Source organism: Haliotis rubra, unplaced genomic scaffold, assembly GCF_003918875.1.
Source record: "Haliotis rubra isolate DU_JTF1 unplaced genomic scaffold, ASM391887v1 Scf2, whole genome shotgun sequence".
Classification (NCBI taxonomy): Eukaryota; Metazoa; Mollusca; class Gastropoda; order Lepetellida; family Haliotidae; genus Haliotis; species Haliotis rubra.
In genome coordinates this window covers 6,196,971-6,485,328 of record NW_025766002.1, presented here as the reverse complement: position 1 = coordinate 6,485,328, position 288,358 = coordinate 6,196,971, and the positions used below count along the sequence as shown (strand labels likewise).

Here is a 288,358-nt window from a genome sequence, read left to right as displayed (position 1 = left end):
AATAAGTCAAAATATCCAAAACTTTACCATCCTTTCAAGTACTGATAGCAGTACTGATTATTATGAACTATTATATCAAAAATATGTTCAAGTGTGTAATTATAATCATCTAATTTATGATTTGTCAGTAATGTGTAAAAAGGTGACGGTAATCATTTCTACTGGAAGAACATTCTCTGTCTGTTTTTGAAACTGCAATAACGCAAAGTCTTTAGAAACAAAATGAAGATGGATAATATAATATTTCTAGTAGAAACGTATGTCGCACCCTGTAGTAATGACATACACATAAGTGCCAGTGCACTTTCCATTTTGAATGAAAACCTTGAATATATTTAGTAGAAACTGCATAAATTTCCAATCTTAATATTGATAACAAATATTGAAACATTTCTGTAATTAAATTAACACAGGTACCGGTATCAAATAAAATGTCCTAAATAATATTGGCTTAAATTGGTTTCATTAAACATTCATAACAGTAAATTTTCGTGAACATCCCAATTATCTCAATGTGACATTGATCATGATTTCCAAAAAAAACGAATGAAACATTTGATTTATATACAAGCAGCTGATTTATATACATTTGTTTATATTTGAAACATTATTTATATTTTACCATAGTTTTCTTAAATATCCAAATTATCTTGATTAATTTTTCATGATATCGAATTGATATAAAACATCAATTGTCAGAATATAATCAGGCTTGATCATCACTTGAAACAGATTCTATCAGGCATAAAAGGCAAAATAGCAATGAAAATGAAATAAATAAGTCACTGAAATCAGTGAAGACACCAGGTGTTGGTCAAAATAATCAAATGTCTTATTTACTTTATCTACCTCTTGATGAATCCAACAATCTCTATAGTTGATCATATTTGGCACAGTTTATTTTGCTAAACCGTGCTGGTTTATAAGTCAGGCAAATTAAGCTTTATCTCCTTGCATTAAAAAACCGGTTGTTTCTTGCAGCAGTAGTTATTTACGTCCAGTTGCTAACATCCTCGTAGTTTTCTTACAGTCTCAGCTATTCCTGTTCAAAAGCAAGAATCTTTCTCTTACAGACTATTATCTCTTCTCTGCTTTTTGACACTGGGATTGGAGTCTTGACTAATGAATGTTGATTTCTGGGGTGAAAATGGATGATTTGTATTGTCGATGTACATGTTTTCATCTGAACTTTGCACATGTAATTCATGATCTAATTATTTCACATCATGTTATGTATTTCACCATTCCTAAGCCAAATGGATTTTAAACTGATAAGGGTGAGATGACAACTAGTTAATAATATAATATTCCTTTAAATGACCATCCTTTTAATACATTTTACCACAAATACAGTTAATGAAATATCAAATATAATTTGCTTATTTATTACCCTGTCCAAAGAGCTTGGTAAAATGTTAATTTGTTTGTTTGCACTGCAGTTTTGTCACTAAATTTAAAAGTATATTTCTGTAATTTATCATAACCCTAAAGCGCTGCGCAGTGATATAAGTTTTGTATAGTACTAGTTTTGTTTTAGAGATTGATATACGATGTTGTTAAGTCAATAGTGAAGCATGTACAACCTAATAGAAGTGTTTAGATATCCACGTTTTTCTTTTATTTGCATCGCAACAGCCAAAGGCGTAGTTGTACAGCATATTTTATCAGGTAACTAACCATTGACAAAACCTCTTGTTTGTATGATTGTTGTATACCCAGAATGCATCAGTGTAGATATTCCCAAATGATGTTGACGGCCATATTTCTCCTCCTGTCATCACTGAAACGAACATCAGGGTACTGATCACGTGATTACATTTCAAGATTCCACATCATTTCATGTCAGGATACCACGTGATTATATGTCCAGATTCATCATTACATGCAAGATGTCAGTGTCATTACATGTCAAGATATCATGTCAGTACATGTCAATCTTATTCATTACTTTCATTACCATGTCATTGCTATTAAATTGTCACATGTTTTACAATCATTCATGGAAGAGCTTAAAAGGTCTTTAGAGAGTGTAGCAGGCTATCTGTCAATCATTCTAAATACTGTCATGATATAAATTTTTGTTATTCCTTTAAAACATCGAGGATATTTTTGTGCATGTAACTGATATGTTTGCCAAAAGATTGCAGTTTTCATTATCATTTGTGACTGATGATAAAGTTTGAAATTTTGGCGTTTTGATTTTGCATTTAATTTTTAGAAATATCTTTTGTAAACCAATCACATTATATCTTTTTATTTGAAAAACTTGATTTAACACTCTCTTTGGATTATAAGTTCACACCAGCTGTCTCTAAGTTTCAGTCAGAAAGCAGATTTTAGTGTGGTTTGTGCAGTAAAAATGTGAATGCAGAATCGGTTTCTGTTAAATACATTTTTTTCTTGCACACGTTTGAGTCTATCCCTCTCTAAGTCTGTCAGATCCTGAAGTGTCCTATAGTTCCATGGATATATGAATTCATTTCACATTTGAAGTAACAGTTTCTTATTGACTAAAAGTGCCATCCTTATGGCTGTCTATCTGCCTCTTTAACTGAATAGGATTCTCCCCTGAACCACGTCAATATTCCTTGCATGTGGGTATATTGCAATTCAAAATGCACAGTCTAATAAGGCATCAGTTGCATGCTCCTTATTAGGCAAAATCTTTTCCCATTTCGTTTCAGAATTCTCTAGGTAGGAATTCAAAAAACTTGCCAAGCAACGACACCAAGAAAAAGATTGGTGTAAAAAATTCTCCATGGAAAAAAAGCTTTGCCCAATTCCTGAAGAGGAAAAGACAGACCATCCGACTCCCCAGTAATAATAACAACAATGACTGCTCCCCAGCCAATCAGCAACAATCAGCAAGGAACGGACATGCCCCCAACAGCCCTGTTGGGAAAACAGACCCCTCAGGGACAGAGGACAGGCGAACGTTGACCTCGTCCTCTGCCCCTGTGGGGAACAACATTGCAGGTACGTGTCAGAGGTCGCAGTTCCTACAGGTTTCAAAATCAACAGACTTTCCACCATTGTAACTGAGGAGGTTCAAATGAGCTTTTTGGGGTGTCCTTCCATCAAGAGTAAAATTGGAACATCCCCTTTGACACCCTTAGGCCTGTTACTTATAACATGGCCATCATGGAAGCCATATTTAAAAAGACAGCTGCCTCTATTTCCTCCGTCCTTTCTGCGTTTATTATTATGAAAATTTGATCTGCAGGAAGTATGTGGTATGGAGCATAAAATGTGATTTCCTTTCTGTACATATTTGGAATATCCTTCTACAGGCTTTAATCTCAGTTTACTTGTTTTCTTTACATTTCTTTTGAAACCTTTGGACCTTTGAAACCTCTTGGGTTTGAAAATGGACTTGAAACGAGTTTATGATCCCAGATATAATATCCAATAATGATCACAAAATTCTTTCATGGCACCAATTTTGAAAATGTAAAGTGCCATTATTCTTCCATCTCTATATAGTTCATCATGAAAAGCTACGTTGTTTCCAAACTTCTGTGATATATTCTTCCATACTTGTTTCCATGTCATAATCTGATGCAAATATTCCAGAAATAATCTACTTCCTAATCTATTGTAGTCATTGTCATGGCAACGTTGGTGCAATTAGTAGACTCACAAGTAAATCTGCAGAGTCAAAAACAAATGATGCATAAAGTATTATATATAAATGTAAAGTGTTATTATATATATATTTTATTGTCTTTATATGTGAAATATGTGGTATGATATATCATCCAAATCATTTTCCATATGCTATCATCTTTGATATGCCGGTATGGCTTGCTGAGCTTTACGCTTTTGCTTTATATCAAGCATTATTATGCCCGAAATGTAACCATACACTATGCTGAATAATCACGCTATTACCACAGCTTTTGTTACACATAACGGTATGTGGTGTGTGTGTGTATGCTGGGAATGTAACGTTACGCTGGAATATGCTGGGAGTGTATAATATTTGGTTAATGTATGCTGAAGTGTGACTTTATGCCAAGTTTAAATGTGCGCATAAAGTGTAGCATTTGTGTAGATTTTTCTTGCTGAACTTGAGTTTTGTGTTCAATTTGTAACATTTGGTGCAATATATGCTTTTTTATACGTACGCTCAAATACACACTGCTGTGAAACCTAACACCCAGTTAAAAGTGTTAATTCCATTCTTGCACAAATACTGCTCGAAACACTGACAATATTTTGAATTATTGCACTGCATAACATGCCTGTGTACTGGAGGTCCCTTGACGATCAGCATGCTGTGTATATTTGAATAACACACTTGAAAAATGCACTTTCATCTAATCATGTCAAAGGCTATACTATAAAGAATGTTTAAAGTCAAACTAACATGAAACTCAGAAATGCAGAATAGATAGTGATAAATGATAATTTTAGCATGATAACCTTTTGTCATTGCAGAAATTAGTTTTGTAGGAACCGGTCCTCATAATCATTACATATCAACATGTTTATATAGGGCTAGTTCTAGATGCTCATGATGTGTGGGGTTTGTAAAAGATTCAGAAAAGCAGTTCATGCAATCGTAATTTGTTATTTCACAGCTGATAACATGGATTATATATCCCTGCCCCTTGATAGACAAAACCCTTATTTCATTTGTTCATCCAGCTGACAGCCTGAACCCTTATTTCACATGTACTTGCTCAGTCACCTGACAGACACCCTATCACCTGACAGACAAAACCCATATCACTCAGTCACCTGAAAGACAAAACCCATATCACTCAGTCACTTGACAGACAAACACCCTATCTCCCGACAGACAAAACACATGTCGCTCAGTTACTTGACAGACAAAACCTATATCACTCAGTCACCAGACAGACAAACACCCTATCACCTGACAGACAAAACCCATATGACTCAGTCACTTGACAGACAAACACTCTATCACCTGACAGACAAAAAACGTATCGCTCAGTCACCTGACAAGACAAAACACATGTCACTCAGTCACTTGACAGACAAACACCCTATCACCTGACAGAGAAAACCCATATCACTCAGTCACCTGACAGACAAAACACGTATCCCTCAGTCACCTGACAGACAAAACCAATATCACTCAGTCACTTGACAGACGAACAAAAATCGTATCGCTCAGTCACCTGACAAGACAAAACACGTCACTCAGTCACTTGACAGAAAAACACCCTATCACCTGACAGAGAAAACCCATATCACTCAGTCACCTGACAGACAAAACACGTATCCCTCAGTCACTTTACAGACAAAACCCATATCACTCAGTCACCTGATGGGCAAAACACATATGGCTCAGTCACCTGATGGACAAAACATGTATCGCTCAGTCACCTGACAGACAAAACATGTATCCCTCAGTCACTTTACAGACAAAACCCATATCACTCAGTCACCTGATGGGCAAAACACATATGGCTCAGTCACCTGACAGACAAAACACATATCGCTCAGTCACCTGATGGACAAAACACATATCGCTCAGACACCTGACAGACAAAACACATGTCGCTCAGACACCTGACAGACAACACACATGTCGCTCAGTCACCTGACAGACAAAACACGTATTGCTCAGTCACTTGACAGACAAAACCCATATCACTCAGTCACTTGACAGACAAAACCCATATCACTCAGTCACCTGACAGACAAACCGCATATCGCTCAGTCACCTGATGGTCAAAACACGAATCACTCAGTAACCTGATGGGCAAAACACATATCGCTCAGTCATCTGATGGATAAAACACGTATCGCTCAGTCACCTGACAGACAAACACCCTATCACCTGACAGACAAAACCCATATCACTCAGTCACTTGACAGAGAAAACCCATATCACTCAGTCACTTGACAGAGAAAACCCATATCACTCAGTCACTTGACAGACAAAACCCATATTATTCAGTCACTTGACAGACAAAACACATATCGCTCAGTCACCTGATGGACAGAACAAATATCGCTCAGTCACCTGACAGACAAAACACATTTCTCTCAGTCACCTGATGGACAAAACACATATCACTCAGTCATCGATGGACAAAACACGAATCGCTCAGTCACCTGACACACAAACACCCAATCACCTGACAGACAAAACCCATATTACTCAGTCACCTGACAGACAAAACACATATGGCTCAGTCACCTGATGGACAAAACCCATATCGCTCAGTCACCTGATGGACAAAACACATATTGCTCAGACACCTGACAGACAAAACACATATCGCTTAGTCACCTGATGGACAAAACACATATCGCTCAGTCAGCTGATGGATAAAACACATATCACTCAGTCACCTGATGGACAAAACACATATCGCTCAGTCACCTGACAGAGAAAACGTATATTTGTCAGTCTCCTGATGGACAAAACACATATCACTCCACCAGATTATTACATCCCATCTCCCTCTCAGACAGAACTTTTATATCTCAGCCAACTCAAAATCAGATTATTATATCTCAGTTCCCTGTCAGACAGAACTTTTATATCTCAGCCAACTCAAAGCCAAATTATTATATCTCAGCTCCCTCTCAGACAGAACTTTTATATCTCAGCTAACTCAAAGTCAGATTATTATATCTCAGCTCTCTTTCAGACTGAACTTTTATATCTCAGCCAACCCAAAGTCAGATGATTACATCCCAGCTCCCTCTCAAACAGAAATTTTATATCTCAGCCAACTCAAAGCCAGATTATTATATCTAAGCTCCCTCTCAGACAGAAGTTTTATATCTCAGCTTACTTAAAGTCAGATGATTACATCCCAGCTCCCTCTCAGACAGAAGTTTTATATCTCAGCTTACTCAAAGTCAGATTATTACATCCCAGCTCCCTCTCAGACAAAGGTTTTATATCTCAGCTAACTCAAAGCCAGATTATTATCACAGCTCCCTCTCAGACAGAACTTTTATATCTCAGCCAACTCAAAGCCAGATTATTACATCCCAGCTCCCTCTCAGACAGAACTTTTATATCTCAGCCAACTCAAAGCCAGATTATTACATCTCAGCTCCCTCTCAGACAGAACTTTCATATCTCAGCCAACTCAAAGCCAGATTATATGATCCCAGCTCCCTTTCAGACAGAACTTTCATATCTCAGCCAACTCAAAGCCAGATTATTACATCTCAGCTCCCTCTCAGACAGAACTTTTATATCTCAGCCTGCTAGGAAGGAATGAACCATCGGGTTTGGCTTGCAAGATGATGGTGACATTACATCCTCACCATTGTCAAGTCCACAGAATCTGTCAGCATTTGATAAAGAGCATTGCAAATACCTAAAAACAGTGTTGACAGAGAGTTACATCAGTTAGAAGCATGTCCACTATCCACCATACAGCAAGATCCTGTACTAGGCTGATCCCGATATTGATGCCGATCATTTAGGGCAGCTTCAGGACATGTTAGTACTTTGCAAGAAAGAATACTGAATCTGAGAGGTCCAGATTTAAAATTTGGGGGAGAAAGATAATTATACAAATTATGTCATTTGTTTAAGAATGTGGGACTCCAAACTGTATATTTTTAGAAGTTTATCAACCTCTAAAAACACTAACAGGGTATATATCATGTTGTACATGAAGGGACAGATGTGTCAAGGGCCTGGATTAGATTTTCCTGACAAGTGTAGTATTGGTGCCACAAAATGAATCATGATATTCATGATACAAACTAGATTATCGTTTAGTCTCTGAAAATATTGTATTTGATGGATGTAAGTAACTAAATTTAAATTAAAAAGACCACCTTGCGATAACACTTTCAGAACCTGTGGAAAATTTGGACTTTTGGGCTACAACATTAATGTAAGTGCTGAGCGGAAATATACCATATATGACTGTAGACAAGGTCCCAACTTGACCCTTGACATTTGTATCAAAATGACGTGTCTGGTACATAATAATTTGGTTCAGGGATATTGAGACAAAATAGGCCAACCTTAGGCCTACAAAGATGCAGGACGTTTGCTATACCTACTAAGGATCCCTGCCTTGTTTTGGAAAACTGAAACTGTGTGAAAAGATTTCAACCTAACACCATTCCATGCGAATACAGTTTCATCAATCTTCCAAGAAAATCTCAGAACTCAGACTCTTAGAACATCAAATATATCATCAGCGCCATAAACTCCCTTGTTTCATACATCTTCCCCCAACTGTACAGTGGAACCCAACCTGCTAAAACCCACAAACATGGTCTAAGTCACTGAACATGATGACACCATCCCCAGGCTCGCTGCTACTCCCTGCTTCCAACCTGCTGTTCTTCTGCTTGTGTCCTGGCTGCCAGCACCATATTGTATCTTCACCTTCATCTAATTTTTCAGAATCTATTGAATTACAGTCGTCCCCTATCCCGCGCTTCCCCGAGCCCCACTCCTCGGGTGTTCGACTTCACGTTGGTCACGGACTCCCCCAAAGGAAAATCGTGTCTACTCAGCTGGAGAGCATGTAGAGAATGTGGCGTCAGCGACCAGTCCTCAGAAGGGGTGAGCACTCTTGTCATGGTTCAAGAGAAACCTTGAAAATGCAGGATAAGTTTCGTCTAATGATCCAAGGGGATACAACCTGCTTGCAGAGTTGTGTCCTCTAGCTGCCAAAAATAGATTGTTGCCGAGAGTAGTCCTGATTATATTCCTTGTATTGTCAAACGGACATGGACTGTTTTGAGGTCATGAATTGTTAAGTTACCATGTTTCTATGAGTTATCAGCACATTCAATGTATTACAGCATGGTCTCTGGTACTGTGTAGAGTTGTGTCCCTTAACTGTTGCAGGATTACTGTTCTGTTATCAGATTATAATCCTTTTTTTAAATTTCGTTTTATTGGACAAATTTATGTCACATAAATACCAAAAAAAGAATAGATTTAGATATGCATGTTTTCAAAAGCATCAGAAGAACACCAAAATCATCAAAGAATTGAATCCCATACACCAGGATGGTATATTTATTGAATCAGTTTCTTAGGTTTGAAGGTTCTCACAAATCAACACACAAAGATACTGAAACAGAAATGTAATGTGACCATCCAATATTTGAGCACAAGTAATATTTAGCATTCAGTCCATCTTTGATACAGTTTCACAAAACATTTTATATTGGGAAGTCTCTTTGGAACCTACTATGTACAATTTATGTTACACAAACAGCAAAACTACAAGCACATACGGTGAAATTGACATAGCATTCTTAATGTGTTAAGTCTTCAGATTTTTTAATTGACCATCAACATGATCACAGGATTAAAGTACAATGCAATTTCTTCGTTTTGAGTTTAAAATTCATCCTTCCACAGCAGTGTGCAAAATAGTTTCCAAATTTTGCTAGCCAGTCGGGCTAGCATTGCCTGAAAGTTACTAGCCCACAACATAATTCACTATCTCGAAATTTGAATGTAGAAACTAAGCAAAAGGTTATGAAAAGGTAAAATACCATAAAAAACAAATGACCCCAGTCGGGCCAGTGACTGTGGAGATTTACTGGCCCAACTGGATATTTACTAGCCACAGGCTAGCGGGCCAATGGCTATTTTGCACACTGTTCCACACTGCTACCAACAAACTATAGAATAAACATAATTCTACCATGGCAGTGGAGAATATTGCTTTATCTATTTCATACCTCAAAATTCAGATGCCTTTTACAGAAAAACCTGCATAGAAATTGATCTATTAATAGCCTACACTATAATGAATAATGGCTGCAAAAAAAACACTTAATAGTATCTGTGTATATAATTGCATACATAGTCCAACTGTAGTTTAGGTTCCTCGAATTTACATTGTGTATGCAATTCTATACACATACACTATTTAATTTTATACAAGATGTAAATGAGAGGAACCTAATCTACTGTTGGACTAAGTCAAATTTCTGAACACACTAGATTTATCTTCAAAATGTTCATTTACAACTGTAAACAGATCAATTTTGTAGTCACTTTTGTTGTTACTTTAAAGGGAACATAACACAACATGCTTATTTGACCAGTCATTTCTGTTACTTGGAAACAAAATCTTATATTCTGACATCAGAGCAGACCACCATGATGCAAGGCTTTCAGTCTGTTTTACACGTTGTTGGCATGATTATAACAATATTCCACTACATATAACAATGAAGAGTATGATAATCTTTATCAGATCTGTTCGTCCTAGGGTAGCCTAGTGGTTAAAGCGTTCGCTCGTCACTCCGAAGACCCGGGTTCTATTCCCCACATGGGTACAATGTGTGATGCCCATTTCTGGTGTCCCCCGCCGTGATATTGCTGGAATATTGCTAAAAGCGGTGTAAAACCATACTCACTCACTCACTCACTCACTCACTCACTCACTCACTATTCCCCACCCTCTGTATCGCTTTGATGAGTGTGGATCAGTACAACCAATGTGGGCTTAGGATAATTATGCAGATATATTTTTTTTAGCATATTTTCTCTATGAAAAAGTGAAGCGGATGAAAAATGAATGAAAAACATGTATTATTTGTTGAAAGGACTATGTGAGATATGATGAGACCTCACATCGAGACCAATGAAGGTCTGGGTTAGAATATCTTCAGTAACCCATGCTTGTCATAAGAGGTGACTAACGGGATCGGGTGGTCGGGTTCGCTGTCTTGGTTGACACATGTCAGCCCAATTGCGTAGATCGATGCTCATGCTGTTGATCACTTGATTGTCTGGTCCAGGCTCGATTATTTACAGACCGCTGCCATATAGCTGGAATATTGCTGAAAGCGGAGTAAAACTAAACTCACTCACTCACTCCAAACGAACTCACGTGTGGCAGAGGTAATAGCATGACCAGAAGGAACTCTGGCTTGGAGTGTTAGCCCATACTAAATAGTATACCAGATATTCACAAGCTAATTGTTAGATTATCAAATCATTAAAATGTGTGGCCTATCTCCATCTCAGGAAATATTACCACAGTTTATCCCTTACTTTTTGTGAATTAACAACAGCCAAAAATATTAATTTTGTTGGTGTGTTTTGGAGAGGGTAATTAGTAAGAAGGGTCATTGGGAAGTAAGAGGATAAGACCGCCTCCGTGGTGTAGTGGTTAGAGCGTCCGCCTAGAGTGTGGAAGGTCGCGGGTTCGATCCCCGACCGCGTCATACCAACACACGTTAAAATATGGTACTTGTTGGTCCCTGCCTGGCGCTCGGCATTAATGGGTGCAGCAAGGACTGGTCGGCTCGGAGTCAGTATACTGTGTCTGAGTGGGGTATTCATGCTTCACTGCGGCATGGTATCTCAGTGGGCTAGCACTATAAAACCAGCTTCAGTCTGGGCTAGTACAAGCAGCCGCACATACACATACACACGCATGCACGTAGTCATATGAGCGAAATATTCTCAAGCACGACGTTAAACCCAATTCCACCACCACCACCACATAGAGGATAAAGTTCTTACTTACCACAACAAAGCCGTGGTTTGATTTCCTACATTGCTACAAAGTGTGTCCTTTGTCCTTCACCTTGCTGGAATCTTGCTAATGGAGCCAAAAGTCAAGCTTACTCAGCAATTTGGAAGAGAAATATTATGTCCACTTGTTAACTTTTGAAATGGAGGATAATTACATAAGGAACAACAGATGATTAATTGATAGTGTCCTTTTTTGCCTTCTTTCAGGAGAGTGAGTGTAACATTCCCCTGGAGCAGAACGTGAATCTCTCACTAAAGACTATGCCAGAAATGAATAATATCCAGGATGCTACCCGGAATTTCACAGCCTATCAGTTTACGCATTCCTGATTGCAGGAGGAGAAGTCAAGGTCATCAGCCTCAATTTGGATGGCTTGTAGTGCAGGATGTATGTTGGTGTTCCATTGGTTGAATCCTGCAAAAGACAGAGTTGTGTGCCGTTGATGTTTTGTATAATTTTGGAGAATTTCCATACCCAAGGTTCCGATGTTTTAAGAGTATCTGTGTGTATGGTTTGATAAAACCATGGTGTTTTAAAGATTTCATATGTGGAATTCGGTATTATTTGGATGTGTTTGTGCCGAATAGGGCCAAATTTGATAGAGAGTCTCCCTGGCACACATGATGTCATGCAACTCGTATTCTTGCCGTGAAACCGGCTTGGAAGGATTTAAAGCATTCACTTGTCAATTTCAGGAAATATGTTGTTGTCAAGCAATTAACAGCAACACAGCACAGTTATACATATTTGAAACCCATTACTGCATATGTACATTGCATGACAGTGGTACGTTATGTATATACTTATATATTATGTGAAATTCACTTTATTGTTAATCTTCTCATTCAAACAACTGTGATATATTGTCGTGTTTCTCATGTTATTTCTCAAGTGGAATTTTCCGATCAGTTGATATGGAAGAATTCTATGTTACTCACAGCGTAGCAGGACATATTTCACACACTGCACCGTTTTTCAGCATGTGATTAAACAATGATAGATACATCTTGTACAGATCACCAATACCATTCACCGTTTTGCTGGAACAAGAACGGAAATGGCAACATTAGCAAAGAAATTGCCATAAGAACCTGTTCCAGAACTTGATTACCTCCCCTTACCTGGACTCTTCAACATCGGAGGTAAACAAACTTCCAATGAAGAATTCTCAAGCAAAAGAAGTAGTTTATAGAATTGGTAGACGTTTTAAATTCAGAATAAATGCATGCATGCTAAAATGACCAATGCAAAATAACATGCAATACTTATCATATGAAGAAATCATCGCAATAAGTTTGGTTTAGTATAGTATATTCAGAAATAAACTTGACTCCAGTGCAATATATTGTGTATTGACTAGAATTGTTGGCCATTTATATATGAATATATATATTCACATATATATATACTCCCATCCTGTGTCATCCTATCAGAGGCAGTGTTCGAAATAACTTTCAGATGTGACCATGGTAGTTTGCATACACAACTAAATTTCCTATAAACAAAATTAGAGATTGTCATCAAGTCATACCCAAAGGTTGGAAGACTCAAGAGAACATGTGACCTTAATAACTCAACAGAATAACTCCCAATTTGAATACTCTGAATGCACACAAATTTGACTGAATGAAAATAATTACGTCCTTTCCAGATTCATATTAAATCTCTGATAAAAGCAGAGTTCATCCCATGGTTTCAGCATGGATCATGAACACCAAAACCCCATGTATTTGAGTTAATGTTGAAGTACCCCCCAAAAAGCATGAATTTGCTTCATTTTGATATTGGCTCTAAAGTGCTGTATTCAGCTTGTTTCTGCAGCAGGAAACATATTGCATCATCTGGTACAGTTCAAACAAATAATATTTACAGTTTTGAATTCTAAACTTACTTTATTCTTGAAGTAACTGTAGATATCATTGTCCCTAAACAAAACAGTGGACAATGGGCATTTAGCTATTTCGAACACTGCTCAGAACTACGGTCATTTGATAGCATTAAATCTGTACTGGTTTCTACTTTATTTCAATGGGTAATCTCATAGTCGTATCAAGTATCTCATGTTTTCCCAGAAAATTGGTACTCTTCACATGTAAAATACTCAAAACTAAAGATTTTACTTTTTATTTGGTCAATCTGATTTGAATTTCTGATTTTCAATAATCAAATCAGATATATTCCAATTTTGCCCATAGCTTTAATAATTTTACGTATATTTATTCAAAACATCATACTCATCCGAGATAACCAGGAACTGAACATGATATGGTACTTTCTTCCTAACGCAATGCCGTTTGAATGCTCTAAAGAAAATTACTAAACATGGAGAAATAATTAAATGAATACAAAAATTTGACTACAAGGATGACTAATTTACTGAACAACCAGAAACCATATTGGCATTCTGTTAAGTAAACCTTTTACCTACACCATTACTGTTATATTTATGTTAATAACATTTTCCTTTAGCTCCAAGTTTTACATATGTCTGAGATGTGTTCAAATTATTTGGCTTTTATCTGGATATTTCATGAACATAACCATCATCACCTGTTGTCACTGGCAACAAAGTACTGTTAGCTATTTCAATCCTGGTTACCTCATGCAAACTAGTTGTATGCTTCTATCATTAGTGTCAATAATGTTAACAATCCAAAGAACAGTATTATGTGTAGTGATGATGATACCATTTGCAATGAGATTTGTTGATGTTTTTGTAGAAAATGATTATTTGAAAAAAATATGCCAAACCAATCCAGTTCACTGTTCAGAAATATGCTATTGTAATCTGCATTTGTAAAATTCAATCCTTAGTGAACAAATGTATAGTGTTTTGCAACAGTCCATGGACTTCTTGTTATCCTCAATTTAATAGAAACCCAATGAGCAAGCGTTATTGTCTGGTAGTGGGAAGTAGAATTATCAATAACTTGGTCTCGATTCTCTCTACAAGCCACTGCCAAGGTTAACTTTGCTTAAAAACAATTCCATGCCCTTGTTAATCATGTTATTTTCACAACTAAGAATTTAATCTGTATATTCAAAATATTCAGTTTCACTATACCAGATTCCTTTCATATTGTCTCTCACAAAATATCAAATATTTTAATTTGAATTAATCATTACTGCAAGACTAATTTCATGAAGAAATTGTTAAATAAAACAAAAAGGGTTATAGGTATGGAAATCATGATTTTATTAGACAACAGATATTGAAAAGTCAAGTCAGTTTTGATATGAAGTTTTTCATTTTAACAAATCCTGAATGCTAGAAAATAACCAGTCTTCATTATCCACCAAAACAGTTTCCATGGAGATATACATATTTAACAAAGAGGGCATGGAATTACAGTATATAAGCATATGATAATGCATTTTTTGACTTGTTTGTAAGTACCAAGACATGATATGTTATAATGTTCCATTGCCTGGGGATGATCACTTGTTTTGTAGTGAATTTGGCCTCTAGATGTTCAACAGTGTGTAATTAGACATTTATTATCTTCTATGCAATATAGATTTTATTTGAAACTGAAAGTCAGGCGAGAAATGTCAGGCATGTGTGTTGAGAAAGAGTTATCCTGCTTCATGTCAAGGGAGATCACTCTTGATCATGACATGAGTACCATATTTGTGTATATGTGAAATTTAGCGTGTTTTTCAACAAAACAGTTTTGCCTCTCGGGGATATATACTGTGCATGGGAGCAAGAAAGGACATGAAGGGTGATAACTCTGATAACTAAGGGGAGGTAACTACCTTGCCATGAAAGGGAAATAACTACCTGATTTTATGTTTGTTTTGTGCTGTGAGTTGTGAGTGGTTGCACAAATACTGGTTTGTATAGAAAATAAATGTATGCAAATCATTTCTTTCACTTGGTAAACATGCTTTTTCTTGTTGATTGTCATATGCAAAGTTTTCACAGAAAGCTGTTCATTTGGATGTCAAATGTTATTTTGTAGAGTTAGTTTTCCTAGATTTATTTTTGCTTTGATTGTCTCTCCTGAAATATATATTGATCTCTGGATTAATACTTGTAGTATTCTTCTTTCAGTAAGCATTCTTAATAGTTAAATTTGTTACTTCTCATCATCTTCAATTGTTGAAACAGACTGGATTTAATTGTTTTGAATATATGTACAAAAGTTTCTATGTATTTATCTTCTAGATTAAATATTTCTTCACAAATATAAATTTTTGACACCAAACTTGACACATTAATGTTCATCCCGACACATTTTCGGATAATACTTTAGATTTGGTCTCCACTAAATTGTTATTGAATATTTTTGCACAATTTAAGATCTCATGGGAAAAACCTGTTTGATTGGGTGAATGAGGCTTCAAAAATCTTCAGTATTTAAAGTGTTTTATTTTGTGGGGAAAAGTAATTGAACCCAAATTCTCATATTGATAAAATTCGGTGTTTTTAAATTGTTCTTCTACAGAGAACAATGTGAAAGATCATTTTTATATTGGAGAATAATAGCCATGAGTTTTTGAAATGAATGAAAATATGTCTCTTGATACTTTATTTTTAATACTGAATGTACAGTACAACATAACTACATTTTTACTGTATGTCTGTATTTTTTTTTTAATGGGAACATTGTCTTTCAAGAGAAAGGGATATTTCTTTATTTCTAAACCTATTAACAACCATATGAGAATAATCATAATAATAAAAGGAGATATATAAAAACTATTGCTGCCACAGGTGACAAAGAAAAACCATATTGAAAAGGAAGTAGTTAATTGTATTTTAAGGCCCATTACAAAAAGCCATGTATGCATCAAGAGAGATGACACAGTGATAATGTTCAATATTTATCAGAAGTATTCATGCTAACTTACTTTGCAAGCTATTCAAGTCTCACATTGAAATATGTTAATTTTCTTGCTTATACCTAAGATAAGGCCATTCCATTTCATTTTCTTGTTTAAGCAGCTTTTCAAATCCAAAGAGAAAAAATACAAATGTTGTCCGGAGGAATTTCTGTTTAAAAATACTTGAGTATTTAAGAAAGACAAAAACGTCATATTTTCTGTAGAATGCAGAATTCATGGTGTCTGTAATACACAGAAACTATATACTGTTCTGGATTTTATGAAAATAACAGTATTTATTGTCCTCAGGGCGATACCATTTTAAGGACACGATCCATCACTTAGTATTACGATGCTGAAACTGTTTTGTTGTCCTATAACTTAAACTGTTGTTTTACATACCAGTACTGAAACTAGTATTGAACTGTTCTGTCAGCATACTGAAACAGTTAACATACTGAATTTATACCATACAGGTAATTGTTTCCAAACACTAAAACAGTGATACTGTTACAATATAGAAGTGTACTATTATCTTATGAACTAAACCTATTACTGTACTGGAGCTGAACTGTTACCATAATACTGTCACTATTAAATCATACTGTTACTAGAAGTGTTTTGGTATATACTTGTCCCTTTATTATTACCATTTTGAAACTAGTACAACACTAACCAATTCATATACCGGATCAGCACTGTTGCCATACTGAAACTGCACTAAGACTGCAACATTCTCATCCTGTTTCTTTAGTAATAATTATAATAATAATCATATATCCTGTCTCAATTTAGAAACATACCATACCATTTTATGAAGCCATATTTTTTGAAAATATTTTCATGAAATTTGAACTTGCTATCTACTCCAAACAATATCCTATCCCCAATCAATAAACCTAATGCCTAATCAATAATCCAAATTGGATAATTGTCATGTTACATCCAGCAGTTTTGAGACAATTATATCTCACAAAAATTCATAACCTTTAGATAGAATGTCTGAGAAAAAACATTTATCACTATAAAGTTATCCTCCAAACTCATTGTTTCATAACCTTGTCAAGACTGCATGAAAACAGGAATTCTGTTAACTTGATTTGCAACATCAAGCCATTATGCTACAGGACATTACCTGACTAGTGAAGGTACAGCAGCTCACTTCAGTGATTTCGTTTCTTGTTACTACCAGTTAAGATTCTAAACGTTTTAGCATTTTACCTTCAGGTAAAGTTTGTTTGGGTTTTTAGGTGTTTGTTTTGTTGAAAACCAAACCCTCCTTTATTCTTTCACTAAAATCATATTCTTGCCAGAGAGATATATTCTAGATCCTATGTATATATTTTGGTTAATGGATAAAATAGTTCATGAAATATGTTAATATATCTTTTTGTATCAAGTGAATATTTTCCAATATATCATTTGACCTTTTCAATTTTAAATAGATTCTGTTAATTAAAAGAATAGGGATAAAGAAGTAGTCCTTTTGGAAATCATATTTTTCAGGATGAAGACACAGTTTCAGTATGTCCAATATTGGCATAAAATACAGAATATATTCCAGTATATTTTAGCAGTACCTTAAGTCAAGACTTACAGCAATGATGAAGAATGATCAAATATTCAATAATATGAATAGTCACATTTCTTTAACAAATCATTACTTACTTACTTCATTTGTATAGAATTACCACAGGAAAGTATGATCCTAAATTGCTGATAATTATCAATGCTTGAAATCAAAATTAATGTGATTACTGTTGTTTTTGTTTTCATTATACATTCCTCTCCTACATTCTTTCCAAGTCCCCAAACATTGTTGTATATTATAAACCACCAACCAAATATTCAAGGCATTTATACATCTAACCTTGGAATAAAACCTTTTTTCTGCCAATCATCAATGCAAATGATTTTTGAAAATGTATATTTTCTAACACTTGTGCAAACTTTGTTTCATGAAGCAGTCTGTATATTTTTTTCAATTGTATTGTGAATAGAGAAATCAATTTAAGTCTTGCTATTTGTTAGCCCTTTATGATTTTTAACTTGCTAAATGCATACATTATCTGGTAGGGCTAACAAGGTCTAAAGATATGTAGCTATGTATGGACATGTAATATATTCTTGTAATATAAGTCATATGTCTTTTGACATGATGTGTTTGTTTACAAGGCAATGACAATTCTGTTAAGTTTTCTTCAAAACAGCTGTATACTTTATACTAAGTGATGCTCAGAAATTGTTCATTATAGTGATATTAAATAATTTGTGATATAATGTGTGATTTAGGCCATACTTAAGTCATGCTTACATACTGTCAGTTATGGTAACTTCACATATTTTTTATCATATAAGTTATGATTATGATAAATAGTTTATTATCTGAGTTAATCACAATTATTCATCCTTCAGGGATATTACAGTTACTGGTTTGAGACGTGTTTATTCTCTCAATTCTATTTTCATTTGATATCTAGTGTTAGACATCGAATTATTCACTCCTGTGATACAGTGATCCTATGTCGTCAGTTATGCGATTAATTTCAAATTATTTCTTGGTATCTGATTGACAGGTCTTGATGTCAAATATTGAACGATACAAATCAGTCTGTTTTTCTGTCTTTCAAGAAACACATTTTCAAACTACTACCACAATGCTCTTAGCTAGGACAAAACACTATATATCGACATACTTTGTATATTGACGTAACCTTTTTGATACAGACAAGTGTATTTATCGAAATAATCATCGTAAATATCGAATGGTAGATCTGTAACAAATTGTGGATGGTGCGCATTTGCTCACCATGCTTGTTCTTTTTATCATTTTGCAAATGTGCTTCGAATGTTGACTGCTTTGAACCCTATCACTGTATATAATGAATCATGTCACAATCAAGTTGTTATTTCACACACGTCAATCATCAGCTGGTACTGAGGTTTGGGATGACAATTCATATTGATTAAGTCCACTGTGTATTTCATGTCAATTTCACAATATGCCAGTCAATATGCTAATCTATTTCATGTTTACCGGTAGTCAAAATTTGTTTCCTTTTTAAGTATGATTTTTTTTAAAGATTTGCTTGAATTTGATTAAATTTTGTGGAAAAGGCATGAAATGTGTATTTTGAGATGACGTCACCAGCAGAATAATGTACAGCTTCATGGGAGATTTTATTCCTCTCCTGAAATATTTTAACATTCTGACTGGTTGTTATTTACTTTGTTTAATAGTCAGTATCATTTTCATAATTTGCTTTCAGGAAAATTTTCCTGTTTTCTTTGCATTCCTACATTGTAATTATGATGCAGCATTCTCTAAAAACGAAGTCCATTTGTGTCATTAATTAAATATTCTTCATATTTGATAAATGACAGCCAATTTTGTTCTAGTTATCATGATTATTGAAAGCTCATCCATGCTTTCAAATATAACCATACACGATCACCTTGCCATAGTTACCATGGTAACCTGTACTCTCCAAGAACTTCAGCAAAGGAATTGAACCTCATCATTAAATATCATATACTTGTATATTCCAGGAGAAAAAAATGAATTAACCCTTTGTCAGCTGTGTGAAAGGCAACTTAATTGTGTTAGGTACTGTAATATTTTCCTTACTGCACCATATATTAGCAAATATTTCATTCAACACAAAGTAGCAACATATTGAGATGTAATATCATTTTTTTACACGAGATCGGCGTTAAGCACAGTGATATATGATTATATGAAATGCACATTCACTGTTCAGACTTTGATCCTGATGGGTTTGAGATCTATGATGTCTTGCATACCAACACATGAAATCGGACATGTGATTCATAGGGTGTGGTTATTTTTGTTGTCCGTTAACCCATTCTCTGCTAACAAATGTTATCACAATTTTGCCTTCTTTGCACATACAGTAGACTTTTGAACAAGCAGCTGTAAGAATCCATCTCGCGTTAAATCCACATAAATTTGCAGTATTAGATGAAGTTATGAAAAAAAACATCCATGTTAAGGTGTTTTTAGCGAAATGTGAATGTTTTAGCTTAATCTTTGAGCTGAGCTAGCAGGGGATGGGTTGATGTTGTATGTGTGTTGGATGGGGGTATGGAGTTATTAAACAGTCTATGGTAGTTACTTCCAAATAGGCGCTTCCACAGTGAGCAGGTACCCATGTAAGGCATTTGTCATTTTTTTTTCAATTTCACATTATTGAACCTGTATGTTTACATTCTCTGTAGCAAATAAATTTTTTTCACAAAGAAAAATACTGTTTTGTTGTGATTATGTGTTTTAATTATGACTTATTCTTCCTTTTATGACATTTATGAACCTTGTTGTTGATATATGACAACATTGCGATAGGATGATCAATCTGGATTGACCGCCTCCGTGGTGTAGTGGTTAGAGCGTCGGCCCGGAGAGCGGAAGGTCGCGGGTTCGATCCCCGATCGCGTCATACCAAAAGACGTTAAAATATGGTACTTGTTGGTCCCTGTCTGGTGCTCGGCATTAATGGGTACATCAAGGACTGGTCGGCTCGGAGTCAGTATAATGTGTCTGAGTGGGTTATTCATGCTTCACTGCGGTATGGTATCTCAGTGGGCTAGCACTATAAAACCAGCTAAAGTCTGGACTAGTACAAGCAGCCGCACATACACACGCATACACGTCGTCATATGAGCGAAATATTCTCAAGCACGACGTTAAACCCAATTTCACCTCACCTCACCTCAATCTTGATTAAACGGATTGATGAAACAGCAATGGACATGACATGAATGGATTACTGAAAATCAGTTATGACTCAAGGTGTTCACAAAGAGGGTTAATAAACAAATACACATTTTACAGAAACATGTTTAACTAAAATATGTTCAAAATAAGGTGAAGAAAATAGAAGACATGGTACACAATTTTCCCGTGTAAAATCTACAGGTGAGTTGAAATGGTTATGTTCATCATTACTGCACTTATATAGCAATGTGTAGTTCGACCTAACGCCAGGTGTATATTAAGAGTTAAGGGGCGGTGGGGTAGCCTAGTGGTTAAGGTGGCCACTTGTCATGCCAAAGACCTGGGTTCAAATCCCGCGGCATGGGTGCAATGTGTGAAGCTTACTCACTTTTCACTTAAATGCCTTGAGCCAGGCACCAAGCAACAGGAAAATATCTTCTTTCAACATCATTGAAATGATGCAGTCGTTGACAGAATAACCGACCTCTCTGGGCAGATGCTCGGTCTTCTTGACCACCAAGGTGGTTGTATGGTTGTGAGAGGCTGAATTTCCAATGATGAAAAGGCTACTGGACACAAAGCCTTGAACTAGTTTTTTTTTGGCTGTTGGAATTAATTATTTCAAACAATCTGTGGTTTGTTGTAAAACCATTACAGATGCCAGAGGTCATTTCAGTGTCTGTTTCATCCAGTATCAAGACCTCATCACTACAAGTGCAGACAAGGACCTCCGATCAGGTACCCATTGCTGGACTAGCTCTGGACATTGTAAGTTAGTGACTTGTATCAAAATAAGACTTTGTATGTAATTAGGATAATTATAAACTTCCACACACACATACAAAGAACTGATTGTTTATTAGTAAGTGTCACACAGTGGAAGGTTAGGATTGGTGCAGAAGACTGTTTAACTCGTACATACACACACACATACATACATACATACATACATACATACATACAGATACACATACATACATACATACCCATACATACATACATACATACATACATACATACATACATACATACATGTCCATAATGCATTTGAACTTACAGAAAAAGTGGAGTTTAAATGATATGCTGGGAGTCGAAGGGTCTGAAGACAGCTGTATGCAGGTGCGTGTATTTCCTTAATTTAAACCTGTCATTGCCAGTTGGTTTGTTTAATAGTTTCATACAGCAAAATTCCAGCTACAAGCAGACAATTCAGTGGAGATGACGGTGTGAATTCAAAACTGAAATGCAAAAGTTCACAGAGAAAATGGTTCCTACAGAATCAGCAAATGAGCAATCAGGATAGAAGAATATTGAAGTATTTAACACACAGTTTAAGTTCACAATCACAAAATGGCAGCAGTACTGGGGCCTATAACATAGGTCACTGTTTACAAAAGTTCAGATGTCTTGAATCCAGAATAGTGTTTGATGCTGACATTAATTATGTGTTTCTACATGGGTATCCACTCCACACTTGGCAGGCAGATAAAACACAATAAGCTAGGTGGTGAAAGGCCTGTGTATGTCCGTAAGTACAGCCAGCCTTCCAACAACCAAGGGAGGTAACTCTAAAACACACTTTGGCACTACTGCACTTGAAATTGAACCTAATCTATCTCACAGTCCCTGAACCACATTATTTTCCCCTGCAATGCTAAAGCCCTAAATGAAGCAAGTCTAGATTTTCCCTGGTTCAGAATCTCCCAAATCACTGGGGCTCCTTTTCAATTTAAATGGATTTATTTGTTACTATCAAAATTATATATATTCAGAGACTAAGTGATAGTCTACACTTTACCCATACATGCATGTCAGTAATATGTTGTCACTGACAGCCATTACAAGTAAAACTACAACCATCTCTGCCTGATAACAATGATATTTTATGCAATGATCCACTTCATTAAGTGAGTGAGTGAGTATGGTTTTAGGCCGCTTTTAGCAATATTCCAGCAATATCACGGTGGGGGACACCAGAAATGGGCTTCACACATTGCACCCATGTGGGGAATCGAACCCGGGTCTTCAGCATGTCGAGCGGACGCTTTAACCATTAGGCTACCCCACCGCCCCCACTTCATTAAGGCATTCACCACAATGAACCATGTCAGTGAGTCGGACCACAGATCTGTAAAGCTGCCTCTTAGGACCACCATAGTGTTTTTTTAATCAATTCCAACCTGAATCCCAATGGATTGACTTCATAAAGTTTTAAGTGACGGTGAATACATAAGCCATATCAATATTATGCTGCAGAAGTTCCATAAAAGATTTTAACCTGTGATTGACAGAACTACTTCAAACCAACAACTTAATTTTTAATTAACAATCAATATGTTATTTATATGGCAAGAATAATAAACATTTTTAACTGGTTTCGGAAAAGAAAAAGTAAAACTGTCAACACCACTTATCTGATGAACGGAGTGAATAAGAGATATTTTACAGTACTTCAATCAGTTTGACAACTCTGTTGAAGAACCAGCTGCAGATGATTTCAAGCCCTAAATTTGATCATGATGATCAAAACAATTAACTTGGCCTCCCATCCTGTCATTACTGTCATGGAGTCAATGAGATTGATATCTATTTTATTACAGAACATATACGGTCATATTGATTCTAATGAGTGAGTGAGTGAGTGAGAGGTTATATGCAGCTTTTAGCGACATTCCAGCAATATCACCACAGGGACACCAGAAATAGGCTTCACACACTGTACCCTAGTCTAACTGTACCCATGTGGAGATTCGAACCTTGGTCTTCAGAGGTCTTCAGTGTGACCAGCGAACCCTTTAACCTTTAGGTTCCCCCTAACGCTTGATACAACGTTCACAGAGAGTTCACTGGTTAACCCTGACTTCATACCAAATGACCTTATATAAACTGATGGTACCTGACATACCATCCTACCTTGTCAGCTTGTAGGAAAAGTTCTTGGGTCATGTGGACAAGGTTTCCGACTTCGGATCAGAATGTCATGGCTCGAATCCTATCAAGGGACACATTTTATGGCCGCTACATTGCCCTGACTGGTGCTTGGTTCAATCACTGGGTTCTTGGTTCAATCACTGGCCGCTTCACACCAAAAGTCCTGACAGGCACTTATGAATGCCTCCTTGTATCATGGAAGGAACATATTCTTCATGCTCTGAGTGATACAGTCCAGTGTTTGACATAAGTGTGTTGACAGATAATGTATTCTGTGTTGGTTTTTTTAACACCTGACTGCCTACCATACTCATGATATCAAATGTAACAGAATGTGCCACTAGGAGTTATCAGGTAGCTACATCAGAGGCAAAAATAGCCACAAGAGGCAACCACCAGGACACCATATGTGAAATTTGTTTTAAAATACCTCCTATGTAGTAGCATGAGATAGCGCAGTAGCAAATTCTGCATTTGATTACACGAGTATACTGTGGCAGGTGTTAAAGATGACAAGTCCGCAATACACTGAATTAAAAGAAATTCAGTTTTCCACATTGCACAACAGCTGTGTTGGCTTGGCTCAAGCATTGAAGTAGGTCTGACGCTATCTATATGCAGAGGGACAATTCGTTTCAGCGCACAGCAACTTCTGGTTGTGGGTCAGTTTTCGGATTGCTTGTTAAATTCGGATCTTACATGTTTGCGTGCGCTGTTAGCTAGAACTTCGGATCTTATGATCATTTTGCTACACTATCACTGCGACTTGTTGCATACGTTCGTCACAAACACAACTATGTCCCGGAACGCGCTCGCTCCCGTGAGCAAGATAAATTAAACAGTGTATCTCGGCAAGCCCGTTCGCAATCCGTAAATTGTACATAATTCTGACAATGGAGCGGCAGTTCGTCTCGGATCCGAAATCTACTCATAGATCCGAAATTACACATCGGCGACAGCCGCGCGCGGCTTCCAGCAGCCTCAGAGCGGGTTAACCAGCGTGGACATCGTTTGTTGTACCGGGAAGGAAAATGTTGCAGGTAGACGAAGATTAATCTTCCTGTTGAGGCGCAGAGGTCCCCAGTTGTGTCTGACGCACACACTCGCACCTGTCTGGGGGTTTCTCGCTGTCGGCGTGGTATTTCGCTGCAGCGAAGCTCTAGCGCCTGTGTTTTCTCGAGTCTCCCTGCTCGTGTGTGCGCGTCCATACTCACTCACGGCTAAGAGAGTTCAAAGAATAGCAGCATCCACACACATCTGCCTCGTTTTTGTAGCCAGCGTCCTACGAGTCTCCACGAAAGAAGCGTCGTAAAATAAAGCATGCCTAATTATCTCCCTTTGGCCTTATTCGTTTTTACGCTCGGCATCTCTTTTGAGAAATAACCCCTTCGCCATTTTCGACATTGATGGAAATAATAACTCCACGACCTGCTTATTTAATTATTACAAACTAAAACAATGGGCTATTTGCTACTTATTTTAAGACCTATCAATGCAGGGATAGAAATGCAAATTTGTTTAGGGGGCCACAGGGCACAGACAGATAATTTAGGTATGCCTTTGTGAAAATAAGCGTACCCATACCTTTTGATGATCCAGTTGCGCTTAAAACATCACAACAATTATGTCATTTCAATTTATTGTAAGGCAGTAAGCATCATGAAAGCCTGTAAACTAGTATTTCTCACAGTCCCTGGGCCACAATATTTTCTCTACTGCCAAGCCCTTTCTGCAATGCTGAAACCACTGCTGAAGCAAGTGTAGATTTCCTCGGGTGCTGATTCTCTTATCTTACTGGGTCTGATTTTCAATAAAAATGGGATTTGTTACCATCAAAATTATGTATATTCATTTGCCCCGGACCCATAAACTATCCCACAAACTATGTTATCATACGAAACGGCTTTCCTGTTATGCTCACTGGCATTTTAAACGTTTAAAGATAAAACGTGCCGTAGGTATTCAGTTTGATGAAAAGCAAAAATCGCTGAAGTCATTTAAGTCGTTCAAATTTTCCATTAGATGAATCATGGTGTGAATTATTTTAATAATTTTAGTCGTGCCGCCAGGGCACATTGAAACCATGAAAATGCCATTTTAATATTTAACGTGCACGCAAATTCAGCACCATATCGATCCCTGAAATGGTATCAAACTTTGGGAATGGATCAGTAAACTAACATATATAGTGACTCCTATATATGTCGCACTGCCTGATGTACACATTTAATAAGGGATAGAATATAATGGGTAAATCTTTTATTTCAGTCTATGATGACTGGTATCTCTGCTGTAACCGACTAACTGCTTGGAGGATAGATACACATGTATATAGTACATTAAGTATACTTTGAAAATATAGTGTCAGAATTAAAAAAAAACAAAATGAAAATTCAAATGTGTAAGAAACTACTTATCAAAATCTAACATCAATATTTCTAACTGTTCAATTCTGCACGTCATTTCTTCAATCATCAGAAAAGTTAGAGATGTCCGAGTTATAAATTGAGGATGTGCTTAAATAGTTTGCCGATAAGTGTTCAGAAATGATATCGCGTACTGCGAAAATCCCTAAATAAATCATTTTGTATATCAATTAGGATAAAAAAAATAAATGATGATTGGTATATGACGTTTTTCCTAAAATAAATGTACCTGAACCTATGGAGAGTACATCTCATTTGCATACTATAGCTTGCACCAGAAACGTACATTTTCACTTTAGAGATGACAAAACGTTATAGATGATCAACTTCTTTATTTCAACAATGGCGACGTTTCGGTATAATTCTTACATCTATACCACCAACTTCTAGAATGCCACTCAAACAAATCATTTTGACTTTGATGAAATTTCAAGGGGTAAAAATGACACAATTTGTTCTCCTGTAAACGCATCTACTTCGGACGATTTTACAAAAAGGGTTAAAAACAAATGTTGGGAAAAACGAGTCAGAGAATATTTAACAATCAAACTTTAGTTGTGTTCAAAACTACGTAATAAACGCCGAAAAGATGTTTCTATTTCCGTGTACTTTAGTTTGGATAGAGAAAGCATCATCTCCATGTCACCAATATTTCGGTCAAACATTCCAGTGTTTTACCTGTAAATGGTTGTGAAACATTTGTTTCTACTACTATGTCTGCTGCAAGAGTGAGTGAGTGAGTGAGTGAGTGAGTGAGTGAGTGAGACTTTACGCAATAATCCAGCAATAGCACGGCGGGGAACCCCAGGAATGGGGTTCATATACTGTACCCATGTGGGGAATCGAACCCGAGTTGAATGAACCACTCTGACATAATTCGGCGACACAATATCCACCAAGCCACGCACCGAGACCACCCGATCTTCCTCACAAGCTTGACCCGTGAAGATCCGGGTTAGAATTGATCTTCAGTAACCCATGCTTGTCGAAAGAGGCGACTAACGGGATCAGGTGGTCAGGCTTGTTCTCATGGCTGTAACGTAGTCAGCGAGATGTGACATTTCTTTTATTACAGAACATATATCTCTTATATTGATTCAAAGGTTTGACAACCCGTGAAGATCCGGGTTAGAATTGATTTTTAGTAACCCATGCTTGTAGAAAGAGGCGATTGGTCAGGCTCGTTGACTGACGGGTTCAGGTGGTCAGGCTTTCTGACTTGGTTGACACATGTCATCGCATCCCCCAATTGCGCAGATTGATGCTCATGATGTTGATAACTGAATTGTCTGGTCCAGACTCAATTATTTACAGACCGCCGCCATATAGCTGGAATATTGCTGAGTACGCCGTTCAACTAAACTCACTCCTCACAAGCTTACGAAACTCCACAAGATTTTAATATTACATACTAGTCAAAACCGTTTCATTTAATAAAAACATCGTTCATATTAAAGAAATTTTGGGATACTAACCATAGTTGTATGAACGAGTTGAATTGTATTATAATTGTATTTTCCAATCAGAGATACAAATTACAGGAGTTGCCCTGAGGATCTGTTAAAATTGGTCGTCAGTAATATAACCCATGCTTGTCAAGCGGCGACTTGCGGGATCGGGTGGTCAGACTTGCTGACATGGTTGACACATGTCATTGTACCCAGTTGCGAAGATCGATGTTTATTGGACATTGGATTGTCTGGTCCAGGCTCGAATGTTTAAAAAACAACAACACTGGAATGTTGCTGAATGCGGCGTTAAACAAGGAATAAACAAATCAGATTCCTGCGTACATAATGGGCTGCGGTTCATATAAGAAAACGAACTTCAGTGCATACATAATGATGTTGGTCACTGGATTGTCTGGTCCAGGCTCGATTATTTACAAAATGTCGCCATATAGTAGGAATGGTGCTGAGTGCGGTGTTAAACAACAAACATAGCTCATAAAAGAAACAAAATGCATGTCTGGAAGAAGCAATCAATTTAATAGCCTCAACATTCTGAAGACAACAGAAAGACACAGAGTGGTGTCACGGTCCTCATACAAACGTAACAAACAGCGACACGCTATCTCTTACAGTTCCAGTGTACTGTCAATACGTAGGTTTGGTTTTTATTGAGCATTCTTTGGCAGAAGTGCCGTGTTGGAATATTATTCTTTGAGCATAGTAACAACTTTGGTATGTGTAAGTAATTGCACATCAGAAAGTAAGGTCTACCTAATGCCTTACCACTGCTGTCTTGTTTTGTAACGTTTCTTGTGTAAAGCCCCACGCTGCTATTTTCCCGTCACGTTACTACGGTGCCAAGCAGTTTGTGGTATTCAAATCTGCAGCATTCGGTACTTAGTCAACGGAATCTGCTTTCATCATCAGATCAATCTCAATAGAAGTGTTTAACAAACGAAACATTCACGATAAATACATTTTCTGATTGACATCGTTCTTACACAATAAGAAATAAAACTTATGAAAATATTAAAGTCGTTATATTTAACTTAAATACTAACTTTAACAAGAAATAAAATAAATTAAATCATAAAATAATATTACACACTAATTACTAAACCAATGTCCATGTTGGCGATTCTTCTTCATTATTAATATTATCAATATCATGATCATTATATATAGTAATCTCAATACACCATTACGAAATGAGGAAATGTATTATTTGTATCCCTGTGACGAAGCAATAGACATTAAACATTCATATATAATTCTCCAAAGATAATAATTTCTAGAGAAAATGTATTCTAAATATAATAAAGAAGATGTCTTTCTTTCTAATAACATGAGATATCTTTAAACATATTCCACACCAAAATAGCATGGAGTTCAGAAGAAGTTGGCATTTTGCGGTTCTCACGATATGTCAGTTTTATCTTCCGCATGGCAAGATCGTGCATATTAAATCATCAACAATAGGAAAAGTGGGTTGTTAACAGTGTAGTTAAATCACAACACAAACAGTCGATCTACCTTCATGTAAATCATTTTTTTAACTAAAAAGGATCTGGGAAGGAATCTACACTCGGGAGAAGCTCCACAATTAAAATCCGAGTAACTACCCTAAAATAGAATGACGCGGGATAAAACCAACGGGGGGATATCTAACCTTTCCAATTCATGCTCGAACTGTAGCAAGGGTTTAACCGCTAGGGAATGTACATGTGTGAACAGCTGATTCGCCAACCTTAAGTTAAGTGATTTACGTGCCATTTCGAAACACAATGCCAGTTATAATATTCGCGTCTTAGCTGCAAGCGCCCAGAAGTAATGTATAGCATATTCAGCATCACAAGTGATTTTTTCATCCCGCTCCTTTTGTCCCTGAGGTAATGTCACATGGAGATAACACATATGCTTTTAAATCCCTACTGGGAAGCCACACGAAATGGAAAATAGTAATTTTAATTAATATAGTAACTACATAAAAACATTCCTCGGGTTTCTGCATAAACGGATGACGTATGACTCCAGTTATGTTTCAAAACGCCATAGCGCCATTGTTCACATGATACTAACAAGGGCATCAATTGTATTGATGCCATAACGTTGTGGACATCTCGTACTGCCTATATCTTTCCCCGTCAGCTTATCACCAACAATGATCTCCTTGCCTAGTTGTTTCTGACACCAGGTTATTACCTCATCATGATAAGGGGTGGGGACACCAGCGATCTGGGCGAGCCCTTTGGTCACCACCAAGCCGTTCGGGACATCCTCTGTCAAGTACCGGTAGCGAAAATCTGGAACAAATTTGCCATCTTCTGTTTCCTTCATTGGATGGACGAGACCGTCATATGCTGTGTCTGTCTGCATGACAGTCAGGAGATTAGTTGTATCTTTGATGTACGGTTTGTGATCGCGAAGGTACCAGTCATAAAGGTGAAGGACACCGGAAAGGTCCACTTCCGGTTTCTGAGTCGCAATTGCTTTAGCGGTGGCTACTAGTTCGTCACTAATACCACCAAGGTAACGAGCTTCACCTTCGTCAAGACCTTGGTAGAACAGGGGCTTCTGGTCGAGTGGTTTACCATCCCAGTCCTTCCACTTGCCATACATTATCGGAGGGTGGATGATAGACTTGGTGGCCAGAATTGGCTCGATGTAATTGTTTGCCTGGGTCAGAATAGGTGCTTTTCCCATCACCTTCTGAACAGCTTCCAATGGCTCATACGAAGGCTTGCTCTGACCTCGAATTATGCATCCCATGAGATTTACCTTTACCATCAGAATCTGAACAAACTTGCCGAACTCTGCGATCCTACACGCCCAAGGCAAAGACTCAAAAGACATGATGACACACTGCTTGGCCTTGTCCTTAAGCACATCAAACACCTGGAACTCAAAGCCTGGCTGACCGGGCATCCCAACAATGGTGGTGTTCGGCTGAATGTATGGTTCAATGGCTTCGAGGTAGCTTTGATGGGCAAACGCCGGAACAGTGAAAATTATGACATCTGCTCCCGGAACAGCCTTCGACGGATCTTTGGTGATGCAATTGAGTTTTACTTTAAAGTCTACTGGGTCTCCGCTTTTTATGTCACCTTCGTCCACGGTAATTCTGAGATCATTTTCCTTCATGATGTTCGTCCATCTTTCTGCCTCGTCAGCAAACGTTGTGAGCACCCTCGTCTCTATGTCATCACGTGACGCAGCAAGACCAGCTGTCACGTGGGCGCCGTTACCTCCACCACAAACAAGGACTGTGAGCTTCTTCGTCATTTTGGTTAGTCTGATGAGTAGTTACTACCTGAAAGCAGAATTACAAAACAATGTTAGGAAATATACAAACGTAATGGTCCATAAAAAGTAGGACAGAATACGTGAAACCTACATCAAAATACTGGGTCAGTCGTTTCGTATTATAAGCCCCAGTAAGTGTCAATAGTGAGTGAGTTTAGATATATGCCGCTTTTAGCAATGTTCCAGCAATATTACAGCGGGGCACACCAGAAATGGCCTTCACACATTGTACTCATGTGGGGAATCGAGTCACTGTCTTAGGCGTGACGAGCGAACGCTTTAACCACTAGGCTATCCCACCGCCACATAAGCGTCAATAGATAAATGTGAGAATGGGCTATAATCAACGACGTTATCTACATGTTAAAACATAGCAATACAATAGATGACGTAACTTGTCAACAACACTGAAACAAAAGAAGAACTACTGCTGACGACAGGCTACAACCCTCTTTAATAAATGTGTTTCTTAGTAGAGGGCGTTTAAACTAATTTCTAATTCACCACTTGCTTAACGACGACATTATAGAATCGATGTTGAAACCTCGCCTGTATACAATACAGAAGTTGTATATCCATAAAAGTAGTCCTCATTCCTCATAATTCGTGATATGCAGGAACAGTGTGCGAAATAGCCACTGGCCCGCTAGCCCATGGCTAGTAAAAATTCAGTCGGGCCAGTAAATTTCCACAGTCACAGGTCCGACTGGCTAGGAATTTTCATGGGAACACACCCGCCGACTAGTTAGGTTATAATACACTTTTAAAATCATGCAAGAATATGGCCTGATAAATGATGGTATTCTACCTTTTGTAATCTTTTGCTAACATCCAAATTTCGGGCTAATGAATTATTTTGTGGGCTAGTAACTTTCAGGCATAGCTGACCCGACTGGCTAGCAAAATATGGAAACTATTTCGCACACTGTGCAGGAACGTATTAACGGACTTCCATCTACTCTCCATGAAGTGCCACTAGGGTGCTGTTATGCATATGACTTTGGTAGTCTATATTTACGAAATTACGAAAGGGAGGTGCAATCGTTTAGCGCTAAGAATGTATTGTTGAATGGCACCTTCGACATTGAAGTACATGTCATGAAGAACAAGAGCGAAGATTTTGAGTGTCAGTATGGAAACAACAATATACCCGAACTCGTTTCAATATGCCCCAAACCCATGACAACGATATCCCTCAGGAGCAAAACGCACAAGGTTCCATGAAAGATTAACGAAAGCTTGAGTATGAATCAAAGGTTTTAACTAAACTCCATATTATTAACACAGAGATAAAACAAACCAGTGAACATACATAAATGGTTATCAGAGAGCGACGTCTCCCCCGGGTATAAACGAAACTTCAACAAAAAGGCAAAACTTGTTTCCAACAAATGTTAAAAACTCCTTTTATCCACAGTTATCTTTCCATCTGCCTTCATTATTGATTGTAGATGTGTAAATCTACATCAATCAATGCAACAGTACGAAAAATTCAATTCAACGAGGTGGTATTGCTGTAGTACTGGGTCCAGATCCACAAAACGATCGTAGCGCTACGACATTCGTAAGCCTATGATACTGACTGACTGAGTTTGGTTTTACGCCGCTTATAGCAATATTCCAGCAACATCACGGCGGGGGACACCAGAAATGGGCTTCACACATTGTGCCCATGTGGGGATTCGAACCCGGGTCTTCGGCGTGACGAGCCAACGCTTTAACCATTAGGCTACCCCACCGCCCCTGTAAGCCTATGATAAACCATACAGGTCGTGACGGTACGAATGCTTTGTTGATCGGCACTCTGCTGTGGTATTGCTGGAACACCACGACTCACCATACAGCGACAGGTCAATTTTAAAATCCTTTGTAGAAAGCAGCACAGAGAATCAGTTGCTGCAGCTATGACGATGATGTGAAAACTTCACACTCCATCACTTATTAATGAGCGAGTTAATATATGTAGTCACCTCGGAATTATTTCAACTGACTCGTAATATCAGAGCCGAATGATCTTGTTAATGGAGCTTATGCAATGTGGCAGCTTTGAAATCTAAATGCTATGAGAATGAACATAATTTTGTTAATAATAAGTTTATCGCGTTTCCATACAATGGTGAGGTGAGGTGAAATTGGGTTTAACGTCGTGCTTGAGAATATTTCGCTCATATGACGACGTGCATGCGTGTGTATGTGTATGTGCGGCTGCTTGTACTAGCCCAGACTTAAGCTGGTTTTATAGTGCTAACCCACTGAGATACCGTGCGGCAGTGAAGCATGAATACCCCACTCAGACACATTATACTGACTCCGAGCCGACCAGTCCTTGTTGTACCCATTAATGCCGAGCACCAGGCAGGGACCAACAAGTACCATATTTTAACCTCTTTTGGTATGACGCGGTCGGGGATCGAACCCGCGACCTTCCGCTCTCCAGGCGGACGATCTAACCACTACACCACGGAGGCGGTCCGTTTCCATACAATGGAATACTGAATACATGTACTTCAACATTGTAACACTCGTTATCGTGTACAGTTGGCAGAGATAGTCAAGCTCTTCGAAATATGACCAGCTAAGTGGACAGTCATGTGAATTGCCAACCTGAACAGACTTTAAAGGCAGGCCTGCACGATGGGGCACTTTGTGTGCAACTCTGAGAGCGTTGGTTCGATTCCCGGAGGAGACTCTACCCAACAAAAGTACTAGAATCTGTAGTCTACTGAGAAAGTGTAATCCCAAATATAACGTATTAGAGGATAGGTGAAGCCAGCAGACACCAAAAAGAGCGTTTATAGACCAGCAGAAAGGAAAGCCAGGAACAATATAGGACGAACACTGCCCAAGTGTCAGCCTGACTTCACCGTCTTATTCTGGTAATATCTGTCGGACTCTGTAAACTGTGTGTGAACTGTTCGCCTGCCTCACAAAGTTGCACTGCGGGAATAAAAACGCCCATTCTTTGTACGCCATTACGCCTCGTGTTATTTTAAGAGTGCCAGAAGTGTAACACATATTTATATTCTTTAACAAAACTCCAGTTATATCCTGGCATGTAATCTTTCTGTTGGAGAACGTCATGTAGCGATACACGCCTGAGACGTTTACCACTGGTCAAACCCGCGAGCACCGTTAGTGTGGACAGCCTAGAGACATAATCGGGTCGATCCCGGACTCGAATTAGCCCATTATAGTGTTACCTTGTGACGCGACGCACAGTATATTACAGGGCGGTGAGGGAGCCTAGTGGTTAAAGCGTTCGCTGGTCACGCCGAAGACCCGGGTTCGAGTCCTACATGGGTAAATTGTGTGAAGCCCATTTCTGGTCTTCCCAGTCGTGATATTGCTGGAATATTGCTAAAAGCGGCGTAAAACTAAACTCACTCACTGTTTATTACAGTGGACCACCGGTGTCGGCCCGGGAAAGCGAAATTTCAATATTCCCTATTTGTTAAAAGAACCTTAATGTTCCTGGCCGAATTTGTCAAAGTTCCGTCAACTTTTTACAAGGAAAATATTTACTCTTAAAATGTATCCAAGTTCATTAAGATTGTTTGTAAACACTTCAATTGATGTATCATTTAAGTCATCTTGTTGTACATTTTGTATGTACTCCTTTGTTATACTCATGTACCACCGATATGTTTTCCCGCGTAAGCGGGCATCTCATGGTGAACTACCTGAGGGAAGTTGATCTCACTCATAAATTGTAACTATGTAATGTGAACAAGAAGACAAAGTCATCAATATCCCCCGGAATGGCAAAATACTCTTCATGAATATGTCTACGAGTTATGATTATGTCAAATGTTTTGGTGTGTATATAGAAAAGTGGAAGGAAAGTATTGAATGGGTTTTAAAAGTTCTGCTCCAGAAAGGAGCACTACCACCAGTTTGAGTCTTAGTCAAACTTGTTGCCCTGGAAATGCCAAAACCATTTTATTCAGAATTCCAAAACTACCAAAAGGCACCAGTACACCACCAGATCTATCTATGTGCCAAGTTTGGTGAAGAAATAAGGAACGGTTTTAGAGTTCAGCTCCGGAAAAGAGCACCACCACCAATTTCAGTCTAAGTCAAACTTGTTAGCATGAAAACGGCAAAAAATATTTAATTCAGAATACCAAAACTACTAAAAGGCACCAGTACTCCACTAGACCAATCTGTGCGCCAAGTTCGGTGAAGAAATAGTGAACGGTTTTAGAGTTCTGCTCCGGAAAAGAGCACTACCACCAATTTCAGTCTAAGTCAAACTTGTTGCCATGGAAACGCCAAACATATATATTTCAGAAATCCAAAACTACCAAAAGAGCTATAGTACACCACCAGACCAATGTATGTGCCAAGTTTGGTGAAGAAATATTGAACGGTTTTAAAGTTCTGCTCCGGAAAAGACAAATGTGCACGGACACACAGAGTCCATTTTAATACCCCCCGCAAAACGCGTTGCGGGGAATAATAACGAATTGCGTGCTTTTGACAATAGTGATATGACATTTTCTGTTTTTAAATAACAATGTTAAACGTATTTATTTATTTATCTATTTAATTTCTACGGTATCAGACGACGACTCACATTTCTTTGTTTTTCTTGTGTATTGAGAGTCCCGGGAACGCTAAATTCAGTGTTTACTGTAGCTTGACCGTTCCCGCGAAAGCGACACCTAAATTGAGGAGGTTTGGTCCAGATTTCGCTTTCACGGGCCATAACCGGACCACCCATGCAACCGCCACCATCCCAATACTCTAGTAATAACCACCGACCTCGCTTCAGTGGCTGATCGAGAGATTTGTGAAGTCAAATAATTGTGGTGTCATACGGAGATTTGTTCTTCGGAGGGTTGTGTGATACACACAGTGGAATGAACCAGCTGTGTAACAGATATATATTCGGTAGATGTCATTCCTGAAACGAGACACCAGAGCGCTAGTATCGTATACCGAAACTGCTGACAGCCAGTTAGTATTTCTGTTCTCACAAGAATGCCAGAATCGGTGGTGGTACCTTCGCTGCCATTTGTTACTTTTTCAAACCTGGTGACTGCAGAAAATAAACAGTACGAGGAATGTATGTGACTAGGGTACGACGACACGCAGTGGTTAGGGTACGACGACACCCAGTGGTTAGGGTACGACGACACCCAGTGGTTAGGGTACGACGAAATCCAGTAGTTAGGGGGCAGTCATTAGAGTACGACGACATGCAGCACTTAAGGTACGACGACACGCAGTGATTAGGGTACGATGACATGTAGTTAGCAGTGATTAGGGTACGACGACACGCAGTGGTTAGGGTACGACAACACCCAGTGGTTAGGGTACGACGACACCCAGTGGTTAGGGTACGTTGACACCCAGTAGTTAGGGGGCAGTCATTAGAGTACGACGACATGCAGCACTTAAGGTACGACGACACGCAGTGATTAGGGTACGATGACATGTAGTTAGCAGTGATTAGGGTACGACGACACGCAGTACGACGACACGCAGTGGTTAGGGTACGACAACACGACGACACAGTGGTTAGGGTATGACGACACCCAGTGGTTAGGGTACGACGAAATCCAGTAGTTAGGGTGCAGTCATTAGAGTACGACGACACGCAGTGATTAGGGTACGATGACATGTAGTTAGCAGTGATTAGGGTACGACGACACGCAGTGGTTAGGGTACGACGACACGCAGTGGTTAGGGTACGACGACACGCAGTGGTTAGGGTACGACAACACCCAGTGGTTAGGTTACGACGGCACCCAGTGGTTAGGTTACGACGACACCCAGTAGTTAGGGTGCAGTCATTAGCGTACGACGACATGCAGCGCTTAGGGTACGACGACACGCAGTGATTAGGGTACGATACCCAGTAGTGTACGATGACATGTAGTTAGCAGTGATTAGGGTACGACGACATGCAGCGCTTAGGGTACGACACCATGCAGTGATTAGGGTACGACGACATGCAGTGGTTAGGGTACGACGACATGCAGCAATGTGAAAACACGTAGTCAGCAGTGAGTACAGGTTGACATGAAGTTAACAGTGGTTAGGGCGCAGCAAGATTGGGTTGGGGTTGGGTTGTTGTTTAACGCCGCACTATGACAACATTCCAGCTGTATGGCGGCGGTCTGTGAATAATCGAGACTGAACCAGACAATCCAGTGATGGACAGCTTGAGCATCGATCTGCGCAGTTGGGATACGATGAAATGTGTCAACCAAGTCAGCGAACCTTATTACCTCCTATTCCCGTTAGTCGCCACTTGCGACAAGCATGGGTTACTGAAAACCAATTCTAGCAAGCAGTGTGTATACAAAAAAAATGTAGTGTACAACGATATGCAGTTAGCATGGTAAGGGTACGACCACAGTCACAGTCTGATTAGGGACCAGTTCAAATGTTTAATCATCAATGTCCTGAGGTTTTAAGACATTCCGTCAAAGGATCAATGACTCAGAACATTCTGTACATACCATAGTTATTATTTTTCAGCCACAACACCATGCGTGTTTGACCATACATTTCATTTAATTAATCGTTAGGCCACATATATGCATGTTTCCCATCACATAAATATTTGGCAAATAAGAAACCTTTTACAAACCTTCTATTTACCTTAATAACTGAGCAAGAAGCGACTTCATGGGCGGATCCAGGAATTTTGAGGGTGTGTGGGGTGTTCGGACCCCTGAAACACACCCCCCCCAATGAATCTTTAATGTGGTCTTAAGTCATTTTCAAAGGGGGAATCGAAACCCCTCTGGATCCGCCAATGGACTTAAACGGGATGGGTGGTAAGGCTCTCTGACCTGGATGATGCATGTCATCGTAACCCACTTGCGCAGATTGATGTGCATGATATCAATCACTGGGTAGGGCTGTATGTCTCCCGAGGATCCCTTTAACGCCGAGATGAGATATGCGAGACGGCGCCCAGCTTACTTCCGGTACAAAATTTCCGGTGACCAGCGTATATTCAAGAACCAAATCTGGTTCCAAATTGCGCGACCGCCAAATATGACTTTACTAGACCGGACCAAGTGTACAACCATGATTAACTTTCACAGCTGTTGACAGTCGTAATAGTTAGTTAATTTGGGGAGGGTTAGATCGGAAATGTGTTATTCGTGCAAGGATTATCGGTTCCTTACTGCCAACTGACAACCATGAGACCATTCGAAAAGGTATGAAACGTTGTTTGTCACCGGAAGTACTAAGGTTTCGCGTGACCTAGTTACGGGCCCTATTGTCTGGCCCAGATTTGAATATATACAGACTGCCGTCTTGTAGCTACAACATTGCTTAGTACGGCGTTGAACAAGGAACAAATCATAACGGAACGGCAGGAATAGAACTCTCCAAGTCCGTACCGAATGCTAGATTCACGTGGGGTCAACAATGACAAATGTACTGACACATCGACTCAGCCCAGCAACCTGGTTCAGTACCATTCAGGCGATTGATAAATGTGCTCGAGTTGGCCCGCAGTAAGTTTATATTTGTCCCGAGACATGCATTTCATAACCCGAGTCAACGAAGTGCGATGTGCACGTGCGAAAGTCTCAGGAAAATATTTCCCGTGCATCACGCGGGGGCGACTCATGCGCTGTTCTTAGAGTTCAGCTGTGAGTGCTTGCATATCTTTTCAAATACGGTTATCAAAACATTGGTGGGTAAAATTTTCGGTGATAGGCTCTTTGAACATTTGCCTTGGTTTACAGGTTGTACCACTCGGATCTGATGTTGGTGCCTCGGGGTTTAACTCACCATTTAACATCCCAGCCAACTGGTGTAACCAGCACTTATAAAACAATTCAGATGACAGATAACGAAATCGGTGTACACTCCTCTTGGATTTGTCCTTGAACGACCTTGACAAGGACGCTCACCAAAAACAATGCAGCATAACATGTTTCAATGTACTGCCACAAAACAATACCAACAAAAACATGAAATTCAGCACATATTGGTTTTTGGCCATTGACGTGTTTTTTATAAAGACCTATGTGCAACAACGTCTTTTGGCTCAGAGTCGAGAAATCCCGCAAAACCCAAGATAAGGTCGCGAAGTAGACAACCATGAATGCAAGACTCTCAGAGGCAGAACAAGAAGCTTCTACCGCACAAATTGGTCCCTTACGAAGAGTCGGAAATATCCACAGATTGACGTACAAAACGTTCATAGATTCAGTTAGTGAGTGACTTGGGTTTAACGCCGCTGAGTACACTATCCCTGTCATATCACGTAGTGTTAGCTGAATGAGGGAGTAAAGGTCTAAGTGATGAAGGTGTCACATGTTTAACACTTAACACACGATCACGGGTATGGTTTTGGGTGAGTAAAAACATAATCGAGGCTAACTGGGATTCGAATCCAGTCAGGGGTTTCCAATGGGCCACCCGTGCCCTCATGGATATGTGCACCAAAGTGGACTAGACTAATGCTTAGTCTCTGAATATATATAATTTTGATAGTAACAAATAAGCCCATTTAAATTGAAAAGGAGCACCAGGGAAACCAGAGATTCAGAACCTGAGGAAATCTAGACCTGCTTTATTTAGGGTTGTTTTAGCACCGCAGAGAGGGCTTGGCGGTAGGGAAAATAATGTGGTTCAGGGACTGTGAGACAGACTACAAAGTTGAAGTACTCCATAGGACTCGGTACTCGTACTGCTGTCAATCGCTCTTCAATGCGCCTCGCCGGTTGACCCTCAAGGGCCTAGATTTTCGAAGCTCTCTTAGCGCTAAGATAGTCGTAAGTGCCATACATTAACATTAACTTACGACAATCTTAGCGCTAAGAGAGCTTCGAAAATCTAGGCCCAGGACGAATTCGAAAGAATTACTAAACATCCATGGGCTCATCATTCAGTACAGCCTTGGAGCAAGGCTATCCAGACCTATGCAGGGGATTATTTATGATGACGGGTATTAGATTACGCGATTTTCATGGGAGATAATACATCTGCTCGTTCACAAATCATACGCGTACAAAACACATTACAATATGCACCAATGTATTTATTTGAATATATAAGGTTTATTTTACACGCGATGCTGTGAATAAAATGCATAAACCTCGCGTTACATAATAGCATGTAGTATATACGCAATAGCCAGTCGAGGAGAACAGTATGACTGTATACCTCAGTGAACCTTACCTGACCTCCAACATTGACCTCTGCGTGACCTGAAACATTGACCTTTTCCCCTCTGGTGTCGCCAGGTTGGAAAGGACGCTAACATTTGATTCCCATTATTGTCGTAATGATACGTATGCCTCGAGTACCCAGCAAACCACTGATATCATGTGCACCTATGTATTTTTCTACGTCTCGTCGAGTAGGGCAATATGAATTTTATTCAATCCTTCCAGAGATACGTGAAAAAGTTATTAACTAACTGTGTAATATTTTAGAATAGCATATAATCTATGAAATGTTTCATTATACATATATTTCACACTTTAATCTGATCCTGACGAAGATTTTACGAGGATGCGTATGTATATTAATCCACCTTTGATAAGGATATTATTTTATCTTTGAGAAAACATATTCTCATAGTATTTAATATTTATGCTAAATATGACATATTTGTTGATCCCTGTCAAACGTTGTGTATCATAGGAACACCATATTCATAGAGCAAAAGAGACACGTCCCCAATCATGTAATACAATGGAGAAATGATTTTTTAACATAAATAAATAGCTTGTAGCAGACTGTCATCGGATAAACACTTTGTACAAATGCTTCGATATTTCCTTTAATGTGTCGCGACTGACTTTAGCAAGTCATTTTGCTCCATTTGGAAAAAAAGCTGGAAATACATTCTTCCAATAGATCTGTGACGGGTAAAGTTAAAATGTTTCAAATAGTGTGTTGATCTTACCTACAGAACGAAATAAACTCCTAGTAATTCCAAACGCGAGTCCGATCGCCGGCAGCAAACTAACACACTGAGCAGACGACAGCCTCCGACCTTGAACGTGATATTGAGGCTACGAGCGTGCCGTACCAAACAATGCGTCCCACGTGATTAGGTGTATGTCCGTGCAGGGTCCGTGCGACCCGTGCACATGTAATTGTTTTGTCTGACCGTAATACTCTCGCGCATAACACACGTAAAGAAACGGAACTATTGATCGTCATAGGGAGTAATGTCGCTGTGGAAATCATGTGGAAATCATTCTTAAAGTCTGTACTTCGTTTTGGGGGAAATCCGTTCCGAGTCAATGGTAAACTTTTCACTTGAGTCGGCAGGGCGTCGAGATGAGAAGACCCCACTACTTTCAAGGGTTGGGAGGTTCACACAGGGCCAAATCCCGGATTGAACACCTTGCGAACAAGAGCAAATACAAATAGAAATTTATGCAATAACCGGATTTGCGCACGCTTCCCGATACAGAGTTGCTCTCGGCTATTTATTGAAGTTGCACTCGTAAAACATGTAATCATTTATGGAGGTTTGCTCAAGCGTGAAGATCCAGGTTATAATTGGTCCTTGGAAACCCATGGTTGTCAAGAGGCGGCTAACGGGATCGGGTGGTCAGGCTTGCTGACCTGTTTTGACACATGCCATCGCATCACAATGGCGTACGTCGATGCTCATGACGTCAATTATTGGAATGTCTGATCTATGCACGACTATTCATATACTGCCGTCATATTGCTGGAATATTGCTAATGCTTGTTAATGCTTGTTGTTAAACAAACAAACAAAAAGAAAAACAAGCGCTGTTGTCCTGAATGTTAAGATTTGCACCTTTCCCTTGAAGTGATCGTGGCACTAAGGTGATCGCAACGCGTAACTCCCTAGACTAACACTAAGTCTCTCAATATATATAATTTTGATAGACACGAAGAGCTCAGTGATATTATGGTTTTACGCCGATTTTAGCAACGTCCAGCAATATCACGAAGGGGGAGAGAGACCAGAAAATGGACTTCACACATTGTAAGGCCGACTAGTAACTAGCATACCCGTACAGCTGTCGTAGAGTTAATATAGCTTTATGGGACGGGGCTCAGTTTTGCAGAAATCCAAAGTGAGTGAGTGAGTGAGTTTAGTTTTACGCCGCACTCAGCAATAGTCCAGCTATATGGCGTCGGTCTGTAAATAATCGAGTCTGGACCAGACAAACAAGTGATCAACAGCATGAGCATCGATCTGCGCAATTTGGAACCGATGACATGTGTCAACCAAGTCAGCGAGCCTGACCACCCGATCCCGTTAGTCGCCTCTTACGACAAGCATAGTCGCCTTTTGTGGCAAGCATGGGTTGCTGAAGGCCTATTCTACCCCGGATCTTCACGGGTCAGGAAACCAAAGTGAAGTTGACACCCAGTAAATACTCAATCACAACCTGTTTCATGTGTAAATCCAGTAATTACCTGATTAGTTTCCAGGGCTCGATTCAGTGCTTTGTTTACTTGCACTGGTGCAACTCAATATTACAAAGTGCAACCTAGTTATGAGTCTAACTTGCAACAGGTGCAAGTCAATTTTTGAGTGGGTTAACTTCTGAATAAAACATCTACATAATTCAATAGCATATTTCTGATATTACATATTGCAATAAAAACAGTGCAACTGGAATTTGTCTGGTGCAACTAGGTTTTTATCTTAGGTTGCACCTGGCGCAAGTGGGTTAACATCTCTTAAATCGAGCCCTGGTTTCAATTTTACAACAGTTTGTAATATGAACATTTCCTTGGGCAGGGAAACACAAAAGTTACATATACATGTGCAAGAAGATAATAACATTAAGGTGTTTTCCTTAATCACCGTTTAACTGTTGACAGGATAATATCGAAATTTGTATGATTTGACACTGGGCATCGTGACACGCCTTTGAAAAGGTATGGTGTCAAAAAAGTTAGTACACAAATTGAGTGTGGCGAGAGTCCATCATTGGCGTTGATGCAGGCTTGACAACGACGACACAAAGACGAAACTAAGCTGTTGAAGAAAGCTTGGTGAATGATGTTCCATGTCTGAACCAACGCTTGTCCCGATACACATAACGTCAATGACACAATCTGACACAACACGCGTGGACGAATCTCTGGTGTTCCAATTATGTTAGAGATGAGATCGTATTTTGATGGACACCAAAATGTCTGGTCACTTCATTTCGGACCATTCCAGACTCCAACATACCAACGGCGCAGTTTCGGTTGAAATTAACGTGTTTTCCACAACATTAATCAACCGTTCTTCAATATTCAATATCAGGTGTGTGAGCTTCAGGTGTCAAAAGACTTGCAAAAAGCAGGGATAATCTACAACACGTTATATAGTCTCCCCTGCCAAAAGTGAGCAAGTTCATTGTGCACAAAATTCACGTGCTACGCGCGATACGTGTTTCATGCAAAGTGCTTTGCTATATGTTTATTTAAGGTTATTTCCATAACGTTTCAAATAACTTGTATTTTAAGTAGTTTAATGTTACGCACAGTTACTTTTCCCAGTGAATATATTATTTCGAATATAGTATTTAAACAGCTTTAAAAGGTCACGTATTATTTCGGATATCAAGCATAATTTATTTACTCACCTTTGACAAGTCCACATAGCAAGATTAAACAATCGACGTAATATCTGTTATTCCTTTGATCAATTTTACTCAACTGATAATTCATCTCTTGCTGTGCTTCCACGTGTATATTGCATAACATGTAATACATCACATCAGAGCCGAATCTGTAAGGTTGAGTAACCTCAAACACGAGAAATGCCACATGGGAACCTTTGTCGGATAATCTGAGTGGTGTTTATTATCACTAGTTATCCATGTAATAAACACAGCATCAAATGTGGGATGCCGAATAAACAGGTGTCAAACGTGGATGACAACAAGGGAGCAGTAACTGTTGTACTGTATGCAATTAATTTTTCTGAAAAACTGAAGGGCCGTTGCTGTTTTCAGAATGTAAACGCAACTTAATTTGTTGCAAGTATTTGCAGTATAAATAAATAATTGTTCATACACATAAATGGCAAAATGGGGTTTAACTTACGACATCAAATAAATCAAAATTATATTTATGTCATGAAATACACAATGCCATTTTAGAAAGTGGTCAAATGTAACATATGTTATATTTGGTACTACACACCCAAAAAAAAAAAGTACTAGAATCTGTACTTTACTAACAAACTGTAATCCCAAATATAACATATGTTATATTTATGTCATAGGTAAACTGACATGACCTTATGAGTAAGTGGATATTGCTTAATGCAGCATCAGCAAGTTTGCAGCTATTTGCAGCGAACATGACGTTAAGGCATGACGTGATCAAATGTCATGCTGTTGATCACAGAAATAAGATCCAAATCAATCACCTTATCGCCCATGCAGATAATCCGAAAATACTTGCACTGCCGGGGTATATATTTAAACTCTGTCAAAAAAGAAACGCAACCCCTGTATTTTAGAGATTTTGATCTGAAGTTTTAAGACGACACAGCATTTTTATTATTTAAGACAGAAGTCTGAAATTTGGCAGAATAATAACCAAGATGGGCATGTTTAAAATTGTCATTTCAAAAGTCATCTCACAGACACCAGTTTGTCACCAGGGGGGCGTCTTTCTCAGTATCTCGTATGAGCACCACGAGCTGCAATCACTGCACGGCATCTCCTTGGACAAGAACGGATAAGACGCCGGATTCTTTCCTAGGGAATGGCTCTCCACTCCTGCAGTGCAACGCCGAGCTGTTGCAGCGTCTGTGGCGGCGGCTGACGTTGACGTACGCGTCGACCCAGAGTATCCCACAGGTGTTCAATAGGGTTGAGGTCTGGTGATTTAGAGGGCTATGGCAAGACATTGACGTTGGAATTCTGCAGAAAGTTCATTGTTGCACGTGCAGTATGAGGCCGGGCGTTGTCTGGTTGAAAAAATCTGTGTCTGTTGGTCAATAATCGGGAGAAGGTGAGGCTGTAATACGTGGTTGATGTAACGTTGGGCTGTCAGGTTCCCTTCAACGATCACCAAGTCTGATTTCTGGTTGTATGAGATGGATCCCCAAACCATAACGCTTTCTCCGCCAAATCTGTCCCCCTGTCGGACGCAGATGGGCGCAAAACGTTCATGACGTCTCCTATACACGTTTTCTTCCGTCGTGATGTTGCAAAAGAAAACGGGATTCATCAGAAAACCAGATGCGCCTCCAGTTTTGTAAAGTCCATATCCTTACGTTGTTGCACCACCTGAGTCGTCGGCGGAGATGTAGGGGGCGTAGTACAGGTCCAACAACTGGTCTACAGGCACGTAAACCCGCTTCTTTCAGACGGTTCCTAATCGTTTGAGCTGACACTCTCCTCAAACCTGGTATTTGTGTGGCAGTCACGGTTGGTAGGGCATGCCGATTACGCAGGTGATGGACCCGGATGTACCGATCTTGAAGGGGGGTCGTGATTCTGGCCTTCCACTTCTCGGGCGATCGTTGGTCAAATTGAAGTTGTTGTAGCGGCTCCAAAGTCGGGATATCGTTGTTTTGTGAACATTTAGGTGCCGTGCAACAGTTCCAAAACTTTCTCCGGCTTGAACACGACCAATGGCGATATTTCGGTCGGCAGCACTCAATCGTGGCATTTTTCACACAGCTTTTCATGCGACAAATGAATGAATATAATACGAAAGCACATGGGCTTTTATACACCCCTACATTAACTGCCATTTTCATGATTTGCATGTGTTTTTTTTTGTGCGAAGTCACCATGAGGGTCATTTCATGCGTTGTGACGGAATAAGCAATAAAATACACTTATGCGTACAAATGCAGTTGTTTGGATGGTAATCTTCATTAATTACGTGTATAATTTCAATACATTCGAATAACATTTAGTTTGGAAGCAATAACTTCATTCAAACGAATTTTTCATATCTGAGGACAGGGGTTGCGTTTCTTTTTTGACAGAGTTTATAATCGGACCCGTGAAGATCCGGGTTAGAATTGATCTTCAGTAACCCATGCTTGTCGTAAGAGGTGACTAACGGGATCGAGTCGTCAGGCTCGCTGACTTGGTTGACACATGTCATCGGTTCCCAATTGCGTAGATGCTCATGATGTTGATCACTGGATTGTCTGGTCCAAACTCGATTATTTACAGACCGCTGCCATATAGCTGGAATATTGCTGAGTGCGGCGTAAAACTAAACTCATTCACTCACTCACAACTTAGTCTTTGAATGTGTTTCGAGGAAATTATATTGTTGGGTACCTTGTCAAGAATCTCATAAATACTGCTTTAAGGGCAGATGTATATATTGTCGATATATTTCTGAACTTGGAATATTGTTTTATTGTTTGCATCAGACAAGAATATTCCAGAAAGCTTTGTTAGGGGGAACAGAAGGGACCCTTCTCCGGCTTATCAGTTACCAGTACCATATGGCTCATTGTGGAACAGAGGTTGGCACCAATGGCTGAAGAACAACAGGGGGCAGAGGGCAGTTAGGTTGATGGTACCCACAGATAATTTACAGTCCTTATCCTACAGACTATTTATAGCACATGTCATAAGATAAGATATTTATTGCATAGCATTCCATGACGGAACAGTGGCAATATTCTATAACCTACAAATATAAGCATAGTCAAATCTGTCACATCTGTAAAAATTTTCGGTACAGACATATGACAGCATTGTTGTGTGTCATGATGAGGTATTTTGTATAGAAACTAAGTATTGGATCCAGATGCCAAACCAGATAGTTTTAACAATGCACATTATGGCCCGAAAATATATTTCCTTTAAACCAATACCTATCAACATTATTATTTTCATCAGTCTGATTAATAACTATTATTTCAAGAATTGTCTGAGACATTTACCCTTATTTTCGATAAGATCCCTTGTAAATAACTGGTCTTGAATCCTATGGACTTCTGAGTGGATTATTTGAACTCAAAATGTCAAGTGTCTGCGGACCTGGACTAAAATTTAGTCTCTGCAATGGACATATTTTACAGAAAACAGTTCCCAAAATAATCTTCATAAGAAAAACTAAAAAAAAGGAGCCCACGATACTAACTTCATTTCAGAAACTGTAACTGTGAAAATCTAGTCTTGCATTGACTTTTTTGTATATATTTGTTTTTATATCTGTATGACAGACTACTGCTGGTCATATTGCGATTTAGCTAGTCTGTCATACAGACCCTGACACAAATATATCCAAGAAAGCCCATGCAAGTCTAGAATATGTGGCAAGTCTAGATAATAACAGGTTCTGAAAATGAAGAAAGTCTCTGGGCTTCTTTTCATTATATTTTATTATTATAATTTAGGAACTGTTTTTTCTGTACAATATGTTCATTTCAGAGACTAGATGTTAGTCTACGATTTAGTATAAACATCGTTGTGAAGCTCTTGTGGTTGAATCGATACATAAATAGTCATACACTAGCCTTAACTAGACTAACAGCTAGTCTCTGAAATGAAGATATTTTAGAGAAAAAACAATTAATTTAAAATAAAATACAATAAAAGGAGCCCAGAGACTTTTTACTAGACTTGCCACACATTCTAGACTTGCCACACATTCTAGACTTGCATGGGTATATTTGTTTCAGGGTCTGCATGACAGACAAATAAAAACAAATCCAAGTAAAGTCAACGAAAGTCTAGATTACCACAGTTTACCTATGCTTTCATAAGTAGCAAGTCGATATATTTATTCAATGAATTAAATATTATGTAATTTTTAACACATAGATATATATATAAATTTATATTTAATTATAAAATTTACTCATTCATATTTATTGTTATTATTAACATAATGTTCTACTTTTGATTCAAATGTATGATATTATTCATATTTTGTGCTATACAGACATCCCACGCAAGGAGATTATGCACGGTATTCAAAGTTATCTGACATGTTTTATTAAACTAAATCTAAAGAATACTGAATATCGTTCAACAGTCTTTTTTCTACATTCAAACAAAAGCAGTTCATTTGAACTTATGTCACACAGACCGTGAAACAAGTATACCCTATATAGGACATGTCCACCGTCTAGAACACGTGGTAAGTCTAGTGATTGATTGATTGAGTGAGTGAGTGAGGTTGTTTTTACGCCGCTTGTAGCAATATTCCCGCAAATATCATGACGGGGGACACCAGAAATGAGCTTCACACATTGTACCCATGTGACGTGACGAGCGGACGCTCTAATCATTAGGCTACCAAACCGCCCCTGTGTGGTACGTCTAGACAACCGTAGCAAATTGTTATTATATGCTATGAGAATTTAAATTCTACATTTCAGGACTTGTGTGTGTGTGTGTGTGTGTGCGCACGTGTGAGAGAAGAGAAGGGCGTGTGTCCGTGTGTGTGTGTGTGGGGGGGGGAGGGGGGGCAAAACCCAGAACCCATTACCACAAGGCTACCCCACCGCCCATACTACCATTGGTTGTGACACTAGTTTGACAGTGCGTCACTAACAACACGATGAGGTAGGCGTGTTAGATGTCGTTCCAGATCAGGGCCCACTTGCATAAAGGGATATTAGCGTTAGGTCAGTCTGTGTTATAGTATGGGAACTACAATAATCGTAGCGCTTAGGTCACTTTGTGCATGTCGGCCCTGGCCCAGGACTGGACCAACCCCACTGCATGTTTGAAACGTTTAATTGCCCACAGATCTGGAGCCAGACAGTGGAATATGGGGGATGTGCCTTTGCCCCTTTCCACGAGGCGACCGTAGCGATACGACAGTCGTAAGTCTGTGTTAAAGTATGGGAGTGATGATGACCTCAGCGGGGACCATGGTCTCATAGCTGCGACCACTTCGTGGAGCGGGTCCAGTGAAAGATGTGATTGCACGTGCAACGTGAGTGGGCGCATATGTGATCAGATGACCTCCAAACATTTAACAACCCTGTCCAGTTGCCATCGATAACAACTGGTGCGGTCCTGACATATGGAGTGATGATTTCCCACTCAACTACGAGTTAGCATAGAGTACAGGGCAACGCCATCAAGCATTCATCAGAAGAAAATGTCAGTGAACAATTACATATGCTTATTTACAACTAAACACATTTATCAACCCAAACACATTTCGATAATTTAATACTGGATTCCCTAATTACTGTATCATGTTGTTTGGATGAATACAGTAGCATGCATGACTTTCAGATTACAGAGATGTACTATTTGGACTGACATGTCATAACCTGCCAATCGTGTTGGTGTTTTCCTATAGTAGGCTGGGCACAATGTGTTAAGCCCATTTCTGGTGTCCCCCGCCGGGATATTGCTGGAATATTGCTAACAGGGGCGTAAAACTAGTCTCAGACACTCACTCCTATAGTAGAGCAGGATTTACCGGGTATACTTCTTGGTTATTCGTGAATGTAGATATAAACGTGATGTACGTTAGAACGCGTAACAAAAACGCGTAACGATGCGGTCATAATATTGTTTGGTGCAGTTGGTTTATTGGGGTAAATTTTTTCGTCTCCAAGGAGTTGTGTTTCATGTCGTTTTGACATGGGGACATGTATTTTAGTCTACGAAAGGCTGCATCTGTGGTGTTTGCGCATTTTACCAAAAGCCATGATAAAATGATATATGATATCAGAGACCATATAATAGAGGGTCTATTATCTGATGATATATGCAGATTTGTTAATGTTGTGCTTTGGTGTATCAAAACTCGTTATAGCCTAACCTTTATAGGTAAAGGATTGGATTGTTGATTTAAACATATAAACATAATAAACTTTCTACTCCGAGTAGAACAATGTTCAATATATCAACACATATTGTGCAACCTTATTTTGGTGACGGCATCAGCTGATGTACTGTATGAAGCGTCCATAAAAGTACATGGGTAATCAACTTTGAAATAAATAGTCTGTGTGCATTAATCCGATTTTATAGTGCCTGCTTTCTGAGATGTCCCATATCTTTCTCAAAATCTGTTGTCGGACTCCGTCGAAACCAACTTTTGTATTTGTCCTGGATTTTATTGTATTTTCACGCATTCCTCGTCGTGTGAAATAAAAAATTGTCATGCGTTTATCGTTCAGACACGCATCCAAAGAATACAGTTCGTTATTTTCCTTTTTAATATACATATATTAAGTCAGCTGAACTCCTAGATGATTGAGAAAATGCAGATCTGAAACACAAATATGTCTGTCCTTGTGTGTGAAGATCAAATGGATCCTAGATGAAAGCCTGCATAGGATATGCTGGGCTGTCAAAACAGAAGGAAAAGCAAGTTCTATGGATAGTCAACTTCTTTATTGCAAGGTGCTAACACCGTTAACAAGCATGTGATCACTTGCTTGATAACGGTGTTAGTACCTACAAATGTACACCGAAACGTCGCACTCACTGCAATAAAGAAATTGACTATCCATAGAACTAGGTTTTCCTTCATCTATAGAACTTCTAAAATGCCTCTCAAAGAAGTTGTAATAAACAGAACCTGCAACAAATATACCCAATGCGGCCCAAGCTCTAGAATATATGGCAAGTCTAGATTACCACTGTTTCATTTCTGAAAAATGAAGAAGGTCTCTGGGCTCCAGTATATTATATTTTATGCATATGACTTAAGCACTTATTAATTTGTCACATATGAGACTAGATGTTAGTCTAAGGATATGCCGAAAACCCTAAAACCTTCATTCTGAATCTGAGTCAAAGTTCACTCAGGATTCACTTTACCAGACCTCCTATGTTCTGAAGGCTTTGTCTGGTCTTGGCGGAGACTTGGAGTTGAAGTACGATATCTGCTGTTAATGAGGTTGAAATATGGAAAGCCGAGATGTCAAGCAATACAGCCCAGTGGGACACGCCAGGCTCCAGCTAATAGCACGGCAAATTGAAAGAAATACCGTTGTAACAAAGTCGGAATCCTATAATGGGTTTTGCCTTCGCAGTCACTTTAACGTGTTGAGCTCCTGGTTAAAATGGGTAAAAAATCTCCTGACGCTATAACGATGAACGAGCGGTCACGATGGCTTGACCTTACAGTATTGATATACATCGTTAGCTTGAATCGAGCTGATACTCACAAGCAGCTGTGAAATTGCGGGAGTATTGCTAACTGCGACCTTTCAACATTTATTAACACACGCACGATCATGCACGCTCATTACAACGGCCTTAGACTGAAATTTTGTCCTAGCAATCGAGCATTCCTGTTTAAGAACGTTTATCTAAAACAAAATGTATGTATATCCATATGGAGCCCAGAACAATCCTGAGAGTTGAAAGAATCTCGACATGTCAAAATCATTCAAGAGTCGAGTAGGATTCCTATAAGATTTCTTTTATTGGAGCACCCTCACCCTTCCCTTTTCAAATACAATTGACCGTCCGGGCACAAAGACACGTGATCAGTCATGTGACAGAACCTTACAACCGATCCACATATCAGATGTCAATGCTATCCAAACTTGGTGAAGGATAAATGCCAACAAGACGTGGCGTGTCTACATGTCAATAGTACCCACGGTACGCCGGTCTTGTGTAGGTCCAAGTAACCCGTGCGGCTAACTCGAATCCGGAGACATAGTTGAGAACACGTCTTTGTTCCTCGCAATATCAATGACTATGCGGTCTGGACCATGCTCAATTATTGACATACCGAAGATATTATTGTTTGGGTATGATGAGTGAGTATGGGTTTACCCCGCTTTTAGCAATATTCCAGCAATATCACGGCGGGGACACTAGAAATGGGCTTCACACATTGTACCCATGTGGAGAATCGTACCCGGGTCTTCGGCGTGGCGAGCGAACGCCCCTGACTATGACATGAAACAGCCATTAAAGTAGTATCTGTTTTCTTAATTGTATTTCATATTAAAACAAGACATAAATTAAAGTAAACTTTTATTGATAAAAATAGACATACAACAAATAACACATATGTGCAACGTCCACAGATGGAGAGCAGAAGGAAATTGGACGTGGGTTGGATTATCGATCTTCAAATTAATAAATAAATAAATAAATATTTGTTTCTGCGGTACACTTTGTCAAAATGTGAAAAAGTTACAAACCTTGTAATTTAAACCTATCCTATGCTATGGTATTCTTTTACTAACAAAACATACTTCATATCAACTTGATTTCCAAAAATATTATCTTGACAAAATACGGTATCCTTAACGAGTGTTCTGTCACTTGAAATAGGGCTCCCTTGCCAAGATACCCCGTTAGGTATAGGGGTATAGTTGTGGATTATGATACACATGAGACTGTGTTAAATTCCACTATAAGATATGCAGAATTTCATAACAACATTTTCAATAATATAACCTTACTTTGTACAATGTAATGATAATGTAAATCGTCTGAAGCGTCTATAAAAGAAAAAGTGAACACTACGGTAGATCTGGTCATGTGCAACACTAAATGCTCAGCAACTAAGTTCCAAAACTATGTCATTCCACGGACAATACCTATGAAAGCAAATGAAAAAAGAGTGACAACTTTTGATTTGCTAAATTAACTGAATATGAATATGCAGACTTGTTTTCTCTAACTTTATCAGATATATTGAACTTTATCAGATATATTTAAAACTGTCTATCAACTATTACCACTACACACTGCACGCTTGTTTAATCCGGAATAAACGGCTAAAGTATCTAGAAGAATCTACACAAGAACGATAGACGTTCTAACAATATGGTCAATGTTATTACAAACGCTGAGCAATAATGAGTGTACGTACAAATATGCTGAACATTCCCCGGCTGTACATAAATCAGCATGTCATACAAGTCGTACGGAGCTCCCGTAGTCACTGAACCGCATCACCACTCACCCTTTGCCCTGGGTTGCCATGCTGCCATCATTTGGTGCCATTTATAACCATTAACAACAGAGTCATGAGACAGCTGCTTTAACCTTGAACTATAACGAGAACACGGCTCATCGTTGGAATTATTTTTCATCTTGTTTCATCTCAAACTATACGTTTCATGAAATATCAAGAGTAACTATGAGATTTTGCAACGAAGATTTAATGCTTATTCACAAATTTTGTTATATTTTCATTTTACCTTCGAATAAATACTAACACATTATTTATATACAGATATATTTTTGTCCAGAAAATATAATTTGCCTCAATGTCATGAAAACATGTGAGAAGAACAGAACTCTTCTGCTTTTAGACGAAAATAATGCAGTTATCGAAACAAATATCTTTCCAATAATAATCCCAGACTGTTCATGTTTATCCATACGGCAAAGGTAGAGTTCAGTATCGTTGTATATCTTGGCATAGTGACCTTACGACTGATTTCATATGAATTTGAAGCACAGTGAGCAAGCATGTCATACACAAGCCAACTTTTTTAATATATATGACGTCAAGAATGGTTTTTGTCCCCATGAGCGAATGATATAAAATGTATTGTTTCAAATCCAGTTTATAATGCCACAGCTCGTGGCTTATACATGTATATCCCTTATATACAGCTGATATCACTCTGAAGATTATTGATGTGTATAGTGGTAAGCATCAATTTAAATATATTTGTATTTTGCACAAAATAAATATATCCATTTATAACTTTTGAGCAAAACTCGGTTGATTTCCAAATATAAGCATAATCCTATTTTAATCATAATCAATAATCCTAACCAGGAATTGTGATAAAATTTATAGCACTTCTATATATCATGAAACTTGTCATATTCGCATCTCAAAATATTTTCGGAACAAGCATGCATTCAACCAAACAGCCTCACATTCTCAATAACTGGTACATGTAAATGATTTGTGTTTTACACAATGTTCAGAAGGTCGTCTAGGGTCTCGAACCCGAACCTTTGAGGACATCTTGTTTCTCCGATGTCTTTCCCCTTCATGTTCCTCCTAACTAGATACTCCTTTCCCATCTTCTCCTGGCACCATTCCAAAACCTTGTCATGCAGAACAGTTTTCACTCCGGCCAGAAGACCAATACCCTTTGAGATCGCCAGTCCTCTTGGCACGTCTTCTGTTAGATATCTGGAGGTAAAATCGGGAACAAATTTGTCGTCCTCTGTTTTGGTCATTGGATGATAAACACTTTCATATGCAGAATTCGTTTTCATCAAACTTAGAAGGTTGCTGGAGTCTTCAACATTATCCATGTACTCTTCCATGAAGAGGTCGTAAAGGGGAATAACCCAATTGAGTTCAATCTTCGGGTTCTTTTTGGTGATGGCTTGGGCTATCTCTACGCATTCCTCGCTGATGCCTGTAAGGAACTTGGCATCCTGTTCTGTGATTCCCTGATAGAACATAGGTTTTGAGTCCAGTGGAGTTCCATCCCAGTCCCTCCATTTCCCGAACATAATGGCTGGGTTAACGATAGTGCTCGTGGCTAGCAGCGGTTCCAGGTAGTTGCCATACCTCTCAAGTGCTGGGAACTCTCCTAGAACATGTTGTAGAACCCCGAATGGATCATAAGGCAGCTTGCTTTTACCTCTGACCATAGTTCCCCGAACGATTTCATTAATACCTAGAATTGCAACATTCCTCCCAAACTCTCTTATCCGGGAAGCGTAGGGCATGGATTCAAAACTAATAACAGCACATCTCTTGGCTTTGGTCTTCAGTGTGCCAAAGCATAGGAACTCAAAGCCAGCATGGCCTGGGAATCCAACGATAGTTGTATCATTTTCCAGATGAGGTGCTATGGCCTGTAGGTATTCCTCTTGTTCCCCTGGCGACACGGTCAAGATGACGAAGTTGGCACCTTTCACAGCCCTGGCTGGATCCTTCGTGACAATTCTCGGCTTGGATTTGACGATTCTTGGTTCATCCTCCCCTTCGTTGATTGAAAGATTCAAGTCCCCTTCCTTCAGAGCGTTACTAAACCTCTCGGCTTCATCTTCGAAAAGGGACAGCACTCTCGATTCTATATTCTCGCGTGAAGCTGCGAGACCTGCTATCACGTGAGCCGGACTTCCGGCTCCACAGACGAGTATCGTGATCTTTGTCATGGCTTATAGGAATGCGTCTGTAAAACAACGGAGATTCTTTTATAAAATATCCATTATATAAACACAACATATTTACTCACAGTAATGAATTAAAAAGCCCACGCGGTTTGATTCTAGTCAACATGTAACCCTTAAAGTACAGTGGCCATTACATACAATTCTTTTCAGTGAAAATATATGTAAATATACCTACTCTTGAGGTAAGATAATAACTGTCGAAAATTCTCTGTTATTTTGGCAACAGTTCAAGCAACATTACGTTATCATACGATTACACATGTGACATGGCATTAATCCAAAACGTGCACGTTGGCTTATCCGCATGCATTCAGAGTTTACTCCAGGTTTTCTATTGTTACATACACAATTGTGGAAAAGATGTAGCAATGGTATTTTAAGAAATAAAACCAAAAAACCATTCGACATACGTTTTAAGGGGTTAGTGTACGAATGAAACAGCAAGACACATACTCACGTGTCCAAGCATGCGGTCGTGTCGCTCCACCTCTTGGAAATCTTATCCTCCCAGTCAGCCAGTGTGTTATGAGAAGGAAACACTCCGCATGCCATGCATGTTTGTATTTATTTAGTCAGGTCAACATGTTAGTTTTTATGGATACGGAAAGCGTGCACTAAACATTAAACATACGGACCGAAATGACTAAGTTTAGTTTTAGGCAGCTTTGAAGGGGTTTTCAGTCACATCATGACCTTTCAGATGAAGGAAGTAATCCCAAAGTGGCTCGAGCTTCTGTGGTGCTGACAGACCAAAATATCATAGGGTCTCAAAGCGCCGGTCACTGAATCCTAAAACGACTAAGGGACGCAACCCTTCACAGCGAATTTTAGTGTACGGGGTCATTAGGCTATTGTCTTGTCGCACTGTTCTTTATACTGAAGCTGATGTATAACAAGCACACCTACAGTTTCTTCTTGCTATTTCCTATGTTGTAGAATTGAGGACAGTAATTACAATCTTTTCCGTAAATGTCGGTGTTTTTTACTTCGAAAACTCTAATTTCGACAGTTAAAACAACAGCTGGGATGAAAAACAAGCAAGCTGAAATATGTCCAAGCAAGCTGAAATATGTCCAAGTTAGCGAATTTTTAGCACCGACAGATGATGAGTAAATCACATTAAACTTCACTTTCTTACCCTATTATACAAGTTTGTCAATGGTCAGAGAAGCGGCATGGGGGATGATCGTGGGATTCAGATGAATATCTAATTATGTTGTTTTCTTACCACAATTATTCCCTTAATGTATTTAACCTCGAAATAACACAGTCCCCGTTATTTTCATAACGGCATATATAACTCTTTTATGAGCCTCATAATGGGATAGCGTGTGTTCTGAGATGAGACATGTGATCAAGAGAGCAAACATTCGTCTCTTGGAGTGATTTTCAATTCAGTTAATATCTAAATCACCGTAATCGTCTCTCACAATAATAGGGACCCGAGGTTCATGTATGTCAGCTTGACCGCAATACAGACGCTGTAATCAGCACCCTCCTGTTTCTGGTGTGGGTTATAAAGACCGATCGCCCTGTGTATCTGTTTCCAACAGCGCTCGTTTAGTTTTCGTACTGGTACACTGAAGGTCGCGTTGAAGGTTTTGGATGATGGAAGCAACGACCCAGAGACACAGAGACTGATGCAAGTGTGCCGGTTTCAAATCGATTCATTCCACCAAAATACGGCACAAGAACAATCGATTTGCGTAGCCGTCATTGTCGCCTGATGCAGCAACCATTTACGACGACGACATTCATTGAGTATACCTTCAAGGTGATAATAAGTGTATCGGCTGTCATTGTAACCGTCCAACTCGGAATTAAACACGTCTTTGTTCTAAGAGCATATATTGACATGTAGACTAGGGCTCTCATGTGATTTTCCGAGTGTTTGAAGACCCAGATCAATGCCATTTAGGTTGTCTTCCGTTACAATTATTGGGAGATGTAGTTTATATCGGACCATTTGCTGAAGTCTTACAGGAGAATCAATTCCAAGTGCTGAGAATCTGATAATTACAAAGTATAACTCGGACATGTCATCGTTGTTCCGAGACAGCTGAAATCGTTGACGTGGTAGACTCAGCTGCTTGTTTCAGGTGATTGAACACCTTGTGATAGACGTCGATAGAGATTATGTATAGCAGTGCTGTATGCGTGAATCAGCATTCGATACACCGATCAAAACCCTCCTGGAATCAGCTGTACAATCAGACGTATTTATGAGAGGGCCGGAGATGTCCGAGACAGTCATTAAAGTGACCTCTTCACTCTCTATACATGAAGAGGGTTATCTGGGTTTCAAATTCACAGGATGCTGACACAATAACGGGGCACTCGAACTTCAGTTAGTGAATGAACGAAACTACGCGATCAGGGGATCAAACTATTGATCAACAGCTCTAGAGACACACGTATTAAGCTTATATACTGACATCCCTTGACAAGTGATTGAGTTTTGGTTTACGCCGCGGTTAGCAATATTCAAGCAATACAACAGCGGGGGACCCCAGTAATTGGCTTCACACATCGCAAGCGTTTGGGGAATCGAACCCGGGTCTTCAACGTGACGAGCGAACGCTATAGCCAATAGGCTACCCCAACGTCCCCGAACGCCATTGATCATTATTTCATACACTGCCTTTACATATGACAGCTTAACCCTATAAGTGACCTGACGAAATTGATATTTACATGACAGTAATGTCTTTTCCGGGTACGCAAGAAGTTGAATAGCCGTGCTATTGTATCAATAAGGGTGGGGAGATGAGGGTGGGGAGATGAGGGTGGAGATGAGAGTGGAATAGCGGGCATATTACACGTGTGTCTCTATATTACCATAGCTGTCATTTACCAATAGCTCGTCAGGAATCGGATCAGCAAAACATATTCACAAACTGTCTTCCATGCAGAGAGCGAGTTGAAACTAGATCTGACAGCTGATCTCCTCTGAGACCACTAACTTATTGATGACCAATATCCAGGCTTTGGTGGGCTGAAGCAATCATGGAACAAAACCCAAACAACGATCTGCTTTTTTTGTTAATAAGCCCTTGTCTGTGTCATAACTATCACTTAAATCCAACAGAAGCCAAAGGCAATTCTGACTGAAATTGATTCTATGGAATGGATAGTAAATTTTAGTTTTTGTGACAGTTTGATATCTTTCTCGATGTGATGTGTGTAATAATAGACAAAACATATCGAAATCCGTTTGGGTTACGAATGAAATAAAGTCCTACTCAGCTAATAGCAAGTACACTGCCTGAGCGCATAAAAACCCTCCTTTATGTTCGAGAGAATTATGGCCTGAAGTCCCAGTTGACAGAACAAATGCTACCGAATCTGTTCTCGCCTCTTAACTGGATTATATCGCTGACGTCAGGAACTGGAATCCCCAGCTGTCACATGTCATATCTGTATCGCTTTGTTTCCATTAGCAGTCAGTGATGGATAGTGTGTTTTTGTAGTAGCATTAAGCTGCATAGCAACAAGCGTAACTTAGCACGCTTAACCGGTGGTCAATAGGGTGAGCATCACTGCACTCGGTTTGGGTTCGAGGAACCGCTATCTTTTCCTATTCTCTGGCAGCAGTGTGGTTAGGTAAGTGTGAAACATTGGTTTGTTTAGCGTGCTGTGTGTCATTTGAAAAAAAGAGAAGAAAATCGTAATATTTAATATTCAGGGTTTAGGGCTAAACATAATTAACAATCATTCTCTAAAAGGATCATATGTTAGATTTGCTTTTCTAATTGTCGAAACATGTGATAGAGAACGGTCAGAAAATATCTGTATGCAATCTGAAACGGAAGAAAATCTTGATCTATTTGGCATATATGTTTGTTTCATGGTATTGAGTGAGTGAGTTTAGTTTTACGCCGCTTTTAGCAATATTCCAGCAATATTACGGCGGGGAACACCAGAAATGGACTAACACATTGTGCTTCATTGTATTGAACTGTATGAGAACCACCATATTTCGGACCGATGGGTGCATGTACCTTAAATCTACATCTGTTGTGCCCCCCGCCGTGATATTGCTGGAATATTGCTAAAAGCGGCGTAAAACCATTCTCACTCACGTATCTCAGGACTAGAGGACATGTGACCGCAGTATTCCAATAGGTGACTAGTCCGGGCAGTGTTTTAAAATTTAAAATGATCACCACTAATGTATGACTAATCAATTGTCATGGATAAAAATCCACGTTCATTCTCTACTAAGATGTAATTCAGCAGTGACATATTCTTCTATGCACTCTTTACGCTGATAATATTATGACTTCATTGATTTGGGCACGGGATCAGCCAGTACCAATATCCCAAGGGCTGAAACGATTGCTTGCAACATTCGAGAACTCTAATGTTTTACAAGCGTTTTATGGCAAACATGTACAGGGCAACTCCAAATCTGCATATGGGTGGCAGAAATTATGTCCGATGCAGGTCCCTATATGTTTAGCAATATGTTCCCGTCTAATTTTAGTTGAACAATTAATTTGTCTTTGCACGTGTTTTTGTGGCGGGTGCCGCCGATGGGGGGAAGGATACACCCACCTTTTCGAGAACACGTGGTTCAATTATTATTTGACAGTGCTCATAAATACATGCTCATCATACAGCGGACACGTAAATGCAACTCTGCCTTTAGCAGAGATTTCTGCTATATGGATACGGAAAGGGTTTGTCAACATTTTAACAAGTCCTTCCTTTTACAACATGATCATGGCTGGGTGCAGGGGATCATGTTGGTTAATGCACAGAGGTAACATTTCTTCTGATGGTAAACCTCCGTGGTGTAGTGGTTAGAGCGTCTACCCGGAGAGCGGAAGGTCGCGGGTTCGATCTCCGACCGCGTAATACCAAAAGACGTTAAAATATGGTACTTGTTGGTCCCTGCCTGGTGCTCGGCATTAATGGGTACAACAAGGACAGGTCGGCTCGGAGTCAGTCTAATGTGTCTGAGTGGGGTATTCATGCTTCACTGCGGTATGGGCTCAGTGGGCTAGCACTATAAAACCAGCTTAAGTCTGGGCTAGTACAAGCAGCCGCACATACACATACACACGCTTGCACGTCCTCATATGAGCGAAATATTCTCAAGCACGACGTAAAACCCAATTTCACCTCACCTCACCTCTGAGAGTAAACAATAAGTATCAACAGTGAAGCATGCATGCCAGCCAACAGTGAGGAAGTCGGGTGTTTTTATGCCGCTTTCAGAAACATTCCACTAACTTCCCACATATTGATACTAAACATAGCATCTATATGGGGAATCGACACTAAAATTGAGAGGGTAAGTATGGTTTTCTCCGCCTTTTTGCAATATCACAGCGCAGGAGACCAGAAATGGGCTTCACACATTGTACCCAGAAGGGAATCAAACCCGGGTCAACGGCATGACGAGCAAACGCTTTACCACTAGGCTACCCTACTCCCCTACTTGTGTGTAACGTTTGAACGCTTTAAACCTCTAGACTCTCTATATATTCCTCCCAGCCCAGTGGTTTACCTCAAGGTTAGTTTGTTATTAAACGCCGCCCTGAAGGTATTCCATCTACATAACTGCCGCTGTACGTGAAGGAAACCTCCTTGTTCGTGATACAGCGTCAGTCGGCAGTAAAGTCTGCTTGACACTTAACACTCAGCGTGATGTCTGGCACCACATGTGGGCGTCTGTTTACGGTGCATCAGCTCTTGTTACCCCGGCGACGCAGTTCCTGTAGATGGTTCACCAGCTGCAGCTACACAGCTATTATGAGGAGTTATTTACCTGACTATATATCAACACGATAATCAGATCACACACACATCTTCAACTACACAGCAGGTTCAAGTATGTATCAATCTATTTCAGTGTATGGAGAGTTCTTCCTAGACCATTGATCCCCATATGGAGAATCGAACCCGGGTTTTCGGCGTGACGAGTAAACGCTTTAACCACTAGGCTACCCCACCACCGCCGTTGATTAATTACATCCATCTTCTCAATCCTTTTGAAAGAATACACCCAAGAAAATGGTTGTATCGGAGGAGTGTCCTAAAGTGTTTCCGCTATCTAAGCAATGTTTCTCTTACAAAGACTAAGTATACCAGGTCAAGGCACGGTACGTCCAATATTATTACAATACACAGTTATGGTCGTCTCAAAACGTTTTCAGTTATTTTACTAATGTACTAACAATTTCCATTATTCATGTTTGGTTAGAAACTCCAGCTGTGTGTGCCTACTCATCAGAGCAACGCGACAATGGAACGCGGATATATTGGGGGTTGTTGTAACAATATCCCCCTTTTGCTAATAATAGACAAGGAACAGGGGTGAAGGTAACTTAAGGCTGATTCTGTATGCAGCACGTGAACTGAATACATTTACTGTGCATGCGTCGATAACATATTAAGAATATTAATTTTTCAGGACAATTATTAGTAAAATTTAGCGGACGAGCAATTAATAACAATTAATTAGATGTGTAACTTCGAGTGCTAATAATTTTATGAGTGTCACTAATGCTGTACTGCAGTATATGGGGAATATTCGTTAATTAGGATCAATTTAACTGAACAAATCCAGCAGCACAGGGTAGAGAACGTTTAATCATCGGTCAAGGCCACATCCACACACGCACGCGCATACAGAGCGGGCCCGACTGCGTTCTCGTGTACTTAAGTATGGTTCATATGGCTGAGTGAGAAAAGAGAGATAGACTGTGATAAGAATATAGACATAATGATTTGGCAGTGATTCCTCAGAACAAGGAACATGCATGGAACATGCATTAGGCACATGTTAGAACGCGCATCAAGCACGCGCGAGTAACACGTGTCGCTCTGTTACTTATATCTTCAAGTGGACAATACTGATGCTAAGTTACGGCTGTTAGGCAGCTTTAAGTCACTTAGTGTTTGCCAGTGCTTAAATACGACCAAAATCAATATGAAGGCCCCTCAAGGATTTGTAATTCAATACTCAGGATCAAAGACTCGTGCCGCAGGTGTCGAAATCAGGCCTGTTACAGGTTGTTTCTTACATTTCAATCTATATGTCAGCGTTATCAATAGTATTTTACAAAATATATATTCTCCATTTTCTTAAATGCGTTCTAGAAACTAAAGGTACAGCGCAGTGGGTTCTAAAAATAGCCAAGTTGTGAAACTCGAAACCCGCTGAAATTAGGAACCGATTGCACACACTTAGAACACAAGATTAGTAAAACGACTATAACATACTCCAAACCCATGCCAAAGATCCCAACAGAAAACACACATACCTCCAAGTGTCCAAAGCTGAACCTGGTCCTAACGGAGATAGTTGGTAACACGGCAAAGCGGAAGCAACGAGCAGCAGACGACACCTTCCCGGCGCATTGACCTCTTATGGGAAACACAAGCACTCGGCGGAGGAATACTGTTCAGTTGGGGATGAGCAGACTTGTCTGTTTCAATGAAGACGTGGGCTGGCAATGAGTGTACCCTGACCGTGTACACTATGTCGAGAATGTTGGCGCTGCACGAGCCGGTGCTGTTACGACATCATCCTCGTAACGCAAGGGTTACGTCACTATGGACGTCAGGCAATGGACTCAAGGTCAAGCTAATTATGCAGGGGAAGAATTTCATGGGCACTGTTTCGGAGCGGTGATGCACACTTGAAAAGTAAAGTGTGCCACGTGATACTCTGTGCACTCTACTACTCTCTCTCTCTCAACACCCCCCCCCCCCCCTCTCTCTCTCTCTTCCTCTCTCGCTTCATGTCGACCTTAGCATTGCTGAAAGGGCGATTAATGCAGTTCAGGGACTGAGACAAATCTCTCTCACTGACTCTCTCTCTCTCACTGACTCTCTCTCTCTCACTGACTCTCTCTCTCTCTCCTCTCTCTCTCTCTCTCTCTCTCTCTCTCTCTCTCTCTCTCTCTCTCTCTCTCTCTCTCTCTCTGTACCTTACATATGTGTAATGTCCAAAAATGTTTCAATTACAACCAGACAATTTGACAGACTACGTAAAAACCACATATCTCCTCTTTATTTTGTTTGTCTAGAAGTATTGAATATCAAAGAAATATATCCTCAGGTATCTGTATATTGCAATAATCACCATTGTGATATGTTGTGATGTGAAATTGTCAGGTTCTGTAATTATGAAAACAAATCACTTAATCCTTTTTTTCAATCAGTCGGATTTATGGGGGATTAGTAGGATTTATATAGGTACTTGACTTACTCTATGGTTATTTTGAAAACTGAACATCTGCGTTTTCGAGACCATTAAGGCTTCGTGCAGTACGGGGCTTTCTGACCTGTCCGAACAAAGCTGGACTTCGTGTCACCCGTGTACGTAGATCATAGAGTATGTGTGCAGAACAATCTAGGAACTTGGCAGATGGTGTGGAACTGGAGGAGCCTAATCGATCCCCTCTGTCGGTGTGTAATTACATACCGTCAAGGTCGGTGTTCTCGGATTACCGCTCATCTGTACGCGCTCTCCAAGACTAATTATAGTCCAGATATAACATATAGTCCTGATGTAACCTATAATCCTGATGTAACCTATAATCCAGATGTAACGTATAGTCCTGATGTAACCTATAATCCAGATGTAACCTATAGTCCTGATGTAACCTATAATCCAGATGTAACCTATAATCCTGATGTAACCTATAATCCAGATGTAACGTATAGTCCTGATGTAACCTATAATCCAGATGTAACGTATAGTCCTGATGTAACCTATTATCCAGATGTAACGTATAGTCCTGATGTAACCTATAATCCAGATGTAACGTATAGTCCTGATGTAACCTATTATCAAGATGTAACGTATAGTCCTGATGTAACCTATAATCCAGATGTAACGTATAGTCCTGATGTAACCTATAATCAAGATGTAACGTATAGTCCTGATGTAACCTGTAATCCAGATGTAATGTACAGTCCTGATGTAACGTATAATCCAGATGTAACGTATAGTCCTGATGTAACCTATAATCCAGATGTAACGTATAGTCCTGATGTAACATGTAGTTCAGGTATCACATCGTTATTATTGTTAAAATATAATAAAATAGCAAAACTTAAGGAGTCACTTCATTCCAGGTGTTGAAAAGCTGTTGAGAATGGGAAGCCGGGGATCAGAAGGGAATAATAATTGATTTACGACATACACGCTGTAGGCTTTGTAAGAGGACTAAAGTACTGTCGGAAATAGAAAAGAATGTTTTTAGGCTGTTACTCTGTATCCCTAAAATTTACACAACTGCAAGTAGCATATGTTGAAATAACCCACATCGGCCTAACTGGGCGTTCAGGGAGATGCGTAATAGGATATCCAGAAGTGCATGTTTACTCGTAAAATCGGGCAAAACTTCAAACAAATACTAATAGCTGCTGAAAACAATAGATCAGGCTAAAGATAGCAATTAGGTCGCTCAGCCAGGTATGACGACGGACCGTCGACTCACCTGGCATGATATGCACGTGCTGCTACAGGCACAAGGGGTTATCTCAAAGATATTTTATGCTTTTTTCATGTGTATTGAATATGTCTCATCTATTGATTATTATCTTGCGTGTCTTTCATAACGTTTATGTTAAGATGTGTAAAAGAATATGATACCCATAAAAAAGCTTAAATCAACTATTGTATTAAATTCTCAAAATATATAGGTGGCAAGACCACCCCAAGATCGACAGGACTGGATATTTTTTGTTAATTGTTAAGACATGCCGTTTACTTCCACCAGTTTAATTCCCCTAAAGGATTATCTTATCGTAGCTGATATCTCTATCCCCTAGTACGACCCCAACCACCGTCTGCGACACCCGTCCTGGTTTTGCTTTTGAGACGACCCCTCCTACCTGTTTCTTTTTATAGTGACAGCGAGGCTCCATGGTAGCTACATCCTTAATAGTTTCAGTATTAAAGTTAGTATTTTTTACGTCAGCTATCGTTTACAATGAAGCTAAGTCTAGTTTCAAAATAGACATTTCAAAAGTGTCCTTTGAAATACAATATCATCGCGCACTAATTTGCATAAACCCATGGTCTGTTCCGAATAAGTTGCTTTGGACTTAGAAAAAACCCGCATTGCTCATTTCTGCACTAATCTCTCCTCAGTAAAGTCCTTTTTTCACGTTTCCTATCTCCCTACCACTGAGACTGTAGTTAGGCCGAACTTAGTTTTACAGATATTTCACACTTTCACATTTTAACTTCATAAATTGTAGATATATATGTGAAAAAACAGTTTTTTTCTATTTCCGACAGTACTTCAGCACCTCCCCTAATAACACCGTTCCCGTAACCCAACAATTTACACCAACATTGAATCAAGGAAATTATATGGCCGTGTTTCTACTTGAAAGAGTGATACATACATAATTGGTAGCTTTCAGTATAACGCCTATGATTGGGTACCATGTGTTCTCTGGTGGCAGGATGTCGTATTCTGACGAATCTAAACTGAGATTTGATGACGATTCCTGCGACATTTCGTCATAAGAGATGTGGAATGTGGTTTAACGTCAGTCAGAATTATTAGACTCAAATAGCGACACCCATGCACGTGTGTGTGAGAGGACATACTGAATCTGTGCCGACCAGTCGTCGTTCTATTCTCTTCATGCGAGCGACAGTCAGGGCAACAACAAGTACCATCTTTAAATAAACGTCTTATGGTATGAGGCGACTAGGGAATCAAACTACTGATCAACAGACCTCCAGACACACGTATTAAGCATATTTATTGACGTCCCTTGACAAGTGAGTGAGTATTGTTTTACGCTGCTTTCCAGCAATATCACGGCAAGGGATACAAGAGTGAATGAGTGAGTTTGGTTTCACGCCGCTTTTAGCAATATTCCAGCAATATCACGACGGGGGGACACCAGATTTAGGCCTCACACATTGTGCCCATGTGGGGAATCGAACCCGGGTCTTCGGCGTGACGAGCGGACGCTTTAACCACTAGGCTACCCTACCGCCCTAAGGGATACAAGAAATGGGCCTCACAAATGTCCATGAAGGCAATCGAGCCTGACGCCTTAACCACTTGGCTGCCCCACCGACACTCTCTGTCAGGAGCAGGTTCACAGGCTTCTCGTCTTCCTTTAACCGATTTACTCGTAAGAAAGTTATTATGGTACGCGTTTGTGGCTTCCGATTGATCATTATTATCAATGTATGTATTATGAGTGTATGTTGCATTGATTAATTGTAGGCATGGTTTTCGTTAATGGGTTTATTAGCCAATAATAGATTTGGCCCGCCTTGGCCCGGCCCGGCCCGACTTTTAGGCCATCCCAGCTAGATGTGAACCGTGTCAGTTGGGTGGATGTGGCGCTCTCTTAGTTCATGTTCATGTGTAGTTGTTGAAGTTCCAACAGAACACACACGATGTCTGTCATACAGACCCTAAAACAAATATATCCAAGAAAGCCTATGCGAGTCTACAATATGTGGCAAGTCTAGATTTCCACAGTTTCTGAAAATAAAGAAATTCTCTGGGCTTCGTTTCCTTATATTTCATTATTATTTTCGTTCAAATATATTCATTACAGAGACTACACACAGTCTAAATTGAGTCAGTTAGATCCATGCAGTGCCATATTGATCACGAACAAGAACATTTCCTATAATTTGTTGACGCCATAGAACCAAACCATAATATAACACCACTTGTCGTAACCAATGACAACAGTTTTCAGTGATTATGAAACCTTTCCCCATGTCACCATGGCTTGTTGGTCTGCTACTAAGTCCAGCCCGGTAAAACGAACACAGAGAAACATCTGTCACTGGGCAGTTCGCGTGGTTGGAGGCTGTCGTGACATCTGTCAAAGACTTTGCGTGGAATGCCAGGATTAATGGTCTGTGGGTGGGTGTCTGACCAGAAGGTCTATGTGCATCCTGTAGGTAATAGATACAGGGCAGACGGGAGTCATTAGCGGGAAATTGCTTTTAATAGATTTTATCAATCAAAATATCTCATTTCAACTTTTGGGTTATGATATTTGTAACATTCATAGTGGCTATTTATCTCCGAACATGCATATTGATATTCAGATTGCATTTTGTCATGCATAACTGCTTGAAAAATATCATTGAATTTTCTATGTTGGTTTTGTAAAGCATAATTACTAGCTTACTTATTTTTATTTTTATTTGCAGAAAGGGCTAGGCAGAAGGGACAAAAATGCGGTTCGGGGCCGGTGAGACAGACTGAGGTTAGGTGGCCAGACTCACGGACTTAATTGTATCACTATTGCATAGATTAGCTGGTCCTGATTCGATTATTTTCAGTTCGACGTCATAAAGCTTGAATAGTGCACAGTGCGGCGTTAACCGATAAGTAACAACTCTAAAATGACGTTATTTATGTTTAATGAAATGTTTAAATATTGCAGTGTTCATAATGAACCTACCCCTGACACCTTGTTGACTGGAACTGGATGTGTAAAACACATCCGGGTTGACAATAAGCTTCGAGTGACCTTGATGAATTGTTGAGAACCATGATGAGAGTACTGTCTGCGGATATTTGTAAAATGTTCAAAAGAAAACACAGAATGACATTCAAAAGTTATAATGCACTCACACTATTATTATAATTTTATCAATATTATAGTTTAATTCAATACCGGCAAGTCAGTACTAAAAGGTTTAAGATCACCTTGTAAAGTACCAACGTCCTATCATAGTATGTGTTCATGGTTTATGCATTCAGGCTCTGGAAGTGAACGCTTTTATCTCTTTCTACTCTTTTCTCTGAGACATCTTTCTAATTGAGCGTATTTATGAAACGTCTTTATTCCTTTAGATGCGAATTTTGAAAGATCTGCTGAATAATCATATATTTTTTTTAATACTATTTTATACTATTTATCAAATTATATTTGCACACATATCATATTATATTCCATACTTTGTCTCTCCGAAGACCCAGGCGTCAAACCTTACTCACTCACTGTTGTTCTGTTCTGCCGTGACCTGTGATGTAGCATGCAAGAGTTACCAGCCTCAAACCATTAAAAAAACTATCGATTCGGTACGTGTATCTCATACCTGGCCCAACGAGGTCTTATTGGTTTTCTTGAACCCGTTCAGTCTGGCCGGATTTTCAATTTGGCCAGACGCCATCGCTTTTAGCGTCGTGAGATGTTGTATGACTGACGATACATGGTTGTCGCTGTTATGGAAGGCTGCTTTAAAAAAGGGTTGGTCTGATTGTCTGGCTTGTCTTCCAATCGCCGTCGCATGCCTGGAGCAGCACCGTCGGGTGACAGACAACAAGTGAGTGAGTTTAGTTTTACGCCGCGCTCGTCAATATTCCAGCTACATGGCGGCAGTCTGTAAATAATCGGGTTCCGACCAGACAATCCCGTGATTAACAACATGAGCATCAATGTACGCAATTGGGATACGATGACATGTGTCAGCCAAGTCAGCGAGCCTGACCACCCGATGCCGTTAGTCGCCTCTTACGATAAGCAGGGTTACTGAAGATCAATTCTAACCAGGATCTTCACGGGTGACAGGCAACAAACATTTTGTAATGAAAATTGTATAAGCGGCCGGCGTTGCAGTAAGACAGGGCATGCTAACGGTTTTCGCGAAAACCTGGTGTCAATATTGATTTGCAGTGGTTCATTCAGACCAATCAGAGGTCATGGGCATTTGCTAATGCTGTCAAGCGTTTGCTCGTCACGCCGGATACCGGGTTCGACTCCCAGATGATGTGCAAAATGTGAAGATCATTTCTGGTGTCAACGGACGTGATATTGTTGGAATATTGCTAAGAGCTGTACAAATATACTAACTAACTCACTTACTCATGCTGTTAGACGCTGTTGTCCCTGGCCCAATTTCTACTTTTTCATTTACAGACCTTGTTTTTGTTTGTTTGTTAGTTGTTGCTTTTATCATTTTTATTGCCGGTTCTCACTGTTACTTAAAACTACAGTCCGGCTCATCGGCTGTCTTTCGCCAGAGGATTACCACCATCTTATCACAATAACGTTGTGAAGGAGCCACGTTTGCGTTGTCACGTCGTGCCAGGATTGATCGAAATGTCTTCGCCCCATCAGGGCTAATGGTACCGGGCACATTGCTGTAAAGGGCATAATTTCTGTATAAATTGCCTTCTGTCTGTGTTTTAGAAATGAGAATCTCTGCTCTCTCGTTTGTCCGACAAGATCGTTATTTACGCAAATAATAGGAGACAGAACTGTCTGCCAAACAGACCCATAAGTAAAAAACCCGATATAGCCCATGCGAATCCATAAAGCGAATCCTGAAAATGAAGAAAGTCTCTACTAGACTCTTGGCTTCTTTTTAAATTTTATGAAGATAATTTAGGATTTTTTTTTCTCTTTGTAAATTATGCTAATTTCAGGGACTAGTCTGTGGATCTATGTACACTGTACAGCATTGGCGGTTGTGCCTGTTATGTCTGTACGTCTTCAGCAACCTGCTCTTCAATCTCCATCAGAAGAAGCAATCCACTCCCTCATGTCCAAACGCCATGAGTCTTATTCGCGACCTTAGTGATGTATTGTCACAAGCAGTTTTCTAAGTAGGGGTTGTTCTTTTGCATTGCAAAGATACGGCATCAAGATTGTCTGCCGCAGCGTGTCAAGATGGATCATCAGATTGTTGTCTGATGGCGATCAGGGTGTGCACGCTTGTCACAAGTGGTCACACAATTTGTTGGTCTACTTCAGCCCAATTTTAGACGAGGATGGTAATACAGAACGTATTAATTCATTCTCTCCACTTTATGCTAAGAACCACCAAACCTCCCTTTTCCATTTCTAAAACTAATACCAATCATTGTTTGTGTTGTAGGGACTGGGAAACAGTGTAGTGGGTACGTGAATTATATTTGGGGAAACGTGAACCGTCGTTACATTCGACCAAAACTGAAGCACAATTTAATTTGGTCTAAAATTGCTAACATAGAAGTAACATACAACCTTTTATAAAGGCATCATATGTAAAGGACAATCATATGTCAACAAATTGAATATGGTATATATAAACAAATTAAATACTGATATATAAACTTTTTAAGGCAGTTAAAGGAATATAGTCCAGGTTTGGACAACTTTCGTTATTACGCAGATGGTGAATATTGCCAACCGTTATTAGCAACATGTTATTTGCTGCCTTACAGTGATGAGCGAGATAACAGTCTTAGTCGTGGTACCACAAAGATAATGGAGATATATTAACGTGAGTTTCATAGACGTAATTGATGTTTCACTGAGGCAATCGATGACGCTAGTGTCTATGATGTTAGAACATTGTAGTTCATCTCGGCCCTTGTTTCACAGACGTAATTGGGTTGCAGGATTGAGTTTCTCTCCTCCGACGTTCATCAGACAGCCGAGGATACATCTTGCGTCTTTGCTGGCTGTAGTGTTATCCAACTACATGCCAGCGATCTTTATATATTCTGGACTAGTGATTGCCGCCATGACCATCCATCCACAGAGCTACATCATTTGAAACTGTTGCTGTCAGCTTCTGTTCATCAGAGGTATAACAATGGAAGAGAGTCAACACCTATTCCCATCCTTGTGGCGACAGTAATAAAACCTGTTCATACTTATATACAGAGTAATAAAGTGGTTATGACATAAGTAGGCTGAAGGCAACGTATATAACGTCCGTTCCGAATACTAGACTCGTACAAACCCGTCTCAGTTAGGGTAAGGTTCACTCACTCAGTCCGTATAACCATAAATTGTCCTTGAACAATCTTTAAATGTTATACTGTCACTCCCTGAAGCAATGGCTGTTTAAGGTACCCAAGTCAAGTCAAAAGGAGTTTATTTGTAAGGAGGCCAGGGGCCCATATACAAGATATAACTATACATAGTTAACAAGAGCATACAAATAAAATCTTAAGTGTTTCTAAATACATATTTCTTTTTATATATGCATGGTAAATGTAATACTGTACACGTCTGATTAAATTTTCCTGAGTTGTACATATCAGCCTTTTAAATTTATGGATAGAAGGGAATTTCCAGGGAAATTCCCAGGAAATTCCCAGATCCACTTCAAGAGATATACGTATATAAGCAAAGCTCGGGTTATCCAAGATTATTTTAATATATTCTTACTTAATGCGGAGCAGATCTTCAAGGGTATTGTACCCATACTTCTGAGGACATCTGGTCTCCTTGACATCCTTTCCAGTCAGATCTGTTCCCACCAGGTACTCCTTACCCAGCTTCTTCTGGCACCATGCCAGAACCTCATCATGGTAGGGAGTGGGCACCCCGGCAATCAGTGCAATGCCTTTGGTTACCACTATACCATCAGGGACATCTTCCACCAGATAGCGGTATCTGAAGTTGGGCGAGAACTTGCCATTCGGTTCATCAATCATAGGGTGAACTAGACCATCGTAGGCTGAGTTGGATTTCATGATCGTGAACAGGTTTGTTGGGTCACCAATTGTGTCCTTGTAGTCCACTCTGTAGCAGTCTTGCAGGTGGACAACTCCCGAGAGGTCAATGTCTGGACGTTTGGCGGTGATGGCACGGGCAACTGCCACGCACTCATCACTGATCCCGCTCAGATACTTAATCTGAGTCTCATCTAAGCCTTGATAGAAAAGAGGTTTCTCGGACAACGGCTGTCCGTTCCAATCTCTCCATTTGGCGTACATTATTGGAGGGTGTACAATAGACTTGGTGTCCAGGATTGGTGCCAAGTAATGCTTGCCGACTTCCAGTTTGGTCTCTGGGCCAATAACAGCTTGAAGAACCTCGCAAGGGTCTTTATCTGGATTGCTTTCACCCTTGAGGATGGAACCCTGAAGATGAACTTTAAGACCAAGAACTGTGGCGCCCTTTCCGAATTCATTTATCCGACATGCCCATGGAAGGGATTCAAAGTTAATGATTGGACACCTACGAGCTTTGTCTTTCAGGATATCTAGGCACTGGAACTCAAACCCGGGTTGCCCGGGGAAACCAACAATTATTGTGTTTGGTTTTATGCATGGTTCAATGGCTTCGAAATACCCTTGATGGGTAAATGCTGGCACACAAAATATAATCATGTGGGCGCCCTCTATTGCCTTGGCTGGGTTTTTGGTTATGAGAGCTGGTTTAGATTTCACAGTGACATCCCCAACACTTTCATGGAGGTTAATAGTCAAGCCTTCGTCCCCCATAGCTTTCGTCCATCTCTCTGCCTCGTCTTTGAAAAGGGTTAGAATTCTCGCTTCCGTGTTCTCGCGAGATGCTGCGAGACCTGCTGTCACATGGGCTGCGTTACCAGCCCCGAGGATAAGAACAACCAACTTTGTCATGCTTGCAGTCTTGGGGAGTCAGGAAAGTTGCACCTGCAAGAATAGAGAATGCGTCATCAATATCTTTGCAACATGTGATCGGCAGTTTGAGAGGAAACCTTGTCATAGTGAGTGAATTTGGTTTCGCCGGTTTTAGCATTATAACAATATCATGACACCAGAAATGGGTTTCACAAACTTGGGGAATCAAACCCGGATCTTCGGCGTGACGAGCGAACACTATATTCGCCGGGCTACCATACCGCCAATAATCTTATCAGAGACGTCCATCACCTTTTGGAAAGTGTAACGTTGTCTGACTATACAATGTAAAACGCATGTATTAAGGGACTCAGACAGTTGCTCAGGGACGCTACAAAATCCTAATACACTGATATAAGGATCAGTGTGCCTTCGAATTTCATTCTCGCCTTCCTTGGGAGTATACAACTTCAGTTATATGACGCTAGCCATCACAATAAAACCATATCCTACCAGGTACCCATTCGCTGCTGGTCAAGAGAGGTACACATAGCAACCAAGTTCAGCCCCCTTTCCGCTACGACTGTAACTGAATATACCCGATTTGTGACCTGTGCGTTGCTCACAGGATGATCTGTCATACAGCGAGTGTTGTATCACGTTACTGCGAGTGGTCTTCAGTGTAGAGGAACAATGTACATGCATAACTCTTGAACGAAGCCACCTTAAGCCCTAAGTTCAACATCGATAAAGGTGCGCTACAGGTACACAACATTAAGCTGGAGTGCTTGTCTTGAGTTGATCATGGATTATCCTTGCCAGTAACAGTGCCATGTAGCAATGAATGAATAGATAACTAGCTCCAGTTGGCGTCTTCGATATCTTCCTCTTGGTATGCCGTGTGTTCTGCATCCTAGATGTATATCTACAGTAATCAGCATCGCTACCTAACACATTCCAGATCTGTTGATCTCTCCATCAAGTTAATCTGAGACCATATCTCTTCTGCAGTGTCGGCACTTAACCAGGGTGTGTATATTACATCTCTCATAGACTCTTGATAAAACACATAGCCACGGTGCTTGCATAGAACTGCAGCTATAAGTGTCCATGACCTAAAAAAGAGCCTCTGTGTGATGCACATGCATTTGGTTTCTGTCAACGCGTAGATAAATAACGATGACGGGCATGGCTTCACGTGTCGAGTCTTGTTCATTTTCTATTAAGAAACGACGTGTATGAACAGCCATTGCTGCCATGGTAACATACTGCACCAAAGGAAAACATGTCAACTGTATAATATTCCCATTGACAGTAGAACCGGAAAAAGCAATTTCAAAATTTAATGACTCCGAACATTTTGACAGTTGGAAGTGAAAAATGTCCAATACATCAACTTACAAATCATCACCGGATTGCATCACAGTGAGCTGCAATGTACGCTAAGTTTTGGTTCGTTTGTTTGTATGTTGTTTAACTCAGCACTTAGAAATATTCCAAATATACGACTGCTGTCTGTAAAAAATCGTGTCTGGACCAGACACTCCAGTGATCAGCATCATGAGCATCGTTCTACGCAACCGGTATACGATGAGCCCGTCAACCAAGTCAGCGAGCCTGACCACCCGATCCTGTTAGTCGCCTCTTACAACAGTGTACGCTAAGCAGCAGCGTGACTAGTGTCTTACGACATCAACCACACGTTGTGTGACAACCAGCTGTAGAATGTCATTCCATATCCAAACCAGTATTTCAGTTTTCAAACACTTTTGTCGTTGTCAGAAATCGACAACGCTGAATAATTTCATCTCAGTCCAACTCTATCTGGGAAAAATGTGAATGAAAAGGCCAGGGCAACATTACATATCCACACACCTGTCACGTGTGTGTGTTGAGTAATATATCGCTTAATAGACTATATATAAATTTGGTGCTATGACATTTGCTGTTTTGAAATAACAATGAAATATATAGAGAATCTCACCCAAGTGTCTACTGATATCAATGATATCAACACGAGTTGATAAAGTTACAAATATCCGAGGCTTGCCGAGGATATTTTTAGCTTTATCAACGAGTGTTGATATCATTGATATCAGTAGACACGAGGGTGAGTCTCTATTTATCATCAAAATCATTCTTCATTAGTTTTCAATGAAAAAAGCACATCTCTTAACTCTGTACTACCATTAGATCTGCAGTGCAGCGATGTCATAGCATTGTGACGTCATCAAGTTGATGACGTCATAGCATTGCTAGGGCATTGTACAAGATCTACTGTCAAAACGATATCTCCTAGGAGATATCATATGATCTCACACAAGCGATATCTCCTGTGGAAAACAGTTTTGGATGATAAATATATGTATGCTGTTTAAAGCAAAAATCATTAGAATTTGTGATTAAATTGCTTATGAATGCAGACTTGTTCTCGTCACTATATGGATGGAATAATGCCGATGTGACTCAACTCAACTACATGTAAGGTTTACGCTCAGTCTCTGAGCATTTATTTTGACAGATACAACTCCATTTAAAATAGAAAAGTGTCCTGCGAGAAACTGGAACAAATCTAACCTTGGTTTATTAGGGCTATAACATTACAGTAAACTTCGACAGAAGAGAAATAATGTGGTCCAGGGACTGAGAGACAGTCTATTAGTGGGCGTAATGGTCACCAACCTTGATACTTATGAATGGCACATCGATTGTTTCGATAACACTGTGCCCTCTGAATGACCCGTACAGCTGGCCTTGGGGAGATATCTATAGCTGACCGGTATATATGACAGGCAGAGGGCTGTTGTATCGATCTGAATGACCTATTTCAGAGAAACATGGTATATGCAGCAACCTGGACATTGGTCAGTTTATATCGATCTGTGTGTACTGCCTAAATGCCTTATAGCGAGGTCGGTGGATTACACGGTTGTGGATATATCTGATAATATACAGTGGCGGTGTTATGTGACTGTCACTCTTACAGCGCGTTCAAAAGTTAGAAAACACCTTAATACAGAAAAACGAGAAGTGACAGGTGGTGACAATGATGATATTTCCAAATTATATACAGAAAAACACACCGCGTCTGCCCCAGTAATGTTAACTCACCCGGTAGAGAGCTTCTGTAGTTCATATGAATAAACTCGTATTCCAGCTAAGGCCTACATCGAGCACACCTTGGTATAGTGCAAAGTGCACACCTTGGTATAGAGCGTCTGTTGTCCAGGTCGCCGACCGAGTTGATGTTTGTTTAAGTTCACGTGACAGTGGACAAACCGATGGCCACTCACCTGGCAAGCTGTCACCCCACAATGTCAAACTCGTGTCAGCGACCCTATGTCCGAGACCCTGTGGACAATCGATAGTGTTCTCTGCAGTAACAGTAGTTAAAATATTCGGATTTCCCAGTGAGAGACAGGCCGTAAACATTAGTGAGGAGCTTACCACAATGCAGGAAACACAACATTGTTGAATACAAACGAAATAAAGTTTAAATCCGTTTCCATAATGGTGAAATATTCCATTTTTGACATTCATAAGCTGAAACAGAAGTATCGATACATGGACGGGCGTTTGGTCACCGATCAATATTCTAGTGGCAATAGTGTACACACGCATCAGGGGCTGTGTGACAGACAACAGGAGGAGCTCTGGACTAAAGCTTAGTCATTGAATACATATCATTTTGATAGTAACAGTCATAGTATTTTTTACGCCGCTTCTAGATATTCCAGCAATATCACGGCGGGGACACAAGAAATGGGCTTCACACATTAGTGTGGGAATAAGAAACCACCAGGCTAGCCCTTCTAACAAGATGTAGTATACAAATAGCCCTTCTATGGACAGTTTTGTTAGAATTATGTCAAGTACTGATAAAAATGTAATACTAAATCTGGCAAGGTTTTTATATAAGGTCTTTTGGATAAGAAATACAACATATTATTATTAGATCTTCAGTATTTATGCTGAAATATTGTTTGATAGTTTAGGGTAGCATCTCTATTGTTATTTTACGAGAGAACCTTGTTTCGGCTGGTGACAAGATACCTGTAACAACACCAGCATGATTGCACTTGTGGAAATTGTTTTGTAATATGGGCCACGGCCTTGAAAACTTGAAATAAATTGTCTGTTTGTCTGTCTGATAAAAACAGTAAACCCATTTATGAACTACTCCATTAAAGGAGCCCCGGTGAGATGGGAAATTCAGAATCTGGGAATCTAGACTTGCTTCATTTAGGACTTTAGCATTGCAGATAGGTAGGTAGTAGGGAAAATAATGTGGTTCAAGGACTGTGCCATAGACTAGAGGCACACATGCTTGTCTGGGATGTTCGGATACATAGCGCAGTTTGCATTTTACGGACGCATCTATTGCTTAGCTTAACACGGTGATGAAGGTGTGGTGCATGTTGACGTGACTCATGTGGAAACACGTTATCTCTCCACTAGTCTCTTGCAGCAGTCTCTTGCAGCAGTCCCTGCAGTAGTCTCTTGCAGAAGGAACATGTTTTCCCATGCACGGTGTCAAGAGTCGAGAATATTTGTTTCTTGTACAAACTCACTCACTCATCGAACCGTGTAAAGATCTTCTCGTGTAGAACTAGTCCCCAGGAACTAGGCGTAAAAACCCACTACCATCTCTGATGCTACCGCTATTACCACAACCAAATATAGAAACACATCCACCTCCACCAACTTTTTATTTGTACTTTCAATACCATGTTCACACTACTTGAACGGCCACGACGACGTCAACTAACGTCATTAATACTGCAACAGCAACCAGTTTCACCACTGGCTGTTTGGATATAAAGCTGATAAAAAAATGATCGTAAACGCTTGGAAATTGCTTCGACATCATCTGCTTGAAATACCCGGCTAACGCATTTGGCTTCTAAAATTTCTCGATGAAGTGGATGCGTTGGATGTCGTTCAATGATGTATGACGTCCCTGACTCAGGATCAGTAACATGCAATTCGAGTTCCACGTTAATACCTTTGCAATATTCGTTTCTCTCGCACTTATGGAAATAATTGTAAGTGAATATTAATGAATATTAATGAACACAAATATACCACACCCAAACCAAATAAATAGATAAACTGACGAGTAAACAAAAGCATATCAACATCACATATATCAGAATTGGGATTCGGAAACGAAACATTTTTCAAATAAGTATCAATTATTAATTGAATCAGTTCACTTGATCATATAAATCAAGAAATGGATGTGCAGGTTGATCACATGGGAACTGTCACTGCAGAACCGCTGTATCTGAGAAGTCGACAGGTCACTGTGCTGTTGTGCAGCAAGTACTGTCAAGTTGCTGTCACAATATGGGCAGACAATGGACAGAACCAGGACTGACAGACCAGCTCATCTTGACTGACCTCTCTATCATCAGCCTCCCTCGGAGTGAGTGATTGAGTGAGTTATGTTTTACACCGCTTTTAGCATTATTCCAGCAACATTACGGTGGGGGACACCAGAAATGGGCTTCACACATTGTACCAATGTTGGGAATCGACCCGGGTCTTCTGCGTGACGAACGAACGCTTTAACCACTAGGCTACCCCACCGCCCCGCCTCCCACGGTCAAGTTATCAGCCGCATCACCGTGTCTAGACGACTGTGTCACTATCTATTCAGGACTATAGACGTCTCCGACCTTTACAGGGTAGTCTAAAACTGATTCCGGGTTCGAATCCTCCGTTGATAACGAACAATGGTCTGTCAACGCTGTGTCCGTGTCTCCGAAGTAGTAAACCAAGTGAAACCGACACGCGAGTCGCCTCCTACGACAAGCATGGGGTGCTGAAGACCAACTCTTACCCGGATCTCCATGGGTATTCTCCGACGTAGTGTTCGATCCCCGACCGCGTCATACCAAAAGACGTTAAAATATGGTACTTGTTGGTCCCTGCCTGGCGCTAGGCATTAATGGGTACAACAAGGACTGATCGGCTCGGAGTCAGTATCATGTGTCTGAGTGGGGTATTCATGCTTCACTGCAGCATGGTATCTCAGTGGGCTAGCACTATAAAACCAGCTTAAGTCTGGGCTAGTACAAGCAGCCGCACATACACATACACAAGCATGCACGTCGTCATATGAGCGAAATATTCTCAAGCACGACGTTAAACCCAATTCCACCACCACCGACGTAGTGATTTAAACTTTAGGCGTTCCTCCCAAAGTGGAACGATATGCAGTGATATAGCTATTGCTTTGTCAACACTATTCCAGTTGTATGGCGGAGGCTTGTAATATACTGACTAGACAACCCGATGATTGATATTGTGAACAACATTCTAAGCCAATGATAGAAGTGCGATTAAGTCACTGAGCCCGGCCACCCGGCCACCCACCATGTGAGCTGACTCACCCTAGCATGGGAACGACCCTACCCAAGTGGAGACACAGGCCCTCGTGACTGCGAGATTAAAGATTTAAAAAGATATTGATTTTTAGATGACCCCGAGTCAAAATGCTTCACATTACAATAGAATGTCATCATGATGTATGGTACTGTGAAGCATTTCGCGTCGGGGTCATCTCAAATTTGTATATATATTTTTTAAATCTTTAATCCTCGCAAAGACACGAGGGCCTGTGGGAGGAGATGACTACATTGTTTATATAAACTGCAAGCCCCATATCACTCACTACCCTGTCTCCCTCATGATTGATCATCATGTCTGTGTAACATGCTATGAACACGTGGACAGTTACTTCGATTATACGCACAGCTGGCCTCCCTGTCTCAATATGTTTCCAGGATTCATGCGATGCAATTTGCAGCACTACATGGAAACCGATCAATTCGCAGAAATATTATCGAGATGACAATACCAGGACATCACACAACGAACGGCTACAGTCCGTTTGATTTCATTTAAGACCGATGAATTGCTCACTAACACAAAAACTAATAAATGCAAAAAACAAACAAATTTGCACAGTCACATGAAATCGACAGACCAACTCTGATGATATGTCTCATAATTTTTGACAATCGAATGAAAAAGTTGTTTAACAAACGATCATTAGTTTGTTGTCACTTTTCACTATTTTTCACGGGGGCGCTTTTGATAAAAAGAATATGCAGAAGAGCAATTTTGTTTTTATTGCAAACAAAGAAACAACTAGTTGTACACTTGACATATAAATTCACAGATATAGAAAAAACGGAATCACCCCCAAAACAGATGATAGGCAGCTATTTTTTTATCTTTATTCACCAGTCTTTTTAAAACCGAGTCAATCCACATTTTTCGTTCCTGAAAGTGATATTTCGAAAGGGATATTCTGTCATTTTAAAATACACTGGGTTTACAATTTTACCGTAACTATCCGCTTAACGTGGTTCAAAAACAAATTCAGAAATATAACTGGAAAACAATACTAATTCACCAACGGAGAGGTTAACAAATTCCGAAGTAGTTAAATTAAAAAGTACGCATCAACACGATTCCAATAATTCCCGAAAAATCCAAATAATTCGGCAGTAAGCACTGCTTTCTGTAAAAGACCCGTGAAGATCTGGGTTAGAATATTGATCTTCAGTAACCCATGCTTGTCGTAAGAGGCGACTAACGGGATCGGGTGGTCAGGCTCGCTGACTTGGTTGACACATGTCATCGGTTACCAACTGCGCAGATGGATGCTCATGCTATTGATCACTGGATTGTCTGGCCCAGACTCGATTATTTACAAACCGCTGCCATATAGCTGGAATATTGCTGACTGTGGCGTAAAACTAAACTCACTCACTCACTTTTTGTAAAATATTGGCAGTAAGGGGAGGTGAGAACCGATTTGTTTCCCTTTGTCTTGTAAAGTCTTCCACACATATTTTCGTGCTTCCTTGTAAAGTCGGATCACAAACGAAGAAATGTTGGAATACTTTGGACTTTATTCACAAGCAAAGTTTGTGCTTAATAATGTTGTGGTGATTTATGATATAAGAACAATCATTTCCTTATATATTGGTCGCAAAATACGAAATGAGACTCTGAGTAAGAAATTATGGTTTTCATATCAATTTATGTCGTTTGACATGTGCTCCTTTGATTGAAACGGTTTTTACCTTATTTGACGTTGCTTGGCGACATCTGGACTTACTGTGCTCTCCAAGCTCATTAATAGGAACGAAACAGGAAGAGTTTCGGGTGTGTCCTACATGAACACATCAGCATTGTTTACGCCGTATAGCGACATGAACAGAAACTAAACTGCTAAGCTTGTATCGGTGTGGGTTTGTGTGTGTAGGTTAACGTCGTTATTGACAGTATTTCAGTTACACCATCACATGATCCAGGTCGCAGGAATATACAACCCACGGACGCGATTATGGCACTGGCAGGGCATCCGTGAAGGTCCGGGTTAGAATTGAACTTCAACAACCCATGCTTGTCGTAAGAGGCGACTAACGGGATCGGGTGGTCAGGCTCGATGATTTGGTTGACACATGTCATCGGTTCCCAATTGCGTAGACGGATGCTCATGATGTTGATCACGTTACTGTCTTGTCTTGACTCGATTATTTACAGACCGCTGCCAAATAGCTGGACTATTGCTGAGTGCGGGCGTTAAACAATCAATCAATCAATCAATCAATCTAAGGGACACGCCCGCATGGCAGCGATTTAGACGACTGGGTCAACTATGATGAGTGGACCCGTGAAGACCCGGGTTAGAATTGGTCTTCAGCAACACATGCTTGTCGTAAGAGGCGACTAACAGGCTCGCTGACTTGACTGACACATGTCATCGTATCCCAATTGCATATATTGGTGCTCATGCTATCGATCACTGGATTTTCTGGTCCAGACTCGATTATTTTTAGACCCCCGCCATATAGCTGGGATATTGCTGAGTGCGGCGTTAAACAACATACAAACTGGCAGGGCAATTGTCGTGATGGAAGTTATCTTCGTTCGAACACACCACCCTTTTTATGTGTGTGTGTGTGTATGAGTGTGTGTGTGTGTGTGTGCGCGTGCGTGCGTGTGCGTTTGTTTTTGTCTTTGTGTTCGCGTTTGTTTTTGTGTTTGTTTGCATATTCTCAACACTCATCGAGACAACTGATCCCAACTCATTTAATTACTGCTCATTGTTTTATTCATACATTCTAGTAGTAACCCTTCCAATCGCTGGTTGGAACATCAGTGGTACAGCGGTTAGTCTGCTAACGCTAGCCCACTGAGATCCCATGTTGCTGTTTGACAACACTTCCCTCCCAAGACATATATAGTACACCGAACGCTACTGACTACTCCATGTTTTATCACCTGAAATTTCTTAATATGTACGTGTGACTTTAAATCTTAACTCACTCACTCACTCACTCTTAATATGTACCGGAATAATCGATCCCCCGACCTCAGGGTTCGCAAGGCTGACACCCTATCCACCAGGCCACGTATAACGTATAAAGAAACTAAGAGCGATTTTGATCAAAGCTCACGGATTGTATATTTACAACCGGACAGGATTGGGTACAAAAAATATCAAAATATTTCTTCGTTTAGCAATTTATTGTTGGATGTTGGATCAAGTAACATATTCCGAAGGTGGTGGTGGGGTAGTCAAGTGGTTAAAGTGTTCGCTGATCACGCTGAAGACCCGGGTCCCCACATGGGTACAATGTGTGAATCCCATTAATCTTGTCCTAAACTCAAACATTTCAAACGGAGATGACAGTTTGGAGAAAACGGAGGTTTGTTTTGGCATGTTTGGTGGTTACATTATTAGGACGGTGGTCTGTAGTTCATCGAGACCAGACAATCCAGTTACTGACATTGCTAGAATCGATATACGCAGAATGGAGATAATCCCTTTAGTCGCCGCTTACGACAAACAGGATAAAGACAAGTTCTGAACCAAATCTTCACGGGGATGCTACTGATGACACTATCACATCACGAGGATATTTATACTTGTTTGTTCTGCTGATTAACGAAGTATAACTGTGTGTCTTCTTTCAGAATATCGATTCCCAATATTGGTACAATGTGTGAAGCCCACTAGTGTCCCCCGCCGTGATATTGCTGGAATATTGCCAAAAGCGGCGTAAAACTAAACTCACTCACCCACTCTTTCAGAGTAATCATATCCTGCATGAGGAAACTTATAGTTCTGTTTGTTGTGTTGGGTCCGGTTTAACGAGGTTTTACTCCGGACACTTTCAGAGTAATAAACATGATTACATCTTCAGTGTGGTAAACGAACTTAGTAAATACCATCTCAAACCCAGGTTATTGAGTCAGAAGTATTTCCTTAATTTTCAAGCAAGTTCCAATCCTATAACCTTTGACCTTGTTAATTATGTTGTATTTGGCGGATCAAGAAACTTGGCATCAGTCGTCACGTTATTTGTCAACAAGCGGACGCGTGTGTACAGTCACCTCTTGATACCCGGAAACAAGACTGATTACCAGTTCCATTGGTTTATATTTCCGGAAACGTGACACGCCTACATATTTGTAGACATGTAGTCGAACGGGGTGGTTGTGTCGCCATTCTTCTCCAACACTTAAACAGTGAGTATATTTTTTTCTACAACGTCAAAAGTATAATGCTTTAATTATTACTAGTTAGTACCAAAGATAACAACGAGGGTGCCAGTTGTATTAGTCTTAATCACCATTACCATCTACATGTAGATGTTTTACTGTCGGTCTCATTGGTAACCAATGGATACTGAATACCATCTAGATGTGTTACTGTAGGTCTCATTGCTAACCAATGGATGCTGAATACCATCTAGATGTTTTACAGTGGGTCTCATTGCTAACACATGGATACTGAATACCATCTAGATGTTTTACAGTGGGTCTTATTGGTAACCCATGGATACTGAATACCATCCAGATGTTTTACTGTAGGTCTCATTGCTAACCCATGGATACTGAATACCATCTAGATGTTTTGCAGTGGGTTTCATTGCTAACCCATGGATACTGAATACCATCTAGATGTTTTACAGTGGGTCTCATTGCTAACCCATGGATACTGAATACCATCTAGATGTTTTACTGTAGGTCTCATTGCTAACCCATGGATACTGAATACCATCTAGATGTTTTACAGTGGGTCTCATTGGTAACCCATGGATACTGAATACCATCTAGATGTTTTACTGTAGGTCTCATTGCTAACCCATGGATACTGAATACCATCTAGATGTTTTACAGTGGGTCTCATTGGTAACCCATGGATACTGAATACCATCCAGATGTTTTACTGTAGGTCTCATTGCTAACCAATGGATACTGAATACCATCCAGATGTGTTACTGTAGGTCTCATTGCTAACCAATGGATACTGAACACCATCTAGATGTTTTACAGTGGGTCTCATTGCTAACCCATGGATACTGAATACCATCTAGATGTGTTACTGTAGGTCTCATTGGTAACCAATGGATACTGAATACCATCTAGATGTGTTACTGTAGGTCTCATTGCTAACCAATGGATACTGAATACCATCTAGATGTGTTACTGTAGGTCTCATTGCTTACCCATGGATACTGAATACCATCTAGATGTTTTACTGTAGGTCTCATTGGTAACCAATGGATACTGAATACCATCTAGATGTTTTACTGTAGGTCTCATTGCTAACCCATGGATACTGAATACCATCTAGATGTTTTACTGTAGGTCTCATTGCTAACCCATATATCTGAATACCATCTATATGTTTTACTGTAGGTCTCATTGCTTACCCATGGATACTGAATACCATCTAGATGTTTTACTGTAGGTCTCATTGCTAACCCATGGATACTGAATACCATCTAGATGTTTTACTGTAGGTCTCATTGCTTACCCATGGATACTGAATACCATCTAGATGTTTAACTGTAGGTCTCATTGGTAACCCATGGATACTGAATACCATCTAGATGTTTTACAGTGGGTCTCATTGCTAACCAATGGATACTGAACACCATCTAGATGTTTTACAGTGGGTCTCATTGCTAACCCATAGATACTGAATACCATCTATATGTTTTACTGTAGGTCTCATTGCTTACCCATAGATACTGAATACCATCTATATGTTTTACAGTGGGTCTCATTGCTAGCCCATGGATACTGAATACCATCCAGATGTTTTACTGTAGGTCTCATTGCTAGCCCATGGATACTGAATACCATCTAGATGTGTTACTGTAGGTCTCATTGCTAACCCATGGATACTGAATACCATCTATATGTTTTACAGTGGGTCTCATTGCTAGCCCATGGATACTGAATACCATCTAGATGTGTTACTGTAGGTCTCATTGCTAACCCATGGATACTGAATACCATCTAGATGTGTTACTGTAGGTCTCATTGCTAACCCATGGATACTGAATATCATCCAGATGTTTACAGTGGGTCTCATTGGTAACCAATGGATACTGAATACCATCTAGATGTTTACAGTGGGTCTCATTGCTAACCAATGGATACTGAATACCATCTAGATGTTTACAGTAGGTCTCATTGGTAACACATGGATACTGAATATCATCCAGATGTTTTACTGTAGGTCTCATTGGTAACCCATGGATACTGAATACCATCTAGATGTGTTACTGTAGGTCTCATTGGTAACCAATGGATACTGAATATCATCCAGATGTTTACAGTGGGTCTGATTGGTAACCAATGGATACTGAATATCATCCAGATGTTTACAGTGGGTCTCATTGGTAACCAATGGATACTGAATACCATCTAGATGTTTACAGTGGGTCTCATTGGTAACCAATGGATACTGAATATCATCCAGATGTTTATAGTGGGTCTCATTGGTAACCAATGGATACTGAATACCATCTAGATGTTTACAGTAGGTCTCATTGGTAACCCATGGATACTGGATACTGAATACCATCTAGATGTGTTACTGTAGGTCTCATTGGTAACCAATGGATACTGAATACCATCTAGATGTTTACAGTGGGTCTCATTGGTAACCAATGGATACTGAATACCATCTTGATGTTTTACTGTAGGTCTCATTGCTAACCAATGGATACTGAATACCATCTAGATGTGTTACTGTAGGTCTCATTGCTTACCCATGGATACTGAATACCATCTAAATATTTTACTGTAGGTCTCATTGGTAACCAATGGATACTGAATACCATCTAGATGTTTTACAGTGGGTCTCATTGCTAACCCATAGATACTGAATACCATCTATATGTTTTACTGTAGGTCTCATTGCTAACCCATGGATACTGAATACCATCTAGATGTTTTACTGTAGGTCTCATTGCTAACCAATGGATACTGAACACCATCTAGATGTTTTACTGTAGGTCTCATTGCTAACCCATAGATACTGAATACCATCTAGATGTTTTACTGTAGGTCTCATTGCTTACCCATGGATACTGAATACCATCTAGATGTGTTACTGTAGGTCTCATTGGTAACCCATGGATACTGAATACCATCTAGATGTTTTACAGTGGGTCTCATTGCTAACCCATGGATACTGAATATCTAGATGTTTCACTGTAGGTCTCATTGCTTACCCATGGATACTGAATACCATCTAGATGTTTACAGTGGGTCTCACTGCTTACCCGTGGATATTGAATACCAATTTATGCAATTCTCAAAAGCATGGAGAAAAGAGGTTTGTTTGAAATTGAATTACTGTAAACATAACACGATCCTAAGGTGTGTCCAACCCCACCCCCTATGAATTACCGGGTATTTATCAAACTCCTCTGTGTTAGATGCTTGGTTTAATGTCTTCGTGACTGCATGATGTCATCCGATTTGAAGAACACATTTCTTACGTCATATCTAAGTTTCAGCATGTTGCAATAGATTTCAAAGGTTTTTCGAAAATATTCTATTTTATTGACAGTGTACTTTAGTCAAGTGCGGTCAATAGCTAAATTGCAGGGAATTGTATTTTCAAATTGTTGGATTTGTTGATGAATAATAATAATAATAATAAGTCATCTTCTATATCGCACAGTATCCAAACCCCAAGTGATTGCTCGCGGCGCTTTATCAGAATCTGATTATTGTTTCACCGGATAACCCAAGCTGCCTGTTAAGCACTAGAAGGTTATAGTTACATGACTTTTTCCAACCGGGTACCCATTTTCTGCTGGGTGAACGGAGGCAATTTTGAACAAACCCACTTGCTCGAGGTGAGACCACATGTATAACATGTGCTTCGTTTTAGGGCAGGACTGAAACATTACGCTGCATGGTGATGAAACATTACACTTCATGGTGATGAAACATTACGCTGCATTGTGATGAAACATTACGCTGCATGGTGATGAAACATTACACTTCATGGTGATGAAACATTACGCTGCATGGTGATGAAACATTACGCTGCATGGTGATGAAACATTACGCTGCATGGTGATGAAACATTACGCTGCATGGTGATGAAACTGCATTGTGATGAAACATTACGCTGCATGGTGATGAAACATTACGCTGCATGGTGATGAAACTGCATTGTGATGAAACATTACGCTGCATGGTGATGAAACATTACGCTGCATGGTGATGAAACATTACACTTCATGGTGATGAAACATTACGCTGCATGGTGATGAAACATTACGTTGCATGGTGATGAAACATTACGCTGCATGGTGATGAAACATTACACTTCATGGTGATGAAACATTACGCTGCATGGTGATGAAACATTACGCTGCATGGTGATGAAACATTACACTTCATGGTGATGAAACATTACGCTGCATGGTGATGAAACATTACGCTGCATGGTGATGAAACATTACACTTCATGGTGATGAAACATTACGCTGCATGGTGATGAAACATTACACTGCATGGTGATGAAACATTACACTGCATGGTGATGAAACTGCATGGTGATGAAAGATTACGCTGCATGGTGATGAAACATAACGCTGCATGGTGATGAAACATCCATACACGTCCTGTATGTACAGTCCAAAGGTCATCGCCTGGAAACCTACAGTGTCCAGAAAGACTGAATGAGTTGCACTGCTAATATCAAAGACATTTAAATTGACGTTTCCTCATGTGTGAGAGGAGATGGGACTTGCGTATATCCCCCTCTGTATTATTATCTTCAGTACATTGGGTTTGTTTATATTTGCACTTCCAGCACTCCAACCGATGTCTGAAATGGGGAAGAGCGACAGCAGAACTCCAGGTGGGTCTATGAGACACTGGAAGACAACGTTGCACTTCTATGTAACGTGACATATGTATTGTGTATTCATAACTGTATTACAGTCAAACTGCACAACACGTAAACAAATGATATATCAAGTTAATTACTCAATATCTATAAAAACATTTAAACTTAGTGACTCCCTGCGAATAGATCTTAAAACCTATAACAAAACGAAACGTCACAGAAGACATGATGCGTTAAAAAATGGAGTGAGTGAGTGAGTTTAGTTTTACGCCGCACTCAGCAATATTCCAGCAATATGGCGGCGGTCTGTAAATAATCGAGTCTGGACCAGACAATAAAGTGATCAACAACATGAGCATCGATCTGCGCAATTGGGAACCGATGACATGTGTCAACCAAGCCAGCGAGCCTGACCACCCGATCCCGTTAGTCGTCTCTTACGACAAGCATGGGTTGCTGAAGGTTCATTCTAACCCGGACCTTCACGGGTGTTAAAAGTTGGACATACGAGATGACTATGAAGATTTCTAACATAACCCTTGCGCATCAGTGTCACTTTACAGTTGACTGTTTCACTGACTCTTTGAAAATTATTATATTTTCAGCTGTAATAGAAAGACTACGATCAGTCTGGCAAAAAGTAAAGAGGTTTTTCTGCTTAAAATGGGGTAAGCGAATAGTTTTTGTGCCACTAATGACTGTAAATCAGTCCCATTATTATCAGATCTTTAAATGTGATGCGATACCTCTCTGCGTGAAGTCTGAGCATATAATCGTTTTCGAGATACAGACATCGAATACGACTGTCTTAATGCTTCGAGCACCCATATCAAGGATTTAGAAACCTCGGTGTTGATTGGCTCATATGAGAATGTCCTCAGCTCTTCTTGCAGACATGTGTCGTATTTTAATTTGAAATCCGAATACTTGTAGATATTTGTATTTTTATCATTTCTTGTACAATACTTTTCTCTGGACTAGTGACCAGTAGTGTTGGGAATTGGTTAAAATCTCATAATTGATGATTGGTTCATTACAACCGATCAATCATCGAAAATAATTGGTTAGCGTCATTTATGAAATGTGTTAATGCACACAAAAATAAGGAAAGAAACAAATAGACCTTTGGGGGTTTTTTTGGGCAAAAAAGGATCTTTAAAGGATGACTAGTATGGAGGAACATAAATTTCTTCTTAGAGTCTTTAAGATAAATTCAATCATGACTTGGAACGAGCTTGTAGTGCTTATGAAATGTAACAGACAAAACCAACCTAGTGAAAAATACTGTTAATGAAAGTGTTCTAGAATTGATTGATTGCTTGGTCGTTTAGTCACTGCGACCAATCTTCGATTATTACAATTAATCGGTCCACTACTAGTGACCAGTGAATGATCACAACAAACGACAGATTTCGCGGAATGTTAGCTTGGTCTACATACACGTCTTTGGAAATAGTGTTATGATGGACCATAATATCTGTCTGCAGCAAAATTAAAGGCGCCCTTTGCGGGAAAACAGAATATAAAGGCACAGCTATTGGTCACTGAACCCAGCGATGACCTTGACCTCGATGAAGACAACAAAGACTTGGTCGGAACCAACATGGTTTTGACGATTACATTTGAGAGCCCAGGTAATGGTAATCCTCAATCAATATATATACATGTATGTCTACAGGTACTTATGAAGTGGAATCTCAGTGAGTGAAAGGGAGATTGATGAACGCCGTTTTCTTTCTACGTTATTTATCAGGGTATGTCAGACTCAGTCCGTCAGATTCTTGTGAAATGAGTGCGTAAGGTCTTAAGCCGCTTATAGCAATATTCCAGCAATACCACGGCGGGGGACGTCGAAATGGACTTCAAACATTGTACCCATGTGGGGAATCGAACCCAGGTCTTCAGCGCGACGAGCGAACGCTTTAACCACAAAGCTACCCCACTACGCCTGTCGTGGAAGGAAGAATGCAGGCGTGTGTGTGGTGAAGCCCTTCAGGGTTTAGTACTGACAAATCTCGAAACGTAATTGGATCGAGTCTGTAATTAGAATCAGCGACCATATGTTTCCGACACTTCCAAGGGACACACATGTGAAGATCTGGCTTAGAATTGGTCTTCAGCAACCCATGCTTGTCGTAAGAGGCGACGAACGGGATCGGGTGGTCAGGCTCGCTGACCTGTTCGACACATGTCATCGTATCCCAATTGCGTAGACCGATGCTCATGCTGTTGATCACTTTATTGTCTTGTCTTGACTGGATTATTTACAGACCGCCGCCATATAGCGGGACTGTTGCTGAGGGCAACGTTAAACAAAAATCAATCAATCAATCCAAGGGACACACCCATATGGCAGAGATTTAGACGAATGGGTCATCCGGGTCCCTTTGAATGACACCTTTTTTGTTCTTTTAACACTTACACCAATTGTAGGTAGATCCAGGTGTATATTGCATATTTCTGTTGGTAGATGAACATGAATGGATACGGAGACAGTTCAGCACATCATTTAAGACTTTGCGTGCATCTAGGGACGAGTTTCTCAATCAGCTAATCCAGCTTCACTATACATACGGCGTTGAAGTGGAGCAAATCTACACTAAAGCTGACAAAGCTGATATTGCCGCATCAACTGTAGGGATGATATCCAACACACTGGGCTTCGTTGGGTTTGGATTGGCCTTTGCCACCTTTGGAACAAGCTTGATCATCTCGCTGGCGGGTACCGCTCTGGGTGTCATCTCCGGATGTGCGTCTTTTGCTATTCATCGAAAAAGGATGACAGCCAAAAGGGAAATGTGGAAACAGATAAAAGCCAGGACTGATAAGTTCAACCAGGAAAATGAAAAACTGTTACACATAATTTCAGAGGCTGAGTATTTTGGTTTCGTTACGTCGGGTGTCTCCGGAATGATTGAAGGGCCAGTTCAAGTGGGGCTGCAGGCGTTTGAAGTCGCCAAGGTTGACGAGTTTCTTCCAGTAGTTGCTGATGTTGGGTCTACGTCTGCAAAAGCATCTAAGTCATTAGTTAAGGGTCTCACAGCTGGGGATAAAGTGCTATTCTATGGTGGATTTATCTGCAATGTTGTATCCACGGTTATTGACGCTTGCACGATCGTCAACAACTCTAAGCGACTTTTCCAAGGCGAGCTGTGCGACCAGGCTCGGGCACATTATGCCATTGCTGGTGTCTATGAACAGTTACGTGACTCCGGGGTGTCTGCTCAAGAGTGTGTGCTCTAAATTACCGATTAAACACAAAAGAGAGAACACAGTAGATGAAAAGAGAGGTGACTGGAAGGGTCATATCAATGAATACGTGTCAATTTCAGTCAGGCGGGGACAAAACGATTTTTCATCTTTACCAATACAAAACACAAAACACAGAAAAATAGAAAAGTCGTGGGTGGTGGGTATGATTTTACGCCGCTTTTAGCAATATTCCAGCAATATCACGGAGGGGTACACCACAAATAGGCTTCATACATTGTACCTATGTGGGTAATCGAACCTAGGCCTTCGGCGTAGTGAGCGACCGCTTTAACCACTAGGCTACCCTACAGCCCCTATAGGCTAGTGGCTTGTCAGTAGCATCCCTATGTGTGTAAGACCTGTAGTACTTGCATGTTGGGTTGTACTTCCACCTGATGCTGATACGGCATGACCCGATACGCAATAAAGGAGTTCAACGAAAACAACTCTTGACCACTGGTTCTTCTATCTTTCCAGTTCAGAGCACAAACATGTATGACCATGCATGAAGCTATGGTGGACAAATACATGTCAAACGGCATGTGATACACACTGAGTGAGTATGCTTTTACGCCGCTTATAGCAATATCCCAGAAATACCACAGCGGGGGACACAAGACATGGGCTTCACACATTGTACCCATCTGGGGAATCAAACCCGGCTCTTTGGCGTGACGAGCGAACGCTTTAACCACTAGGCTACCCTCACCGCCCCTGTTACACGCAGAATATGAAGCTATATTACTTGGATAGTTTATCTGAGTGGCCTAACACTCTGTTTACGGATAGGTCTACTTAACTTGCAACAAATTCAGCAGATGTTTCATACCGCCGATGGCAAAGATCACTCTGACAGTACACGTAATACAAGGGATATTCATACGACTAAAACCACAAGTTGTTATGTCAGTCATGTTCATCACACTTCCGATGAAAAAGGCCTTTTGAGGTTGTTAAAAATTCCCTTTCATTATTATTTAATTTTTCATCTTTTAACTAACAAAATCCGCAACTGTTAAAAAATAAAGAAGAAAATATTCCGTCAACAGTAATGCAGTTCTTTATGACGGTGCTGATGACGTACACCCCAAGCCGCGAGGCACGATGAATAATGTTGCACTCGAGCTGCAGTAACTCTCCCTATGCATTTTAATGGTGCGTAAGATGTCAGTTATTGTCTATTCAATGTGTGAAGCCCATTTCTGGTGCCCCTGCCGTAATATTGCTGGAATATTGCTAAAAGCGACGTAAAACCTCACTCACTCACTCACTGACTCACTATTCAGGCAGTGAGGGATCGATAATTCAATAATCTGAGGCAGAATAGTCAGTTTCAAGACATGACATTATTCAAGTATTTTCTGAAAAGAAAGGCTCAGTTCATTAAACAATCCCAGCTCTACAGCTGCATCTTTTTGATTGGCATTGTTTAAATTGATTAGTAATAAAAGACAAACTGATTTATGGATGACAGCTTCTGTAATGACGCATATGTGGCTATAGCTAAAGGTCTACAGGTCTACTGGCGGTGTTCGTTGTGGCACCGACTCCAGGATACAGCCTTCGACATGTCGTTATTTATAGAACAACTCCACTTCTCGTGTTACGGATTTCCCAATGTGCAGATATTTTTAAGTCCAGGTAAGGCCGGGTATTCTATTATGTAAAGTCCAAACTTTGTCCACGGAGAATAGATATGACATCAGTATCCCCATAACATACGGCATCTCTCAGTCTAGCTCTCACGATCTAGATACAAGGCGCCTGCAACTCAACTGGCGACATCGTGTAATTTCCTGGATTGGTCCGTGTGTGTGCCGAGTTGAGGTAAGCACGCCCAGTGTCTGGTAGTCTGACCTGAAGCAAATATATCCATGAAAGGTCATGCAGGTCTAGAATATTTGGGAAGTCTAGATTTCCACAGCTCCTGAAAATGAAGAACTTCTCAGGGCTCCTCATTATATATATTTATTTTTTTTGTGGACTATTGTTTCTGTAAAATCAGTTCATTTCAGAGACTAGTTGTCAGTATAAGTGTCTGGTTCAAAACACTTTCTATCAGATTTATTCCGACAAATAAACCCGTCCATTTTGACTGATTGAGTTACGTTTAACGCCGCTCTCAGCAATATTCCAGCGATAAGTCGGCGGTCTATAATTAATCGATTCTGGACTAGACAATTCAGAGATCATCAGCATGAGCATCGATCTACGCAATTGGGATACAATGACATGTGTCCACCAAGTCAGCCAGCACGACCACCCGATCCCGTTAGTTGCTTCTTACGACAAGCATGGGTTACTGAAGACGGGTGAGAGGCTGAATATTGATGCTAGCCTCATCATCAGTTATCCAGCCATTCACGTCGACTATCAAGCTGGAGGTTGGCTGTGCCGGGGTGCATACCTGCTTTTCAAAGGCACTGAACAATCGTACATTCAGATCTATACACAGTTGTAGTTGACAGTTGATGTTTCACACTTATACCTTCTCACTTTTTAAAGGGGCGGTGGGGTAGCCTAGTGGTTAGTGTTTGCTCGTCACGCCGAAGACCCGGGTTCGATTCCCCACATGGGTACAATGTGTGAAGCCAATTTCTGGTGTGCCCCGCCGTGATATTGCTGGAATATTGCTAAAAGCGGCGTAAAACCATACTCACTCACTCACTTTTTATAGCCCGTGAAGATCCGGGTTAGAATTGGTCGTCAGTAACCCATGCTTGTCGTAAAAGTCGAGTAACGGGATATGGTGGTCAGGCTCGCTGATTTGTTTAACACATGTCATCGTATCCCGAATTGCGTAGATCGATGTTCATGCTGTTGATCACACGATTGTCTGGTCTGGAAAACCAAGTTCTATGCATAGTCAACTTCTTTATTGCAATGAGCGCGACGTTTTGGTGTAGGTACAAATACCGTTATCAAGAAAGTGATGACATCATCACATGCTTGATAACGGTGTTTGTACCTACACAGAAACATCGCACTCACTGCAATAAAGAAGTTGACTATGCATAGAACTTGGTTTTCCTCCATCTTTACAACTTCTAAAATGCCTCTTAAAGAGGATATTTTCAGCAGTAGCTCTAAAGTGTTCGTGTTAGGCTATCTGAGGATTGAAATTATAGCATTATAGTCTGTCTCACAGTCCCTGAACCACATTATTTTCCCAACTGCCAAACCCCATCTGCAATGCTAAAACCCTAAATGAAGCAAGTCTAGATTTCCTCAGGTTCAGGGTCTGAATCTCTGGTCTCCCTGGGGCTCCTTTTCAACTTAAATGGCCTGGTTATTTCTATCAAAATTATATATATTTAGAGACTAAGCGTTAGTCTAATAGCATTACTGCGAGGAGATTTATTTTGAAAGCGAAGGCGAAAGCATTCAAGCGATTGAAAGTAGAGATTGTGAAAGCTTTTTGGTAGATGTATTACCTATGTGTATGGAGAGAAATGAGACTTGTCATACCTTTGGTGGCTAGTGCGCTCAAAAGAATATTTTAATGGCTATTCGTGAGGCTTATCAATAACAAATGTCACGCAAATGTTCGTCTTTGACTGTGTTACTCGCGTTCTAGACACATAGCGTTCACTGACATGAACGCTATGCAGCACCTCCATAGGCCGCAATGGTGGAAATCCTTTGTCGCATTTTCGCGCACTCGTTACGACTTTTGCGCACGAAAAACTTATATGAATTACTTCTTTGTACTTATACCTACACGTGCGCCCTATTTTCGTTATCAAAATATCCAAAAATATATATTTACAAGCCATCAAACATCTCAGTCGATCGCTCACATATGAGCGGGGCCATTTTGAATCACGTGACCTGTGACGCGTAGGGGATATCCCTCCCAAAAATAGTAACACACGTGTTCCATACCTCGTTGCTTGTTGACAACACACTTTCATACATTTTAGGCAATTAAAACGATTGTATGGAGATATTCGTTTCCAATCTAGACTGACTGACCACCCCTGCTTTTTCAACAGCTGTTTTCAAAGGAATTGCTGGTGAGTTTTCAATGCTTCATATAATTTAAGATTATTGCTGTCACCTTCACAGTTCCTCCGGTGTCTCTGTACTACTCCTGGATATTTGCCCACAAAACACTGTTTACTAATTGAATTTAGGACTTAAATAATTAATGAGTTCACGAATTAATTATCTATAAATTTCATGTATACCCCAAAACCTTAAATATTCCTCAGTACACAACTCTCCTACCTTGAATAATATTTTAAATATTTCCATGTTGTATTAGGTCTCAAGCACCAGCTACAAACCTTGCCAAAATCATCTTTTCATTTCCATATTAGCAACCAAGTGGCCAAAACGTGTTATTTGTCACCATGAATTGTAAACAAATACTAAAATAAGGGGATACACCAATAAATCAATTGTTGAATGAGGGGATCATTCAAATTACAGCACAATGCCAAATATCATACTTAAACTCTTGTGCATACACCATTGGACAGAAGGCTTTTATTTGTTAGGTCAATTGAAGAAAATTCATTTGCAAATATTACAGTACCTCTTATCTTTTGACAGCCAAAATAGCAGGCTTTCCAAATTATCAATGAAGTGTTAGTTTAGAAAGTCTGCTTTTCAAGGTGCAATTAGATGTTTATTGAGAACATCAACAATGATAAGGATATGAAATTGTGCATGAAGTTTATTCTTTTGAAGGTATAAGTTTAAACTCATGTTAAATTAAAGTGATAATTAATAATTAACATTGATATGCACTTTTTTACTGGTATTCAAGGTTGAAAGTTGAGACAAGAAACCATGGATGACACTGTCTGTGCCCATTGCAAGGGCAAGTTCAAGAGAAAAACAAAGGGATGGAAGAGATATAGTTACAGCTTGTGTCTATTTTTTTGTGAAACTCACTGTTATAACTTATCAAAACAAAAGTCATCAAAAGATGACAAATTGTGGTGAAAAATATTGAACGGTTTTACAGTTCTGCTCCTGAAAAGAACACTACCACCAATTTCAGTCAAAGTCGAAATTGTTGCCATGGAAACACCAAAAAAATTATTTTATACAGAAATCCCAAACTACCAAAAGGCACCAGTAAACCAGTACATCTATCTATGTGTCAAGTTGGGTGAAGAAATAGTGAACGGTTTTGAAGTTCTGCTCCGGAAAAGACGAATGTGCACGGACGGACGGGCGGAGCGCATTTTAATAATTTGACATTTGGCTTTGTGCTGTAATTTGAATGATCCTTCCCCTTTTAACAATTGCTTTCTAGATGTATCCCCCTTATTTTAGTATTTGTTCATAATTCATGATGAAAAACACTGTCCCTTGATGTAATCAACATCTAATCTCCTATCCAAGGAGGAAATAAATATGATGATGAAGGTAGGAGAAATGTGAAATGAGAAATATTTAAGGTTATATGGTACAAATGAAATTTATAGATAATCGATTCGTGAACTCGTTCATTATTTAATTCCTATATTCTAATAAGTCTTATCAGCAATTCCTTTGAAAACAGCTGTGGGTGGTCAGTCAGTCTAGATTGGAAACGAAAATCTCCATACAATCGTTTTAATTGCCTAAAATGTATGAAAATTTGTTGTAAACAAGCAACAAGGTATGGAACACGTGTGTTACTATTTTTGGGAGGGATATCCCCTACGCGTCACAGGTCACGTGATTCAAAATGGCCCCGCTCATATGTGAGCGATCGACTGAGATGTTTGATGGCTTGTAAATATATATTTTTGGATATTTTGATAACGAAAATAGGGCGCACGTGTAGGTATAAGTACAAAGAAGTAATTCATATAAGTTTTTTCGTGCGCAAAAGTCGTAACGAGTGCGCGAAAGTGCGACAAAGGATTTCCACCATTGCGGCCTATGGAGGTGCTGCATAGCGTTCATGTCAGTGAACGCTATGTATCTTAGCGGTGAGTATGTTTAGTAGCGCCACGATGTTATCCCATTCTGTGTTCTTCTCTCTTTGTCTGCATCCTGAATACATTAGTCACCGCCCTTCTTTGTCCGGCTCCATCGTCTGGTGCCAGCGGAGTCTTGGAGTTATATGGCGGCAGTCAGAACGAAACATATTGATTGTTGGTCGGCTGAATATCTGGATCAGAAGGCATTATCACCGAACACTTTTGTCAGTACTGGAGCAGTGACGATCATCGGAGATGGTCTTTGTTCTCATACAGTATCAGGTGTCACCTTGACATAATGAACGGGAAGACAACTCTTGTGGGTAAAACTACACTAAATCCACTAATCCACAAGATCCAAATATCTTCCCATTGACTTTTATAGTAACTAGAGGTGGGTATTGCAAAGAATTTTCACATTGCGATATATTGCGATGGGAAAAGCATATATTGCGATATGTATTGCAATATATTGCAATAATTATGTTTTTAAGCAAAAACTACTTATAATCGAGTTTATGCTTGATTATAAAGCAAAAACACAACAAAATCACTATGATTGATTAACCTTTAATAAAAACGTTTAATCATGACAAAATAAAATTGTAAGTAATTCTTGGCACTAATGAAACAAGGAAAAGAACAATTTAAATAGCGGAAATATCCGAAGATTTCCGAGTATTACGAAGTTTTCCGAATGCATGTCAAAATACCGGTTTTCGATCAGCGTATCGCAATAGGTATCGTTTTCATGTCTGAACCGGTAAATACCGGTAAACCGGTTATATTGCGCAGCCCTAATAGTAACGTGATATTTTTAAACAAAATAACTAAGCCATCATGTACATGTGTGCATAGTCTGGTCTTAAAGCCACAATAAAAACATAATAACAATGACTATCTTACGCAAAATCACCCAATCCCAGCTGTCAGTTGATTCCGTCTGCACTGTTAAACTACGGATTTTGTGTAACCTGTATGCCAAGGCTTGTGAGATAGGTTCTTGGAGCAGGATCGGCAAATGGTACATCTTTTTTTTTCTGCAGCTGTCAAACCGTGAAGAAGACTATTGTGAAATGTTTATTCAAATAACACATCTTTTTCAACATAAAATGTGTCATGTCATAAGAGCACCAAAAGACGCGAGATCTAATTTGACAAAGTATTGAATCATGACTTGTCTTTAATATTCTTCCTTTGTTCAGCAAGTTGGTCTTTCTATTTTAACAATTTCATCAAAAGTGGCATTTTTTGTAGCAAATGAAAAGGATGATTTTTAAAATTACTTTTTTGTCGGGTTATTTTTTGTAAATCTTATCAGTGGGGGTACGTCGTGAACAAAAGTAACCTTCAAAGTTTCAAGTGAAAATTCAACTGTCACATGCAGAACAAATCATCACGAGCCTCAGTGAGTTTCTTATGTATGTTGTGTATAGTGTGTGAAGCCCATTTCTGGTGTCCCCCGCCGTGATACACTTTCTTCCACCATCTACTGAAACTATCTTTGCGTAACAAGTCTTATTTGGCTATTCCAAAGTTTCGAACCACAGATCTTCAAAAGTCGTTTATCTTTGGTTGTGCTTGTTTATGGAATAATCTCGTCTCCACTATAAAATGTACCAATTCATTACCATCATTTAAATCTAAATTATCTGAAGACAAAAAAATGGATAGAATGCCTAAACATTTCCTATTTGGTGAAAGGAATATCAATATTATACACATTGAGTTGAGACATTCATGTAATTCTGTAAATGCAGACCTATTTCTTGTCTAGTTATCTGAAAGCAAGGCTTGCCTTTGTGGCACTATGATGGAAGATACCAATCATTTCTTTTTAAAATGTCCAAAGTAACTATGTCAGCTGCCGGTTTGATTTGATACAAGGCTTTGAAATCCTAAAAGTTAACTAAGACATTAACAACATTCCGTACGTCAGCCACAAACCATAAATGAAAATATTTTTAGTCACGTCCATAAATTCATTGTACGCAGTAAACGTTCCAGTTAATGTGTAATATCCCTTAATGTATTTAAATTTTCTGAATAAAATTGATATTTTATACTTATCCTGACTCATGCTTATTGAATTGGTGCTTTTGTCTTCTTCCTTGAATAAATGTAACTGATAGTTGGAACACTTGTATCTCCTTATTGAAGCTCCCTTCAATAAAACATACGTAAAATCACTACTCACCAGAGTTATCCCTGTTTCCGTTTTGGCGGGAAAAGTGGCGCCACTGTTCTCCCACGCTTCACTCTCTCCTGATTATGAGCCCGACACTTGAATTTGCAGGGAAATCCAAAGTGTCTAGTGGGGAGGTTGGGAGGGCTTACCTCATGAGTCAGGATAAGTATAAAATATCAATTTTATTCAGAAAATTACATATTTTTCCTTATCCTGACTCATGCTTATTTGCTTGTAGAATCAGACGGATTGGAGGCGGGAAAAATACTTTAGGATTTCATGTAGTGATTTACGTCAATATATACCCCCCTATGGGAACTTCGTATTGGCACTGTATTTACTGCTAATCTCTGCTGCTGTTTGCGACCCTGTCCTTCCAGCTGCCTTTTGATGGGGGGACCACAATTGTTAACTTTTGGTCCTTTCTTCTGTTAACATTTTATGTGGATTTTGCGACTCCATTTCTTGATGCAAGCATCAAGTGGAGAAGCGACCCTTTCCTGTACGAGTATTCTTACAAGTACTGGGTCATATCACTTATGCTAGTCGTTAGACGTGCATTTAGACTTAAGCAGAACTCTGCTGAGTGTAGGCTTGGTAAGTCATGTGATAAAAGAGCGAGACTTCGTCTCAACGTCTTTGAGGAACTGTCAACTGTTGTGCTACAACCAGTGGGCCGAAATGGTGAATGCCTGAGACGTCCTCGGTGGCGATATCTCTCAAGTAGTGGTTTGCAAACACCATGTCTGATTTCCAGAAGCAGCCCTCCATTATCGTCTGTAGCGAGCAATTCCCATGTAGAGCGAGTGTTGACGCCAGAGCTCTAACTTCGTGTGGGTTGGAGGCTCTTGGAGGATCAAGTCCTGCTGCTTTGTAGGCCCGTAGTATGACAGTTCTGATCCAGATTGATATCGTAGTGCGGGAGACCTCCGTCTGTGTCGCTGTCGATATCGGGACGAAAAGTCGCTTGAACTTGCGTCTCCTAGTTCTGGATCGTTGTAGATATATTTTCAATGCTCTCACTGGGCACAAGGATAAGTCATGCGTATCTTGTGGTCCAAGGACGGAGGATAATGCTGGGACGGGGAATTGTCTGTCCGGTTGACCTGGCAGTTGATTCTTTGCGATGAAATCCCATCGTAGTCCCATATGCACTGTGTTTTGATTTTCATCAAAGCGTGTTCTCTCGTAGTCTAGAGCATGTATTTCCGACATCCTGGCTGCTGTTGCTAGGGATAGCAGGAACAGCGTCTTTTGTGTCAAGAATTCGAAGGATGTCGTCTCTAATGGTTCGTAGACGTCACTGGTGAGATGTCGTAGAACAACGTTGAGGTCCCACGCCGGAGCTTTGAATCTCTGTTGTTGGTCCTCCAATTGATAAGAGCGTAGCAAGGCCAGTAACTCTGGTACTTTCGTTAGCTTGGCACCTGTCCTCATAGTGATGACTGAGCTCAATGCCGCTAGGTATGTTGAGAGTGTAGACCCTTTTAGCCGTTTTGTTTGCCGTAGGTGACAAAGGTAGTCTGCCACTTGAGGGTGTGTTCCTTTTCTAGCTGAAAAACCGTTTCTTGCAGCGTATGTCTCGAAACTTCGCCACTTGTCGTCGTACAAGTTGCGTGTAGACTTGCGTAGAGCTAGTGTCAATGCTTTCGCTGCTCTGGCGGAGTACCCTCTCTTGTTCAAGCACGCCTTGATACAGTCCACACGTGTAGTTGGAACGCCCCTGGGTTGCCGTGCGCCTGCTTTGTGTGAGGATGTATTAGTAGATTCGGCCACTCTGGTAGTTGCAGCTGTGGTGGTCCTAGTTCTTGTATGAGAATGGGGAACCACACTCTCGCTGGCCAGTAGGGCGCGACCAAAATCAGTTGGAGGTTCTTGGTCTGGCTGATTTTCTGCAACACCCTCGGTACTAGCGCTGGCGGTGGAAACGCGTACGCGTTTAGTCCTTCCTAGGATATGCTGAGAGCGTCCGTTGCCCACGCTCATGGATCTGGTACTGGCGAGACGAATGTTGTCAGCTGATTGTTGAAGCGTGTGGCGAAGAGGTCTATTAGAGGGGCTCCCATCTCCTTGATGATCTATGTGAAGATCTCGGGATGTAGCATCCATTCCGTTGGAGACGGTGGAGTTGGACGGGGAGAGGGCGTCTGCTATGACATTCTTGGCTCCTGGAATGTGGCATGCTCTTATGTGGATGTTCAGATCGTCGATTAGGTCGAACAGTTGAAAGCAGAGGTCCAGCAGGTTCGATGATCGTGTTGATCCTTGCTTGTTTATGTAAAACGCCACTGTGGAGTTGTCCGTGTGCACCATGCGATGCGCATTCTGTAGAATGTTGCTCCAGTGGTGTATGGCGTTGACGACTGCTTTCATTTCCAGCATGTTGATGTGCAGACTTTTCTCTTCTTTGGTCCATTTCCCGGCCGCCACATCGTTGTCGAGGTGTGCTCCCCAACCTTGGCGTGATGCGTCCACATACAGATGAGTCTTGCACTCCGGCTCTGCTAAATAGATACCTTCGCAGACATTCGATCTCTGGGTCCACCATAGTAGATGAGGTCTGAGGTAGTCCGGGAGACCGAAGGGGTCTGGGTCGTCGAGACGAGCATTGATGAGGACCTGTAGCGGGCGTAGCTGTAATCTCCCTCTGGCTGTCATGTCTTGTGCGGACGTGAGGAGACCCAACAGACTCTGCCATTGTCGTAGTGGCCACGGAGAGAGTAGGGCTTGTGGGATTGTCTGTTGAATCTTGAGCCATCGGTCCTCTGGTACGACGATGCGGTTCTGCGTCATGAGAAATCTGATGCCTAGGAACTGCAGGTCCTGTGTAGGTTCTAGGTCCGACTTGAGTAGATTCACTAACCACCCCAGCTGTGTAAGCAGTTTGATGGTGAAGTTCAACTGTAGTCTGAGATGCTTGGGATCTTGATGTACTTGAATCCCGTCGTCGAGGTAGAAGGCACTGCGTAGACCTCGATGATGTAGATATGTGACTATGGGTTTCGTCACCCTTGTAAACAACCAAGGGGCCGATGATATTCCAAATGGCAGGACCTTCCATTGGTAATGTAGCCCGTCCAGTGTAAACCTGAGGTACTTCCTCGAGTCTGGATGTACAGGAATATGCAGGTAGGCGTCCTATAGATCTATGCTGGCCATGTAGTCAATCGGACGAACGAGGTGGATCAGTTGAGGTAGATGTATCATGCGGAACTTGGGAGGTCTGCTTAGATGGTCTCTGTTGAACGTGCTCATATTGTAGATGAGTCAGAACTTTTCTTTGGAGTTTTTCTTTGGCACTAGGAAAACTGGGGAGTAGAAACCTGACATGATGTTGGCTTGATCCACGACCTCTATGGCTCGCTTTACTAGTAGAGATGAGACCGCCTCTCGTAACTTCTCTATCTGATGAGTCTTGAAGTCGAACTTGTGAGGGTCGGCTGTAAGCGGTGGAGCGGCCTGTAGTTGTATGTGATATCCGTCTCTTAGGATGCTGGATCCAAACGGATCTTGAAGTATTCCCCAGTACAGCTGAAGACGTCCACCCACTTGTGAAGGTTGTACAGGAACGGCTTGGGGTGGAAGACTCCAGTCGTTCCGAACCCTTCTTTCATCGTCGATAATCCTTGGCTCCTCTGGGTGCCCTGCCTCGTCCGGACCTTGCTCTGTAATTGCCGGCTGGGCGACGAAAGGAATCTTTTCCGCCTCTGGAGGTACCCATTTTCTTGTCCCGTGCTCTCTGTATCCCGGGAAACTTGGACCTGCCCGAGTAGCGCTGGGATGTCTGCCTGATGACGCTGGCCAGAGTATCTATGGACTTGATCATAAGGACCTCCCTAGAGTCTTTGGTAACTTCCTTGGCAACGTTGTCGATCTCTCCAGCGAAGATGGAAGGAGTTGACCACGGGGCTGTGTAGAGTGACTTGGTGAAGCGCTCACTCCAACTGCAGGAGGCGAGGAGACCTTGTCGACGTGCTAGTGTCAGTGCTGCGGAGATGGATGAGAGATGGTCTGTCATAAACTGTTGGTCCTTCTTCTGCATAAGGAGGGCCGAATATATCATCCTGTCTTCTTCAGCAGTAGAGTCTCGGAATTTAGCGATGAGCGTTTCGTTGACTGCCCTTGATCTGTTGAGGCCGAAGAACATCCGCTTGGTCATAGTTTCGACTTGTGCCAACTTCTTGTCTTCAATTTTGTAAGACTTGGCCTCGGCATCACTGATGACTTTGAAGTTCTCATCGATGTCATGTGGGACCGCTGCGATGGGATCAATCGGAGGGAGAGTGATCGTGTCGACATCATCATCCTGCATGAGATAGGTGTAAGCCGTATTATCGTCCTTAGATGGTGATGCCAAGTCTAAACCGTTGGCCATCCAGTAGCGTATCTCGGAGTCCGAAAAGATGATCCCGCCGTCGTCCTCAGTGACAGGAGTGCTGAGTAAGGGACGTTGATCCTCCTCCGATGGTGATCTAGGTGGAGTCCTTCGTGACTGCGGTGACCTGTTTGGAGACCTGCGCGGAAACCTTCGTGGAGACCTGCATGGAGACCTGCGTGGAGATCAACGTGGCGAGCGTCTGTAGGGTGACCTGCGCGGAGACCTGCACGGAGATGAGCGACTGTGGGTTCGCGGGTGTCTCGGTGAATCCCTCGACAATCTGCATGATGCGGAAGATGTCTTGGATACTGTATCTGAAGCCCTTCGCGACTGCCTTCGCGAATACAGATCATCTGAGTCCGCATCTGGGGATAGGCGACTGGTCCTTCGCGAGTGCCTTCGCGAATGCTGATCGTCCGAATCCCTAGCAGGGGATGGGCGAGTCGTCCTTCCCGGACGCTGATCGTCCGAGTCCGCCGCAGGGGATGGTTGAGTCGACCTTCGCGCAGGCTGGTCCTGAAGCGAAGATCTGTTGCCAGACGTCACATTGATGGAGGGCCCCTCAGAAACGACGTCTGCGTTGGAGCCTTCGCGAAGGCTCGGGACCTCTCTCTGTGGGCTGGCTGTGATTTCTTCTCCAGGCCGTAGGGCTGCTCCACCATTTCCATAATCTGTTGGGAAAACTGCTGCATAAAGTCCCCCCGGGTTGAATGTCTGCGGTGGTAGTAGCGCTGCCCTTTCTGCGGTGATAGCGACGTGGCCCACGGATCACTCATCTGTCGTCAGCGTAGATTCCTCGGGTTGTGTGGAGATCTGCGCTGAAGTCACCGTAGCTGAGACTGGTCTCTTCTTGTGATGAATCTCTGGGATGACAATCGGTTGGTCATCGTAGAGTCCCTGATCCGTCAACGGGACAATCTCGGCTGAGAAAGTCCGTGTTGTCTGCGCTGACTTCCCCGTTGTGGTGGTCGACGCCCTGGGGGTGCGGAGCCGGCGCTGGGTGGCTGACGACTTCCTAGTCTTAGGCTGCGACGAAGGGACGTCCGGAGTAGCAGGCCTCTTCTTGGAGGTGGCGGACATCGTCCCACGCCCCTCCCCAGAGGGAAACTCCGGCGTAACACCAGACGGAAGGGGGTCGTCAGACATCAGTTGACTTGTGAGGGACTAGCTGGTTTATCCATGACCTGACCAACCCGTCTCGACCTATCTGCAGCACGTCTAAGGACGCAAAGAAGGTATTTATTAAATGCACAATTAGTTAAATGCTGGCAATTAATGCAGCGCCAGCTGAAAAAACATGGTACCGTGCAGCTAGGGCACAGTTGATGAGGGTCAGCAGCAGAGAAACGAAATCTACAATTGAAACAGGTTTTCATGAAAACGTAAACAACTGAACAAACACGGACTAAACCGTGAATAAACAGTGCTAAATACGATTAAATATCAAACCATATTGTTGAAGGATACTAGCTAAACCTCTATAATGTATAATAGAGGGGACGAACTAAGTAATAAAAGGATATAGTGCCGTATAGGAGACACAGGCGCTCTCACAACCTGCTCACAGGGCGAAGAAGGAGAGAGTGAAGCGTGGGAAAATAGTGGCGCCACTTTTCCCGCCAAAACAGGAAACAGGGATAACTCTAGTGAGTAGTGATTTTACGTATGTTTTATTGAAGGGAGGAGCTTCAATAGGAGATACAAGTGTTCCACTAGGTTCGCAAGAGGAAGAAGACAAGCAAATAAGCACGAGTCAGGATAAGGAAAAATAATATTTTTTTGAATTTCCATGGCAACAAGTTTGGCTTTGACTGGATTTTGTGGTAGTGCTCCTTTCTGGAGCAGAACCAAAAAACCTTTCAATACCCTCCTTCCACTTTGTATAATACACGCCAAAACGTTTGACACAATCATAGCTAGAAGACACATTCATGAAGAGTATTTTGCCATTGCTGGGGAAATTGGTGACTGTCTTCTTGTTATGTTTCCTTGCCATGTGTTACCAGTGCAAGCCCACAGGTCTTCAACAAAGACCCTTTCTGGACAAAGAACACTCCAGGTGTATGCTTGTAATACACCTTATACTTATTCCTCATATCATTTGCTTGGGATATATTCAGACATTGTTGTGTTTCGTTTCCAGCAGTATATTCGCCTAACGCTTGCACCTAACTGTCAACATGGGCAACAACGGAAGCCGAAGTCTAGGTACGACAAAAATGTCCCTGACATGTTCAACATGTACAGCAGTATTACCCTCATGTCTAAGAAGGGGCGGTGGGGTAGCCTAGTGGTTAAAGCGTTGGCTCGTCACGCCAAAAACCCGGGTTCGATCCCCCACATGGGTACAATATGTGAAGCCCATTTCTGGTGTCCCCTGCTGTGAATAGCTGGAATATTGCTAAACGCGGCGTAAAACTAAACTCATTAATTTCTAAGAAGTGGCGTTGGGGTAGCATAGTGGTTAAAGCGTAGGCTCGTCACCCAAAACCCCGGTTCGATTCCCCACATGGGTACAATATGTGAAGCCCATTTCTGTGTGTCCCCGCCGCGATATAGCTGGAATATTGCTAAAAGCGGCGAAATCTAAACTCACTCATTTCTAAGAAGTGAGCCTAGTGGTTAAAGCTGGAATAACTCATTTCTAAGAAGTGGCGGTGGGGTAGCCTAGTGGTTAAAGCGTTGGCTCGTCACGCCCAAAACCCGGGTTCGATTCCCCACATGGGTACAATATGTGAAGCCCATTTCTGGTGTCTCCCGCCGTGATATTGCTGGAATATTGCTAAAAGCGGCGTAAACTCTCTCATTTCTAAGAACCTAGATAATGCCTTCCTTCATAATCAGCGGATCGAAAACGAACACACTGGATATAATTCGCGACCAAAGTTAAAATTGCACTATCTTGATTGTATGTGTCTATTTCAACAATGTAGATACTATTCCATGTTTCAGGAATAAAAAGGGCCGTGCTTTCAGGATGTAAAGCAGTCCAAAGATTCTTCCGTATAAAATGGGGTAAGTTAATTTTGCAACTTCACGTGTTACACTTTTTTAAAGTATAACCAGGATGAATAGTTCTAAAAGACACTCAAACAAATACCTCAGCATCAGCCCCATCTCAATATATGGTGACTGTATTCTTAAGATGTGATGAGATGTGCACCGAGTCGTTTTATTAATATGAAATTAAGTTGAACGCAGTGGTTCAAAACGGATCGATGTTATTGCTGAAGGTGAGTGAGTATGCCTTTTCGCAGCATTAAGGAAATATCACAGCAGGGCATAACAGAAATTTGCTTCCCATATTGTATCTTTGTGGGAAATCGAACCCGGGTCTTCGGCGCCACGAGCGCACGCTTTAACCATTAGGCTAACAAACACACACACCACCCACCCCTGGAAACAGGGGTTCTGAGCCTAAAAACTGGACCTGTACATGCTGTACTATTTGTTGTTTTCAGTAAACCTCAAGGGTATTTTTGTTGAAAGAAAGAAAATGAGAGCAACCCTAGTTGTTACTGACGCTACAGATGACCTTGACCCAGATGATGCTGGCAGTGACCTGGTTGGAACTAACATGGTGATGACCATTACATTTGAGAGTCCAGGTAATGTTCTGGAATTGATTGAACAGACACTCAACGGTGCCTATCGCGTGATGACTGAAAATGATGAAACGCGTCAGTGAGCGTGTTGATGTTAGGAGTAAAATCCCAAAGTGTCGAATGGAGTTGTTGCAATGGTAATCTAAAAGCACTGAGATCCAGCTGTATATTACTGCACAGGCGTATAGATACGTAGATCGCCTATGGCAAGCACTCTATTTTTAACTAATATAATGTATATTAATGATGTATCAATCCAGCCATCTGGTGCTTCTCGCCCATGATAATCAAAGACATCTGAATCATACGTACATCTGAAGGAAATTCTCTATCAGGGGATAGCCTTTCTGACTTTACTGGAAAGTGCTCCGTGGCGTCCCCCTTCAAGTGGCCTACATGCGATACCTTAGTTATGCCACTGCATTACTGTCAATGTCTGTAATCTGTTTGCTTCCAGATGAACTTGAGTGGATACGGAGACAATTTAAGGCATCATTTACGTCTTCGCGGGGATCCAGGGATGAGTTTCTCAATCAGCTAATCCAGCTTCACTATACATACGGCGTTGAGGTGGAGCAAATCTACACTAAAGCTGACAAAGCCGATATTGCCGCATCAACTCTCGGGATGATATCCAACACACTAGGCTTCGTTGGGTTTGGATTGGCCTTTGCCACCTTTGGAACAAGCTTGATCATCTCGCTGACGGGTGCTGCTTTGGGTATCGTCTCCGGATGTGTTTCTTTAGCCATTCATCGAAAAAGGATGACAGCCAAAAAAGAAATGTGGAAACAGATAAAAGCCAGGACCGATAAGTTCAACCAAGAAAACGAAAGACTTTTACACATACTTTCGGAGGCTGAGTATTTTGGAATCGTCACTTCGGGTGTCTCAGGAATGATAAAAGGGCCAGTTAAAGTTGGACTACAGGCATTTGAAGTGGCACAGATTGATGAAGTTCTTCCGGTTCTTGGAGATGTTGGTACTACAGCAGCAAAGGCATCCAAATCAGTTGTTAAAGGGTTGTCAACGTTCGGGAAAGTGTTGTTCTACGGTGGATTTGTCTTCAATGTTGTGTCAACAGCTATCGACGGCTATACAATTGTTAAAAACTCGAAACGTCTTATAAAGGGCGAGCTGTGCGACCAGGCTCAGGCACATTATGACATTGCTCATGCCTATGAACAGTTACGTGACTCAGAGGCGTCAAGTCAAGAATGTTTACTGTAGAGACCAAATGGGGCATCAGTCATGACTAGGGGTGAAAGCGTACGCTCTTACCACGGTACGGTACGTATAGCGGTACAAGGCCTTCGGTTCGGTCCGTTTCAGTTCGGTATAAGAGATAATAATGATCATAATGCTTTTAAAAAACAAAACAATACACAAATCAGATCTTGTCGAATGTGTCTCTGTTGATGACATTTCACAGATAATACACCTGGAACTTAATTAAGCAAACACACCACCACCACCACCCCCCATCCCCTATTTTCTGGATGATGAGAAACAAAACTTGCTGTAACTCTCTCACTATTCCAAAGATAGTGGAACCTTAGCTATTGTGAAACATACGATCTATTGGCAAATGAACAACAAGACAATGATTCCAATTCGTGTTGTTTTAATAGCGTAACCAATGGATTTGGTCACTATTGATTTTTGATGAAAATAGTCACTAAAAAGTATGGTCGTAGCATTGTCAATGGCTGACTATTACAAGAAATGATGCACAAGGAATGTCACATGTTAACATCTGATGGGTCTGGCATCAGTATCGGGTGTATCCCCCACGTGCTTGGATGACAGCTTGAATCCTCTTCCTCATGCTACTGGTAAACCTTCTGATACGATCAAGTGGCAATTGCCGCCATTCTTCATGCAAAGCAGCTTCCAGCTGTGCAAGATTCTGGAGAGGGGGGTTCTCTCAACCTCACACGGCGTCCGAGAAAGTCCCAGATGTGCTCCAAAGGATTCAAATCGGGGCTCATTGCTGGCCAAGGTAATGTCATGATAGCCTCATTCTGGAGATGTGCAGTCACAGCACGTGAACGATGCGGCCTGGCGTTGTCGTCCATGAATATCGGGTGAGCAGCCAACGGGTGGTTGTCAAGGTGAGGCACGACAACTGGAGGGAGAATATCCCGGATGTACTGCTAATCCATTGAGATTTCTTCGGGACAGTCACCATTTGAAGTTTACAGTCGTGTGAAAGACAACCCCAGATCATAACCGATCCTCCAACATAAGGAACAGTAGGGTGGATATTCGTAAGCAGTGGTTTTATGCCTCCACACTCTCATTCGACCATCTGTAACGTGGAGGAGGAACCTGCTCTCATCTGACCAATGGACCCTCCTCCATGTCCTCAGTTTCCACTGCCGACGGGCCATACACCACTCCAGACGTCGTCTCTTATGGAGATCAGACAGAGCAGGACGTTTGATGATTCTTCTGGACCTCATACCAAGTGCCCTAATGCGATTTCTGACGGTTCTGGTGGATAATTGTCTGTAGGGTAACCACAGGCGCTTCAAAACCGAACTTGTGGCAAAGGGTTCTCGCCTTACCAGACGTGCCAGGCTGTGATCATCACGGGCCGTTGTCTTCCTGGGTTGTCCAGGCCTTGGACGATCTCTCACATCTCCTGTCATCTGATGTTTTCGGACAAGTCGGCTGATGACCGAGTGACTGTAGCCCAGTTGTCGTCCAATAGCTTTGAAGGACATGCCGACAATTTGCCACCTTAGTGCTTCAGAAAGTCTTCTCCTCGCCATTTCAGTATTCATTAATGGAGACAGTTACAAATTTGTCTGCTTTTATACCCATATATTGCATGTCAGAGAAACTGAATTTTGGGAAAAGTGTGGGTTGTATGCTTCACATGCACAAGGGATGCGTTGTGACGAGTGCACAGGAACTGAAACACCTTTTTAGACTACAAAGATGTGTTGTAATACAGAGATATCAGTCATGTTTAAGGATGGTTAACAGTTGCTCTACTATCATGAAATATATCAGGGGGTGCTTAATTAAGTTCCAGGTGTATATATAAATTAAACAAATTAACACAACACAGTTGTCATAAGACAGTTACAGTCTGTGTGACTGAGCATTGTCATTGTTCTAAATCTCTCGTTTCAGTTGGTTAAACATTTAGACTTTCCACAGTCCTTGGGAAGAACTGCTACACAATCTTGGAACATTCCAGAATTTTGTTTTATTCAGTTTTCAGATTCATTCAAAGTATCTTTCAAAGTTCACACAGAAATGTAATTCTCCTTTTGAAACAAATATGTTTTAGCTTGGGAATGCTGTTTCTCTTTTTATTGGTCGTTAAATGTTCATTGTTCTGATATATGGGTTAGGTGGCTGACTGTGTGCTGGCCATTAGGTGCCTGACTCTGAGGGTGTGGGTTTGAATCCCGGATGGGAATGAACCCAGCAAAAGTACTAGAATCTGTACATTACTAAGAAAGTGTAATCCCAAATATAACATATGTTACAGGTTTAAAATGGTTAATATAATAACGGTACGAAAACACCAACTTTTTTGGATTGCATTACGGTATACCGAACCAAAGGTAAAATACCGCGGTTCTACTAATACTACGGTATACCATTTCACCCCTAGTCATGACCCCCGTGACGGTACGGGTTAGAATTGGTCTTCAGCAACCCATACTGTCATAAAAAGCGACTGACGGATCGGGTGGTCAGTCTCACGGACTTTGCCAAGTCATGTCATGGTATTCCAGTTGCTGATACTTATGCTGTTGATCACTGGATTGTCTGAGGGAGACTTGATTATTTACAGACTATTGTTAAAGCATCATGTGTTAATGAATCACTATGAAATACATATGATTCAAACTGTTTCCATAAGGGTTTAATGGGGAACTTTTATTTCCCACGGGGAATACTGCTTGAAAAAGTAATTGTGGGGAACGGGATTTGGGACCATGGTGATGCTTAATACCGACTTGTATTGGTGGATGACAAAGAATGTTGAGCCTATGAGACTGTTTCATTTCTTCCTTTTATTCTGATATGCTTCCAAATGTGGATAATTATATTTGTTTAAAGCCACTTGATTAATATTAAACTCGTATTAGAGCATATCAGCTTCATGTTGGACTATGATATTGTAACACAACTGTCAGTCTGAGACTATGGGCCACCCGTGCCCCATGAGCCTTTAACCTCCTTGGTATATCCCCATGATGAGAAATACAGACTATAACCAGTGATCATCTTACTGTGTTACAAGTCAGCTGAACAGCCCTGTTACTCAAGGATGTGTGGATGTTCTAGTCAATTTGATGTCAGTTTTGAATTATCTCGCAAATCAACCAAACACAGGATTTTTCATGTCTGACATAAGGACTGCTAACAGCTACAAATAAATAAACAGAAGTCCATAATAGGTACCATTTCATTATTTATTTCCTACACTGAATGTATGTTTCATTTTTGTTTTGACAAAATCCCTATACAGATAACATTGACTCCACAAATACTTGATGTAATGACTCAAACAGATCTATAAGTTACATGAAATGGATATCTTGATGATGAATTGTCTTGATTACATGCACAGCATCCAAGCTGAATCAGTGTAAAATACAAGGACTTGAGTGACGATATATATAGGAGTGATGTAAGTGATAGACACAGATCAGGCAGAACTCGAGAAAGAGGTCACAGATAAGATTCTATATACAAGTGGTATGACTGATGACATGCTTCACAGGGAACACAAATAGACAAAATACTGTCAGATCTATGACTGCAGCTAACCAACGTTACTCCAGTATGACAGATGCACTGTGACGGAGATCTCACTCTTCATACTTCTCCAGTTACCCCTGCAGGTACAACCCCTTTAAAACTCTTTTAAAAGCAAACATGTACTGACTGAATTTCCTAAATTTCTTGATGTTCCAGTCAATGCAGCAACAGACAAATTGAGACCGTCACTTCATTTAACACCTCCCAATCTGTGGCATAATAAGTTTTAAACTGTTCAACTACATAAATAAAAAGTCATATGTGTTATTTTAAATGTTTTGGTATTTACACTTCAAAATCAATCTAAGAAAATGGATCTGAGTAAAAATCTGATAAGAAAACAGTCAAATATGACTTGTTTTCATATGATATCATTGTTGCATGATTAAAGTCAAATGAGAAAAAAATTAAATTACATGAAGCCAGCCTTAACTATTTGATGGTGCAAAAATTCATTTACTTCATCCAATATAAAAGTATCTATAGCAAGACATTTTCAAGTGCAATAAAATGTTTCAGTTTTCAACATAATGGTAACATGTTACCAGAAACATCCACATTGTCAGATTAATGGTAACTGTTCTATACAATTAGCACTTGTACATAAACAACAAGTTATCTTTCCCCATGAAATGTGTTTCTAAAAGCCTGGAGTATCTTCTATCCTTGTACGCTTTGATGTAGCCCTTTTCTTGCCTCCTGTTTTCTCGTTTTCCTTGTCAGTGCTGCCCGATGTGGTGGATCGCGATGAGGTATGCTGTACATGTCGGGGTCACTGTGGAAACTCCATCAACAAACTTTGTCTTGTACAGTACATTAGCATTGTTGAACATGCCGTCCTTGAGGGAGACGACAATGAACTGAAAAGAAATATGTATGAAATAGTGTGTCGGGTTGACCTCTTTGGACAGTATTCCAGCTACATTGCCACCTGTCAGCTTCCCATGGGAGTGTAGCTGATGTGATGCAAATCTTTAACTTTAACCACTACGATTTAAGGTGTATGCATAATCCTTTCCTAATGGTGTGTGTGTGTGTTTGTGTGTTGGTTTTTTTGAAAGGAGGAAAGAGAGAGGGAGAGAGGGTAGGAGAGAGAAAGAAAAGAGAGGAGAAAAGAGAAAAAGGGTTGTATTTTGGGGAGGGTGGTAAATGATTTGGGTGGGGGTGTCACTTCCTTGTACATAAACGTGTGTGTGTGTGTGTGTATGTGAGAGTGAGTGAGTGAGAGCGAGAGATTGATTGATATTCACACTGTAGTGCTTACCATAAAACTCATCAAACACCCCACCCCCAAGCCATAAGTTATGAACAGTCCCTTAGCAATGTTATCAATGATCAGTTACGTATATATTTAAAAGAAATGACCTCAAAATATGTTGGTGTTTAAACACATTGTACCCATGTACAATTTTCTTAGTAAAGTACAGATTCTAGTAATTTTTTGAGTCCCATCCGGGACCCTCAGAGTCAGGCAGTGGCTGAGCGGTCTACGCGTCTGACTTGGTGTGCTGGCAATTAGGTGCCTGACTCTGATGGTGTGGGTTTCGAATCACGGATGGGACTCAACCCAAAAAGTACTAGAATCTGTACTTTACTAAGAAAGTGTAATCCCAAATATAACATACGTTACATTTGACCACTTTCTAAAATGGCATTGTGTATTTCATACCCATGTGAAGAGTTGAGCCTGAGTCTTTGGCAAATGCTTTAAATACATGGCTACCCCACCCCTCCCCACAAAAGCAATATATGAAACCCCTTTATTTCACTGATTTCTAACAAGAAGTGTCACCTGAGAGTGTTTGAAGTGAGACTTGATCATCTGGCCGATGTTCTGAGTATGTGACAGATCAAGAGCTGCATCAACTTCATCAAGAATGTAGATAGGTGCAGGTTTAAACAGCAGCATTGACAAGATGAGGGACAGGGCTACCAATGACCTGGAAGAGACGAGTTAGTAAGTTTAGTGCCACTTGGATAAATATTACTGCCATGTCAACCCTATCAATGACAGGAAATCTTTCCTGGACTTTCTTCAGTCCAGGAAAGATTGAGATGTTTCTGTTAAGGCAAAAGAAAAGGCAATCACACTTATGCAAAATAATCAAGAAAGTCTCACCTTTGACCTCCACTAAGTTCACCTAATGACTCTTTCCACACATCACCAAATGCAACCTTGACCTCCAGACCATCAAGGACAGTCTGCCCTTCTGGGGGTGAGAGTTTGGCCTGTGTTCCAGGAAGAAGGGTTGAAAAGATGGAGCCAAAGTCCTGAAACAAACACCTCTCCATAAGAATGTCTCATAATATACTGTCAGAAATCAGATGAGATACAAACACTTTGAAACATGACAAGTACTGCGTGAGTGGTTCAGTTTAACACTTACACACAATTTAATCATTCAAGAATGTGTCTGACAATGGGGTTGGGATCACAAGCATGGAACCATCCATACTTCTGACTTCTGCCACATCATGTACTGCCCAGATTACAAATTCTATTAAAAATCTTGGCCAATCATTGGAACAGCACCAAAACTGACAATAAATGTTATTTTACTACAACAAATTGTTCTTTCAGAGGGCTTTAGAAAAAGAAACAAATCCTGGCATGTAAAGTTTCTGAGGATATTTCTAACATCTGACACAGCTCCAGTTTACACTCGTAGCCAACTTAGGCCACATCATCCTCGAGGGCACAATACAGGTTACAGACTGACCTTGTTGACCTGCTCCCATGCTTTCTTCAAAGCTTCATTTTTCTTTTCATCCAATTCATTGATGACTGCTGCAATTTTGGCTTTGTCGTTAAGGACAATCTTCCTCTTCTTCATTAGGTCATTGTACTGCAAGGAGAAAGTTACATGTAACTCATTAAGAATTGATTTTGTCACATAAGCAGAAGAGATATTGTTTGGTATTCATCAATATTATCAACCAACTTATCAAAATCTGACCAACCCATCCATTTTGTTGCCCTCTACTACAGCAAAGGTTGATTGTAAAGGGTATTCTTGCAGGAGTGAGTGAGTTGGATTTTACGCCACTTTTAGCAATTTTCCAGCAACATCACGGCAGGGGACACCAGAAATGGGCTTCACACATTGTACCCATGTGGGGGATTGAACCCGGGTCTATGGCGTGACGAGCGGAACCCTTAACCACTAGACTACCCCATCGCCCGGCCCCTACTCTTGCAGGAATCCCCATGAGGAGACAAGTATAGGATACTGTAGTACCTGTTTTTATACACAGAATTGCATTTGCAATTAATTTGATTATAATGAGTCCCTATTTATCTATTTCAGTAATATTCTAATAATTAACAAACAATTCGTCCAAGAACAACTCCAAATATACAAATAGCAGCAAAACATTGGCATCAAACAAACCTGTTCCTCTGCCTTGCCCAACATATTCATGGCACGCATGTTAACGTTCTTGGAGAGTTTGTCCTTGGTCTCCTGCAGTTTCTGGATCCTGCGTTCTGCTTCTTTGGGATTGTTCGTCTCAAAGTCATAGGCTGTGTTTGGCTGACCAAAGTACTTCTTTTCATCAGCTATCCAGTCATACTTCATTATCATAGCTTCAACCTAAAACAAAGTGGGCGTCAGTCCCTTAGAGAAGCCACAGAAATTTCATCTGCTTCAATACAATGCATACTGACTGACTGAGTTTGGTTTTACGCCGCTTTTAGCAATATTCCAGCAACATCACGGCGGGGGACACCAGAAATGGGCTTCACACATTGGGCCCATGTGAGGACAATACAATGCATACAGGATCAGTACAAAAATGTCATAACATACAAACACTCTAAGCACAACATTTTGGACTGAGAACAATGAAACTGTTAGAAATATTTTCTAGACTACGTTGTATACCTATAGAAACAACCAAACTAAAATTGGTAAGAAGAATCTGACATCAGACATCCTGGCGGGAGCTTCTATTAAATCACTGACATGTGGATAAGAATAATGGTTGTGAGTGAGAAGAACTTGCCTGCTTCACAGCATCTCTGGAGTCTTTATGGTGTTTAGTAATCTTGTGTTCCATTTCCTGGATCTTGAGCTGGGCACTGTTGTTCTCCTTCTGCAGCTCCCTCTGAGCAGCCACCTTGCTGTTGATGCCCTTGTTGCAGGACTTGAGCAGCTCCTTCTGCTGGCTCACCTCATCCTGGGCCTCCTTCACCGCAGCCTGCATACACAGGGGAGTCAGGGGGTCACAACACAGGCCCTTTAGCATGTCAACACACTACACACACAGGGGAGTCAGGGGGTCGAACACAGGACCTCTAGCATGTCAACACACTACACACACAGGGGAGTCAGGGGTCACAACACAGGACCTCTAGCATGTCAACACACTACACACACAGGGGAGTCAGGGGGTCGAACACAGGACCTCTAGCATGTCAACACACTACACACACAGGGGAGTCAGGGGTCACAACACAGGACCTCTAGCATGTCAACACACTACACACACAGGGGAGTCAGGGGGTCAGAACACAGGACCTCTAGAATGTCAACACACTACAAACACAGGGGAGTCAGAACACAGGCCCTCTAGCATGTCAACACACTACACACACAGGGGAGTCAGAACACAGGCCCTCTAGCATGTCAACACACTACACACACAGGGGAGTCAGAACACAGGACCTCTAGCATGTCAACACACTACACACACAGGGGAGTCAGAACACAGGCCCTCTAGCATGTCAACACACTACACACACAGGGGAGTCAGGGGGTCAGAACACAGGCCCTCTAGCATGTCAACACACTACACACACAGGGAGTCAGAACACAGGTCCTCTAGTATGTCAACACACTACACACACAGGGGAGTCACAACACAGGCCCTCTAGCATGTCAACACACTACACACAGGGGAGTCAGGGGGTCAGAACACAGGCCTCTAGCATGTCAACACACTACACACAGGGAAGTCACAACACAGGCCCTCTAGCATGTCAACACACTACACACACAGGGGAGTCAGGGGGTCAGAACACAGGCCCTCTAGCATGTCAACACACTACACACAGGGGAGTCAGAACACAGGTCCTCTAGCATGTCAACACACTACACACAGGGGAGTCACAACACAGGCCCTCTAGCATGTCAACACACTACACACAGGGGAGTCAGGGGGTCAGAACACAGGCCTCTAGCATGTCAACACACTACACACAGGGGAGTCACAACACAGGCCCTCTAGCATGTCAACACACTACACACACAGGGGAGTCAGGGGGTCAGAACACAGGTCCTCTAGCATGTCAACACACTACACACACAGGGGAGTCAACACAGGCCCTCTAGCATGTCAACACACTACACACACAGGGGAGTCAGGGGGTCAGAACACAGGACCTCTAGCATGTCAACACACTACACACACAGGGGAGTCAGAACACAGGCCCTCTAGCATGTCAACACACTACACACACAGGGAAAACATGTGGTTTCACAACGTCCTTATGCTTGTTATACCCAGTTTCATCTAATACAGTGTGCAATGTGATATGCACCATATTTGAATGTCTCACTAGTGTCAAACAACAGAGAGCATGCAAAACGAAAATTAACTGTAACACGGCTTATCTGTGGTCTGTGCATACATTGGTCCAGGGTATCAGAGCATTTTGACTGGCTACAGGTACCCTGTAGGTCAATATTTGTACAGTATGTATGTTAATATCTATACCAAGGACATTATGGAAAGTTGAAGACAGGACATTTAAAATAGCTTTACTCGTGTGAGTCATTCAGGAAATGACTACAATCCTCTGAATTATTCACCATAAGGAAATACAAACAAGATGTCTAAAATATCTGTCTACAAATAAAAAAAAGGAAGCATGCTGACAGTAGTCAATGCCTAGAATTTAAGTACTTTTTCCAACCTTTTGACAAAATTGATCTTGAAATACAAACATTTAGGCAAAAACAGAAAAAAAGCTGACACTGTAGCTCACTTGGATATGTAATTAACAGTTAATGCCAACAAAGGTAAAAAATTCCAAATTCTGCGAACTAACACTAAATTCATACAATTACAACAAAATTTCATCATGTTCATTTAATTGACTTATATATGATATTTCAGCTCATCCAAAAATAGATATGGTAGTTTTTCTCTTTGAAATATAAATAGTTTTGCCTACTTCAAAATGTAACAAATGACAGTTTTACAGTGAAGTGTAACCGATTCATATCAGTGGCATCAAATACCAATCATAACAGGTGCAGTTAAAGAAAGGTGAGGAAACATGTTAAGTGCCCACTCAGTAACACGAAACATGCAATTGGGGCCTTCTCGGTTTGTCTGAATCTATTCCTACCTTTGTCTCCTTCAGCTTCTCCTGCAGTTGTTTCACCTGTTCATCCAGATCAGTAGTGTTGGTGTCCACAGACTTCAGCTGTTCGTCATAGTTGACAATCTCCTTCCTCAACTCTTCCGCCTCCAGCTTGATGCTATCCACCTCCTACATACAATCCAGTTTTTAGTGACATCATCCATTTTGTCTCCATGAAAGTATAATGGTTCACTAACCTATGTGAAATAACAGTGTGCACGTTGCTTCCGATGTTTATACCCACTTAAATGTTAATACAAATTAAAGTTGGTGTGTATTATTCCGAAGTATTGGTTACACAGCCATTTGTCAGGTAGTACAGAGTGTTAGTATCAATGATATTTTTATGTGGGGTATAGATGAGCAATCAGTTTTTACTGCTGACGATAATTTATTAGAGTTGACTTAATCATGTATTAGCATTCATGGAGGAATATACATTGACTTCAATGTCAGTTACCTTTTAGATACAATAGAAGACTTTCGATTGGTTAATAGCTAATGCATATGAAATCATACTGTAAAGTTTCATGGGTAGTATGAATCCATTTTACAGAGGTTGTTACGACTATAACCTACCACTAGCTTCTCCTTGGTCTTCTTGCTGGACTCCTGCATCTTCTTCTTGAGCTTGTTGACGCTGTCCTCAGCCTCCTTCAGCTCCTTCTCCCGGATGGCCTTGGCATTCTTGATCTTGTCCTGGAGATCCTTCACCTTCTTGGCAGCCTTGCTCTGTATCTCCTCCGCCCTCTTCAGGATTCCCTCCTGCTCCTCTGTAACAGCACATTGCATCAGGATTAACTAAAACTGAGGGGGAGATGTGGAGTGCCGCATCATCAACTACAGTGTCTAACTTGTCATTCCCTGGAAATGCACAATTAACTAATACAGTTTGAAAAGATGTCCTGTTACTGAGTTCAAATCCCAGATTTACTTCAGTTATGATACTTACACTACCAGTACAACACCCATGCCCTGGGTTTCACCAAAATCTCAATTTCCACATGTTTGGTGTTAGTCAGCTTAATGATATGCGCTAAGGAAAACTTTAATGCAATATTAAACTCACTGAGTTAGGTCCATGACTGTAAAAGTTCAGATAATTCAGTTAAAACAAGAGTTACTGAATTTATTTAAACATTGTTCTCATCAGTATTCCAGTTATAAAACAGTGTCATTTGGATGTGGAAGGAAAGAACCAAGTTGTACTGGGTGGAGGCGTTTTCCACAACAGGAGTAGTACTGACCATTCTCGAAACATTATCGGGGCAAACCCATGATCATAGGATAATGGCCTGATAGTGATAAGGGGAAGAACTCTACACGGCATATTGTGCCACCAGTGCTACCAAGTTATACAGAGATGGTGTTATGTCAGTAGTATAGACTGACTGACTGAGTTTGGCTTTACGCCGCTTTTAGCAAAATTCCAGCAACATCACGGCAGGGGACACCAGAAATGGGCTTCACACGTTGTACCCATGTGGGGATTCCAACCCGGGTCTTCGGCGTGACGAGCCAACGCTTTAACCACTAGACTACCCCACCACCCCCAGTAGTATAGAGCCTTCTTACCAATGGAGTTACTGAGACTGGAGATCTCCTCCAGCTGTTGGTGATGGGTGCTCTGTTCTAGCCGAGCCTTCACAAGCTCTGATTCATGGTTCTTCAACTCATACTGCTGTTTTAGTTGGGTGAACCTGTATTGGAGAACAATCCATTACTGATGTTACTCATACACAAAGTGATCAGGTCTCGTGTCATGTTATTACTTCTGTTAAACAAATGTCTAGTATGGTAGCAGTGGTCACTTTCAAGTAAACACGATGATACACCCTCATTGTTTTGTAAAATACACCAAAAATGATGTTCGTTTCACATTTGAAAGTTTGAGTAGCAATCAACCAGCCATAGTCCACAATGCTTGTAAATTCATGCAGGGGTGGAAATAACCCATTGCCCGATGTCTGAGTCCAGTGTTTTTTTTCTGTCGGGCAAGCAAATTCGTATATCACACTGTACCGCCGTCCAGTTGACTTTCCAATGTTAATTATGTTGTTTATTTAAAGAATTTCAACAAGAAAACGGCCGGTATAGTGGAGAAAAATTCAGGGCAAGTGATTTCACATGTGCCACTGTACCGGAGTACACTAGCAATTTTAAAGTTATTTCCACCCCTGTCATGTAATATAACACAGGTCACATGCACGACAAATGCGTTACTCTGTAGCAAGCCACGGTGTTCTTACTTCTCAGAGGTGGACTTGATAGCAGCCAGCTCCTTCTCGACCTTCTGCAGCTGGTCTCTCTTGCTGCGCAGCTGTTCATCCACCTCCATCACCTCCTGCAGTTTCTCCAAGATGGAGCTGGTCTGTGCCCGGGCCCCTTGGGAGGAAGAATAAACTCAAGCTATATACCATTGTCAATATTTCTTAACCTTATATGTTGCTCTATGGCCCTCCATCACCTGCAGTGGTATGCAGAGAAGTATCAACACCTGGTTATATCAAGAAAGCTAATGAAATGTAGCCAGAGTTATGGGAAAAGAACCATATCTGGGATCACAAGTTGTTAAGGAAGACTTTGTGAGCAATTACAAAATTCCAAATTGATTATTTTATTGTAGTATATTAATATAGAGCACATATCCACTCAACTAGTACATGCTCAAGGTGCTGGTATTTTTCCCCTCAATCATGGGATGTCAAATCTCAACGCACATCGTATTATCAATCTCAACTCCCCGGGGATCATACAACTCTTGCAGCCATTAGGCGCACCAAGTTATTGTGGCTTGCCCATCCTTACGAGGTACCTATTCACAGCTGGATGGACTGGGACACACAGTCGCAGTACTTTGTCCAAGGTTATACTGCATAGGGTTGTGTACTGTACACTAGGGGTTGTGACAACACTGAAAGAGTCTGCACACAAATTTGACTCCAAGGTTTTAACACCCAGTTACAGGTGGGATCGATCCCAACACCTCAAGTTCGCTGGATCACTAGCCTGGAGCCTTAGACAGCTAGCCCACCATGCCCCCGTTTATCATAGGTTAAGTAATACTACAATTACCACTAATAGTACACCACATACAAGTCATGCATATTCACAGGTACAGGAATAATCTAGCGTACAAACCAGTTAAATATTGATGATGAGCGCTTTAGAACAACCAAAAGATTTCAATGACCCTTTAAGCACCTTGTAAAGTAGTCCGAAAGCAAGCACTGTTCATTTAGTGGCATATATTAGGGCAAGACTTCAAAATGAGTTCCCAAAGAGCAGAACTGCTGAAAATATTTGACTGAAATATTTGACAACACTGAGTGTCTTTCAGATACTGATGACAAAAGATGGAACAGTTTCTGGTTTTAGTTAGTCATTAGTCATGACAAAACCCATGCAAAGATCATAATAATTTGCAATTTGCAATGACAGTCAGCATTGGTCAGCCCTTTTAGCAGGAGTACAATTTCCTGAAACAAAACCTAAGTTGAACTGTGAGTTGACTTGAATCATACCTCCTGTCAGGGTACCAGCAGGGTCAAACGAGTCTCCCTCCAGTGTGACAGACTTCTTCATCACTCTTTCATCAAATGTCACCTTCTTGGCAGTGTTCATGTCCTCACACACAAAGGCTGAGCCAAACACATACTGCATGGCTGCCTCCAGGTCCTTCTCATAGCCAATGAGAGACAGGGCCGTGTTCACATTGTCTTTACCAACCTTAAACACAGCATGACACACACTGAACACTGGGGAATCATGGCTACCTTTGAATTTAACTATTTATCTTTGGCAAACTTCAATAAATCAATAAATGTCTGCAAAATTTCCGGATAAATATAGGAAACGTTCAACAAGGCCTTAAATTATTATTTTTGTAAATGTTGTGGTTCCGATTACCTGACCGACCCATGAATTCTGGTGCCAACCCTATTTTTGTTAAGTGGACTGAATAAAATATGCTTTAAGATACCATTGTTTTTTCCCAGCACCGACAGATATCGGTCATTCTGATAGAGAAAGTCGGTATGATGGCCGCAATCTTGATTGAATAAACAATTAAACATTGATACATGTGTTATTAGTTTGTACTTTCCTTCTAAAAAAAAAAATATGTAAAAAAAAAATATATAAAATTTTTCCTACCTACCTACCCTAAATTTTAAAGAGGTGTAATCGTAACCACAACATTATTTTTATTTGGCCCAAAGGAAAAAGCATGTTTTCTTTACCAGGTCTTGTGCTCTCTTGACTGTGGCATTATCGATACTGCGGGCAGAGATCTTGTTGAGAGGGATGATCGTGTACCGACGTCGTAGTTCCCCCTTCTGTAGCAGCTTCTTACCTGTGACCTCTGTATCGACCACTACATTGTACAGCTGCAAGACAATATGATGTCATGCATTATATCTTCCTTAGGTTACTCTCCATTCTACACAGACTGGATATGCTTAGACAATGTTTATCAGATATGATTATTTATCATGTTTACAGATCTTATTACAGTTAGACATGCATAATCGGTATATCATCCATGAAGATGTCACCTGTGTTTGCATGTAGTGTCTGCATGTAGTGTTAACATGGTTAGTATATCAAACAGTATCATCAGCGATAGCCTCCATGTTTAGCCACTTGTCCGAAATCAAAGTCTAGAAACACTCTGTTCAATCAAACAAGAGTCATCAGAAGATGACAGATCCCCCTGGTCCCCATATCTTTGAAAGGACAAATCATCTGACAGTTTCTTAAAGTCCAACTTGGTTTTTATTAGTCTAAGTCGTCATAGAAATCATGAAAAATATAAATGCCAACAAGAAGAAGACAAAGTCATCAATATCCCCCGCAATGGCAAAATACTCTTCATGAATATGTCTCTGAGTTATGATTATGTCAAATGTTTTGGCGTGTACATAGCAAAGTGGAAGGAGAGTACTGAAAGGTTTCAAAGTTCTGCTCCAGAAAAGAGCACTACCATCAAATTCAGTTGAAGCCAAAATTGTTACCATTGGAACACGATGTTTTTTATTTTATTCAGAAATCAAAACTACCAAAAGGCGCCAACACCCCACCAGACCTATCTATGTGCCACATTTGGTGAAGAAATAGTGAATGTTTTTTTAGTTCTGTTCCGGATAAAAGAGCACGACCAATAATTTCAGTCTGGGAAACTTTTTGCCATGGAAATGCAAAAACTATTGTATTCAGAAATCCAAAACTACCAAAAGGCACCAGTAGACCACCAGACCTATCTATGTGCCAAGTTTGGTGAAGAAACATTGAACGGTTTTAGAGTTCTGCTCCAGAAAAGAGCACTACCAGTACCACCAATTTCAGGCTAAGTCAAACTTGTTGCCATGGAAACGCAAAAAATATTTTATTCAGAAAACCAAAACTACCAAAACGCACAAGTAGACCACCAGATCTATCTATGTGCTTAGTTTTGTGAAGAAATATTGAACGGTTTTAGAGTTATGCTCCGGAAGACAAATGTGCATGGAAGCATGCACGGACGGATGGAGACCGGAAAGATAGAAGACCGGAAAGAACGGAAGATATGGAAAGGTTTTCAAGTTGTGCTCCAGAAAGAAACCCACCCCTCCCATTTGAGACTACGTCTGAATCGTTTCCATGGAAACCAAGAAAAATAAAAATGACAAAAATTTGTAAATAGTAAAAGGCACCACTTTGGGATCTGCCTCATATATATGCCAAGTTTTGTTGAAAGATATCAAATGGTTTTAGAGTTGTGCCCCGGCAATGAAGCCCACCCCGCCCTTCTGAGACTAAGTCCAAATCGTTTCCATGGACACAAAGAAAAAGAACAAAGACATAAATCTACAAATAGCAAAAGGCACAATTTCAAGATCTGTTTGATATATCTAGAAAGTTTTGTTGAAAGATATTGAACAGTTTTCGAGTTGTGCTCCGGAAACGAAGCCCACCCCGCCCTTTTGAGACTAAGTCGAATATGTATCCATGGAATCCAAGAAAAATAATAATAATAATAATCTGTAAATAGCAAAAGGCACCACTTCAAAGTCGGTTTGATATATCTACCAAGTTTTGTAAAGTTTTTGAGTTATGCTCTGGATAAAAATTGATTACAGACAGACGGACGGACGGTCAGACAGACAAGGCGTCGACTATATCCATACGCATTACATGCTGGGGGATAAAAGCATATTAACCTCCATTTATAAATATTCAAATGATGACATGAAAACCTTTGACAGTGATTCCGGAGCTCAGCTCAGGATGGCAAACCAAATCTTTTGAGAAAAACACAAACCCAGCAGCAACATGTTGGTTTTAATGGTGTGAAATCCCAAAGAAAACAGACAGAGCAAAATAATGCATGTCCAAGTTGTATCAGCCAGTACCACTCACCCTTGACCCAGCAGCAACCTCCAGGGCTGTGGCTGTGCGCACTTCCTTCACCTTCACCAGTTTGCACACCAAGCCGTGCACCTTCTGGCGGTTAAAGTTCTTCTCGGGGTCTGTATACTGGAAGTTGAGCTGTGGAAATCTAGAAATACACAGATGACAATTTTCATTCCATTTAAACAGTCTCTACTACGTAAACATAAATCAGTTTTCATAACTTTTCCGTTGCCACTGTCTAACTATGATACAAGTCCATACAGACAGTTTTTTGTTTGACATTCTTGAATTACTAGTATTTTTTATTAGTTCATACTGATCCAGCTCTAAATTAGGGTATAAAAAGATAATCATCTTGGTACATGTTGAAATAACTGTTCTCGACCTCAGCCAGATATTGGGGTCTCAAGATGATGCTGAAGATGTATAGTATGGCCATTAGTGAGAGTGAATCTCTGCTGATACAATTCAATAGATTTCATATGTGTCCTTCCAAACATTTCTTTAATTATACTCGCACTGTCTGGTCTGCAGATATGGGTCATCAGTTTACCTTATTAAATCAAGTCCATTATTCAGTCTCATCATTGTATCTTAAAATAACTGCTAAATGCTTACATCAATGTTTGACACTGAAATGAGACTGAAAATTTAGCTGCTTCACTTGTTCCTTAACAAATCTAAACATTCATTCATTTTTACCTAAAAACTCTCCAAAATATTCTATAACTATATATTTTAATCAAACTTCAGTTACTTCTTCCAGCCTACTAACAAGATTCAACCATGCTAAATTCAACCATGCTTGTTCAGTTATGCTAATCCAGTCTTTACCTGGCTTCCAGCGTCTCCATCTTGTCCTGCAGTCTCTGTACATCCTGACTGAGAGTTCTCCTCTCTCCCAACAGTTTCTCATCCCGACCCTCCTCAAATCCCAGCTTCTTCATCTCTGCCTAAAGACAGCAGTAACCTATTGAGGACTAAGCTCAACAACAGCTGACATCAACCATCAACATGGAACCAAAAGATTTCAGTGCGACATGAATGCACCTGTTTAGCTTTTTGTCCTGCATAGCCAGGCAATGTGGAATACCAGGAATGGGTATTGTACGCACATGAGCAATGAAACCATGACCTATGACTATTAAAGAGATTTTTGTTTTCATTATCACACTTTCCACTTTCCAAATAAGAATCACATTAACTCTATCACAGAACTTGTTGGAAGGAAAATATCATTTCTGAATTCAAATGTCTATCTTTTCTAAGCTAATCAATGTCAAAGTAAGGTATACCATTATCAGGGTCCTGGGAACAAACTGCACCTAGCCTTTCCCTACAGTGTTTGAACACAGACCCCCTCCAAAAGTTCACCCTCTGGATTTTGGCCAGATGTTTCCATTTCCCTTTGTAATTCGAAACACGAAAACGTACCTGTATCTTTTTCATGCTCTGCTGCACGGCCTCGTAGGCTGCCTGGTCCTTCTTGTACCCCTGCTCCGTCTTCTTCAGCTCTCCCTGCTTCTTCTTCACCTCCTGCTGAGCGTGCTTCAGCCTGGAAGTATCATGCCACATCATAGGCTATAGTGGTTGAGTACATTAGATTCAACACTCTTTTGAACAGTACGTCAGTTACAGCATGGCACAGAAGCCAATGTTGGGGGATGGTGATGCAGGACTTATGTTTACAACTTTGTCAAACCCAAAAGCTCAGTTAAGGTGCTGATACAACCAGAAACAATCAAAGTAAACTTGGATTTGAACCCGAGATCATAGGTTTCTGGAACATCTAAGGGATGCAACTCACTGTCACTTATGCCCAGTGACCCTTCAAAGGATGTATGTACAACCAACTGCAGTGATCTCAATTTTCTGGTTGTCATGCATTCATGTATTCAATCTGTAATACTCCAGTATAAAACTTACAACTACCATGTGCTTATATCCCAACTACTCATTGTCCTTGCAGACTAAAATGGGCCCGCATAATTACAACCACCACAGCTGCTTTGAGTGTTGACAATGTAATCCATATAAGTTATCACGCTGTGTCGAGGCCGGTACTGGGTTTTATCAGTCCCAAGTAAGGTTGTATTCCCCGAGCCGGAGGCAAGGGGAATACAACCTTACGAGGGACTGATAAAACCGCAGTGATTCCTGAGACACGATATGTGATAACGCGATTAATCTAGCCAAATGTTTTACTAAATCCAAAGAAAACAATACGCATCAATTTCATTCTCAGTTGTGGCAAAACGCTTCCTTGCTGCTATGTTGAAACCAGCTGATCAATTGACCTCAATGCAGCTTAACGCTACTAAAGGCTTGGCGATGCACGCTTTTCTCATTTCAAGTGGGTCAACGAGACGATGGCGGGGATGATACGACTTTTGTACTCCCTGCTCGCCGGATCGTGGCCGGGTGTACATGGTATTTATCAGTCATGTGAACCAATCAAAACTCGACATTCTTACATGAGGCTGGATAATGGTTATTATCCTGACCAACTCGAAAACAACTGTGTATTGTTGAATGGGGTACAACATCATCTACTCATTCAAATCAAGAACTAGATATAGTGGCTGTTACACTTACTTCATCTGGGCTTGTTTAGTCTCTGTTTCGGCTGTACTAATTTCACTCTTTGCAGCTGTCAAAAAATATCATACAATAATTACACATTAATGACATATACCAAAATGTCCATGTATTTCTATAGTCTACACGAAGACAGAAAAGTATACACCTGAGACAGTAAATCAAGCCTTACTCATGAGTTGGTCATTCAGAGTGGCATCCTCTCCGTCCGTGTTGCTGGAGAGACCAGCGCTGACAGCGTGGAAGTGTTTCTGGGCAGCTACATGAGCTTCCTGATCCGTCTCACTCTGCTCCTTCAACTTGTCCAGGTCTTTGTTCAGTTTGTCCAGGTCCTTGTCTCGGGCTGCCAATGCCTTCTTGTTCTAATGAAGGAAAGTATACACTATGTTTACCCTATGTAAGCAGTTACAGAAATCTGAATGAGTGGGAGTGAGTGAGTGAGTGTTTTTATGCCGCTTTTAGCAATATTCCAGCAATATCACAGAGGGGGACACCAGATATGGGCTTCACACATTGTACCCACGTGGGGAATCGAACCCGGATCTTCGGCATACCAGCGAATGCTTTGACCCTAGGCTACCCCTCCTACGAAATGAGTAGGAATTGATACCCCTTTGAACAGTATTGCTGTTCTATATCACAGCATGTCAACTTGATGTGGGAGGACAGACATAGATCATAAACCTTTACCACCAGTGAAACCCATTAACATGGTAATGGTGATGTCAAACCTTGAAAAATATTCAGGACAAACAGAAGCACCACCTGCACAGCAAATCGACGCTCCTAAAACAACTGGGACTCTTGCAACACATGTTTTCTATAGGATTACACTTCCCGAGTCAAGTACAGATTCTAGAACTTTTGGGGCCGAGTCCCACTCTCAGAGTGAGGCACCTAATAAACACCACATAAAGTCAGCAATCAAACTAACTGGTACTCTAGACCACATACCTTGTGTAGGCCAAACCAAAAAAAAAAAATGTGGTTCCGATTACACCTCTTTAAAATTTAGGGTCGGTAGGTAGGAATTCTTTTTTTAATTTTTTTTTTTACATTTTTTTAGAAGTAAAGTAAAGGCAGGGCTCGATTTAAGAGATGTTGACCCACTTGCACTAGGTGCATCCTAGTTGCACCAGTCAAATTCCAGTTGCACTGTTTTTATTGCAATATGTAATATCAGAAATATGCTATTGAACTATTTAGATGTTTTATTCTAAAGTTTACCCACTCAAAAATTGACTTGCACCTGGAGCAAGTTAAACTAATAACTCGGTTGCACTTTGTAATATTGGGTTGCACCAGTGCAAGTAACAAAGCACTAAATCGAGCCTTGAAAGGGCATGATGTCGACTTTCTTTATCAGAATGACCAATGTCCGTTGGTGCCAGGAAAAAAACCCAATGGTATCTGAAAGCGTATTTTATTCATACCTCTATAAAAAAAAATCATGGTGGCACCAGAATTCAAGGGTCGGTCGGGTAATCGGAACCACAACATTTTTCTTTTTAGGCCTAGCTACTAACTATGAGCATAAGCAACAACCAACTCCATAGGAGCATAAACATACAATCATCTGACAAACAGGAGGTACGAGAGACAGTTGTAATAAAATAAGCAAAGAAACAATTTCACCTAAATTCAAAGCTTATGAAAAATTGGTTCACATCCAAACCAGTAAAGAGTAAATTTTTCAGAGGCCTTTATTCCAGAAAATCTACAGTGGATAAAATAAGCAAAGAAACTATTTACTACAAAATACTGTTTCCATGAAAACATTTCTGATCACACATGAAAGTTGCTAACCATGATGCTCATTGAAGTACCAATATTAGAATGGAACTTACATCCTCAGAGTTCTTGTTGAGTTCTTTCTTCTTCTTCTGTTCAGCCTTGATTGATTCCTTCTTGTTGTCGACAGAGCTCTGAGCCAGGGCGTCCCAGTTTTTTGCCTCTCAGCTAGTTTTCCCTCCAACTTCTCCATCACATGACCAGACTCCTAAAGATGTAAGGTAGACATACATGGGAGTCAGAACACGTAGTTGTGTCATGCTGGGAATAGCTTGTGATATTATCCTCACCACCTCTAACTTCACACAGAGCTACAGATAACTTTTGGATAATTGAGTTATGTACTTTCGCTTGTGTTCATCTCAGTTGGGTATCCTAATTTTCCTTTGAGTAACCAAACAAATTGTACTCACCTCACTCAAAGTCAATTGAGTATGTGCCATTTTCTATTAACCATAAAAATGTAATAAAATTAAATGTTAGTGTTTGTTATTTATATTTGATCTGTAATATGAGAAAGACTACCAAGTTGCCAAGTTTGTCCTGAAATAGAACCTCTCAATATACCCCAGTTATTTTTTCTATCCACCGGTGCACGCTAAGCTAACATTTGACATTTTTGTGTGTGTACACATATAAGATCACATTTATTGGGTATTTGCAAAAATCATGCGTGCTTATGCGCAAATGGACTTAATAGGAATGGAGTTTTCACATAAATATTTGCGTAATTTACGCAGAGATACACAGCTTATCTGTACCTCTGTTCACACGCTCAAGATACCTGGCTTGGTCTGCCATATCCGATGTTTAAGATATCAACAGAGATTTAGTTAGTCTGGGAAACATATTGTCAGTAGCATCCCACCCACTGATACTTCACACCACCACAGGACATACCTACATCAACTACCAGTAAACTATGTCCATAACATAAAATAAAAGTGGCAGATATATTAGTCCTGACCATTCAGTTATATATTTTATCAATTAGCATTTACAAAACAGTGTAGGTTGTGAATTCAGTGATTAGGCTTTAGCCTGTGAAGTGGATAGATCCTGTCTATAAATACGACAATACATTCAATATTGGTAAGTTATAGTGACAGATACACCTCATGAATGGAAAGGTTTAGACACTGGCGATGTCAAAAAACTGTCACAATAAATATTTAAAACATTTATTTACTGATGTGATAAATGAGATGAATAAACATGACACAGAGCAGACTGTTGTTATTTGTCAAGTCATATGACATGTCACGACTTAATCCAAGATGTCTGAAAGTCAAAATGTGTCTAACAAACTAAGATTATAATGAACTAAAATACGTGGTCCCTTTTCAGTTCATTATAAACATGGTTTACTGTTGTTGTATACTGAGGGTTTGTCCTTGATTACAGTAAGTGAATGTGGTTCAGAGCTCCAGATAAGATTTGGCTCATGTGGGTACTGTACCCACTGTATTTTTTTGGAGTGGGTATTATGAATGTTGAGTGGGTATTTCATTTTCCGTTACCCACTGCTTTCAAATACGTGCATATTTCAGTCATTTTTCTCACCTAAGTATATGCCATTGAGTAAGTTTACTAAGCAGGTATGTACTGCCTTATGTCATACCTAATCAAAACCAACTTAAATATAATGGAAATGATTTCATAAAAAATCACTCATCCTATACTGACAGTACAACACTTGTCCTATACTAACAATACAACTTGATAGCAATCGATGTATTTTTCATTACGCATAGCGATTTTATAAATATATTCTGTACACATTTGTTTTAAACTTTCATGATATCTAACATTTTAAATGTGTAATTGGTTCGCAACAATTATGTTTCAATGCGTAATTCTATGCATATTTTACCGGATAATGCAGCTTATCTGGGCCTGTGGTGGTTCTAACGCTAAGCAATATTTCACTACCACTGCTTCTGCTGCTTTTGCAGCAACTACCAGTTTCATTCATCCTGAACTGATGGCACACAAACCTCATCTCTCTTCTTTTCCAGCTCTGCAATTTCTTTATCCAATTCCTTAACTTTGTTCTCAATCTGAAAATGAAACGTCAAGACAGTTTCAGGCTCAGTGATTAGCACCAATTGTCAAAAGCCAGTTGTCATTTCAGTGAATGTATCCCAAACTTTAAATTACTTCAGTCATACTACCATTCATTCATCGGTAATGCATAGTTTTAAACATTCAATGGTACTATAATCTTTACCAACAAGATCAAAAGATGTGAGTTAGTGAGAATGGTTTTACACTACTTTTGGCAATATTCAGCAATATCATGGCAGGGGACATCAGAAATGGGCTTCACACATTGCACCCACGGGGGATTCAACCTGGGCCTCTCGTGTGACAAGCAAACATTTTAACCACAAGGCTACCCCACCGTCCCCACCAAAGGTAGAGCAGTGTGCACAAACATTCATGTTGAAAACACCATACACCCCATAACAAATTAAAATTTCTGTGATCATCATTGGGCTCTCTGTATCGCAACTTGTAACAAAAACAGAATCATTTAATGTGAAAAGCTAAAAATGTAATTTTTGGAGTAAAATTGATATTTTATACTTATCCTGACTCATGCTCTTTTTGCTTGTCTTCTTCTTCTTGCGAACATAGTGGAACACTTGTATCTCCCTAATTGAAGCTCCCTTCAATTTAAAATCACTAATTAGTATTCACCACGAGTTACCTCCTTTCCACAAGCGCGGGAACGAGGGCGCCACCTCTACCCATGTGCCTCACTCTCTCCTCATATACTGAGCCCAACATTTGAATTTACAGGGAAATCCAAAGTGTTATTTGGGGAGGATGGGAGGGCTGACCTCATGAGTCAGGATAAGTATAAAATATCAATTTTACTCCAAAAATTACATATTTTTCCTTATCCTGACTCATGCTCTTTTTGCTTGTAGCATCCTACGGAACGGAGGTGGGAATACTAATACTTTGGATTTTTAATAATTAGTGATTTGAACTGTGATGATTGTAATAACCCTATGGGAACTTCATAAAGGCACTGAACTGATGAATTCCTGCTGCTAACTTATCAGCTGCCATATAAAAGGTTATTACCATGTACTTATTATGATAAAGTATATATAACATTAATACAATGCTTAAGACTAATAGACTTAAGCTTGTTAATATGCTAGTATAAACTCCTTAGAGTTTGTTAGCTAAAATACTTTAAGATATAACATAGTCCTAAGCTTAAGATATGATTAAACTTAAGCTAATTATATAATAGCAAACTCTTTAGAGTTTGTTAGTTAATATACTTATATGATATAGATATAATGCTGAGCTTAAGATATGAATAAGCTTTAGCTATATATATAATAGCAAAAACTCTGTAGAGTTTGTTAGCTAATATATTTTTATAATATGAGTATAGTACTGTGCTTAAGCTATAATTAACTTAAGCTACATATATAATAGCCAAACTCTGTAGAGTTTGTTAGCTAATATATTTTTATAATATGAGTATAGTACTGTGCTTAAGCTATAATTAACTTAAGCTACATATATAATAGCCAAACTCTGTAGAGTTTGTTAGCTAATATATATTATAATATTAGTATAGTACTGAGCTTAAGATATAATTAACTTAAGCTACATATATATAGCAAAACTCTGTAGGGTTTTGTTAGCTAATATATTTTTACAATATGAGTATAGTAGTGTGCTTAAGATATAATTAACTTAAGCTACATATATAATAGCAAAACTCCGTAGAGTTTGTTAGCTAATATATTTTACAATATGAGTATAGTAGTGTGCTTAAGATATAATGAACTTAAGCTACATATATAATAGCAGAACTCCGTAGAGTTTGTTAGCTAACATATTTTACAATATGAGTATAGTATTGTGCTTAAGATATTATTAACTTAAGCTACATATATAATAGCCAAAAAACTCTGTAGAGTTTATTAGCTAATATGTTTATAGTGTAACCATAGTACTAAGCTTAAGATAAGATTAGACTTAAGCTAAATGTATATAGCAAAATAAACTCCTTAGAGTTTATTAACTAATATACTTTTTATGTTAAAAACATAGTACTGAGCTTAAGTTATGATGAAACTTAAGCTATATATATATAATAACAAAACTCCGTCGAGTTTTGTTAGCTAATACCTTTATAATGTAAACATACTGCTTAAGATATGATGAAAACTTAAGCTAATTGTATAATAAGCGAAAACAACCCTTTAGAGTTTGTTAGCTATGATATAAACCTAGTATTGAGCTTATGAAGGAAAACTTAAGCTACATATATAATAGCAAGAACTCCGTAGAGTTTGTTAGCTAATACATGTTATAATGTAACCATAAAGCTTAAAATATGATGAAACTTAAGCGAAATATATAATAGCAAAACCCTCTTTTAGAGTTTTGATAGCTAATATACCTATATGATATAAACATAGTACTGCTTAAGATATGAATAAGCTTAAGTTACATATATAATAGCTAAAACTCTGTAGAGTTTGTTAGCTAATACATGTTATAATATAACCATATTGCTTAGAAATATGATGATACTTAAGCCAAATAGCAAAAAACTCTTTAGAGTTTGTTAGCTAATCTACTTATATGATATAAACATAGTACTAAGCTTAAGATATGAATAAGCTTAAGCTACCTATATAATAGCAAAACTCCTTAGAGTTTGTTGGCCAATATATTTTAATAATATGAGTATAGTACTATGCTTAAGGTATAATTAGCTTAAGTTACCTATATAATAGTAAAACTCCGTAGAGTTTGTTAGCTTAATTAACTTAAGCTATGTATATTAGCTAATGCATTTATCATGTAACCATAGTATTACTCTTAAGATATGAATAACTTAAGGTAAATATATATAATAACAAACTCTGTAGAGTTGTTAACTTATATATTGTATGATGTAATAATCATAGTACTGTGATGATAAAAGGAACTTAAGTAAATTATATATAGCATGAAGCTATTTAGTATTGTTATAAGATAAGTAAAATCTGTTAGATTGACTTATCTTCTCCGAGAACTGTCAGCTGTTGTGCGAGGACCATGGGATCGAATTGGTGTATACCTGAGACGTCCTCGGTGGTGATATCTCTCAGATAATGGTTTGCAACCACCATATCGGATTTCCAGAAATAAACCCTCCATTATTTCAATCACATTTGTGTAGAACAATTCTAGAAGTTAGCGCTATAATATCATGAGTATTAAGCTCATGGAGGGTCGGAATAGGTCCATCCGCATATGCACGTAGTATGACAGTTCTGATCCAAATGGAGATATAGTACACGAGACTTCACTCTGCGTAAGTTGATGATAGAGGAAAAAATCTGTTGCATTTTTTCCTCCTGTTTGGTTTGGTGGAGATAAATTTACAGTGCTCTTGCTGGCCATCTTGATAGAATCATCGTATCATGGGGTCCAAGTATGTCATCCAGGCGTGTTCATAAACCTCACTTGTGAGGTGTTGGAGCACTATATTCATATCCCCAGGTTGGGCGTGAAATTTCCGTTTTATTCTCCAAACAGAAGTTTAGTAGGTTTACTAACCATCTAGTTGTGTTAGTCGCTTGATGAAATTCAGCTGTAGTCTGAAAACGCTGTGGATTTAGATCCACTTGTATCTTTCGTCTAGGTAATTCGCTGCGAAATCCTTGACGATGTAGGTGCACAACCAGGTGTGTCTGTCCTCGTTGAACTTTATGTAAAATCGCCTGACTGCCGATCCCTCGTCTTAACTTGACAGGGGAGGTCTCTAACTTTGAAGAAAGGCAGTCTAATCAATGTTCAGGTTAACTGGACTGTAATGAGGCTTGCTCGTTCACTGATATATAGTTGTCACTTGTGACGTAAGTCTTGAACTGTGAACAGAGATCGACCTCTGTGTAGGTCGTTGTCCCTCGCGGTCCAATCAGAACAAGGCATTTTGATTCTGTATAAATACCCGCGCTGTGATGTCACCGGTGTAGCGGGAAAAAAACCCACCTTGAATAAATTCTTGTCGTCGTTGATATTAGCATAAACGTCGGTCTTCACCGTAGCTTCCCGAAGTTATCCGAGTGACCACGTGTTTCGAGGGTTAATGGTAACCGCGCGAAACCTCCGGCGCGAAATATCTCGCTCTGTAAATTTTATGCTGGGTAGGTTATTTTCCTGGTTGTCGTGAAAATAATTTCAGTTTTGAATATAATTCCGACTTCCTTATATATAAGGGTATAAACAACTTGCAAGTTGTGAGCTTGTAGACTGTATACATGAATGTATCGTCATAATTGTAGAATTAACGTTGAACTTGTTGTACATATTTCTTCTCAGAAACTTTGACGATTAAGAGTTATACTCGCTGTAACAAGGCTGCTGTTCAATTTCGATATTGAATTGTCTGCAGATATGCGTAATGGTCACGCATGTAGATAATCGTATCGTCGTCCGGGATTGTATATTAGCAATTTATACGGAATAGTTGATTTCTGTGAAGATCTATGAAATGTCGTTGACTAATAATACAGCGACGTTCTGTGTTGTAAATAGCCTAAGCAATTATCTTCGCGTAGGCTTATAGACGGCATCTGGCATACAGTTGATAATCAACTTATGCGACGTCTTGAACGGACTGACGAGTAGCTATATATGACGAGTGGCTAGTATATGGAAACCTTGGAGGAGACTTCCTCGGTGAACGCCGGAGACTTCGCGAAGTTCTCGAAGTATCCCTTCTAGATCTTCTGGGTGAAGTAGACTTGGAGCCACTTAGCCTTCGCGACCATCGCGAAGGTGTCGAGTCAAAGCCCGATTAGTATATATATATATATATAAATATATATATGAGCGCTTGCTTCGTGAACAGCCTCTGTGTTTAACAGGATGTGGGATCGGCGAAGCGCTTGCCTAAGTAGGGCCGCATGGATCATCTTATCATATTCAGAAGTCGTGTTACGAAGTCTGGTGATAAGTGTCTAATTGATCGTTCTAGATCTATTTAGGCCAGCGAACATACGTCTCGTCATGGATTCAACAGAACCAATATACGATTGTAGTTCTTATACTTGATATCGATGATCAACTTGTCTATGGGTTGATCTTCTCGGAGACTTGTGAGGGGAACGTTGATAGTTTCGCGAAGCTCTTGTATAGTCCCTCGATGTCCTTCTAGATGATGATGATCTGGATTCAGGTGTCCTTCGCGCATGCCTTCGCGAAGCTTCCTCTGCGTCCGGTCCGGGGGGAACGACGATATGACCTTCGCGAAGGCTTCCGTGATGTCTGATGGTCCGAGTCCACATCTAGGGATGAAACCGCATAAGGTGATGATCTATCCTGCCTTCGCGAAGTCCTTCGCGAAGGCTGTACATCTAGGTTCTTTCCGCCTTCGCGAAGGCTGTACATCTAGGTCCTTTCCGCCTTCGCGAAGGCCTTCGCGAAGGCTGTACATCTAGGTCCTTCGTCAAGGTGGTCCGTGACTTCCTTCGCGAAGGTGACATCGTCCTGGCTGCTACGTTGACGGGGGGTGCCTCTGGGGTGCTGTCTACGTTGGAGCCTTCGCGAAGGCTCGGACCCTGCTACCGCAGATATTGGTCCTCCATGATGTTCATAATTTGTCGCATCATGTCTTCTGGGATGGTCTGCGACGAGGTCGTCGGTGCTTTATCTGCGGTGTTAATGGAGGGGTCCACCGGAAAATCGTCCGACATCAGTGTAGAGGCATCAGGCTGCATGGTGATCTCTGCTGATGTCGTTGTAGCTGTCACCGGTCGTTTCTTGTGGCGTACGTCGGGGATGATGATCAGCTGATCATCGTAGAGGTCCAGGTCATCGGTTGGAACAATCTCGGTTGAGAAAGTCCTAGTAGACTTCGTTGATTTTCCCTCAGAGGTCGACGCTGCCCTGGGTGTGCGACGTCTGCGTTGAGTGTTGGTAATGATGGGACCCTCAGGACGATCATCGCATATCTGCGTTGGTACATCAGGCTGCATGCTGATCTGTGCCGACATCGGTCAATCTTTGATGTACAACCGGTATGATGACCGGCTGATCATCATACAGGCCCAAAACTTCGATGGGAACGGTCTCGGTTGTTGAGATGTAGTAGAAAAACCCTCTAGTCTTCTGCTGCGACGATGGGATGTCTGGGGAAGCAGGATGCTTCTTGGAGATGGCGGACTACGTCCCACACCTCTCCACCACTCTAGCGGAACACCACACGGGAGGGGAGTCGGCCAACAGCAGTAGACTGGCGAGGGGTTCCGGTGTATCAGTCATACTAGACTCTGCATACGCGACCTATCTGCTGTGCGTGCCAAACGCAAAGTAAATATTAATAAAAAGGTAGAATTGGATAAATTAGTACCGCAACTGCAGTGTGAATATAATAAACATGGCGCCGTACATCATATTAAAGGTGGATCAGCAGCAGCATAAAAAACGTAATCTGCAATAGTACAGAATTTTCATCAACGTAATCCACTGAAACAAACACGGCGTCCCGTGAATAAACTGTAGAAAAACGACTAAATATCAATATATAATCGTTGAAGGATACTAGCTAAACCTCTATAGATGTCTATACGAGGTAACTAACTAAATATAAAACAAAGGATATAGTGTGTCGGGAGACACAGGCGCTCTCACGTCCAGCTCACTGGGCGAAGAAGGAGAGAGTGAGGCACATGGGTAGAGGTGGCGCCCTCGTTCCCGCGCTTGTGGAAAGGAGGTAACTCGTGGTGAATACTAATTAGTGATTTTAAATTGAAGGGAGCTTCAATTAGGGAGATACAAGTGTTCCACTATGTTCGCAAGAAGAAGAAGACAAGCAAAAAGAGCATGAGTCAGGATAAGGAAAAACTTCAAATGTTGGCTACGTATTTGTTATTTATACTTGATCTGAAATATGAGAAACAATAAGAAAGACTACAAGTTGCCAAGTTTATGTGTTGAAATAGAATCTCTCAGTTTACTTCAGTCATTTTATCTATCGAATGGTACACAAGCTAAGATTTGACATATTTGTGTGTACGCATGTTGTATCCTATTTATTACTTTAATGAAGGGTAAGCTCGGAGAATGTTTTTCCTACCTCAGCACACACAAACTGGTATGCAATGTACAGCTTGTTGAGATGCTCTAATTCTCTGACAATCTTCTGGTACTCCAGGTAAGACGACCTTTCATCTTTCAGTTTTGCCAGCGTGGGAGTTATGTCCTCTTTCAACACCTACAACAAATCGCTGTCCTTTAGATGTGTTGGACCACTAACTCAAAAGTACGTAGGTGTGTCAGCTTAATGAGGAATGTAGGTTTCGTGTACCACTTCAATGAAATCCACACGAACATGGTATGGGTATAGTGCTGACAAACCTAGAAACAGAATCTGGGTAAATCTGGAATTTAAACAAGAATCACCAGAAGATGACAAATCCCCCTGGCCTCCCATATTTGAAAGAACAAATCATCTGACAGTTACTTAAAGGCCAACTTGAATTTTTATTAGTCTAAGTCGTTTCCATGGAAAATATAAATACCAAACATCTGTAAATAGCAAAAGGCACCACTTCAAAATCTGTTTGATATGTGTGCCAAGCCTTGTAGAAAGACATTGAAAGGTTTCCAAGTTGTGCTCTGGAAATGAAAACCACCCCTCCCTTTCGAGTCTGAATTGTTTCCATGGAAACCATAAAAATTAAAAATGACAAAAATCTGCAAATAGCAAAAGGCACTACTTTAAGTTCTGCTGGTTTTCGAGTTGTGCTCTGGAAACAAATTGATTACGGACGGACAGACAGACGGGCGAGGCGTTGACTTTATCCCCCCACATTACATGCCAGGGGGAAAATAAACGATGATAGGTTTCTTGCATGCCTAAGGGAGATAATTCTGTGCAGCGAATTGCTAGCACTTTACACAACTGAGCTACTGTGAACCCTTCATTTGAGCCGTGATTACCACTAGAACTGGCAAACATGTATAGCATATCATCGACATCACATTTAACTCTGTTTCGGAAAAACAGCAAAATCTGAAGAGGATAGTGATTTCTCTGACCTCATTTGCCTCTTTGCCCGGTATCCAGACCCCTGTTCAAAAGAATAGGTCATCCACAAAACTCCGCTTGAAAATGACTTGTCAGTTTGTATTTGCCTTAAGGTTAAGCTTGACATTAAATCTATATATAAAGGGAACAGCTTTTCAAAATGTGAAATTTGCAGATGAGTGAAAAGGAACTTGCAGCATCAATTTCTCTAAGCTTGGCATCTTTCTTCTCAATTGTCTTCTGAGCAGATTCTTTCTTTGTCTCATAAAGTCTGGTACCTGCAGCCTCTTCAATCATTGACAGGATCTAAAAATACATAATATTATCGAGTAAAAAACAAAAAGAAAAGGTACCAATAATATCATGCTTAAGTCATCACAAATTATTATTTAAAAAAAAAAAAAGATTGATAAATCAGTGAACTTTACTTGAGGAAGATAAGTTTAGAGTCTATGAAACAAACTAACCTCCGGTGGTTTCATGTTGAGGACCTTGGTAATCCTCCCCTGCATGATGAGGAAATGTGGATTGTTGACATTGAGCTGGACAGATCTGAAGAGATCCTGGACCCGAGCATTGTTGGCATTGCTTCCATTGATGAGGTACTTGTTACGCCTCCAATGACCACCTGGATAATGTACATAACAGACACACCTTACATCACCTGGTTATTCCTTGACCACATGCAGTGTGCTAAATAATAGGGCTGTGTAATATTACCGGTATACCGGTACAGTATCTCACGATACGATTATCGCGATATGGTTCAGATTCTGCAATATATCAGGTCATCCAGAGTTAGCTCCCTTTGCATTATCTGCCCTTGATTTCCAAGCAAAAAAATGTGCTCTAAAAGTGCCAAACATACATTTATTTCTGTTGGTTTAATGTAACATTTTACAAGTGGGAGTATCTTTATAAGTGGCTCCAAAAGTGCCAAATATTCTAACAAATGCGTTACGCTTTTGTGGGTTTGAATGGTTTCATATGTGACATTTTGAGGAATTAAGCACAGTGTATGATCCCATACAGTGCAAACCGGATATAGTGCGCTGTACTTTCGTGCTTTGGTTCATAGATATGTAATCTGAACAGGTATGCTTTCGATCATAAAGGTGTATTTAAAGACAAAGTACAGTATAAGTTTACATGCAAATGGGCTGCACTACAACATTAGATAACTTCAATATAACAGTTACAGTAATTATTAGCGAGATATTTGTATGTTAAAGGTCACATAAACCCTAGGGGTAAAATACATAAATCACTAACTGGCATCGTTATAAATGAAACCCCGCTATTAAAACTACTCATTTCGACCTTTAATTGACTTAAATCGACCTTTTGACAACAGTGCACAATTCTCACCCGTGAACGAAATTTCAACCAATCAGGCGCTAGCGACTCTGTGACGCCATATGAGGAATAGCTTTGAGGGCCGATGCAGAATTCGCCTACATTTTAGGGGTAAATTATCTTGTTTACAGGCTTGTATAAACCTGAAATCGCGGACAATTGTTGTGGAAAATGAAAGCTATATGTTCTCACAATCTACTGTCATTTAATTTTGTCTCCTGCTTTGCCTAGTTTCCGAAGTTACAACTTGTTTTCATAGACGCTTCTGTCACAATTGATTGGTGTCGTTAGGCCCTATTTGTATAATGACTGATCCAAATTGATCCCATTTCTGTGTTTTTTTTACCTCGATATTTAATCAGGTCATGTAAAAATCTGTTTGTATTCTCAAAACAGTGTCGGCCCATAAGTTTTCACATGCAATACAGCAATTAATACTCCTTGTTGTAACCCGTGTTTGGTGGTATAAACCTACACATGATATTTGTCATCATTCACTTGATGGTCAGTTAATGAATTTATAACAGGTATAATTAGTGGTAACACACTTAGATTACCCGACAAAGGTTCCCATTTGGCATTTCTTGTGTCTGGAGTAAATATTCAACATTATAAACATCGATCAAAGGATTAACCGATAACACGCTGATTGATTAATTACTTTTATCTTACACAGCCGGAATTGTCAAAAGGTAGTGTTTATGTATGTAGATTTACTAATCTATACTGAATACACTCTGTCGTGGTCGGTGTCTCGCGTAAAAACAACGCCCTTCTTTCAAAGGATTAACCGGCAATACATTGATTGATTGCCCATTATTGGCTAACTAAATTACTGTTTTTAATGAAAGGCGGACATTATGCAATTAGTTGCCAGGTGTGCTATCTTGGGTGACCAATGAGACTATACACCAATACCTGAAAAGTTTTATCACTTTTCGTATATTAAACTGTTAAAAGACACATCATTTGGAACATTTTGTGGATATTGATGGATACATTCCTCAAACAAGGTAATGGCCTGATATTGTTACTATAACTTTTAATCTGTTTTAATTTTAATATTTGCATTTTGTTTTTTTTATTCATTTGTCGTAGCATTCAACAGAATCATTGTTTTCGCCGTGAAGTGTAATGAGACAGACAACATACACTAGGGTGTGTGTGCGAATTATGATTCACATTGGCAAACTGTAAAAAATGTCTAGATATTACAGTTCTGTTATAAATTCACTATAAGTATCAGCAGATCGTCAGCTTTTATTTAGTTTCAAAATGCATAAAAGTATGATAATAAACAAATTAGGATTATAAGACCAAACATAAAGACGCACATTGACTAGTATCTACATACTGGTGAGTGGACATTAACCATGTGAATGTAGCAAGAAATTTATCGCCAAGAAAGTATTGTGACTTCGACCCCCACCTCGCGCCTTCGTGGAAGAAATCGCTTATGTTATAAGTTGTGTCATGCAAAAATCCTTTTGGTTATGATTCCAATACATATTTAACTACTGGTAGAAAGTAGTTTTGATTTTCTAACCTGATGAAAACAAACTATAATCTCATTAATTCTAACAGACTTTACGATTTTCAAAATGGCGGGTGCCCGTCGGGAACATCCGCCAGTCTGTGGATAAATGCTATTTAGGTTTGTTTTCACTGATTTACAAATCAAAACTACTTTCTACTGGTAGTAAAATATGTATTTTATTGATGGCCAATAGGATTTTGCATGACATAGCTTATAACATAACAATTTCTCTCCTGGCAGCTGCGAGGTGAGTGTCAATATAATACTACTTACAATATTATTGTTACTTCGCGACCACAACCTCACTTCCGAGGAAGAAATCGTTATGTTACAAGTTGTGTTATGGAAAATCTTTATGGTCATCAATCATATACATATTTTACTATAACTAGTAAGTAGTTTTGATTCTTTAACTTCCGTGAAGCCGATCTGAACACAAGTAAGATATGGTTTCAGGCTTCCCTGGCGCTTCAAGCCGCACTCACAAACATAACCCATTTAGCCACGAACTGCGGGGTCCTGTGGAAATCTGTGCATGGTGACACCATCACCCGACCCCTAGGAGCAATTGGCGACAAAGCAACGATTCGGCATGTCGTCGTTCATGTCGAGAAATCATCAAAATGATGAGAAGTGCTACACACTTTCTATACAACTAACTGAAAATCGTTCCTCATATGGCGTCACTGCAGTGCTCTGGCGACAGAGTTACGTAACCTGTCTGTGGTTTCGTTGGCGGGGCGAGAGGGAAGCAGGCTTACTTTTGGCGACTTTTAATGCGCCGGTATTAATTAACCACAAGTTTTTAAAGAATAAATTTGGTGTTCCGCATAAGACTAACCACAAATCTTTCATATGTAATGGTTAAAAGAGTAACAAAAACAAAGTTTAGTGGTTCTTTAATGAAAACACAATTTTGTTCACCTCTTGCGCATCGGGCCTATATTCGACAAACTGGTGCACTTTGGCTTTTACTCACATATACCATCATGTTAGCCTAAAGAGTATTCTATCAATGTATGTGTGAATTTTCATGTTTCAAAGTTGTTTAGTTATGGCGATATCAATGAATTCACTGGCAACAATGCAGCATCACTGTACTGGATTATAGCCGAACTGTTTGTTTCTCTGTATGGAATATAGCGCAACGTCCTGACTGAGAGCTTATTCAAAGGTACACTTTATTGATATATTTTGACACGCTCAAATGTATATGAGTCATTCTCAAAATTTGTGCATATTTATGCTATATGTTTGTACCTGACAAACTTAAGTCAAAATCAATAATTTTTTATGGTAACCAATTTATCTCAGTTTATTCTACACTATACAGAAACAAAATTGGGAATAAAATGTTTTTATATTTATTTTAAACCCCCAATTTTACTCAATTTTCAAGTGTCACAACTCCAGTGGTCAATGTGCAATTTGATGTTTTGTCTTTTCATGTTTTTCAAAAGAAATCTTTAACATATCATAATTAATAATGTTACAGCTACATGCTTGGTGTGGTTTGGCCTGTTCTGTATGGAAAATCATTTTGTAAAAAAGTTCAAACTTTGTCACAAGGTTTGATGTCACTACTGTAGCATCCCCCAAATTGCAATAATGATTACTCCTGTACTGTCTTCTAATTCTACTTCAAGCAATGGCAGTGAGGAAACATAGCTGTCAAACACTGACACAAAAAAATATATGATTTTTCTCAATTTTATCGCAAAAACCGTGTGTACAAAATGATATCTGAGATTTTTGCATGTCCTAACCGTTACGGTGGTTACCGCTAAAACCAGTAAATTTTGTGAAGCCAAACAATGCCAAGTACCTTAGACAGTAGGGGAAATCATTTGAAACCATGTGCTCAGTAAACTTTGGGGGCCAGTTATTGTTTTAAAGCTGATATTGTTAGTGGCTGTCACTACCGTTACGGTCACTGCTGTTATCATGCATTTGTTACGGTAAGGACAGATTTTGTGACGGCTGTGACATTTTTCTATTTAATGTTGTTTGTATCTATATTTTAAATTCAAAGATATGAAATGTTTTGGAATCTTATTTAACACAAAACTTTTGTATCAAATGAATAAAATCAATAAGCATATAAGTATAAATTTGTTGTTACAGTAGGGACAGGGTAGTGTAACGGCTGTGACAAAGAAGAACACGGCTGTGATAGGGCTGTTACGGTTGTGACATTATATACCATCACAATGTCACTGCCGTAACATGCAGTCATTAGCTGGGTTTTTTTACATGACAGTGACATCCATAAGTAAATCTTTTGCCTATTACATATTCTTCAAACAGTCTGAAATATCAGACTGACAAATTTCATTAAATTATCTTATAAAGTAAACATATAAAACTGGCTATTAATAAAAATATCACTACCGTTATTGTGTCACTACTGTAACAATTAATGCCAATGTCCATGCCATAACATTATAATTTCCCTTATTTAATTAAAACTGATTTACCTGTTTATGTCTGGAATTTGTAGTACAATTATGTTTGGTAGTTAAGCTTCAAATAAGCATAATATAATTCATATTCTCAATTTGAATTTTTTGCTACATATTACTTCTTATTTGCAAATCAGAAAAGAAAGGAATTGTTATGGCTTGTTGGCCCCCTTTTAAGCAATAAATATAAAATTTCAAAACTCATTAGCCATGTTATATTGTAAAGGTAGATATTTTAATATATATGTACATTAAAGGAATATCATCTTTGGAATTTTTTCCTTTCAAAATGACGTTACAAATTTCATTACGGTAGTGACGCAATTTCGTGAAATTTCAAATAAAAAGGGTAAAATATGAAAAATGAAATGTCGTTAAGCTTGCATAATTTATGTTTTGTATATTCAGAAAACTATGAACGTAATCCAAAACATTTCAAGGTAAAACAAGAAAACAAATTTACAATTTTTGATTAAATGAAATATGCACGAATTTTGAGAATGACTCATACGGTATATTGTACTGGTATATCTTGTTTTGAGAGAACTTATTACGAAAGCATATTTGGAATGTCTCCAATCACAAAGTACAGCTTTCAGAAATTTGTCATATGCAAGAGTTTCTCCAAGTCTGAGTTGTCTCAACTGTCTAACGTGACCACTGCAAATCTTATTGACATCATGACCCAACGACTGACTGACTGAGTTTGGTTTTACGCCGCTTTTAGCAATATTCCAGCAATATCACGGCGGGGGACGGGGGACACCAGAAATGGGCTTCACTCATTGTACCCATGTGGGGATTCAAACCCGGGTCTTCGGCGTCATGACCCAATGACTTGAACTACTCTTTTTTGTTCGTCTAAAAACATTCGGTCACCTGGTCTAATTCACGAAATTCCAAACAGTTAAAAAGTTCTTCACAACTTTCCAAAATGCGAGCTTCGTGTGATACTTAACATTTTCCAATGAGAGTTGGATGCTCCTAAACCCCACATAAATCAACGTCCCCTTAGTTTCCACCCGTACAGACATTGGTTTTCTTTCCACTAACACACATTTTGTAAGTGTTAACCTGTTTTGGGTCAGTTTTAGCAATCCTGTTCTGCATTTGCAAGAAGGTACAAGTTGGTTGTCTTCAAAAGGACCTTTCATTCTGTCCCAGAACAGAATCAGGAACTGCAAAGTTTATTTTGGAATCATTAGGAACATACACACCACTAGGCACTTTTCCCTCTGTCACTATGCCGGTGTTTTTCAGCCCAATTCTCCAAAATCACTTTGTAACCTCACTGTATCTCATCAGCACCGTGTTGTGGAGTGAATACCACTTCAGAAAACAGCATGAACGCAATATTGGCCAAGGGAAATGAATTTGAAGCAACCAATTGAAACAGATAATCATGCCCGACATCCTTTAAGTTATTTTAGACTAGTGGAAGCAACTCTATCATTTCTTTCACAGAACCTCCATCAAAACTCCCACATGCAGGAATAACAATTGTTGACAAGGTCCGAGTGCTAGCTTCATGTGTGGAAAATGTTTTTGTATTCCTATCTAGTTCCTCTGTTAACTCATTCATGCCAAACACACCCTCCTTTATATCACATTTAGACTTTTTCTTAAGGGGGCTGAATATTTCAGTTTGAAATTTTGGGTTTGAAGAAAACAAACTTAAGATAAGATATTAGAATTTGTATTTTAATTCACTGGATGGGTGATTGATAATACAGTGGTCACTAATAATGTTGAAAGAATTTGTCCGAAAATCAGAATAATAGCAAACTGAAGTGTTCATTTAGTCGACCTGTGTTGAATTTAGAAGTAAGAGAAAATGATGCAAAATATATAATTAGGAACTTCAATTATTTAGAAATGATAACGTGAACTAACTAGAAACCGTACAGTGATTTGTTTTGAAAGCGCTACCAACCAACTGTATTAGCGGGTATCAACTTGTACGGTGATGATGCATAGGCGGGTAACGTTTAACTCTCGTGTAAAGAAACGAATACTCTATGTTAGGAATATTTCACACAATTTGAAAGGTTATTTATCACATATTTCATATGTTGTCAAATTATACCAAGAAACTGCAAAATTAAGGTATATTGTGACTTTATTTCCGATGTTTTCTGCGAAGGAGCAAAATCGGCGATGTGCTTTTGATATTTGAAAGAATTTAGAGGGTCGTTATTCAAATTAGCAGTGAATTATAGTTTAAAAGAGTAAGAAGAAGTGTTTCGCTCACTTTAGTACTTGAACTATACTCACAGTAACCAAAAAACTAGAAAAAATGAGCCTGTGACAACATTTCTATCAACCAAAGCATGAACGTACAGCACACTATATCCGGTTTGCACTGTATGAGACCCCACTGTGTTAAGGGACAGCTCATAATTTATGATGATTTTTATGGAGAAGCATGTACAATGTGAACGACCCCCATAAAATTTATGTACAAAATAAGTGAACACCCTCCCTTCCCCACCCTGCATGTCATGTACAAAATCAATGACCCCCCTCCTCCCAACCCCTGCATGTCATGTACAAAATTAATGACCCCCTCCCTTCCCATAATTTCTTAGCGTAATTTTAAACATAGTGTTATGTATAAACTTGCTGAACACCCACCCTAAAACATGTGTACAAAACTGCTGAAACACACACACACACACACACACACACACACCAGAACAAAATGGGTGAACCCCCTTATAATCACTGACCATGAAACATATTTTATACTATTACAATACTTTATCATTATGTTCTCAAACCTTTGTTGCAATACCTCAATTAAACATGCCACATTAAGTTTCTATATCATTTTATTTATCTGTAAACCATTGGCATACAGCCATGCACAATGAGGACTGGGAGCCTGAAAGTATGGTGTAACAGCAACTAAGAACATAATGTGGCACACACACAGAGCTATTATGAATTTATGATGTTCGCACTTGTGCAGAAACCCTCCATTCAATATATCACAATATACAGTACAACCAGAAATTATTGAGAATTTAAGATTGTAATTATTTATATGTTTTTCACTCATTACTCACGTATTAAATGTGAATATTAGCAGAACATAACTCCAGATTCAAAGACAGGTGAACAGTTAGTATTTTGTCAAGTCACTATGGGCAGCAATGCAGGCTTCAATGCGGAAGGGCATACTACTGATCAAAGAAGTTAGAAAGTCGTGGACCATGCTGTCCCAATATCGGACCACTGTTATTGACACTTTCCTTCATAAGTCCCCAAACATTTTCTATTGGATTGAGGTCAGGGTTATAGCTTTGCCAATCTAATAATGTCAAATTTTGGGTCCGAAACCAGGCCTGTGAATGCTTTGAACGATGTTTTGGGTCGTTGTCCTGCTGGAAAATCAAAAAAATTTCCATAGAACATGTGAGCAGATGGAAGTAAATGTCCCTCGAGAATATCCGTGTACCGGTCACTGTTCATATTCCCTTCAAATACACAGAGGGGCGTTGCCCCTAACACAGATATGCCACCCCACAAGTTAAATTTCGGACTGTACTTTGGGCACTGATACAAAGGTTTTTCAGTCTGTTTGGTCCAGAATTTCAGTGTATTAGGAAACAGCCACACAGAACTTTCATCTGAGAAAATCACATTGTCCCAGTTAAAATTTCTATGCTGTAAGCACCAGTTCAACCTTCGCTCCTTTTGTTCAGGTTTCATGATTGGTGATGGAATTCCTCGACTTATCTACCAACCCATTGCATGCAGCTCAGTTCTAATTGTCTCCTTACAGATAGCCACAGTTCCTCTATCAATCATATCCAGCCTTAAGTTTTCTAAACTCCTTTGTTTGTTTTTAGAAACAAGAATACCAAGCCGCCTCCTGTCACCGACAGTCAATTTTCTGGGCCTACCTGCGCCTCCCTGGTGCTCAATGCCATATCCATTTGCAATATTTTTCAAAACATGATAAACAGTGGACAAAGGGATGCCTGTTCTACTTGAAAACACTTTAGCTGATCTGATGTCCTTGTTTTAATACTCTAAAATCAACTTCCTCTTCACTAAATCATCCATACTGAGGATCACTGAAAATGTCGTCTGCTAGCAAGTAAACGAAGGGGAATAACTCTTCACAAACTAATGAAAAAGGATTAACGGAGTTGTCTCTCTTGAATGAAACCAAGCACTTGATAGCTGGTCAAGGTTGTTTATACTAGAAATCCAATTAAACATATTCCTAAACTTCTCAATAATTTCTGGTCATACTATATATTGCAATATCTCTTAATTATTGCAATATATCGCAATATGAGAATCGGCAATATCCAGCCCTACGAAATAGCCACTGGCAGGCTAGCCCGTGGCTGGTAAAGTCCAATCGGGCCCCTAAATCTCCACAGTCACTGGCCCGACTGGCTAGTTCAAAATGTTCATCATATGTGCAGCTTATTGATTAAACCTGTGTCATGCCGACAATATCTTATTCTCATCTATTTTGTAATCTTTGCTTAGTTTCCACATTTAATTTTGGGCTGGTAAATTATTTTCTGGGCTAGTAACTTTCAGGCATAGCTAGCCTGACTGGCTAGCAAAATTTTGAATCTATTTGGCACACCGACTGCATGTACTTGGCAATATCAGTATCAAAATGGTCAGTATTATGATGAGTATCAATACTATCACCATAATATTCCAAATAAATTTATCCTAATAGTAGGAACAACATACAATTACAACAAATCAATAAAGAAATAATGTGAACAATGCAATGCTATACACAGACCCGATAGATTATTGCCGACACAAGCAGGATCGATCTTTTGATCAATGGTTCCAGCACTACTGTTTACACTTAGTATGCTTACATTGTTACAGGTTTAAGTAAGTTACAATAACCACAATAACTGATAGGGGTGAAACGATATGCTCTTACGACGGTAGAGTACGTATTGCGGTACAAGGCCTTCGGTTCGGTTCGGTCCGGTTTGGTTCGTTCCGTTTCAGTTCGGTATACGAGACATTATCATAATGCAGAAAACTGACAACAAGAGGCAAACCTTACATTGTTTAATAACATGGGAAACAAATAATCATAATCTTTGTTATTTTGTTATATTTGCTGTTCGTCTGATTAGAAATAACTGAAACAGAAACAGAACTCAGCTATTGATTTGGTATCTGCAGTTGCTGTCTTATTGACTTTGTAAGTAGATGACTTGAGGCGATCTCGAACTTACTTCGAGGAAAATAGCGGCCGTCAAGCAAAGAAATACATAGATTTTGACCAAATGATTCAATTTCTAAACATTTTAGAAAAGGTTAAAAATGATTAATAAAATGACGGTACGAAAACCGAAAACACGAAGTTTTGGATTGCATTACGGTATACCGAACCGAAGGCAAAATACTGTGGTTCTACTATTAAATACTGCGGTATACCGTTTCACCCCTAATAACTGACAGAAATGATGCTACCTGTCGTGTGACTGTGATCTCGTCATACTGTTCATATCCCAAAGGGCTCTGTTTCTTGTCGTTGTTGTCAAATGTTATGCTGACAGTTGCCTTGATGACACCAGCTTGACCACTTTTGTACACCAAATCTTGTAAGTTGCCAGCACGTACCTGAAACATGTCAAAAAGAAAATTAAATATAGTGCATTGTGATAGTCAATATCGTTGCGTTGATAACAGTAGCATATATTTCATTGTAATAATTTTGTGCGGTTTATCAAATTGGCGCATGTCAGCTCGCCCAAGCTACAAAACGACCAAGCCAATTTGGTCAAAATGCCCCAGATTTTTGGTCAAATCGCCCCAGGGGGGTAGTCAAAATGCCCCAGTGTATTTAAAATGATTAAATATATGCCATAAATGCATAGTTTTTGTCAACTTCCATATTATATACTTCGTATAATATTATATAGTAATATTTCTGATAGATTTTCTATTAGTAAACTGATAACAGCAAAAGTATAATTCATGTATAAACAACACTATAATACCATGTATTTGCATGTTATTAATGCTTTTGTAAAGAATTACAAGAATAAAATGAAATGGTTGTATAAAATGTTTATTGGCCATAAATGCATAGTTTGACCAAAAATCTGGGGCATTTGGACCAAATTGGCTGGGGCGTTTTGTAGCTGGGGCGATTTGACTGGCACCCTATCAAATTAGCTCCATTACATACAATAATGACTATGATGCACATTCAGAAACATAGAAGTAGGAAATGGGTATGAATCAGCTTCTTTTCGTCTGTTGTATGAATTCACTGTGGGTAAAGTCACTGAGCTGTGTCAGATGTCTCTTGCAACACTATTGCTTTCATATTTATTGTGTGAGGAATGCATGAAGTGATGCAGTTCATACCAGTTACAATGAATACTATGTGTTGATTGTCCCACCATGGCATGTTCATTGCAATCACCGATCATATTTACATGTACCATACATTGACAGAAACAGAATCGTTTTCATTATAATAATGAATCTGTGACTCAATCTAACGATCAGCCCTATGACAAATTCTGTTGCTGACAGTGACTGACATAACAAAACTCATCACAAACCAGGTCAAGACTTTATCAGTCAGGGTCGAATAAATGTGATCACACCTGATGATCATTGACAAAGTTATGTTTCATCTGATCTACTTAACATGTGAAGAAAATCACTTACGTGCGAAAGGTTGGTTATGCCGAGTAGAAAACAAATAGCATCGAGGATGTTTGACTTTCCACTTCCATTCAAACCTGTAATAGCGTTGAATAATGGATCAAATCCATTTATTTCCGTTCGTTGGGCGTATGACTTGAAGCCATCGACGACCATTGACAAAATGTGCATTTTGTTTTACTGTTGATTACAACATCAAATTCAAATGTTTTTGGTTGTTACTGTCAATAAAGTCGTAAATGGCGCTCAAATCCGTTTAACCTTTTCTACGCATGCGCCCTTTCCCACAATGCAAAATTGAAAACAAATATGGCTGCGCCCATGGACATTTTTGACGCACATGATGAACACATTTCTTTCCAGTATTTGTGTACAAAGCGAATTTGAAAGTCTAAATTAAGGGTTGTAAGAAACGAACACATACCCAAGATATGTGTAAGGATTGATAACTCTGACAAGTTTGTAAAGGTATTTCTCGCGATTAGAAAATCGTTGTTGTTACATGTAGAGGAAGGGAGATAAATCTGTTGATTCAACTTCTCATTCCCTTAACCAGCTGATGACAGAAGTAACATCAGAAACCTTTTTCACGTTAATCCATGTTTACATGTAGTCTATTGAGACTATGCATTTTAAAGTAAATATACAAAGACTGCCAGTGATCAGCCTATGAGAAGATCCTGATTATTGGATATTTTAGTTTCATCTTCTTCAATGTTTATGCTTTTGAGTTTGTACATTTACTGCAGCAGCCTGGATACTATTCTCTACATTCATTTAGGTTCACTATGTGCTCTTGTCTTACAGAACGCCCATGTGCCCACAAATTATGATAAGTGCTAGACTGTTTATTTTTTTACTTTAAAAGGCGAAACTGTCTTTTCGAGTTTCCTTACCATTAAGCATGTATCTCTTGTAGAGTAATATGTCATCAAATTGACCTCGCAGACAAATTAGTGTTAAGTTATTAGAGTTGAGCTTTTACACACCAGCATAGTACCTTGTCAAAATCCTCATTGTTGTCATCAGCTTAATCATTTAGATATTATTCAAGGACGTGCTTACATTAATTTTTATTTTCAAGATTGAAGACTGAAGATGACATCAGCATTTTTCTCACCTGATGTTGTGAATCGGAAGACAGATGTTGATGTTCAGACAGATGTAAAGAATGATGATGTCAGTAGAGTGTATGAAATTCAGAGATGTACTGAATGGATAAAATCTGGCAATTTCTCAAGGGTAATTATACATGCACTTGTTTTTCATGGTAATATCTATCTCCATATGGTAAGAGTTCCTCCTGTTCCCCCATCCCAAATAATGTTTATAAATTAACATATACTAAAATCATTAACAAAACTTAACACAACAATAACTAGAGAACTCACAAAAATGACTAAAAGTCCAAACTTTAAGTTAGGGTTAGGTTTTGTGTTAGGTTTAGGGTTAGGTTTAGAGTTAGGCTTAGGGTTGGGGGAACGGAAGGAACTCTTTCCCTGCATATTATGTTCTCCTAGAAAAATACACCATTTATGCACTGAAAATGTCATCTGACAAAAAGTGACATCATATATACCTGAAGTTTTCTATTCAATTAAATATTCTTATGTCAATGAAGGTTGTGGTATATGTTAAAACAATGTTGTATAATATTTATCTAAACATTATAATCATACATGATATGTATGAAACTGAAAAGTGTGAACAACTCAAGTAAAACAACTATACTATTATGATATGAATGTTAACGCTAGAGCTTATTCTATTCAGTGTTGACCATGTTCACTGTATGGGAAAGTAGCCTTCCAGCATCTGCAGTATGTAAACATTGGGATATTCAGACTTTAGGGCGTAAATCTGATTATGAGATATATAATGATGTTAATGATATATAACCCAGAAAGATCTGGTTTATTGTGTCTTTATGTCATCCAGTCAGTTCTCTTTATTTGCAGGTAGCAATTCAGCTTCCAGATAATCTTCTCTGTGACTCAGCAAGGATTGTACAGGAACTAGAGAATTCTACAGCTGCCAAACTGTTCATCCTGGGTGATACATCGTATGGAAGGTACATGTTTAGTTTTCTTTATGATCCATTACCGACAAGAATGCTAACATGATTAAACCATACCCTTTACTCTGTGTTATTTACTCAAAATATTCTTCTTAGAACTGTGTTTATGTTATCTAATCATTCCTGATGCAGTAAAATATATACTGATAAGCTTTCCTGCTTCTATTCTGATGTCACTAACAGGACATAATTGTATTAGTGAGTTGGGTTTTACGCCCTTTCAGAAATATTCCAGCAATATCAATGGAAATCAGTGAGACCTATGACAAGAACTCAAACACTCTTTCTTATGACACCAGTGTTACAGGTGCTCTTCTGGCTTTCAGTAACTGCAAGAGTGGATTAATAAGTCCTTCCCATGGCATACCAGTGTATTCATGGCCTATCTCCTCCATACCTGTATGGGGGGATGGTGGGATAGCCTAGTGGTTAAAGCGTTCGCTTTTGAAGCTGAAGACCTGGGTTCGATTCCCCACATGGGTTCAATGTGTGAAGCCCATTTCTGGTGTCCTTTGCCATGATATTGCTGGAATATTGCTAAAAGCACATATACGCGGGCCTTAAGAGGGATGTATGAGGGTAAATATCCCTGCCTGGAAATTGATATCGTTTTGACACAGATCTTTCAGTGTTACAACTCCCATAAAATGGAACACTCTACCAGTCCATCTGAAGCAATCCCAGTCACTGGAACAGTTCAAGTCTCCTATCAAAACTCATCTGTTAAACTGCTATCTAAGCTTCCTACTGTTGACTCTCCTTGCTTGATCTTTGTAATGTTGATCTTTCTAAACAAGCTGAAGTAGTTTCAGTCTCTTTTAATAACGGACAAGAATCTTGAAACCCAGGTCAAGTAAACAGTAAACATAAACTTATTGTTATTCACATTTTCAAACTCAGAGTCGCTTGTCGTATTTAAGAGATAACAGGGGCGCATAACTCTAAATCAAAGTGAACAAATTTGGTACTTCCTGTATTTTACGCTGCGCATTTATCAACGTAAGCCAATTACTATACTATCAATAGTCACACATACTATCGATGCATCGATAGTTTTTTGTTTCTACCATCGATTTATTGCTATCGGAGCCTTAACAATTGCAATCCATCGATAGTTAGATGCATTGTTACAGCACTACATCCATATGGCTGGAATATTGCTGAGTGTGGCGTTAAACAACAAACCAACCAACTATAGATGCGGGTTGGTAAGGGAATAATTTTAATAAATTGTTTTGTTCCACAGTTGTTGCGTGGATGAGATTGCCGCCCAACACAATGCTGCTGACTGTATAATCCATTTTGGACGCTCATGTCTAAGTCCAACCAAGCGTTTGCCAGTTTTGTTCATCTTTGGACAGAGGCCAGTTGACCAATCAGATTGTGTTGTCAAGTTCCAGGAGTTGTTTCCTGATCAGGAGAGCAAAGTAGTTTTCCTGTATGACACATACTATGCATACATTGTGGGTAAGTATACTTTACTGGATATTGTTAGTGTACTGGCTGAGGCACAACTGATCACAACACCTATATAAAACATGTAGACTGACATCAGAACCATTAAACATTTGTCAGGCCTTTTTCCGGTTATTTTGTTTCATGGATCCTCTGAAACAGTATACTGAGAAAATGGAAAATATAATTGAAAATTATAATGTATTTGACATCTTTTATCACTGCCTGTTCGAAAAACATTTGTCAAAGAAATGCATACTTTGTCTTGTCATAATTTTATCATCGCCCCTACCAAAATTTAAGCAACTGAAAAGGGCCTTACATCCCCAAAAAGAACTTACTATGCTTAAAACTTTCATGTTTTCTTCCAACTTGTAAATGCCTATCAGACATTTACAGAGACTCGGTTGTCACCTATTGAAGACCATGCAGTCTTAGACAAGTAAATAATGTCCAGATATTGATTGGTTAAGGGTATTTAACTCTGAATCTGTGCCGCATAAAGCCCATACCCTTCTAATGGAAGATAAATGGAAAATAATGTGTTTTTCAGACACATATTTTGCAATAATGTAAGAAATAAATACATTGTTACTTGTAGATGATATCTTCAATGAACTACAGAAGTCACACAAGTCTTTAGTGTTATCAAGGCTCCTGACCCCTAATTCTGAATCTGGTTCGACCCAAGACAAGTCAAGGGCATCAGTCTTCACCAGGTGCAACCGAACTCTTCAGCTTGGTGATTCTGAAACCATAGACAGCTACAGTGTCTTCTACCTTGGTGGGGAAAGCCTTGCTTTGACTAATCTCATGATGAACTTTAACAAGTGTGCCTTCTATACATATGACCCAGAGTCCTGTATCGGGAGACGAGAGACCCTGAATGTAAACAAGGCTTTGATGAAGCGATACTACATGATTGAGCGAATCAAGGATGCTAGTATTGTAGGGATTGTTGCGGGGACATTAGGAGTTGCCAATTACTTGGAGGTTATCAGTAGGTTGAAAAAGCTTATTAAGATTGCTGGTAAGAAAAGCTACACATTTGTAGTTGGAAAGCTGAATGTTGCCAAACTTGCAAATTTTATGGAGATCGATGTTTTTGTGCTGGTGTCGTGTCCAGAGAACACCTTGATTGAATCATCTGAGTTTTATAAACCAGTTGTGACACCATTTGAGGTGGAAATAGCTCTAAACAGTGATAGGGAATGGACTGGGGACTACATCACAGACTTTCAAGAAATTCTACCAGGTGAGTGTTCGATTGATGGCATGGTGGCCATTGTGAAAATGTCTGGGGAAGGGAGGTAACTCTTGAATCACAAGTCCATATACTTGCCTTTGAATTTTATGATTGATTACATGTTCAAACAGATATAACTTTACTGTGTTAGTTTTGTGTATGATCCTTACTGCAGACACAGACAAAAATTATGAAATTATTAAACCTTCTTGTGTGGTTGATTGTAGTGTTGTTTGTTTAATTGTATTATGTATTTGGTTGAATTGTTCTGTTTGGTTTGTTATTCTTTTTTTTCTTTTTTGAATTTATTGTAATGTTTGTTTATTATGCAGTTCATATGATTGATTTTTCTGATTTTTAATGATACAATTTACAAGTTTAAAGCTGCTGCCTCTATACATGATGTATTGCACCGATGAGAAATGTTTTGAAACAAGCCAGTCATTTGGTCCTAATTAGCTCACACTGACTACCACCGCCATCAACAAAATGCTGGATTGCAGTATATCAGATACCTTCAGCCATTTTTGGGAGGATTTGTGCATCCTGTTTCCTTAGTAACAGCTTCTAAGATATTCAGACAATTATTAGGCATTGCACTGACATGGCTAAACAAAGAGACAATTTGGAGTGCTTGTCGCCCCGACAAGTCCATGTGAGAAAGACCTCTGGAGTTAATGCCATTTTCAGTTACCGAAGTTTATACAGTATATCATGTGTTGGTTGAAATGTGGCCTCAATGGAACATGTACACCTGGTAGTGGTAACTGATGTGGTTGCTGCACACATTATTTTGAACTATTTTAAAAAAACACATTGTTGTATAACATTGTACAACAAGCAAACAAATATGGCCGAGATTTATCCAGTATGAAGCAAGTGAACCACCAAATCATCAAATTCAGTTTTGAATATTTTGCTTTACTGAGCATTTAAGTATTCTGCCTCTGTAATATTATGACTTTTCCGTTTTCTCAGATTCGGAGTAACTGATGCAATCTGTATAAGGTTACTAAAACAATCACTGGAATTTCTGGTCCAACCTTGAATATTTACAAACCTCAGCTGTAATATTGCAAAAAACCTAACACATCTCCTATCCTTTTAAACATTTCTAAAATGATCCATCACCATGGTTACAGGTGCTACATCATATGTGGAGATTCCAGAAGACCAGGATGCTGAAACTGTAGCCGACGTGTCCCTCATCAGCAACCAGATACGCATGATGGGGTCACATGATGAGGCTGAAGGTTTGGCAACCAGTACAGCTCTGGTATCCCGGGACCAGAACATGGCCGTCGCCACGGTCAAGGCCCAGTCAGCTGGTATGTAGAACAGTCCTTGTATCATGTGTATTATAAGCGGGTATGGTTCTACGCTGCTTTTAGCAATATACCAGGGTACTAGGGAAATTGGTTTCACACATTGTACTGATGTACCATTGTACGCTTTGTTGTGAGATGTTACTATGGAGGCATAAGTACTAAATAATACTGAAATCAGTTCTTGTTAATATATAGGGGTGGTGGGGTAGCTCAGTGGTTAAAGCAATTGCTCGTCTCGCCGAAGACCCGGGTTCGATTCCCCACATGGGTACTATGTGTGAAGCCCATTTCTGGTGTCCCCCGCCGTGATATTGCTGGAATATTGCTAAGAGCGGCGTAAAACCATACTCACTCACTCTTGTAAATATAGGGATGGTGGGATAGCCTAGTGGTTAGAGCACTCGTCACCCTGAAAGCTCGTCACCCTGAAGACCTGGGTTTGATTCCCCACGTGGGTACAAGGTGTAAAGCCTATTTTTTGGTATCCCGCTGTGATATTGCTGGAATATTGCTGAAACTAAACTCACTCACTCGGAAATATGCATATGGCGAAAAACATCATACAACCTCATAATTTTCATAGTATGAATATGTTACCTGTAACCATAGCAAAGGAGGTTATCCAAGCCTCAATGTTTACTACTATGTGGATAAATTGATCCTCAAGGAATACTTAATGGCAAATCTAAATGCAGAAAGAATGAAAAGTGTAGTTTATATACGTAAGCAGACATGGCAAAATATTGACTCATTTTGTAGAGCTGAAACTGTGGTCATTATAAGATGTTCACTGGTCTCGAAGGGGACATGGGCTGATGTACCCTTGATGGTGACATTGAATATCACGTTGAGGTATTGCGTTCCATTCTTAATGGATGGCCTGTTCCAATACATCAACATTTTGTACTGGAGGATCTCTGTGGCGTTTTCTGCCACCCATAATGTCTCACACATGCTCTTTGGGAATGAAATCTGGACTCCTGGCGGGCCGTGTTAGAGTTGCTACCACCTCTTCATGTAAGAAATCAGAGATGGCACATGCACAGTGTGGCCTAGCATTGTTGTCCATGATGACTAGCCATGTGTTGAGAGGATGGTCATTGAAATGTGGTACGACAACCCTGTCTAGGATATCAGCGATGTGCCATTGTCCATTCAGAGTTTGTCTGATTGTCACAAGGTCAAGTTTAGAGTCATGTGAGAGTCACCACGGCATGATGAACCCCCTAGATATTTTGCTGAATGATGGGTACTGCAGGTGGTGCTCAGCTGTGATCGTAGCATGTGCATATTGTAAATCAATGGGTGTGCACCCAAAGGATGGAAATGATCATACAGAAAAAACATAATTATGATAGGAATGTTAATGGGTATAGGGGGTAAACATAAGATTTGTTGCAATACTTTTTTCCATGTGTATACATACATCAATAACAGTAACATAAACTCAGTAGACATCAATAAGAAATCAGCGACATCGTCTAGCACAATCAGGCAATAGAAACCACACCTCTGTTATCAGCCAATCAGGAAAAAAGTTCACTCACAGGCATAACCAGGGGTGGAAATAACTTTAAAATTGCTAGCGTCAGTACAGTGGCACATGTAAAATCACTTGCCCTGATCATTTTTCCACTATACCGTCAGTTTTCTTGTTGAATTTTTAAATAAACAACATTATTAAATTTAGAAAGTCAACTGGACACCCGTACAGCGTGATATACAAATTTGCTTGCCCGACAGAAAAAAACACTGGACTTGGATGTCGGGCAATGGGTTATTTCCACCCCTGATAACCTTATGAATTTTTATTTATTTTTTTAAACATTATCATACAAAAACTCCAAAGAATGCCAACCAATTGCAATGGATTTACTTGCCATGTGACGTGTGAAGATCCAAATAAGAACTTATCTTCAGGAACCACTGCTTGTCGTAAGAGGCAGCTAACAAGATAGGTTGGTCAAGCTCACTTGATACACGTCACTGTGTCCTAATTATTTAGATTGACGCTCATGATGTGAGTCACTAGATTATCTGGTCCAGATCTAGTATTAATGGACCGCTAACATATAGCTTGAAAATTGCTGTGAGCTGCATTAAATAACCAACCAACAAACAAACTTGGCAATGTACTTCTGTTTTCATAACAGTTGAGCTTTACGTTTTCATAAGGTCTTTCATATGTGGCACAATACAACACATGAGAACTTGTCATTTGGCATACAAGAAGGTGTATTCACACTCTACCCATGTGATAAATCTAAGTGATGTAAAAGAAAAATGAAGTAAAAAGTAATTTTTATCAGAACTTCAGATCCTTTTTCCCAAGCATACTCGAGGTGATCTTGATGCAGAGTTTCTATTTTCCTCTCCTTTAAACAATATTCATTGTCATCAATCATCAGTAGTCCTCTGTATGTATGTATTTGTTGTAGGGGAGTTTCTGGGAGCAAGAACATGGCAGGGACTTGAACGTAACCTTGGAGATACACCTGTTACCAAGGCAACAGAAGGAAGAAGTGGCATTGCTGCTAGTTATGAGGATGAACCAGCATAAATGTGTCATACTGTATTTTATTTAATAAACACCGTATCACCCTGGTGGTAGAAGCACATCAGTGATTCTTGTCTACATTATATATATTGGCGACCCTTTGCTAGGGTGGTCAGGCTACGTAACTTGGTTGTATCATGCCAACACAACCGGGTGTGGATTGCAATAAGCTGGAGAATTTCTTGTTACCGCTAATTAGGTGGAGGTTTCCTTACATCAACTTCTAAGGTTTCTCAGCCTCTGGATCAGTGGGCGATGGGGGCCTTGTGAATAAAGCAGTGGCTTGTCATGCTGAAGAACCGGTTCAATTCCCAATGTCCATTTCTGGTGTTCCCTGCCGTGACATTGCTTGAATATTGCTAAAAGCAGCGTGCAACTCCCCTCCACTCACTCACTCACTCAACATATCCGCAATACAATGAGCGGTGTGCCGCTCCCCTCCGCTCACTCACTCAACACATCCGCAATACAATGAGCGGCGTGCCGCTCCCCTCCACTCACTCACTCACTAACTCAACACATCCGCAATACAATGAGCGGCCTGCCGCTCCCCTCCACTCACTCACTCACTTAACACATCCGCAATACAATGAGCGGCATGCCACTCCCCTCCACTCACTCACTCAACACATCCGCAATACAATGAGCGGCCTGCCGCTCCCCTCCACTCACTCACTCACTCACTCAACACATCCGCAATACAATGAGCGGCCTGCCGGTCCCCTCCACTCACTCACTCACTCACTCAACACATCCGCAATACAATGAGCGGCCTGCCGCTCCCCTCCACTCACTCATTCAACACATCAGCAATACAATGAGCGGTGTGCAACTCCCCTCCACTCCCTCACTCACTCACTCAACACATCCGCAATACAATGAGCGGCGTGCCGCTCCCCTCCACTCACTCATTCACTCACTCAACACATCCACAATACAATGAGCGGCGCTCGCCTCCCACTCACTCACTCACTCAACACATCCGCAATACAATGAGCGGTGTGCAGCCCCTCCCTCTCTCATTCACTCACTCAACACATCCACAATACAATGAGCGGTGTGCTGCTCCCCTCCACTCACTCATTCACTCACTCAACACATCCGCAATACCATGAGCGGCATGCCGCTCCCCTCCACTCACTCACTCACTCACTCAACACATCCGCAATACAATGAGCGGCGTGCCGCTCCCCTCCACTCACTCATTCACTCACTCAAGACATCCCCAATACAATGAGCGGCGTGCTGCTCCCCTCCACTCACTGGCCCGCTCACTCAACACATCCGCAATATAATGAGCAGTGTGCCGTTCCCCTCCACTCACTCACTCACTCAACACATCAGCAATACAATGAGCGGTGTGCAACTCCCCTCCACTCATTCACTCACTCACTCAACACATCCGCAATACAATGAGCGGTGTGCTGCTCCCCTCCACTCACTCACTCAAAACATCCGCAATACAATGAGCGTTGTGCAACTCCCCTCCACTCACTCACTCACTCAACACATCAGCAATACAATGAGCGGTGTGCAACTCCCCTCCACTCATTCACTCTTAACACATCCGCAATACAATGAGCGGCGAGCCGCTCCCCTCCACACACTCACTCACTCAACACATTCGCAATACAATGAGGGGCATGCCGCTCCCCTCCACTCACTCGCACACTCACTCACTCACTCACACAACACATCCGCAATACAATGGTTGTACCAACATATTTAATCAACAGGCATATCTGAAACATTATGAACAAGATAATCGTTGTTTGTTTTAATTCATTTCCCGTTTTTAATCTCAAAACAATGCCCAAACTACATGTAGGTCAAGCCGCATCCTGTTTTTGCAATGAATCACCTCATTGGCACTGCTGACCCCTGGGTTAGAATTGGTCTTCAGTAAACCATTGGTTGTCAGGTATCCCAGTAGATTGATGCTCTTGCTGTTGATCATTGGATTGTCTGATCCAGACTTGATTATTTACAGACCGCCCAGATATCGCTGGAGTACATAAACTTAAACTCACTCAAAGGCACTGCTTTGCTCTCATTGTTAAGGAGTACATTTTCAACAAATGTCATGTATTTCAGGGTTTAAGGATAACTAAAATTGCACAACTTACAAAATATTGAGAATTTCGAGAGCTACTACACTAAATGTGACTTGTGTACAATCGCTTATAAAATTGACATGAATCTACTTGCTATTCAATTACCCATAAGTGCTTGTTTCAAATCAACCTCAATCCCTGAAAGCTGTTAGGGATAGGATGAATTATAAAGTTATTCAGAATGTTACAACAATACAGGGGGCGGAGGGGTAGCCTAGTGGTTAAAGCGTTCGCTCGTCACGCCGAAGACCCGGGTTCGATTCCCCACATGGGTACAATGTGTGAAGCCCATTTCTGGTGTCCCCCGCCGCGATATAGCTGGAATATTGTTAAAAGCTGCGTAAAACTGAACTCACTCACTCACTCACTACACCAATACGGACACATGTAAAGGAAGGAAATACGTCTTGTTTCAATGCATTATTCGTTCCCTAGTTCCTCTTTCATACCGGTATGTTTCACATATGTTTGCCTCATGAAGTATGTGTAGTCAGATCTACCCTTTGGCCCTTGTGACAAATTTTCTCCAACTTTTTTTTTTATGGGGGGGTTTATTAAGAATAGAACTTATCAACGAACAATATAACAGGAATGCGTAAAACCCATATACCAATCCCCAAGGACAATTTCAGACAAAATTTGAAATGCATGAATTAACTATGCATTTACTCATGCCACCATGTCCTGGCAGACTTTTGGGGCGGTGGGGTAGCCTAGTGGTTGAAGCGTTTGCTCATCACGCTGAAGGCCGGGTTCGATTCCCCACATGGGTACCCTATGTGAAGCCCATTTCTGGTGTCCCCGGCCGTGATATTGCTGGAATATTGCTAAAAGCAGCGTAAATCTAAACTCACTCACTCACTGACAGACGTTTAACAGAACTTTTTAGAAATAGATCACACGACCCAACACTGCCGCTGTTACAGGTCATTGGCTCCCTCCCTCTGCAAGCCTTCTGCGTTCTGCTGTTTATTTTGTTGACAGTTACATAGACAGATTCTTTAATACAAATGCATAAAATCGGTGATTTACAATGTGATTAGGTTGTCTGACAAAACATCCACTTGCACAGTTTGAGATCGATTGGGTCATTGGATGAAGAGATATTTACAAAAAACCGGGTCCACATGCATTTCATGCCAAACTATACATTGAAGATGCGGCTTGGTGAAAACTGATGATGCATTACAGCTTTTTGAAGATCAGGACATCTTATAACCTATTTATTGAATTAGTTGTTTGGACAGTATCACAGTAACAAATACAGTATTATTTGTCCATTCTGATTAATACCCATAGCTTGAGTCTGAAGATTTGTTTGATGCCCCACTGAAAGTGTCAATCCAGTGAGGTTACTGCTTTGAAGTGGAGAAGTTCTCTGCTAATAGATATGAGATGGAGATGGGTGAGTTCAGTTCTATGCTGCTTTTAGTAATATTCAATCAATATCACAGTGGGGTTGGGGGGTGGGGGGTGTTTAAACACCAGAAATGGGTTTCACACATTGTACCCTTTTGGGGAATCCAACCCGCGTCCAAAGTGTGACGATAGAATGCTAGTTCTGAATCAAAGCTTCGAAGCTGAAGGGTCCACTGGTCCTAACTGAATGGATATAAAAGACACTGGGTTATCGAGGATGGGATTGTTTGTATGGCACTGCAGAGGGTAACTCCTAGGTAGTTGTATAGAGTTCATTCTAGAAGGCCCATGAAATATGATGAATCTTAGCTACAGTGTGTCTAATACTAATTCAATGGCTATCATTTTTATCCCCCTGCATGTAATATAGTCGACACCTTGTCCGTCTGTCTGTCCGTCCGCAATCATTTTGTTCCCGGAGCATAACTCAAAAACCGTTCCATATTTTTCAACAATAATTGGTAGATATATCAGACAGAACCTAAGGTGGTGCCTTTTGCTATTTACAGATATTTGTCATTTTTATTTTTCTCGGTTTCCATGGAAACGTTTTGGAGTTAGTCTTAAAGGGAGGGGTGGGCTTCGTTTCTGGAGCATAACTCAAAAACCGTTCAGTATTTTTCTGCAAAACTTGGTAGATATATCAAACAGAACCTAAAGTGGTGCATTTTGCTATTTACAGATTTTTGTGATTTTTTGTTTTCTTGGTTTCCCTGGAAACGATTTGGACTTAGTTTCAAAAGGGAGGGGTGGGATTCGTTTCCTGAGCACAACTCGAAAACCGTTTAATATCTTTCAACAGAACTTGACAGATCTATGAGGCAGATCTTGATGCGGTGCCTTTTGCTATTTACAGATTTTTGTGATTTCTTATTTTCCCGGTTTCCATGAAAACGATTCGGACTAATTCTAAAATAAATCAAGCTGGACTTTAAGTAACTGTCAGATGATTTGTTCTTTCAAATATGTGGGGGCCGGGGGGATATGTCATCTTCTGATGACTCTTGTTACCAAAGGGAGTGAAGGTGTTAGGTTAGTGCCTTCCATTTATAGGCTGTTTGAACGTACAGATGAATTTCACATTAAACAAAAAAGTAAATCAAATAAAGTGAAATTAAGACTGTGATTCTCATAATTTTACCTTGCCAGTTGAACTTTTAAATCTCAGAATTTTATTCAACTTAGGATAAAAGTTGTTTAACAAACGATCATAGTTTGTTAAACCTTGTAGCCTTGTGGTTAAAGTGTTCGCTCATCACGCCAAAGACCGGAGTTCGATTCCCCACATGGGTACAATATGTGAAACCCATTTCTGGTGTCCCCCGCTGTGATATTGCAGAAAGAAGCGTAAAAACAAAACTCACTCACTCACTCCAATTGGGCCCGGTTCTGTACAAGAGGATCCCTTTGTTGCACAGGACCCTCCAAAGGGTTAAAATCGTGAGATATGTGAGGCGGTGCTTAACTAAGTTCTTTGTGTATATTTTACATGCTCTCTAACTAATGTGATAATCTAGTTATGCTGTTTTTCTACCGTTCGCATATATTTGTTATTGACGTGTATTTTTCTCTCGTCACGATATGACGTTGTCATATGAGCGAAATATTCTCAAGCACGACGTTAAACCCAATTTCACCTCACCTCGTCACGATATGGCTGAAATAGTGCCATTGTGACGATGAATGTCAACTCACTCAGCATTGAACAATTGTGGCATGAGCGAAGACGCTAACCATCAAAGGCACTGCAACAGCTGCAATGAGGTTAGTCTGTCTCACAGTCCTTAAAACCGCATTATTTTACCTTCCGCCCAGCTCTTTCTGCAAGGAGTAGCCTAGTGGTTAAAGTGTTCGCTCGTAACGCCGAAGACCCGAGTTCGATCCCCCACATGGGTACAATGTGTGAAGCCCATTTCTGGTGTCCCCCGCCGTGATGTTGCTGGAATATTGCAATGCTAAAGCCTTTATTGCAAGTCTTTGTTTCCTCAGGTTCTAATATTGCCGATGTGACGTTAAATTTTAACTCACTCACTCCTCAGGTTCTGAATCTCCCATCTCATTGGGGCTCCTTTCCAATTTAAAAGGAATTATTTCTATTAAAAACAATATATATTTATAAACTAAAAGTTAGTCTGCGGTGTAGAGCATTGTACCTGCTACCATGGGGCTGTTCTTTAAAATGTGTGTAGTGACGCTTTCTGTTTTGTTATGACACGGACACTATTAAAGCAAATTTCAGTCTTCCACGGCGATTTCAGGTATACATTTCCTTGTTATGTCCTGTAAGTAAATATTCATATTGAAATCCAACACCCGGCATATTGCATCAGACCTGTGGCAGGCAAGGCGATGTTTTGGACCCTTAATCGTTCTAACTTGACGCTCATGTTGAAACACAGGACGGATTCAAGGAAGCATGCAGTAAGGTTTATGTGAGTAGATTATTGTTTTAATCGAGAAAAAACCTCTATGCCTAACATAAGAACTTCATATTGTAAATAAGTCTTAACGGTGTTTCAAACCACATGTCATTCAATATAATAGAGATAATGGTTTATTAGACGCGGTTACTTGCACTACGTGTTTGTAGTTAGTAGCTCACCGTGTGATCCAAAGCAGTTGTTAGTTAAGTAAGAGAATCAATTTGTTTGGCATCGCTTTGTATAGTCGCATTTCACAGCCTGTCTGAATGGTGCTGGAACCCCAGTGTTTTGCCAGTCAAAGACACTGTGATAAAACACGAGACATGCATGTTGTGTATAATGGATGCGAATGTGAAGTCTTGTCTCCGAGCATAGGAGCCTGGCACGTCAAAGGGACGAAACTCTTTTAAGTGAGTGAGTGAGTTTAGTTATACGCCGCTTTTAGCAATACTCCAGCAATATCACAGCGGGGACACCAACAATTGGGCTTCATATATTGTATCCATGTGGGGAATCGATCCCGGGGCTTCGGCGTGACAGGCGGACGCTTTAACCACTAGGCTACCCTACCGAAAATCATTAAACCCAAAACCCCCTATCGTTAGATTATAGATAATACCCAGAAATGCTTTTTCTACAGGTATGGCAACAAATTTAGAGAAGTTGGATTTTCCCTTAAGGTTATCATATATTGTTGAAAGAAACAAAGCACTGCATTGCATATGTGTTGAATAGATGTAGGGGATAACGCTGAGTAAGTTTTATGCCGCTTTTAGCAATAGTCCAGCAATTGGGGTGGGGGTGGGGGTAGGGGTGACACCAGAAATGGGCTTTACATATTGTACCACACATGCGGAAAATAAAACACATGACAATTCATTTAAACAATATTACATTGCGTTTACTATTCATAGTTACAGCCAAGACAAAGAAATTAATCTATAACCACTGCCAGAATTAGCTTTAATGAGTGGGATCGAGTTTCAGTGTTACGTGAGTTTGGAGCTTCAATGAAATTTTATGTCGACGTTTCCTGAGCCGATGTACTTTTTTTGTTTTTTTGGGGGGGAGGAGGGGGGAGATGTGAAATGAAATGGGGTTCAACGTTGTACTTAATAATATTTCGCTCATATGACGACGTGCATGCGTGTGTATGTGTGGCTGCTTGTACTAGCCCAGACTTACGCTGGTTTTATAGTGCCAGCTCACTGAGATAGCATACCGCAATTATGTAAGCGTGAATACCCCACTCAGACACATTGTACTTACTCAGAGCCGACAATTCCTTGAACCCAGTAATTCCAAGTACCATATTTTAACGTCTTTTGGTATGACGCGGCCGGGGAAAGAACCTGCGACCTTCCGCTCTCCAGGCGATCGCTCTTACCACTACACCACGGAGGCGGTTGTACTTTTCTGGACTCAACAGTATAATCGTCTCAGTGGTCTCATATCTGTACTCCGCTTGTCCCGATCTACGGATAACTCGCTTCTATATATAACGAGACTCAGGATCTGAAAATTAACGAGGGGCGGTGGGGCAGCTTAGTGGTTTAAGCGTTCACTTGTCACCCAGTTCGATTCGCACACAGGTACAATGTGTGCAGCCAATTTCTTGTGGCCCCGTAGTGATATTGCTGGAATAACGCTGAAAGCGGCGTAAAACCATACTTACTCACTTACTCACTTAAGTTAACGAGGCTTCGTTGCATATAGGAATGTTGTTTTTTGGCATGACCAGGAAGAACACGTTTTATGGATTGAGAATTTCTTTATTGCAATAGACGCGATGTTTTCGGTGTATATGGTAACACCGTCATGAAGCAAGTGATATTGTTTTTTGCCATATTACAGCTATAGTATGACGGCATTAAATAATTTAATCTGGACAAGACCACCCGTAGGCCACATTCCAATCCATCGTATTCGGGAGACGCGCAATGAAAGTCAGCAAATCTGAACATCCAATCCATTCAAGAGCAAGCCATGTGCTAAGCGACCGAATTGTTATCTGATTTACCCTATGCTAAAAGTCTAACACTGGATATTTTATGTCCTAACCAAGGCAGGCTGAGGGTCATCAGCCGACCATGTTTTACTTGTGTACCTAGGTGTTGTTGTACAAAACAACACTAGCGCTAAGTTACCCTTTAGTCTGTGTTAAGGTAGGAAAGTTCACCTTAGCGCTAAGTTACCCTTTAGTCTGTGTTAAGGTAGGAAAGTTCACCTTAGCGCTAAGTTACCCTTTAGTCTGTGTTAAGGTAGGAAAGTTCACCTTAGCGCTACGTTACCCTTTAGTCTGTGTTAAGGTAGGAAAGTTCACCTTAGCGCTAAGTTACCCTTTAGTCTGTGTTAAGGTAGGAAAGTTCACCTTAGCGCTAAGTTACCCTTTAGTCTGTGTTAAGGTAGGGAAGTTCACCTTAGCGCTAAGTTACCCTTTAGTCTGTGTTAAGGTAGGGAAGTTCACCTTAGCGCTAAGTTACCCTTTAGTCTGTGTTAAGGTAGGGATGTTCACCTTAGCGCTAAGTTACCCTTTAGTCTGTGTTAACGTAGGGAAGTTCACCTTAGCGCTAAGTTACCCTTTAGTCTGTGTTAAGGTAGGGAAGTTCACCTTAGCGCTAGGTTACCCTTTAATCTGTGTTAAGGTAGGGAAGTTCACCTTAGCGCTAAGTTACCCTTGAGTCTGTGTTAAGGTAGGAAAGTTCACCTAAGCGCTAAGACTATCTTGAGTCTGTGTTAAGGTAGGGAAGTTCACCTAAGCGCTAAGTTACCCTTTAGTCTGTGTTAAGGTAGGGAAGTTCACCTAAGCGCTAAGTTACCCTTTAGTCTGTGTTAAGGTAGGAAAGTTCACCTTAGCGCTAAGTTACCCTTTAGTCTGTGTTAAGGTAGGGAAGTTCACCTAAGCGCTAAGTTACCTTTTAGTCTGTGTTAAGGTAGGGAAGTTCACCTAAGCGCTAAGACTATCTTGAGTCTGTGTTAAGGTAGGGAAGTTCACCTAAGCGCTAAGTTACCCTTTGGTCTGTGTTAAGGTAGGGAAGTTCACCTAAGCGCTAAGTTACCCTTTAGTCTGTGTTAAGGTAGGAAAGTTCACCTTAGCGCTAAGTTACCCTTTAGGCTGTGTTAAGGTAGGGAAGTTCACCTAAGCGCTAAGTTACCCTTTAGTCTGTGTTAACGTAGGGAAGTTCACCTTAGCGCTAAGTTACCCTTTAGTCTGTGTTAAGGTAGGGAAGTTCACCTTAGCGCTAAGTTACCCTTTAGTCTGTGTTAAGGTAGGGAAGTTCACCTAAGCGCTAAGTTACCCTTTAGTCTGTGTTAAGGTAGGGAAGTTCACCTAAGCGCTAAGTTACCCTTTAGTCTGTGTTAAGGTAGGGAAGTTCACCTAAGCGCTAAGTTACCCTTTAGTCTGTGTTAAGGTAGGGAAGTTCACCTAAGCGCTAAGACTATCTTTAGTCTGTGTTAAGGTAGGGAAGTTCACCTTAGCGCTAAGACTACCTTAAGTCTGTGTTAAGGTAGGGAAGTTCACCTAAGCGCTAAGTTACCCTTTAGTCTGTGTTAAGGTAGGGAAGTTCACCTAAGCGCTAAGACTACCTTAAGTTTGTGTTAAGGTAGGGAAGTTCACCTTAGCGGTAAGACTATCTTGAGTCTGTGTTAAGGTAGGGAAGTTCACCTAAGCGCTAAGACTACCTTTAGTCTGTGTTAAGGTAGGGAAGTTCACCTAAGCGCTAAGACTACCTTTAGTCTTTGTTAAGGTAGGGAAGTTCACCTAAGCGCTAAGACTACCTTTAGTCTGTGTTAAGGTAGGGAAGTTCACCTAAGCGCTAAGACTACCTTTAGTCTGTGTTAAGGTAGGGAAGTTCACCTAAGCGCTAAGACTACCTTTAGTCTGTGTTAAGGTAGGGAAGTTCACCTAAGCGCTAAGTCACCCTTTAGTCTGTGTTAAGGTAGGAAAGTTCACCTAAGCGCTAAGACTACCTTAAGTTTGTGTTAAGGTAGGGAAGTTCACCTTAGCGGTAAGACTATCTTGAGTCTGTGTTAAGGTAGGGAAGTTCACCTTAGCGCTAAGACTACCTTTAGTCTGTGTTAAGGTAGGGAAGTTCACCTAAGCGCTAAGTTACCCTTTAGTCTGTGTTAAGGTAGGAAAGTTCACCTAAGCGCTAAGACTATCTTGAGTCTGTGTTAAGGTAGGGAAGTTCACCTAAGCGCTAAGACTACCTTTAGTCTGTGTTAAGGTAGGGAAGTTCACCTAAGCGCTAAGACTACCTTTAGTCTTTGTTAAGGTAGGGAAGTTCACCTAAGCGCTAAGTTACCCTTTAGTCTGTGTTAAGGTAGGGAAGTTCACCTAAGCGCTAAGACTACCTTTAGTCTGTGTTAAGGTAGGGAAGTTCACCTAAGCGCTAAGACTACCTTTAGTCTGTGTTAAGGTAGGGAAGTTCACCTAAGCGCTAAGACTACCTTTAGTCTGTGTTAAGGTAGGGAAGTTCACCTAAGCGCTAAGTTACCCTTTAGTCTGTGTTAAGGTAGGAAAGTTCACCTAAGCGCTAAGACTATCTTGAGTCTTTGTTAACGTAGGGAAGTTCACCTAAGCGCTAAGTTACCCTTTAGTCTGTGTTAAGGTAGGGAAGTTCACCTAAGCGCTAAGACTACCTTTAGTCTGTGTTAAGGTAGGGAAGTTCACCTAAGCGCTAAGACTACCTTTAGTCTGTGTTAAGGTAGGGAAGTTCACCTAAGCGCTAAGTCACCCTTTAGTCTGTGTTAAGGTAGGAAAGTTCACCTAAGCGCTAAGACTACCTTAAGTTTGTGTTAAGGTAGGGAAGTTCACCTTAGCGGTAAGACTATCTTGAGTCTGTGTTAAGGTAGGGAAGTTCACCTTAGCGCTAAGACTACCTTTAGTCTGTGTTAAGGTAGGGAAGTTCACCTAAGCGCTAAGTTACCCTTTAGTCTGTGTTAAGGTAGGAAAGTTCACCTAAGCGCTAAGACTACCTTAAGTTTGTGTTAAGGTAGGGAAGTTCACCTTAGCGGTAAGACTATCTTGAGTCTGTGTTAAGGTAGGGAAGTTCACCTAAGCGCTAAGACTACCTTAAGTTTGTGTTAAGGTAGGGAAGTTTACCTTAGTGCTAAGACTACCTTAAGTCTGTGTTAAGGTAGGGAAGTTCACCTTAGCGCTAAGACTACCTTAAGTTTGTGTTAAGGTAGGGAAGTTCACCTAAGCGCTAAGTTACCCTTTAGTCTGTGTTAAGGTAGGAAAGTTCACCTAAGCGCTAAGACTACCTTAAGTCTGTGTTAAGGAAGGGAAGTTCACCTAAGTGCTAAGACTGCCTTAAGTTTGTGTTAAGGTAGGGAAGTTCACCTAAGCGCTAATGCCCCCATTTCACTGGGCTACGACCTATCAAGACTAGCTACTCCGACTAGTGCCGATTCGTCACCTACGATATTATCGTTCTCAATCGGCCAGTTTTTGTTTATATTTCCTTTTCTACGCAGTATCTACGGTTAACCATCGTAATGGACGATGAAGAGACTGTAGACTTACGTATAAATGCCGATAACACCGCGATTAAGCACCCATTGTTGATACGATTTCACCAAGTATTGGTCGATTGGCTACGTTTAAATCACGTTTCTACGGCGATATATCTACGATTCACTTCCGATTCCTCATGATGCTCGCCGACACAGTGATGTAAAGCTTACGATATCGAAGACTCATTGCCGTAATTGCCGATTACACACAAAGATTACCGATCGACGCCGAGTACAGTACGTATAATTGCCGAGTAAGACACATAAAATCGGCCTCCAAACCACAAAGTGGTCCCGATTCTGGGCTATGAAAGCTGACGATGACAGCCGATTCTTATTATCTACCAACATGCTCACAGCTGCACAACTACTTCTGCTGCAACAACATTTGGGATTGGAGATAGATATCTATCAATACGGAAGGAACCAGGCACCAAGAAGAAGAAGAAACAGAATCGGTTTTGGGTACGTCCGTTCTTATCTGAACTCAGATTCGATGACACGTCTTCTTTCTTAATCAATCTGCAAATCCCTCCATATGTTTGATGAACTGCTTAATTCCCCGTCTCCCGGACTTGCCAAAAAAGACACCAACTTCAGGAAAGCTCTGCACCCTGGTCTGAAGTTAGCAGTTACCATAACGCATCTAGCCTCTGGAGACAAGCACCCCTCCCTCTCCTACCACTTCAGAGTGTCAAGACACGCCATAGCCATCTTTCTCCCAGAGGTGTGCCAAGCCATTGTAGACCACTTCAAGGATACAGTGATTGCATGTCCTGTCACTCAAGGGGATTGGACGACCATCAGTCTGGAATTCGAGCAGAGATGGAATCTCCCCCATGTTGTTGGTGCCTTCGTTGGTCGTTGGAAAACACATCGGGACTCGTAAGCCACATGGTAGTGGAAGCCCCTACCACAAGTACAAGGGTTTCTTATTCATTGTCCGGTTGGCCATTGTAGACGCTAATTACAGATTTCTATGGGTGGACGTCGGATGCCTGGGTCATATGTCAGATGGACAAATCTTCAATGCCTCAGAGTTGAAGGAGTGTATAGAAGATGGCAACATATGCTTGCACGAACCTGAACCATTGCCAAATGATGATCTGGATATGCCTTACTTCATACTTGCAGACGATGCATTTGCCCTTCGTCAATATGTAATGAAACCCTACTCAAGAAGAGGTCTGTCAGAAGCTGAACTGATTGCTAACTACAGGATCTCCAGAGCATGAGAGTCGTGGAGAATGCAATTGGTATTCTTGCAAATCGATGGCAATGTCTTCTCAACACTTTGCAACAGGGTGGTGGGGTGGGTGATCTCACCCTCTTCCTGTTGGCTGTTCTCTTTGTTCTTGCCATGTTTCAATGTTTCCATTACAACAGTTGAAATTAGAGTGATGTTGAGGCTCGCTGACTTGGTTGACACATGTCATCGGTTCCCAATTGTGTAGATCGATGCTCATGTTTGGTGATCACTGGATTGTCTGGTCCAGACTTGATTATTTACACACCGCTGCCATATAGCTGGAATATTGCTGAGTGCGGCGTAAAACTAAACTCACTCACTCACCAAGCGTGTCTGGAATAGTACAGGAGGGATCCGCACACGCAAACACTCATTCGTAACTACTCGCCTCGTTCCATGACCTACAAGAAGACGCCATCCGGCTTGCCGGAATGACACGAGTAGTTACGAATGGCAAACACTCCGTACGCACGTACACAAACACCCGTGTGCATGTACGCAGTTATGTAAGATCAAACATACTGAACGTCCAGCCAAATTCACCCAACGAATTCAAAGAAAGATTTCATCACTACGGATCATCTTCAGGGCATCTAAGTAGCACTGGTTCAGTTTCTAAGCTATGAGTACACGGAAGTATTTCAGCCTGCTTCAGCGCAGCAAACTCTGGGAACCAGGCTGCGATGTATTTGAACATGGACGCCAAAACCTGTTTATCTGTATACATTCCTCGAGAAAAAAACAATTTTTTTAGGACCGCCGTGATGTTCTAGTGAAAGTAGTATAGAGTCCTTGCCAAGTGCTACCGGAAGGACAGAACATGAAAACGGCGTGTCACTTCCGGTTCGTAGGAACTGTGCCCATGATGCGTACACAACTCCTCCCAGTAAAATTTCAGTGTTGTAATAATGCTGTGCCACAGACATGATTTAGGGTGCTTGGTTATGACTTAACATCGATTTAACGTCCCACGATATCGAGAGACCGTTTCGGCATTTTCTATAACGATAAAAATCGTAACACCGTTCTGTATGAATGCACATTGTCATTTCAGAAAGTGGTCAGTTGTTTCATATATTATTTTGGGGATTACACTTTCTTCCAAATTACAAATTCTAGAACTAGTTGTTTTGTTCTGATTCCTATCCGGTATTCGAAACAAGTCTCTCAGAGTCAGGCACCTAACCGGAAGAACGCAAAATCGGCTATCTAACCCACTCAGCCAGCGCTACTTTACTGAGATGAGAAAGTGTAATCTCAAATAGTTGTGTGAAAAAATGTGTATTCTTAGTACGAGTCTTTGTCGGACACCAATATGACAGGTAATTCAAAACTGTAAATATAATGTTTTGTGATTTTAATAATATATAGTGATTGCGTGAGTACGGACTGACTCCACCTTTAACAATATTTCAGCTATATTACGAATCCGGGTACATAACAAATAGGCTTTACACATTGTAGATATGACAAGAATCGAACCCGTTTCTTAGGCGTAATGAAGCTAGAGTTATGCACCAGGCAACCACATCGTCTTTGTATATATGTGTACAGAATCATGCTGACATCCAATATTTACAAACAATATTAAACAAATTTGTCCCAGCCGTGTCTGGGATTAACGAGTTAGTTTATCACGTGTTTCAAGATACTAGCTGTGCTCATTATCAGTGACCTTGATATTTTCCCGTGTAACTATTTTAAGAGTATAACAGTGCATGAAACTTAATTCCTAAGTCTAGATAGTAAACGGGAAATATTTTTCAGTTTAACAGCAGGAAATATTTCGTTTGAAATGCTTATTAAGAGACAGTCTGACAACTTGAATTTTAAACTGAACGTTTTCGAAACTAACACTAACCAACGGTAAGATATCGGTAAATGGGACTATATATACTCATGCCAATAATGGTTGTCACCCCTTCAAAAAATTTTAATTGAGAGGGGTGGGTGTGTGGGGGTTGGGGTGGGGAGGGGGTGACAACCATTATTGGCATGAGTATGTTTTAAATACAAATCGAAAAAACACCCCTAGGCTATAATCATCACTGAAAGAGACTATTGTTCTCTGAAGATTCAAACTATTCATGAACATGAATTATGAATAACTATGAAATGTTAAAAAAACCCAGATAAGCGTGTCCTGCCCTACCCATCGCAAACACATGCAAAAATGCAGGGACAGGGTGTTTTACGCATCTTCATCGATAACTAGATGTCTAAGTTTCCTTAACGATGCCCATATAAAGGAACCTGCACATTCTCAAGGACAAACGTAATGACAGACTTTGCTCGTCACATGTACGTATAAACACTCATGATCACCCGTGAAGAGCCGGGTTAGAATTGATCTTCAGCAGCCCGAGCTTGTCGGAAGAGGCGACGAACGGGTTCGGGTAGTCAGGCTCGCTGACTTGGTTTGACAGTGCTCATGATGTTGATCTATACATTGACTGGTCCGGACTCGATTATATTCGGACCGCTGTCATATAGCTGGAATATTGCTGAGTGCGGCGTTAAACAACAAATAAAACAAACATTGTTACACACACACATTTGATGGTATTCTAATACAACATTTTCCCTAGCACATAATTACTAAGGAAAACATGAATTTTTAAAAGCCTAATAGTTGAAGCGTTGTTTCGAGCTCGTCATGGGGAACTTCCTTTCTTTTAAACCCATAAAGGTACAACGTGTGAGACACTTAATTAGTGAGTCCGCAGTGATTTCAAGGATAATGCTTCTAGTAGCGTAAAACCTCACTCACTCACTCACTCACTCACACCTATGGAGGCGGTTGGGTAGCCAAGTGGTTAAAGCGTTCGCTCGTCACGGCGAAGACCCGGGTTCGATTCCCTAAATGGATGCAATGTGTGAAGCCCATTTCTGGTGACCCCCGCCTTGATATTGCTGGAATATTGCTAAAATCGCCGTATAACTACACTCACTTGCTAATATGCTTTTTTTTTACAGGAGGCAGTAATCACATTCCTGCTGGGGGAATGGGGATTGACACTAACACAACCGCTCTAGTCCTGATATGTTTGGCAGGGAGTGTTATCGTCATCCTGCTCCTTGTAGTCATGTGTTTCCAACTAGGACTAGTTGACAGGTGAGTGACTCTGCACAACACTCTACAAACAAATAACTGGTGTCTGTACCTTGTCACTGTAATGCAACGTGCGAGACATTTTCAAATGTTCAACTAAATCAGTTCTAATTACTTGTTATTTTGCCGTAAATATAACATCACCGCCAAAGAAAAAAACGGTTATCCCACAAGATCAGTTTCATGTCAATGGGACTAACATTGTATGAATGGGTCACTGAATATCACCAGTGATACAAGCTGATCGGACAATAGTATGCGTGTGTAGCAGTCACTCCAGCATTACAATAAGTCTTGCGATAGGTACATCATCGAACAATGGTGAAACGCCGCATGCCATACACTCCAGCATTACAATAAGTCTTGCGATAGGTACATCATCGAACAATGGTGAAACGCCGCATGCCATACACTCCAGCATTACAATAAGTCTTGCGATAGGTACATCATTGAACAATGGTGAAACACCGCATGCCATACACTCCAGCATTACAATAAGTCTTGCGATAGGTACATCATTGAACAATGGTGAAACACCGCATGCCATACACTCCAGCATTACAATAAGTCTTGCGATAGGTACATCATTGTACAATGGTGAAACACCGCATGCCATACACTCCAGCATTACAATAAGTCTTGCGATAGGTACATCATTGAACAATGGTGAACACCGCATGCCATACACTCAAGCGTGTTTAGGGTAACCTAGTAGGACGTCATGCCGAAGACCCGGGTTCGATTCCCCACATGGGTACAATGAGGGAAGCCCATTTCCGGTGTCCCCCGCCGTGATATTGCTGGAATATTGCTAAAAGCGGCATAAAACCCATGTGTGGTAAGGGACTGGGGTGACCAAGCCGTGGAATTTGATGCGAATAGTCCCGATAGTGATCACTGTCCATGATTCAAGATCACGATTTCGCCAAAGCTGTAAACGTTCAAGAAGTACATCGTTGTAAGTCCATGTTTAGTGTGACGTTGACGCTATATATTTATCGACTGATAAAATGAGGATTTAAACTCGAATATTGTTTGTTATAGTTATTATATGCAACCCCTTATGCTGACCATTGGTATATGCTTTCCAGAATAAAGAAGTCACATCGGACACGTTCCAGGAGGTCAAAACGAGAGACATCTGAAGGGGGCGTCACACAGAGCACACCAACACCAGGGAAAATCAAAATACAACCTTTAAGCCCCACGTATTCTTTATCATTGGAAGATCCTTTGAAGACGTCGAACGAACCCGGTCTGAAGCCGTCAAATGAACCGGTTGATACTTTGGTTCAAGATGAATTTGATTCATCTCCAGAAGGAACGGAATGCAACATTTATGAGGAATGTCTTGAAGACGCATCTACTGCAACTGAAACTGGCAGAGACCTCAACACATCCATCTACCTGTACATGAACAAATCTACAAGAGACGTCTCAACAAGAAGCTCTAATTGTGTCCCCCCGGGTACATCATACCTGGTTGATGACCACTCAGGAAGTAGTCACAGGGGATGGACTGATCGGCACAGGTCGGTACCCGTAGCCCGTTGTCCTCCGTTATGGACAAATCCTGAAGTAGAAATAATGACAAATGAAATTCAGAGACCAGAACAAGAGAGAATCAAACCACGCTTAACACATTCAGTTTGTGAACCACTACGAAGCCCTCTTTCCCTTCCACCTAGGCCATCGATTGACATTTCAGACCATGATGAATCCTTTGGATCAGCTGAAGATCTGTTCAAAGGGGGATGGTGGAAGTCAACAGAATCCTTAAACAAAGGAGACAGCATCGATGATGATGTCTTCAAAGACGACGATTTAACCTCCGCAGTTTCACAGAGCGAAGACAAGATGGCATGGCGGAAATCAAAGCAATCACTGAAGGAAGATAGTCTCAAGGCTAACTCACCCTTTAATGGGGATTGGCGTCTATCCAAACAATCTTTTAAGGGAGATCTTCTGAAGGCAGACGGCACATGCAATAGGGATTGGTTGTCATCTAATCACTCATTAAAGGTCGATGGCTTCAAGACTGATAACATCTTCACGGGGAGATGGTGGGAATCAAAGGAATCATTGAAGATAATTGAATTTGAGAATGAGGACATCAAATTTAGAGATCCCATAAGAAGAAAATCTTTCTCTGGTCCAAGTTGCTCTTCCAGGAGTGTCTATGTATACATGAAGACAGGCACATCGCCTGATTCTGGTCGATCTCCTCCAGAAGACAAACGAAGAAGAAGCAAAAGCTTAACCCTCCCGGATGTCTTTAAGGAAAGTACCGGGTATCAAGCAGATCTGACTCCCCCTTCCCTGTCTGTGTGGTACCCACCAGACTTTACAGAAAGCCTTCAGTCTCCCCCGCCGCCTCACTCACCACCCAAACCGTGTACATCCCCAAACTATGTCAACTTTCGTGGAACTCTGCCAAACCGATTCTGACTGGTTAAACCACGACATATAATGTACACAGCAGTGTGTAATTGAAACTGTAGATGTGTGACTTTCAACCATATACTGCAGTACTTTTGCCGATGTGAAATGGTACCTTCAAGCGATTCTGAATCGCACTGACATTGGTCTTTTCTGATATTGGGGCGGTGGGGTAGCCTAGTGGTTAAAGCTCTCGCTCGTAACGTCAAATACCCGGGTCGATTCCCCACATGGGTACAATGTGTGACATTGCTGGAATATTGCTAAAAGCGGCGTAAAACTAAACTAACTCACTCACCTCTTTTCAGGTATTCCCCCAATGTTAAAGGATGCGACGAAATCGTGTTGGATGACCAATATACGCATCTGACTAAGCTGTGACAATTATGTGTATTCAACCTTCGTGCAAGACGAGGATCATGTGGTTTCAAATGTGACCAAAACTCCCATGAACCTTCACTAAGCGCCACTCACCCAGCTTCCGTTGAACGCTAAACTTTCAGTTACGATAGTGGTCTGATCTTGGGTTTTGAATCACGCACGCACGCACGCACACACAAATCATCTCTGGGCCCTAACACCACCCCCCCCCCCTTATCTTTCTCTCCCTCTCTCACACACACACTACATTAAGGTAAGACGTGTTATAACTGTAATGCCCTTAAAAACCTGGTTAAATTCAACTTGTTCATTCACTAAATTACGACAACACGAATATCTCCCTTTTATCAGAGTCCATCCTCAACGATGTCCTAGCCTAAACCACTAACTCTCCCATCTATCACCATCACTATACTATTTTCTTTGTCACATTGATTCTCTTCCCTTTGCCCTCAACTTCACCTCAGTCCATTCAATGCTATCACAGACCTGTGAAGGTCCGGGTTAGAATGAACCTTCAGTAACCCATGCTTGTCGTAAGAGGCGACTAACGGGATCGGGTGGTCAGGCTCACTGACTTGGTTAACACATGTCATTGGTTCCCAGTTGCGTAGGTCGATGCTCATGCTGTTGATCACTGGATTGTCTGGTCCAGACTCGATTATTTACAGACCGACGCCATATAGCTGGAATATTGCTGAGTGCGGCGTAAAACTAAACTCTCTCACTCACTCATTGCTATCACATCTTCATCAATATCTCATTAGAATGGTCACTGTCCTTTCCTTCATCCCAGATAGCTGAGAAAACATCATCATCGTCGTCAACATCTCCACGTCGTTGCCGTCATCATCATCATCATTATCATCATCAAAAGTCCCTTTACAGTTTATAGTATACCAAGGATTTCTGTTTTCCGCTGCAGGAGAGTATGTACAGCACATTTTCTCCTTCAGATTAAGAGTTGCTCCCCTTTCGTCTACCAGAAACCTATGTTCGTATATCAGAAAGACAGAGTGTGTTTTTGGCGTGTAGGCACAGTACCTGTGGTAAATAAAATAAGATCTGCATCACTCTCCTCCCACATCCAGCTCACGTGCTGTGACGTATGACATAACTGGAATACTGTTCAATACGCTGTTCTACTAAATACACTCACTCACTCGCCTTTAACGTCATTCTTCATCCAACAACTTCATTAGAGTCGGTGGAGAAGCAGGTGTTACACACGTTTCATTCCTATTTTCAAAGAATCAGGGTATAGACATCGGTGATCTCGTTGACTGAGTATCGTCGTACTCCGTCCGCGTGGATGGTTGCTCATTGTGTCCATCACTGGGTTGTCTGGTCCAGATCAGAGTATTATAAGGCCGCCGTCATATAGCTGGAGCATTGCTGATTACAAACGTATGAGATAACATCGGTTGCATTTCCCCACCTGCAGTAAAGACTTTGAACAGCAAATATAGTCGAGATGAGAGAGTTTCGTTTTACGCCGCTTTTAGCAATATTCCAGCAACATCACGGTAGGGACACCAGAAATGGGCTCCACACATTGTACCCATGTGGGGAATCGAACCCGGGTCTTTGGCGTGACGAGCGGATATTTAACCGCTAGGCTACCCCACCGCCCCGACAGTCGAGATGGATAGTTCGCATGAGGAGTCAAGTAACAAGTGAGTGAGTGAGTGAGGTTTTACGCCGTGAACTGATGTGGGCAATCGAGCTCGGGACTTTCGGTGTGGCGAGCGGAGGCTTTAACCACAAGGCATGAGACAATATATATAAATATATAGAACCATTACTGCATTTTATATTTGCGTGTACAGTACTTAATTCATGGAGCAACTACACAACAGAAAGGGATGTTAAACCTAGCAGTTTTGTTTATCATGCATGTAAGTTCAGTTTCCAAATGTAAATATACGTATATGTTTCAATACAACGCTTTCATACCTACACTAATGATATGTGATAATTGTTATATATAACCTGACTCCAAAATAAAGTTATAAAAAGCCATCAAACGTTTTTGCAATTTATAAAACATATTTCTGTGTTTCCCGGGTGGACGACGAACCTGCCTCCGATATAACCCGTGATTGTATCGAATGCTCACTTGAACGTCCTCTGAAGATACGTTATATACATTAAGTTAGAGTGACTACGGTATTCGCTTTACTGAACACCGTGCTTCCCTTTCGACAGGTCATACAATAGCTTTTAGTATACAACAGGAGTGCATTATACAAGCCTAAACGTGGATACACATTTACTGTCTCATCATTGATAAGACTGAAATGACTGAGGACGATGAACAAGCAAATACAAGTAACAAATAGTCATGTTATCAATCCACCCATTAAACATAACTTAAACATAAAGAATCAAATGCTATTTACATTCCACAAGAAAAGAAGAGGAAGTAAGAATACGTATATACAGATGCCCTTGAGCAACGTGTGCATTCATGACAGCAGAATGATCTGGATAGCTCCACCCTGCTCGTATATTACCGGGATCGGGTGGTCAGGCTCGCTGACTTGGTTGACACATGTCATCGGTTCCCAATTGCGCAGATCGATGCTCATGCTGTTGATCACTGGATTGTCTGGTCCAGACTCGATTATTTACAGACCGCCGCCATATAGCTGGAATATTGCTGAGTGCGGCGTAAAACTAAACTCACTCACTCACTCCTATATTACCTAAACCGTTGATGAGGAAGATCGCACAGTTTGCCTTGATTGGTTAAACTGTATCCTTATTGTTTAATATTCATGGCAGACAGAGGCTTAGTCTCTGAATATATTGAATTTTGATAGAAACAAATAATTCCAGTTAAGAACCCCTGTCAGACTTGAGATTCTGAAGTAAATCAGAATTGCTTCATTCAGGTACGTGGAATTCAGAAAACCTGAAGGGTGGGATGAAAAGGGAAAACTATCTGGTCCGGGAAGCGCGATAGAGACTGATATTCATGGCTGATATCGAGTTTACATATACTTCCCTTTCATTTGTTGATAGTGAATTTAACAATGCTCAGATAGTTAACTAATAAAGACTGGAAGGAGTCTTGAACAAAGACGCATAGGTCTTTGTATTGACCAGTCCTGGGGTGCTCTTATTTCAACAGTGGCTGTTTACCGTGGCTCGGTTGTGTATCAATCTGAATAATAGATTTTCTATTCAAAGAACGGAAATTAGATGAGACATTTATTAATCATAATAACAATGTCGTCTTTTTCAGACGTCTCCGAAGACATGCCATGACAACAAGTGAAATGGTGCCATTTGTTAAGAAATTTCATATCATTTGAAGAGATATATTTGTATTACTATTTGATACACACCAGAGAAAAAAATTAACGACTACAAATTTCTAAATCAGACTTCCTGCAAGCATATCCCTGAAGGATACATAACGTATACATGCTCTGTGAACAGTTTCCAGGTATGGTTCCAAATCTGAGCCCATCACGACGTAAGATTAAGCAAGTTTACGATGGAGTACAGGTGTACTGTTTGCATACTTTTCAGACAGCTATGCATCGAAACCGCACGGAGGTTAACTAAACATTCCAAGTCTGTTACAAGTAATCAGGTTGTCAGTTTCCCCTTCACAATCAACATGAACATTGAAAGAGTATATTAAAATGTATAGAGTATCATACGTACAGCACTCCAAAAATTTCTAGTCTGTGGCACACCCTTGTTAAGCAGCCATAACAGACAAACAGCTGTAAACAAACATGCAAACAAACTAATGCTAACATCTGGGTTATATTTGTAAGATATAATTTGGACTCTTGAGAAAGCTTTCAAAAGTGACTGTAGTATTTCAAATTGGTTTCCAAATGTCGACTCAATTACTTTCAAGAGTTTCCAACCCAACTGAAAGTAATGTACATGTGACCCTCTGTAAAACTCAACACCGGGTATCTCCATGACACAGTCGAATAGGTTGGATGTATCATTAACGCTGAATGACATATCAAATGTAAAAGATGCATCTATTAGCCCAACGGAAAGAGCCTTCTTGACCACCCAACAACAGGTGTGATGGGCATCCCAATTGCCCGAGGACTTGTACTTGTCCCACCACTGCGCAACAGCCACCTCGTTCAGTTTGTGGTTCTCAGGTATAATCACCGCATAGGTTGGCAGTGAATCCTCTCTTTCGACGTCTTCTACAAAAGTGCGAGGAATTCCAGAGGAAGGTTTTAACCGTTGTAAAATCTTATCCTCCTTGGGCCACCAGCTGATATATTTCTTATTGCCCAGTTGCAGAGATGCGTGGCCAGCACGGAAGGGTTCTGTTGTTAAAAGCCATATGTACACTATATTCCGATTGTCTTTGTCGAGAGGGATTCCCATCCTGCAAGAGATACTTTGGTCAATACATCTTCCAAATATAGTATGTCCATAGCTGATCTATTTCGGATATTTCCTTTCAAATTTTCTCTAAGAATGAAAATGGAAAATGCGTAAATCTTGCAGCCTTTGCTTTCTCAGTCTAGCAATTTTAAAGACGTTTGCAGTTCCAACAATGCATTAGAAAAGAACATAGAAGTGTGGTTAATACAAGGTCAAAATATTGAGAAAACTTTACATAGGTCCTACAACTAATTGAACAAACATGGCTAACTGAAGGTCATAAATAGTTTTTTTAACGCTGAGATGACAGAGTCATCTAGTGGCAAAGACGTAAGAAGTTTTGGTTTTATTGGTTCAATGTGTTTTTTGATACAATAAGTTGGGAAGATGATAAGGACAAAGACTTAAATATTGATAAAAACGGAACATTTGAGTCTATCTACTATAAAAAATGAAAACATCCCTTTCATAATTAATGGAAACATATGCTCTTTGGGCAAAGGTTAAATGTATTGTACAATTCTGACTATATCAGTAAATGTGTTTAGGGAGCAATGACTAATGAATCTAATATAATAACAGATGTCAACTGATCGCCTAAACAATCAAGGAAACAGACATGTACATTTATTTATTTGAAAGCATTACTACGGAATGGAATGCTGATGAAGCAACTTAACGCCATGTACAGTACATGCTCAATTTACCTTAGTAGTGAAGAAATGTAGACAACTAAGCCGGAACTGCTGGAGACTGCTCGACACAGAGGGGAAGCTGGAAAGTCACAGAAGAAGGCATTGTTTAGCGACTTAAAAATTGCGCTGTATCTAACAATTGTATTGTAAAACTAACTACGTTCACAAAGTAAAACAAATCAATGCAATAATCAATAGGAACAATCAAAAATATTAATAAGATTAATCATTATTATTATCGAGTCCTTTTTCTACTTGTTGTCAAGATATCAAAGTCATGGATGAATCAGAACACAAAGTTCACCTCAACGATGAGAAGACTGGGTCGGTACTCATAGGCCTTGCTAGTAGATGCAACAAATGTCGGCTTGACACCATCCAAACTGGAGACCCGTTAGTTCCTATCTGCCAGCGTGAAGAACCTTGGCATAGTTATAGACTCAAACCTTGACTTGAACAAACAAGTTAGTCAGTTTTCTCAATCTTGTCAGCTACAGCTAAGAAACATTGGCAAAATTAGAAGATGTCTGACTAAGGATGCTACGAAAACACTTACCCTTTCACTAACAATATCAAGGATGGATTATTGCAATAACCTCCTTGCCGGTTCTCCAAAAAATGTCATCAGAAGATTGCAATCAATCTAGAACAAAGCAGCCAGACTTGTTTCACTCTCCCCAAAATCAGACCATATCACCCCGATCCTCAAAGAACTTCACTGGTTTCCTGTTCAACAGAGAATCAATTTTAAACTTCTCTGTCTTGATTATCAGTGTCATTCTCATATTGCTCCATCTTATCTCTGTGACCTCCTCCAGCCCTACATTCCATCCAGATCGCTCTGCTCAGAATCACAACTGCCATTCTCTGTGTCTAAAATCAAACTGTGTAGTTATGGACAACGGCCGGGGCTTTTCCCCATTCAACAGCCTGTCAGTGGAACATTCTCCCTCAAGAACTACGTACTCCAACCTACTCTTCTTTCCGGATATCTCTCAAGACTCCCTTGTTCCGTCAAGCATTTGCCTGAACACTCCCTTTCCTGCTTAGCGCTTTGAGCAAGATATTCATCCTGGAAGGGCACTATATAAGTGGACTATTATTATCTAATGGTATTGGCATGACATTTGGACTCGACAAATGTAATACTCTTCATTTGAAACGAAGCATGGTAATTATGATGGATCGGTCAAGTGACAGGTGGGAGGGGGTTATTGAGCATCTTGTGGAAGATCAGGCCTACATCTCTCTGGGAATGCAAGTTCGAGACAAGCTCCAGAGTGTCCAGATTCAAGACAAACTTCGGGCCGAGCATAACACTCGCTTAAAGACAATCTGGAGCTCAGAGTTAAATGCTCGAAACATTTGCTGTGCCATTCCTTTAGTATTCCTGTGGTGTGGTGGATTGGACAAAAGTGTGTGGTGAGGGTAGAATTGGGGGTGGGGTGTGTGTGTATGTGTGTGTGTGTGTTGAGGGTAGAATTGTGTTTGTATTGAGGGTAGAACTGGGTCTATGTGGGTAGGGTAGAATTGGGTATGTGTGGTGAGGGTTGACTTGGGTGTGTGTGTTGAGGGTAGAATTGTGTGTGTGTGGTGAGGGTAGAATTGGGTACCTGTGGTGAGGGTAGAATGGGATGTGTGCTGAAGGTAGAATTGGGTCTATGTGGTGAAGGTAGGATTGGGTGTCTGTGGTGAGGGTAGAATGGGGTGTGTGAAGTAGGGTAGAATTGGGTCTATGTGGTGAAGGTAGAATTGGGTATGTGTGGTGAAGGTAGAATTGGGAATGTTTGGTGAAGGTCCAATTTGGTCTGTGTGTTGGAGGTAGAATGGATGTGTGTGGTAAAGTTAGAATTGTGTGCGAGCTGAGGGTAGAATTGGGTATGTGTGGTGAGGGTAGAATCGGGTGTGTGTGGTGAGGGTAAAATTGGGTACCTGTGGTGAGGGTAGAATTGGGTCTATGTAGTGAAGGTAGAATTGGGTGGTTGTGATGAGGGTAGAACTGGGTCTATGTGGTCAAGGTAGAATTGGGTGTCTGTGGCGAGGGTGGAATGGGTGTGTGTGGTGAGGGTAGAATTGGGTCTATGTGGTGAAGGTAGAATTGGGTATGTGTGGTGAAGGTAGAATTGGGAATGTGTGGTGAAGGTAGAATTGGGAATGTGTGGTGAAGGTAGAATTGGGTCTGTGTGTTGGAGGTAGAATGGATGTGTACAGTAAAGGTAGAATTGTGTGTGAGCTGAAGGTAGAATTGGGTATGTGTGGTGAAGGTAGAATTGGGAAGTGTGTGGTGAAGGTAAGAATTGGGTGTGTGTGAGGGGTAGAAGGTAGTGTATAGTTGGGTCTGTGTGTTGGAGGTAGAATGGATGTGTGCAGTAAAGGTAGAATTGTGTGTGAGCTGAAGGTAGAATTGGGTCTGTGTGGTGAAGGTAGACTTAGATGTATGTGGTGAGGGTAGCATTAGGTCTATATAGTGAAAGTAGAATTGTGGTGAGGAGGGTGGAATGGGTGTGTGTGGTGAGGGTAGATTTGGGTGTGTGGTGAGAGAAGAATTGGGTGTGTGTGGTGAGGGTGGAATGGGTGTGTGTAGTGAGGGTACACTTGGGTGGGTGTGTTGAGAGTCGAATTTGGTGTGGTGAGGATAGAATTGAGTATGTGTGTTTAGGGTAGAATTGGGTGTGTGTGTTGAATGTAGAACTCGATATGTGTGGTGAGGGTAGAATTGGGTGTCTGTTGTGAGGGTAGAATTGGGTATGTGTGGTGAGGGTACACATGGGTGTGTTGAGAGTCGAATTGGGTGAGTGTGGTGAGGATAGAATTGAGTATGTGTGTTTAGGGTAGAATTGGGTGTCTGTGTTGAATGTAGAACTCGATATGTGTGGTGAGGGTAGTTGATTGGGTGTATGTGTGTGTGAGGGTAGAGTCCAGGTGGGTATGTGTGTGGTGAGGGTACACAAATGTGTTGGTCTATGGATGTGGTTAGGTAGAATAGTAATTTGTGTGTGCTGAGGTATGTGTGTTGTAGGGTAGAATTGGGTGTGTGTGGTCCTATGTGTGAGGCAGTGAATTTAGGTCTAATGTAGTGGGTAGTGTGTGTGAGGGTAAACTAGGGTTGGGTGTGTGTGAGGGTAGTTGGGTGTGTGGTGAGGGTAGGGGTCTATGTAGGGTAGAATTGTCTATGTGGTGAGGGTAGAATTGGGTGTCTGTGTGTGAGGGTAGGGTAAGTGGGGTCTGTGGTGAAGGGTAGAATTGTGTGTGATGAAGGGATGTGGATGTGTGTGTGGTGAGGGTAGAAATTGGGTCTGTGTGGTGTAGAATTGGGTACGTGTGGTGAGGTGTAGAATGTGGTGTGGTGAGGGGTAGAATGGTGTATGTGATGAGGGTAGAGGAAAGTGTGGTGAAAGTAATGTGTGGTGAGGGTAGGGTGGAATTGGGTGTGTGTGGTGAGGGTAGGTAGGTGTATGTGTGTGGTGAGGGTAGAATTGGGTGTGTGTGTGAGGGTAGAATTGTGTGTGTGTGTGTGAGGGAAGAATTGGGTGTGTGTGGTGAGGGTAGAATAGGTGTGTGTGTGTGTGTGAGTCTGTGGTGTGAGGATTGGGTCTGTGTGGTGAGGGTAGAATTGGGTGTGTGTGTGTGGTGAGTGTGGTGAGGAAGGTTGGGTGTGTGTGGTGAGAGGTAGAATTGGGTGTGTGTGTGTTGAGGGTAGAATTAGGTGTGTGTGTGAGAGGTAGGATTGGGTCTGTGTGGTGAGGTAGAAGTAGAAAGGTGGGTCTATGTGGTGAATGTGTAGAATTGAAGTGTCTGTGTGTGAGAGGTTAGGAGTGTGTTGGGTCTGTGTGGTGAGGGGTAGAATTGGGTGTGTGTGGTGAGGGTAGAATTGGTGTCTGTGTGGTGAAAGTAGTGTGTGTTGTCTGTGTGTGAGAGGGTGAATTGTGTGGGTAGAATTGGGTGTGTGTGGAAGTGAGGAGTAGGAGTAAGAGGGTGTGTGTGAGGAAATAGAATTGGGTGTGTGTGGTGAGGTGGTGAGGTAATGGGTGGGTGTGTGGTGAGGGGTAGAATTAGGTGTGTGTGTGGTGAGGTGTCAGGGTTGGGTGTGTGTGGTGAGGGTAGAATAAATTAGGTGTGTGTGTGTGTGTGTGTGGGTAGAATATGGTGTGTGTGGTGAGGGGTAGGAGTGGGTGTGTGTGGTGAGGGTAGAATGGGTCTGTGTGGTGAGGTAGGATTGGGTGTGTGTGGTGAGGGTAGAATGTGTGTGTGTGTGTGTTAGTAGTGAGGGTAGAAGTTGGGTCTGTGTGGTGAGGAGGTAGAATTAGAGTGGGTCTGTGTGGTGAGGTAGAAGTAGGTGAGACTTGGTTATGTCTGAGTGAAGGTAAATTGGGTGTCTGTGGTGAGGGTAGAATTAGGTGTGAGTGTGTGGTGAGAGGTATTAAAATTAGGTCTGTGTGGTGAGGGGTAGAAATGGGTGGTGTGTGGTGAGGGTAGAATTGGGTCTGTGTGGTGAGGTAGAATTAGGTAGTGGTGAGAGGTAGAATATAGGTCTGTGTGTGAGGGAGTTGGTGTGTGAGGGTAGGGTAGGGTGTGTGTGTGGTGAGGAGTGTGTGAAAAATTAGGTCTGTGTGGTGAGGTAGAATTGGTGTGTGTGTGGTGAGGGTAGAATGTGTGTGTGTGTTGGGTCTGTGGTGAGGGTAGTGTGTGTGTGTGTGTGTGAGGGGTGTGTGTGTGTGTGTGGTGAGGTAGAAATTGTGTGTGTGTGGTGAGGGTAGAATTGTATATGTGTGGTGAGTGAGGGTAGAATTAGGTGTGTGTGTGGTGAGGGTAGAATTGGGTCTGTGTGGTGAGAGGTATAATGGGGTCTGTGTGGTGAGGGTAGAATTGGGTCTGTGTGGTGAGGGTAGAATTGGGTCTGTGTGGTGGGGGAAGAATTGGGTCTGTGTGGTGAGGGTTAGGATTGGGTCTGTGTGGTGAGAGTAGAATTGGATCTGTGTGGTGAGAGAAGAATTGGGACTGTGTGGTGAGGGTAGAATTGGACGTGTGGTGAGGGTATGATTGGGTCTGTGTGGTGAGAGTAGAATTGGGTCTGTGTGGTGAGCGTTGGATTGGGACTGTGTGGTGAGGGAAGAATTGGGTCTGTGTGGTGATAGTAGAATTGGGACTGTGTGGTGAGAGTTGAATTGGGACTGTGTGGTGAGGGTAGAATTGGGTATGTGTGGTTAGGGTCGAATTGAGTCTGTGTGGTGAGGTAGAATTGGTGAAGGCATAATAGTGTGTGTGTGTTGAAGGTAGAATGTGTGTGTGTGTGTGTGTGTGTGTGTGTGTGAGGGAAGAATTGGGTCTGTGTGGTGAGGGTAAAATTGGGTCTGTGTGGTGAAGGTATAATTGGGTGTGTGTGTTGAAGGTAGAATGTGTGTGTGTGGTGGGGGTAGAAGTGGATCTATGTGTTGAAGGTAGAATTGGGTATGTGTGGTTAGGGTAGAATTGGGTCTGTGTGGTGAGGGTAGAATTGAGTCTGTGTGTTGAGGGTAGAATTGGGTCTGTGTGGTCAAGGTATAATTGGGTGTGTGTGTTGAAGGTAGACAAGTCAAAACATTGATTACACAACAGTCTCGTTTCCTGTTGACTGGGTTCCGTCCTCTTGTGCAACTTAGTACAATAACCAGTCCAGAATTTTGAGACCAAATCATTTAACTGGATACATAAATATAAATCAGTATAATATGACACATCTAAGCACTTGTATAGTGCAACACTACGCTCCGTCTAATCCTTGCAAACACGTCATGCAGCGTGCTCTGTCGTACAGCGAGCTCTGACAAACGGAAACCTGGAAATCGTTGAAATCTCAAAACGAGGCTCTGCCGCTAGGAAGGTTGGGCGGTCTGGTACGGAATTGATATTATATCAATCACATTGTGCGTTACAGAACTACACTGAATAAGCGCAAAAAATACATAACAGGTGTAACCAGTGTGCCAGGTGCATTGTGAATCATTTTACGACCTCATCAATCACATTGTGCGTCACAGAACTACACTGAATAAGCGCAAAAAACACATAACAGATGTAACCAGTGTGCCAGGTGCATTGTGAATCATTTTACGACCTCATCCACCAGGGGCAGTCTGTGACGTCTTAGTTAAGGTCATGCTGCCTACACCTCGCCATAAAATATAGAAATACGATGTTATTAAAGTTTATAATTAGAATTCATTTATAAATACCATTTTCTTATTAAACAAAATATTGGAATTCAGTGTAGCCATAATGTCTATTTTCCCTTTCACTCGAGAAAATTCGGATCGGCTGAAAAGTAGGTCATTGTCTGAATAGGTTAATGAGACTCATGTTTCGGTTTGATGTGTGTGTGTGTGGTGGGGTAAAAGAGGATCTATGTGTTGAAGGTAGAATTGGGTGTGTATAGTGAGGGTAGAATGGGTGCGTGTGGTGAGGGTAGAATTGGGTGTGTGTGGTGACGGTAGAATTGGGTGTGTGTCATCAGGGTAGAATTGGGTGTGTGGTGAGGGTAGAACACACACAGTTCACACGCATTTTACTGGTAACATCCCTGTGTTCGAGGTAATGAGGAGAGGTGCTTTAACGTTGGAACATTAATTAATGTACATGTTTACCTGCGTTGGTGTCTGGCTGCTGTGTGAGACCGCCTTGCATGTACCCCTGGCTGGACTTTGACGTGAGGGTAAGCAGTTTCAGTGAGCGCTTGTCTCACCTGTTCATTGTGTTGACATGACCCACTTTAAAACCAATCCATGTTATGATAAAGATCGAGCCGTTCGTCTCTGAATGCTATGGAGTACTGTAAGGGACATTCCCACAATCTCACGTTCTCGCGATCGCGACCTTTCGAAACGAGTTAAATGTTCCACAAGTGGGAGAACGCGAGATTCTCGCGCATTGGGCATATTTATCTCATTTCCAAAGCTCGAGATCTCGAGAATGTGAGAACGCAACATTACACCTTACAGTATTCCATAAAACACACATTAGTCCTGCTGTTTGTGCCATGTTGTGTTATTCACGAAGTGAGTGCATGTTGTTTCACGCCGACAGCACTGTCTGACGATCGAATCAGTGGTTCATGGCATCGATTCACGCAATCATCGTTAGTTCAATCTTATTCATACTGAAGGCCACAGGCCCATAGTATACAAGAACATAGTACACAATATCATAGAAAAGAATAATATATTCCCATCACAATATGTCATATCACATCAAAATGTATCGCATCATATAACATCGCATAACACATACTTTGTCGTATCAGATCATATCATAACACACCATATTACATCATATCATATCATACCATGTATCATATCATATCATCGTTAGCTGACACACGGATTAAACATCAGTACGCATCTTCTACGCAAAAGGCGCCTTACTTTCCTGGATACATATACATGTTTCAGTGCAGTCCTATCTGATCTACAGTAATGATGTGAGATAGTTTTTGTAAATAGCCCGTTTCTAAAATATAGTATAAAAACCAATTAAACTGTTTTTGCAATTTTGAAAAAAGTACTTTTCTATGATGTATGGATGTTTCACACGCGGGTGGACGATGAACTTATCTAAGATAAACCCGCGGTTGTATCTAATTCTGAATCCAAAAGCTGTGTGGACTATGATGCTTAGTTTTCAACACGATATTGTTCTCCTGGGTAACCGCTTTAAGTGGCATTTAGAACTTGGTGCAATGACCTTGACCCGTGAAGATCCGGGTTAGAATGGATCTTCAGTAACCCACGCTTGTCGTAAGAGGCGACTAACGGGATCGGGTGGTCAGACTCGCTGACTTGGTTGACACATGTCATCGTATCCCAATTTCGTAGATCGATGATCATGCTGTTGATCAATGGATTGTCCATTATTTACAGACGGGTGACATAAAGTTGGAATATTGCTGAGTGCGGTGTAAAACTAAAGTCTTTCACTCACTCCTTTAAGAAGAAGTGATGATGAGGTGGATGCAGCTCAGCCAGTTGTACGTTTCAAATTTTATTACAATAAAAAAAATAAGTGAATGACAAGCAAGCCGTAGCTCTGAAACGTCGTATAAAGATGAAAAGGAAGTTGTAAACATAGAACGTATCATGTATTCATGTTCGTTCAACTTCTGTATGCATTAAATCTAGATCTGCTTCATGTAAAGTTTTAGCATTGCAGAAAGAGTTGGACAGAAAGGAAAAATAACATGGTTCAGGGATTGATAAACCAATGTTCATGGCTAATATCGATTTTTACATATACTTCCCTTTCATTTGTTGATTGTAGACTTAACAAACTCGGAAAGTTTATCACTACTCATGACTTGATCATGTGATTACACTAACAACTAAACAGTTATTCATGTGTAGAATTGCTTTTTATCTAAACAATGTCATAAGAAATTTTTACTGTACTCTTATAACAAAAGAAAATAGCTGATTTTGAGGATTTGAGCTTGTTTATTCGTTAAGCATTCAGTGCAATTGCAAGAATTGATAGAACGAAATCAACTACATATTTGTTAACTGGTGTTGTAGACAAAAGCAAACGTTTTAAAGATTTCAAAATTTGCACAGCAGTTTTTATTACACTGCACGAAAATGTCGTCAACATAACACCAGAATTGTGACAATCATGTGCAACAACATTGTGTCCTGCGTTTGTCGACTTATTGGAAAATGGCGATACCTAATGTTGCCATAGGACGTCTTGAAGCTGGAGAGTCCCAGTCTGCAGATGATCTTCATTTAAAGATACAAAAGAGCCCTATATTTCGTTTATGTGATCGGTATACCCATTTCACACCAATCCAAGATCGCCCTAGAAGTAGTAGACCAAGAGTCAAACCCTGCACAAAATCATTGCATCCTGGTACTCAACTACGACATCTGCGCGCGACTGCCGCCGACTTGTGCCTTGTTTGAGGAGGGTATTGGACCAAGTAATCATAAATCGCCTGTGAGAGGTGGAGGTAGACCATAAGACCTTTATTTATCCCTCTGTTGAGACGTTTGTATCTACGACGCCGTATCCGATGGAGCAACACCGTAGGGACATTGCGATGAATGAGGATTTCCTCAACAACACCGAGGTAGAAGCATATTGAAATGTCCAAGTGAACATTTTGTCCTGGACTGCGATCAACAGGTCGACAGAATCGATGACTAAAGTGTGATGGTATAGGGAGCCATATCTTGCACATATGACTGGTGGCAACTTCAAGGGGAAGTGAACTGACCGGTACACAAAGCCAGCTGACGGCCAGGCAACATAACGGTTAAATCGGTAACTTGCGCATCAAGACACAAGAACCACACCTATACCAGCACCGCGCGAAATGGGTCAAAACGAGTTAAATGACGTCATTCGTTAATAAGGGCATCAATTATGTTATTTGCAAGGGACAGTACCCATGGTATTTATTGTAAACATAGAACTCTCAAAATGTGCAGAAAAAGAATCGATATAATGCAAAAAGTAAATTATTTATTTATGATATCTGTACTGCTTTGGCTATGAGACTGCTTGACAAACATTTTGTATGCAGAAAAAGTTCAAGACAAAATGATTAAATTTTGTGTGAAGTTTATGGGGCATCATGGACCAAATTATTCACCGTCACCTTCTTCCGACCACCTTCCGATTATCAACCGACATAGAGAGTCAGTTCAACACGACTCCACCAAGGCTCCACCACACTTCTCGTATCTTGTTGGTATCCTTCATGATTCAAATGTCAATGTATTGCCCTGTCAATGCAGATTTCCGGATGTGAATCCGAGAGAGCATCTATGGGATGAACACAGTAGACGTTGTACGTAAACGTCAACATTAGTCACAGACACTTCCACAGCTGCCGAAACGCTTTGCAGGAAGAAAGGAGGAGACTTCAACAGTACAGATCCCTAGACAAATTCAGTCTTTGCCAATTAGGGGTGTAGAGCAGTAATAACAGCATATGGTGGTCAAAACACGTACACAGGAACGCCCCCAACGTCAACCGACAGGACGACCCCAACTGCAGTTACATTTACATTTTCATTTTTGGGACTGTTCAAAGTAAATGAAATGTACCCATATAATTGGACACAGTAATTTTTCAATAGTATATATTGATAACAATATTTCATGTACAAAAACATCGGAACAGGAAAATACATACTGATTGTCAATTGATAGTGGTTGTTCATTCAACAACGACAGAAACTATGGATATCAATATATGAGGCCAGAACATTTCGAATAATGTCTTGAACTTTCAAACGTCTTTCTCCCCTTCAAGAGATATGAAATAACTTATTTGAGTCTAATCTCACCTATATGCAGTCTCATTATACTTTATAAACAAATGTGATGAAGCAGAATCATTTAAGTACATTAAACATGCAGATGGATGAACTGAGAGGACCCAGCCTTTACAATAATGTAATATGATATATATCAATCAAAGAAATTAACGACTAGGAATTTCAAAATCACATTTCCTGCAAGTATATCCTAGATGAATTCCTTACAAACACACGTCATAGACCATATATGGTTCAAGCCTATCAAGAAGTGAAATTAAGCTTGGTTACCATGGCGCACAAGTGTTCTGTTGGCATACTTTGCAGAGAGCTATGCACCGACACAACACGGAGGTTTACCAAAATATTCCACGTTTCTCAGTATCCCCTTTACAATAACACAAAAAATTAAATAGTATGTCAAAACGTATAGAGTATCATGTGAACAGCACGCCAAACACTTCCCCTCTGAGTCTGTGAGACACACTTGGTAAGAACGTAGGACCCCCAAGCAGCTACGCACAAACATGCAAACCAACGGTTGTAACCAGATGGGGTATAAGTGTAATGTACACGCTGAACTCTAGAAAGAAATTTTAAATATGACTCTATCATTTCAAATTTTACTCCAAATTTTGATTCAACAAATTTCAACGCTTTCCAAAGCAGCTGTACTTGAAATACACGTGTCCCGTTGTAAATCTCAACTGCAGGGATGGTTATGACGCAATCGACTAGGTTGGATGTGTCATGAACGCCGAATGACATATCAAATGTAAAAGATGCATCTATCAGCCCAACGGAAAGAGCCTTCTTGACCACCCAACAGCAGGTGTGAAGGGCATCCCAATTGCCTGATGACTTGTAGTTGTCCCACCACTGCACAACAGCCTCCTCATTCAGTTTGTGGTCCTGAGGTAAAATCATCCAAAAGGTTGGCTGTGAACCCTCTCTTCTGACGTCGTCTTCAAAAGTTCGAGGAATTCCAGATGAAGGCTTTAACCATTGTAAAACTTTATCCTCCTTGGGCCACCAACTGATATAAGTGTTATTGCTCAGTTGAAGAGATGCATGGCCAGCACGGAAGGGTTTTCGTGTCATGAGCCATATGAACACTTTGACCCGATCGTCGCTGTCGAGCGGGAATCCCATCCTGCAAGAGATAACTTTGTTAATCAATTTTTTCAAATATATTATATCCATAGCTGATCTATTCGGATATTTTCTTTCATTTTTTCTCTAAGAATGAACATAAAAAATGCATAAATCTTCCAGCCTTTGCTTTCTCAGTCTTGCAATTTCCAAGACGTGTACAGTGCTAACAATGCATTAGAGAAGAACATAGACAGATGGTTAATACAAGGTCAAAATATTGAGAAAACTGAACATAACTCCTACTTTTCACTGATCAAACATGGCTAACTTGGGTTTTTTTATACCTTGACTGAAATGGCAGTGTCATCAAGCGGAAACGACGTAAGAACTTTTGGTTCAATGTGCTTTTAAAAACATGATGCAAAAAAATGGGAGGATGATAAAGGCAAAGATTTAAATATTGATAAAAAGGGAATATTTGTGTTGAGTCCATCTGTGCTCTTTGGACAGAGGTTAATTCTGACTATATCATGTAAATGTGTTTTATAGCATCATAGCAGATGTGAACTGTTCGCCTAAACAAACAAGGAAACAAACATGTACATTTATTTATTTGAAAGCATTACTACGGCATGGATGCCGATAAAGCAACTTAACGCCATGTATAGTACATGCTCAATTTACCTTAGTAGTGAAGAAATGTAGACAACTAAGCCGGAACTGCTGGAGACTGTTCGACACAGAGGGAAAACTGGAAAGTCACAGATGAAAGACTTTATTTAGCAACTTAAAAATTGCGTTGTATTTTACGGTTGTATTATAACAAACCACGTTCACAAATTACTACAAATCAATCCAAACATATCACTACAAAGTACAAAAAAACTGCTAGGGACAATTAATCGCCCAAATGTGATTCATAAACAAAATATCAATACGAAATATCGACTTTGCAATGAATTTACAGAGACTGTCCAACACATTGTCAGTGGATGCCCTTTGTTTGCACAAACAGCCTATCTTAAACGACGCGATGGCATGGCTAGATGCTTCTACTATCGTCTTCGCCATGGTTGTGGCTTTGACTCCGAGATTCATCCATGGTACGACCATGAACATGTCCAGGGCGTCAGTGAAAATCATGCTTTTAAACTTCTTTGGAATAGGCCCACATATAGCCTCAGAAGAATTCCAGCCAACAAGCCTGACAAAGCCAAGGAATTTATTTATGCTATTGAATTTTATGCCCCTTTTGACAGGAATGTGTTTGGCACGATTCAGGAAAAGCATTTGCCTTTGAAATATCTCGCTTGCATCCCAAGTACATTGTCGTCAGGCTCCCCATTGTTCTCAGTGCCCTTGGTTTAGTACCTCCTTCTCTATTGGTGCAGATCAGGAAAGTGCCCGGATTCCCCACGGGAGTACAGCCCTTCTGACACTCTGGGTAATGCATAAGGCTGCAGTGTTGGGAAGTCTACATATTCTCCGGAAAGTTCTTGGTGGGTTCGACTAGGCAGCGTTTCCTGGGAGAAGTCCTATTCGCTGTCTGGGCTGCGTGTAGAGGGGCAAGGGCCCTGAGCTGATGATGAGCCTTACAAGCCTGACTGCCAGGATCACCCGAAACCTCTCTGCTGCAATTTTCATCTTAATCTCTAAAACATAATAAAGGCATGATGAGGTATGCCTTGTTATTTGGAAAAGACAGATGCTCGTTAATTTATTTCCGGAATAGTGTCGCCATTATAACTCGTCATAGTTGTGATACTTGTGAATCACCCTAAACGTAAGTTCTTGTCCAAGGCACAACTTATACCTAATAGTAATATTAATCTGTTCAACATTGTACGAGGAAATATAAACATATCAACATTAAGATTCTGAATTTTTAACCCACCACAAAGAAACTCGGCCAGACTTACCTTGAATGTCGTACGGTGTCTGGCCAACTGAACGTCTGTTTGTTATGATTCAATTCCGTATTCAATGGCTGGTGATTCGATTATTCACACAACTTCTTTGTGTGCTATTTTGAGCCTATTGTGTCAGGCAGTTTTATTCTATTAAAGTGAGCATTGAGTCATTTTACACATTTTTAATCAGTGTATTGTGCTGACGAATGTGTAATGGGAGATATCACCGAAATTTTCTCGCTAGGTGGCGCGGGTGGACAAGTCCTTACAACGCGAAACCGGATGTCAGCTTTCATAATGGCTCGTATCGACGATTAGGTCGACCGTGGTGCAAACATGCGGAGATACTGCCCTGTTCCATGTTGTAAAAATAATATTGGGAGACATGAATACCCTTCAAACCCTGACTTGCGACAGCAATGGCGCGTTGCCGTTAGAAGAGTTGATGCGGATACGAAGAATCTGTGGAAACCAGAGACACACGATGTCGTCTGTCGGTCCCACTTTATCAAAGCTGATTTCGTGGGTACACTATGAGGTTCGTGAAGGAAAAGTTTTTTTGAGAATGATAAAATATTTGATTATGCATGATTTTCCAACTGTTGTCTTGTATTTTGTCAAAAACCAAAGTTGATAGATATGCTTTTTGTTAAATGTTTTTCTTATGTAAACATCGTTGTTTAGCTGAGAATAATTTTGAAAAACTGATATATGGAGGAAAGAGGAATAATGTTTCAATGGGATATCTTAAACAGTAACCCGTGAATGTCCGTGTTAGAATGTGCCTTCAGTAACCCAAGCTTGTCGTAAGAGGCGACTAACGGGATCGGGTGGTCAGGCTCGCTGACTTGGTTGACACATGTCATCGTATCCCAATTGCACATATCGACATGCTGTTGATCACTGGATTGTCTGGTCCAGACTCGATTATTTACAGACCGCCGCCCTATAGCTGGAATATTGCTGAGTGCGGCGTAACACTTAACTCAATTACTCTTAAACAGTATCCTTGTCATCTGTAGATTATGATTCCGAACTAGGTGTAGATCTGAAATACACAATGCCATTTTAGAAAATGGCCAAATGTAACGTATATTATATTTGGGATTACATTTTCTTAGTAAAGTACAGATTCTAGTACTTTTTGGGTTGAGTCCCATCCGGGATTCGAACCCAAAACCCTCAGAGCCAGGCACCTAATCGCCACTATGGAAGCCGCGGTGGCTGAGCGGTCTAGGCGTCTGACTTTGTGTGCTGGCGATTAGGTGCCTGACTCTTTGTGTTTTATTGATGTTTTTTATGGACCCATACCAACGATGACAAGCCGGAAGCTTCCGACTGAAGAATCACTCAAGAAAATAAGTTTTGTATAATTTACTATTATAAGTAAACTCGAGAAGTAATGTTTAGAAAAAGAATTGAGGTAGATCTACATATAATTTTACATCAATTTAATTTTACTATCCCTCCATTTTAATGTAAGTGGTAAAATAATGATTGGTAAACTTGTAAGTAAAACTTTTGAATAAACCTATTTTAATGTTGTTTTTTTGTTACATCATTCATTATAATTAAAAGGTTTAAGCAATTGTTTTGAATTTCTGGTTTTAATACTATACACTGTTTTTTCATCAATGCACTGACAATGCACTGAAGTATACATCAGTAGATGCCATGTGAACACTACATTCCAGTGCCCTGTCCCCTTCAAACATCAGTGGACCTTTCTCTATGGCCTTGATATCCCCAGTAGCTTGCTTGCTTGTCCCTTGCCAGGCAGTATAAAAATGAAGAAACCCTCAATTATTTTCCCTTGATAGAGGAGGAAGAAATTGACGATGTGAAGGCATCAGCTGTTGAAATCCTGACACTGACCAGATTGTATCTACTGGGCATGGGATAGAGACAGAAGGCCCGACAAAATCATCATTTCTGTCATATGATTTAGGTCTGGAATGAATATTTAAATACATTGAACTTATTTCAGAATTTGCATCAGTGCATAATAATAAATATATAAAAAAACTGATAATAATAATATCTACATAATAATTGATGATTGTCTCACTACTAATGAGCAATCATCGATAAATTTTCAGATTTTCTAATTCAGGTTGTTATTGCAGATAGTGAGTGAGTGAGTGAGTTAAGATTTAACGTCACATCGGCAATATTTCAGCCATATCGTGACGAGAACATTTGATATTGAAACAAAATATATCTATATCATAAAAAACCTGCCGACGAAGGACAGTAAAACAACTAGAATATCACAGTTAGACATGTAAAACTAGTAATTAAATCTAAAATATTTGAACTATAGGTGACAACACAATATAAAAATAGGCTATATATCGCCAACAGCTGAAGGTAGATCACCATACTAGAGACCATGGGGACTTACAGTTCATTTGCTTCCTGCATGGACCCTAGCTGGATTTACACCATCCCTTCAACTATTAGCAATTTTAGAAAATCTAGCCACAAATTAAACGAACAGACATTCTACGATTAAAATGGTAGTAGGTTTAAATCCACTTCGAATGTATTGGGACTTACGTACCCTCTCCGGAGGACAATAATTTTACAATACTTTAACCCCCTTTGAGGGTACAGCCACTGACAATCTAAGTTGCTAATCTAAACTACGTAGCTTTAAAATACATCTATCTACAGAACATATTAATCAAAATTCATTAATAAAATCAATTTCTTTAAAAACCAAGAATTAAATGAACATGAACAGTGTTAAAAAGATCCTTAACAGTTTTAACATTGAAATATGTATCCCTTTATGATGGAGATTTCGACACAGTCAAGCAGGATATGCTTGACTGTGACTCTCTCATCACAAGGGATACAAAACGGAGGATCTTCACCTTCAACAAGTATTTGTGAGTATACCTTGTATGGCCAATGCGACATCGTCGCATAATGACCTCCTCAAATCTGGACTGACAACCCAAATGAGTGTAACCAATATAAGGTTTTATTTCATGTAATTTGTTAATACCTACTTGGGTGTCCCACTTCTTCTGCATCAGATCACGGATGTAAGTTCTAATGCTAGCTTTGTAATCAGAGTAGGGAATAAGAAGTGGTGTCACAGATTTGTTGAGTGCTGCCTTAGCAGCAAGATCAGCCATAGTATTCCCAGAAATGCCAACGTGGCTTGGTAACCAACAAAAGACGATGTCGCATTGGCCAGTAGCAAGCTCATTGTACAATTCAATAATTTCTAATAAAAGTGGATGTTTACAAGAAAGATTTTTAATAGCCTGAAGACACGAAAGAGAATCAGAAAAAATGATGTATTGTTTATATTTACGGTGGTTATTGATATATCTAAGAGCTGTTAATATAGCGTGAGCTTCTGCTGTGAAAATTGAACTGTTATTTGGTAATCGAGAAGATATTGTTCTGGGATCCAATGACAGTGGCACAAGCAACCGCGCCACCATCCTTGGACCCATCTGTAAATAAGGATTTGTAGGTATTATATTTAGCTTTTAATTGATTATATTCTTGATTATATTGTAATTCGTTTGTTTCCGATTTTTTAAATGTTGTTAGTGTAAGGTCAACTTCTGGTCTAACTAACTGCCAAGGAGGAGAAGAAAACAGACGGGAAGAAGATATCTTGTCTAGCTCAATACCAGCAGCAGAAATGAAAGGTTTGACTCTTAGTCCGAGAGGCGGAACAAGAGAAGTCTTTTTTTATTGTAGAGATCCTCATAAAGAGGATGAAAAACACAGTTAAATGCAGGGTTAGACTCGTGAGAATATAATTTGGTTATATACTGTAAGGATAATTTTATACGGCGTTGGCTAAGAGATGGTTCATCAGCCTCAACGTACAGACTGTCAATAGGAGAAGTTCTGAAAGACCCAAGACATAGTCTCAGACCCTGGTGATGAATTGAATCAAGTATTTTGAGATTGCTTTTACAGGCTCCACCATAAACGATGGAGCCATAATCAAGTTTCGACCGGATGAGAGATCTGTATAGGTGCAGTAGGGTAGTTTGATCCCCACCCCACTTACAATTTGAAACGACTTTTAACAGATCAAGTGCCTTTAGGCATTTGGCTTTAAGTGATTTAATGTGTGGCAGAAAAGTTAAAATGTGAGTCGAAAACGAGACCCAAGAACTTGGCCTCCTTTACGACTTTGATAGGGGTGCCATTTAAAAATAATTCTGGATCTTTATGCGGTTTATATTTTCTGCAGAAATGTATACAATTAGTTTTTGCTATAGAAAATTTAAACCCGTTTTCAAGTGACCATTTGTCGATTTTATTGAGACAAAGTTGTAATTGTCTCTCTATTGTATGCATATTTCTACCTCTACAAGAAACATTAAAATCATCCACAAATAGTGATCCATCAACTGAATCACTTAAAACCTGTGAAAGGCTATTTATCTTAATGCTAAATAAAGTCACAGACAAAATACTGCCCTGTGGAACACCTTGGTCTTGATTAAAGAAGTCTGACAAGGTTGATCCCACACGAACTTGAAACTGTCTGTCGGATAAAAAAATTAGTTATAAATTGAGGCAAGCGACCTCTCAACCCAAAAGCATGTAAATCTTGTAAAATACCATGCTTCCAAGTGGTGTCATAAGCTTTTTCCAGATCAAAAAGATGGATACAGCATGTTGTTTTTAATAAAAGAATTTTTAACAAATGATTCCAAACGAACCAAGTGGTCAACAGTACTTCGGTTTCTACGGAAACCACATTGTATATCAGTGATTAGATTGTTGGTTTCTAAAACCAAACTAAGCGATTATTGACCATTCGCTCCATGGTTTTACAAACACAGCTAGTTAAGGAAATAGGTCGATAATTAGATGGATCTGTATGATCCCTGCCAGGCTTTGGGATAGGAACAACTATGGCGTTTCGCCATGAAGGAGGAAAATTTTCCGTTGTCCAAATATGGTCAAAAATGTTAAGTAAAGTTTCAAGACAAGATTCAGGCAAGTGTTTTAAGAGTTGGTAGTGGATATTATCAGGTCCTGTTGCAGTATCATGAGCTTGTGATAAAGCAGTGTGAAGTTCATGTAGTGAAAATACCTCATTATAATCTTCACCATTATCAGATTGAAAATTTATTTTTTTCTTTTCTTGTTGTGTTTGATAAACCTGAAATTTTGGATTATAATTTGAGGAGGACGAATGTTTAGCCAAAGTTTCACCTAACATGTTTGCAATATCAGATTTTTCAGTTAGTATGTCAGTATCATCTTTGAGATGCTGAATACTACTAGATTTGGAACCCTTGCCTTTGATTTTTGGATCATATTCCATACCCTTGACATAGGAGTACGGGAATTTATTTTGGAAACGTATTTTTCCAAGTATGACGCTTAATGTGCTTGAACGTTCGGCGAGCCTTAGCATAACTGACTTTTACATTATTTAAGCTATGTACTGTAGGATGGCTGCGAAAATGTTTCTCGGCTTTCTTCCTACTTTTCCTAGCCTGTTTGCATTCGTCATTAAACCATGGCTTACGTATGTGTGGGTTTACAGAGGACTTAGGAATAGTATCATCAGCTATATGTCTTAGTTTGTCAGAGAACAATTGAATTGGATCAAAACATCCATGAAAAGGTCTGATTTCAGTTCTTCGAGGCAGGTGGCCTGAAATAAGGGCCAATTGGCCTTAGAAAAGTTCCATCTTGTGAAAGGTGGATCATCGGTAGGGTTAATTGCTGTAAGTAATGTGGGAAAATGGTCACTCCCACAAAGATCATCATGGACTGACCATTCGAATTCATTATAAACGTTTGAATCAGTGAGTGACAGATCTAAAGAGGAATATCTTCCAGTTGCAGGATGTAGATATGTTTTAGAGCCGTCATTGAATATGCATAAATGATTACTAGAGATAAAATCTTCAAGAATTTTCCCTTTAGCATTGGTATCAGTACTTCCCCATAATGGGTTATGTCCATTGAGATCACCCATTATGATACAGGGTTTGGGAAGTTGATCAAATACATCTTGAAGATCAGACTGGTGAAGTGTTGAAGATGGCGATATATATAAAGAACAGAGGGTAATGGTTATTTGTAAAGAAAGACGAACAGCAACAGCCTGAAGATTGGTTTTGAGAGGAACAGGGCTATGTATAATGCCATGTCTCACCAAAATGGAAGATCCACCAGTGGCTTTGTCACCAGGATGTGAAAAAGAATGATAAGAATGGAACTGACGCAACTCAAATTTATCATTTTGTTTCAAATATGTTTCTTGTAAACTGAATGCTGATGGTTGAAAGTCTTGAGCTAGTAATTGTAATTCATTAAAATTCTTCCTAAGTCCTCTGCAATTCCATTGAATTAGGGAGGTAGAATTCATGTTATAGCGGGTGGAAGTACGGGAGATCTACTTTTTCCCTTCCGGGGCGAACTGCTCCTAGTACGAGCACGGGGATGAGGGGAGACGTCCATGTCTTCCAGAAGTTGAAATTTATTGTACATCTGTACAGGGTCACGTGAGCCCTTTGATACTCTATCAGATTTTTTGCTGTGATCTATCTTATGGCATGGATTTTCACTGCAGGCGATATTGATTGTGGTATGTCAGTCTGACAGCTTGATGATGATTTAGTCTGGTCAACAGTTGGAGCTGATGTGATGACTGTATGTTTGTCTGTTTTAGTCCAGGTGATATCCGTTTGACAGGCAACAGACGTAACAGAGTGAGCAGGAGGTCGAGAAACCACTGAAGAGTATAACCTACCCGATGTTTGAGGGAGGTTGCATTTAATATAAGTTTGGCTTCATGGTATGATATATTCTTTTGAAGTTTGATTTTGATTATTTCGTATTCGCGTTTCCAGATGGGACATGTCTTAGATGAAGACATATGCTCTCCAAGACAATTGACACATTTTGGAGTAGACTGACAGTCTGAACCTTCGTGAGCTGTTTCACCACATCTGTAGCAGGTAGTGCGATTTCTGCAAGATTGGGCTCCATGGCCAAACTTTTGACATTTGTAACACCGAAGCGGATTTGGAATATATTGTTCCACTTCGATATTACAATATCCTGCTTTGATGGATTTTGGGTGTTGTGGCTGCGAAAACGAAATCAAGTACGTGTTTGTTTTAAGCGTTTCACCATTTCTTTTGAATGTAAATCGTTTCACATGAGTGACACCTTGATTGTGTAATTCTTCCTCTATCTCAGATTCACTCATATCAGCAAGCCAGCGATCTCTGTCTCTCAGGATTCCTTTACTACTGTTGAGAGACTTGTGTGGCGAAACTGAAACTGCAGTATTTACAAGCTGTGTTGTAGCCAAGAGGGTAGCCGATTGTTTGGCTGTTTTACAGTCAATGAGTAGAAAGCCAGATCGAATTTTCTTGACGGCTTTAACGTCACCAACAATGCCATAAATAGCCTTTGATGTCGCAAACGGATTTAATTTCAACGGTTCACCATCAGTTGAAGATACAACCAAAAATCTGCTCCATGTATCCGAAGATCTAATTGTGATGCTATCCTCATCAGAGGACAAACACTCATCCAATGCTCTTTTGTGTTTTTTTGTGTTGTGCCATGGTTAATTAGAAAAGGTTCGCCATCTCAGCTCCCCACCCTCCACGGAGTATCACAAGGACAATGCTATATACCAGTGGGTCTCCGACTGGCAGCACCGGGGATACTGAAATGGTATACTCCAGCAGACGACTAATTGAAATTAATCGATCAATCCACCAGATTGGCCCATGAGCCACCGCCTTCTGGGCATAGGACTCTAGGCATATTTAACATATGTTGACATTTTAAACAAATATATATTTTTTGAAATTATTTTACCAATACCCAAAACAAGATCATTTACAAAATTCAAATTTGTGCAATATCAAATACAAAGCACAGGGCATGGCATGACCAGCCGATTGGTTGAACCGGGCCCATTCAACCACCCGTCTAGGTGAAGTAAGGGTCGAAGTGGTATATTGGGCAAAGGAACACTGTTCCTGGAACCAGTGCCCTCAACCACCAGAATCCCGTCCTCCACCGACACAGGGGCGCAACCCACGGCAAACGGGTTGGTGGACCATATATCCCCCCCGGGTCCACAACGGGGGTGAAGGGCACTTAGCGTGACCCAGCACCCACCACGAGGAGGTGGCCCTTCATGGGTGCCTTATTGCAGATAAGTATAACATTGTTCTCTCATTGTTAATTAGAAACTGTGCTTATGTATTTGCAAACTTCACGTCCGATTAGGAGATAAACATACCCGGAAATTTGATGAAATGTTAGACCGAATTGGCAGTCTCTAGATTTCATTTGAAACCGGACAAGTACCCTCCTGACAACGCTGTAATGGAATCATCTGACCTTATTTTCTTGGGATTACACAACACCAGATGTTTTCCTTCCATTGTAACGTTATAGTTTTAAAAAATATAAAATTCCAGGCAGTCAACAGCCATTGTATGTACAGATGGGTGCAGCCTGGCCTTTACACTACAATCAAACACAAAATCCGACTAACTTATCGTGCCAATGTTCAGAGCACAGGAAGCTGAATACATCAACCCCAGTTCCGCACCAAATGTCACCTACTTGAGGTGGTGAGGTGAAATGGGGTTTAACGTCGTGCTTGAGAATATTTCGCTCATATGACGACGTGCATGCGTGTGTATATGTATGTGCGGCTGCTTGTACTAGCCCAGACTTAAGCTGGTTTTATAGTGCTAGCCCAGTGAGATACCATGCCGCAGTAAAGCATGACTACCCCACTCAGACTCACCCCGCTCTAACCACTACATCACGGAGGCGGTCGTCACCTACTTGAAAATATCTACACATATTAAGCATAAGTCATAGTGATAAAAATGACAGCACTAAATGCTTAAAATTGTGGTCAGTTTTAATTACTGGATGATGTACTTGTAAAAAAAACAGCTGTCACATGTCTCTGTCTCTTCAGATGTTTACATAGGCTACTCGCTCAGGGAGCATGTGATTCTGATTCTGATTTAGTGTAGTGACACCTTGGAAGTATAGTTGTTGACAGTTACGCAACAGTAACCTTGCGAAAGGTTGAAATGAAATGACAGTGGAAAAAATACTTGACTGACTGTCGAATTTGACCCATGCAGAATCAAAGAATAGATCCTTTTCTGAGCGACCTACGAATCAGTGTTGTAACTCATCAGAGACTTGACCGGCGAGTTTCGATCATGATTTCACGTGCCTCTACCCCGGCATGCGACGAAAGAGTGACAGTGCTGGCCTAACACAGCAGATTTGTGTAAATGCGACTGACTTGGGATTCCTTGGAAACTGTTTTCATCATTTGAGACAGGATTGTAGCCAAGTGTATTTCAAATTGTGTGAACATGGACCATCAGCAGTGACAGCCTTGCGGGGAAGCTGGCAGAAATCTGGTGGTTCAATTTTTGACATGTATCTTTAGAACAATGCAATGGGACATGATGGAGTATGAGTGGCATAAATTTGGTATTTCGCCTGACTGTATTCTTGGGAATTTCCGCATAAAAGTGTCGAAGGTGTGTGATTCAAAGGAAGTGTTTCAATCTTACTGGATATCTCATGTTGTGTAAACCATTCTAAACGGAAACAAATATATCGTATACCAAGAAGGCAAATGTTACTAAAGTTTCGCTGTAAATTTTGTGTAAAAAGGGATGCATTTTTACAAGGCTTTCTGATTTATAAGTTATATATTGTTTGTGTATGTTTGGGGCTGTACATTTTAATTGAGTTTGAATATGTTTATAATGGGAGGTTATATTATAGTGAGGTTCCCTAATAACTGTGGAGGAAAAATCATATAATTATATTTTTCGAGTTTGAATAAATATTATATTAGCATTTCCGTCACGTCTGTTGTGTTGATATTGTTATGAGAGACTGTTTTTTTGTGATAGTTCTTATGGGTCACAATGTTTAAAGTGTTGAGTGTGGGTTTTGGCTTGCATCTCGCATCATATATATATATATATATATATATATATATATATATATATATGTTCAATGACAATAGACGTGCTGTTGTGCCCTTAAACGCACAATGGTCTTAAGTGCACAGAAATCATGAATATTCATGAGTGGGCGGAGCTTATGTCACTACGTCACATACACGGCACAGTATCTTCCGCGGAACTAGTAGAGGGAGTTGACCTATGCTGCTTCGTCTGTTATTGCCTTATACAATGTGACAGCTACAATATGCATATGAGGTATATGTAAACATGAAGTATACGTGCCGTTTATTCAATATAATGTGCTGTATTGAAGTTTTGCGACGCAACTTCCCACGGTGAAGGAGTTCAAGCGAGAAAGCCTCCTCGAGAACAACCACGGTACCTAGCGTTGCGATGGAAACATTCACATGTCAATATTGTCATTGCTCAGTCCTGACTTATCATAACTCTCCAACCAAACACAATAACATCTCTTGTCAACCAACTAAATACTTATACAATACATATGTTCATGTACGTACATATTGCCAGATCTAATTAAACTCCACGTATTTCAATAGCGTCAGCTCTAATAGGGCGTCTTATGAAGGAAGGAAAGGTTACCCAGGCAGGCCAAAGTACCCAAAGCTACCTTTCCATGGCTATCAGGGCACTACAAAATTGAAACAAATATTTGAGATTTATATCCCAGGGTAACCTAGCATGGCAACAAATATTTCTGGAATTTGGGTAGTGTATCTGAAGTACCTGAGGAATCCCTCCAAATGGTAAAATTACTAGTTTCTGGTGTGAAGGTGCAGATAAATATATTAAGGATAAAAACCCAAACACCATGTCAACACCTCGGCCAGTTTAAATGTCTGGCAAAGTATATCCCTCCAAAGATACCATACTGCCAGGGTGTTTTGGTACTTTGGCAAGTCTTACTGAGTTTACTTATTGGCAGTTAAAATCACTTTCAATTATTTCCAACTTAACTTCCCTCTAAAGTAATTAATATAAAATCATTTTCATGGCATTTTCAACACCCCTTTCAACCTGATCCCTTTGACCATGTACAACCCCTCTAGACTGAAAATTTCATTCACTCTCTCTCCCATTTCAGCCTAGCTGGGCCACTTCCTCGGCGCGTCAAGGCGGACAGTCAGTGTGCACCACAGAGGTTCTGCCAGCTGCCCAGGAGAGCTTCATCCAGCCCCAAGCACCCCAGGGGACTGGTAGGAAATGAAATGCATGTTGTTTTTGCTGTGCCTTTTTTAAAAAGGTCCATTGTGCATTTAAGGTTTTCTGTGCACTTAAGGTTTCCTATAGCAGTCCTTAAGTGCACAGAAAAACCTTAAATGCACAATGATGTCTTGGCCCCTCCCTGGACCCTCTTGGCTGTTTTTGGCTGGTGCAGAGGCCCCACCTGATCCCTTTGACCATGTACAACCCCCTCTAGACTGAAAATTTCATTCACTCTCTCTCCCATTTCAGCCTAGCTGGGCCACTTCCTCGGCGCGTCAAGGCGGACAGTCAGTGTGCACCACAGAGGTTCTGCCAGCTGCCCAGGAGAGCTTCATCCAGCCCCAAGCACCCCAGGGGACTGGTAGGAAATGAAATGCATGTTGTTTTTGCTGTGCCTTTTTAAAAAGGTCCATTGTGCATTTAAGGTTTTCTGTGCACTTAAGGTTTCCTATAGCAGTCCTTAAGTGCACAGAAAACCTTAAATGCACAATGATGTCTTGGCCCCTCCCTGGACCCTCTTGGCTGTTTTTGGCTGGTGCAGAGGCCCCACCTGATCCCTTTGACCATGTACAACCCCCTCTAGACTGAAAATTTCATTCACTCTCTCTCCCATTTCAGCCAAGCTGGGCCACTTCCTCGGCACGTCAAGGCGGACAGTCAGTGTGCACCACAGAGGTTCTGCCAGCTGCCCAGGAGAGCTTCATCCAGCCCCAAGCACCCCAGGGGACTGGTAGGAAATGAAATGCATGTTGTTTTTGCTGTGCCTTTTTTAAAAAGGTCCATTGTGCATTTAAGGTTTTCTGTGCACTTAAGGTTTCCTATAGCAGTCCTTAAGTGCACAGAAAACCTTAAATGCACAATGATGTCTTGGCCCCTCCCTGGACCCTCTTGGCTGTTTTTGGCTGGTGCAGAGGCCCCACCTGATCCCTTTGACCATGTACAACCCCCTCTAGACTGAAAATTTCATTCACTCTCTCTCCCATTTCAGCCAAGCTGGGCCACTTCCTCGGCGTCAAAGGCGGACAGTCAGTGTGCACCACAGAGGTTCTGCCAGCTGCCCAGGAGAGCTTCATCCAGCCCCAAGCACCCCAGGGGACTGGTAGGAAATGAAATGCATGTTGTTTTGCTGTGCCTTTTTTAAAAAGGTCCATTGTGCATTTAAGGTTTTCTGTGCACTTAAGGTTTCCTATAGCAGTCCTTAAGTGCACAGAAAACCTTAAATGCACAATGATGTCTTGGCCCCTCCCTGGACCCTCTTGGCTGTTTTTGGCTGGTGCAGAGGCCCCACCTGATCCCTTTGACCATGTACAACCCCCTCTAGACTGAAAATTTCATTCACTCTCTCTCCCATTTCAGCCAAGCTGGGCCACTTCCTCGGCGCGTCAAGGCGGACAGTCAGTGTGCACCACAGAGGTTCTGCCAGCTGCCCAGGAGAGCTTCATCCAGCCCCAAGCACCCCAGGGGACTGGTAGGAAATGAAATGCATGTTGTTTTTGCTGTGCCTTTTTTAAAAAGGTCCATTGTGCATTTAAGGTTTTCTGTGCACTTAAGGTTTCCTATAGCAGTCCTTAAGTGCACAGAAAACCTTAAATGCACAATGATGTCTTGGCCCCTCCCTGGACCCTCTTGGCTGTTTTTGGCTGGTGCAGAGGCCCCACCTGATCCCTTTGACCATGTACAACCCCCTCTAGACTGAAAATTTCATTCACTCTCTCTCCCATTTCAGCCAAGCTGGGCCACTTCCTCGGCGCGTCAAGGCGGACAGTCAGTGTGCACCACAGAGGTTCTGCCAGCTGCCCAGGAGAGCTTCATCCAGCCCCAAGCACCCCAGGGGACTGGTAGGAAATGAAATGCATGTTGTTTTTGCTGTGCCTTTTTTAAAAAGGTCCATTGTGCATTTAAGGTTTTCTGTGCACTTAAGGTTTCCTATAGCAGTCCTTAAGTGCACAGAAAACCTTAAATGCACAATGATGTCTTGGCCCCTCCCTGGACCCTCTTGGCTGTTTTTGGCTGGTGCAGAGGCCCCACCTGATCCCTTTGACCATGTACAACCCCTCTAGACTGAAAATTTCATTCACTCTCTCTCCCATTTCAGCCAAGCTGGGCCACTTCCTCGGCGCGTCAAGGCGGACAGTCAGTGTGCACCACAGAGGTTCTGCCAGCTGCCCAGGAGAGCTTCATCCAGCCCCAAGCACCCCAGGGGACTGGTAGGAAATGAAATGCATGTTGTTTTTGCTGTGCCTTTTTTAAAAGGTCCATTGTGCATTTAAGGTTTTCTGTGCACTTAAGGTTTCCTATAGCAGTCCTTAAGTGCACAGAAAACCTTAAATGCACAATGATGTCTTGGCCCCTCCCTGGACCCTCTTGGCTGTTTTTGGCTGGTGCAGAGGCCCCACCTGATCCCTTTGACCATGTACAACCCCCTCTAGACTGAAAATTTCATTCACTCTCTCTCCCATTTCAGCCAAGCTGGGCCACTTCCTCGGCGCGTCAAGGCGGACAGTCAGTGTGCACCACAGAGGTTCTGCCAGCTGCCCAGGAGAGCTTCATCCAGCCCCAAGCACCCCAGGGGACTGGTAGGAAATGAAATGCATGTTGTTTTTGCTGTGCCTTTTTTAAAAAGGTCCATTGTGCATTTAAGGTTTTCTGTGCACTTAAGGTTTCCTATAGCAGTCCTTAAGTGCACAGAAAACCTTAAATGCACAATGATGTCTTGGCCCCTCCCTGGACCCTCTTGGCTGTTTTTGGCTGGTGCAGAGGCCCCACCTGATCCCTTTGACCATGTACAACCCCCTCTAGACTGAAAATTTCATTCACTCTCTCTCCCATTTCAGCCAAGCTGGGCCACTTCCTCGGCGCGTCAAGGCGGACAGTCAGTGTGCACCACAGAGGTTCTGCCAGCTGCCCAGGAGAGCTTCATCCAGCCCCAAGCACCCCAGGGGACTGGTAGGAAATGAAATGCATGTTGTTTTTGCTGTGCCTTTTTTAAAAAGGTCCATTGTGCATTTAAGGTTTTCTGTGCACTTAAGGTTTCCTATAGCAGTCCTTAAGTGCACAGAAAAACCTTAAATGCACAATGATGTCTTGGCCCCTCCCTGCACCCTCTTGGCTGTTTTTGGCTGGTGCAGAGGCCCCACCTGATCCCTTTGACCATGTACAACCCCCTCTAGACTGAAAATTTCATTCACTCTCTCTCCCATTTCAGCCAAGCTGGGCCACTTCCTCGGCGCGTCAAGGCGGACAGTCAGTGTGCACCACAGAGGTTCTGCCAGCTGCCCAGGAGAGCTTCATCCAGCCCCAAGCACCCCAGGGGACTGGTAGGAAATGAAATGCATGTTGTTTTTGCTGTGCCTTTTTAAAAAGGTCCATTGTGCATTTAAGGTTTTCTGTGCACTTAAGGTTTCCTATAGCAGTCCTTAAGTGCACAGAAAACCTTAAATGCACAATGATGTCTTGGCCCCTCCCTGGACCCTCTTGGCTGTTTTGGCTGGTGCAGAGGCCCCACCTGATCCCTTTGACCATGTACAACCCCTCTAGACTGAAAATTTCATTCACTCTCTCTCCCATTTCAGCCAAGCTGGGCCACTTCCTCGGCGCGCGTCAAGGCGGACAGTCAGTGTGCACCACAGAGGTTCTGCCAGCTGCCCAGGAGAGCTTCATCCAGCCCCAAGCACCCCAGGGGACTGGTAGGAAATGAAATGCATGTTGTTTTTGCTGTGCCTTTTTAAAAAGGTCCATTGTGCATTTAAGGTTTTCTGTGCACTTAAGGTTTCCTATAGCAGTCCTTAAGTGCACAGAAAACCTTAAATGCACAATGATGTCTTGGCCCCTCCCTGGACCCTCTTGGCTGTTTTGGCTGGTGCAGAGGCCCCACCTGATCCCTTTGACCATGTACAACCCCTCTAGACTGAAAATTTCATTCACTCTCTCTCCCATTTCAGCCAAGCTGGGCCACTTCCTCGGCAGCGTCAAAGGCGGACAGTCAGTGTGCACCACAGAGGTTCTGCCAGCTGCCCAGGAGAGCTTCATCCAGCCCCAAGCACCCCAGGGGACTGGTAGGAAATGAAATGCATGTTGTTTTGCTGTGCCTTTTTAAAAAGGTCCATTGTGCATTTAAGGTTTTCTGTGCACTTAAGGTTTCCTATAGCAGTCCTTAAGTGCACAGAAAACCTTAAATGCACAATGATGTCTTGGCCCCTCCCTGGACCCTCTTGGCTGTTTTTGGCTGGTGCAGAGGCCCCACCTGATCCCTTTGACCATGTACAACCCCCTCTAGACTGAAAATTTCATTCTCTCTCTCTCCCATTTCAGCCAAGCTGGGCCACTTCCTCGGCGCGTCAAGGCGGACAGTCAGTGTGCACCACAGAGGTTCTGCCAGCTGCCCAGGAGAGCTTCATCCAGCCCCAAGCACCCCAGGGGACTGGTAGGAAATGAAATGCATGTTGTTTTGCTGTGCCTTTTTAAAAGGTCCATTGTGCATTTAAGGTTTTCTGTGCACTTAAGGTTTCCTATAGCAGTCCTTAAGTGCACAGAAAACCTTAAATGCACAATGATGTCTTGGCCCCTCCCTGGACCCTCTTGGCTGTTTTTGGCTGGTGCAGAGGCCCCACCTGATCCCTTTGACCATGTACAACCCCCTCTAGACTGAAAATTTCATTCACTCTCTCTCCCATTTCAGCCAAGCTGGGCCACTTCCTCGGCGCGTCAAGGCGGACAGTCAGTGTGCACCACAGAGGTTCTGCCAGCTGCCCAGGAGAGCTTCATCCAGCCCCAAGCACCCCAGGGGACTGGTAGGAAATGAAATGCATGTTGTTTTTGCTGTGCCTTTTTTAAAAAGGTCCATTGTGCATTTAAGGTTTTCTGTGCACTTAAGGTTTCCTATAGCAGTCCTTAAGTGCACAGAAAACCTTAAATGCACAATGATGTCTTGGCCCCTCCCTGGACCCTCTTGGCTGTTTTGGCTGGTGCAGAGGCCCCACCTGATCCCTTTGACCATGTACAACCCCTCTAGACTGAAAATTTCATTCACTCTCTCTCCCATTTCAGCCAAGCTGGGCCACTTCCTCGGGCGTCAAGGCGGACAGTCAGTGTGCACCACAGAGGTTCTGCCAGCTGCCCAGGAGAGCTTCATCCAGCCCCAAGCACCCCAGGGGACTGGTAGGAAATGAAATGCATGTTGTTTTGCTGTGCCTTTTTAAAAGGTCCATTGTGCATTTAGGGTTTTCTGTGCACTTAAGGTTTCCTATAGCAGTCCTTAAGTGCACAGAAAACCTTAAATGCACAATGATGTCTTGGCCCCTCCCTGGACCCTCTTGGCTGTTTTTGGCTGGTGCAGAGGCCCCACCTGATCCCTTTGACCATGTACAACCCCCTCTAGACTGAAAATTTCATTCACTCTCTCTCCCATTTCAGCCAAGCTGGGCCACTTCCTCGGCACGTCAAGGCGGACAGTCAGTGTGCACCACAGAGGTTCTGCCAGCTGCCCAGGAGAGCTTCATCCAGCCCCAAGCACCCCAGGGGACTGGTAGGAAATGAAATGCATGTTGTTTTTGCTGTGCCTTTTTTAAAAAGGTCCATTGTGCATTTAAGGTTTTCTGTGCACTTAAGGTTTCCTATAGCAGTCCTTAAGTGCACAGAAAACCTTAAATGCACAATGATGTCTTGGCCCCTCCCTGGACCCTCTTGGCTGTTTTTGGCTGGTGCAGAGGCCCCACCTGATCCCTTTGACCATGTACAACCCCCTCTAGACTGAAAATTTCATTCACTCTCTCTCCCATTTCAGCCAAGCTGGGCCACTTCCTCGGCGTCAAGGCGGGACAGTCAGTGTGCACCACAGAGGTTCTGCCAGCTGCCCAGGAGAGCTTCATCCAGCCCCAAGCACCCCAGGGGACTGGTAGGAAATGAAATGCATGTTGTTTTTGCTGTGCCTTTTTAAAAAGGTCCATTGTGCATTTAAGGTTTTCTGTGCACTTAAGGTTTCCTATAGCAGTCCTTAAGTGCACAGAAAACCTAAATGCACAATGATGTCTTGGCCCCTCCCTGGACCCTCTTGGCTGTTTTTTTGGCTGGTGCAGAGGCCCCACCTGATCCCTTTGACCATGTACAACCCCCTCTAGACTGAAAATTTCATTCACTCTCTCTCCCATTTCAGCCTAAGCTGGGCCACTTCCTCGGCGCGCGTCAAGGCAGGCGACAGTCAGTGTGCACCACAGAGGTTCTGCCAGCTGCCCAGGAGAGCTTCATCCAGCCCCAAGCACCCCAGGGGACTGGTAGGAAATGAAATGCATGTTGTTTTGCTGTGCCTTTTTTAAAAAGGTCCATTGTGCATTTAAGGTTTTCTGTGCACTTAAGGTTTCCTATAGCAGTCCTTAAGTGCACAGAAAACCTTAAATGCACAATGATGTCTTGGCCCCTCCCTGGACCCTCTTGGCTGTTTTTGGCTGGTGCAGAGGCCCCACCTGATCCCTTTGACCATGTACAACCCCCTCTAGACTGAAAATTTCATTCACTCTCTCTCCCATTTCAGCCTAGCTGGGCCACTTCCTCGGCGCGTCAAGGCGGACAGTCAGTGTGCACCACAGAGGTTCTGCCAGCTGCCCAGGAGAGCTTCATCCAGCCCCAAGCACCCCAGGGGACTGGTAGGAAATGAAATGCATGTTGTTTTTGCTGTGCCTTTTTTAAAAAGGTCCATTGTGCATTTAAGGTTTTCTGTGCACTTAAGGTTTCCTATAGCAGTCCTTAAGTGCACAGAAAACCTTAAATGCACAATGATGTCTTGGCCCCTCCCTGGACCCTCTTGGCTGTTTTGGCTGGTGCAGAGGCCCCACCTGATCCCTTTGACCATGTACAACCCCTCTAGACTGAAAATTTCATTCACTCTCTCTCCCATTTCAGCCAAGCTGGGCCACTTCCTCGGCGCGTCAAGGCGGACAGTCAGTGTGCACCACAGAGGTTCTGCCAGCTGCCCAGGAGAGCTTCATCCAGCCCCAAGCACCCCAGGGGACTGGTAGGAAATGAAATGCATGTTGTTTTGCTGTGCCTTTTTAAAAGGTCCATTGTGCATTTAAGGTTTTCTGTGCACTTAAGGTTTCCTATAGCAGTCCTTAAGTGCACAGAAAACCTTAAATGCACAATGATGTCTTGGCCCCTCCCTGGACCCTCTTGGCTGTTTTTGGCTGGTGCAGAGGCCCCACCTGATCCCTTTGACCATGTACAACCCCCTCTAGACTGAAAATTTCATTCACTCTCTCTCCCATTTCAGCCTAGCTGGGCCGCTTCCTCGGCGCGTCAAGGCGGACAGTCAGTGTGCACCACAGAGGTTCTGCCAGCTGCCCAGGAGAGCTTCATCCAGCCCCAAGCACCCCAGGGGACTGGTAGGAAATGAAATGCATGTTGTTTTTGCTGTGCCTTTTTAAAAAAGGTCCATTGTGCATTTAAGGTTTTCTGTGCACTTAAGGTTTCCTATAGCAGTCCTTAAGTGCACAGAAAACCTTAAATGCACAATGATGTCTTGGCCCCTCCCTGGACCCTCTTGGCTGTTTTTGGCTGGTGCAGAGGCCCCACCTGATCCCTTTGACCATGTACAACCCCCTCTAGACTGAAAATTTCATTCACTCTCTCTCCCATTTCAGCCTAGCTGGGCCGCTTCCTCGGCGCCGTCAAGGCGGACAGTCAGTGTGCACCACAGAGGTTCTGCCAGCTGCCCAGGAGAGCTTCATCCAGCCCCAAGCACCCCAGGGGACTGGTAGGAAATGAAATGCATGTTGTTTTTGCTGTGCCTTTTTAAAAGGTCCATTGTGCATTTAAGGTTTTCTGTGCACTTAAGGTTTCCTATAGCAGTCCTTAAGTGCACAGAAAACCTTAAATGCACAATGATGTCTTGGCCCCTCCCTGGACCCTCTTGGCTGTTTTTGGCTGGTGCAGAGGCCCCACCTGATCCCTTTGACCATGTACAACCCCCTCTAGACTGAAAATTTCATTCACTCTCTCTCCCATTTCAGCCTAGCTGGGCCACTTCCTCGGCGCGTCAAGGCGGACAGTCAGTGTGCACCACAGAGGTTCTGCCAGCTGCCCAGGAGAGCTTCATCCAGCCCCAAGCACCCCAGGGGACTGGTAGGAAATGAAATGCATGTTGTTTTTGCTGTGCCTTTTTTAAAAAGGTCCATTGTGCATTTAAGGTTTTCTGTGCACTTAAGGTTTCCTATAGCAGTCCTTAAGTGCACAGAAAACCTTAAATGCACAATGATGTCTTGGCCCCTCCCTGGACCCTCTTGGCTGTTTTTGGCTGGTGCAGAGGCCCCACCTGATCCCTTTGACCATGTACAACCCCCTCTAGACTGAAAATTTCATTCACTCTCTCTCCCATTTCAGCCTAGCTGGGCCACTTCCTCGGCACGTCAAGGCGGACAGTCAGTGTGCACCACAGAGGTTCTGCCAGCTGCCCAGGAGAGCTTCATCCAGCCCCAAGCACCCCAGGGGACTGGTAGGAAATGAAATGCATGTTGTTTTGCTGTGCCTTTTTTAAAAAGGTCCATTGTGCATTTAAGGTTTTCTGTGCACTTAAGGTTTCCTATAGCAGTCCTTAAGTGCACAGAAAACCTTAAATGCACAATGATGTCTTGGCCCCTCCCTGGACCCTCTTGGCTGTTTTTGGCTGGTGCAGAGGCCCCACCTGATCCCTTTGACCATGTACAACCCCCTCTAGACTGAAAATTTCATTCACTCTCTCTCCCATTTCAGCCTAGCTGGGCCGCTTCCTCGGCGTGTCAAGGCGGACAGTCAGTGTGCACCACAGAGGTTCTGCCAGCTGCCCAGGAGAGCTTCATCCAGCCCCAAGCACCCCAGGGGACTGGTAGGAAATGAAATGCATGTTGTTTTTGCTGTGCCTTTTTAAAAAGGTCCATTGTGCATTTAAGGTTTTCTGTGCACTTAAGGTTTCCTATAGCAGTCCTTAAGTGCACAGAAAACCTTAAATGCACAATGATGTCTTGGCCCCTCCCTGGACCCTCTTGGCTGTTTTTGGCTGGTGCAGAGGCCCCACCTGATCCCTTTGACCATGTACAACCCCCTCTAGACTGAAAATTTCATTCACTCTCTCTCCCATTTCAGCCTAGCTGGGCCGCTTCCTCGGCGCGTCAAGGCGGACAGTCAGTGTGCACCACAGAGGTTCTGCCAGCTGCCCAGGAGAGCTTCATCCAGCCCAAGCACCCCAGGGGACTGGTAGGAAATGAAATGCATGTTGTTTTGCTGTGCCTTTTTAAAAGGTCCATTGTGCATTTAAGGTTTTCTGTGCACTTAAGGTTTCCTATAGCAGTCCTTAAGTGCACAGAAAACCTTAAATGCACAATGATGTCTTGGCCCCTCCCTGGACCCTCTTGGCTGTTTTTGGCTGGTGCAGAGGCCCCACCTGATCCCTTTGACCATGTACAACCCCCTCTAGACTGAAAAATTTCATTCACTCTCTCTCCCATTTCAGCCTAGCTGGGCCACTTCCTCGGCGCGTCAAGGCGGACAGTCAGTGTGCACCACAGAGGTTCTGCCAGCTGCCCAGGAGAGCTTCATCCAGCCCCAAGCACCCCAGGGGACTGGTAGGAAATGAAATGCATGTTGTTTTTGCTGTGCCTTTTTTAAAAAGGTCCATTGTGCATTTAAGGTTTTCTGTGCACTTAAGGTTTCCTATAGCAGTCCTTAAGTGCACAGAAAACCTTAAATGCACAATGATGTCTTGGCCCCTCCCTGGACCCTCTTGGCTGTTTTTGGCTGGTGCAGAGGCCCCACCTGATCCCTTTGACCATGTACAACCCCTCTAGACTGAAAATTTCATTCACTCTCTCTCCCATTTCAGCCTAGCTGGGCCACTTCCTCGGCGCGTCAAGGCGGACAGTCAGTGTGCACCACAGAGGTTCTGCCAGCTGCCCAGGAGAGCTTCATCCAGCCCCAAGCACCCCAGGGGACTGGTAGGAAATGAAATGCATGTTGTTTTGCTGTGCCTTTTTAAAAAGGTCCATTGTGCATTTAAGGTTTTCTGTGCACTTAAGGTTTCCTATAGCAGTCCTTAAGTGCACAGAAAACCTTAAATGCACAATGATGTCTTGGCCCCTCCCTGGACCCTCTTGGCTGTTTTGGCTGGTGCAGAGGCCCCACCTGATCCCTTTGACCATGTACAACCCCCTCTAGACTGAAAATTTCATTCACTCTCTCTCCCATTTCAGCCTAGCTGGGCCACTTCCTCGGCGTCAAGGCGGCGGACAGTCAGTGTGCACCACAGAGGTTCTGCCAGCTGCCCAGGAGAGCTTCATCCAGCCCCAAGCACCCCAGGGGACTGGTAGGAAATGAAATGCATGTTGTTTTTGCTGTGCCTTTTTAAAAAGGTCCATTGTGCATTTAGGTTTTCTGTGCACTTAAGGTTTCCTATAGCAGTCCTTAAGTGCACAGAAAACCTTAAATGCACAATGATGTCTTGGCCCCTCCCTGGACCCTCTTGGCTGTTTTGGCTGGTGCAGAGGCCCCACCTGATCCCTTTGACCATGTACAACCCCCTCTAGACTGAAAATTTCATTCACTCTCTCTCCCATTTCAGCCTAGCTGGGCCACTTCCTCGGCCGTCAAGGCAGGACAGTCAGTGTGCACCACAGAGGTTCTGCCAGCTGCCCAGGAGAGCTTCATCCAGCCCCAAGCACCCCAGGGGACTGGTAGGAAATGAAATGCATGTTGTTTTTGCTGTGCCTTTTTAAAAAGGTCCATTGTGCATTTAAGGTTTTCTGTGCACTTAAGGTTTCCTATAGCAGTCCTTAAGTGCACAGAAAACCTTAAATGCACAATGATGTCTTGGCCCCTCCCTGGACCCTCTTGGCTGTTTTGGCTGGTGCAGAGGCCCCACCTGATCCCTTTGACCATGTACAACCCCTCTAGACTGAAAAATTTCATTCACTCTCTCTCCCATTTCAGCCTAGCTGGGCCACTTCCTCGGCGCCAAGGCGGACAGTCAGTGTGCACCACAGAGGTTCTGCCAGCTGCCCAGGAGAGCTTCATCCAGCCCCAAGCACCCCAGGGGACTGGTAGGAAATGAAATGCATGTTGTTTTTGCTGTGCCTTTTTTAAAAAGGTCCATTGTGCATTTAAGGTTTTCTGTGCACTTAAGGTTTCCTATAGCAGTCCTTAAGTGCACAGAAAACCTTAAATGCACAATGATGTCTTGGCCCCTCCCTGGACCCTCTTGGCTGTTTTTGGCTGGTGCAGAGGCCCCACCTGATCCCTTTGACCATGTACAACCCCCTCTAGACTGAAAATTTCATTCACTCTCTCTCCCATTTCAGCCTAGCTGGGCCACTTCCTCGGCGCGTCAAGGCGGACAGTCAGTGTGCACCACAGAGGTTCTGCCAGCTGCCCAGGAGAGCTTCATCCAGCCCCAAGCACCCCAGGGGACTGGTAGGAAATGAAATGCATGTTGTTTTTGCTGTGCCTTTTTAAAAAGGTCCATTGTGCATTTAAGGTTTTCTGTGCACTTAAGGTTTCCTATAGCAGTCCTTAAGTGCACAGAAAACCTTAAATGCACAATGATGTCTTGGCCCCTCCCTGGACCCTCTTGGCTGTTTTTGGCTGGTGCAGAGGCCCCACCTGATCCCTTTGACCATGTACAACCCCCTCTAGACTGAAAATTTCATTCACTCTCTCTCCCATTTCAGCCTAGCTGGGCCACTTCCTCGGCGCGTCAAGGCGGACAGTCAGTGTGCACCACAGAGGTTCTGCCAGCTGCCCAGGAGAGCTTCATCCAGCCCCAAGCACCCCAGGGGACTGGTAGGAAATGAAATGCATGTTGTTTTTGCTGTGCCTTTTTTAAAAAGGTCCATTGTGCATTTAAGGTTTTCTGTGCACTTAAGGTTTCCTATAGCAGTCCTTAAGTGCACAGAAAACCTTAAATGCACAATGATGTCTTGGCCCCTCCCTGGACCCTCTTGGCTGTTTTTGGCTGGTGCAGAGGCCCCACCTGATCCCTTTGACCATGTACAACCCCCTCTAGACTGAAAATTTCATTCACTCTCTCTCCCATTTCAGCCTAGCTGGGCCACTTCCTCGGCGCGTCAAGGCGGACAGTCAGTGTGCACCACAGAGGTTCTGCCAGCTGCCCAGGAGAGCTTCATCCAGCCCCAAGCACCCCAGGGGACTGGTAGGAAATGAAATGCATGTTGTTTTTGCTGTGCCTTTTTTAAAAAGGTCCATTGTGCATTTAAGGTTTTCTGTGCACTTAAGGTTTCCTATAGCAGTCCTTAAGTGCACAGAAAACCTTAAATGCACAATGATGTCTTGGCCCCTCCCTGGACCCTCTTGGCTGTTTTTGGCTGGTGCAGAGGCCCCACCTGATCCCTTTGACCATGTACAACCCCTCTAGACTGAAAATTTCATTCACTCTCTCTCCCATTTCAGCCTAGCTGGGCCACTTCCTCGCGTCAAGGCGGACAGTCAGTGTGCACCACAGAGGTTCTGCCAGCTGCCCAGGAGAGCTTCATCCAGCCCCAAGCACCCCAGGGGACTGGTAGGAAATGAAATGCATGTTGTTTTTGCTGTGCCTTTTTTAAAAAGGTCCATTGTGCATTTAAGGTTTTCTGTGCACTTAAGGTTTCCTATAGCAGTCCTTAAGTGCACAGAAAACCTTAAATGCACAATGATGTCTTGGCCCCTCCCTGGACCCTCTTGGCTGTTTTTGGCTGGTGCAGAGGCCCCACCTGATCCCTTTGACCATGTACAACCCCCTCTAGACTGAAAATTTCATTCACTCTCTCTCCCATTTCAGCCTAGCTGGGCCACTTCCTCGGCACGTCAAGGCGGACAGTCAGTGTGCACCACAGAGGTTCTGCCAGCTGCCCAGGAGAGCTTCATCCAGCCCCAAGCACCCCAGGGGACTGGTAGGAAATGAAATGCATGTTGTTTTGCTGTGCCTTTTTTAAAAAGGTCCATTGTGCATTTAAGGTTTTCTGTGCACTTAAGGTTTCCTATAGCAGTCCTTAAGTGCACAGAAAACCTTAAATGCACAATGATGTCTTGGCCCCTCCCTGGACCCTCTTGGCTGTTTTTGGCTGGTGCAGAGGCCCCACCTGATCCCTTTGACCATGTACAACCCCCTCTAGACTGAAAATTTCATTCACTCTCTCTCCCATTTCAGCCTAGCTGGGCCACTTCCTCGGCCACGTCAAGGCGGACAGTCAGTGTGCACCACAGAGGTTCTGCCAGCTGCCCAGGAGAGCTTCATCCAGCCCCAAGCACCCCAGGGGACTGGTAGGAAATGAAATGCATGTTGTTTTTGCTGTGCCTTTTTTAAAAAGGTCCATTGTGCATTTAAGGTTTTCTGTGCACTTAAGGTTTCCTATAGCAGTCCTTAAGTGCACAGAAAACCTTAAATGCACAATGATGTCTTGGCCCCTCCCTGGACCCTCTTGGCTGTTTTTGGCTGGTGCAGAGGCCCCACCTGATCCCTTTGACCATGTACAACCCCCTCTAGACTGAAAATTTCATTCACTCTCTCTCCCATTTCAGCCTAGCTGGGCCACTTCCTCGGCGCGTCAAGGCGGACAGTCAGTGTGCACCACAGAGGTTCTGCCAGCTGCCCAGGAGAGCTTCATCCAGCCCCAAGCACCCCAGGGGACTGGTAGGAAATGAAATGCATGTTGTTTTTGCTGTGCCTTTTTTAAAAAGGTCCATTGTGCATTTAAGGTTTTCTGTGCACTTAAGGTTTCCTATAGCAGTCCTTAAGTGCACAGAAAACCTTAAATGCACAATGATGTCTTGGCCCCTCCCTGGACCCTCTTGGCTGTTTTTGGCTGGTGCAGAGGCCCCACCTGATCCCTTTGACCATGTACAACCCCCTCTAGACTGAAAATTTCATTCACTCTCTCTCCCATTTCAGCCTAGCTGGGCCACTTCCTCGGCGTCAAGGCGGACAGTCAGTGTGCACCACAGAGGTTCTGCCAGCTGCCCAGGAGAGCTTCATCCAGCCCCAAGCACCCCAGGGGACTGGTAGGAAATGAAATGCATGTTGTTTTTGCTGTGCCTTTTTTAAAAAGGTCCATTGTGCATTTAAGGTTTTCTGTGCACTTAAGGTTTCCTATAGCAGTCCTTAAGTGCACAGAAAACCTTAAATGCACAATGATGTCTTGGCCCCTCCCTGGACCCTCTTGGCTGTTTTGGCTGGTGCAGAGGCCCCACCTGATCCCTTTGACCATGTACAACCCCTCTAGACTGAAAATTTCATTCACTCTCTCTCCCATTTCAGCCTAGCTGGGCCACTTCCTCGGCGCGTCAAGGCAAGCGGACAGTCAGTGTGCACCACAGAGGTTCTGCCAGCTGCCCAGGAGAGCTTCATCCAGCCCCAAGCACCCCAGGGGACTGGTAGGAAATGAAATGCATGTTGTTTTTGCTGTGCCTTTTTTAAAAAGGTCCATTGTGCATTTAAGGTTTTCTGTGCACTTAAGGTTTCCTATAGCAGTCCTTAAGTGCACAGAAAACCTTAAATGCACAATGATGTCTTGGCCCCTCCCTGGACCCTCTTGGCTGTTTTGGGCTGGTGCAGAGGCCCCACCTGATCCCTTTGACCATGTACAACCCCCTCTAGACTGAAAATTTCATTCACTCTCTCTCCCATTTCAGCCTAGCTGGGCCACTTCCTCGGCACGTCAAGGCGGACAGTCAGTGTGCACCACAGAGGTTCTGCCAGCTGCCCAGGAGAGCTTCATCCAGCCCCAAGCACCCCAGGGGACTGGTAGGAAATGAAATGCATGTTGTTTTTGCTGTGCCTTTTTTAAAAAGGTCCATTGTGCATTTAAGGTTTTCTGTGCACTTAAGGTTTCCTATAGCAGTCCTTAAGTGCACAGAAAACCTTAAATGCACAATGATGTCTTGGCCCCTCCCTGGACCCTCTTGGCTGTTTTTGGCTGGTGCAGAGGCCCCACCTGATCCCTTTGACCATGTACAACCCCCTCTAGACTGAAAATTTCATTCACTCTCTCTCCCATTTCAGCCTAGCTGGGCCACTTCCTCGGCGCGTCAAGGCGGACAGTCAGTGTGCACCACAGAGGTTCTGCCAGCTGCCCAGGAGAGCTTCATCCAGCCCCAAGCACCCCAGGGGACTGGTAGGAAATGAAATGCATGTTGTTTTTGCTGTGCCTTTTTTAAAAAGGTCCATTGTGCATTTAAGGTTTTCTGTGCACTTAAGGTTTCCTATAGCAGTCCTTAAGTGCACAGAAAACCTTAAATGCACAATGATGTCTTGGCCCCTCCCTGGACCCTCTTGGCTGTTTTTGGCTGGTGCAGAGGCCCCACCTGATCCCTTTGACCATGTACAACCCCCTCTAGACTGAAAATTTCATTCACTCTCTCTCCCATTTCAGCCTAGCTGGGCCACTTCCTCGGCGCGTCAAGGCGGACAGTCAGTGTGCACCACAGAGGTTCTGCCAGCTGCCCAGGAGAGCTTCATCCAGCCCCAAGCACCCCAGGGGACTGGTAGGAAATGAAATGCATGTTGTTTTGCTGTGCCTTTTTAAAAGGTCCATTGTGCATTTAAGGTTTTCTGTGCACTTAAGGTTTCCTATAGCAGTCCTTAAGTGCACAGAAAACCTTAAATGCACAATGATGTCTTGGCCCCTCCCTGGACCCTCTTGGCTGTTTTTGGCTGGTGCAGAGGCCCCACCTGATCCCTTTGACCATGTACAACCCCCTCTAGACTGAAAATTTCATTCACTCTCTCTCCCATTTCAGCCTAGCTGGGCCACTTCCTCGGCGCGTCAAGGCGGACAGTCAGTGTGCACCACAGAGGTTCTGCCAGCTGCCCAGGAGAGCTTCATCCAGCCCCAAGCACCCCAGGGGACTGGTAGGAAATGAAATGCATGTTGTTTTTGCTGTGCCTTTTTAAAAAGGTCCATTGTGCATTTAAGGTTTTCTGTGCACTTAAGGTTTCCTATAGCAGTCCTTAAGTGCACAGAAAACCTTAAATGCACAATGATGTCTTGGCCCCTCCCTGGACCCTCTTGGCTGTTTTGGCTGGTGCAGAGGCCCCACCTGATCCCTTTGACCATGTACAACCCCTCTAGACTGAAAATTTCATTCACTCTCTCTCCCCATTTCAGCCTAGCTGGGCCACTTCCTCGGCACGTCAAGGCGGACAGTCAGTGTGCACCACAGAGGTTCTGCCAGCTGCCCAGGAGAGCTTCATCCAGCCCCAAGCACCCCAGGGGACTGGTAGGAAATGAAATGCATGTTGTTTTTGCTGTGCCTTTTTTAAAAAAGGTCCATTGTGCATTTAAGGTTTTCTGTGCACTTAAGGTTTCCTATAGCAGTCCTTAAGTGCACAGAAAACCTTAAATGCACAATGATGTCTTGGCCCCTCCCTGGACCCTCTTGGCTGTTTTTGGCTGGTGCAGAGGCCCCACCTGATCCCTTTGACCATGTACAACCCCCTCTAGACTGAAAATTTCATTCACTCTCTCTCCCATTTCAGCCTAGCTGGGCCGCTTCCTCGGCGCGTCAAGGCGGACAGTCAGTGTGCACCACAGAGGTTCTGCCAGCTGCCCAGGAGAGCTTCATCCAGCCCCAAGCACCCCAGGGGACTGGTAGGAAATGAAATGCATGTTGTTTTTGCTGTGCCTTTTTATTTTAAAGCATCGTAGAGAGCCTTCAGTGCTGACTGAATCAAATGACAGCAGTGATTGGATGATTTTATGTTGTTAAAATGTGCATTCATCCACTAATTAAAACTAACCATATTTTTTCAATGTGTAGTTGCTTCTTTTTAACCTGATTGCTTCTGCAGAATGTGTGCAGAGATATTTTCAAGTAGGTTACATTTTGGTGCGAAACTGGGGTCGGCGCTTTTCACACTCCTGTATTACTCCTCTAAGTTTTACCATGACCCGGAAGGAAAATAGGAGAATGTAGTGCCTTGTTTAAATGCACTGATTTGTCTGTGCTAATTTATTCAGGGTGACTTGTGACAGCTTAAATGAAAGATCAGACATTTTACTTTATTGCCATTTGTTTTTGTCCTCAATCTGCACATGCTATTGACTCCAGCCTTTCATGATTTGACCCCAAGTTCAAGGCTGTTTAGTGTATTTCAGCTCGAAAATTCCGGTGACCGTTGTTGACAGTGGATACAGCAAAATTGAAATGCTCGATCCAGACCGATATTTTGCTGGGTAAGTGAGAAGTAGTATGTTGGTCAGCATGCCACAGGATAGCCTAGGACAGATATTAATTATGGTGCTCTGGCCATGGCATGTCACTGTAGATAGTAAAGTGGTCTGAGGCTATATGTACTACATGTATTGGCTGTTAACAGCCTGGTTGTTTTTAATGTTGCTTTGGAAGTTAATGGGAAAACATTTGATTTTGTGCAACATGTAAAGGTGAGTGCACATTTTAGTAATTCATACATTACATGTATATGCTTTCCTATTTATGTTTCACCATGGATACAAGTTGGCATTGTTATAGAGACTAATTTAAGGGAGTGAAGCTAGGGCTGCTTGAGTTGAATGGATTGTTTTAGTGGCCTTGATTTGAATGTAGCCTCGATTTGTGGTCTAACAGTGACAAGAGCCCACATGGTAATAGTTACCTGGCTTCTAAATTTGTTGAAACCGATGAATTGACAACAAATTAGGATAAAGTCACCACTGACACAATTTGGGTGTCTGTGTGTAAAGTCATATGATATGAGTATTGTGAGTATGAAATGTGTTCACTGCTGATGGCACAATATGTCACAAAACCCTCTTATTTTAAGTAAACAGTGTTGCATATGATCCATTCTTTCTGTTACACCCTTTTTGCATATGAATAAACTTTTTTCTCTCATGACTTTCAAACAATTATTTAGTTTCTCAAAAACTGTCTCATGGCTGTTATGGTCTTTATGATTGAACATTTAATATGATCTTGACACTATTTTCAGCTTGGAGAATGACTGATGGTGACTGGGGAGGTGTATCTTTGCACATACAGCAGAATCAGAAGCCTTCACATCCAATGTTGTGTTTCAACAAGTCGGTCTGATGTTGGCAGTGTGTGCACCCTCCTTTCACCTTGATATCCTCTACCACCTTGAACAAGTTGTGGTACTTGAACATGTAGGTACATACAGTACATTTAAGTGCCCCAGTCCAGTGAAGGCTGTATCTCAAACCTCATCCATTAGATATTTCTGATGAATAATAATCACTTTTGGGCATTTTTTTTATTTCATGGAAGTATTTCGAAGTCTTAGCTTGATGAATTGATAGACTCATGTGTAATTTCGTTTCATGCTGTGGTCTCAAAGTGCTTTCATCTGTTTAAATTTCAATTTCTTGGCTTTAACAGGCAGTAGGGTTCTTTGGTCAGTGTTTCACATTGCTAGGCATATTCCAACCCCTTACTTTATACTTTCTGGCAAAATTCATTATTCAGCCTTACATATGTCAGGACTTTAAAGCTGTTTATGGTGACCCTGGCCAATTTCTGGCCTGAATTCTGTGCTTTCTAACTTTCAACAATGTTTCTGATTCCTCTCCACTTAGATCACCAGCCTACATCAAAGATGCTTACACAAATGACTTTGGGGATAAATTAAAGATCAGACACTGGTGTTAGCCCTCTCATAAATGGTTTATCAAACCTGGACAGTTGTTTGTTTACAATATAAACAATGCAGGAGTGTGTGTTGAAACAGTTTTAAACTATCTCAATCACATCAGGTCATGAGTATCAAAACCATATTCTATTAATGTAGCAGACTCTGCTATGATTTGATGATGTCAGCAGAGGAAGGCAAACAACTGACCATTAATGAACAGGAAGTTGCATAGTTACTAGTTTTGAGGTTTAAAGATTTTCTGTCATTCGAAATATGATGTTGCGTGAAATTATCCCATGACACTCTTTTTTTGTGACAAATGAATAAACTCCCATGGTATCTGTATGATTATAAAACATTCTTTATTATAACTCAAGAACCGTTCAATATTTTTCAACAAAACTTGGTAGATATATCAAACAGATCCTAAAGTTGTGCCTTTTGCTTATTGCAGATTTGTGTAATTTTTATTTTTCCCGGTTTCCATGGAAACAATTCAGATTTAGTTGCAAAAGTGAGGGGTGGGCTTCGTTTCCGGAGCACAACTCGAAAACTTCTCAATGTCTTTCAGCAAAACTTGGCAGATATGTGAGGCAGATCCCAAAGTGGTGCCTTTTGCTATTTGCAGATATTTGTGATTTATTATTTTTTTGGTTTCCATGGAAATGATTCAGACTTAGTCTCAAAAGGAAGGGGTGGGTTTCGTTTCCGGAGCATAACTCAAGAACCATTCAATATTTTTCAACAAGGATTGGAAGATATATCAAACAGAACCTTAAGTGGTGCCTTTTGCTATTTACAGATTTTTAGCATTTTTACTTTTCCCGGTTTCCATGGAAACGATTCGGACTTAGTCCCAAAAGTGAGGGGTGGGCTTCGTTTCCGGAGCATAACTCAAGAACCGTTCAATATTTTTCAACAAAACTATGAAACAGATCTTTAAGTGGTACCTTTTGCTATTTGCAGATTTTTGTCATTTTTATTTTTCCCGGTATCCATGGAAACATTTTGGACTTAGTCTCAAAAAGTAAGGATTGCTTTCGTTTCCGGAGCACAACTCAAAAATCGTATAATATTTTTCAACAAAACTTGGTAGATATATCAAACACATCCTACAGTTGTGCCTTTTGCTATTTGCAGATTTTTGTCATTTTTAATTTTCCCGGTTTCCATGGAAACGATTCGGACTTAGTCCCAAAAGTGAGGGGTGGGCTTCGTTTCCGGAGCACAACTCGAAAACTTCTCTATATCTTTCAGCAAAACTTGGCAGATATGTGAGGCAGATCCCAAAGTGGTATTTTGCTATTTGCAGATATTTGTGATTTATTATTTTCTCGGTTTCCATGGAAATGATTCGGACTCAGTCTCAAAAAGGAAGGGATGGGTTTCGTTTCCGGAGCACAACTGGAAAACTTCTTAATATCTTTCAGCAAAACTTGACAGATATGTGAGGCAGATCCCAAAGTGGTGCCTTTTGCTATTTGCAGATATTTGTGATTTATTATTTTCTCAGTTTCCATGGAAACAATTTGGGCTTAGTCTCAAAAGGGAGGAGTAGGTTTTGTTTCCGGAGCACAACGCGAAAACTTCTTAATATCTTTCAGCAAAACTTGGCAGATATGTGAGGCAGATCCCAAAGTGGTGCCTTTTGCTATTTGCAGATTTTTGTCATTTATTTTTTTCATGAGTTCCATGGAAACGATTTGCACTTAGTCTAAAATCAAGCTGGACTTTAAGTTACTGTCAGATTATTTGTTCTTTCAAAGATGTGGGGGCCGGGGGGATATGTCATCTTCTGATGACTCTTGTTAATGCAGAAATACATTTTGCAACACATTAATGAAATAGACATAATTTATCTCTTACAGGTCTTTCAGTGTAACAAATCTCTCTGTATCTTGTGCCATATAGACATGTTGGACAGGGAAAAGTATTGAAGCTTCATCCAATTCTTTTAAAAAAAATTTAAGTGACATATTTTTTAAGTGACATGTACGGTACACATATACAGGGCATGGGGTAGCCCACTGGTTAAAGTGTTCGCATCCCAGGTTTGATTCCCCACATGGATGAAGCCCATTTCTGGTGTCCCCTGCCGTGATATTGTTGGAATATTGCTAAATGCGGCATAAAACTAAATTCACTCTCTCACTCACATGTACACATACAGTACATAAATCACAGATTTGCCTAGTGCAGATGTCTCCATTTTTTTCAACATTAAGACCTTTCTGTACGTTTAAGGGCAGCTGCAGAAGGGTCATAAGTACACATATAAACATCACATAGGAAGACAAGGCATTATTGACTTAAGTAGTTTAGTGATATTTCATGCAACATGTAAGTATCCATTTCATATTTATAATAACCTGAGGATTACAGCAAAAAAAATGAAAATGAAACACCAGCTGTTTATCACCTATATAATTTTCTTTTGCAAACTCCTTTGGAGACTACCACATGTGAAATATTATTTAGTTGCCATGTCATTTACTCTGTTCAATGTAAGAGCATGTAAAACACATTTTGGACCAAAGGCCATGTTGGATGTATTTGACTAGGTATGGTGAAAGTCTGACAATATAATTATGTTCACAGCTGAGTTGGCTAGATCACTGACTTTGTATGTTGGCGATTTGGTGGAGAGAGTCGGTTCAAATCCTGGATGGGACTGAACCCCAAACATGTCTAGAATGTGTATTTTACTGAGAAAGTGTAATCTTGCATATAACATGGTTTCATGTGTACAACTTTTATAAATGTGATATGTTTTGACAATTATAATGTATATTGAAGAAAGGATTTAATGGATTTGAAGGACTTGGATAATATATGTTTCTTTTTCATTTTAAAAGGCTTTATAATTATTATGATTACCATTAATACATCACTGAGATGTACTACCACTTCAACAAGTAATCCATCCTAACAGTACGTACAGAACCTAGCCTTTGTTTCTTAGTTTGAAGATAATTGTTAGTCATGTTAGTGTCTCATAATGTGAGATAAAATAGAAACAAACATATGAGGTACAATTGAACCTAAGAATGGATTTTGATGCATTTCAGGCACAACCTTCAAGAAATAGAAGCATTGGTGTTATTTCAAATGACATCACGACTGCCTTAGATTAAAACTTGAAGGAGGTGACATTCCCCAGAAAAGTAAGATTGTCAAGTTTTATCATTTGTGTAAGAAAATGAACAAGTTTGATTTACCTTTGAAAGAAATCCAAAACCCTGTCCATGGAAAATACAGACTGGAAATTATTGATGGGGACAGGAAAATAGTGACTCCTCAGTCTGGACTTCATAATGTCATATCCACAAATTTACACAGCGTTTGTTGGGTTCAGGATCCGAAATTCGCAATTGTTATCCAAAATTTCCTAATGAAGCAAATTTGAAACCTGATGTAGAAAACACCAGTGGGGCAACATACCATTGACTTTGTGGATCAACTACATAGGATCTACCTTGAGTATGGATGGGGAAATCCAAGAATACCACAATGTGACCAAGGCTCTGAGTTTCAGTGAGCAGTCAACCAATTATTAGTGGTGGTCTGATTAATTGAAATAATCGAAGATTGGTCGCAGTGACTAAATGACCAAGCAATCAAAAATGTTTTCTCATAATCGAACACAAGCAGTTTTTGAACACTTGTTTGCATTAACAATATTTTTTCACAAGGTTGGTTTGTCTGAGTCATTAAAGTTACATTTCATAAGCACTACAAGCTTGTTCCAAGTCATGATCGAATTTATCTTAAAGACTCCTGGAAATTTATGTTCCTCACATACAAGCCATCCTTTAAATATGTGAAGTATGAAAATGCATTTTGTGCAATTTACCCCAAAACACAAAGAACTACATGGTTTTTTTTGTAAATTATTTTGTGCATTAACAAAGGTAACAGGAACATTTGATAAATGATCCTAACCAATTATTTTCGATGTTTTGATCAGTTGTAATGGACCAATGATCAATTTTAACCAATTCCCAACACTACCAATTATGCATTGAAATGGGAACAATGATTGTCATAAGTCTTAACTCACCATCCCTAATATCAGGGAAGAGTAGGAGATAAATAACAAATAATATATATGGGATCTGAAATATGATATGTAATCTATAAAGGTCATGTCCATGGTTAAGGTCACAGATGTAAAGGCATCTTCCTGATGCTTGATATGAAGGAAATTATTGTTGGTGTAAGTTGGAACATATCAACGTTAGGGCAGAGCCACAAACACAGAACAGATGTATTGGACTTGCAGGTTCCCACTCACTGGTCAGGCAATATATGCTCAGCTTTTTTGTGAACCGTTGGTACCACCACAAACTGGAAGTAATTCATGAACACTGTATGCCATAGTCACAATCAGACAATTGTGCCCACTTTTGTTAGGATTATAGAGATATTTTGCTAGTTTCATTTGCACATGCATGGCATTTTCCATTGAGTGAATCAATGTATTTGACAGTTCAAATCTTTCTGTCATGACACCTTAACAGGTATGCTCTTTTTTGGCAATGTTATATACTGTAGTTAGACTTTTCTGTTTTGATGTTACATTTTAACCTCAATTGTCAAATAAGGCATTTTTAAGTTAAATCTCAACATCTGTGTCTATTTTGTGCATCCCTTCATGGTTACTCAGAAAACATCAACGCATGGATGCAGTTATTATTTATATTATGGCATTAAAAACAAATGTTTGTGTGTATAAATAACTTCATATGTTTACAGGTTGTTCACCATACCATCCCATGTTGGGTTGCCCACCAGTCCAGATCAACAGTTTGTTGAGGAAAAGCTTGGAATTCAGTTGATGCCTATTCTTGCTGTGAAGAGGAGCAATCTGAACTGTATGCAGGGGCACTGTTGATTCTTTTTCCGAGAGATCGTCCTTGGGGTACATATTATGCATTTTCCGGCTGAAAAATGTCCTGTGACAGTTGTATCAATGTTTTTTGAATAAAAAGATTGTACAATAAATAAACTCTTTTATTTATTATACGGACCCTACCTCACGGAGTTACCTCCCTTAACGCATGCGCACCAACTGGGTAGGCTCCTAGACCCGTATCATCATTCCTTCTGCTGTCACGGCCGTGAACAGACGTGTACCTTATAAAAACGAGTACCCATTCATGAGCCGTACGGCACTGTTGAAAGATATGTCTGAGACACCACCACCTGTATGTTTGGTCTTTATTTGTCTAAAACAAGAACAGTAAAGCTTTACAGTGGTTGTTTCATAATTGTGACTTTGTATTAATTCTAATCTACTTGAACTTTCCCGTGGTTTCGCAAGTAATTGCGATGCCATGGCGGGAAGTTTAAGCGTGCAGCGTGGTCGTAATATTGCGTTTTAAAACCAACTATTACTTTCCGTGGTAACCTTCACGTAGTTTTCAATGTTTTCTCGTGTTTATATGCTGCTGGCTGCCGTTACCTAACATGTTTGCGTGTTTGTTTCAGGCTTTTTCATGCTGTTCAGTCTGTGGGGAAGTATCCCCGGGCGACAGTCACTCCAGTTCGTGGCCTGTCTAGAGAAGACAGGCCATGAAGCGAACTCATGTGCAATTTGTCTGGCCTTTTCCCCGGGCCCAGAAGAGGCGGGCTGCCGACACACTTTTCTACCGAGAAATGCGTGGTGCGGGAGGGACCTGACGCAGGTTCCCCGTCAAAGACCAAGCGTGTCTCCAAAAGGGAAAAATCCGTGGCCCTTCCCCTCTCCTGCCACTTCGAGTGGTTTTGACATGTCACTTATGGAGTCTATGTTTCAGCAGCAGATGGACTCGATGAAGTCGCCGTCCGTGAGTCGGTTGGAGGTCTCCGGCAGGGAGTTCCTCACCCACTCGGGCGGAGGCCAGGAGATCGAGGTGGGATCGCCGCGCTTCGGCTCGATCCCTCAGCCTTGGCGTCTGTCGATCCGTTGCCTCTGGCCCGATCCGGACGCCTCGGCTGCTCGGGAGAGGGGTGGTGCTCCCAGTCCCCTCTCGAGCTTGCGCTTGGGCCGTTGAAGTATTCCTGGTATTCCGGTCCTTGCGCACACCCGCCCCATGAGGCGGAGGCACCAGTTCTGCCTGGCCTGCCTCCAGCGTCTCCGGACGGGGTCCACGCGCGCCGGCTGGCGCTGGCGTGGAGCAGTCGGTCTGTTCCTCCCTTCCTGTGGTGCCCAGCTAGGCAGTCCACCCGGGTGGGGGTTAGGGGTCCTCTTACGGAGGGGCCAGCCTCTGACTTCGGGCTCGGACGCCGAGGCAATGGAGCTTGGGGAGGTCGAGGAGCATGGCGGCGGCTTCCGTTTTGCCGACCTTGCGGGAGGTCCGGCGAGAATTGCCGAGGGCCTACCCCAGGCAGCGGTGCCTGCTGGTAGCGTGGATTTCGACTGAGTTCCGCTTGCCTGGCGAGGCGTTTGCCCCTAAACAACCCCTCACAGGCGCAGCTCCGCATTCTGCCATCGTTGGTCTCCGGACGTGGTCGATCCCCTCTTGTCTGGTGCCCGAGTAAGGTTTGACTTACCTGAACTTCGTGCGGGCGCTACCAGCTTGGGGAGGATTCCCTGTTCGTTGTACCCGATTGTTGGCGAATGTGTTTCACTTCCGTCGCCCTGGGGAGGCTCGGCTTCCTCGGAGCAGCTCCGGCTGCTCGGCAAGGGCGCTAACTCCACCTTTGCCCTGGCGGCATCCCCTGCGACGCTGCGTACGGACCTACGAGGAGGTCTACGGAACGCTGATGCAGCAGGTGCGGGTGGTGGTCCATGAGGCCTACCTCACCTCGGTTCAGAGGTGCGGCCCTGGAGGCGGAGGGCATGCTGGCGGCGATGTCGCCGCATGTCGCGGCTGCTCCGTCAGCTTTCGGAAGTGCAGGCTCACCTCGCCAGCGACTCTTTCGCGGTCTGCTGCGTCGGCGGTGATGTGCGCGAGTCATGGGGATGCGCCGGCTGTGGCTGTCGGCGTCTAGGTACTTCGGCAGCAACACAGCAGACCTTGCTGGCCCTCCCTTTCCGGTCTGGGGCGACCCTCTTTCCAGGGGCCCAGCAGGTCATACGAGGAGGCTGCCGCTGCAGCTACCTCCTTCAAGGACTCTAAAGCCTTGTTGGAGCACCAGCGGTGTCTGCGCCCCGCGCTCCGCGCCACCTTCCTCCGCCCGGGGTGCAGCCTACACCCGAAGTCTGCCGGCTGGCTTCGGCCCGCTTAGTAGGGGTAGGCGGAGGAGTAGGTCCGCTTAAGGGTAGGGGCAAGGAGCAGTCCTCGACTAGCTCCCAGCCTTTTCAGCGCGGGAGGAGGTCTGCCCGACCTCCCGTTAACCCAACAGGCTGCCGCTCAAGCCGTGTGTCACACCCAGTCAGCTCCGCTACTAGGGTCCACGCACGCCATCCTACCCCATATCCCAGTGGGAGGCGCCTCTCTATTCCTGCGGAATGGGAGAAGGCTACCAACAACGCAGGTGCTGGCCACGGTCAGCATAGGCCATCTCCCACTGTGGAAGCGAGGTCCGCCCGACTTCACCGGCATCACGACGCTCCGGTGCCGTCATGCCAGGCCAGGCGCGACATATTGCGACGACGGTTCAGGCTCTGCTGGACAAGTCCGCGAATCGGCGCATTCCACCGGAGAGAGGAACAGGCGGGATTTTTACTCCCGCGCTTCCCTCGTCCGAAAGAAAGGCGGCGGTTCCGTCCGATTCTCAACCTCAAGGGGTTGAATCGCGATGCTCGAAGTACCATCCTTCAAGATGGAGACACTGCGCGCTTCGGTGATCTCATCTGTTCAGCCCGGCGATTGGCTCACGTCAATCGACCTAAAGGATCGCGATATCTGCATGTACCCATACATCCCTCGTTCAAGCAGTACCTCCGGTTCTCTTACTGACGGGATGTATTACAATTCAGGGTGCTCCCCTTCGGCATATCGACTGCCCCAAGGGTGTTCACCAAGCTTATGTTAGTCCCAGCTACCCTAGCTGCGCTTCGCAGCGAAGGCGTTGTTACCCTTACCTAGGCGACTGGTTGCTCGGAGCACTAACACAGCCAGCGAGTCAAGATGCTACTCACACAGTGATAGACATTCTAACTCGACTGGGGTGGATCATCAACCTCAAGAAATCCGACCTGGTACCCACCCAGGACTTGGTTTTCTTGGAAGCGATTCCAAAGCGAACAAGGATCTCGTTTCCTTGTCGCCCGACCGGTCACCAGAGTTCGGGAGATGGTATCTTCATTCCTCTCCCAGCCCCAGGCACCAGCACGGACTTGGCTCCGTCTACTGGGCCATATGGCGGCGACGATCTCTGTAGTGTGGCGGGCGGTTGAGGATCGCGCCCCATACAGCAAGCTTTGGCTCGGCTGTGGACTCACCGCGGAGGATCTGGAGCGCAGTCTCACAGTCCCCGTGGTTGACACTCACCTTCAGTGGTGGACAAATGTCGGGGAATCTCACCAGGGGTTCCCCTTGGAAATCCCGACGCCAGCTCTCACAGTTCAGACAGATGCGTCCCTCACGGGCTGGGGGGGCGTTCTGGGCAGTCTGTCGGCTTCCGGACTCTGGTCCGAAGCCGAAGCTCACCTTCACATCAATGTGTTGGAGCTGAGAGCTGTGCGGTTGGTATTCGAGCGCTTCAGAGAGCTTGTCCGTGGCCAGGTAGTCCGTCTTCAGTTAGACAACCAGACGGCCATGTCGTGTCCCCAGCGCTCCTCCGGGAAGCGTGGGACTTTCTCCTCTGGAGCGACCAGTACGATTGTCAGGTACTCCCTGTTTATCTCCCGGGGCTGGAGAGCGATGCGAGCAGATGCGCTCTCTCGCGGATCCTGGCCCCGCCACGAGTGGATGCTCGACAGGCAGATATTCACAGTAATCTCCCAGTTATATGGTGCGTTCGTTCGAGGTGGATCTGTTTGCGTCCGGCGGGGCGCATCAGACACCGATGTTCTGCTCTCGATACCCGGACCAGAGGGCGTTGGCTGCGAAAGCGCTTCCTGTTAGAGATGGACGGGGCAAAGTGCTCTGGGCGTTCCGCCCGTTACCACTCATTCCCGTGTCCTTTCACAGCTGTCCACCCAGCCAGCTTTCGGCTACTTGTGCTACTGGCACCGCTTTGGCCGTCACAGAGCTGGTTTCCGTAATTCTCAGGTTTCTGGCTCAGCCTCCTGTTCTATTACCTTTCGCGACCGGACATTCTCACTCAGAGCGGAGCTCCCCACCCAAATCCACGGATTCAGTGGGTGGCAGGCCTCTGTCAGGTCTAACCTCGAGCACGCGAATTCCTGCAGCAGTTGCAGACACAATTCTGGCTTCGGTGAGGATTGACAAGCGTTCGTCACGCAGGATAGGTGGTCCGCTATGCGCGCTGGTGTTCAGATAAGGGGATTGCAGATCCCTTTTCTGCGGATTTAGTCCGGTATTGGAGTTTTTGCAAGCTCGTTTGGAAGAAGGCCTGGCGGCCGACCATTAAATTGGCTACTCCACGCTATTTCCACTTTTCACACCCCTGTCGATGGTGCTCTTCTGGGGCAGCACCCTCTCGTCTGGCGCTTTCTGGCTGGCGGAGCGGATTTCGACCTGCTCTCAGGCGAACCAGTCCACCTTGGGATTTGTCGATGGTGCTCGATTGGCTGTCCGGTCCCACTTTCTCACACCTATCGGCTATTTCCATTCAGTTGTTGACCTGAAAGCTGTGTTTCTGGTGGCGGTAACATCTGGTCGAAGAGTTGACGGCGATATACATGCTATGTCGTCCGACCGGCGCTGACTGTGTTTCACCGCGGATCGTGTCAGCATTAAGCCTCCCCAGATACTTACCGACCGAAGGTCGATCCGCTTTCCATGTGACAGCTCCTATCGAACTTCCTACTCTTACCCAGCCTTCCACGCCGGGGACCACTCCTCTGAGCACTCACCCGTTGGATGTCCGTAAAAGGCGCTCAAAGTCTATATCAAACGAACGCAGGGGATCCGTCACGGGTACCCAGCTGTTCTGTTGTTACGGTGGCGGAAGGCTGGTCTGCCAGCGAGCAAGCAAACTTTGTCTCGCTGGCTTGTTTCAGGTATTATTTGTTGCGCTTATCAGGCTAAGGGCAAGCCTCCCCTGAGGGGTTGAAGGCTCACTCGGGTCAGGGCAGTAGCAGCATCAAAGCTTTGCATCGGCACTCCCCATTGAAGAGATCTGCTCTGCGGCTATTTGGAGCCCGGCCAGAACGCGTTTATCGCCACTATCAGCTCGATGCGCATTCACGTGTCGTGCTAACTTTAACCGTACTGTTCTCTCCAGTGGACAGTGTCCTGCCACCCTGACCGAGTGAGTCTTGGTTTATTGGTTTGTTTTGGCTGCTGTACAATAAGATTCCATTATTGACATGTCTGCTACTGAGCACTCAGAGAACCTGTACCCCTTCGATTCTCTAAGGAGTTACGATATCGTTAGTGAGTGGTATTTTTGTTTTTTCCCCCTCGGTGCTCTCTCATGAAGAAGCCACTTAGTGGGTCGGATTTCACTGACATTAAGCACTCGTGCCATGTCTCATTATGCTAGAGGTAGTCTTTGAGCACAAATCCTCCTGTCAGTTCCCCTCCCATAATGCCTCTCGCGAGGCGAAAACTGGGTCGGTGACGGGTGAGTGTTATGGCGTCTGTTCAATTTTTCCATGATCGACGATCGCTATATTTTGTGTGTGCTTGGACAGAATTCCCTCCTCCCTGGCCTCCGGTCTTTGGGAGTCTGTGTTTATGCATAATATGTACCCCAAGGGCGATCTCTCTGAAAAGAATTTTCCAAACCTGCAGAGGTTTTAATTCTTTGAAGAGAATCGATCCTTGAGGTAGGGCCCACCACCTCCCGACAATTCTGTTCACTGATGAGAATTCAGCAGAAGGAATGATGATCTGGGTCTAGGAGCCTACCCAGTTGAGTGCGCATGCTAAGGGAGGTAACTCCGTGAGGTAGGGTCCGTATAATAAATAAAAGAGTTTATTTATTGTACAATCTTTTTATTCAAAAAACATTGATACAACTGTCACAGGACATTTTTCAGCCGGAAAATGCATAATATGTACCCCAAGGACGACTCTCTTCAAAGAATTAAAAACCTCTGCAGGTTTGGAAAATTTTTTAGATATAGCATTTAATTAGGCAAGTGGGCACATCTGTTATCCCATGTCATACAACAGTGCTGTATCTATATAGGTGAAAATAGATCCCCAGGAAAAACTCCCTATGTTGAGTCAGGTGACCAGGAGGTAGTCAGTCTTGGTAAACTAGTTTATGGTACAGCTGGAGTAGTCTGGGATGTTAATTATAATGCAGAGTCAATTTTAAAGAAAGGTACAGCATCATACAAACATTAAAGGACTGATGAATGCTACATTATTATGATTATTAGTATTATGAATTTATGACTTCAGTCTTTGCTGTCAAATGCAAAACTCAGTCACTGAAAAGCACCAGGGTACCATTTCTAATTCATGGCATTACAAGGTATTGAAAGCTTTAAGAGTAGGGAGTGAGTGGAAGATTTCGGTGTAGTCATTATTATGTAACTTGTGCTCATATGCTTTAGGTATGTTCTCTTATGTTTACACTTCTGGTGATTTTATGCACCATTGAAAGGGAAAAGGATGTAGATTTCTGTGCCCTCTTGTTACTCTTTGCACAAAAGCTATGATTTAAAATCAGTTTGACAAAGTGTATTCATATTGTATCTTAACATTCCCATGTTTTTTTATGTATTTTTTTTTATTTGTTCCCATAGTCAAAGGTATACAGTAACAACAAACACAGAAAAGGTGTAAAGATGTAATTATAATTTGTTGCTGAATATTGGCATGAGTGAATTCCTTTTAAGACTTAAGACTGAATTTATCAATTTCACTGTTTCCCTTGAAAATAAAGTTTTGAACAGAGGATATCTCTTTTGATGCCATTTTATATTTAATGAATTTTGGAATTGATTTTTTAAATTTACATAAATTGATATATTTTTTGGCAGAGATAATGATTTGATTTAGTAATACATCATTATGTAATGTACCAAACCAAATCAAATATTTTGTAATGTTTATTTTTCATGGTAAATAGTTATTAATTGATTTCGAGATCATTTTAGAATTTTATGGTTTCACAACAGTCCTAATAAGCACAACAAATGCTCTCAGAAACATCATTGCAAACTAACGGTAGACAAATCATTGTCAGTCAGGTTCATTTTGAATAATTATATTTTAGTATAAATAACTATTTGCAGAAATGTGTATTGAAAATAAAGAAGTTTAACATCTTTCAATACATGTCAATAGAAGTTTTTGTGCCAATCAAATTCACAATCATTAAATATCATTTTCCATTTAGTACAAATCTCAAGTTTGTCATTTTTAGAAATACACTTGTCATTAAGTAATCTTGAACCCTTTGAGAGCTTTAATATATATTTTAAACTTATCCTATCTCACGGTATGCACCATCTCTCTCTTCTACGACCATGTGTGGAAACGTGCTGTCAGCTAAGTTGAGTCAAATCTAACTGGCCTCTGACCCGCCCTGACCTCTGCCTTCACCCCCACATCAATGCCTGTCAATCATCCATCAAAGCGTGTGGCTCGCCTAAACGATCACATGACCACCTCTACTTGTCATTCTCTTTCTTGTCGCCACGCTGTGTGGACGTGTGTTGTGGTTAAGAGAGTTTTTTCTTTGTGTTTTCTACTATGGGGAAAGCAAATCGTCACGCTTCAAAGAAACGCAAACATTGTGATAGATGCAATAGTAACTATTCGGCAGCGGACCCTCATAACTCTTGCGTGGATTGCCATGAACGATGCAATTGGTCTAAACGTTGTAGTTTATGTGCTAACCTGGACGACGATGCATTCTCAGAGTATCGTCGGGTAGCTAGCAGGCGCAAGGCAGATAGAGATCGGAGGAATCCATCAGGAGGTCCATCGGAGCCAAAATGTTCTAAATTAGATCGCCGAATAAAATCTGCAATACGTTCTAACTCCAAATCTCCTAAAGAAGATTTTCTGTGCTTCAACTGTCCTGACCCCATTCCTCTAGTCCTATCACTTTGGAAGATTCATCACCTCCACGTATTGTTGTTTGTCTACATCTGACATACAACCACGGCCATCCTTGTTGGTAAATGTGACTCAACGCCCTAATGGGTCGGAGGTGGCGACTACTCATATTATTACATCACAAGTGATGGTTACAGGCAGTGCGGCGCTTTCAACCAGAGCAGCGCTTACCTTGGGAGTGATGCTCTCATTAGGACAGTTATATACGAGCAGAGCGCCGCTTGTCACGGATCCCACGTGGCTACTCAGAGCGCCGCTCTCTTCCAGTGTGGCGCTTTGGATGGATTCGGCGCTTACTACCAGTTCGGTGTTTCCTCCCAGTGCGACGCTTCCTCCCAGTGCGACGCTTACCCCTGGTGTTCCCGGTTCGGGGCTTCCTCCTGGTTCGGCGCTTAACCCTTGTTTTTCTGGTTCGGCGCTTCCTCCTGGTTCGGCGCTTAACCCTGGTATTCCTGGTTCGGTGTTTACTCCGGGTTCGGTGCTTCATGGTTTTGCGTTTCCTCCCAGTGGTCCTGGTTTGACGCTTGCATCTGGTTCGACGCTTCCTTATGGTGCTCCCAGTTCGGCGCTTCCTCCCAGGATTCCCGGTTTGGCACTCACTAATGTTGGTCTTGGCTCGGCGCTTGCTCATGGCATTCACGGTTTGGCACCCCTTCCTAGGACTCCTGGTGCGGCACTCACTCCCGGTCTGGCGCTTCATCCTGGTTCGGCGCTTCCACCCGGTTCGACGCTTGCTCCCGGTGTTCAGGGTTCGACGCTTCCTCCTGGTTCGGCGTTTGCTCCCAGCGTTTCCGGTTTGACACTCCCTACTAGTTCGACGCTTCATCATGCTGCTCGCTCACGGCCGTCCTGGCTCGGCGCTTACTCATAGTGTTATTGGAACAACGTTCACTCCAGGGATTCCTATTGCGAGTTTCACTCAGGGGCCACCAGGCTCAGCGCTTACTTATGGTGTTCCTGGTGCGGTATGGTCTCAAGCTACTGGAGTGGTTCATGGTTCAACGCTTCCTCAGGTTTCAGCGTTTACCACACAAGTGCCATCATCTCATGTGGGCGTGACTCAATCAGCTGTATGTTCATCCTCGCTGCGTGACATACCTCATCTTCCCTCTGGGGCTGCTACAATTTCATCAGTTCCTTCTGCTACAGTTTCGACGGCGAGATCTGTTTTGCCGTTTTCCTGGAATCCAGTGTCTGAGGGGGGCAACGTCTCAACCTATGGACTTTGATGCCTTTGTGTTGGTGGTAGCATCAGCTATACAGCATCAGGAGCCAGTGTCATCTCCTGTTACTCAGTCATCAGGGATTTCGACTACGCCAGCGGTGCCTGTACAAGAGATTCTACGTTCAACAATGCCGTAAATGTCTTCAGGAAGTATGTCTCCTTCGGATGTGAGTGTGGATGCTGTTGACTCACCTCAGCTACTTATATGGATTGCTGATAACCTCAAGTTACAGCGTAGTACTTCGAAGGATGACATTTTATCCAGTTTTGATATGAAGACTGGAGACTTTGGTTCTATCATGTTCCCTCCCCGACCGTGCATCACTCAGCTGACTGCGTCCCTGGATGAGGCTTTTGCTAGTTTGAGGAAGATTAAAGATGGTTTTGCTACGCCTCGCTTCAACTTGGCATCGGCTCATGTACATGGATTGTCATCTATGATTGCCGCTCCTCCAGTAGATGATGATATCACGCTGTTGGGGATGAAACAGACAGATTATTCGCCCTTTCTGGTTGAAGACCATGAACTGATACATTTAGATGCGTCCATTAGGAAGATTATGGCTCCATTGAACTTAATGTTGACAACTACTGAAGCAGTGGCCATGTCTGTCGCACATGCTACAACCCATCAGCAAGCATACATCTGAGCGGCTATGGTGTTATTGCAGGAACAATTCCAAACCATCCTAGATCTCTTGGCTCATTTCTTCTCCTATGTCACGGCTATGAGGCGTAGAGGACCGCTACAATTATCATCCTGGGAAGACAGATTCAGAACGGACCTGTTTTGCCCACCCTGGTCGGGCAGTTCTCTGTTCAATGGGGCGATTAGGGAAGAAGCTGAAAGAGTAGGGAAGGATGCCCATCTACAAGTCTCGGTCGAATTGTTGAGGTTCCAGCGACTACAAGTGGAGCAATCAATGAGACAGCGACGACCAGCTCACTATGTCCCTACTAATCCGGACCTTCGCTCGGGTTCTACGGCTTCTTTTCGGTGGAAGGGGTTCCTACGGAAGAGGACGATCGAAGTCGCCAACGAAGAACTGCCACTGCTCCACGATCAACTTCCACTACCGACCAGCCCACCTCACAGAGACGTGATAGGCAATGACTTGTTGACATTGAAAGGCGACTGGGAACTTCCACCTCCAGTCGTACCCTTTCAGATTTCCCCAGTAGGAGGCCGACTGGGTACCTATGCTCCCAATTGGACAATATTGGGATACCCTTACGTCCTGTCCATGTTAACCAAAGGATTCCAGTTACCAGTCATCGGGAAACCTCCGCTCACAATACTTCCGGATCGCAGAACGTATCCCAAACAACAATCGGCTGTTCTGCGATCAACGATAGACACTTTACTCAAGAAACTTGCGATCGAATCTCCCGACCAATCCAGGGTTCTATTCTCCAATCTTTCTGGTGCCCAAGAAGGATTCGGACAAACTGAGATTAATCTTCAACATGAAGACTTTCAACGAGAAATTTCTGCAGCCCCCGCCTCATTTTCGCATGATATCGATGGCACTCCTCAAGACAATTATCAAGCCGGGAGACTACATGGTCAGTTTGGATCTTCAGGATGCCTACCTCCATATCCCGATATTCCCGGCGCATCGCAAATTCCTTCGGTTCATCTTCGAGGACATCCACTATCAATGTCATATTCTCCGGTTTGGAATTTCTTCGGCCCCGTGGCTGTTTACATGGGTAAAGAAGCCTATCACCAGTTTTCTTCATCGCAAGAGGACAGTGTTTGAAGCCTACATCGACGACTGCATTCAGGCACAGAACGATCATGCCCTTCTGGTTCGTCACATGCAGTTTGCGATACAGCTTCTTCGCCAATTAGGATGGTTAATCAATCTGCAGAAATCGGACTTCAGTTCATCGGAGCTGTTTTCGACACACAGGTCAATGGCAGGAACTCCTAGGCCTCTTGACGTCGGCTCAGGTGTTGACCCTCAGGGGCCAACTACAACTTCGTCCTTTACAGCTATTTCTAGCACCTTACATCAGAGTGGGGAATCCCGGTGCTTTGATCACTCTACCTCTGGAGCTTGTCCTTATCTACAGTGGTGGATGATAGAATTGAATGTCTGCAATGGAGTCTGTTTAGAGCCGTTTGTTCCATCTCACCACCTGTATGTGGATGCGTGGGAACACGGGTGGGGAGCTCCCCTCTCAATCTACAAGTGGCAGGGCTGTGGTCTTCCGAAGATCACGCTTCTCACATCAATATTCTGGAGTTCAGGGCAGTGATTCTAGCAATCAGTCACTGGCAGGATGTTCTACAATCAACCTCTCTCATGGTCAGATCCGACAACGCGGTGGTGTTGTGGTCAGAATAGGGTCAACAGGGTCTCCACGGCTTCTACAGTGGACACAACAATTCTTCAACCTGGTGGATTCTCTCAAAATCTTGGTGCGGGCCAACCACATTCCGGGGGGTGAAGAATGTGATTGCAGTTGCTCTGTCTCGACCGAGTCGTCCCTCTCCAACGGAATGGAAATTACATCCCCAGGTGTTTCAGACTCTTTGCCTTCCAATGACGTTTCCAACAGTAGATCTCTTCGCCACGAGGTTCAATCATCAGCTACCTCGGTTTGTGTCACCAATACCGGACCTTCTAGCTTGGGACCTGGATGCTCTGGCCATTCCGTGGGAAGATCTGAACGCTTACACGTTTCCACCAGTGGCCCTTCTTCCTCGCATTCTGGTGAAATTGCGTGCAACTCGAAGGATAACTCTGCTTTTGGTTGCGCCCTACTGGCCGGCCAAAAGTTGGTTCGTAAATCTTCAAGACTTAGCCGAACCAGATCCCGTGCCGCTCCCCAATCGACCCGATCTATTGGTTCATCCACACTCCGATCAACTCCATTGGTCTCCGCTGACGTATCTACATCAATCATTAACGGCTAAGGGTTATTCTTTATGTGTTGCCACTGCCATCACTACAGCTCATCGTTCTTCTACCAGGTCACTCTACGATGACAAGTGGAAAAGTTTTGAAGCTTATTGCAGGAAGAAGGGCATCTTGTCTCCTACTACGGCATCCCCCGCAGATGGTGGCAGAATATCTTCAACATCTCCGGACCTCCAGGAAACTTAAAGGATCAACTTTATCTACCTATCTGGCTGCCCTTAACACAGTTATTGCTACAGCCTCGGGTGTGAAGATTTCCACTGTTCCTGAACTCCAGTCTCTCCTAAGGTATTTCAAATTGGCTGATCAATCCCAGAAGTTCCGGCCTCCAGCTTGGGATCTCTCTGTTGTACTTGCTCATGTCAGTTCGGCTGAATATGAACCTTTGAAAGATAAAGACTTTGAACATATCTCCTTCAAGACATTCTTTCTCTTGGCCTTGGCTACAGCGGCCCGTATCTCTGAGTTACATGCTCTGGATGTGTCTCGAGTACGATTTGAAAAGACTGGACATGCGAAAGTTTTCCTTGGTCTGCGGTGGGATTTCCTGGCAAAGAATCAGTTACCAGGACAACTGGATCGCATCTTTACGATCCCACCATTGTCTACCATCTTGGGACCAGAAGACACGGAAGATCTTTCCTTATGCCCAGTTCGAGCATTGAGGATTTATCTAGCTGCCTCGCAGGATCGTCGAAGACTATGTAAGAGACTGTTCATCCCTATATCTACTGCCTCGACTTCGGAAGTCTCCCGTACTACCTTGGCTTTTTGGATGAGGAACTGTTCCCTTCAGTCCATCATGGAGGGCTGTTTTTGGAGATCGGATATTGTGTTCTCCTCACACTACCTACGGGACCTCTCACTGACAGATGTGGAAGGACTACATCAATTCGGCCCCTTGGTTCTGGCACAGCAACTGTCTTCGGCCCGTGCTCGCAGATAAAGCAATCCTTCTTCGGTCGGTTCTGCTCTGTACATAATAAAAGATATCGATGTTATCCTTATCTTCGTACTTTTTGACCTGGGTCTAGACCCTTCTCACCTAGAGAACTAGGACGTGTTGGTACTGTCACACCATGGCGAGAAGACTATGAGGCAAGTCCTGTACTACATGTAGAGAAGGTCGACATTCCGCTTACTGACCTCTACTCTTTGAGCAATCACGTCAGTGAAGTGTTGATCCCGATTACCTGTATGGTTTTCAAACCTGCTCCTAAGTCCTTTCTCACCTTTGGTAAGTTAGGGAGATTGGTACTGAACGTTAAACTAGTTGAGCAACCGGGCTATTCCTTCTTTCACCGCCTTCCAGCGTGTGTCTGTGGGGGATAGTTTCGAAGCAGGGACTGTCCAGATTAAGGTCCTGGACTTTAATTCACTTGGGTCACCTGATAAATCGTGGGCTGGCAGGGCCTACTTGCCAAACTGCATCCTTTTGCTTGTCAAAAGTTGCGGCTGAAAACCACATTAACTCGGGAGCGCCCACTCCTTAGAGTTTTTGTGCTGTGTAAGCCAAGGGGTTACCTCAAAAAAAACCAAAAAAAACAACAAAAAAAACCGTTTTCCCGGTGGTAGTAGTAACCGGGTAATCTGCAACCCGCCTACCAACCGTGGCATTATGCATACCGTGAGATAGGATAAGTTAAAAATTTGAAAATTTTATAATAAATTGTATATTTATATACTTGTCCCATCTCACGAGTTAGGACCCACCCAACCTGCACCACATCACAGATTACTTGAAGCTCCAAGACGAGAATGACAAGTAGAGGTGGTCATGTGATCGTTTAGGCGAGCCGCACGCTTTGATGGATGATTGACAGGCATTGATGTTGGGGTGCAGGCAGAGGTCAGGACGGGTCAGAAGCCAGTTAGATTTGACTCAACTTAGCTGACAGCACGTTTCCACACATGGTCGTAGAAGAGAGAGATGGTGCATACCGTGAGATAGGATAAGTATATAAATATACAATTTATTATAAAATTTTCAATTCTTTGGTAAACATTGATGTATGAATTGTAGGAAGGAATGATAACTGTATTTTTAATAACATTTTTCCAAATATCAGGTCAGATTTGAAGTAGATAGTTATAGTCTAATTGTGTCCCTCTTATTTTGTATTGTATCTTTATCTTATCAAAAGGCATAAATCCATGCTCATCACATACATCTTTTACTGTCAATAAACCCTTATCCGCCCAGTGTCTACTATAAGTGTTTTTTTGATTATGATTGAGCCATAATGGTTGTGCAAGAATGTGATCAGTATTGTCAGAATCAGCATTAACCTTTTTGCAATAATTGTTCCATGCTTTTTAATATCTTTCCAATAAGGGTTTTCAATGTTAAGTATTTCGTGAATATTTGCTCCATACTTGAAGATATCATTATAAGGTATATCAAAAGGATTATTGTCGGATGATTTTTTACAGTAATTATTGTCTAAGAGTGGATAATTTTAGAGCTTCAAGAAATGTTTTTATATCAACCATACTCAGTCCCCCTTCAGCCTTTAATCTTTTCATTGTGATTCTTTTTATTTTATCATCATTACCATTCCAAATGAATTTGAAAAATATCTTTTCAAGAAACTTGCTAAAGCAATCTGGAGGATTAGGCAATGAGCTTAAAATATGTACTACTTTTGAGAGGGCTAATGTTTTTATGACAGTAATCTTTCTTATCAATGTTCCCAAGGTTATATGATCAAGCTGGATTGTGTCAAATAGTTGTTTTATTTAAAGAATGTGTTATTGCCATCGATTTCAAATAGGAATAACACACACACACACGCACGCACACACAAACACCTAAAAAAACCACAAAATTATGACAGGGTCATAGGTAAGTTTCTAATAACAAAAAATTGCACTCGACTGATTTTTATGTCACTGGGTGAACATTGGTTGATGGTAACTTAGTGGTAAATAAAATCATCACTGTTTAACCAAGTTCATGGTCAGCACAGGTATGGATGGTATATAGTGCCTAAATGCAAGAGGTAATTCGTTTAGAGTGTGTGATGAAGCATTTGTTGATATTTAGCAATTTCTAGAGCCAACAAAGAAACAGTACATTTTTAACCATTTACAATGATCCACTCTTATATGAACCCATGAAGATACGGGTTAGAGTTGATCTTCAGTAACCCATATTTGTCGTAAGGGGCGACTAACAGGATCAGGTGGTCAGGTTTGCTGACTTGGTTGACACGTCATCTTATCCCAATTGGGTAGATCGATGCTCATGCTGTTGATCACTGGGTTGTCTTGTACAGACTCGATTATTCAGAGACCGCTGCCATATAGCTGGAATAGTGCTGAGTGTGGCATAAAACTTAACTCACCTACTCACTCTTATATGTACCCTGAAATGAAAACATTGCTGATGCCTGGATTTGTACCAAAGTAGGTAAAATATCATATTTTTTCACATGTATTGTCCTAACAGACTCATTGCCAGATGCAAAAGAAGGAGAAACCCATGACAAAAAGGTTATTACAATTTGAGACACTTTTAAGAAATATTATAATGGTAAGCATTCCTTTATGCTAAAGGAACATGTTTGCACTTGGTGATAAATAATTTTACTTTTCAGGAAGGGGAGAACAGACTCCAAACAAGAGTAGATGTGATGACACCAAGATTCTGTAGGTATTAGCTGATGGGTATAGTATATGGGACTAATAAACTCAAGATGAATCATAATTTGGTATGCAAATGCTAAGTATGAGGTTGTGTCAGTTTCTCATTTGGCTTCAGATATGGCATTTTCTCACGTCATTCATTTTTCTGAAATGGTTTATTGTCTCAGTTGATAAATGCTACATTTGTACATACATTGAAGAATATTTGTGATACTCATGAAAATGTGTAGGGGGGGGGGGATACTAGAAGGTACAAACTGTAAAAGAACTGGAGCTATAGGCCTCATTTTGTGATCTTGAGTTTGAACAAGAAGGGCAGCTAACTGCATATCTATTGCACTGTCTCAAAACCACCAAAATGAGATCAGTCTTGAAACATTTTTAAAAGAAACATGAATGTTTTGTTTTGTAACAGTGTAATGATGCAACATGTTACATCTTGGTGCAGAATAGAAAAAAGTGGATATGTAATGTCCGTTTAAGGGAACGTTCATTATTTATGGCTTTTGTTACATTGTTTTTTTTAATTTAATTAATTAATTAATTAATTAATTAATTAGTTAATTTATTCATTAATTATTTATTTATTTATTTATTTATTTATTTATTTATTTAGGCACCACCCTATTTTGAAAATAAGATGTGATGCTTCAGAAAAGTTAGGGTATAGCCATCAATTTAATCAACCTGTAGTTACAAAAACATTTATCCACTGACAGTTTTACAGATACCATAACCTTTTCTCTATTCTTTATGAAAGAATATGTTGATTAAAATGTGATTGGACTGAAATTTTACCCAAAATAATTATTCCTCTCCTGCTCAAACTACACAATCGAATTACATTTTGACTAAGAATAACAATTCTGTTATATACCAAGATGACATTTACACATCAAGTAAGCTTTAATTACGAATAATCAGGAAGAACCCGAATGTCAAAGATTCAGACATTTTTCCAACAATTCAGATTGCTAATTGACAAAACTGAAAAAGGCCACATTAATAAGATTTTGGAATAAATGTTTTATGATTTTGAGTTTATTGTAATGAATAAACACTTCCCCTTGCCAGATACTGATAATTACAGCTAAAATCTGTTTGTTTTGTTTGTAAAGCAACTTTTAATGCATTTTAAAATTTGCCTTTTTTTAGTTTGACTGTAACTTTTCCTAAATCTTAGTTTACAAACTTTCATCCATTCACAATAAATAACGAATGTATAGGCCACACAACAATCAATTATTACTTTCACTTTTCAAAACACCTGTTTTTAATATGGGCAATTATCCTAATCAAAATTCAATGATGTTTTCGTTTTGGAAATGTTAAATGCTTGCTCTATCAAATCATAAAGGTTATTTTTTGGAAAGAGTTGAGAATTTTATTTCAGACAAAATTAATTGGTAGAAATAGAGGGTGGGTGGGTTGGTTGGTTGGTTGGTTGGTTGTTTTATGCACAGAGGGTGGATGGGTGGCTTGGTTGGTTGGTTGTTTTATGCACAGAGGGTGGGTGGGTTGGTTGGTTGGTTGTTTGATGCACAGAGGGTGGGAGGGTGGGGCTGGTTAGTTGGTTGGTTGTTTGATGCACAGAGGGTGGGTGGGTGGGTTGGTTTGTTGATGCACAGAGGATGGGTTGGTTGGAGGGTTGGTTGGTTGATGCACAGAGGGTGGGTGGGTTGGTTGGTGGGGGTTGGTTGGTTGTTTTATGCATAGAGGGTGGGTTGGTTGGTTGGTTCTTTTATGCACAGAGGGTGGGTTGGTTGGTTGGTTGTTTGAAGCCTGGTTGGAGGGTGGGTTGTTTGGTTGGTTGGTTGGTTTGATGCACAGAGGGGGTGGGTGGGTTGGTTGATTGGTTGTTTGGTGCACAGAGGGTGGGTTGGTTGGTTGGTTGGAGGGTTGGTTGGTTGATGCACAGAGGGTGGATGGGTGGGTTGGTTGATGCACAGAGGGTGGGTTGGTTGGTGGGTGGGTGGGTGCATGGGTGGGTGGAGTGGTTGGTTGGTTGGTTGGTTGGTTGGTTGGTTGGTTGGTTGGTTAATGCACAGAGGGTGGGTTGGTTGGCTGGTTGGTTGATGCACAGAGGGTTGGTTGGTTGATGCACAGAGGGTGGGTGGGTGGGTTGGTTGGTTGATGCTCAGAGGGTGGGTTGGTGGTTGGTTGGCTGGTTGGTTGGTTGATGCACAGAGGGTGTGTTGGTGGGTGGTTGGTTGGTTGGTTGGCTGATGCACAGAGAGTGGGTTGGTGGGTTGGTTGGTGGGTTGGTTGATGCAAAGAGGGTTGGTTGGTTGATGCACAGAGGGTGGATGGGTGGGTTGGTTGGTGGGTTGGTTGATGCAAAGAGGGTTGGTTGGTTGATGCATAGAGGGTGGGTGGGTGGGTGGGTTGGTGGGTTGGTTGATGCACAGAGGGTTGGTTGTTTGGTGGGTTTGGGGGGTTTGGTTGGTTGATGCACAGAGGGTGGGTTGATGGGTTGGTTGGTTGATGCACAGAGGGTTGGTTGGTGGGTTGGTGGGCTGGTTGGTTGATGCACAGAGGGTGGGTTGGTTGGTGGGTTGGTTGGTTGATGCACAGAGGGTGGGTTGGTTGGTGGGTGGGTGGGTGGGCTGGTTGGTTGGTTGGTGGTGGGTGGCTGGTTGGTTGGTTGGTGGGTTGGCTGGTTGGTTGATGCACAGAGGGTTGGTTGGTGGGTTGGTTGATGCACAGAGGGTGGGTGGGTGGGTTGGTTGATGCACAGAGGGTGGGTGGGTGGGTTTTGGTTGGTTGGTTGATGCACAGAGGGTGGGTTGGTTGGTGGGTTGGTTGATGCACAGAGGGTTGGTTGGTTGATGCACAGAGGGTGGGTGGGTGGGTTGGTTGGTTGATGCTCAGAGGGTGGGTTGGCGGGTGGGTTGGTGGTTGGTTGGCTGGTAAGTTGGTTGATGCACAGAGGGTGGGTTGGAGGGTGGGTGGGTGGTTGGTTGGTTGGTTGGCTGATGCACAGAGAGTGGGTTGGTGGGTTGGTTGATGCAAAGAGGGTTGGTTGGTTGATGCACAGAGGGTGGATGGGTGGGTTGGTTGGTTGGTTGGTTGGTTGATGCATAGAGGGTGGGTGGGTGGGTTGGTTGGTGGGTTGGTTGATGCACAGAGGGTGGGTTGGTTGGTGGGTTTTGGGGTTTGGTTGGTTGATGCACAGAGGGTGGGTTGGTGGGTTGGTTGGTTGATGCACAGAGGGGTTGGTTGGTGGGTTGGTGGGCTGGTTGGTTGATGCACAGAGGGTGGGTTGGTTGGTGGGTGGGTGGGTGGCTGGTTGGTTGGTTGGTGGGTGGCTGGCTGGTTGGTTGGTGGGTTGGCTGGTTCGTTGATGCACAGAGGGTTGGTTAGGTGGGTTGGTTGATGCACAGAGGGTGGGTTGGTGGGTTGGTGGGTGGGTGGGTGGTTGGTTGGTTGGTTGGTGGGTGGGTGGCTGGCTGGTTGGTTGGTGGGTTGGCTGGTTCGTTGATGCACAGAGGGTTGGTTCGTGGGTTGGTTGATGCACAGAGGGTGGGTTGGTGGGTTAAGGGTGGGTGGTGGGTGGTTGGTTGGTTGGTTGGTGGGTGGGTGGGTTGGTTGGTTGGTTATTTGGTTGGTTATGATTTTAAGGAGGGGTCACCTGTTTTCTTCTGGGAGGTAGGGGTAGTCGTGAATTTTGTACACATGTACCCAGGCGGGTCAGCAATTTTGTACATAATTATATTTAAATTATAAATATACAAATTAATGTGAAGGCGAGGGAGGGGGCATAATTGTAATTGTACATGGGGGGTCACTTCCTTTGTACATAAATTTTAAGTTACTCAGATTGTACATGCTTCTCCATAAAAATCATCAAACTCCTCTCCCCCCTCCCCCTTGTGATTTTTGTTGGACTAAGTTTGTACTGCCAAAAGTAAATTAGCTTGCTAATGCTATTATTATCGCATTGAAACTGACTGTTGCTATTTTTTAACAAGCATAAAATATTAACTGAGTTAATGTATCTCGGTTGATGTATAACACAGTTTCCCAAATATGACCAAATATTGTGATGGAGGTACATGACATACATTTATGGTAGTTCACCTTGTCCAAGCATTCGTTCACAATGGTACAAAAATCTTATCAAAACGTCACACTTATAAAATAAAAAAAGGTTGTTATCCATAAAAAATTGTTCAATATAAATAAAAACACTTCTATCTTTTTGTACTTCAGAGCAGTCACATATTACCTCGAGAGGTTAACCAGAATGCAAATCAACAGCATATGATGCTGACCAAGTACCAGGAAGAGGTGTCCCCATCATGGAGATGACAAGTGATGACAGTTATCTTGATGGACTACAGGAATGATTCAAGTGCATTCATTATGCAGTTTACTGATTTGTATGATGTATTTTGATAATTGTTTTGGCATTCTGATGTCAGCTGAGTAACACCTCCATAATGGAGACAAATTAAGGAACTTCTGTTTTGAAGCAGTAAAATAGTCTCAGCAAGAATTGTTATTTATTTTGCCAGCAGAACAGAAGTTTCCATTAATTTTCCCACACAAACATTTTGTGCTTTTCTGTTCCCCATTTGTGCTTATTGTCCTGCTGAACAATTGGACCACCTTTTCAGTGACATTTTTTTTACACTGCATGACAATGTGTGATTTATAAGTATGATTTGATATAGTTTGATGGTTTGATATTAGTATATGTGGCATGTAGTAAACAATGGAATAGTAAAGTTATGCCATATTTCTTGTATTTCATGATACTGGCTGTTATATTACTTTTGTGATAGTTAGTATTTAATTAAGGCTGCACATACTGGCAACTACGTCTCTGCATGTCTGCCATGGAAGGCATGTAAAACTGTTGCCCTTTGCCAGAACGAAGAAAGTTTTATATGTGTAATTCATGATATGTGAATAATGTCTTACATGTGATGTTACATCTAACTATTTAATGTGTATGCTGTTAGTCTTAGAAAAAAGAAAATTACCCCATCTTGAAATATTCAGCTTTGTCAGTTTTTGTTGCTCCAGATTTTGCCATATTTTGTTTCTGGAGGACATTTTGTTAAATGTAGTTACGTATCATGGGTTCATACCAAATCATTTGATAAAGGTAATAATTTATAAACAAGATGTGCAGCCCAGTGAAACAGTGTTGTTTCCATAATAACTACAACACAAAGATTAATGAGATTATTCTTCATTAGTCCCGGGAATTGTTTTGGTAAAATGTTCATGTCACAAGACAACACAGGTTCTAAGAAGGAATTCACACATGCATAATTAAACATGACATGTGCCTTCTTCTTTCAAATGGATACCCTGTTCTTTGAAGGTTTTGGTCATGATCATTAAAGTTGATGTCAGTGTTCATGTAGCTGTAAAACATGTTTCACTTATTATTACTCATATATGATGCAAGGTATTCCTTATTTTCATGTCTGGTTATAATTACTGCCATGTTTAATGTTAGTGCTATGTCAACATTCAGGGTGACATTTGAGGTGATTGTGAGTGAGTATGGTTTTACACCACTTTTAGCAATATTCCAGCAATATCACGACGGGGGACACCAGAAATGGGCTGTACCCATGTGGGGAATCAAAACAGGGTCTTCTGGGTGATGAGCGAACATTTTAACCACTAGCTATAGGCTAAACCAATTGTTTGTAAGAGTCTTTTCAACAGACATAAAGATATGTGTGTGAACCAACTTAATGAGTTCGGTACTACATATAATTACATTTCATAGTATTCTTCTTGCCTGTCCCATTTCAAGACAGGCTGCTCTGTATTTTAGTAATAAAACATCTTTAACAAAACTAATTTCTTTTTGTCATTTTATGGGGAAATCTGACAATGGTCAGTTTTTATCTGGTCAGCTGATGCTCTACAACATTTCTGAATACACAAACAACTAACACCATGCAGGATTTGATGGATGTCTATACTTGGACAGAAAATGTCCACTGTGACATGTTCACCTTGCACATGCTTGTCTATGTTCAGCTGCATAAACTTATGTGACGCCTCAGGCATTTGTTTGACTCCCTACCCCAATGCAAATATATAAAGTTGATGCCCTTGATTGGGATGTGACTGGTATGATACTGATAGAGGCATCATAACCAACTATCTCTCATTTCACACTATTTCAAAGATGTCCCAAATGTTTAAACTTCTGATATCTTAACAATCACATAACACATTTGCATCTTTTACCTTTAGTAAACTGTGCTAAAGGTGTCCTGTATACATTGCTTCTCATGCATACTGTATAAGCACACCTATATTTCAAGTTTAGACCAGACCAATTCTATTTCTTGTTTTACTATCCTCCAGTTGTATTTTTTCCAGAATACGAAAAGAAATAAAAGTGAATTTTCCCCGCTCAAAAAATAAAATCCTAATGTTTTTATTGGTCAAAAATGTAAACTTACAAGAAATTCTTCTGAGGACAAAAATATGTAAAACAAGAAATACATTGGTCTGGCCTTATTGATAAAGAACATGGCACATAACCCAAGAATTGATTACCAAACACCAAATTCAGTTCCAACAGGGATTCCTGCAGACAACCCACCACCCTGCTAAAAGACTGAGTATGGGTTTACACCACTTTTAGCAATATTCCAATATTATGGCGGAAGACACCAGAAATGGACTTGAAACATTGTACTGATGTGGGGAATCGAACCGGGCCTTCGGCATGATGAGAGAACACTTTAACCACTAGGCTACCCCCACCCCACCTAAAAGAGTAGAATTCACACTCTCTCTAATTTTCTAAAGTTACACACTCAACCAGAAGAATTCACACTCTCTCTAATTTTCTAAAGTTACACACTCACCCAGAGAGAGAGAGAGAGAGAGAGAGAGAGAGAGAGAGAGAGAGAGAGAGAGAGAGAGAGAGAGAGAGAGAGAGAGAGAGAGAGAGAGAGAGAGAGAGAGAGAGAGAGAGAGAGAGAGAGAGAGAGCATAATTTTGTATACATGGACATGCACTTTGACTGTTATTCACATTGTACGTGCTTCTCCATAACAATCATCATCACTCGATCCCAGCCCAGCTATACATTATGAACGGTCCCTTGCAAATTTTCGATCGAACTTTTAACAAACATTTGAATATTGCTATATTTTCTTTAATATTTATAAATGGTAACTATGGAAGGAAATGCTGTTTTTGTTATGTTGTAGGGGAAAATGCACTCTCATTACACGCTATTCAACTTTACACGACTCAGCTGAAGTAAAGACACTTCCGTGTTCAAGAGAGAAGTAGTGCGTACGAAACACGTATGACGTGGTCACATAAGCTCCGCCCACTCATGTTTATTTATGATTTCTGTGCACTTAAGCTAATTAAGGCTTGGTCTTTGTATTGAACAGTCCTGAGGCGTTCTTATTTTAACAGAGACTGTGGCAATGTGAAAATAGGAAATAGTCAAAATATGCAACACGTTTATTTTATACAATAATAGAAATTGGGAATACTAGTGTATGGAATGTTAAACTTTCTTTTAATGAATAAAAGAACAAATGGCGCACTATAACAACATAACCACAATATCCAGCAATATAAGAGTTACCTAGTTTCTTTTAGATCCAACAGCGCTCATTACCACCGACTTACTCTGGTCGCATTTCTAAGGTACTTCAAAGTGTATATTTGGTGTATGATGTGAACCAATGTATATCCAAAACGAATGGACCCGTGAAGATCAGTATATATTTCCATATAGACATTCATGAAACTTTAAATGGATAACAACGTATATGTCTCTGATTGTCTGCGCAAATATAAATATCACGAAAAAGTAGTTAGAACCATAAAACATTATTCAGAAAGAATGGTCGACATCTTATTTTGCACTTGTAAGTCAATCACAGATCGTAGTCAATTACATATCCAAATTGAATTATACAACAAGACAATAGCTAGAAAACAAACATGACATTTACGAACCATTCTTTATGGTCGTGTGATAAACTTTCAACTGGTTATTTGTATTCTGTAGATTATGTCTATGTCCTCGCACACACGATTTTGCAAAATTCCTGGCCAAAAAGTAGAGTGGTTGAGCAAAAACACTTCCTTAATGGAATCTCCGATCTCGGAGCAGGTTTAGGTCCACACAAACAAAGTTCAGTGTTAAGATGTGCACTCCTTCGAATTCCTATTACAGCTCCTGTGTGACAAACTCTGTTAAAAATACTGCTTCTTTGTTATAGTCATCTGGTCCAGGCCGCTGGAGGATAAGCTGATGTTTCAATTTGAATTAGTTGTTAGTCGGATCCTTCCAAAACCATCCAAATTCCGAATGCTAAGATCCCTGCAATCACAAACTTTTTTGCCTCATACAATTTTAGCATTAGAATTTTTCTAATATCCTTGATCGACCTCCCAGTTCGGATGTCAATGCCAGGAATATTACTCAGTACTTTCTTTAGATTTATTGGGTTATCAATGATCACCTTATTGATGTAAACATATCTTTCTATGCCTCCAGCAATAAGTGTTCTTTTGACCACCCAGCAACAATTCTTCCTGATATCCCACGTCCCTTCATTCTTAAACTCTTGCCACCACCCTTTCATAGCCATCTGGTGCAGTTGGATGTATGAAGGGAAATATAGTGTGTAGTCTGGCTCGCCCTCTTCCCTGATGTCGTCCATTAGGGCGTTATTAGTTCCAGGTACTGAAAACCTCAACCCTTTTCTTTCCTTTGGCCACCAACTGACGTATGTTCGGTCTGCCAGTTCCGGTGATACAGGTGCGTCACACCATTTCTCACCCTTTGGCCTCCAACTGATGTACGTTCCGTCTGCCAGTTCCAGTGATGCATGACCAACGCGTGAACCATCGGGCAGCCAGATGTATACAGTGCACTGTGGTGTACTTTTAGATTGTGTCTTTCCCATCCTGCAAATATTAAATTGATCATTATGTATTTGATTTTATCATAATAAATGATTTCCGAGCTGTTTACATAATAACACAATACCTTCAACGACAGCTTTATACGATACACAATGGTCTACTGGTTAGGTTATCTTTTGTATATTATGTTTGCAATCCTGCAAAGTTTAGTTGTTCAAGGTGTCTGAAAAGTGGTTTGTAATGTCTCATCCTCAACTAAACGTAACCTCTTTGAACTAAATTGATAAAGTCTTTCTAGAGCAACTCCTATCTAAACCGGTACAAGGAGTGATATCTGAAGATTTTGTAAGCTTAAATGTGAAAATGTATCAGGCATATTCATAATAACTACCCACAATTATTTAAGTCGAATTTGAGGGATTAATAATGTTTTGTGTTTCTGTGTTTCCTCAATGCTACGCCAAGCAATGTTCAAGCTGCATGACGTACCATTACACAACATTTTACAATTAGAAGCTTAATTTAAGGTAACTTTCACCTTACCACAAACAAAACAAGAAGGAAAGCCTGTACAATCAACAACTGTATTATAAAAAAGTACTAAGTTTACAAAACGCCACAGAGAACAGCGAAATATGTTCTCGATACTATGTGTTTTGATCTGACACGAACACTAGTTCAGTTTACTATTCTATTTATTCCCCAATAAACGCTTGGTACAAGTAATCGCAAATGAAAAGGCCTTGGTATAACATTATATATTTCATACCCTAAAGATAAACTATCTCCCCCGGAAAATATACAATATCATCTGGATATAGTATAAGTCAACGCAAAACGGGTACAAAATACCAAAGGAAATATCCACAGGGGTGTTACCATTGGATTGTTGGTGTATGGTATGGATGTGGTATTCACACGTAGATGAATTATATTCCATTTGGAAAGAATTTAGTACTAACTTGATTTCGTCAGCATTTCATAACTTGAACCTAATGTACCACACGCGGCTATCTAAGTAACACACAAAGCAGAAGTGGTTATTTAGTTTCGTATCACTGGGTTTATATTTACTGTTAAAAACTATTTCCTCGTTCCTGTGAATGTATCATGCTTAATATAGTCCAGCAATCGAGTTGTATTCAAAGCCTGTATAAACTCTACAAAGATTGTGTATTTCATTCCAGTCAGTAATGATTAAGAAACTGTATTATTGAAAACGTACTCGCTTTAATCACATAAACAGCATGCAGCTGAGCATTAGACGTTAAAACAAGGATATGAAGTCACTTTATTGTGTCTGAGTTGGGTAGCAATGTTAAATTGCAGCATGGTATCTGAGTAGGCTGACGCTTCAAGCCGCTAGAAGTAAGGATTACTACTTGCAGTCACACGCAAAGCTATATGAGTAGAATATTCTTGAACGTGACGGTAAATTCCAGACTTCTGCAACCTCACTTGCTTATTATGTACCTCAGTATGTGTTCGCCAGTTTACGCAAAGTAATATTTACAGCAGCATTATAATGGTGGCACCTACCTCCGTTTGTATGTAAAACATTTGTTACTTGGAAAAGACAGATGTTCACTAAATCTCGTTAATTTATTTCCGGAATAGTGTCGCCATTATAACTCGTCATAGTTGTGATCGTTGTGAATCACCCTGAACGTAAGTTCGTGTCCAAGGCATAAGTTATACCTAATAGTAATATTAATTTATTCAACATTGTACGAGTAAATATAGACATTAAGAATTTGAATTTTTAACCCACCACAAAGAAACTTAGTCAGGCTTACCTTGAATGTCCTACGGTGTCTGGCCAACTGAACGTCTGTTTGAAATGATTCGGTTCAGTGCTCAGTTGCTGGTGATTCGATTATTACACAACTCGTTTGTGCTATTTTGAGCCTATCGTGTCAGGCGGTTGTATCCTATAACAGTGAGCATTGAGTCATTTACACACACACATGTACTTTTAAAATATGTATTGTGCTGACGAATGTGTAATGGGAGACACCACCAACATTTTCTCGCTAGGTGGCACAGGTGTACACGTCGGTACAACGCGAAAGCGCATGTCAGCTTTCATAATGGCTCGTATCGACGATTACGTCGACCGTGGTGCAAACATGCCGAGATACTGCTCTGTTCAATGTTGTAAAAATAATATAGGGAGACACAAATACCCCACAGACCTTGACTTGCGACAGAAATGGCGCGTTGCCGTTAGAAGAGTTGATGCGGATACGAAGAATCTGTGGAAACCAGGAACACACGATGTCGTCTGTCGGTCCCACTTTATCAATGCTGATTTCGTGGGTATGTAACAAGTACAAACAAGTGTGTAACAAATACAAGTGTGTAACAAGTACAAACAAGTGTGTAACAAATACAAGTATGTAACAAGTACAAAATATACAAATAGTAAAATATTCTGGAAAAGTAATCTATTTTAATATGTCTTGTCTTATGTTCCTGTTTGGAATCAATTAATAACACCTTAAACAATAATACAATTGTCAGTGAAAAGGTTTACATTTTCACAAGTCCATGATTTATTTATAGTCACCACTGGGTCATGGGTCAAAAGTAGCCAAGTCTTAATGAGGTCAGGTCTGCTGTCTTGTCCTTGGTTTTTATTGGCTGAAGATGTGCAGCATCTTGCTGTCTTTCTCCCAACCTGGCAAGGTGGTTTGAAAGTCATGGGTGGTGGATTGTGACTTTGGTGAATTACAGGTTAGTTACATTTGGTTTTATTTAAAAGGAATAAACTACAAAAATATGTTTAATTGTTGAAAGGTTAATTCAGTATTTCTTGTAACTGAATCTATGCAATTGGTGGAGGTATATTTTGACCTATGGTTAGAAATTGTTGGTGTCAATAATTTCACTTACAATTGATTCAGATTAATGTTTGAGTCCAAACAGTTTGTACGTTTACTTTGCTGGTGAGAATTAGCATTTCCATGCTAATTAAAACATACATATTATAGGTTCTTGGTGTTTTGTTGGTGCCCCACAACATGTGGCCAGTTTGAAGCAAGTTGTCCCATAGATGGTAAGACACGTTGATGTTTCACTGTTTTGAAGATGCACAATGTGTTCCATAAATCATAAGGATCTTAATATGAAACTGAACCATTAATTTTGTGATGTCAATTTGTTTTGACTTATTTTTATTTGTTCAGTGGTAGAGCTGTGATTGTTAATTATCTGAACAATGTGCAATGAAATGAATGAATGGGATAAAATAGGTATTTTGATGGAATGTTATATATTCATATACATTGTTTCAGACTTGTATTATTATATACAATCTACAGTAATAAAAAGGAACTTGCAGCCTCAACGGAGTTGTGTCATTGTGAAAGAGCCATCCCCGTTACAAATTTGGAGCCCCCAGTGAGGAATGTTGTGAGCTGTGAGCACCTTGTCAACCACCCTGGACCACCGCTTCAGAGTCACCGTGTGAACTACCACCAGAGACTGTGAGACCATGACATAACCATGAACTTGTGATAATGTGATTGCCACCCGTACTCCCTTTAAATTCAGTCGTATTTCTGAATACATTGTTTGGGAGAGAGACAGTAAGTTTCCAGGCTACCGACATGTTATGCCTGTGAGCTATTTATTGCTCCTGACTGTTTCAGGCATGTAGCCTTGTACCAAATTTTATTCATGTATTAGTGATATGCTGTATGCGATTTCTTGAAAGTGTGATTGTATTTTGAGGCTGTATGTATTGATGTGTTTTTGCCTTGATTTTGTTATATTTTAGTTGTTGTCATGTGAAATCTGTGTCATTCATTTTAGACAAAAATCCAGACTAAGACACCACTTTGACATGCTTAACTGATTTGCACCATACATTTTTCTAGACACTGCCACTTGCTAGTACTTCTAGTGTGTAGACAAGGTTGACACTCAAGATGTAGGTTATCACTTAAAGTAACAATTAGACTTAGGTATTGTTTAGGTTTTGGGGTAACTTCATGGGGTTATGTATTATTCTGGTCTTCCTTGCTGCAATATTTTGGCTAGGGTCTGGTGTGTGGTCTAGAAACATGGCCTCAATGGAAGAGGAAGATGTTAAAATTCTAGTAAAAACCATAGAGGAGATGGGTGTTAAGCCTAAGGCTGATAATCCTGATGTTTTTAAACGTTGGATGACAGATTATCTGGCAGCTCAGGGAGTGTCTCCTGCTCCATCAGCATCAGTAGTCCCTTCTATCACAGTTAACCAGCCGCCTAAGATCTCGACATTTATGGGTGAGACAGGCAAGGGTGAGGTGTCATATGCTGTTTGGCGGTATGAAGTTGATCGGTTATTACATGACAAGGAGTATTCTCCTTCTGTACTTAAGAATGCTATCATTCGGTCGCTAAAAGGGAAAGCGAGTAACATCATGCTTTGTATGAGTACTGATTCCAGTGTGGATGAGTTGTTGTCAAAGGTTCACAGTATATATGGGACTGTACAAGAGAAAACCTCTTTGGTTGGTGCCTTTTATAGTGCAAAACAGAGCGAGGGAGAGTCTGTTCAGGAATGGGGTTGTCGTGTGGAAGAGCTGTATGCTCGAGCCATCGTGGATGGTGCATTGCATAAGAATCAAGAAGCACTATGCTCTGTATTTTGGGAAGGTATGTTGCAACCTCTTAAAGATGCTTCTGGTCATAAGTTTGATTCAGTTAAATCTTTTGATGATTTGAGAGCCGAGATGCGACGTATGGACGAAGCACGCTCCTCCACGATGGTTAACACTGACATTCCTAAAGTAAAGCAAACTGCTAAAGCTGCTACATCTTCAGACACTTCCGAACTTATTGGTGTTGTAAAACAACTTGCTGCTGAGGTTAAATCACTGCGTGATTATGTTTCCACCTCAGGTAAACCCAGTTCTAGGTCACGAGGTCGTTGGTCTCAGGGTCGAAGTTACAGGCAATGTTACTGTTCAGGGTGATGTTGTTGAGGATGATGATCAGGGTGTTTAGTGTTATCGTTGTGGACAATATGGTCATGTGCAGTATGGGTCCAGAGTGAAGTTGGATCATTTCAGGGGAAGAGGTTTAAACAGGAGAGGGTTTATGAGAAGGGGACGTCCGTAAACCCACATAGTAAATCACTGTCCCCACCTGGTTTTGGTTTGCCAACAGGTCTTTGTGGAGAGCCAACTGAAGGGAGCATTTCTGTTGAGGGAGTTTATAGTCAGGCTTTGCTAGACACAGGTTCTACAGTTTCCACTATGAGTGAAAGTCATTACAATTCACACTTCCGTCATATTCCGCTTCATCCACTTAAGACAATTCTTGAGATAGAATGTGCAGATGGTCAAAGTTTACCTTATTTGGGATATGTCATCACAGATATAGTGGCTCATGGTGTAGACAATATGACTCCATTACCTTGTGTGTTCTTGGTAGTACCTGATAGCAGATATAACCATACTGTTCCTATTCTGTTGGGTACCAACATACTACAGACTATTATAGACAGGTGTAGAAATGATAGGGGTCCGAGGTTTTTGCAGGATGCAAATATTCATACCTCTTGGTACATCACTTTCCGTACTATTGTAATTCGGAATAAGGAACTGCAGAAACGGAACTACAGATTAGCTCTGGTGAAAAGTGCTGAGTCAAAGTCTATTGTTATACCTGCTAACAGTAGTGTGATCATTGAAGGTTTTATTGATAAGCGCATTAGTTGTGCTCAGACATGTGCACTGTTGCAGGCTACACCCCGTTCAGTCATTCCTAGTGATTTGGACATTGAACCAACTGTGTTTATCTATTCTCAGAACCATCATGTGCCAGTTTAAGTGGGTATTAACAATGTTACAACAAGGACAGTGGTTGTTCCTCCAAAGTCTGTTTTGTGTGAGTTACATCCAGTTACTGTAGAGGATATGCAGTCTCCCACTTGTAATACAAGTGAGGTAGTTGGACTTAGTGGTGTAGATGGTTTGTCTGTTCTACTTCATGAGGGCACTGAGATTGAAACAGAGACACTATCACCTGAGGAGTTACGGTTAGGTCAAAATCTCATCTCAAGTTATTGTGACATTTTCTCGAAAGATGATTTAGACTTGGGTCATTCATCTGCAGTGAAGCATAGGATAGAGTTGACTGATGATGTCCCTTTTAAGCAGAGGTGTAGACGCATTCCGCCTTCCATGTTTGATGAGGTTAAGTCACATTTGAATCAGTTGTTAGCTTGTGACGTTACCCGCCCTTCTCATAGTCCATGGTCTATTAGCACACTATTAAGTTCGTGAAAAAACTGGGCTTTTTTTAAAAAAAATGATAAAATATTTGATTTTGCGTGATTTTCCAACTCATGTCTCGTATTTTATCAAAAGTTAAAGTTGATAGATACGATTGTTTGTCGAATGTTTTTGTTATGTAAACATCGTTGTTTAGCTGAGAATAATATTTGGAAAATTGATATATGGAGTAAAGAGGAATAATGTTTGAATGGGATATCTTAAACAGTAACCCGTGAAGGTCCGGGTTAGAATGTGACTTCAGTAACCCATGCTTGTCGTAAGAGGCGACTAACGGGATCGGGTTGTCAGGCTCGCTGACCTGGCTGACAAGCATGTATGTCATCGTCTCCCAATTGCGTGGATCGATGTTCATGCTAGATTGTCTGGTCCGGATTCGATTATTTACAGACCGCCGCCATATAGCTGGAATATTGTTGAATGCGGCGTAAAACTAAACTCACTCACTCTTAAACAGTATCCTTGTCATCTGTAGATTATGATTCAGAGCTTGATGTAGATCTATATCTGAATATAAGTGTTGTATTTCAATGGAGCATGCATAGAAGCATAGTTGTTCAGTGTTTTTCGAGAGTTCAAATTCAGGAAAATGGTATCAAGTTTCAGTTCGCAATGCTAAAACAAATTCCACGCAACATACTCAGACACTTAGATAATAAATATGAAAAATGCAGCTATGAATGTGTCTTCAGCTATCATTGATGTTCATGTTCTCAAGGTAATTGTGTTAAGATTATTGCATGGTTGTTTGTTTAATTTTGTTCCTGTTGCTTTGTGTTTTATTGATGTTTTTTATGGACCCATACCAACGATGACAAGCCGGAAGCTTCCGACTGAAGAATCCCTCAAGGAAACTAAGTTTTGTATAATTTACTATTATTAGTAAACTCGAGAAGTAATGTTTAGAAGAACATTGAGTTAGATCTACATATAATTTTACATCAATTAAATCTTACTATCCCTCCATGTTAATATAAGTGGTACAATTATAATTGGAAAACTTGTAAGTAAAACTTTTGAATAAACCTATTTTAATGTTGTTTTAGTGACATCATTCATTGTAATTTTAAAAGGTTTAAGTAATTATTTTGAATTTCTGGTTTTAATACTATACATTGTGTTTCATCGATGCACTGACAATGCACTGAAGTATACATGAGTAGATGCCATGTGAACACTGCATTCCAGTGCCCTGTCCCATTCAAACATCAGTGAACCTTTCTTTATGGCCTTCATATCCCCTGTAGCTTGCTTGTCCTTTGCCAGGCGGTATAAAAATGAAGTAACCCTCGTTTGATAGAGGAGGCAGAAATTGACGATGTGAAGACATCAGCTGTTGAAATTGACACTGGCCAAATGGAATCTACTGGGCATGGGATGGAGACAGAAGGCCCGACAAAATCATCATTTCTGTCATGTGATTCAAGTCTAAAATGAATATTTAAATACATAGAATTGGAAATTATTTCAGAATTTGCATCAGTGCGTAATTATGTACATTAATAATTTACAACCATGATCAGTTTGACGAAAGAAGATCTCATGACTTTTATGCAATGGAACATATGAATGAAATGCCACATTTCTATCATTTTTCTATAATTATTACAATAACAGTAAAAAACATAAGTGAATTTAATCTGTAGAACTTAACACTAAAGGACACATATAATTAATATATGCATTATATATATATTCATTTGCCTTCCTAAGCCTATTATCAACTTAATTTCAACCAAACTGCTTGTTCCTAAAATTGATATGATGAAAACGAAACGCATGGCGCTACATCTTCATAATTTATTATATATTACAGAAGGTCATTGTTTGACAGAATGCAACAACTGAATGAAATCGACCCGTGAAGGTCCGGGTTAGAATATTGATCTTCAGCAATCCATGCTTGTCATAAGAGACGACTAACGGGATCGGGTGGTCAGGCTCACTGGCTTGGTTGATACATGCCATCGGTTCCCCATTGCGCAGATCGATGCTCATGCTGTTGATCACTGGATTGTCTGGTCCAGACTCGATTATTTACAGACCGCCACCATATAGCTGAAATATTGCTGAGTCCGGTGTAAAACTAAACTCACACACTCACTGAATAAAATCGATACTTTATTTTGTCACTGACAGTAAGTACACAGGGACAGAAACAGTTTTGACAGGTTGGAAAGGGATATGGTAGAAAGTAGAAATTGCAGTGAATGTCACAATCAAACAATCAGTTTTCATTTAAACCTTTTCCACATAATCTTAACAATCTCTATTTCCTTCAAATCCATCTCATTATAACACGCTTCATATCAATCACTCCCTGTTCATTACCCCGCTTGCACAATACCCGTGATGTGGTATCTCTAGGTAGCCGTGATGTGGTATCCCCAGGTACCCGTGATGTGGTATCCCAAAGTGGGGATCTGCATCGATTCCAGCTTCGAAGTGGCACGTCGTGGAATAACTGAAAGACGCACCATCTCACTCTTCGCATCCTCTCTTTACACACCTCTCTACCACCAGTGAAACCACCACAGCCCAGCTATTGTCACCGACTACGAATTCGCTGTGCAGAGTTGCTTCCCTTCCGAGTACCAGACACATATGATCGTTCTTTAGAACTGCGTACTAATAGTCCATTTATCATGCCCATTTCTCCACGCAGAATGTATGCTCGAAGCGCCCTAACAATCTGATTATTATTACATCGGTTATAGTCACATGACGTATCCCACCGGGTACCCATTTTCTGCTGGGTGAACAGAGGCAATTTTGTACAAACTCACTTGCCTAAGCCGAGAGCACATATATCACATGTGCTTCGTTGGGGGGAGGACTGAAGTCCTAGAAACTCTCAGGAGCCAAGCTTCCAAACGCGGTTACTGATCCAAAGTTTTTCCGCGCCCAAAGTTTGTGACCTCAGCTCTATGCACATGCAGGACTGTATGTAGCTTGTAGGCACCGTACCCGTGGTTAATAACTATGCATCACTTCGGACTCTCCTCCCACATCTAGAAGAGATGCTGTGACATATGATATAACTGGAATACTGTCCAATACGCTGTTCTCACACTCACTCACTCACTCACTATTCTTCAACGTCATTCTTCATCCTACATCTTTATCGGTGGAGGTGGAGTTGTCGTTCTGTACAAGTACGGCCCTAGAATGTTTAATTCTGAATTTATTAGTGAATGGGAACATTCAGAATGTCATTTTGCGTGTTTTACATGATTCATGGCTCAAACCTCCATGTGACTGTATTACAGCCAGCACTCTCCTCCTCATACCCCCTGTCAGCCTCCCTATCCTCTGAAGGAGCAGTCTACACCATTCCTCGTGTAAAGCATCTTCCAACTGGGCCGGGTTCTGTACAGAGGGATCCCTTTATTGCACATGACGGCCAATCATGTCTCAGATATGCTCCAAAGGGTTAAGATAGGGGATCATACAATCGTGAGATATGTGCTTAACTAAGGTGCTTAGATATGTGAACTAAGTTCTTTGTGCATATTTAGTGTGAACACGTGTAGAAACGTATGGGGTACAATCGGTTGTATTTCCCACGCCAGCAGTAAAGACGCTGTGCAGCAAAGCAGGAGTAAGTAATGTCTGATTGTGGGTTTGAATGAACTGGTAGCTGCCAGTGGCGGTGATATTAAAATATGAATTTATTGCCATCAAGATTCTGTGGCTATCGCGTCTTTGTGTAAAGCAGACGCAAATAGTAACACATAATATGATTGTTTGCACATTTCCCATTTTGAGGAGTCGGTGTCAATAGTGTTGATTCGGGATGAGGTCATATGCCGGCTTTACAAAAGTAGAGTGTCTGAGCGAGTACCTGAGTGAATGAACTAAATGTGAGTGATGTTTTACGCTGTGAACCAGTGATTAAAATAAGCCAAAAACCCAGCCAGACATCAGGACTGGTAATTTGAAAATGTTACCAACCCTAAATGGTTTGAACCAGACCGAGGGGCGGTGGGGTAGCCCAGTGGTTAAAGCGTTGGCTCGTCACGCCGAAGACCCGGGTTCGAATCCCCACATGGGTACAATTTGTGAAGCCCATTTCTGGTGTCCCCCGCCGTGATATTGCTGGAATATTGCTAAAAGCGGCGTAAAACCAAACTCAGTCAGTTGAACCAGACCGGACACCAAGTAAGACATGGTGAATTTACTTAGATGTATGGAACATCTAAAAAAATTACCAGACCACTGGGCTGGCTAGCTGTAACTCTAGACCGTCCGTAAAAAATCTAGCCCGTCTCGGGCGGTCAGACGGGCCTTATTTCACACACTGCAATGGTGAACCCATGCAGGCAATCAAACCAAGGACTCCGCCGTGACAAGGGGATGGTTTCACCACATGGCTACCACCGCCCATGAGACAATATGTATGATTATAATAGAACATGGTCTACAATTCATGTTTGCGATTACAGAACGTTTATTCATGGAGCGACTACACAAGAAAGGATGTAAAACCTTACATTGTTTTATTAATCATACAGATAGTTTAGTTTAAATGTTTGAGTACACTGTTTTCTGACTACAGTAATGATGTGTGATAATTGTTATATATAGTCAGTTTCTAAAGAAAAGTTGTAAAACCCATCAAATTCTTTTGGCAATTTTGATAAATATACTTTTCTGTATTGATGTTTCTCAGGTGGACGACGAGCCTATCTCAGATAAACCCGCGGTTGTATCTAATGCAGATTTCACATTATACTGGTAACACGACACCAGAACAGTAAACACATATCAAACACCGGACAAAGGCTTTGTCAAAGCACTCCGAGATCGAGCTCATCCTAAGCTAAAGAGTCCTTTAAGAAGTGATAATGAAGTGGATACAGATGAGATGTACGTTCCAAACTTTATTACATACAATAGCTGTTAGCATACTACTGAAGAAAGGTGTCCTTTATGCTAGCCTTAAGCGTGAATATACTAATAATTTCTGATCATTAAAAAACTGAAATAGTATTGCCATTGAACAAGCAAATACCAGTCACAAATGTTCAGGGTATAGATAAATACATTAAACATAAGAATCAAATGTTATTTACAAAACACTTGAAAGGCATTTCCTTGAAAGAAGTAAGAATAATGCAGATACAGACACATTCATGTAGACACATTAAGAATAATGTAGATAATGCAGATACTATGATACGTGACTTACTAAGAGATAACGCCTCAAGTGAATGCAAAGTGAGATAGCGACAATTCTTTATAAGCAACTTGTTTCAGTGTTTGTTACAGAAGCGGAATGATACTGATAACTCCGCCCAGTCTATATATTACCCAAACTGTTAGTGAGGAAGATCGTACAGTTTGATTCGATCGGTCAAACTGTATCTTTCAGTGTTTAGTATCTATGGCAGACTGGCGCGTAGTCTCTGAATATATAGCTTATAGAATGCTGATGGAAACAAAAAACTCCACTGAAGGAGTCCCCTGTCAGACTGGAGATTCTGAGGTAAATCTAGACGCGTTATTTAGGGCTTTGGTATTCATAAAGGATTGGACGGAAATGGAAAATATTGTGGTTCAGCTGTTGATAAAGTAATGTTCTTGGTTAATATCGAGTTTATACATACTTCCCTTTCATTTGTTGATAGTGGATATAACAATTCTCAGATAGTTACCTAATAAATATAGACTGAACAAAGTTGCACCTGAGGATCACGTCCACGGCTATGCTAACTAAGGTTTTGCCTTTGTACTGAACAGTCCTGAGCCGTTCTTATTTCAACAGTGACTGTTAACTATAGCCAAGCTGTGTATCAATCTGAATAAAACATGCATTGTCACTAAGGTGACATAATCCCCCGCCGCAAATTATCAAATCAAACTTAAAAAATAATGAAAGTGAAAGTTGTAGCTTAAGATGAAGTTAACTGTCAACAAAAGCGTGACCAGTCAACCTGCACCTTCCCTAGATGAAGTTTGGTATCAAATAGGAAGAAAATCCAGTGAATGGGTCGTGAGGTATCTTGCTGACAAGCTGAACGTGCTGACATCTTCAAAGTGTCGCCTTGGCCTTGTAACACGTGATACATATTCCCCTGTTTGTCTTTCAAAATAACCACATCACGTAAAAGTAGTTAAAACCATAAACATACATTCAAAAGGAATGGTCGCTATCTCATTTTGAAGCGTTATTGAACTATACAACCAGACAATAGTTAGAAAACAAACTTGACATTTACAAACCATTCCATATGATGACGTGCGATAAACCTTCAACTGGGCATTTGTTTGTAGTCTGTACACTGTCTATAGACACGAACACACGTTGTCCATTTCAGAAATCCTGGCAAAAAGTATAAAATGCCTGAGCAAAAACTTTCCACGAAGAATCGCCAATCTTAGAACCGGTCATGGTCCACTCAAACAAAGTTGAGTGTTAGATATGCACTCCTTCGAATTTCAGTTACATTTCCAATGTGAGAACCTCAGTTGGAAATACTGCATTTTTTTTTACACAGTCATCTGGTCATGACCGCCCGAGGATAAGCTGATGTTTTCATTTGACCAGGTTGTTATACCATGAACATTTTGAACATGGCGACACCTGCACACACAGTCGCTTTCATCGCATCGCGAACCATTTGCATGATGTACAGTCCGGCTCTCCCTCTATTCTTTTGTCGTCCTCGAAAACGTTACTAGTTCCAGGCACTTTCAAGCTCAACCCTTTTCCACCTTCGGGCCACCAACTGATGTACGTTCCGTCTGCCTGACTTACGCGTGAACGATCGGGCAGCCAGATGTACACAGTGCACTGTGATTTACTTTTAGATAGGGTCGTTCCCATCCTGCAAATATTGAATTGATCATTATGTATTTCAGTTTATCATAAAACATGGTGTCCGAGCTGTTTACATAATAACATAATACCTCCAACGACAGCTTTATACGATACACAAGGGTCTAGTGGTTAGGCTTTCCTTTGTATACGAGATGTTGCCAATCATGTATTCTTCAGCCGTTCAAGGTGTCTCAATAGCGGTTTGTAATGTAACACAAAGTAAGATGATTAGTTTCTGTTGTGAAATGTTACGGTAAAACCTCTTTGAACTAAATTAACTGATCAGGTCTTTTTAAAGCATCTCTTATCTAAGCCTGTACAGCGAATGATATCAAAAGATTTTACACATTTAAGCCTAATTATGTAAGTGTATCAGGTATATTCATAATTACTATCCGTAATTATCCAAGTTGTATTTGAGGAATCCATCTGATAAAATATGCTTTGTGTTTCTTTATTTCCTTAATGCCACGCCAAGCAATATTCAAGCTGCATGACGTACCATTACCGAACATTTTGCTACCAGAAGCTTCATGTAAGGCAGCTTTCGTCCTGCGACTTGGTCTATGAACGTTAGTTCGAATCCTAGGTTAGTCTTTATTATGGTTATGTTTCACTCATTGCAACATATTGTCATATATCGACCACGTCCATCTTGTAAACGTGTCAGTGGTTTCTGACAATGCTTCGATTTGGTGGACGGGTGGGCCTCTCACGATACTTGTTTAATCCTCTAGGTGGGATAAAAGTTATCAGTACGCAATGTGTTCAAGAGTCCGATGTTAAGTTGAGACTGCCGACAAACATCTTCCGTAATTGATTCTGACAGCATTTGAGTTCTTGCACCTACTCTAACACGGAAGTGTCATGGCCACTGTGATGAACGATGAACACGTGGTATGTAGTCATCAAGGTGACCGTGTGGGTCAAGGTGACTTTACTTTGACCTAAGTAGTAAATCCTGGTATGTAAATGACAATTGCATTTGAAATCAGCAGAAAAGGTACATATATATATAGTTGAAGAGCCGTCTTAAAATCTTGTGTTGTATTCATATATGTTTATTTGTTTTCTAAGTGTACAGGACATTAATAAACTTGTTCTTCGTTCCTGTTAATGTAATGTGTACAATATAGTCCAATATTGGCAACATGTACGCGAATATACATGTACCATATTTCACAACGCGCCTGTATATGATAACAATTTCAGAAAGCATTTGTAAGGAAAGAATGGACGTCAACATAGTGAAATTATCACAAGGATAAAAACAAGCACAAAATATGGCCCTGAATTCCAGATACGGTCACCAAGGTAACATCGATAAACTGTTATTTGATTGGTCACTCGGATTTACAGTCTGCTCGGGATAAACCTGATAATCGAGTGGTATTCAAAGCCTGTATAACAACTCTGCATTCAGATGTTAACAAAGACGAGGAGTTTGTATTGTGTCTGAGTGGGGTATCAATGTTAAACTGCAGCATTGTGTCAAATGAGTTCAATCGGATCACTTAAAGCAGTCACACACGAAGTTATATCAGTGCAATAATCTTGAACGCGACAGTACAATCCAGTTGACTTTGCCGGCCTCTCTCGCTTCTTATGTACATCAGTAAGTGTTAGCCAGTCTACACAAATTAATATTTACAGCAACATTATGATGGTGTCTCTTACCTCCGTTTGTATGTAAAACATTTATTACTTGGAAAAGGCAGAATCTGATGTTCACCAAACCTCGTTAATTTATTTCCGGAATAGTGTCGCCGTTATATCTCGTCATAGTTGTGATACTTGTGAATCTTCCAAAACGTAAGTTCGTGTTCAAGGCATTTGTTATACCTAATAGTAATATTAATTTCTTCAACATTGTACGAGGAATTATAAACATTAAGATTCTGAATTTTTAACCCACCACAAAGAACCTCAGTTAGGCTTACCTTGAATGTCCTACGGTGTCTGGCCAACTGAACTTCTGTTTGAAATGATTCGGTTCAGTGCTCAGTTGCTGGTGATTCGATTATTTACACAACTTGTTTGTGCTATTTTGAGCCTATTGTGTCAGGGGTTGTATCCTATTAAAGTGAGCATTGAGTCATTGTCAGCAACAGTCACTTGAAGTATTCATTAAAATATTTGAGATGAGATGGGGCCACTCTGGTCGATTAGTAATATCACTGTGGAACAAGAAAGAAGACAGGTAAATAAAGACATTCAATGGATCATCTTTGTTTGGCACTTATTCTTCTTTATTGAAATTTGTGAATGACTGCTACCTGTAGTGTCGTTCATGCTATATATCAGTACTCATCGTTTCGTGAACACCTGGTACAATCGCTGACTTACGTTTCTTCATTAACATTTTTCCATGTAGCATGGAGATTAAATGTCTCTTCAAATGAATTTTGGCAGAAAAAAGATCATGCTTATTTGTTGGTTAAGCGGGAAAAATAGCCAGTTTGTGCATCTTCTAGCCATTAAAAAACATTATACAAACACGCACAGTCATACATATGTTTTCATGTATTTTCTTAATACAGTTGAAATTGTTGATGCACTTATGTACACTATACTCTTTACTAAATGTGCCACCAGGTGTGAGCAATGTCTCAGTGGAGTATCCAATATGTTTTGGTATTATTTTGCAGGTTTCATTTCAAAGGTAACATCATAATCACCCAAGCTTTTCTCCTGCATACAAAGCAGTTCGTGTGTGAAAAAATATGATGCAGTAATGTTCTTTATACCCCTCACCATATCTTTCTAAATATCTTTCCATATAATAGATTATATGGTCTCTGATATATTTAACCTGAGGATTAGGTATTAATTATAAATTACATACAAAATAAAGTTTATATAAGATATTTACTTTTAAAACCAAACACACAGGTTATTTATTTGTACAATGTTATAATAACCATTAACCTTATTTTCTAGTAATTAATGAAAAAAAACCCATGTGCACACACATGAATTATATTTTATTGAATACTTCAAGTGACTGTTGCTGACATTGGCCTTTATTGGTTTACTAGACAAAGTTAGATGCTAATCCTTTTCGGTCCGTAATATATGAGAAACACAACCTCTAAATGACCGTATTAAGTGTAGAGACGATACCTAATGCCTTTTCTTGACAGTCCATGTTTTGAGTTTCCCGCCGCGTTGCATCTTGGGGGAAAAAATGGCTGCCCAAACTACGAAAGTGTGAGGGTGATTGAGTGTTACGGCTTGATTCATCTAAACGCGGACACATCCAATGGAAATGATTGTGCGGATTTGTGCATAAATGAATAAACTGCAGCTACAAGACAGGTTTGGATTTTTAGCCAACGTTTTCCATGTTTAAAGTGCGAAACGTTCCGACGTGAAATTCGTCGGAATTCTGAGCCGAGAAATTAGGCTTCGCCGGTTCAACTTTGGGTAGGCCATAGTAAATATCCGACAATAAATGAGGCCTACCAAGACGTATAACGTTGTTGAACTATACTAGCCACATATACAGAAACTGTGCATTGTCAAAATATTATCCCAGTTGATAAGTACGATAACAATGTCAAAGGTACATATAAACTTTAATGGAGGGATCATGAGACCATAACAAGTCGGGAGAATTTCAATTGAAAAGTCAATCACAATGACGTCACGAGTCCACAAGCGGGACAGGGGTAAAACGACCATGTCACAAGCTCAATAACGGGTATGTCCATCGGCATTGAGAACAGCAGTGCATCGACGACGCATAGAGCCTATCAAACGTGCAAGAAAGGCTTGTGGGATGTCACGCCAGATTCTCTCAAGTTCTGTTGCAAGGTCAAGGACGTTATCTGGCGGATGAGGAAGACGGCGTAAACGTCGATCCATCTCGTCCCAAACATGCTCTATCGGGGAGAGATCCGGTGAATTTGCAGGCCAAGGCAGTAAGTCAACGTTGTGGTGTTGCAAGAAATCCATAGCAACCCTTGCCGTGTGAAGGCGGGCATTGTCCTGTTGGAAGGTTAACCCAGGGCCATGACGTTGCAGAAAAGGAATTGCCACAGGTCGAAGAATCTGATCCCTGTAGCCCACACCAGTAAAGCTGCCCTGAACAATCACCAAAGGAGTTCTTTGGCGTGCTGTTAATCCACGCCAAATCATCACGGAACCACCACCAAAGCGATTCCTCTCCAAGACACAGGCCTGTGCATAACGTTCTCCCACGCGTCTATAGGCACGTTGACGTCCATCACTATGGGAAATGTTCAACCTGGACTCATCTGTAAAAACAACATTTCTCCACCAAAATAAGGGTCTGCGGACATGATTTCGGCACCACATTCGGCGAGCCTGTCGATGACGTTGTGTCAGGATAGGCCGTATGGCGGGACGTCGTGGTCTGATCCCGTGATGACGTAAACGTTGTCGAACTGTGTTGGGATGGATACAGCGAAGTCCTGGGATGGTTTGGGCAGTCATTACTGCAGTCTGAAACCTGTGGCGAAGATGGGTCACCCTTATCCACCTGTCCTGTCTTGGCGTTGTTACACGTGGACGTCCAGAACATGGCCGGTCGATGACGTCATTTGTGTTCTGGTAGCGTCTCACCAGTGCAGAAATGGTGTTCCGGTGGCAGTGGAAATGTGCAACCACTTGTCGTTGAGACATTCCCCCACGGACCACCCCAATGGCCTCATGACGTTGTGCAGACGTGAGCCTTGGCATGCTATGCGTTTCCATAGCCGTTTAATTTTTTTAACGATCGCAAGGGCAGGGGTTGAGCTTTCCAAAGTGACAGTATTGTGTGGCATTCATTTGCTCTGTTTCTCTTTCCCGGAATGCACGTGCAACAACGTATTGCTCTTCTCAAGGACGAACCCACTGACGTCACGGAACGTGGCACGTGCATGCATGTTGGATACATGTCACTAATCTCTGAGTTTAAATCCTTATGCTACACAAGTTTGATAAATTTAGATTTTAAATTTTTGTATGCACAGTTTCTGTATGTGCCTAGTATATGTCGAGCTAGTTGTTATGTTGAGAACTGTTAATAAACAAGCAGATAAAAGGAAGCATGAGGAGCGGCACACACAACAGCAGAAGCCGAATGTGAATAACAGGGAACTGTATGTCTCAAATAGTTGTGGTTAATGTTCTTGATTGGAGGACGAGTCACTGTAAATAATACGGCGACGCTTGGTCAATCAATCAATCAATCAATCTTTATTCTCTTTATAACCAACCACGGTGGTACAAGAGCATTGGATATATATTGCACATAGATTTGATTACATTGTTGGTAGGTCGTTGCATAATTTACAGTTTCTGCGTAGCTTTAACACGGTTATTGATAATAGATATAAACTTGGATAATTTCTTAAGAATAGACAGTTTGTTTGATGCGAACAATGATTTCATCGTATACAAATTAGCGAATGTACAATAATATGGTTCCAAATAATGAGATCTAATTTGAGTGAAGGCAAAACATCTAAATAGATAATGGAATTCATCATCTATTGAAGGTCAGTTACAGAGATGGCAGGTTCTATCATTTTGCGGGATGCGTTTCCAACGGCCAGTTTCAATTGGGAGATGATAATTACTTTTTTCTAAATAACAGTAAGGGATAAGATATTTCTTTTTGGTAATAAGATGTGTTTTTTAAATGATGGGGAATCTTTCAGGACACGATAATAAAATCCTTTGGAACTGCTTCTCATGTCACTTTGCCACCTTTGTAAAAACTGATCTTTAAGTACATTTTCAACTGTAAGAGAAATATATTTCGTTGTACAGGTGAACGGGTTTTCAAGGAAGTTAGATAATCCTGAGGTATCGAGAATTTGCTTGATATGCTTAAAACAAGGTAAAAAAGTGCCATTATAGTAGTATTGATATCTCATGGAACGATATATTTATTGTGATAGCTTTAGTGGAGTACTAACAGTTTCAAGCTGATGCCAGTATCTTATCATTCTTACATAGATATATATTTCAGTAGGCAATCTGCCTTATTCTCCATATGCTATGAAGCTTGGTGTAGACAAACGGAGTCCAGTAGCATATTTCAGCAAATGTAGGTGTATCTGTTCTACAATTTGTAGATTTTCGTAACCCCAAACTTCACATCCATAGGTGAGAATCGGTAAAATTATGTATCAAATGCTTTCAAAAGTGTGTTTATCAGCAAATATAAGTTTCGGGCTCTCTTCAAGAGTGAAAACATGGCTTTGGTTGCACTATTAGCGAGTTCTTTAATAGCAGTTATCATCCGTCCATTTCTATGAAATGGATTCCAAGGTATGTGTACCCATCATATATTTCAATTATTTGGTGCTCAAAGGTAAAAGAAAGTTTGGAGTTACTTGCTAGGCCCGCTCCAAATATTACAACTTTAGTTTTCGTGATATTTACATTGAGCTTCCATGGTTTACAGTAATTGTAAAACCTATCGATGGATACTTGGAGTTCTCTTGGATTTTCACTTAAAAAGAACGGTATCATCTGCGTATAAGAGGATAAATAATTTCATATACAATATGGCGCTGTTCTCACCATAACCGCTGATTTCCACACCATTGCAACCTTCATTAACCAGAAAAGTTTCTAAATCATTTATCAAAATTGAGAGAGGCGAGAGGCGAGCGGTTCTCACCTTGACTTAGAAGAAATTAGAATATGACTTACTTACAAGAACACATGGTTTAATATTATTGTACATATTTTTAACTAAGTTTAGAAATTTACCATCTATATTGTACGATAACATTTTATGCCATAGTCCAATTCTCGCGACGTTGTCAAAGGCTTTCGTAAAATCTATAAATGTACAATACAATTTCTTTTTTTGCTAGTTTTAAGCATATGACACAATATATGAGGTACAAATATATTGTCTACAGTCGAAAATCTTTGTCGGAATCCCGCTTGTGCACTTGATAAAATGTTGTTTGATTCTAAAAATATATTCAACCTTTTATTAAGAATGCATGTAAATAAAATCCCGAAACAGTTAAGTATGGTAATAGGACGGTATTAGTTGGGGTTTAATGGGTCTCCCTTCCTTTAAAATATATTGGAATTCCTACTTATCGAGATTCGATGTTTAGATCTATGATGAAGACTCCGCCGTAAATTGGTCCTGAAAACACACTACCTACAACCTCGAATAAAAACGATTTCAAGCCTATTGTGCTGGCAGTGACACGCTGAAGGTATTCAATCGCCTGTTAATATTCACAACTCTTCCAGCCAGTTGTCCGTCAATTTTGACTAAATCATTAACTTTTACGGTCGACGCCATATTTTTTTTCACACTCACGATAGGCCTAGTAGACGTATTTGTTTACTTATTTAGATTGTTTTATTTCCGTTTTTATGAGCAGAAACTTGAGTTATTAAAGGATTGAAAACTTATGCTTGTAACCACACTAAAAATAGATTTTATTTAATTCCATGGAAGTGTTCTCGTTTTACATGCTCTCATGAAAGTAGTACCGGTAATGTCAAAGTTCACGTATTAGCCAATCAAATCACTCGAAGGTGTTATGACACATATGTATCATAACATTTTGTTGTGAAACTCCTTTACGAACTACCACGTGGGTAATAAAGACAGCTGTGAAATGTAAAGACAATGTATGAATGCAGACTTTCTCCTAATAACGCATTTATTGCATGAAATACACTTTATCTGTATGATATATGAGATTTGTTTTCATTTTCAATATATACCTTGTGTGTTTTAAACACATAACATACAACACAATCTATTACACATGTATATTCAATTATTCATGGAACAGATAAGATGATGGCTTTATGTTTATCATTTACAGCTTGTATAACGTCTCTCTCATTTACTTGAAGTTGTTGGAGATGTTTAAACAAAAAACACCAAGCTGATGATATGTTGTGACTGATCAAGGACTGATAATATCGTGCGACCAACATTACTCAACCATGTGCTACTTCTAACCCGTGAAGATCCGGGTTACAATCGGTCTTCAGTAAACCATGCGACTAACGGGATTGGGTGGTCAGGCTCGCTGGCTTGGTTGACACATGCCATCGTATTCCAATTGCGTAGATCGATACTCATGCTGTTGATCACTGGGCTGTTTGGTCCAGATTCAGTTATTTGCAAACTGCCGCCACATAGCTGGAATATTGTTGAGTGCGTCGTTCACTCTAGCAACTAGCAAATTTACTTATTCTTTTCAAAGCATGCGCTTAGAACGTATACAAATAAATGCATTCAAATTTTGCGACAACCCTTCTCACGTTTCACATATAGGGTGACGGATGCTACCTTCTTCACGAACACCTGGTGTCAAAGCAGTTATTAAGTGATCCAGTCGTACAATTTCACCGCTATTTGCAATCTACCCCCAAAGGAATATGTTTCGACGGAAAGGCAAAACCGGTTTTTCTCTTGACCATTACCTATTGGATACATTTCAATATTATCATCGTTACTCTTGTTTGTTTTCCCAGAAATTCAAGCCTTGACATGCACGCTCTTGCTCTGGAAAGTTAGCTTAAACCAGCCCAGTGGAAACACATGGTACGGCTTCACTAGTCTCATATGAGTTAGCACATGTCCTTTCATGCAACCTTCACCACTCAGTAATGGTTTGCCTGTCTTTGTGTCAATTGCAGGAATCTTGCTCATGCTGAACAGCAGATCTGACGGGTTGTCAATGTTGATGATCAACCCGTCAATGTTTGAATAATTCTTTATACCGCCAACAACAAGGGCTTCTTTGACCACCCAACAACAGTTCGTCATGAACTTCCACATGCCTGATTCCTTGAACTTCCTCCACCACTGTTCCATTGCATGCTGGTCTAGCACAATGAAGGGAGGTAATTCCAGAACACAGTCCGGTTCCCTACCCTTGTCTCTGATGTCACCTTGTAGGGTTCGCTCCTCACTTCCGGCGGCTAAAGTATTCAAACCCTTCCCGTTCTTTGTCCACCAGCTGATGTATGTTCCGTTGTCAAGTTCCACAGATCCATGACCCACACTTTCAGCCTCTGAGAGCCAGATGTACAGGGTGCACCTGGCGTTGGTCGTTGGAACGTCGGGTGACGCTGGGACGTTGCCCATTCGTGTGAACCCTGCAAAATGCAACGACATTATTGCATCTTTAATCAAAAAACAGCGTAAAACCTCCACCACTCAGTTGTTAACTCACTCACTCACGCACGCACGCACGCTTTTTCTCATTCACTCACCCATTTTAATTGACGTTTTACAAATAGATATATGACGTTCAGTTGTGGACTGTTATTTGAAAAGATGAATAAATCGAGCGTGCACTATTCTTTGGTTTCAGATACATTGCCCGATATGATCTGTGGACGTGTTTTTTGTATTTGTCAAGCAAGTTAACTGCTAAAGCAGAGACGCTTTCATACATACATACACCTGCTGTGCACCTTGGTATGGAAGGAAAGTCCGAATTGATGCAGATCTGAGATGGTAACTCCTTTGTTGAAAACCACGAACACCGGTATGCTGCAGAGACAGAAACAACTTCAGGACCAATCTGGGATTCGGTCACGCCCATCTCAGGACCGCTGTGAAATTTGGACATTACCTTTATCTGTCTAGGCCTATCGTTTATTGACCTAAATCATATAGGTTAGTTTGGCTGAACGGAGTCCACTGTAACCAAGTGATTTATTTGCGACAAGGCAAACAAGTGAAATTCTTCTTTTTATTAGGGACGTGCAGATGATAATAGGTTGATAGGAGGCGTTGAAATAGAGCGGTCTCCACCGTTGATGATTCAAAATAATTTGACATAACCATGATAAACGAAACTCAGTGTATCGGACTGTCTTTTATGGGGTTTCCTTTATATCCATATGTATTGTTACAATTGTTGTTTAAAGTATATGTCGTTCAAAAGACCATTTTGTTCCTTTCAAGCCTTAGTGATCTTGGTGAGGGTAGAATTGGGTGTCCGTGGTGAAGGTAGAATTGGGTGTGCGTGGCGAGAGTAGAATTGGGTGTGCGTGGTGAGTGTAGAATTGGGTGTGAGCGGTGAGTGTAGAACTGGGTGTGTGTGGTTAGGGTAGAATTGGGTGTGCGTGGTGAATGTAGAATTGGGTGTGAGCGGTGAGTGTAGAATTGGGTGTGAGCGGTGAGTGTAGAATTGGGTGTGAGCGGTGAGTGTAGAATTGGGTGTGTGTGGTTAGGGTAGAATTGGGTCTGTGTTTGCTGAGAGTAGAATTGGGTCTGTGTGGTGAGGGTAGAATTGGGTGTATGTGGTGAGGCAAGAATTGTGTGTGTGTGGTGAGGGTAGGTTGGGTGTGTCACTGTGTGTGTGTGTGTGTGTGTGTGTGTTTGTTTGTGTGTGTGTGTGTTAGAATTGGGTGTGAGCGTGAGTGTAGAATTGGGTGTGCGTCGTGAGGGTAGAATTGGGTGAGGTGTCAGGCTAGAAGTGAGCGGTGAGTGTAGAATTGGGTGTGAGCGGTGAGTGTAGAATTGGGTGTGTGTGGTTAGGGTAGAATTGGGTGTGTGTGGTTAGGGTAGAATTGGGTGTGTGTGTGGTTAGGGTAGAATTGGGTGTGAGTGGTTAGGGTAGAATTGTGTGTGTGTGGTTAGGGTAGAATTGTGTGTGTGGTTAGGGTAGAATTGTGTGTGTGTGTGGTGAGGGTGGAATTGGGTGTGAGTGGTTAGGGTAGAATTGGGTGTGTGTGGTGAGGGTAGAATTGGGTGTGTGTGGTTAGGGTAGAATTGGGTGTGTGTGGTTAGGGTAGAATTGGGTGTGTGTGGTGAGGGTGGAATTGGGTGTGAGTGGTTAGGGTAGAATTGGGTGTGTGTGGTGAGTGGAATTGGGTGTGTGTGGTGAGGTGTGTGTGGTTAGGGTAGAATTGGGTGTGTGTAGTTAGGGTAGAATTGGGTGTGTGTGGTGAGGGTGGAATTGGGTGTGTGTGGTGAGGGTGGAATTGGGTCTGAGTGTTTTGAGGATAGAATTAGGTGTATGTGGTGAGGCAAGAATTGGGTGTGTGTGGTGAGGGTAGGTTAGGTGGTGTGTGTGTGCGTGAGTGCGTGCGGATGTGTACGCGTGTGGTGTAAGGGTAGTGTAGTGTGTGTGAGGGTAGGGTTGTGTGTTAAGGGAAGGTTTTGGTGTGTGTGTGTGTGGTAAGGGTAGGGTTTCGTGTGTGTGTGGAAAGGATAGGGGATGGGGTGGTAAGGGTAGGGGTTTTGTATGTGTGGTGAGGGTAGAGTTGTGTGTGTTTGTGGTAAGGTAAGGTTGTGTGTGTGTGGTAAGGGTAGGGTTTGGTGTGTGTGTGGTAAGGGTAGAGTTGTGTATGTGTGCGGTAAGGTAGGGTTGTGTGTGTGTGTGCGGTAAGGGTAGGGTTTGGTGTGTGTGTGGTAAGGGTAGGGTTTGGTGTGTGTGTGTGTGTGTGTGTGTGGAAAGGGTAGGGGGTGGGGTGGTAAGGGTAGGGGTTTTGTATGTGTGGTAAGGGTAGAGTTGTGTGTGTGTGTGGTAAGGTATGGTTGTGTGTGTGTGGTAAGGGTAGGGTTTGGCGTGTGGTAATGGTAGGGTTGTGTGTGTGTTGTAGAGGTGGGAGTGAGTGTGTGGTGGGGAGGGTGTGGGAGTAGGAGGAGTGGGTCTGAGTATTTGATGAAAATACAGACATTTCCATGCGGGAACACGTTCTAGTTGAAAATCATATGACAAGTTGGCGGTATATTTTAGTACAAGCCTTTTCAAACATCAGACACAAGTTTAACAAGCTGTCCTATTGACAACTTTCCGGTATCTTCACTATATATAGCACAGAGTTTACACTAGCTGGTTGACTTATTAATGTACCAACACCACTGCATTCATTTCCTAAAATGTATTCACATGCTTTTATTCAATCGTTTACAGGCAAACATTTACATTTTCAATTATGTATCACTGAGTCCGCACGTTACGTCTCTGGCATTCATTGGGGTAAATGCATTCCCGCGGCCATAATGATTACAATCATATGACCATTAAACTTTTCTATCTGTAGAACACCCCACAGGATAAACTTCCTTCAGCATACAACTGATACTGAATGGAAGCTTTAAAAAGAGGAAATGTTGTCATAACAACTGAACAAATCATTATATTACTGTACAATATATGCAACAAATACATTTTATGTTAGAGATTGTATATAGAACAATTTTTACCTACCTCTCAGAAGGGCGGGGTTAGACAGACTGGCCTTAACTCTAAGTACGCTGTCCCGACTACAAAGCAACGCACGGCCACCATTTGGGGGAACAGGTTTGTTAAGTTGGTCGAATTGTTGGTTGGCCATACAAGCCAGTTCGAAACGCTGGTGATCGGCAGGTTATCGTGACCATACACTGTGAAAAACAGCTTAACACCTGCATGGTTGTGTTTCCGTATGGGTTGTCTCGTTCATTACATAAATTTGGATTGCGTCTTTTCCTTGTCAGGGGGAGTTTTGTTGTGTTCACATACTTTCCAGAATAAAGTGGACATGATTATGGTTGTATGGTTGTAAGATTGTAAGGTTGTAAGTACAACAATAAAGAAATCAACAGCTCGACCTACCGTAAAATAAGATCACAGAAAGAGTGAGTGAATTAGTATGCCTTTACGCCGCTTTTAGCAATATTCCAGCTATATCACAGCGGGGGCAACAAAAATGGGCTTCACACATGTGGGGGAATCGAACCTGGGTCTTCGGCGTGACGAGCGAACGCATTATCATTAGGCTACTCCACTGCCACTCACAGAAAGAACACAATGCTCTGTTTTACAATAGTTTATACGGAGTAAAGTTTGATTACTGTCGCTGTGGAAATGCAGCACACAGAGTCGGAATGGAACAATGGCCTCTGCTTTACGAAGAGATGTTCTATGAACATGGACACGCCATGTCTATTTAAACATGATAAATTCGTTTCAAGTACAATGCAGTTCTCTGGCAGGTAAATCTACCAAACCTTGCATAGAGGAGCACTTCAAAAACCCACTAAATCTCCAGTTTCAAAACTGCACAAGCCGCCGGGGCTTGCTAGTCTGAAAATCTAACAAATCCTCCTCAAACCTAACAAGCCCTGAAATGGTCAATAAACTGTATAAGAAAGCGTTTGTTGTTTTATTTGATTTATTTCACTCCGAAGTCTGAAAACGTATTAGTCTGAGTTTATAAATTAAAGCTGATCATATGAAATAAGCAGAGAAAAATCAACATGTCAGACGGGATTGCTTGTGATATTTTCTACTGGCCCGATGAGACAACCAGCAATTGGCTGGCGGGCGGGTAGGTAGTCTGTCTCACAGTCCCTGAACCACATTATTTCCCTCTCTGCAATACTCAAGCCCTAAATGAAGCAAGTCTAGATTTCCTCAGGTTCCTCTGAATCTCTGGTCTCTCTGGGGCTCCTTTTCAATGTATATGGGTTTGTTTGTTACTATCAAAATTAAACTATTCAGAAACTAAACGTTAGTCTAGCGGACAGGCAGCTATTTCGAAAACTGAACACAAGAATGTATGTATCCTCCTGTCCGAGACTAGCCATGTTAGTAAATATATGTATGTATGTATATGCGTGTGCGTGCGTGCGTCTGTGCGTACATACAGTTACTTGTATATTTGGGGCGCTGGGGTAGCCAAATGGTTAAAGCGTCCGCTGAAGGCCCGCGTTCGATTACAATGTGTGAAACCCATTTCTGGTGTGCCCCGCCGTGATATTGCTGGAATATTGCTAAACGCGGTGTAAAACCATACCCATTCACTCACTCTATTTAATATTTCATTCTTTGGGTGAACTTCTAAAAAGCCTCCTTCAGAGCGTTATGTACATCTCCTATCTCCTTCCACTTACTGATGTTTCCCAAACACGTACTTCCCATCGCCTATTGCTCTCTGATAACAGGAACTGATACACGCTATACAGAGGCCCTATGAGGCTTCAATTGGCCCCAGCTGCCACCGTCGCCCGCCGCACGCAGACAGATGTCTTGGGTAAACTTACAAGCAGTACTAGAACACCGCATTGTTGATCTTGAGGATTCACGTCGGATCATCGTGCAGATCTCTGCATGCTGCACGGGTTTGATGTTGTTTAAACCTACACTGCAGCTGCACAGTGCAGCTCCGGTTACACACCTCTGAAGATGCATATACGATGGATGTTTTTAATAAGACAGCCCATGAGTAAAGTTCGTCGAATGTTTATATCTTTACGCAGTTGTGATATTGTTGTGATGATGCAATTCGCGATCGTGTGTAAATGTAAATGTCAGTGCTGAAGTGAGTGAGTGAGTGGGTAAGTGAGTTAAGTTTTACGTCGCTTTTAGCAATATTCCAGCAATATCACTGCGTAGGACACCAGAAATAGGCTTCACACATTGTACCTATGTGGGGAATTGAACCCGAGCCTTCGGCGTGACGAGCGGACGCTTTAACCACTAGGCTTCCCCACCGCCCAGTCAGTGCTTAAGAATAGCCAGTCTGAATTATCTACCGAAACAGATACAATTAATTGAATGTTATCGGATAAATGGATCACTGAAAAATCAGTGATGATACCAGGTGTTCACGAACACGTTCAATTTAACAGTTAAATTTTCTCTCTTGTGTTCATAATAAGATTACGTCCGAAATAAAACTCTTGTTATTTTGGCTATAGCTAATTCATGTTCTCATTTTTTTCTCTACAAGTAAAGAAAACGATTTAAGCTAGCCCTTTTTTGTGATGACGCCAAAGACCCGGTTTCGACTCCTCACATGGGCACAATGTGTGAAGCCAATTTCTGGTGTCCCCCGTCGTGATATTGTTGGAATATTGCTAAAAGTGGCGTAAAACCCAACTCACTCAGTCATTTCGTGATGATTTAACCTCGGCCATAAACCATGGAAATATTCATCTTCTTTCATTCAGATAATCACACCGTTCTGTCGAACATTTGGTTTTCAAAGTAAAAGCTGGATCCGTGCTTTTTCTCAATATAGTTATCACAGTGGTTGCATCGCACCTACGATATCTCCAAATATTTACGGAGATCCCTACAGCTTAGACACAACGGCGTTTGAATGTATAAATAATACCAAATTTAGATACAAAATTATTCAGTGTTGTCTGACACATGTTCCTTTGTTACCTACGTATATAATTACATATATATGAGTTATATATTTACAGCTAACCTTTTGCTACTTTGTGGCTGGTTGGAGTCTCCCGTACCACGGATCTAAGTACTGTGAATGTTCCCTTTCCATGCTGGTGCTATTTTTCGAGAATTCATATCCCGATGGTCAGTCATAGCTGCTACTGCCAGACACTGTTTTGCCTGTCCAGATTATGTACATGCCGCGATGACACAGATGGACATAGACAGACTGTTTAACACTCACTCTGAAATGTGCATCAGAGTTCAACGACTGACTGTAACGAGATCAGTGTCCGAAGCGCCCTTACAATTTCCTGATCCGATCACAATGTTCCTGTGTTCACATCATGTCAGTTGTACCATTGGCCAGAGACTATATACCCAGGCTCGGTATATGGTCTCTACATTTGCCTTCACGTACATACTCTAGTCATTATTAGCACATACATACATGCATGTACTTGGAGAACGTTCGTTCCTTGTTGTTCACATGCTGAGCTCGCACGATCAGCCATAGTCTGTCGTACAGACCCTGAAGCAAATATATCCAAGAAAGCCCATACAGGTCTAGAAAATGTGGCAAGTCTAGATTTCCTCAGCTTCTGAAAATGAAGAAAGTCTCAGGGCTCCTTTTCATTATATTTTATATTTTTTTACTACGAACTTTTTTCACTAAAATATGTTCATTTCAGAGACTAGTTGTGAGTCTAAAATGAAGAAAGTCTCAGGGCTCCTTTTCATTATATTTTATATTTTTTTACTATGAACTTTTTTCAGTAAAATATGTTCATTTCAGAGACTATTTGTTAGTCTAGATCGGCCATTGTGGGATAAAGTAGAAACAATTAATCATTCTGTGACAACAACAAACTATAAGTTGGAATCAACGTTGACACACACTCACCGCCGTATGCTCCTGGTCCCCATTGTTGTATGAACGATGTGTTGTGGATGTATGATGGTCGAGGGTAAACATACGTAATGGGAATTGGAGAAAGTGTTCAGAAGAATTAAAACTATCAAAGGGTTTGGAAATTTGAAAGGAAAACCACTTTGCTACTCACTAACATAACGTTTCGAAGATATATGTATTTGTATGATAGAAAAAGTCTAAACAACACTTTAGATGGTAGAATCGAGCCATGAGCATATATATGTTCTGTACATGAGAAATCCGATCTACCGAAATCAATACGAGTTGCCTCCCTTTGTTTCCTGGCCCAGTGCCTCTCAGACCGTACGGCTTGTCGGTCGTCTGCTCTCTATCTCAAAGTCATGACTTTTACAGCAGCAAGGCAGGATCGGTGAAACTTTTCTGTGAATGGTGTTAATTGCGATCTAGTACAAGGTGAGAAAATGCTGTAACTCTCATAAAGTGTTTCAGGACAAACTTTCATTCACACAGAAGGGAATACAGGTATTCCCAGCCGGCTGGCCAGGCAGTTCATTTCGATTTCCTGACTCAGAGAATATATACACAGCAGGGAAGTGCTTCCTCAATGATATTCCTGTCGGAGGCGGTGAACACGTGTAGTGTGGAACACAGTGGTCATATCTGAACTTACGGGGATATATCTCACACACCTGGCTGCTGAATTCAGGTATTCTCTTTGGAGCTCGAGACTGATTCACTGTTAGTTGTATCATGATTCATGTGTACGTATTTTAATGAAGATGATGAAAACTGAATATTGTCCATGCAGTTATAAAATGCTCATCAATAATATATGTCGAAATATTGTCCAAAATAAAATATCTTGACTAAGTCACATTTTGTTTTAAATGGACTGCACTTGATGTAAATTTGACCTTTTTATAGATTCTTTTGTTTGATTTTGTTTGTAAACATTTTAGCATATTAATTTCTTGCGTTAAGCCTTAATATGTTGGCATGTCTTTTTCGTTTTTTTAAATGGATGCCATTTTGTTGTTTCAACAAGTAGCACAGAACTAACATTTTATTCGGTTTGCCTGACATTTTAATTTGTTACCAAGAATGAAAATTAACTGCATGGGTCAGACGTGCGTCAGTGATGAACTAACAAGCGCCATTGTGGCTGTGGTGACTGATCAGGAAGAACGTAAGTTACAGAATATATGTGATATGATCAAGATGGAGCCAAGTGTTGATTCCATTATAAATGCTGTCAAATTTGCATTCAAAACGTTTCAAAATGATGTAAACCTAGTGGCAAGTTTTGTCGTCGTCGTCCTCAAGAATTTTGACGACGGCCACGTTGAGTATGCCGTCGCAGAACTCCTGATGGAATCAACGGAGTCAGGGTGTTATCAGCTGCTTCTTGAATCGGGACTCCAACTCAAAACCATCTGGAGCTTGTGGAGATACACGCAAATGCTTCCTCAGGGAACAAAATATCTTTTTGAAGCAATTGTTCTCAAGAAAAATGTCTGCAATGAAATATGTTGCCGGCACTTCATGACTTCCAAAAGGTTCCCCAAAGCTTACAAAATTGTGATATTGACCATACAAGCTCTCAACAGGGACTCCTTTCCGGCGCTATTATACCTGCTTCGAGAATTTCCCCTTGAACCTCATAACAGAAATTCCTTTCAGACGGTATTCAGAGCTTTGGTCCTCGCAGGCTACAAACCCAGCAAGGAGTTTATTGAGAAAGTCATCAACAAAAGTTTCAGGGCGGTTGTGTTTGGAAATTTTGAATCCTTTGGACGCTGGTTCAAGGACTATACCAAAAATGTCCCTAAACTGGCTCATCTGTGTCGGTTGCAAGTGAGAAGGAGCATCAAAAGAAACGTTATACATGGAGTGACTAAGCTCGGAGTTCCAGATTCCTTACAGAAATACATCTCTCTTCGGGATGATGAGTCAGTACATGTGATATTTAAGACGGCAAACTGAAGTAGAGCATCGACTATACACGTCCAGCATTACTGTACGAAGCATGTCAGATTGGTTCCCGACCGTGGCAGGTACGTTTCTTCTGGAACAATGTCTTACCTGCTGCAATTCTATTTTTGTAATCGTAAAGTCGACACTGTGCTGTTGTGAATGTCGAACATTTTCGTTATCAATTTATTTGTTTCGTGATTATGAGAGAATCAGTATCCCCTGCTTTGAGTGTATTCCTGTTTTTTTAAAGTTTAGCTATTTTGACACTTCACGATCTGAGATGTGAGTATTGATCCTTTCAGTTGAAATGAAACATTTCGATTATTCACAAAAGCATAACTTTGTGTTATGTCAATATTGCGCTTGGCTGAACTTTTTTTATCAAATGATTCATATTTTGTTTACAGTTATTTCTCTTTAAATATATTTTGATACAGGCATGTTTTTTATTAAATCTTCAACAAAGCACTTGAGACCAACAAAATATATTTTATAGCGATTGAAACCCAAATTGTGTTTTTCAATCATGAGAGTATTCTTCTATCCTGTAAAGTCATTCATGATCACTGCTTTATGGTTCTATTTTGACGGTTTTCGAAAATAGAGAAACATATACTTCCCATCAGAAGTTTAGACTCACTTAAAACACTCACTATATGGGGTGTGTGTGTATGGGGGTGTGGTTACATCGAAGATTGATTTCTCCACTAACTTGGGGGAACCAACTGCAAACCCTATGCAGATGGATTGCACGAAGATCATGCATCAAATTGCTGAAAAGCATGTGCAAATATCGTGGATGTGAACAGCGGCGTTTGGGTGTAAAGTTATGTTAAGAATTCGCGAATGTTCAATGATTTTTCTCATTTATTGAACCTATGACAATAATCTTTTCAACGTTACGAATTGGTTGTAAACAGTACCTTTAAACAGTATGGAA

The 288,358-nt window shown here is 41.3% G+C and overlaps 9 protein-coding genes and 2 long non-coding RNA genes across 20 annotated transcripts in view; 4 read left to right on the top strand and 7 right to left on the bottom strand.

Annotated features, from left to right (window-relative positions):
- Positions 1–2,039, bottom strand: part of LOC124275437 — a 7,408-nt gene extending 5,369 nt beyond the window's left edge. The window contains exon 1 of the long non-coding RNA XR_006898286.1: positions 1,678–2,039. This is a non-coding gene — a long non-coding RNA (uncharacterized LOC124275437). The remainder of the gene's footprint in view (positions 1–1,677) is intronic.
- The window catches only part of LOC124275435 (serine/threonine-protein kinase MARK1-like), a 266,834-nt gene extending 255,020 nt beyond the window's left edge, over positions 1–11,814 (top strand). The window contains exons 15-17 of the mRNA XM_046711003.1: positions 2,685–2,976; positions 8,386–8,530; positions 11,684–11,814. Coding sequence (XP_046566959.1) covers positions 2,685–2,976; positions 8,386–8,530; positions 11,684–11,720 — 474 coding nt within the window. The 3' untranslated portion in view covers positions 11,721–11,814. The remainder of the gene's footprint in view (positions 1–2,684; positions 2,977–8,385; positions 8,531–11,683) is intronic.
- A 16,554-nt stretch (positions 11,815–28,368) lies between these two features.
- LOC124275436 (opine dehydrogenase) lies at positions 28,369–41,165 on the bottom strand. 2 transcript variants are annotated; one of them, XM_046711006.1, is made up of 2 exons: positions 41,050–41,165; positions 28,369–31,160 (listed from the first exon to the last, which is right to left on the bottom strand). In XM_046711006.1, the coding sequence occupies exon 2, from the start codon at positions 31,130–31,132 to the stop codon at positions 29,915–29,917; it is 1,218 nt and encodes a 405-aa protein (XP_046566962.1). In that variant the 5' UTR covers positions 31,133–31,160; positions 41,050–41,165; the 3' UTR covers positions 28,369–29,914. The 2 variants fall into 2 exon arrangements, with proteins under 2 accessions (XP_046566962.1, XP_046566961.1); XM_046711005.1 differs by having other exon boundaries at positions 41,046–41,151.
- A 12,511-nt stretch (positions 41,166–53,676) lies between these two features.
- LOC124275434 (opine dehydrogenase-like) lies at positions 53,677–62,672 on the bottom strand. Its single transcript, XM_046711002.1, has 2 exons — positions 62,436–62,672; positions 53,677–55,160 (listed from the first exon to the last, which is right to left on the bottom strand). Exon 2 carries the CDS (start codon positions 55,141–55,143, stop codon positions 53,938–53,940), a length of 1,206 nt encoding a protein of 401 aa, XP_046566958.1. The 5' UTR covers positions 55,144–55,160; positions 62,436–62,672; the 3' UTR covers positions 53,677–53,937.
- Positions 62,673–71,259: 8,587 nt separating this feature from the next.
- On the bottom strand, positions 71,260–72,488 carry LOC124275228 (opine dehydrogenase-like). The gene has a single exon (XM_046710711.1). The coding sequence runs from the start codon at positions 72,486–72,488 to the stop codon at positions 71,286–71,288; it is 1,203 nt and encodes a 400-aa protein (XP_046566667.1). The 3' UTR covers positions 71,260–71,285.
- Positions 72,489–92,385: 19,897 nt separating this feature from the next.
- Positions 92,386–108,397, top strand: LOC124275433. 2 transcript variants are annotated; one of them, XM_046711001.1, is made up of 5 exons: positions 92,386–92,727; positions 105,537–105,598; positions 106,343–106,405; positions 106,852–106,998; positions 107,453–108,397. In XM_046711001.1, exons 2-5 carry the CDS (start codon positions 105,571–105,573, stop codon positions 108,223–108,225), a joined length of 1,011 nt encoding a protein of 336 aa, XP_046566957.1. In that variant the 5' UTR covers positions 92,386–92,727; positions 105,537–105,570; the 3' UTR covers positions 108,226–108,397. The 2 variants fall into 2 exon arrangements, with proteins under 2 accessions (XP_046566957.1, XP_046566956.1); XM_046711000.1 differs by having other exon boundaries at positions 105,534–105,598.
- Positions 108,398–111,419: 3,022 nt separating this feature from the next.
- On the bottom strand, positions 111,420–151,293 carry LOC124275367 (structural maintenance of chromosomes protein 2-like). Its single transcript, XM_046710887.1, is given in 26 exon segments — positions 111,420–112,555; positions 112,557–112,646; positions 113,579–113,726; positions 113,906–114,057; positions 114,507–114,632; positions 115,179–115,379; positions 115,792–115,986; positions 118,142–118,285; positions 118,736–118,929; positions 119,732–119,856; positions 120,406–120,541; positions 121,681–121,885; positions 122,398–122,544; positions 124,556–124,694; positions 125,384–125,502; positions 125,984–126,104; positions 127,145–127,199; positions 127,320–127,509; positions 128,995–129,096; positions 129,099–129,146; positions 130,936–131,038; positions 138,028–138,185; positions 139,197–139,307; positions 139,469–139,616; positions 149,815–149,978; positions 151,041–151,293. Coding segments are annotated over 26 exon segments (3,618 nt in total). The 5' UTR covers positions 151,209–151,293; the 3' UTR covers positions 111,420–112,426.
- Positions 151,294–151,330: 37 nt separating this feature from the next.
- Positions 151,331–159,761, top strand: LOC124275431 (2-(3-amino-3-carboxypropyl)histidine synthase subunit 2-like). Of its 2 annotated transcripts, none has more exons than XM_046710998.1 (7): positions 151,331–151,505; positions 152,122–152,279; positions 152,996–153,108; positions 154,361–154,581; positions 155,171–155,824; positions 156,958–157,143; positions 159,582–159,761. In XM_046710998.1, exons 2-7 carry the CDS (start codon positions 152,136–152,138, stop codon positions 159,701–159,703), a joined length of 1,440 nt encoding a protein of 479 aa, XP_046566954.1. In that variant the 5' UTR covers positions 151,331–151,505; positions 152,122–152,135; the 3' UTR covers positions 159,704–159,761. The 2 variants fall into 2 exon arrangements, with proteins under 2 accessions (XP_046566954.1, XP_046566955.1); XM_046710999.1 differs by having other exon boundaries at positions 151,332–151,472.
- Positions 159,762–165,552: 5,791 nt separating this feature from the next.
- Positions 165,553–178,908, top strand: LOC124275430. Of its 2 annotated transcripts, none has more exons than XM_046710997.1 (4): positions 165,553–165,654; positions 175,402–175,540; positions 176,629–176,704; positions 176,750–178,908. In XM_046710997.1, the coding sequence occupies exons 2-4, from the start codon at positions 175,431–175,433 to the stop codon at positions 177,983–177,985; spliced, it is 1,422 nt and encodes a 473-aa protein (XP_046566953.1). In that variant the 5' UTR covers positions 165,553–165,654; positions 175,402–175,430; the 3' UTR covers positions 177,986–178,908. The 2 variants fall into 2 exon arrangements, with proteins under 2 accessions (XP_046566953.1, XP_046566952.1); XM_046710996.1 differs by having other exon boundaries at positions 165,553–165,665.
- A 2,652-nt stretch (positions 178,909–181,560) lies between these two features.
- Positions 181,561–190,373, bottom strand: LOC124275429. 5 transcript variants are annotated; one of them, XR_006898283.1, is made up of 5 exons: positions 190,050–190,352; positions 183,986–184,155; positions 183,734–183,834; positions 183,442–183,508; positions 181,561–182,735 (listed from the first exon to the last, which is right to left on the bottom strand). XR_006898283.1 is itself a non-coding variant. In XM_046710995.1 (3 exons), exons 1-3 carry the CDS (start codon positions 190,087–190,089, stop codon positions 182,009–182,011), a joined length of 834 nt encoding a protein of 277 aa, XP_046566951.1. In that variant the 5' UTR covers positions 190,090–190,332; the 3' UTR covers positions 181,561–182,008. The 5 variants fall into 5 exon arrangements, 1 of the variants encoding a protein (XP_046566951.1); XR_006898285.1 differs by lacking the exon at positions 183,986–184,155 and having other exon boundaries at positions 183,734–183,926; positions 190,050–190,373; XR_006898284.1 differs by lacking the exon at positions 183,986–184,155 and having other exon boundaries at positions 190,050–190,366.
- Positions 190,374–255,937: 65,564 nt separating this feature from the next.
- LOC124275428 lies at positions 255,938–258,614 on the bottom strand. 2 transcript variants are annotated; one of them, XR_006898281.1, is made up of 2 exons: positions 258,102–258,614; positions 255,938–256,347 (listed from the first exon to the last, which is right to left on the bottom strand). It is a non-coding gene; the product is annotated as an uncharacterized LOC124275428 (long non-coding RNA). The 2 variants fall into 2 exon arrangements; XR_006898280.1 differs by lacking the exon at positions 258,102–258,614 and adding an exon at positions 257,845–258,014.
- Positions 258,615–288,358: the final 29,744 nt, after the last annotated feature.

Bases quoted from the DNA above. Each gene is read 5' to 3' on its own strand.
- LOC124275436 (XM_046711006.1), bottom strand. From the start codon at position 31,132: ATGACGAAGAAGCTCACAGTCCTTGTTTGTGGTGGAGGTAACGGCGCC.
- LOC124275434 (XM_046711002.1), bottom strand. From the start codon at position 55,143: ATGACAAAGATCACGATACTCGTCTGTGGAGCCGGAAGTCCGGCTCAC.
- LOC124275228 (XM_046710711.1), bottom strand. From the start codon at position 72,488: ATGACAAAGTTGGTTGTTCTTATCCTCGGGGCTGGTAACGCAGCCCAT.
- LOC124275433 (XM_046711001.1), top strand. From the start codon at position 105,571: ATGGGCAACAACGGAAGCCGAAGTCTAG. The intron at 105,599-106,342 runs GTACGACAAAAA...TCCATGTTTCAG, and splicing joins CAACGGAAGCCGAAGTCTAG to GAATAAAAAGGGCCGTGCTT. The intron at 106,406-106,851 runs GTAAGTTAATTT...TGTTGTTTTCAG, and splicing joins ATTCTTCCGTATAAAATGGG to TAAACCTCAAGGGTATTTTT.
- LOC124275431 (XM_046710998.1), top strand. From the start codon at position 152,136: ATGACATCAGCATTTTTCTCACCTGATGTTGTGAATCGGAAGACAGAT. The intron at 153,109-154,360 runs GTACATGTTTAG...TTTGTTCCACAG, and splicing joins GGTGATACATCGTATGGAAG to TTGTTGCGTGGATGAGATTG. The intron at 154,582-155,170 runs GTAAGTATACTT...TGTTACTTGTAG, and splicing joins ATACTATGCATACATTGTGG to ATGATATCTTCAATGAACTA.
- LOC124275430 (XM_046710997.1), top strand. From the start codon at position 175,431: ATGGGGATTGACACTAACACAACCGCTCTAGTCCTGATATGTTTGGCA. The intron at 175,541-176,628 runs GTGAGTGACTCT...TATGCTTTCCAG, and splicing joins CAACTAGGACTAGTTGACAG to AATAAAGAAGTCACATCGGA. The intron at 176,705-176,749 runs CCAACACCAGGG...AGCCCCACGTAT, and splicing joins GGGGCGTCACACAGAGCACA to TCTTTATCATTGGAAGATCC.
- LOC124275429 (XM_046710995.1), bottom strand. From the start codon at position 190,089: ATGCAAGGCGGTCTCACACAGCAGCCAGACACCAACGCAG. The intron at 183,509-190,049 runs GTAAACATGTAC...GTGACTTTCCAG, and splicing joins GCAGCCAGACACCAACGCAG to CTTCCCCTCTGTGTCGAGCA. The intron at 182,736-183,441 runs GTAAATTGAGCA...TATCTCTTGCAG, and splicing joins TACATTTCTTCACTACTAAG to GATGGGAATCCCTCTCGACA.